The 275766-nt window shown below is 40.5% G+C and overlaps 3 protein-coding genes and 1 non-coding gene across 15 annotated transcripts; 3 read left to right on the top strand and 1 right to left on the bottom strand.

Annotated features, from left to right (window-relative positions):
- Positions 1 to 9122: 9122 nt before the first annotated feature.
- TRNAT-GGU (transfer RNA threonine (anticodon GGU)) lies at positions 9123 to 9195 on the top strand. The gene has a single exon. It is a non-coding gene; the product is annotated as a tRNA-Thr (tRNA).
- Positions 9196 to 83001: 73806 nt separating this feature from the next.
- TIGD4 (tigger transposable element derived 4) lies at positions 83002 to 93507 on the bottom strand. Of its 3 annotated transcripts, none has more exons than XM_072975738.1 (4): positions 93362 to 93507; positions 91154 to 91236; positions 85575 to 85665; positions 83002 to 85403 (listed from the first exon to the last, which is right to left on the bottom strand). In XM_072975738.1, exon 4 carries the CDS (start codon positions 84857 to 84859, stop codon positions 83321 to 83323), a length of 1539 nt encoding a protein of 512 aa, XP_072831839.1. In that variant the 5' UTR covers positions 84860 to 85403; positions 85575 to 85665; positions 91154 to 91236; positions 93362 to 93507; the 3' UTR covers positions 83002 to 83320. The 3 variants fall into 3 exon arrangements, with proteins under 3 accessions (XP_072831839.1, XP_072831835.1, XP_072831837.1); XM_072975734.1 differs by lacking the exon at positions 93362 to 93507 and adding an exon at positions 93068 to 93355; XM_072975736.1 differs by lacking the exon at positions 93362 to 93507 and adding an exon at positions 93075 to 93355.
- A 9-nt stretch (positions 93508 to 93516) lies between these two features.
- On the top strand, positions 93517 to 204819 carry ARFIP1 (ARF interacting protein 1). Of its 5 annotated transcripts, XM_072975742.1 has the most exons (10): positions 93953 to 93975; positions 108298 to 108377; positions 131276 to 131377; positions 149668 to 149776; positions 155344 to 155439; positions 156993 to 157105; positions 161451 to 161672; positions 168576 to 168733; positions 175766 to 175940; positions 202959 to 204819. In XM_072975742.1, exons 2-10 carry the CDS (start codon positions 108300 to 108302, stop codon positions 203112 to 203114), a joined length of 1209 nt encoding a protein of 402 aa, XP_072831843.1. In that variant the 5' UTR covers positions 93953 to 93975; positions 108298 to 108299; the 3' UTR covers positions 203115 to 204819. The 5 variants fall into 5 exon arrangements, with proteins under 5 accessions (XP_006213227.1, XP_006213228.1, XP_031548506.1 ...); XM_006213165.4 differs by lacking the exons at positions 93953 to 93975; positions 108298 to 108377 and adding an exon at positions 93517 to 93824; XM_031692646.2 differs by lacking the exon at positions 108298 to 108377 and having other exon boundaries at positions 93872 to 93975.
- Positions 204820 to 217563: 12744 nt separating this feature from the next.
- FHDC1 (FH2 domain containing 1) lies at positions 217564 to 257340 on the top strand. Of its 6 annotated transcripts, XM_072975536.1 has the most exons (13): positions 219113 to 219506; positions 219893 to 220002; positions 224061 to 224685; positions 234120 to 234181; positions 234846 to 234948; positions 240450 to 240535; positions 240623 to 240723; positions 243072 to 243142; positions 243244 to 243351; positions 245119 to 245189; positions 247233 to 247350; positions 250827 to 250991; positions 253068 to 257340. In XM_072975536.1, exons 3-13 carry the CDS (start codon positions 224197 to 224199, stop codon positions 255072 to 255074), a joined length of 3381 nt encoding a protein of 1126 aa, XP_072831637.1. In that variant the 5' UTR covers positions 219113 to 219506; positions 219893 to 220002; positions 224061 to 224196; the 3' UTR covers positions 255075 to 257340. The 6 variants fall into 6 exon arrangements, with proteins under 6 accessions (XP_072831646.1, XP_072831631.1, XP_072831637.1 ...); XM_072975545.1 differs by lacking the exons at positions 219113 to 219506; positions 219893 to 220002 and adding an exon at positions 217564 to 217856; XM_072975530.1 differs by lacking the exons at positions 219113 to 219506; positions 219893 to 220002 and adding an exon at positions 217979 to 218126.
- Positions 257341 to 275766: the final 18426 nt, after the last annotated feature.

Raw genomic sequence — 275766 nt, 5'->3', positions numbered from 1 at the left:
GAGCCGCGCTAACCAGTAGAACTTTCTGAGATGACGGGCATGTGCTGAATCTCCCGTGTCCAATACGGTAGCCATCAGCCACCTAGGCTACGGAGCCCTTGAAGTAAGGCTAGCGCGAACTGGTTTGTTAGTTTGAATTTTTATTGAATTTAAATAATGTCATGTAGCTACCACATTAGACAGCACAGACCCTGACAGTAGGCCACTTGTGCCGTCAGGAAATGCCAACCCACTTCTCTCTGGCCAGGCACGACGTGCCCTAAATGCCCCGCCCACCAAGGCTCCTGGCGGGGAAGGGACAATGCTATACCCATGCCTGGAGGCTGTGCTCGGCTTCTCCAGAGAGAACTCATCTTTTTATGTTTGTTTTTTGTTTTTCCCTTGTAAAGACTATTTTTTAGAACCAGCGTTAGATTCGCAGCAAAATTAAGAGGAAAGTACAGAGATTTTCCATAGAGCCCCAGCCCCACATCTGCAAGCCTCCCCCATTAGCAACCCCCCCCCCGACCCTGCAGAGTGGGGCATTTGTTCCAGCTGACACACTCACACTGATAGGTCATAACCAGCACAGTTCACATGAGGGTTCACTCCTGCTGTTGTATATCTGTGGGTTTGGACAGATGTATAATAATGACATGCATCCGTCTTAGAGGTCCACCCTGAGTAGTTTCACTGCTGAAAAAATCCTCTGCTCCCCCTGTTCATCCCTCCCTCACGACGCCCCCACCCCCCCTAACCCCAGCAACTAGTGATCATTTTACTGTCTCCATAGTTTTGTCTTTTCCAAAATGGCAGAAAATTGGACTCATAAAATAAGCAGCCTTTTCAGGTTGGCTCCTTTCACTTAATAATATGCATTTAAGTTTCCTCTATGTCTTTTCATGGCTTAAGAGCTCATTTGTTTTTAGTGCTGAATAATACTCCATTGTCTGGATGTGCCACAGTGAATTTATCCATTCACCTATTGAAGGATATATTGGTTGCCTCCGAGTTTTGACAATTATGAATAAAGCTGCTAGAAACTTCTTCGTGCAGCTCTTTCTGTGGATGTAAATTTTCACCTCCTTTGGGAAAATACCAAGGAGTTTGATTGCTGAATATATGATTAGAGAGAAATGATCTTTTAAAGGGCCCATTCCCAAAGCAGAATATGTTCTTGGGGGGAAAAAAAACCCTGTGTTTTATCTTTCTTCCTTTTTGAATGACAGTTTTCTCAGAGGTTGTTAACAATGAACAAATTAGGACTGAGTTGGATTAGAATGGGGGGTGGAAATTCTACCCAACTGGAACAATGCAGGGAAGAGGTGACAGTTGATAGCAGTGTGTGGGGAGATTAGAGTAGGTTACTTTTTTTTTTTTTTCTGTTCTATTGCAGTCCTTCCCCTGATTTAGGTCTAGGGCCTAACTACTACAGAATGGAATTTCACAATCATGTTTGTTGTAGTGCCAGGAGAGATAGGCAGATAGGAAGAGGCATCAGACACCCAACTCATCTCATCAACCTTTGCCTGGTTACTGTGAGTCACCAACTTCCCGTGTGTTCCATCTTCAGTGATCTGGCTGGTGGAAGCCCACGAGGTGACTGAGTCCTCAGCCCCTTGCATTGCCATTCATTTTTTGTTGAAGGCATTGCTGCTGTTCATGGTCACTGGCTACAGTTTATCTCAGTTCTTATTCACAGAAATAGGTTGACGCTTCATGTCATACTCAGTGATGATTCAGGTAATATTAAATCTACGTAATAGATTTACAGTGTGCATTTATATATTTTAAACAGGCAATTGAGTCAGTTCTGGGTAAAATAGGCTTTGCACTTTAGGTGACAATACAGGACGAATGGCAGAAGGAAATAGAGTTCAAAACTGGATGATTGATTTGAAGACAGCAGGGAAAGATCTATGAATCCAGCTCTTGATGAGCAAGTGAATAGAGCGCTGGATTTGAGGGCAATCATTCCTGTACTCACAGGCATTCTCCCGCTGCAACGCAAATGTGCAAGAGAAAAGGCCCCCCAGGGGAGGTGGGGGCTTAGGAGCTCTCGTTATTCACGCCCTATTCAAACCTTCTTGGCTTGAGGCGTGTATTTGGCAAAGGACTTGGTGTGAGCCTTCGTTTCTTTGATTTTAAAACTAGGGCTTGCTGGAGGCTTTGCAGAGTCAGGTGTCTGTGGCTGGAGCACAGTCCTACGCATAGCCCGGTCACCGCCAGCCAGTGCCTCATGGTTTCTCCAAGGGTGCCCTGCGTTCCTTTGGAGCAACACTACATCACTTAAAATGATGTGCGAAATAAACCAAGGCCCCAGAGAAACCCTGTAATTTTCTTTTGACCCCAGTGCTCTCTAAAACACTACGAGTGATTAAGCTGATCTTAAGGGGAAGAAAATTACCATCGTTGATCAGAAAATTGTAGTGCCTCAGTGATCTCTTTGCTGCAGTTGAAAAATCATAGGGAGACTGCGTGCTAGGTAAAGGGCTATTTACCTCTGTTTGTTCTAATTTTCCCAACCATTAATTTTGGCAGTAGCTGCCTGGCCTCAGATTAAATCATGATACACTCGTGGCAGGGAAGTCAGGGCCCCAGTCAGAGCCTCGAGGCAGCGGGGAGCCTCAGAGCCCACGGCAGGCTCACAGGCAGGGGTGAGATGAGCAGGGCCTGTCTTTGGCTTTCAGCGGTGGGAGGAGGAAGGCAGGTAAGGAAGTAGGGGGCCCAGGAGATGCCCCCGAGAGCCCCTCTTGCTCAGGTTGGCAGGAAGAGAAGCCTGTTCCTCTTTGGAGTGACTCTATTACTTTGCATAAGAGTCTGGCTTCTACAATCAACTCCCTGTATTACAGAAATAACTCTCATTTCTGATTCCTCCTCCCTTCCCTCCTCGCCCTCCCCTCAGCCATAAAAGAGGAGGGACTCCAAGGCAATAGCCCAGAAGCGACAAGCTCTGGCAGGGAATGTGGGGGACCCCCCCAGTATTCCTCCTCCACCCCCCTAACCTCGCCATTTCCAACACACACAGCCAGGCACACACACACTCGCTCACGCACGCACGTACACACAGCTCGCTCTCACATACACGTACTGGTGCCCACTGCAGAGATACAGGAAGACCCACCAAATGAGACAGGCCAAGGCTGCTTAACTGAGAGCTAGCTGCAGCAGGGGAGTCTGCACCACCGCCTGCATGAGGCAGAGACTCAAGGGCAGGCAGAGGAGCCGGCAAGATCTACAGCGGGAAAAGCGGGAGGCTTCGTGGCGCACTGATGGAGGTGTTGGGGTAGGGAATCTGCTGAGTTCTGGGGACTGGTTCCAGGGATTGGTTAGAGGTGCAATCTGCCTTCTCCTAGATCAGAATCAGATAGAAAATTAGGGTCGATTGATACAGAGATTGTTTTATTTTTTGAATTTTAATTGGCTTTTTATTAAGTCAAAAAACAAATAGTAGGTCAATGACAAAGTTGGTGGCTGTTTCATGTGAAATCTTCCTTAAGCAATTCTTATCTGATTAAAATAAAAGCTAAAACAAACATTAAATGAGAGTTCACATTCTTAGCAGAAACTGGCAAAATCTTTTGGACAAATGAGACTCGACATCAACATTCATAGGTTTACATGTGAATGCATACTCACATAACCCAGAATTATTCCATTATCACTCAGGTTTGTAAATCATATTCTGATTACTACTCTGTGATTGGTGACATAGGGATTATTGTTCATCTTCTTGGACCAGTTCCTAGAGGGAGGGTCTGAGTTCTGTTTTGATGTATGTGTCTATGTGGTCTGGCTGTTGTATCCTCAGTCTTCAACACCCACCCAGACGCACACTCACATACTCATAGATGTACCTACAGGCTCACACACCCACAAACTTACAACAACACACTATGTTTGCTTAACGAGGGGCGGGCCCTCAGACACAGTAATAGAGACATCAGGTGGGGCCTCCAAGATCACTCCAAGGCCACTTAGGAGGGGGCAGGGAGGAGGCAGCTTAGGGTCCTGGGTTCTAAAGGAGCGCTCAGAGAGGTGGGTGGGCAGGGTGGGGTTGGGGACAGGAGCAGAACTCCAACGTGGCCGGAGAAGCCCAGCCAGGAGAGTGGCTGACAGCAGGTCCCTGCATCCTAGCCGGCTCACGCTGCCATACAAAACGCCATAGATCAGGCAGCTTAAACAACAGACACTTATTTTCTCATCATTCTGGAGGCTGGACTTCTGAGATGGGGTTGCCCTCACGGTCGGGTTCTGGGGAGGACCCTCTCCCTGGGTCGGACGGCCACATTCTTGCTGGGTCCTCACACAGCGCTGAGACGGAGTAAGCTCCCTAGAATCTTTTCTTACAAGGACACCCATATCATCGTGAGGATCTCACCCCCACGACCCCATCTAACCTGAATCACCTCCCAAAGGCCACATCCCCGCACACCATCATATTGGAGGGTAGGGCTTCAACACCTGAATCTGGGGCACCACCAGCGTTAGGTCCGTAGCACACAGCCTTTGGAGCTGGGAGCCCACCCAGCCAGGGTCAGCCTGACCCAGCCCTCTGACTTGTCAGAACCCTCAGTGGTTCTGTCCCTCAGTCGTGACTGCCCACCTCGGTCATTCACCCTTCAGCTGGTCACTCAGAAAAGATATTCCAGGGTTTGGGGAACCCACCCCAGGCCTCTGCCTGGACAACCTACACGACAGCGTCTCCAGGATCTAGGCAGAAAATCGGATCACTAAAATCGAACTGAGAAGAATGCAGTTAGGAGCTGAAGTGGCACGTGGGGCAGGCGCAGGGCTCTGGTCTGCAGGGACCTCCAGGGAGCACTCGAGGAGAAGAGGCTCAGTGCTCCTCCCCTCGGTGATCTGCGTCCCCCTGAGGACAGGGGCTTCTCTGCCTTGTTTCTCAGTCTATCCCCAGCGTTTAGGACAGTGCTTCATATTTTTCTTTGAATGAACAAATAAGTGAATGAGGAAATGAATAAAAAACTCCTTTTACATATACGATGGAACACTTCTCACCCATAAAAAAAATGCCGTTTGCAGGAACACAGATGGAACCAAAGATTGTCATTCTAAGTGAAGTAAGCAAGAAAGAGAAAGAAAAATATCATATGTTATCACTAATGTGGCATCTAAAAAAAAGGACACAAGTGAATTTATTTCCAAAACAGAAACAGACTCACTGACATAGAAGACAAACTTATGGTTACAAGGGAGGAAAGGAGATGGGAAGGGATAAATTTAGAGTTCAAGATTTGCAGATACTACTATATATAAAACAGATAAACAACAAGTTTATACTGTAGAGCACAGGGAACTATGTACAATATCTTGTAGTAACCTATAATGAGAAATAATCTGAAAAGGAATAAATGTATGTATATGTATGACTGAAACAGTATGCTGTACGCCAGAAATTGACACAATGTTGTAAACTGACTATACTTCAATAAAAGAAAAAAATGTATCTCAAAACAAACAAACAAGCTTATGGTTATGGAGGGGAGGGGTAGGGAGGGATAAATTGGGTGTTTGACATTTGTAGATACTCACTACTGTATATAAAATAGGTAAACAACAAGATCTTACTGTACAGTACAGAGAACTATATTCAGAATCTTATAATAGCCTATAATGAAAAAGAATATGAAAAGGAATAATATGCATAAATAAATCACTTTGCTGTACACCAGAAATTAACACAACCTTGTAAATCAACTATACTTCAATCCAAAAAAAATTTCTTTTACAGCAGTATTTTTCAGGTGCACTGTGGGTGGGGCTACTTACATCAGAATTATTTGGAGAGTTTGTTAAAAAGCAGAGTCTTGGACCCCACCCCTGCACTACTGAGTCAGAGTCTCTGAAGCTGAGGCCCAGAATTCTGCATTTTTAATGATATTTGGGGACATTTTCATACACGATAAAACTGGAGAATTCCAGAGTTTCATTTTTGGTTCCTAGAAAGGTATGTTCCTTTTCTCATACAGTAAGAAGTATTTTCCACTTTTGCCTTCTTGGCCAAAAGCCTGGAACTTAGAGTAAAGCCTGGGTGTGGAACTTTCATTAGCAGGTTTTCTTACCGCTTTTAGGTTTCTTTCCCTGGCTGACTCTAACTCATCCTTCAGGACTTAGTGCAGGAGACATCTCTGCCAGGGAGCTTTTTCAGGAGCCTCCCCCTGCCCTCAGGCTTGTCTCAGGGCCCTTCCCCCAGCACCCGTCAGACTATACCAAGAAGATCCGGTCTGGCTCCCCACTTGACTGCCCTGGCTTCACTCATCTGTGGCCTCCCACACTTGCTGAAAGGAACTAAACTGCCTTCCACTGCTGTTTCGGTTTTGATCAAGTCATATCTTGATAACTTTTTTTCTAAGTCCCTTCAAGTATTTTTTAAGTAGGACATACATCATTAATAAATACGGAGTATCTGCATCAAAGTGCGCTTGAGAATGAGAAATGCAGATGAGTGGGCTCAGCGTTTGTTCTTTGATTTGTTTTTCTATTTATCTTGACTTTCCAGATTCACAGTTGGTGATGTGCCGGCCAACTAAGTCCTCAACACCAATGAAACTAGGGAATACAAAGGTCCAATGGTTTGGGGGAAATAGCAAATTAGAACAAGGAAAGATGTTAGTAGGAGCAACTTCAGTGGCAAGGTATGTGGGTAGTGCCAAAAATAAGCAAAAATTGAGAGGATTTGTATCAGATAGGAGAGAGGAGGGGAGGCTGGGAGGTGATTTTTTAAAATTAAAATAGTATATTTTTCCTGTTACAAAAATGGTACGTGTTTATTGGGAAACAATTTTAAATGCATATAAACAAAACGAAATTATTCCACATTTAAATCCTTCCAGATCTTTTTCTGTGCATATTAGCTAGCAGTATTTCTCCTACCTCCACTTGTGGTACTAGCCCTTGGTATCACTCTCTTGCCAATAGGCTGTAGGTACAAAAGTCACAGGTCACAAAGTCAGTTACAGAAAAATGGTAATTTACCCTATTTTTCTATTATAGCATCAATTTTGAATTTCAATCTTGGTGGTGGTAAACTGAATACAGTCACTTACAAATACAGCCTGTCATCGTCAGGTCAGTGATTTCACAGTCTCTCAGGATTAACTTTCAGGGTCCCTCCCCATTTCCCCCTACATCCCCCAGGCTTCTTTCAGATTGCCTTGGGAATGCCAGAGTTGGTGGAAGTGTGGGGTGGTCTCTAAAATGCTACTCGGGTCCTTGGGCCCTTAGGAGATCAAAAGCAAAGAATTAAACTCTTTGTATTTCTCTTTGCATTTAATTGAGTCCTCCTTTTCCTAGACCAAAGAGTAGCCTGATTTGCTAGTTAAGGGGTCTTTAGATGGGTATGTAAACAGGGTCCACAGCCCCCAAATCCACCTATTTTTAGGCTTTCATCTAGTATCCTGCCACACATGTTCACAATAATTTCAGTAACAATGAAACTGACTCCACTGGGGGAAGGGTGAATGTGGTGAGACACTGCGGGTCCCCTGGATTGAGAATTGCAAGTCCAAGGCCCCGGTCTTTGTTCTTTCATGAACAAGATTCTCTGCACTTGGTTGCTTTATCTGTGAAACAGCAGGCTGACTAGATGCTCTGCAAAGCCCCAGAGCTCGTGTTCTATGAGCCTATGAGATTCTTGTGGGGACAGGTTCATTTCAAAGTTTTCAGTGGAGACCAGCCTTCTAAAAATTTTTAATCAGCTTCTTTTTAAAATTACTTAAATTCTTATTTTTTATTGAAGTGTTTTACAATGTTAAATTTGCAATGTTAATTCTAGGTGCACAGCAAAGCAATTCAGTTATACATATACATACATACATATATATGTATTTTTTTCAGATTCTTTTCCATTATAGCTCATTGCAAGAAATTGAATATAGTTCCCTGTGCTATACAGTAGGTCCTTGTTGTTTATCTATTTTATATATAGTAGTTAGTATCTGTAAATCTCGGAATCCCACTTTATCCCTCCCCACCCCTTCTTCCCCCTGGTAATCAGTTTGTTTTCTATGTCCATGAGTCTATTTCTGGTTTGTAAATAAAATTTGTATATATATTTTTAGATTCCACATACAAGAGACATCATATGATATTGCAGATCTCAGCTTCTAAAGACAGGAACTGCTACAAACCACCCAGCCTGGTCCTCAAGCCCGTCCTTCATGGCTGAGATCCAGAAACGCAGGCAGGTCTTTCCAGCCATGGTGAACCCTGGTGGAGGACTTCCAGAATTGCCAACAGCTGAGTAATACGGAGTTGAAATAGGGCAGCCATTAATGTAGGGGCTGGAGAAGCGTGACAGTTGTGGAATTGGGGCAGGAGGAAGGAAATAAACAGGCAAGTATACAGAGGAGAAAGATGAAGTGTTTCCTTTGCTGTGAAGCAGCAGGCGCAGAGCTTATCTGAAGCCAGGAACGAAAAAGTCTTCAAATCTACAGTGATGATCATTCCAGCTCCAACCACACAGGGACTTTGTCACTGGTTTCTCAGTACCCATAGGTCAGCAGCAACTCCACTACTCAGAAGAGGTCCATTACTTATACATCTCATTGGGAGGTTTTCTTTTCATGAAAAATGACATCCCTTATAGTAGATTAGATCATCATTCCCAGTTCTTTCTGCTTTCTCTGAAGGACATGAATTACACCCATGCCCTGTGACTTGGCACTTTCTTCCACTCACATAGGCAGCATGTACTCCCCTGCCTTACTGATCTTGGGCCAGGCCATGTAGGACTTTCTCTGACTGAAAAAACTATGGATGGAACAGACAATGTGGATAAAGGTCCATAAGAGCCATCTCACAGCCTGGCTCGCCACCTTGTGTTCCTGGGATCTGACATTACTGTGATCTGAGATCACGAGCCCCGTAATGTGAAGCAGATCTCAACCAGATCAGCAACCTGGAATCCAGCCCAGCTCAGCCTGGATCAGCCAGTTCTCAGCTGACCGACAGACCTACAAGTGAGCGTGAACATAAACTGTTATGATTATAGACTACAGGGAGGGGGCTGGGTTTTTTTACATAGCATCAGTGCAGCAATAGCTGGCTAGTATCTCTCTTAAGAGTCTTCATCCACAAATTGCAAACCTGAAGAGAAAAAGTTAGAGAAGAAAATAAAGGGCGGAGGGTATAGTTCAGTGGCAGGGCGCGTGCTTGGTATGCACGAGGTCCTGGGTTCAATCCCCAGTACTTCCATGAAAATAAATAAATAAACCTAATTACCTCTCCCCTCAAAAAAACCCCAATATGTAAATAAATAATTTTAAAAAGAAAAGAAGAGCTGCTTTTGGCAAAGCTTCGGCAGTCACACCATCCTGTTGACAGTTGCGATAAGGCTCGTGAAGATAGGGCTGTTCACACTTAACTGACCACTGTCATCTTCCTCCCCCAACCTGCAGGCACCAGTGTTCAGTCCAGAGCCAGCAAATACATACATATGTGATTGAGTCATGCTGTGCAATCACCCACGGCCTTCCTGGATTTCTCCGTCCCTGGAAGTTGTGCTGGAAACACTGTTCATGGCAGTGTTGATTGGAGAGGAAGTATCTTGGTAGCATCTGCAGCATCTTAGCTGTCCTCACGGCCTTTATCACATTATATTTGGAGTATAAAATTTAGCCGGTCTCTTCCTGCCCTAAATGACCACGTGTTTCCAGAGAGCAGAATTCTTGTCGGAGTCAACTTTACGAATTCCTCCTCCTCAAAACTCTGCCCAAGAGAATACAGACTTGTGGTTACCGGGGGGGGGGGGGGGGGGCGGGGTAGAGGGTGGGAAGGGATAGACTGGGATTTCAAAATTGTAGAACAGATAAACAAGATTACACTGTATAGCACAGGGAAATATACACAAAATGTTATGATAAATCACAGAGAAAAAAATGTGACAATGAGTGTGTATATGTCCATGTATGACTGAAAAATTGTACTGAACACTGGAATTTGACACAACACTGTAAAATGATTATGAATCAATAAAAATGTAAAAAAAAAAAAAAACTCTGCCCAAGAGCCTAAAACCAATTAGTGCATGTTGAATGAACAAAGGATTTCGAGAAAGAATCTAAAAACGGTCCTTATTCAAATGGGATTTAAAAAAAAAAAATCTCTTCTTTGCACATGGACACCTGCGTTTGTAAATCGTCACAAGTTACTGAATCAGAAACAAAATCAGTCTTACCGTCTCCTGGGTAGGAATTTAATCCGTGAGCCCTTTCAAAGGAGAACAGTCACTGGAACGAGCCCCAGTCACACCCTGTCTGTATTCTCCTCCGCTGGTGGAGTTATTTTTTGCCGTTGCATAAACCTGTCCGACCTCTCTCTTGAGGGTCCTTTGCAAAACACGTTCCTTCTTTAAAAAAAAAAAATCATCTTTCTCCAAAAACCTAATAAGTAAGATAATTGATTTAAAACACAGCAAGAATATGCTAACAATAGGGAATCATATGAAATTCTCACCATTCTTAAAGTCACCAAACTGCAGTATTCCCCAGTGGTGAAAGGCTCAGAAAGGAGTTAGGAAATGATTTTGGACAGTGTGTGTCATTCTGATACTAGATAATTATCAATGTGTTCACTTATGGGTCCTTTTTCTTTAAAAAAATGTATTTTTAAAAAAGTGCCTTATACTGTGATAAACAATAAAACACTATGATCATAAAATAATAATCATCATCATCAAACACAGTGGAATGGGTGGGTTGGTGTATGAATACCTGCAGAGGGGAGATTCTCCCTGCCTTGTTGGGGCACACATGGCACTCTGGTGGGGCTTTGGCAGGAGGGAAGTGCATTTTCTTTTTCTTTTTTTGCCTTGTTTTATTGTTATTATTGTATTTGGGGGAGTCTGTTTTCGATAGCTGCAGAACACTACTAAAAACCTTCTCAAAAAGGGAACCCTCCTGTGCTATTGGTGGGAAAGTAATTTGATGCAGCCGTTATGGAAAACAGTATGGAGATTCCGTTAAAAACTAAAAATAGACTTATCATATGATCCAGCAATCTCATTCGTGGGCATATATCTGGAAGAAAATCTAATTTGAAAAAATACATGCACCAGAATTTTTATAGCAGCACTATTTACAATATCCAGGACATGGAAATAGCCTAAATCTCCACTGACAGATGAATGAATAAAGAAGTTGTGCACAGAGAAAAAAAAAAAAAAAGAAATGCCAGAAAAAAAAATTAGTTGAATGAATAAAAGTTACCCTAGACTGAAAAAAAAAAAAGTTGTGGTATATATATATACACACACACATATATATATAAAATAAATACTACTCAGCCATAAAAAAGAATAAAATAATGCCATTTGCAGCAACATGGATGGACCTGGAGATTGTCATTCTAAGTGAAGTTAGCCAGAAACAGAAAGAAAAATACTATATAATATCATTCATATGTGGAATCTTAAAAAAAGAAGACACAAGTGAACTTATTTACAAAACAGAAACAGACTCAGACATAGAAAACAAACTTACGGTTACCTGGGGGGAAAGGGGGTGGGAAGGGATAAATTGGGAGTTCAAGATTTGCAGATACTAACTATTATATATAAAATAGATAAACAACAAGGTCCTATTGTATAGCACAGGGAACTCTATTCAATATCTTTTAGTAACCTATAATAGAAAAGACTATGAAAACAAATATATATGTATGTATGTACATGTTTGACTGAAACATTATACTGTACACCAGAAATTGACACAACATTGTAAACTGACTATACTTCAGTGAAAAAAATTTTTTTAAATAAAAATAAAAAACCTCTTCTTTGACCATCTTTAAGAATGGAGAATTATTCTGGCCAGGAACAGAGTGAGAGAAAACTCACTGTCTTCACATACAAACATTAGCATGCTGAAAAACCAGTGAGAGAAAAAATGTGCTTGCATCTGTATGGAAAACTGGCAGGACAGGCTCCAGGAATGAAAAGTTACCTCTGAAGAGGGACAGTGAAAACTGGGTTGGAATGGGGGTGGGGGGTGAGGAGGAGGAGGGGAAGTAAAGATCTCCTTTAATGCACTTCGATGCTACTGGGAAAAATGTAATATGTGTATTACCTTCTTCATATGAAAAACCAGAAACAAAAAGATGTTGGGAAAAGGAGATCTACAATTATGGAATGCCTTTCAGGCTGGTGATACCTGCAGGGAAGACAGACAACTCAGTGGGAAAGCTTGGGTTTTTAAGAGAAATTGTATATCAGAATAGGATTCTCTAGTCAGCAAAGATGGCAGGAGGAGTTAAAAAAGAGGAAGTGTTTTCGAGTTCAATGCCCAGGAAATGAAGTTTTCTTCTAGCAGCTTCTGTGGACAGAATCCAGAGATGCTACTAAGTCTGCACATGGATGGCTGCAAAAACATCTTTTATAAAAGGTGGGCTGAGAGTGGGGAAAGGCATCAGACATGGAACTTTAAAAAGCCTTGCTTATTCGGTGACCAGAAAAGACTGTGAATGGGGCTAGAGGGAAGAGTTGGAGAAAAGACAGGAAATGGTGACTGGAATACAGTTCTAAGCTCAGACTAAAGCAGAGGCTCTCACCAGGGGCATGTTTCTCCCCAGGGACATTTGGCAACGTCTAGAGACATTTTTGGTTGTCGCAACCTGGTAGTGCTAGTGGCATCTAGTGGGTAGACATCCTGCCACACACAAGCCAGCCCCTCCCTCCAACAAAGAATTATCCAGCCACCCTAAATGTCAACAGCACTGATGCTAAGAACCCTGTGCTAAACTAAAGTGAAAAGTGATATTTATTGAGACGTTAACACCTCCCACCAGGTGTGCTTTATAGTTTACAAGGTGTTTTTACAGCCATTTGCTCCTCATCCCAAAGCCTGAGGGAGGGAGGCAGGCAGGCATCCTATTTCCCTGGGGCAGCCCAGGAAGCAAAAGTCCAGGGACTGAGCCAAGGCCACACGGCTTGGAATCCAAGTCTTGGGTCCCGGCTCCATGCTCTGCTGATTCTCGTGGAACTCACGTGACAAACACACACCTCTTTGAACCAAATGTCTGAGTGAAGACGTGCTAAACTCCAGGAAAGGGGGTTCCACTGAAACACAAAGTAGGAGGGCCCCAATTCTAAGATGGAGTGATTGGAAGAAACCGATGGAAAATTATTCAAGTATCAGTGAAATAGCTAGAGTTTTCTCCTTGATGGCGGCTCTTGGTCACCTTTGTTGTACACCTGCAGGAGGGATTCTTGATGTATAGAGATCTGAAAGTGCTTGCCTTGCTCAGGGAAAGGCAATCTCACATGGTTAGAAAGTGGAGCCTGTAAAGAGATGTCTGGTGGGCAATACGGTTGGAGAAGAAGCAGGGTCAAGGGCCTGGAGACTGAGAAGGGAACTGGGTTCAATCCTCAGTACCTCCATTAAAAAAACAATAAATTAAATAAAAACCTAATTATCTGCCCTCCCTAAAAAAAAGACTGATTAAAAAATAAATTAATTAATTAAAAAAATAAGATAAATTGTTTTCAAAAGTAAAAATAAAATAAAAGTATTGCACTTGATGCTGGTGGGTTTTCACTGAGGACCGGGTACTTTGCTACAATTTGGGTGAAACAATTTACTGAGAGGTTGGAGGCGGATGAAAATAGCATCTCACATGGCTGCCCATGTGGGTGCCTCATGAAGTACATCGTGGTGAAGTCATAGCACAAACACTCACATGACCAGCCATCATCTGACACTAACCCAAATAGGTTTATTACTACAATTCTAAATTCAAATCAACCGAAATAGGCTACTGTGTGTTCCTAGGGTATCTAGTGTCATTTACACTTGCTGACTCTGGAATGGAGATTGTCATCCTCAAAGGCTTTAGAAAGGAAAGCCCTAATTTACTTACAGCACCATGCTGGGTACTACGGCAAGTAAGTTGCTGTCTTTTCCTCTTACAATTCATATATTAATATGACATTTTAATATTTCTCAGGTGATGCATGCTCACTGTAGAAACATTAGAAGACGCAAATAAGCTGATGGCAGAAAATAAAAGTGTCGCCCACTATTTCTTTCCAGAGGTATTTTTTTCAAATTAATAAAGATAAATTATCACTTTCCCAAAGAATAATTCTGAAGTCACACTTGTGTTTTCCTGTCTAAAAATTAAAATTTTCCGAATGCAAATTGGTGCAGCCACTATGGAGAACAGTATGGAGGTTCCTTAAAAAAATGAAAATAGACTTACCATATGATCCAGCAATCCTACTTCTGGGCATATATTTGGAGAAAAATATAATTCAAAAAGACGCATGCACCCCAGTGTTCTTAGCAGCACTATTTACAACAGCCAAGACATGGAAGCAACCTAAATGTCCATCAACAGATGACTGGATAAAGAAGATGTGTGTGTGTATGTGTACACACACACACAACAGAATACTACTCAGCCATAAAAGAGAATAAAATAATGCCATTTACAGCAACATGGATGGGCCTGGAGATTGTCATTCTAAGTGAAGTAAGCCAGAAACAGAAAGAAAAATGTGATATAACTTATCTGTGGAATCTAAAAAAAAAAGACACAAATGAATTACTTATTATTTATAACTTAGATGACTATTTCTTGAATATGTGTAAGCACATTTGACTGTCCTTTAATATTGGATTACTGCATTCTGTTGATTCTTATTTTGTGGTTGGCTTTATTCCTTTGATAACTATGCAAGTTCAAAAAGCTAAAGCTCTAAACTTTTCTTAGAAACAATGAATATAATATATATGTAAATTTTTAAAAATATGTCCAGTATATTGTATATTCGTATTTACAATATATTGTATATGAGTAGTCAAATTGTATCAATTTTACCTAATAAAACTGAAAAATGAATAAAAATTATTAAAAATTAAAATTTTCCATTTATGTAAGTACATGAACCCTAATCTATCCTCCAGGTAATTCTTTTTATTCTTGGTGAAGTTGATGTCAATGTGATAACCTCTTGCTTACTTGGGGAATATACTTGCATGTAGAAGATTATTTGACTTAAAAAAAAACTCTACGGCATTACCTCATAAACTGGTTTTATCTTACCTGGTTAATTTAATATTTCTAAATATTCTTAGCCATTTATAAATTATAACATTGTGTATTATTTGTTCCTATAAAGCACATTTTATTTCAGCCCTAATAACTTAGTTTTCACTTCTTTTCCTCAAAACAGGTTAAGAATCATTTCTGATTCTAAAGGAGAAACTTTGATTCTAATTTACTTCATTCTTTAAATTTGAGGCAGTGGAAATCAGTGTGTGTCACTCATTCAGAGCTCTCCAGGACACGGAAGTACAAATGGCACAGAGATGGTATTATGACTGAAGATCCTGGTTCTAGAGTTACTTTCTAAATCATCCTTTTAAACATGCAAGTCACTGTGCCTTTCAATTCCCAACTTCCTCTTACAGTTTCAGGGAAGACACATCAGGATATTGTATTGTCTTGAAGTTGGCATCAGTTGGACTCAAAAGGGCACTGGATCCAACATTGTGCAGTGATCCACTAGGGAGAGGGCCTGTGGGCTTTTGCTCTATAAAGATGATAATGAACTAATCAAAATCTGTCCCTCTGAAATCAGGACTAAAGGGCCTGTAGCTCTTTGGCCAGTCGGGAGTGAAAGGAGAAGGCAGAATTCACAAGCATAGAAAGAGAGCCTGTGAGAGAGACTGCGTTGGGCAGGCAAGCTGGAGGCAAGGAGAGGTTGGACCAGAGCTGTGAGCATCCGTCCACACGCATCCTTTCTCTTAAGGCGGTCAGATGTCCTGGTTTTGTTTTGAACAATGAAAAGTGCTCTATGATTATTTTCATCCTAGTGTTCCCAGTAATTAGCATAAGCTAGACAGAAAGTGAGTCTTAACATTTATGGAAATAAGTAATTCATTTGTCCTTCAAACAATATTTTATTCAAGAGCTTAGAAAAAACTCCATGTGAAATATCATGATTCTGAAAGACAACACCAAGAGAATTAGAAAACAAGACCCAGACTGAGCGGAAATACTTGCAAAAGACACATCTGATAAAGAACGGCTATCCAAAATAGACAAAGAACCCATAAAACTTAACCATAAGAAAACAAACAATTCAATTAAAAAGTGGGCCAAAGATCGTAACAGACACCTCACCAAAGAAGATACACAGATGGCAAATAAGCATGTGAAATGATGTGCCACATCATATGTCATCAGGGAAATGGAAATTAAGACAACAATGAGACACCACTACACACCTATTAGAACGGCCAAAATCCAGAACACTGACAGCTCCAAATGCTGGCGAGGATATGGAGCAACTGGAATTTTCATTTATTGCTGGTGGGAACACAAAATGGTACAGCCACTTTGGAAGACGGTTTGCCAGTTTCTTACAAAATGAAACAAACTCTTACCAAAGGACTCATCAATCATGATTCTTGGTATTTACCCAGAAGAGCTGAAAATTTTACGTCCACACAAAAACCTGCACTGGATATTTCTGGCAGCTTTATTCATAATTGCCAAAACTTGGAAGCAACCAAGATGTCCTTCAGCTGGTGAATGGATAAATAAACTATGATACATCCAGACAATGGATTATTTGGAACTAAAAAGAAATGAGCTCACAAGTCATGAAAAGATATGGAGAAATCTTACACGCATATTACTAAGTGAAAGAAGCCAATCTGAAAAGGCTATAAGTACTGTCTGATTCCAACTATACGGCATTCTGGAAAAGCCAAACTATGGAGACAGTAAAAAAAATTGGTAGTGGCCAAGGACTGGGTCGGGGAGGGATGAACAGGCAGAGCAGAGAGGATTTTTAAGTCAATGAAACTGCTTTGCATGATATTATCCTGGTGGACTCACATCATTATACATTTGTCTAAATCCATAAAATGTACACCACCAAGAGTGAACCCTAACGTAAACCGTGGTCTTTGGGTAATAATGATGTATCAATATAGGTTCCTCAGTTGTAACAAATGTACCACTCTGGTGGGGGACTTTTCTGGGGGGCTATACATGTATGGAGCAGGGAGTGTATGGGAAAGCTCTGTACCTTCTTAATTTTGTTGTGAACCTAAAACTACTCTTAAAAAATATTTTTTTAAATACAGAAAAAAAAACAATTCCCAGTCTCAGAAAATTTATGAGATATACACACATACCTACAGACAAATAAAAATATAGTAATTTTAAGATGGCTAAAGTAATATGTATCATTTAGGATGCTTTTGGCTTCAACAAACAGAAGACCTAACTTAAATGGCTTAAATAAAGAGAAGCTCACATAACAGGAAGTCCAGAAAGAAGGCAGATCCAGGGTTTGTTGGTTTGGTGGCCCAAGGACATTATCAAGAAAGGACCTGGATTCCTCCCTCCTTTGAGCTCAGCCATCTTTAAGGTATTGACAGTGGTCCTGAGGCTTGTTCCCTCATAGATGCCAGATGGCTCTTCCTCCACCAAGGCTGAAACCTCACGCAGCAGTCTGAAGTCTGGCACAGAGAATGTTCCTGAGAGCTGTGAACAAGGACAGCGTTCCCAGAGACCCACCAGCAGGCTTTCCTGCACGTTTCGTTACCATTTTTATACTAGTCACTGGCAGGGAAAATAGAATTACCTTTATTGGTTTAGCCTAATCCAGAGTCAGCTCCGATTGCACGATACTGTATAACTGAAGTTTGCCAAGAGAAGAGAACTTAAATGTTCTCTCTCTCTCTCTCTCACACACACACGATAAATACATAAAATGATGGATGTGATAATTAACCAGATGGGAATATTTTTGCGATGTATATGTATATCAAACCATCACAAAGTACACTTTAAGTATCAATTAGTTAAGTGACAATTCTTTTTGTCAATTATACCTCAATAAAGCTGAAAAAAAACCTTTAAAGGGGCCCACGAAGCACATGACTTCCCAAAGCCTTAACCTAATAAGGGTCTGGTTACCAGAAAAGGGGTGTGCAGAAGATGACTCACTCCTGAGTGGGTAACTAATGTGTCAAAAGGGCAAATAAAAAATACTGATAAAATAAAAGAGTATAAATTAGAATTAAAGGTGGTAAGAAAAATCTAGATAAAAGCTTAACTAAGATAAAAGATTAAATATACCATAATTTAATGAGGAGAGGAAAACAAAAGCTGAGGAAAATTAAGATCTCACTGAAACATTAAACCTGGAAAACTAAAATACTGAAAGGATAAAATGATAAAATAAGTTAGGACCAGCAGTTCTCAAAGTATGGTTCTTGGAAGGCAGGAGCAGCATCAGCTGGGAACTTGTTAGGGAGGCAAAGGCCTGCCCCCCTACCCCCACCCCAGGGCCACTGAATCAGAAACTCTGGGGGTGGGGCTCAGCCTCCACTTTAACAAGCTCTCCTGGTGATTCTGATGCAGCCAAAATCTGAGGACCTCAAAGGAAAACAGACGCTGTAAAACACGAAGAAATAATTGTACCACTGAAAAAGATCAATAGGCAAAAAGGGCAAAATAAAAACCAGCACGTGGACCAATTCCAGGGTTAGTGGACCTCTGATCCCCGTTACCCTCCCCCTTCATCCCCTTCCCAACTGACCACCTATTTGGTTGCACAGCCAAAGCTAAAATCACTGGTTCTCACCCTGGCTATGCTTTAGAATCACCTGGAGAATATTTAAATAATGTTCAGATCTCGGATGCCACCTCAGACTAACTGATCGGAATCCCTAGGTCTGGGGACCTGGCGTCTGTATTTTTAAGAAGTCTTTAGGTGACTCTGTTGGACAACTATAGCTTTGAACAGAGCCTCTGGGCTGAGAGCTGAGGGTCAGAGAGGCCTCCTGCTCTCAGCCTCACATTTGCTGCTCATACCCCCAACAGCCAGGCTATGAACATTTAGGAAAAGATGAAGCAAGCACGTGTGCAGCTCATTTCTTTTCTCCAACAGATCTGCACATACCTGCCATAGCAAGGCACATCTGTTCCTCAAATAACTCCATCTGGATCCCGGATTTTCCAGCATGGGAAAGCACAGGTTGATGCTGAAACCCTTGATGTCCCTTCCATTGTCAAAACACCCGCTGCGAACACAATGTCCTCCAGCTAAGCAGCACCCCATCAGTGTGGCTGCTCTGGATGGGCGCAGCTGGGCCCCCAGGGAGGCTGGGCCTGGCAGCGAAAAGCAAACCGCGGTGATCAACACCTCCTCTAAGCACCCCTTGAAGGGTGACCCTGGCCAGGCTGATCTGGTACTTCGCTCTCTCACCAAGAATGGGGCAGTCCTTTAGCTCGACCTTGGGCAGGTGTATGAGCCAGTTTCCCTCTCCGGTTCACTTTCATCCCCTCTCTGACGTTGGCGCTTGCTTGATCCTTTAACTTAGTGCACTGGACTCCAGGGGCCCATGGCCCGCACCACTGCCCGCTCATTGAATCAGCAGCGCCTGCAAGGTAAGGCACTTCCTGTTCATTTGGAGGAAGACCTCTGGAGTCCTGACCATTAAAGGACCAGAATGTAGGCCCCTGGTCCACTCTTCATTTCCCTGAACTTCATTTTTTTACAGAGTCCTTCTCCCCTGCTCACCTGACTGCCTGTCTGCCCTTATCCACTCTGCTGATGGGACCTGCTGACTCACTGCCCCAGTCAGCTTCCTGGACACACGCTGCCCCCTTATCACTCATATTCAGTGTCTGAGCCAATGACTCCCAAGCACAGCTAGACTCCCCTGAGAAGACGATACGTACACATATCAATAGGGCATTGTGGCGGTAACGCAATTCAAGAGAATGAGAGCAGAGAGGGAACAGAGAATGGCCTAAGGGAGGTGCCTAAAAAAACCTAAGGTAGTTGCGTGTATATATATATAACATAATATATAATTACATATAAGACAATATAGTATAATTATACATAATATAATATTTATAATTACATACATTATGTAATGTTCAAATAAATTTATATATAATATGTTATCATAACATATGTAGGTAAATTCATATATAAATGAATTTGCCTATATAATGACATACAATATACAATCATATATAATTAATATAGTATACATTATATTGATTATATTATATAAAATTCCTTTAATATCATTTATTATATGTAATTATACTATACATATATGAGTTTCTAAGGAATTCTATTTTATATAATTATTTATATGTAATATATAATAATATATGATACATAATTATATGTGCATATAAAATTACATATTATATGTAATTATACATGAATTCCTTTATATATTATATGTAGTTATATTATGCATTTACACATATAAATTCCTTAGGAATTCATAGATATGCAAAATATAATTAATTCAATATATAATATCTAAAGGAATTTTATATAATATTAAAATTAATTACATATGATTATATTTACATGTAATTCTTATATATAAATTATTTATATAAATTCACATAGTGTATGAAATAATATATTATGTATAAATTTCTTTGGGTATTATATATTATGTGTAATTATTTTATATTATATATAAATTATATCAATTCGCATATTATATGTAATGATAATATATATGTGTAATTATTTTATATATTATACATAAATTATTTTATTTGTGTATTATATATATAAATTCCCTAGGGTCCCTTCTAATTTAGATTAGGCCATTTTAAGTGTTCTAGGGAGGGGCCTGAGCATTTTAGAAGCTTTTCAAGTGACCGTGTGCAGCTGGGATTGAGAACCACTGACTTCGAATGAAATCTTTATAAACGCAGATGTCTAGTAAATATAACATATTTAAGGCAAAAAGGAGAAATAGAGCTAACAGAAGTTCACAGGTAATTCACGTCCAAGAGAAGGAGGCCCGGCAGGTCGGCTCCTCCCCGCCCTCACCCTCTCCAGAAGCGTTACAACAAAGCATTCTCAGTGGCTTTCGCAGCACTGAACCTCCATCTTCCACGATGTCCCACAGGATTTGCCCACACTGCCTCCCCCGGAGGGGGCTCAGTTCAATCGCCTCTTCACATCTGCCCTCTGGTGCTCAGCCTCCCTCGAACCAACCACACAGCGGATGCCCCTGCGGTGTCTTCTTGTCTTCAAGGCCAACTGAGCTGGGCCTCCCCAGCAGTGGCAAAGCAAGACACGTGAGAGGAGCGCCCTGCAGAGACCCGACGGCGGCCACGGCTGCCAGCGGAGAAGACGGCTGCAGGTAGGTTACCAGCTGTCCTGCTTGCTTGTTTCAGTGCTAAACCCGGGATCGTCTTGGACAGACCAGGTCTGTTAGTCACCCTACAGCCAAGCACAGCTTTGTATCCTTCCGGAATGGAAACTCACATAAAGCAGTGAGACCTTCCTTAACATAAGCATTTCCCGTTCTTTTTGCTGTCCTGCACCCATGCAGGGAGATAATTTTCCAATTTTATTTTATTTTTTTTAAATTAACCAATTGATATGTCAGTCATAGAAACATTTAAATATTCAGAGAAGCAAGAGGAAAACAAAAGAAATAGCTTGTGATCTCACTCCCCAGGGAAAACACTTTTTTTTAAATTTAGTATTTATTTATTATTTTTTTACTTATTATTTAATGGAGGTACTTGGGATCAAACCCAGGGCCTCATGCATGCTAAGCATGTCCTTTACCGCTGAGCTATACCCTCCTCTCAAGAAAACACTTTCGAGATTCTGGCATTTCTCCATTCAATCTTTTTCTGCACATATGTTCTAAACATCTATGCAGATATAAACATGTTACAATTATTTTTCTATGAGAGAAATCAAAGACGATGGGAGAAGAGAAAAGAGCATCATGCACAAATAAAAGATGGCATACAAAGGGACATGAAAAATAAAACATGAATGACGCGGTAAGTTAGAGTAAAATTGGAAACTATTTGACCTTTGCCGGAGCCACAGCCTGGCTCAGAGACATCGGGGTCGTGCTTTGTCCATGGAGGGAGATGGGTGGAACCTCAGTGTCATGCTCCCAGCAACTCTGCTGGTGACCTGTGTTCTGTGTATGTTCTAAGCTCCAGAGCTCAAGGGGACTGGATGGCGCTTTCATGAGAGGCCATCGCTCCAGCACAAGGAAAGCGCTCGGGAAAAGAAACAGATGACTCAGGGGAGCACAATGAGGCCTTTGAGCAGAGGTGAAATGCCAGAAGTATTCAGCCTGAAAAGAAAGGAAATGAGGGACAACTTAATAGCACTCTTCATGCAGATGAAGGGTTTGCCCCACGGGGTGGTGACCTGCTGTTCCCCATCTTCACTAAGGGCTGAAAAAGGAGGACAAACAACAAATGGACCTCTCGTGTGTAAGTGCTTTTTACTCTGCCCAACGGCTTTCCTTCCCATTGGTTGACATCGTCCTCAGAACACCTTTGAGATGCTGAAGGCACTACACAAGGGATTTAGGTTCCGCAGGAGAAACTGCCTTGAGGGTTGTTAAGGCATCCAGTGAGCTCTTCCATGGAGGTTATAGACTATTCCTGGTCAATAAAAATAGAACTAACTATATTCAATGTCTTGTAGTAACTTATAATGAAAAATAATATGAAAATGAATATGTATATGTACATGCATGACTGGGACATTATGCTGTACACCAGAAATTGACACATTGTAACTGACTATATGTCAATTTAAAAATATAGAACCATTTTCATCAAAAGAGATGCTTTATACATCACCCCACCTAATTACAGGGAATAATAAATATGTCTGCCCTTTATATAATATATTATTTGAATATCTTTCACTTTCCTAAACTCATTCAGCTTGTAAAACAGTCATTTGAGGTTGCAAGGAGGTATGATTTTCCCATTTTCCAGATGAGAAAATGGAGGTGTAAATAAGCAAAGTGACCTGCCCCAGGTCCCACAGTGAACTGGAGAGGTACAGTATATTCTAGATCTAGTGGTTCTTGGCTTCCAGATCCTTCACCACACTGGTTGCTCTCAGCCTTTAGCACACATCGGAATCCCCTGCAAGGCTTGTTAACACACAGGTCACTGGGCCCACTTGCAGAGTTTCTGATTCAGTAAGTCTGAGAATCTGCATTTGTAACGAGTTCCCAGGCAGTGCTGATGCCGTGGTCTGGAAACCACACTCATGCATGTCGGCCGACTAGATTAGCGATGGAAAGAAATTTCATAAAGGCCTTAGACCCACAGAAGTTGTATTTAACTTGAAAAGTCATCTCCACGAAACTCACTAATTTCTGACCGCCTTTACAGCTGGCCACCGTGTCCCCAGAGCAAAGTAGCACGTGTCTGCTCACAGTGGAGGAGGTCCCACTCTCCGTCCCAGAATACAACCCAACAACTAGAAGCAGAGAAGGAAGCTAAAGAATCTTTTTAATTTATGTATTTATTTTACAATATCATATTTTTAAAATTGAAGTAGAGTTGATGTACAATATTATACGTCACAGAAATTAAGAAATTTTGAGCACCTACTCTATTTTATGACAGGCATTCTTCAGGGCCTCTTTATTAATAACTTACTTTATGTTTGTAGTTATTCTTTGCTATAGAAACAAGTATTTCATTTTGTAGATTAAGAAACTGAGGCTCAAAAAATGGTTATGCAACTTGCCTAAGAATTTGACTATCCAGCTTCAAAGTCTATTTTTCTTTGACATCATAGATTAAATCATTTTAGATCCATTACCTGATTTCCTTTAGACTCCCCCTAATTTTGGTGAGGTCCTCAGCATATTAGATATTGGTTCTTTCCCCTCCTCTATGAGGTTAGTTTCCCCAGCCTATGGTATTATATATAATTTCTTTCTAGTTCATAAAGTTCTTTTCTGGACTTTGGTGACGGAATCATTTAGGACTTGTTAGTTAACTGATTAGTTTGATGCAAAAGAGGGAGGGGGTTAGGAAATTGTGGTACATTCATTTCATGATGTTTTATTTAGTACATATTGACAGGAAAAGATTGTCGTGATAAATTTTATTTTTTTTAAAGCAAGTTACAAAACATGCAGGGAATGCCATTTTTGTAAAAAAAAAAATTGTATGTAAACACACATATATGCATATGCAAATGCACATACTCACACTCCAACAGACACACTCAGGAGAGTGTGCATCAGAGCATTTATACTGATTAACTCAGAATGGGAGGGTGGTGGGTGGTGACTGATCTCCAATTTGCTTTTCTGAATTTTCTGATGCCTCTTCCGTGGGTATATATTATTTCATGTAAGAAGGCCCCCTTGTCCATTCTTAAAATTTCCCTCTCCTCTCCCCACCCTAGGTCCTTTACATGCCCCTGGTATTTGTTCTCCTAATCAAATATTTAGCTCTATGTTATTCTTGACACCCAAAATAAGAGTTCTTTGGGAGCAGAAAGAAAAAAAGAAAAAAACCAGCCTCCCAGCTACGTCCGGTTCAAGGAGAAAACAAGGCAGCTGCTAAATCTCCCCTCAGACTCCCGTTTTGCATGCATAGTGAGAGCGCTATTTGAGGGCATCCAAGAACAGAACACGGGTAATAATTATTTCTTCAGGATTCTTGGGCTCTGCGGGGTGTGCATAAGAATGGAATACACCAACTCATAAATCTAAATGATTAATAACAACAGCAAGCACGCCGTAATAAATACTTACAGGAATCAATGAAAAAAAAACTTATGTGTTGCAGCCATGGGCTTCAAAGAGCAGCTATTGATTTTTGCCCTCTATAGAGGAATAAACTCTCTCGCAGTTCTCTGCCCAAGTGACTCCTGCTTGAGACCCCAGTACCCTGGGGACCCAAAGCTGTGCAGGTCTGAAGAAGGAAGATTCTGCAGTGTGAAGCCAGAGTCCCTTGAGGACCATGCCTTAGGTCTGGGTCTCTTCCAGAAAAGATCATCCTTCAGTGAAACAGGATGCAAGTGATGCTCTGGGTCAGTCCACCCACCCAGTTAAAGGGAGTGGATAGCCAAGAACAGAACTGCCTTTGACCTCTAATGTCTTGGAACCAGAAAGGGAAGGAATGTGTCTTCTTTCATGTGAGTTTATAAAAAGGATAGGGTCAGGAAGTTGGGGGTTGGGGGGGGAACCATTCACTAAGCAGAGAGAAATGTTGGAAACTAGGACATAAAAACTTAGAAATCTTCAGAACAGGATCAGGAGAGTGAAAGCAATTTCTGGCCTAGGTCTTAACCCCTGGGTGCTTCACCCTTAAAACCCTCCAGAGGGAAACAAACCAGTGACCCTCCAGGTCTGTGGGGCCTGACCAGGGTCCTGGTTGCTTAAAGAGATGATTGTCTGCTATCTGGGATGGGCCTCTGGCATTCTCCGCACTCCTCCCGAGCCTCAACTGTCCTGTTATGGCAAAACAGCAGTGTGGGCAAGAGGTACCCGCGGGTTAGGAGCGTGGTGACTGTGTGCAGCAGGGTACCCATGGGCCAAGAGGGAGGTGCCACATCGTTGCATCTCCACCTGGCAGGCGGAAGGTATTTCTTCTGCACGCTACCTTGGTCCTCTTGCTGGATGAAGTGTATCCCAGAATCGTTTCCTCTTTGGAACAATCTGTTGGGACAGATGTGCATGCGAGGCGTCTGCTGCTGGCCCACTCTGCCTTCCTACTGTGCGTTAAATCCACATTTCGGTCCATGCCTTGGCAAGGTCACAGGCTGCCCAGGGCTTCTTCCCCACCTCAGCTCCCAGCACTTAGATGGCCTGTTCAGACCGAGGCCCCAGAAAATCGGACAGGGCAGGACAGCAGGGAAATGGTTAACCTGATGGTACCTCACATTCCCAGTCCTCGGCACAAATAGCATTGAGAACATTTCTTGACCAATCTAAGTCAAGAGGAAGATATACAGTGATTATCTGAACACCTCTGCTCCAGCAGAGAAGCAAAACTGTCATGTCATATCCACAAAGGGGAAGAGAAGTCTTGGGAAGATACTCTAGAAACCTTGGCTAGAAGGTAAATACCACGAGGCACAAAGTCACTTTCTAGCCACATTCTCAAACTTTGCAGTTCCCCATTTCATGTTTAAAACTGCCCTCCACACATATCATCACTCTGCCTCCTACTTCTCCTCCAGAAAGGCCCAAGGAAGCAGCATCTCACTGCATTGTCTTCCAGAACAGCAGAATGTTTCTCATCTCGGGCAGACTAGCTGTAGCGGACCTTTGTTCCAGCTGTTACAGAACCAGGGCTTCTCTCCCCTTCTTGTCCTCCTCCGTCCTGTAGAGCCACTGGTAACACATTCACTCTGCCTTTTGACGTTGTAACTAAACACCATTACACTGATCTTTCTTATCCACTTCCCATCTCCCCACCAATTTCTCAGGTGCACTGTTTTACTTTGTGTTTCTGAAACAGCTTGTGTAGGCAGGTACAAGAGGAAGAAACCCTACCACATAGACAGCCTCAACCTCAGCAACCAAGAACGAGCTACAACAAAATGCTTGAACAGGTCACTTAAAAGCTAGATGGAAGACAAACAAGCACATGAAAAGATGCTCAGTATTATATGTCATGAGAGGAATGCAAATTAAAGCCACACTGAATGGCTATCATTATAAAGTCTACAACTAATAAGTGCTGGAAAGGGTGTGAAGAAAAGGGAACCCTCCTACACTGTTGGTGGGAACATAATTTGGTGTGGCTACTATGGAGGACAGCATGGAAGTTCCCTAAAAAACTAAAAACAGAGTTACCATATGATCTAACAATCCCACTCCTGGGCATATATCCAGAGATAACTGTAATTCAAAAAGACACATGCACCCCACTGTTCACAGAAGCACTATTTACAAAAGTCAAGACATGGAAGTAACCTAAATGTCCATCAACAGATGACTGGATAAAGATGTAGTGTATATATACAATGGAATATTACTCAGCCATAAAAAGAATGAAATAATGCCATTTACAACAGCATGGATGGACCTAGAGTTTATCATACTGAGTGAAGTAAGTCAGACAGAGAAAGGCAAATATCATATGATATCTCTTACATGCAGAATCTTTAAAAAATGATACAAATTCTATTTATAAACCAAAAACAGACTAACAGATGTACAAAACATACTATGGTTACCAAAGGGAAAAGGGTGGGGAGGGATAAATTAGGGGTTGGGGATTTACAAACACACATTACTATCTATTAAGTAGATAAATAACAAGGAAGGACCTACTGTATAACACAGGAAACTATATTCAATTTCTTGTAATAACATATAATGGAAAAGAATTGAAAAAAGTATATATATATGTATATGTATAACTGAATCACTCTGCTATACACTTGAACTAACATTGTAAATCAACTACACTTCAAAAAATTTAAGAAAAAAGCCACACTGAGATACTACCACCCATTAGAATAGCTAAAAAAACAAAACAAACAAACAAACAAAAACACTAACAATACCAAGTGCTGGTGAGAATGTGAAGCAAGTAGAGTGTTCATACAGTGCTGATGGGAATGTGATGTGGTCCAACAACTTTGGAAAACAGTTTGCCAGTTTCTTCCAAAGTTGAATGCATACCTTACCATATGACCCAACCATCCCACTCCTAACAGAAATAGAAACCTGTGTTCAGATAACAAATTTTATGTGAGTGTCTATGGTAGCCTTATTCAAAATTGCCCAAAGTTGAAGACAACCCAAATGTCCTTCCACTGGAAATGGATAAACAAACTGTGCTACATCCATATGATGGAATATTACTTAGCAATGAAAAGTAAGGCACTACTAATACAAGCCACAACCTGGATGATGCTCAAAAACCTACATTAAACGAAAGATACCAGACTCAGAGGTCAATATGTTTCCATTTATATCATATTTTTGTGAGAGAGACTCTTGCAAAGGCAAAACTTTAGGAACAGAAAAAGACCAGTGATTGCCAGGGACTGGGGTAGGGGTGGTGGAGAGAGGCATTGAGGACATAGAGTCATAGGGGAATTCTAGGAGTGATGAAGCTGTTCTAGATCTTAGTTATGGTGGTGGTTACACTACTGTACACATTTATCAAAATTCCCTAAACTATACACTGAGGCTGAATTTTACCATATGTAAACTCTACCTTAATTTAAAAACTATGACGCCAGAGTTGGACTGTCTCCAAGCAAACAGTGTAAATGCCCATGATGTCACATCTTTAGCCAGCCTTTCCCGAAGGGCCATGGCACTGCTTCTCTCCTCCCACTGCTGTATGAGAAATGTAACCTCAGAGCCACTGGAAATAAATGCGGTGTTCCCATAGCCTCCAGCCCTGGAGGACACCGGTACTGCTGCTTCAGTGACAGAGGTGACACTGGTAAGGAAGGTCAGCCTGTGTGATTGGTTAAATCCAACCGGGAGAGACTCTGTCAGAGTCAAGAGTCATGTAGGAAGTGGCAGCCAGTGATGTTGAACACGGTCACCATAAGCCATTGGGCACCTAGGATGACCTCGAGGGTGAACATGACTGGAGGCAGCCCTGCCTATTGTGTGGTCAGTACATGACCAACTCGGGAAGGTCCCCAAACCAGGCTACCCTCCACCCCTCCCTTCCCCACACACAGTGGCAAGTGCCATGGGGCCACGGTCCTGGTCTTAGTCTGCAACCAGAAAGCCATCTGACTCTGGCTTAGAAAACAGAGAGCCAGGCATGGCTCGAAACAGACAGGTCCCCCTGTCCCTGGTTACTCTGACGAGTGAGGTCTAGTTCCCAGCCAGTTTGGAAGTGTGTGTCCCCTCCACACGGAAAGCACATGTTCTTGGGAGCCAGCTGGTCGCTGGTTCTGAAAAGAATCCTTTGTGCCCGAGATGAACTGGGCTGGGTGACTGTCCCAGGCGGGTTCCCCTCCAGCCTGCTGAGCCTGGGGCGGGGCCCTCACGGGGCAGCCAGCTTTCCGCAGCCAGTGGCACGGAGACAAGGGTGCAGGACTCACCTTGCCCTGGTTTCTGCCTCGCCCTGACTTCAGGCCTCTCTCCATTGTTCATTCTCCTCATTGTGCTTTCCTGGCCCTGGGTTATTCTGACCAGCAGCTTCTCTCTCTAACAGCTTCGTTGAGGTATAATTGATACATGGTAAGGTGCACATTTTAAAGTGCACAATTTAATCAACTTTGACATGTGCATATATCCAGGAAACCATCACTAGAATCAAGATAGAGAACCTGGTGCGGAGGGTGTTAGCTCAGTGGTAGAGCGTGTGCTTCCCGCGCCAGAGGTCTTGGGTTCAATCCCCAGTGCCTCCATTAAAAATAACAATAAAATAAAAAGTATATCATTCTTAAAAAAACCCAAGAATTATCACACCCAAAAGTTTCTTTGTGCCCCCTTGGTAATCCCCTCTCCTGCCCTTGTCTGTCCCTCCCAAGAACCAATAACCTGCTCTCACTACAGGTTAGTTTGCATGTCTAGAGTTTTACATAAATGCTTTCACACAGTACTGATTTTTCTGGTGTGGGTGTGGTCTGGCTGCTCTCAGAGAAATTATTTTAAGATTTATCCATGTTGTCACACATGTCTGTAATTCATTCCTTTTTACTGCTGGGTCGTATCCCACCAAATGGCCACATCACAATCTGTTTATCCATTCATCTCTGGGTGGACATTTCAACTGTTTCAAGGTTGGGGGCGGCCTTTCTCTTAAACGATTCAGACTGGCGGTTCCTTAGGAAACAGCCAGTGCTCCTCACCGTGGCTTCTTGCTCTGACCCCTGTTGACCTGCCCCAGTGGGAGCAGCAGGAGTCATTCCATAGAGAATGCGAATAGCTTTGGGGAGAACTGGCATCTCCTTCCCCTCCCACCTCCCTTTCAGTGGTCTCTCCACTCACAACTGCCGCCCTGATTTGAGCCAGGCAATCCTATGAGGACTGGGAGGAACAGGGCCATTTAATAGTGACAACTTCTCCCCGGTTTGCCTTTGAGAAGAAGGCAAGTCTCTGCAGAGAGGTTAGTTGCTGACAGTTTTTATAGTACTGGATCTTGGAACATGTTTTTAAAAGCCCAGCAGAGAATGTCGATGGCAGTGCTTTTTAAACACTGATGTGGACACATGTTATCACAGGAGCATGCTAAATTGCCGATTCTGATTCACTGGATCGAGACCCCAAATTCTGGATTTCTAGCAAGATCCTAGATGATCTGATGCTGCTAGTCTTCAGATCACCTCCTGGAAGGGGTCAGTTACAGGTGTTTAATCATTTAATAATTGCTTTTTAACAAGTGTTTAATCACTACGTATAAAACTCCACTAAATACAGGCTAATTCAAGTCTTCCTCTCTCCTGGAGATCCCTGAAGCGATTCTGAACTGGCCAGGGTTCTACTGAATACCTCCAGTGCTCCTTAGAAGCAAGGCCTGGCAGTAGGGCTAGATGGTGTCAGAATTTAGGGGTTCAAGAAGAGCATCTCTTGTTGGTGCAACATCTACTGCTTCTCTTGTCCTTCGTCTTTTTTTTTTTTTCTTTTGGTAGGGGGAGGTAATTAGGTTTATTTACTTATTCTCAGAGGAGGTACCAGAGATTGAACTCAGGACCTCATGCATGACAAGCATGCACTTTACCACTTGAGCTGTACCCTCCCCACTTCTTGTCTTCTGTCTTATGCATTAGTCCCTGGGAAATATTAAGTTCTGGAACCAAGACTGCAGAAATGGATTATAGGATCGGCTGAGAGATTGTAAAGGGGAAAGGAAACAGGGTACTCCTAGGAAAGGGAGGAGAGACTCCTAATTGTGTTCCCAGGGCTGATCCAGCTTAAGGCCCAATGGTGAGTGATGAACCTTGTATGTGTTGTAAGTTTAAAACCTAGATCTCCTGGAAAACTTTCCAAATAGGCCTCAGTTGCTGCACTGTTCCCATTAAATGTCCCTCCCCTCCCTTCTACTGGCCCTCAATAACTCTCATGTTTGAGAAACAGCTGCTGTAATCGGGTTCACTCTTGAGGCTGTATACACTTGGCCTAGAGCCTGACTCTGATGGAATCTCTTTTCTGTAGGGGCCAACCATGGCAGAACTATCTTGGGTAGAAATGAGTTGGTAATGGTAACTGTGGAAATCACAGATCTCTGGGTGAAAGGTTCCATAAAGTGAGTCACTCAGTGATGCAAAAGAATGTTCATCTCCTATGACGTTCCAGACATGTGGATACAGCCTTTCTCTCAAGGGAGAACAAGACAAACTGATATATCGATACTTACGCATGTTGAGAGGTATGAACGAAACATTTTAGATCAGAAAAGAGAAAGGACCTTTCCAGCCATGGTCCACAACGAAGGCAGCCTGAAGCTGGAGGCACTTACCCGAGTGACAGCTAGGAACTGGTCAGGGGAAAGTCAGGGAGAGGATACGCCAAGACAAAGGTACAAAGGCGAGAATGCCCGCTGTCACCCACCTGAGAAAGGAAGTCACCCAGTTTCTGTGTCCGGAGGGATGGAACAGCAAGTTGTGAAGCAAAGCCAGAGGCCTAACTCAACTCTCTTACTACCTGAACTCGATTTGGTGGCTAACTGAGGGTACAGGAGTGACAGGACCAAAACGATTCTTTAAGGTTGATTGGCCCTGATGTGCCTGGATCAGAGAGGGGATGAGACGCGAGATAAAGAGAACGGGTAGGAGGCCACTGTGCCCATCGAGGCCGGAGGGTCTTGGCCAGGGTGGGGTCTGGGAATGGAAAAGGGGTGTGAGTGAGAGGTGGGAGGGGAAGAAAGAGGCCCCAGGATTGGGTGGCTGTATGTCAGAGACGATGGAGAGCGGGCAGTGATCAGGCTGCGACTTTGAGTCTTTCTGGGAGAATGACAGTTCCAAGCCGAAAGTTTGGTTTTTGTTAAGTTGAGACATGTATGTGAAAATGTCCGGCAGGCAGTTAGAAACACAAATCTTTGTAGCTTTGAAAGCACGGGCCTCCTGGAGACACACACTTAGGTTGCTCACACTGAGGGCAAACAAAGATGAGAGCATCTCCAGGATCCCACATGGTGCTGCTCACGGGGCTGGAAGTGAGAAAGCGAGGCCTTCCCTCGCAGAGTTCTCACGTTTGGAAAGGAAACAAGCGCTCCTGCAGCAGCAGATCCCAGTGCCCTGGGCAGGCTGTGCAGACGTGTGTGCGGAGCTGCAGGAAAACAGCTGGCCATCGGGGCGGGCTCTTTCTCATAGGCCTACAGTTTTCCAGTGCTTACAAGGTGCCAGTCCCCGGACCAAGCACAGCAAAGCACAGACCCATGCCCACTGCGCGATACCGTCGCACGAAGTCATGTCTGCATTCTGTCAGCAGAAGGGAGAAACTAGTCAAAGAAGGAAATGACTGACACTGTGCCATACACCAGAAATGGACACATCGTAACTGACTATACTTAATAATAAAAAAAAAGAAACTAAGAAAAAAAAAAAAAGAAGGAAACGAATGGAAGGGCAAAGTCCCAGGGGTAGGAAATCAAGACACTGAGATGCCCCTGAAGTCAAAAAGGAAACAATTTCAACTGACAGCCGTGCTCATCGTTGTCAAATGCTACCAAAGAGTCAAGAAGGATAAGAACTCAGGGGAGATGACTGAAGATGACTTAGAGGTCATGGTGACCTTTGGTAGCAATTTCAGTTTAAGAAGCATCAGAGAAAGTCATATTCTAAGGAATGAAATAATGTGGAGGAATATACTGAGTGTAGATGTTCTTTGGTAATAAAAGGCAAGATGAGTGCAGGTCATTCAAGACGAGAGCAATTCAGGATTCTTTTTAAGAGAAGAGAGCCTGGGATGGGTGGCTATTCAGAGGTAGAAGGTACCCATAGAGTGGGAATGTTTAAAGATGAAGGAGGTAATGAATGCACCGATTCCAAGAGCGTACAGGCCTCCCAGGCTGTCCACGTCTCCGGCCCTGCCCTCCACTCGGCAGACACGAGGCCCTCACCTGTGGCTGCAGCCGCAGGAGGAGGTGGGACCCCAGGCAGCAGCACTCTGACTGGGCTCCTTCTGGAGCCGTGCTGCCCCGATCAGTGGTTTCTCTCTCTTGCTCCATTTCCCTGACGGTGAATCATTGGCCTGAAGCCCAGTTTCCTCATGGCATGACTTCTGCATGTTCTCACCTGTAAATAAACTCTTGATCAGACCCAAAGATCTCAAGAAATGGGTTTTCCTACTCCCAGGTACCAGGATCCCCTGATACCCAGTGACAGCTTTGTTAAGTGTTGACCATTTATCCGCCTAGATTTCTATGAACCCCAGCTCTGTGAACCTTGACACCCAGGATTTGGGATCCGGTTTGGAAATTTTGTTAGTTTTTGCTAGTTAATTTTGTTAGTCTCTTCTCCCAAGAGACATCACTCAGAAAACGCCTTTCTAACCCAGGGCTATCAAATAATCTGTCTTATTTACACCAAGTAACCAGGTTCTGCTTTCTCCAGTTTAGTCAGCCTGCTGTTGCCTCAGCCTCAGGTTGAGAACAGGAGAAACTGTGATCAAAGGTGGAGGTAGGGGGTGGGGGTTGCCCTCCAGGAAGTTTAAAGGAGGGAAAGATTAGGGAGGTCCAGCAGGTCAGCCTTGAGCTCCCCAGTCTTCAGCTAGTCAGCCATCCACCTATCCGTTTTTTTATTCATCCTCTCAATCATTCATTTCCCTGTTTGCCAGTCAACAACATCAGTGAAACACCCAAAATCTGTCAGGCTCCAGAAACAAGAGACAAAAACACCGAGAAAGCCTCAGGAAAGACTGAAACTGGCCCATCAGTGACTCAGAGACCTAGACACACCCGAATCTCTCTTGCTTTCAGCCAAAGAGAAAGGGGAAAACCTGTTTTATTCGAGACTCAGTGCTGGGGCTTCCCTTAACCAATTAGGACCTCAGGCCTCCCTCAGCCTCCAGTCCTCTCCCAGGAGGTGAAACCAAATCATCCTTTGGCAATCATGGGCGGGACGGCAAGCACCGGGTGCCAGGCATTTAAAGATCTCGCCCAGATTGTCAAATCTGGAGCTGAGGGGTGAACGCTACCTGCTGGATAACTCTTGCATGTCATCATGGCAAGAGGAATAGGAGTATTTTTAATATTTGAAACTCAAATCTGAGTCCTGCTCCAGCAGAAGCCTCATTACTGGCCTCTCAACTTTTCACTGCTTAGCAGTTGGAGACCAGCACACATCCTGGTCCCACCTGGAGATGCCTGCTTCCGTCCTGTCTCTGCTTCCTTCCCTAATAGGACTCATGAGACCCAGAATCCCTCCCGCTTCATCTGTTCCTCCAGACCCAGAGAAAGGAAGATGCAGGGATATCAACTAAAAGGAAGAGTGAAATGAAAGACTAACAAACAAGCAGGAAGAACGTTCCACCTCACCTGGCCACCGTCAGACGAGGGAATCGACAGGTCTATATCTAGGTGACGCTCATTTAAAAATAGATTCATATTTTTTACATTTCTGATTAAAAGCAAAAATATTGTTATGGTGGAAATTTATAAAACATCAAAAAGGATTAAAAAGAAATAAAAGTCACCCAGAAATAAACACTGTTAACATTTGGTCTGTTGCCAGCATTTTTTTCTTTACCTATATATATATTTACAAAGTTGTTATCTCTTTTGTTTGTTTGCTTTATTTTATTTTATTTTATGTTTGGGGGGGAAAGTAATTAGGTTTATTTATTATTTATTTATCTTTTTTTTTAATGGAGGTATCTTGGGATTTAACCCCAGACTCCGTGCATGCTAAGCATGCACTCTACCACTGAGCTACACCCTCCCCTCTATTATTTCTTTTATAATCTGCTTTTTTCCTCCCATTTCATATATATCCTGTCCATTTCCTCATGTTTTGAGATGTTCTTCTACAACATATTTAATAGCCGTGTTGTAGCCACAGAAAGAATAAAAATAATGACAGAGTTAACACTTAGAATATCGCAGGTGCTGTACGAAGAGTAACTCAGTTCTCACAATGACTTAATGAGGCAGATGCGATAAAATTAGCTTCCTTTTACGTAAGAGGACACGGAAGCACAGAGAAGCCACACAGCTAGTAAGTAAAGAGCCCGGACCTGAGCCCAGGCAGTGTCAGTGTCCATGCTCTTAACCACTTACTCATAGAATTTACTGAAATACAAAATCGAATTTACTGAACCTATTTCCTCTTGATGGGTATTGCTCCAAGTCAGGGGCTCTTTTACCATCATAAGCAATACTGAATTGAACATTGTTGAAGGCACACTTTTGTACACATGCTTAATTATTTCTTTACAACAATTCCTAGGCCAAAGGGAAACTTACTTTTAAGATTTTTGATACATACTGCCAAATTTCAGAAACATACCAAATTTTATTCTGCATATGTTACTTTTTAAAGAATGCTTACTGAGGCTGCTTTTTTTTTGTTTTTGGCAACTTCTTTGGAGAAACTGATTCCTCATGATGGTTTTCATGTGCATTTCCTTGTATACTAGTTTTCTAGACTTTTTTTCATAAAAATATTGGCTATTTGCCAATTTTTCCTTATTTTTTTATAAGAAAATATTTCTTAGTTTTATTTGCTTATAAATAATCATTTTGTTTGTTAACATTTTTTTCTGTTAAGGTATTCTGTTTTATTTTAATTAGAAGAGTTCCTTGTGTAGTAAGATTTTAAATCTTTGTCTGCTATGTGTGTTGGAAACATCCTTCAAGGTTGTTATTTGCCTTTTTAATGTTGTTTACAGTGGTTTTTAAAAATATACATTTTTAACTTTTGAGTGTGCCCAATTCACTGATTCTTCTCCCTCATGTTCTAGCTTTAATGCCATTTTTAGAAAGATTTCCTCACTAATGAACTCATATACAAAATAGAAACAGACTCACAGACATAGTAAACAAGCTCATGGATATTGGGGAAGTGGGTGGGAAGAGATAAATTTGGAAGTTTGAGACTTGCAGATGTTAACCACTATATATAAAAATAAAGAAAAAATTTCTTCTGTATAGCACAAGGAACTGTATTCAATATCTTGCAATAACCTTTAATGGAAAAGAATGTGAATGCATGACTGGGACATTGTGCTGTACACAGGAAATTGACACATTGTAATTGACTGTGCTTCAATTAAAAAGAAAGATTTCTCCACCTCAAGAGATTAATATATATTATATATTTGTATATATTTTCTTAATATTTTCTTGCAGTTCTTCTCAGACAGTATCATGTAATAGCTTTCTGATCCAGTGAGGAAAACTGCAGAAAATCAGAACAACTTGTCCAGTGACTTGATTGATTGCTCAGCTCAATATCTATTCTGCTGCCATTGAAAAAGTGACCCCTTCACACTGCCCAAGGCAATCTACAGATTTAATGCAATCCCTATCCAATTACCCAGGACATATTTCACAGAACTAGAACAAATCATAATAAAATTTATATGGAACCATCAAAGACCTAGAATTGCTAAAGCATTACTGAAGAGAAAGAAAGAGGCTGGAGGAATAACTCTCCCAGACTTCAGACAATACTATAGAGCTACAGTCATCAAGACAGCATGGTATTGGTACCAAAACAGACATATGGACCAATGGAACAGAATAGAGAGCCCAGAAATGAACCCACAAACCTTTGGTCAACTCGTCTTCGACAAAGGAGGCAAGAATATACAATGGAATAAAGACAGTCTCTTCAGCAAATGGTGTTGGGAAAACTGGACAGCAGCATGTAAAACAATGAAGCTAGAACACACCCTTACACCATATACAAAAATCAACTCAAAATGGATTAAAGACTTAAACATAAGACAAGATACAATAAACCTCCTAGAGAAAAACATAGGCAAAACATTATCTGACATACATTTCAAAAATTTTCTCCTAGAAGAAATAAAAGCAAGAATAAACAAATGGGACCTAATGAAACTTACAAGCTTCTGCAGAGCAAAGGAAACCAGAAATAAAACAAGAAGAAAACCTACGGAATGGGAGAAAATTTTTGCAAGTGAAACCGACAAAGGCTTGATCTCCAGAATATATAAGCAGCTCATACGACTCAATAAGAAAAAAATAAACAACCCAACCCAGAAATGGGCAGAAGACCTAAACAAGCAATTCTCCAAGGAAGACATACAAATGATCAAAAAGCAGATGAAAAAATGTTCAGTATCACTAATTATCAGAGAAATGCAAATCAAAACTACAATGAGGTATCACCTCACACCAGTCAGAATGGCCGTCATTCAAAAATCCACAAATGACAAATGCTGGAGAGGCTGTGGAGAAAGGGGAACCCTCCTACACTGCTGGTGGGAATGCAGTTTGGTGCAGCCACTATGGAAAACAGCGTGGAGATTCCTCAAAAGACTAGGAATAGACTTACCATATGACCCAGGAATCCCACTCCTGGGCTTGTATCCAGAAGGAAATCTACTTCAGGATGACACCTGCACTCCAATGTTCATAGCAGCACTATTTACAATAGCCAAAACATGGAAACAGCCTAAATGTCCATCAATAGGTGACTGGATAAAGAAGAGGTGGTATATTTATACAATGGAATACTACTCAGCCATAAAAACCAACAACGTAACGCCATTTGCAGCAACATGGATGCTCCTAGAGAATGTCATTCTAAGTGAAGTAAGCCAGAAAGAGAAAGAAAAATACCATATGAGATCGCTCATATGTGGAATCTAAAAAACAAAAACAAACAAACAAACAAACAAAAACAAAGCATAAATACAGGACAGAAATAGACTCATGGACAGAGAATACAGACTTGTGGTTACGGGGGGGTGGAGGGTGGGAAGGGATAGACTGGGATTTCAAAATTGTAGAATAGATAAACAAGATTACACTGTATAGCACAGGGAAATATACACAAAATGTTATGATAAATCACAGAGAAAAAAATGTGACAATGAGTGTGTATATGTCCATGACTGAAAAATTGTGCTGAACACTGGAATTTGACACAACACTGTAAAATGATTATAAATCAATAAAAAATGTTAAAAAAAAAAAAGAAAAAGAAAAAGTGACCCTTTTGGGAAAGGAAGGGACTCAGTACCACTTTGTGGGTCTCCTGGGAGCCACCTGTCATTCTGACTCTGGGACTTTCATCCCCCACAAGGCTTAATTTCCTACCTCAGAGGTTGCATGCTTGAGTCAAGATGATTTCTTAGCTGCTATTGATGGGAGCTGTGGGTTTACCATCTGTGTGCCCTTGGACCACTTTTCTTTCCTCTCCAGACTTCTCCAAAGAATACTTTTTGGAAAAATAAACACCTAGGGCTTCCAAAGATGTTGAAAAATTAGTCCAGGACTCCAACATTTCCTTTCTTTTAAAAAAAGCTCATTGTTTTGTAGATGCTCGCTAATCCTTGTCCCTGTGGGAACTGCCCCATCCAGGGGACCATCTCGCCCAGGCTGTGATCCTAACACAGTAAAGTTGTTTTCCAAACTCCATGAGGCATTCTTGCTGAGTGCCTGGGGGTATCGAGCTGCATTCTCTCAGCAACCATCAGAAAGAAGAACGAGATCATTTAAGTGCATGAGAGTCACACACTGCAAAGTATCTTTCTAGACAAACTTTACCTGGTAGAGAAGGGGCGAGCTACATCCTAATGCCTGAGCAAGAAGCTGGCAGTCAAGCACATGGAATCATTTATGAGTGAGCAGCCTACGAATTCATGATTCTTATGTTTCTCCCTCCCCATTAGGAGTAAAAGTAAAGAAAAATGTCTTCTCTGCATCACTTAGCTTCATCCCCTAACCTCACAATCTTTTCTCCCTGGATTACAATCACTACTGAATTCTTTCAAAAGTTCTCCTGTTCCTAACCCTCGACAGTGTTGGAAAAGTCAGTGTTTGAAAGATTTATGAAATCATAAACTTTACATCGATGCATTTCAGTATATTTTTATTGTACGCAGATGTAAACATAAAAAGAAAGAGTTAAGAAAAAATTATCATTAGACAATAATGGAGAAAATGACATTTTAGTTACAGCCCTCTCCTCTGACAACCTCCCTCCTCCCCACTGACACTGACCAGATAACTGACCAATCCAGGATGTTAGTTGCTGGCTGGGTTCCAGGTGGAATGTTGGAGTGTCCCCTGGGGCTTGTTGTGGCTGGTGGCTCCACGGTAACTGGGCAGAGCCCTGGGTGGGTCAGTGTCCTGGAGGGGCTGCCATCCTCTGTGGAGCTTGGCTTTGGGCTGATCCTTAGGAAGCTGAGTGCGGTCCTGGTGTTGCTGCTGCCCAATGGCCTGTGTTCTCAGCTCATGTTCCAGAGCCTCCGCTGGGAGACAACGTTGAGGTCTGTCCTCACCTTGTTGGTGGGTGTGTTATTTACTTGCAGACTTATCCGTCTGTTAGAAGTGAACTTAATAGAAGACATGAAAAGCAACTGGCAAAAACACTAGCTGCACAGATTGAGGAGATATGCCACCTCATCGACAAGCTCTGTGTGGCTAAAAAGGAGTGCGCCAGGATGGAGACAACTGCAAAGAAGGCCAGGCTAGAGGAAGAGTCAGTAAACATACCCAGCCTCGCTGACACTTCCAGAAAGCTGATGACAGTTAACCTGAGTTCGAGGAAGGAAATCAATTTTCTCGTCCAAGAACTGAAGAGAGAGAGATCCCTGCAGTCTATACAAGAAGAGATGGTGGAGACATCTAACAGTGCTTAAGTTCCTGGAGGAAGTCATGAGAATCAGCACATCACAAGGGGCTTTTACAAACCAGCCAGGGGACCAAGCACCAAGTCCTGATGATCCCTTTCCCAGGAGTGGGCCCTGTTATTAAAGCTGAGCTGTTCCCTCCCCTCCACTCAGGCCTCCCAAACTGCCGGGCTGCATTCACTCACTCAGTCAGATCTCCACCTGAGCTGTGCTGAGGCCAGTGGTTGGAGGGCAGTCCCCTCCTCTGGACCAGAGTTCCTCCAACTTTACAAGTGAGTACAGCAGTGAACTCCTTCAGGGTCAATGTCTCTTGTCTAAAATATGTTAAAATTTCTGGAACACACCACGAAGCATGGGACTTTTTTTATTGAAGGGGCAAAACGCACAAAGGGACCAGCAAGACCTCCCAGGCAGGGCCATTTCCTTCCCGCTTTTGCACTTCTGTAAAACAGCTTGCTTCTAGGAAAATGAACCTTACCCCTAAAATTCCATTGGTTCCTAAAAGCTCACTCCTGATTGGTCCATTTCTAACACCTCATTTGCATATGGTGCAAACTTAATCAAAACCTAAAACTCTATAAAAGCCTGTGTAAACCTACAGACAGGGTGCAGAGCTTGGAGTGTTAACTCCTCTGGGCCTGCTGCCATAATAAAACCTGAGTTCTCCAGTCCTCCGAGTGTCGCTTGGTCTCTCGACGGGATTCAGGTTTCTGTAACATTAAATTCAGCAAAGTTTGGATTATATCTTATTAGTTGTGAAAGAAATGTTGTAATTGAGACTGATCTCCTTAGTTTGAATCTATATTAAGCCTCATTTCTCAAGACAGTTTGGGTAACTATTATCTATCAGCAATGTGATTGAAGTGTGTATATAATTATTCTGTGTACAAATATTGCATTATAATTTGAAAATGTATGCAATTTGTCAACATAAACTTTTAGATGGCCATAACATTTATTTCTAGAGTTTAATTCTGAAGTCATAAGTTTAAGTCAAAGAGCCTTTTTTTTACCTGAGTATGTATAGTTTAAAAAAAAATGACTTTTTTAAGATGAAGTTAAATTGTACTCTTAGAAGAAACTTTTATCACTTAATTTTTATATTCTGCTATAACAATATCCATAACAAAAATAATAAATTTGATAAATTTTAAAAAAAGAAACAAGAAAAAAAAAGAGTTCTACTGGAGAAGCATTCGTCTTTACAAGGACAAAGGTATAAATGAAAGGAGGCTTTGCTGAGACAGGAGTGGAGGGACCATACCTAAACTGATGGAGTTTTTAGAAAACAGCATCATTGTGTGAATCACACAGTTTTCTCCCTCTCCTCCCCCACACCACCCAACCCAGAGGAGATGCAGACCTGCCACTGTGTCTGCAACCCTGAGATAGAAACTCGCAGTGAGTCTGAAGTTAGCAGCAACCTGTTCCTTTTCCTGAAACAGGGGCGCTTCAAGCTCAGAAGAAGAGAAATAAATGTCTATGAACTATCAGCTTTCAGTCTCTTGCAATTTATTCTCTTAAAACAGTCTTTAGGTAAGGAGTGCAGGATTGCTGGGGGCAAAAGAACATTTAAAAGTAGAAATGAGGAATTCAGAGAACCTCAGTCCAGCAACTATCCTACTAAACCCAATAACCAATAGTTTTGTTTTTTTAACACACATTCATTTTTATTTTTTTTTACATTTTTTATTGATTCATAATCATTTTACAGTGTTGTGTCAAATTCCAGTGTTCAGCACAATTTTTCAGTCATTCATGGACATATACACACTCATTGTCACATTTTTTTCTCTGTGATTTATCATAACATTTTGTGTATATTTCCCTGTGCTATACAGTGTAATCTTGTTTATCTATTCTACAATTTTGAAATCCCAGTCTATCCCTTCCCACCCTCCACCCCCCCCGTAACCACAAGTCTGTATTCTCTGTCCATGAGTCTATTTCTGTCCTGTATTTATGCTTTGTTTTTGTTTGTTTGTTTGTTTTTGTTTTTTAGATTCCACATATGAGCGATCTCATATGGTATTTTTCTTTCTCTTTCTGGCTTACTTCACTTAGAATGACATTCTCTAGGAGCATCCATGTTGCTGCAAATGGCGTTACGTTGTTGGTTTTTATGGCTGAGTAGTATTCCATTGTATAAATATACCACCTCTTCTTTATCCAGTCACCTATTGATGGACATTTAGGCTGTTTCCATGTTTTGGCTATTGTAAATAGTGCTGCTATGAACATTGGAGTGCAGGTGTCATCCTGAAGTAGATTTCCTTCTGGATACAAGCCCAGGAGTGGGATTCCTGGGTCATATGGTAAGTCTATTCCTAGTCTTTTGAGGAATCTCCACGCTGTTTTCCATAGTGGCTGCACCAAACTGCATTCCCACCAGCAGTGTAGGAGGGTTCCCCTTTCTCCACAGCCTCTCCAGCATTTGTCATTTGTGGATTTTTGAATGACGGCCATTCTGACTGGTGTGAGGTGATACCTCATTGTAGTTTTGATTTGCATTTCTCTGATAATTAGTGATACTGAACATTTTTTCATGTGCTTTTTGATCATTTGTATGTCTTCCTTGGAGAATTGCTTGTTTAGGTCTTCTGCCCATTTTTGGATTGGGTTGTTTATTTTTTTCTTATTGAGTTGTATGAGCTGCTTATATATTCTGGAGATCAAGCCTTTGTCGGTTTCACTTGCAAAAATTTTCTCCCATTCCGTAGGTTTTCTTCTTGTTTTATTTCTGGTTTCCTTTGCTCTGCAGAAGCTTGTAAGTTTCATTAGGTCCCATTTGTTTATTCTTGCTTTTATTTCTTCTAGGAGAAAATTTTTGAAATGTATGTCAGATAATGTTTTGCCTATGTTTTCCTCTAGGAGGTTTATTGTATCTTGTCTTATGTTTAAGTCTTTAATCCATTTTGAGTTGATTTTTGTATATGGTGTAAGGGTGTGTTCTAGCTTCATTGTTTTACATGCTGCTGTCCAGTTTTCCCAACACCATTTGCTGAAGAGACTGTCTTTATTCTATTGTATATTCTTGCCTCCTTTGTCGAAGACGAGTTGACCAAAGGTTTGTGGGTTCATTTCTGGGCTCTCTATTCTGTTCCATTGGTCCATATGTCTGTTTCGGTACCAATACCATGCTGTCTTGATGACTGTAGCTCTATAGTATTGTCTGAAGTCTGGGAGAGTTATTCCTCCAGCCTCTTTCTTTCTCTTCAGTAATGCTTTAGCAATTCTAGGTCTTTGATGGTTCCATATAAATTTTATTATGATTTGTTCTAGTTCTGTGAAATATGTCCTGGGTAATTGGATAGGGATTGCATTAAATCTGTAGATTGCCTTGGGCAGTGTGACCATTTTAACAATATTGATTCTTCCAATCCAAGAGCATGGAATATCTTTCCATTTTTTAAAGTCTTCTTTAATTTCCTTCATCAATGGTTTATAGTTTTCTGTGTATAATTCTTTCGCCTCCTTGGTTAGATTTATTCCCAGATATTTTATTACTTTGGGTGCTATTTTAAAGGGGATTGTTTCTTTACTTTCTTTTTCTGTTGATTTATCGTTAGTGTAAAGAAATGCAGCTGATTTTTGAACATTAATTTTGTAACCTGCTACCTTGCTGAATTCTTCAATCAGCTCTAGTAGCTTTTGTGTGGACCTTTTAGGGTTTTCTATATATAGTAACATGTCGTCAGCATATAATGACACTTTTACCTCTTCTTTTCCAATTTGGATCCCTTTTATTTCTTTCTCTTGCCTGATTGCTGTGGCTAGGACTTCCAGGACTATATTGAATAGGAGTGGTGATAGTGGGCATCCTTGTCTTGTCCCAGATTTTAGTGGGAAGCTTTTGAGTTTTTCACCGTTGAGAACTATGCTGGCTATAGGTTTGTCATATATAGCTTTTATTATGTTGAGATATGTTCCCTCTATACCCACTTTGGCGAGAGTTTTTATCATAAATGGGTGTTGAATTTTATCAAATGCTTTTTCTGCATCGATTGAGATGTTCATGTGGTTTTTGTCCTTTCTCTTGTTGATGTGACGTATTACATTGATTGATTTGCGTATGTTGAACCAGCCTTGTGTCCCTGGGATGAACCCCACTTGGTCATGATGTATAATCTTTTTTATGTGTTGTTGGATTCTATTTGCTAAAATTTTGGTGAGGATTTTGGCGTCTATGTTCATCAGTGATATTGGCCTATAATTCTCTTTTTTTGTAGTGTCTTTGCCTGGTTTTGGTATCAGGGTGATGGTGGCTTCATAGAATGAGTTTGGGAGTATTCCCTCCTTTTCAATCGTCTGGAAGAGTTTGAGAAGGACTGGTATGAGTTCTTCTTTGTATGTTTGGTAGAATTCCCCGGTGAAGCCATCCGGTCCTGGACTTTTATTTGTAGGGAGGTTTTTAATTGCTATTTCTATTTCCTTTCTAGTGATCGGATTGTTCAAGTGTTCAGTTTTTTCTTGATTCAGTTTTGGTGGACAGTATGTTTCCAGAAACTTGTCCATCTCCTCTAGGTTATCCAGTTTGGTTCCATATAGTTTTTCATAATATTCTCGTATGATATTCTGTATTTCTATTTTGTTTGTTGTAATTTCTCCATTTTCCTTTCTTATTTTGCTAATTTGTGCTCTCTCTTTTTTCTTCTTTGTGAGTTTGGCCAGAGGTTTGTCGATTTTATTTACTTTTTCAAAAAACCAGCTTTTGGTTTGGTTGATTTTTTCTATGGTCTTATTAATCTCTATTGTATTTAATTCCTCTCTGATCTTTATTATTTCCTTCCTTCTGCTGCTTTTTGGGGCTTTTTGTTGTTCTTTTTCTAATTGATTCAGGTGGTGGGTTAACTTGTTTATTTGAGATTGTTCTTCTTTTTTGAGGAAGGCCTGTATCGCTATAAACTTCCCTCTTAGCACTGCCTTTGCTGTGTCCCATAGGTTTTGAGTGGTTGTGCTTTCATTATCATTTGTCTCAAGGTATTTTTTAATTTCAGCTTTGATTTCCTCATTGATCCATTGTTTTTTCAATAACATATTGTTTAATCTCCATGCTTTTCTTTTTTTCTCCTTTGTTTCTCTGTTGTTGATTTCCAGTTTCATGGTATTGTGGTCAGTAAAGATGCTTGAGATAATTTCTATCTTCTTAAATTGGTTGAGGTTTGTTTTGTGTCCAAGTACATGATCGATCCTGGAAAATGTTCCATGTGCACTTGAAAAGAATGTATAGTCTATTTTTGGGGGATGTAAAGCTCTGAAAATATCCACCAAATCTAGTTTTTCTATTGTAGTATTTAATTTCTCTGTTGCCTTGTTTATTTTCTGTCTGGAAGATCTGTCTAGTGATGTTAATGCAGTGTTAAAATCTCCAACTATGATTGTATTCCCATCAATATCCCCCTTTATCTCTGTTAGTAATTCTTGTATGTACTTAGGTGCTTCTATATTGGGTGCGTATATATTAACGAGTGTAATATCTTCATCTTGTATCACTCCTTTAATCATTATAAAATGTCCCTCTTTATCTTTCTTTATGGCCTTTGTTTTAAAGTCTATTTTGTCTGAAATCAGTACTGCAACACCTGCTTTTTTGGCTTTTCCATTTGCATGGAATATCCTTTTCCATCCTTTCACTCTCAATCTATATGTGTCCTTCTCTCTAAAGTGGGTCTCTTGTATGCAGCATATTGAAGGTTCTTGCTTTATTATCCAGTCTGCCACCCTATGTCTTTTGACTGGAGCATTTAGTCCATTAACGTTTACAGTAATTAATGATAGATGTGTGTTTATTGCCATTTTCAACTTTTCTTTGCAGTCGAATTGGTATTTCCTCTTTGTTCCTTTCTTCTTCCTTTTGTGGTTTGGTAATTTTCCTTTATATTATCATGGATTTTATTTAATTTTTGTGACTCCCTTGTAAATTTTTGACTCGTGGTTACCCTTTTTGTAAATCTATTAACCTATACCCGTTTTTATTAAACTGATAATAACATGATCTCAAACCCATCCTACTGTTAAAAAAAATTTAAAGAGAAAGAAAAAAAATTCTGTATTTCCCTGCCTCCCTCTCCCACTCTCAGTGATTTGTATGTCTTCTTTTATAATTTCGTGTTTTCTTTATTTGTAATTCATGAGTTATCCCCTTTCCAGTTGTGAGTTTCTCATTTCTGTAGCATCCTGCTGCTTTTCTATTTAGAATAGCCCTTTCAATATTTCTTTTAGCATGGGTTTATTGTTGCTAAACTCCTGCAGCTTTTTTTTGTCTGTGAAACTCTTTATTTCTCCTTCTATCCTAAAGGATAGCCTTGCTGGATAAAGTATCCTAGGCTGCATCTTTTTTTCATTCAGGGCTTTGAATATATCTTGCCACTCCCTTCTGGCCTGTAGTGTTTGTGTAGAGAAATCAGCTGAGAGCCTTATGGGGGTTCCCTTGTAATTCACTCTTTGCTTTTCTCTTGCTGCCTTTAGAATCATTTCTTTATCCTTGACTCTGGCCATCTTGATTATGATATGTCTTGAACACACTTTCATTTTTAGATTTGCAGAATGTACAGTTTCAGATTTATGAATTATCATCCAGAAAGAGTTCCTACATACCTAGTTTCTCCTATGTTAGCACCTTACATTATTACCATGGGACATTTTTTACAGTGAAAGGACCAATATTGATACATTATTATTGAAGTCCATACATTGTTCAAATTTTCTTAGTTTTTCCCTAATATCCTTTTTCTATTCTAGGATCCCACCAAAGACACCACAATACATGTATTAGTCCCGTCTCCTCAGAGTCCTCTTGGCTGGGACAGTTTCTCAGACTTTACTTTGGGTTTACTTTTCTCCAGACTAGATGAATATGTTTTTAGGAGGAAGATCACAGAGGCAAAGGGCATTTCTCATCACATCACATCAGGGGCACGCACTGTCAATATGCCCTATTGTTGCTGTTGACCTTAACTTTGATCACCTGTTAGCATTGGACAGGTTTCTCGGCTGCACGGTTGCTCTTTTTCCCACCCTTTCCATCGTGCTCTCAGGAAGAACGTCGCTCTGCCGAGGCTACATGTGAGGAGTAGGGAGCTATCCTCCAGCTCCTTGAGGGCAGGGTATCCACGTTAATGACTTGGAGTTCTGCATTTCTCTCTTCTCCCACATGTATTTATTTATTCCTCCAATCATTTATTTACATCACTATTGATTCATGGACATTTATATTATTATAATATGTAAGTTATATTTATATGTTATATATGTTATAATTTTAGTATAACTTTAGGTTATAATTCAATACTACCTTAATCAATAGTTTTTTGTTTTTTTTTTACTTTTTACTACACAATATTTTGAGTATATAAAATAGTAGACAAAATAATATAATGAGCCCTCATGTCTCAGTCACCAGCCCTAATGCCCATGAAGCCATGGGCAATTTTGCCCCCTAAACACCATATTATTTCATCCTTCAGTATTTCTATATGTATCAAGAATTAAAAAAAATAGCTACAATACAATGAGCACAGCTAAAACAATTAACAATAAATCCTGAAGAGCAAATAGTCCAGGTTCAAATTTCAAATTGTTTCATGAGGGGATATTTTACAGTTTTTCTCTTAAACCAGATTTGGAGTAAGCCTTTATTTACTTTGGGATTGATGGATGTAAAATTTAAGTCTTTTTTAATCTAAGTTCCCTTTTTATCTTTCTCTTTCTCTCCTTTTTTTAAGTTTTGCGGTATATTTAATGAAAGAATCAATTGTACATCCAGAGAGTTTTCCAGGCTGCATTTTGCTGATGGTATTGCTGGGATGTAGTTCAGGATGCCTCTGGCCTCTGTAGTTCCTTCAAGTTAGTAGTGAGATCTGACACCAAGGCTGGTTTTTAGGGCATGTTGTCAATGAATAATGAAACAGAAGTTTTCTGTCCTTGTTAGTGTCAACAAGGACGCAGAAGCTGGTGTGGGCGAGGCCACATTAGAGCCATGGACCAGTGTGGCCCAGAGGTGGGTGAGTGCTGGGTGCCTCGGAGTCACGCCCTCACTGAAGCAGCCAGAAGGATGCCCGCCAGCGGGCTGTGGAAATGGTAGCACAGGAACACGGCATGCTCTGCAGCGGAATCCCCACAGAGTTCAGGTTCAAAGCGGTCTGCGCAAATCTCAATCTCCTGTTTCTATTAATTTTTAAATGTCTCTGACGTTCTTTATAAGCAGCTGCTGATGCTATAAGTCTCTTAACTGTTAAAATTCCCTTGCCCTGTGATCAGACATGGCTATATAATAAGTATGAAGCTTAGGTATGATGAGGTGGGGGTCCCTTGTTCAAAATTATTAAGAATTTCTAGATGACAAGAGCAGAACAGTAAACCAAGCACTGGGCACTGTTACGTGTAGGACCCTGTGTGCCTGGGAGCCCGGGAAGCCCATCTGCCTGTGATATCCCGTGGGAGTTGAATGGGGCGATAAATACTCATTATCTTCACCTCTTACACAGAGCACCTCCAACCCAGAGCTCACCGAGGTTTTGATGGAACACCAGGACCCTGTGACGTCACATCCCTCCACGAAAAATCCATCCTTATCTAATTCAGGAACAGCCGGAGGTAAAGGCCTCACCCCTGCAGCCCGGGCACGAGGGAACTGTTTTGTTTTGTTTTGTTTTTTTTAACATTTTTTATTGATTTATAATCATTTTACAATGTTGTGTCAAATTCCAGTGTAGAGCACAATTTTTCAGTTGTAAATGAACATACATATATATTCATTGTCACATTTTTTTCTCTGTGAGCTACCATAAGATCTTGTATATATTTCCCTGTGTTATACTGTATAATCTTGTTTATCTATTCTACAATTTTGAAATCCCAGTCTATTCCTTCCCACCCTCTGCCTTCTTGGCAACCACAAGTTTGTATTCTATGTCTATGAGTCTATTTCTGTTTTGTATTTACACTTTTTTGTGTTTTTCTTTTTTTAGATTCCACATATGTGCGATCTCATATGGTATTTTTCTTTCTCCTTCTGGCTTACTTCACTTAGAATGATGTTCTCCAGGAACATCCATGTTTCTGCAGACGGCGTTATGTTGTTGGTTTTTATGGCTGAGTAGTATTCCATTGTATAAATATACCACATCTCCTTTATCCAGTCATCTGTTGATGGACATTTAGGCTGTCTCCATGTCTTGGCTATTGTAAATAGTGCTGCTGTGAACATTGGGGTGCAGGTGTCATCCTGAAGTAGGGTTCCTTCTGGATATATGACCAGGAGGGGGATTCCTGAGTCATACGGTAAGTCTATTCCTAGTCTTTTGAGGAATCTCCATATTGTTTTCCACAGTGGCTGCACCAAACTGCATTCCCACCAGCAGTGTAGGAGGGTTCCCCTTTCTCCACAGCCTCTCCAGCATTTATCGTTTGTGGATTACGAGGGAACTATTTCACAGCAGGTTACCCTGCCTGGCACCAGAGGAGTTCAGAGCCTGAGAGCCCTCTCTCCAATACTGTGGTTATGCAGGAAGTTTCTCTTGTTCTTGGGGGATACATGCTTACGTGTTTTAGGGTGGAGCATCAGAATGCCTGCAACTAATTTTCAGATGGTTCAAAACACAGGCGCACGCACACACACACACACATACACACATACAACATATATAATATATATGTAGTGGGAAGGGAAGGCCTCTCTAAGCATTTGCCATGTGGAAATCTGGGGAAAGAAGTTTCCAGAACAGGGAAATACAGGAGCAAAGCCTTGAACCAAGGTGCCTGAGCCAGGCAGCCAATGCGGCAGAGCTAAATAAAAGCCTGAATTTGGGGGATCCTTTTTTTTAATCTTTTTTAATGGAGGTGCTAGAGATTGAACCCAGGACCTGGTGCATGCTAAATACACACTTTACCACTGAACTATTACTCTCCCCACCAATTTCTTCCTCCCTTCCTTCCTTCATTTCTTCCTTCCTTCTTTCCTTCCTTCCTTCCTTTCTCCCTTTCTTTCTTTCTGTCTTTCTCTTTCTCTCTTTCTTTCTTTTGTTTAATTTTGGGCTTCCAAAACCAGACAAGCATCCCTCACAGATCCCACTGTATCCCATCAGAGCATTTAACACTACAGGAACTCGTCCTGCTCTGTGATCTGTTTGTTTCTCTCCCCGCTAGGATGTAAGCCAGTTAGAGAAGGAACCTGGTTTTCCTTCCTCACCCTGTACCACTGTATCCTGGCGCCTGGAACAGGGCTGCAGCAGGAGGAACTCCGTAAGTATTTGTTACCTGGGTGGCAGTGTGTGAACAAGTGATCAAAGTGATCATTTAACCAAGGACGAGAAGGAATCCGTGATGTTGATCACGCTGAGTGGTCAGATCTGGGGAGTATGAGACATTTCAAAGAAAGCCGAAGGAGAAGAGTGTGTTTTTCCAGAACAGCAAACAGCTGTGGAAGACATGGTTGGGGTAGGTGGAAGGGGAGGCTTAAAGGGGGAGCTTTGTTGCTGTTCAGATCATTCCCTCTTGAAAGAGTTTGGACCCCGCCCTCCATTTCCCTTGGTGGACCCTTTTAAATGTGTGCAAGGAGGGGGGAGGCATTGGTGTGGTTGTTTCCACCTCGTTTCTCTCTTATCAGAAACAGAAACTCAAAGGTCCAAGGGTTGAAACACCACTCAGCCCCCTCCCCAGGCTCTCCCGTGGACTTCCCGACCTGCTGGACTTCATCTCCTGAGGTTTAGCCATAAACCACCAACAGCTATGAGTATCATTTTTCAATCTGGGAAAACCCAGTAGCCAGCCGATTTAACAGGAAGATTGACATGGACCTGCTTAGAATGTGGGTGATCTGGCAGAATGAAAGCAGGATCAGGGCCACGTTTTAAAACTCATTCTTAGCAGACAGGCCTCTTCTGGTGCCAAGAAGAAAAAAAAAACAACTGTCTGGGAGATCAAATAAAATGATCATTCCAGACTATGGAAATCGGAGGTGGATCTACGCCCCAGGGCTCGGTACTCTTGTTGAACGTGTTTGGAGAACAGCAGGTGTCTTAAGTACAGCTCCACGTGAGGCTGCCTCCCCGCCTCGTGAAAATGTGCACGTTTATTCATCCTCAAACACCTTGAGACTGTCAAATATTAGAAAGGAAAAATAGGACTTGTCATGTCACACAGACAGAATATAGGAACCAAATATGACTTGTATGTCAGAGACGAAAAAATCGAAGCATCTGAAGAGCTTGCAGCTTGAAAATCTAAAGGTTTTTTTTTCTTTTCTATCATTCTCCAAAGCCAAGAAATCAAAACAAAAGTGATGCCAAATTTTTCAACGTTTCTCCCTGCTAGTGAGTTTAAAATCTTCTTAGGGAATAGTCCATCTGTTTAGACAAAAAAACAAGAATCCCTTGGCCTCGACACAGGTAAAATTTCTTAAGAGCTTTGGCCCTTTGCCTTCGGTAAGAGCCAGACATGCCAAGTCCACAGACGTGTCAGAAATGAACTCATCTACAAAACAGAAACAGACTCACAGACATAGTAAACAATCTTACGGTTACTAGGGGAAAGGGGGTGTGGAAGGGATAAATCTGGGAGTTTGAGATTTACAAGTGATAACCACTATATATAAAAATAAATTTTAAAAAACCCAAGTTTTTCCTGTGTAGCACAAGAAACTATATTTAATATCTTGTGATGACCTTTAATGAAAAAGAATACAAAAACAAAGATATGTGTATATATGCATGACTGAGACTGTACTGTTTATGCTGTACACCAGAAATCTACACATTGTAACTGACTATGCTTCAATTAAAAAAAAAACAAGAAATGAAAGTGATTCCCTTCCAGGAAGACAAATTAGTTCAGCTATTTGGCAAATGAATAGATAAGCGTCCTGTTGGCAGACAGGTAAAACTGAAGCAAACAGCGGCCTGAAAGTTTCTGTTGCTTCTCTTCGCGATCAAGGAAATAGAAAACTGATTATATCAACCAATCCCTTATGGACGAGGAAAACTGGCATTAAGTATTTGGTTGCAGCAGAGCTCAGATCGTACAAATAACTAATCTAACCAATCTAAATGCATCTAACAATAAATAGACGTCTGCTCCAAAACTGTTATCTAAGTTTTCATCCTAAGTCGCCTTAAGTTTTAAGAACAACCTTAAAACTGCTAGCAAGATCAAGCAAATTCCTTTAGATGGTAAGTAAGGGTCTGAAGAGGACCTAGGAAATAAATGTTAAGGAAAGGCTAAGTTCATTGTCTTATTTTTTCTTTGGGTTTTTACTTCTGATTCTTTTGCTTTCAGGCTGGGGCAAGTCCTTTTTTTAACCATATCCAGTTAGGAATGAACTAATGTCATTTGCAGCAACGTGGATGGACCTAGAGATGATCATACTAAGTGAAGTAAGTCAGAGAAAGACACATATCATATGATACCACTTATATGTGGAATCTAAAAAAAAAAATGACACAAACTTATCTACAAAACAGAAAGAGGCTCATAGACATAGAAAACAAACTTAGAGTTACCAAAAGGGAAGGAGGGAGGGAGGGATAAATTGGGGGTTTGAGATTGGCTGATACAAACTATGTGTGCAGAATGAACAACAAGGTCCTATTGTGTAGCACAGAGAACTGTATTCAATGGCTCCTAGTAACCTGTAATAAAAAATATGAAAAAGAATATATATATGTAAAAATAGAAACATATTCCTTTGTAATTTATGTCCACATAAAAACTTACTTTTATATTAAAAAAAAAACCAGTATCCAGCTAACATCTTAGAAACTAAACAGATAAGAACTGATCTGGGGACGTATGCTGTTGAGTTAACCTCCAAACACACTTCTTAAATGATAACTGTTTTTAAAAATAGCTTGAAGTCTGAAACTATTTTTCTAAGACCTATGTCTAAATATTAGTCAGAAAACTTTTTAAAGGACCAGGCTTTCATGAATTTACCTGGAAAAAAATGTTTATTATGTGTATGTTGGAACCAAACAACACCTTTAATTCTTTAATCTCCTTTTCTTTATTCACATAAATGAATTAAATAGTTGCTATCTATGATTGCTGCTAGATAGAAAAATGCCCTCATACTAAGATTCTCAGCAAAGAGGGCTGATCACGTGTACAGCTTTGGTCTCTCTTGCCTATAAGAGTATACACCACTCATCCTCTATTTATTGAGACCCACTATGTGAAAAGAGATGAACTAAAGTCTTTGGTGGATACAGAGATGACTCAGCTGTAGATTGTTTTGCAGGGGGTGTCTAGGGTAAGGAACACCCAGCATTAATAATTGAGAGACTGAATTCTAGTCCTGAGTCTGCCACTAACTATGTGACTCTTGGCAAATCACTCAACCCCTGGAAGCCTCGCTCTTTTCACCTATAAAAAGGAAAGAATATAGATCAGCAGTTCCTAACCTGAGGTCCACGACACCCACGGTGTTCAAGGATGATATTCAGGATCAATAAGATTATATGTGGAAAATTGCATTTTATTTCCACTGGCCTCTAACTGAAAATGGGCATTTCCTTCCATTGTGAATGTAGGCAACAAACCACAGTCATATTAGCTGTGTATTAGCTGTGCTTTGTCACCAATAGAAATCACAGCTCTCTTCATTTTATAGAGCCATTGTTACAGATATCTTGAAATATTGTTCAGGCTCATTGTTACTTTGAAATTAAGGTAGTTATTAGATCTGCTGCTGGAGGTTTTTTAAACTAACATTCTAATAAAAAAGCATATAGATCTCTTACTGTATTACAAATCTGTTTTTAAAAATATGTTGGATGGCTACTATTAAAAAAAAACAAAATAACAAGTGTTGATGAGGATGGAAAGAAATTGGAACACATATACACTGTTGGTGGGAATGTAAAATGGTGCAGCCACTATGGAAAACAGTATGATAGGTCTCCCCAAAATTAAATACAGAATTACCAAATAATACAGTAATTCCCCTTCTGGGTAGATACCCAAAAGAGTTGACAGGAAGAGTCAAACAGGTATTTGTACAGCAATAGTCATAGCAGCATTATTCACAATAGCTAAGAAGTGAAACAGATCGAATATTCATCCATGGATGAATGGAGAAATAAAGTGGGGCATATAATACAATGGAATATTATTCAGCCATGAAAAGGAAGGCAATTCTGACACATGGATGAAACTTGAGGAGATTATGCTAAGTGAAATAAGCTAGTCACAAAAGGGCAAATACTGTAAAATTCCCCTTTTTATCAGGTACTTAGAGTAGTCAAGTTTATAGAGATAGGAAGTAGAATGGTGGTTGCCAGGGGAAGGGCTGGGGTGGGTAGAGAATGGAGAGCTATTGTTTAATTGGAGATGGCTAGTGTTAATGGTTGCACAACAATGTGAATGTACTTAATGCCACTAAACAGTACATTAGAAAATGGTTAAGATGGCAAATTTTACATTATGGGTATGTTATCAAAATTTTTTAAAATAATAATAAATATATATTGATAACTACATTTCAAGATGGTATACATTTCTGGAATCTGATACATTTTATTTTATGCATTTAAAGTGTTATTCTGAAAGGGGTCAGCAGGCATCACAAGAATGGCAAAGGGGTCCATGACACAAAAAGTTTAAAAATTCCCTAAAACCCTCAAAAGCGGTTGCCAGATTTGATACACCAGAATTCTCTGAAATGGAAAGGGAAGCGAGAGAAAAGATAGTTGTTTTATAAAATAGAAGAATGCAGCTTTACATAGGAATATTTAAACCTTCACTATAAAGTATTATCTTTTTTCCTAATAAAAATTTTAAGCGGGAATTCAGAAATGTTTTAAATGTTCTTTAAATCCCAAGAAAGAACAACCATATTATAAGCTGCCTTTTCCTTCAAAATGCTCATCTTGGGAGTCAGATCAGGTGCTCTGTGAATGATTTTAATTATTGATGGTAACTAATCAAGTCAGATTTTTTTTTCCGCAGCATTTACCAAGATACTGCAGCAGGCTAAGGACTTCGACATCATTTGGTGTGTAGGAAACAAACAGAAAAGATCGCCTTGCACTTTTTTAATAAGTTGACTTCAAATGGGGAGAGGAAAGTACCTCCAATATTTAAGGCAGTTTATCTGCTCTGATGCTACTGAATATAGGAGCGGGCCGTGCTGGACCAGCCTCCGCAGTCTGCCCCCAGTTGGGCCCACTGCAGAAAGCAGGGCCGTTTGGGCAAAGGTCAAAAGGAATTTCCTTCCTCAAGGAGAAGCAAAGTCTTCTTTATCAGTTCTATTTCTCCTATCTGATCCCCACAGTTTTGTCTAATTACTTAAGCTGCAAGCAGGTCATTTTCAGTTGTAAAAGATTTTTATATAAATTGCTACATAGCGTGTCATTTGTACAGGCTGCCTGTCCTGCAGAATGTCTTCGTGTTCCTTATCTCAGTGGTCCTTAACCAGGCCAACTTCGTCCCCCAGGGACATGTGGCCATCACTGGAGGCATCGCTGGTTTGCAGGACTAGGGAGCAATGGCAGGTACCAGCACTGAGTGGAGAGATCAGGACCGGGGATGCTGCTACCCCTGATACACAGGACAGCCTCCACCCCATTGCGGCCAACAAAAATTATCCCATGCAAAGTGTTCCTAATGTTAAGGTTGAGAAACCCTGCTTTATCTGGTTTTCTTAATAAGAAAATGATTCTCAAATATCTCTTGAGAGCCATCTCGGGAGAGGGGCAGCAGACAAGAAAGGAGAGCAGAAAGTCACACGGAGCACTTCAGGTTTTACTTAGCACCTATTGTGCTCACCACAACCATGTGTTTTAGTATTTTCTCCATTTGTGCAAATGAAGGAATAGGCTCCATGAACACGTCACTTGTTTGGGTTGGAAAGTGACAGATCTGGAATGAACCCGGGCCAGTCTGGCCTGAAAGCCTTTGGTGCTCTCTATTATGTGCTGAAACTCAGCTGGAGTGTAATAGAATGAACCTTAAAAACCCGGGTCCCTAGTCTTTATTAAGTCCTTCCCATGCCATGGACAGAGACCCAGGGTCTCATATGAGATTCCATCTAGCCTAACTCTTTGTTGCTAAAGTGGCATACCAAAGAAGTATTAGGTTGTTCTAGGGGAGCAGAAATGAACTGAGGAGAAAAAAATGAATCTGTATGAAGATACTAAATAATACCACAGTATATTGTAGCAAAGTGTATTGAATTGAAATAACACAATATGTTGAGAAACGTTGAATTACTTGGCATCAACAGTAAGTGCTTTGGCTCTGTACAGTAGCCAAGACATGGAGATAAACTAAATGTCCATTGACAGATGACTGGGTAAAGAGGCTGTGGTATGTTTATACAATGGAACACTACTCAGCCATAAAAAAGAATAAATTAATGCCATTTGCAACAACATGGATGGACCTGGAGATCATCATTCTAAGTGAAGTAAGTCAGAAAGAGAAAGAAAAATACCATATGAAATCACTTATATGTGGAATCTAAAAGAAAAAAGACACATATGAACTTATTTACAGAACAGAAACAGACTCATAGACATAGAAAACAAATAGATGGTTAAGGGAGTAAAGGGGGTGGGAAGGGATAAATTGGAAGTTCAAAATCTGCACCTCTTGGGGAGTGATGGAAATGTGAGCTATCTTGATTGTGGTGGTGGTTTCATAGGTGTATACGTCTATCAAAATTCATCAGATTGTACATCTGAAATATATGTAGTTTATTGTACAGAAATTATACCATAATAAGATTGTTTTTTAAAAATCTAAAAAAAGTAAAATAAAAAATATTCTGAAGTCAAGACTTGCATTCCAAAAATATATATATAAAGAGGAGTTTGCAACAAGTAGGAGAGGCAGACAGGAGGAGGAGAAAATCAGACTCAGACAGTGGGCAGAAAATATATAAAGACATACAATATAAATAATGGAGCTCCTAGTAGAAATATGTATAAGAAAGAGAGACAGCACAAAAGAAGCAGAAATGAAGTCTGCATGGGAGGAGATACTGGTCTGAAGAGGACTTTAAAGGATGAGTAGGAGCTGACCAGGCAGAGAGCAGGGAAGGGCCTTCCAGGCAGGGGAAGACACCACCTTGTGAAACAGCAGGGTGTGTCGGGTGATGTAAGTGGAAGGGAGGAAGTGGAGAGGAGACGAGAGAGGTGATCTGAGTCAAATATTGGCCCCTTTGTCTGTCATATAAGTGCTGGGACTTTATCTGAAAGCAGTGGGGAGTCAACAAAAAGTTTTGTAATGGGGGAATGAGAGGATCAAATTTGTCTTCAAGGAACATAAGTGTGGAAGTAGGGGGTGGGTCTAGAGGAGGCAAAAGCCGTGACCGGAGGAGAACTTTTGAGACAAGTGGGATCGTCTAGGCAAGAGTCAGTGAGAGCCTGAGATGGGGAAACTGCCCTGGGGGTGGGGAGGATGCATCAATACAGTAGCAATGAAGGAGGTGATGATAATCACAGCAATAAAAATTCTAGTTAAAATTGAGAAAACTATTGCTATATACTAAACACTGTTCTAAGACCGTTAAGTGAACTATTTCATATTATTAATTCACTGAATAAATATTTATTGGCCAGATACAGAACCACGCAATAGGATACAGCAGTGGATAAAACCAACAAAAAATCCTTGCCTTCATAGCACTAATATTCTATTAGGAGAGACAGACAATGAACAAGACAACAAATAAAATTTGGTAGCATGTTAGATGGTGCTAACTGCTCTTAAGCAGAAAAAAATAATGCAGGAAAGGGGAAACAAGTATTGTGGAGCAGGGTAAAATTTTTAAATAGCAGAGCCAGGCAAGGCCTCAGTAAAAGATAAGACTTGAACAGACTTGAAGAAATGAGGGAAGTAGGCACAAAGGTATCTTGCACAGGAGACTTCCATGCAGAGTGAGCAGCATGTGCAAAAGAGGCAAGGGGGGAGGCTGTAGCTCAAGTGGTAGAGTGCATGCTTAGCGTGCATGAGGTCCTGGATTCAATCCCCAGTACCTCCACTTAAATAAATAAACAAACCTAATTACCTCCTCCCCTTAAGAAAAAAAAAGGCAGATAAAAAAGAGAGGCAGGAATGTACCTGGTAAGTTCCAGTAACACTGGGAAGGAGAGTTTGGCTCTTAGTGAATGAGGGGAAGAGAAATTGGAGATAGGCTAGAAGCAGTAATGGGTCCTGATCTCACTGGACCTTGAAAGTCGTAATAAGGACTCCAGCTTTTACTCTGAGTAAAACGGGAACTGGAGCAAACTGAGCAGAAGAGTGACATGACATGACTTAAATTTTAACAGGGTCACTCCAGCTGATTTTTGAGAATAGATTGCAGGACAAGGAAGGGCAGAATCAGAGAAACCGATGTAGGGCTGTCATCCAGGAGAGAAATGATGGTGGCTCAGAACAAAATGGGTGCGGTGGGGGTGGTGAGAAGGGATCCTTTTCTGATGAGAATTTGAAGGCAGAGTCAATAAAATTTGCTGATGGATCAGATACAGCATGTGTGTGTGTGTATGAGAGAGAGAGAAAGAGACAGAGACAGGGACAGAGACAGAGACAGAGAAGAGAGAAACCAGGGCTATGCCTCAGGATTTTGTTGAGCAACTGGGAGAAATGGGATGCCCTTTAACCGATATGGAGAAGACTGCAGGGGGTCTTGTAGGGAGTTGTTTTTGGAGGGAGGTGGGTATCAGGAGTAGGTATCAGGAGTTCACTTTGGGACCTGTTAAATTAGACATGTCAAGTTGGCAGTTGGATATACTGACCTGAACTTCAGGGGTGCAGTCTGTATGGGAAATAAAAATGTAAGAATGATCAGCATATAGGTGATGCGTAAAGCCAGAAGTGATCAACTAGGGAGTGAATAAATAGATAAAAGAAGGGGTCCAAGGACTAAGCCCCCAGCATTCTGACATTCAGAGGTTGAGGAGTCGAGGAAGAAGGAACCACTACAGGAGATGAAGATGGAGCAGTCAGATGGGGGAGGAAATCCAGGAAGGGTGCTGTCCTGGAAGCCAAATGAAGAAAGAGTTTCAAGGAGGATGGTGTTGGAAAGATCATCTGTGTGTAACTTAAAATTGCTAAGACTTAAGACAGGGGTAACAGTGGAGAGAGAGAAGGTGAGATGGGTATTGAAATCATCAAAAAATGATACGAATGACTGGAGACCAAGTGTTACAGGCTGGTGACAAGATTGTCACAGCTGAAGCAGCAAGGAGCAGCCCCAGGGGCCCCGTCCCACCGTCGGTCCCTATGAGAGGGTATCCCGCCCCACTGCAGAGGGCGCAGGGGAAGCTGTGTCCCCAGGGGACAGAGCCAAGTTTCAGTCAGGGAGAGGAAAGAAACACTCAGGGGAGGCGGAGGGGAAGGAAGACTTTACTGATGATTAACCCAAGTTCGAGAGGGATGGCGAAACGGTTTCAGGAGATGGGGAAGGGTGCCAAATGAGGTCAGCAAAGGGGGTGGGGATTAGACTCCCAGGCTTGAAAGATGACCTGCAAGTCCTGGGTCTTGTGGGGATGGACAGCAGTGGGCACAAGGGACCCAAGGGGTCACAAGGCAGATAGCAAAGGATCTGGGGGTCTTGACAGGAGTTGAACAGGATCTGAGCTCCACCTTGGTGGCTGTTGGGAGACGGGTGGTCTGCACCCTCTCTTGGGCCTTATTTAATCCATGCAACACTGTGAAGTCGGTGCTGTGGTTATTCTCATTTTACGAAAGAAGATACATACAAAAAACAATGAGCACGTAAAATCAACAGGCCTTGGTGAATGCAGGCTTACACTGCAGGCTGAGTCCAGTCTCAGTCACCAGTAAGGAAGCTGAGAAGGAGGCTTTTGGGGTTGTGAAAGTGGAGTGAATACGGGACTGGGAAGTGGATTCCTGCTTAACAGGTTTTGAGTTGAAGGTGCAGGCAGGGGATTGACAAGTGAAAATAGGTTGAAGATGATGAGAAACATAGAAGTAGGCTTGGTTTATGTGTCAGAGCAGGAGCGGTTGATTTGGAAGTCAGCAGTCCCAGCCAGAAGAGAGCTTTCAGCCTCAGATCTTCCCCAGGTACAGGTCTTACTACCACAGGAAAAACAGAATTGTTTCCTAGGGGTGAGAAACAAGAGGAGATTAGAAGTGGATTTCAATTTAGGAACTTGACAAAATCCCAGCTGTTGCCCTCAAACCACCCATATAATGCCTTTTCACTTGGCGTGTTCTGAAAGATCCTCTCTCAATTTTACTGCTGGTGTAAGGCTCATGCTTTTGAAATATTGCTTTAACAGTGACCTCTAGTGTTACAAAGCGATCTCTGCTAACCGATGAGACAGTCTAAAAAATGAAAGTTCCCTCAACCTTAGAGTCATTGCATAGATTCGTACTGCCAGAAGGTACCTTAATAAATTATTCAGTCCATTTCTCTGCCTTCAGGGAGGACATCATTTGAACAATTCCAGGTCACTTCCCTTCAAGGCAGATGTAATGGAGCTTCAGAAAGTTCAGAGAATGGCAACTAGAGTAAACAAGGAGAGAAATGTACTTTCCTGTGAGAACAGTTTTTTTTTTTTTAAGAAAAATACACCGCAGACTAGAACGCTGATATGTATGAAACACTGAGCTAATAGAACAAACCTCCAAGTGTAAGATCTCTTTGAAACCATGAAGAGATAGTGTAATACTGGCTACAACTTTTGAGCTTTTGGTCCATACCAAGTATGCCTAACCACCCTTAAGGTAAGAACCATTATATCTCCATTTTACAGATGAGGAAACTGAGGTATAGCAATCAGTTAGTTAACCAGGGTGACACAGCTGAAAGGGGGCAAAGTTGGGACTGGAACCAGGCTTCCTGACCCCCAAGTCTGTGCTCTACCCTGCAGAAGCGGCAACCCTGGAATAAATGGGAATTCTAACTTAGATATAGGATGCACATGAATCAGTAAATTGGCAAAGGCTAAAAATATAAATTTGTCCAAGAAAAGGGTGGATGTGGGCACGGCAGTCTGGGAACGACTGGGATGTTCAGGCAGCATTTCTCAGTCCTAGCAAACCTCAGATCGATGGACCCTCAGAGAAGAAACCTCACACAGACTGAGACATCTATTTTCATCTTTTAAAATCCTCACTAGCAGAAGAATCCTTCATGTTTAATCTAAATCCTTCCTGTTGATGTCCAGTTTCTTTTCTTCTGTCATCAGTGAAGGTAGAAACCAGGTGGCCATAAGCCTCCCTCACCTTTTCCTTTCCATCACTGTCAAGCTCCAGCCTTCTGGTCTACCACCTTCACACTACCCAGTCCACCATCCTTTCAGTATTGGCATTGGTCTCGTGGTCCATCTTGAGGCTTTAATGTGTCTAATGGGAGCATTTTCAATCCTAAAGAGAAGTTTGTGCCTATGTAATTAATAAATCATAAAAATGTCTTCCTTCATAATATTTACACAGTGTTTCTCATTTTCAAAGGACTTCTGCACACCTTATCCTGCTTGATTCTCATGGATTTGTCCCTGTTTAACAGGAAAGAAAGTGAGGCTATGGGAAGTGGAATGATTTGCCCAAGTTCCCATAAGGGACTAGTGGGAAGAATAACAAGGTTGACAAGAAAAGAGGCTGCGTGGTATTTGATGACTCAGAGAATCAGAGAGAATGTTTTTAGGAGTCATGTAAGGGTTGGAAAATAATCCTCTTTGCCTTTTCTGTTTGTTTTGGTAGCTGTCCCCAACTGGTCATAGAAATACCTAGCAAATAAAACAAGTACAACTTCCCTTTCCGGTCATCTTTGGGGGGTTCCTTTTCATAGCTGGAGCCCAGAGCCACTCCTTCAACTTGTGGGACTTAGGTAGCTGCCAACTCAGTGCCACCTAATTATTATTATGGTGCCAGGCTCTGTTCCAGCCACCCTATAGGTATCCACTCTTGGAATCTTCACAACAACCCCGTGAGGTGGGGGTTATTTTTAACTCTCATGTTACAGTTGCGGAAAGAAGCACAGATAAACAATTTGCTCAAGGTCTTACAGGTAGTCCTGGTCAATACGAAGGTAAAGTTTAAGAAAAAGCCGTCTCCATCCTGCTGTCAAGCAGTAAGTATCCATCACAGACTATGACCCACTTTGATGCTGTGGTGGCAGGACGAGCATGCATCCTGTGACACATGAGAACTTTGGGTCTCAGCGAGGTTAAGCTGTTCGGTGTTCAGAGTGAGGCAGGGCTGATACTGGCTCGCATCTTCCAATGGTCATACCAGTTGTTAAAATGGTAAAATTTTCTGTACAGGTTGGCAATGCCGTTGCCTCAAGTCCCACAAGAATTTCCATCCCTCTTGCTGCCCAGGCTCCTCCCCTGCAAGCCCTCCACATCGTCCTTCAGCCTGGTGACTCCGGGGGTCCCTGCTCCAGCGATGGTTTCACCCGACCCTGGTATGCTCCCTCTGGAAACTGGTGTCAGGGACATGGTTGGGGGCGGGGTGGCAAGTAGGGGAGGGGGCTGTAGGAGAGAGGGCAGCCAGGACAGGAGACTTTGAGGGATGTCTGTTGCATAGCTGGTTTTGCTTCTTCTCGGCAGTATTAGCTAAAGGACAAAAATAGGGCTCAGAACAGCAGAGGAAGTACCTTCTCTGGTTTCACACCACTGGGAGAAACTCTAGGTGTCTGAGCAAGGAGCCAAGGCTATCTGTGCTGCTGGAGGACTTAGCAGAGGGAGACCCGCATCTGGGGAGAGCCAGGGGGCTGGAAATGAAGACTGAGATCTCTCTCCTTTCTGTTTGGTAGATCCATGGTGATACTTACGCATGAAGCCCTCCCATGCCATGCCACGCCCGTACTTGGGGCTCCAGAAAGATGTGTGTACTTTCTTGACTAAGTTATGATGTGAGTTGTTTAAAAAAAGGAACAGTGAGTCTCCTTTCAGCCTTGAATTTAGTAGGGGATTACTACAGCTCCAGAGCAGACATGCAGGGGTCAGGGAGGGGTTACCAAGTAAGTAGACATTGTCTCGGTAAGAAAGAGTCTCTGAGATGGGCCAGTAGTTATAAATACCAGCGGCCAGTGCCTGTAGGCTGATGTAAGAAGATGAACAGTAGAAAGAAAGACGGTCTTAGAAAAGACCTGAGAATGACCGATGCTTTCAGGTGTAAAACCTCTGAGTGAGTTCTGAGCCTCAGGTGTTACGTGAGAAAGGAGGCAGCAGACGAGGCACCCGTCCGTCTGTGCAAACACTCCCAGGGCACAGGGAAGCAACCAGAAGCAAAACCAGGCTAAGCGGCACAGGGTGAGGCGTCGAGATGATGACAGATGACCAACAGACGGAGCCTGAAAACTAGCAAGGAGTTTACGAAGGAGTGTTACTTAGTCCACAAAGCAATCCCACAAAGATTCGCTTGTTGAGTTTAATAACCTCATTCTTGCCAAGGGTATAGCAGACAGAGAATTGAGTCATAAAAAGCAAAAGATGTTTTTGATTACTTTCCTAGGGCCACTAACTCGGTGGCTTAAAACAACAAAAATGTATTTTCTCATGGTTCCAGAGGCCAGAAGTCAAAAGTGAAGGTGCCGGCAGGGGGCAATCTTGTTTATTGCAGCTTCTGGTGGCTCCTGGCTCGCTGTGGCTTGTGGCAACGCCACTTCAGTCTCTGCCTCTGTCTTCACCTGGTCTTCTTCCTTGCGTGTCTCTTTGTGTCCTCTCTTCTTCTGATTTTTATTAATTTTTTGTGTCAATTTTGTTCTTCCAATTTTTTTCCATTTCTTTTTCTTTTTGGGGGGGTAATTAGGTTTATTTATTTTTATGTTTTATTATTATCTTCTTTTAATGGAGGTACTGAGGACCTCATGCATGCTAAACACACCCCCTACCACTGAGCTACATCCTCCCTCTCCTCCAGTTTCATTGTGCTGTAACTGACACAGAGCACTATATACATTTAAGGTGGACAGACTCATGATTTGACTTACATACATCATGAAACAGTTACCACAATAAGTTGAGTGAACATCCATCATCTCCTATAGATACAAGATTAAAGAAAAAGAAAATAATCTTTTTTCTTTGTGATGAGAACTCAGGATTTATTCTAACATTCATAGATAACACACAATGGCATTAATTACATTTCTCATGTTGGACATAACACCCTAGTCCTTAGGTATCTTATAACTAGAAGTTTGTACCTCTTGACTGCCCTAATCCAGTTTCCCCTCCCTCCACCTCCTGCCTCTGATAACTACATATCTGATCTCTTGTACTGTCAGTTTTTTGTTGAAGGCCAATTGACCTGCAACACTGCGCTAGTCCCCAATGCACAGTCTTTCCTCTTCTTATAAGAACACAAGTCATGGAATTGAGGGCCTGCCCTAAATCCAGGATGATTTCATCTCAAGATCCTTAACTAATTACAGCTGCAAAGATTCTCTTTCCAAATAAGTCCACATTCTGAGGTTCTGCGTGGACATGAATTTTGGAGGGACATTACTCAACCCACTGCAATGTGTGACCCACTGCAGAAAATGGACAAGGGGGGAGACAATGCATTGACAAGATGGGAAATTTATTTACTCTTTGTGATTCATTTTTTATTCCTGCTACAGCTAATTATCTAATGGTTGTCAACAATTAAAAGCAAACTTGTTTCGGAAACTGGGAGTCTCGTGCGTAATGAGTTTTCTTGTCCTGACCCTCTAGCCCTGAAGATGCTATGTGCTCCCGTGCTGACTACCTCAGATAACATCAAGAACTATTAAACCACTATTTTCACATTAAAAAAAAAAACTTGACCTTCATCCATATCCTGTAGGACAGTGTTTCCCAGATGCACTGGTCCAAAGGAAATTTTCACAGGCCAAGGCATCTTTCCCTGTAAACCCTGCAGCCCCTGAGCCTCCAGCCACCCAGCCTCAGCTAAGAGGAATCACTGAGCAGGACCTTCTTATGGGAACCTGCGTCACACCCCCTAGATTCTTCAGAACCCAGTAAGGATAAGTGTAGCAGCAGCGCTGTCAGTGAACTTGCTTCAGCTTACACAGAATATTCCAAATTGAGAGAAATGCCATGAGGAGAGTTGCTTCCATTTTTGTCAACAAATCTACGAGGAACAGAGTTTAACAGTGAATGACGAGGCAAAATGTGAGAATACATTGAAAATTTTAAGCTCTATTTCATGATATCTTGTTGAAAATATAACCCTAAACTGACAAATGTGTATCAAATTAACAATTGTATAAATATAATATTGTAAAATGAAATTTCATACAGAAATTCTTCTAAATTCAAACACTATGTATATATTTGTAAAATTATATTTCATCGCTGTTTGTTGTCAGCCTACCAACTGACTTTTATGCTGTGTCCTTTTTACTTTTTGGATGTCTAATTATTATTTCCTTTATGAAGTAATAGTACAAATAGATTTCTACCTCACGCAATTTGAAGGGAGCAACTTTTTCTTGGTTCTGTACCTTAAAAAAATTTACCAAATGTATTTTATGTTTCAATGATTTGTTAATCTATTGCTTTGGAACACAAAATGATTACAGAACTAGATTGCAGAATATAAAGGTAATTCACCATAGGAAAACCTGTCATTTAAAAGTCAAATTTAAAGGGCATATTGGTTAAAATGTTATTATCTGTATTGTTTCACTTTAAAGTAAGAGTTTACACTTGAGAGAAGGTGCACAAGGGATGTCCTTTACACAATAAATTCCTGAAGTGCATTTATAATATGATTTCATTTTATATTTAAATCCAAAATTTCAAGAGTATAGCTGCTTTGCAAATCAAATTGCTTTGCTGCTAGCAGGCAAAGTATTCCGTCTGCAGCACTCTCCTGTGCCGCCCACCCGACCTCTCCCCGGGCACCTTGAGATCCGGCAGGAAGAACTGCAGAGGGGGGAGCCACACCCACACTGGACATAGTCATTCTGCTCAGGACATCACCTTTTCTTCTCCCAGGGCATCTTCTGTGATTGACCACCTCGTGACAACTGACAGCCACGGCAGGGCCGCTGGATGGTTACCACCATCACTTTCGGATGTCAGAAGACCTCAGTCCTCCTTCAGAAGGAAACCCTCACCCCTCCTATTGAAAGGAGGTGTTGGATACCTACTCTGTCCAAGGTGCCCAAGGGGAGTGGCTTACGGTCTAAGCATGTTTTATTGTCGTTACATCTTTGATGTTTCTTCTGTGGAACTGCTTCTGTGCTTCCCTCCCTGTATACTTAGGGAGAAATTTGAAACTTTCAGTTGCTTTACTAGGAATTGTTTCTGTCAGCTGCTTGTCGTTAGGAGAGCACTAAATCAAATCATCGGCTAGTCTTTCTGAATATTTCACGCTTTTAGAAACCAAGGTCCTATTCATTGCATTTTATATGTTTTTGAATTACAATCAGAGTATTTACTCCTCTCTAGTACAAAGTCATATTGTAAGAGATATGTGTGTACCATGGTCGACTGGCTTTCTGACTGACTCTCATAGAAAGTTAACCATGTACTTACATATGCCGCTATAGGTATATGCATATCTCTGGCCGATTCCCCGTGAAATCTTTTATTCATCCCATGAAGACACAGAGTTTAACTTGATGCATCAAACTGCTCGAGCCCTGTGTTCTGAAGAAGGAGCTGACATAGATACAAGGAGGGCAGGGGTCTAAAAAAGATGAAAAACACTTAGTTTCTTCCTGGTTTTTCTTTTGCTTCTGCAATTCATACATAAAATATATTATGCCCTTGGAAGTGGCCTCTTTTCTTTTTCTCTCTCTCTCCCCTCCTACCATCATGTCAGAGCCATGTATATCATAGCGTGAGCCGGATATAAGCATCCTTCTGGGTTGAGCTGGCCGGTAAATTAACTTATGCTAAATGGATGTCTGCCCAAGACTGTCAGCTCTGTCATCTTTGTCAGCCTCCTCCACAGACATTTCATTTCACTGTGGATGACATTTCATTTCATTTGATTCTCAATACCATTTCATCTCCTTGCAATGCATGAAATTTTTCAGTGAACAGCAGACTCACTGGCCCTTCTGAAGCTGACAAGGATACTTGTATGCCCCAGACAAGTCCAAAAATTCAACACTGCTTGGCGTCCCTTCCAGTCTCTTCCAAGCTTGTCTGCACTTCAGAGGCTGAGTTCTTAAGAAGGAGCACCTCTCCCACCTGTGCTCCCAAACCTGGACTTAAGGCTTCATTATAGACACACACCGTCAAGGATAAGCTGTCACGTGAAGGTCCTTAACAGGCTAGTTGCACAAAGGTCATCTGGGAATCAGAAGTCAATAGACATTTTCTGAGCACGTATAATGTGACCTTGGGTGTTGGCCTGATCTCAGTCACCTTAGAAGCACATGATCACCATGTGCTTTATGATAAGAAGTCTTCGACCTAGAGTCCTAACATGGCAGCTTTCTGAAAGTCTTCTAGAAATATACCAGGGGTCTAAGTTCTCCCGACCTCTTCAGTCCAGATACAGAATCACCTTTGCACACAAGTATGTCTTGAGGTCCCATTACGTGCCAGGATTAGATGTTGTTAAATGCTGAGAATACAATGCGGAAAAAGATGGGCTTAACTCCTCATTGAGATTATGGTCTGGTTGAGGAGCTAGACAAGAAAACTATGAAGAAAAGGGGCTGGAGAGTAGAGAATGCTGTGGGAGCACACAGGAAAATAATCCCTTACATAGGTCTTGGGAATCAGGAGGGCTTCCAAGAGAAAGCAATATATAGCTGAGACCTGAAAGGTGAGTAGAATTTAGACAAGGGGGTGGGGTGGGGCGGCAGTCTCCTGTGGATTAAACACTGGCTAGGTTTAATGCAGTAATCACCCACCCACAGACACACACCCCGTTCTAGATTGACTGTGACTGACACCATCCTGTTCCTGCTCTTCTGATAGCTGAGGCACAGTTCCTGGTTCTGTCGCCCAGCCTGGTCTCTACAGCTGCGCTTGGCCATGTCCACTCCCAGCATCAGAGCTCAGGAGCTCCTCAGAGAAGAAACATCTACCTCTTTTGTAGAGCCATAATTACCGAAAGGACAATAGTTAATGTCTGTTAGTCTCTGAAGCACTGGCATGTGACTCATTTCATTCGATTCCTGTGATTTGTGAGATTTAATTACTCTCGTTTAACAGATAAAGAAACTGAGGCTCGGGGAAGTTAATTGATTTGACCATAATCACACAGTGTGTAAGGGGCAAATTGGGACTCACAGCAAGATCTAAGAGCAATTAGGATTTGTAAATAAGTTTGTTAAATAAATAACACAGTAATAAATGGGCTTTATGATTCCCCCAAGTGAAGCTTTTCCCTTGATCACAGTGGTTTCTCTTGTGTCCTGAGGAGCAGGAGAGTTCCTTGGGATTTATGGGAGGTCGTCTTAGGGACTCTAGGGGAAGGAAGGGCTACTGGGGCTCAAAGCCCAGCCCACCCCTACCCCTTGTCATCATCCAAAGGAACCCTACTCCCCCCACCCCTGAATAGTTACTTGAAGACATTCCTGGAGTGGGGGTTGGGGGCAGGCAGCGCTGGGGGAACGGCCTCACCAATGACATGGCACGCATAGTCTTTAAATACCGTTTGAGGATGATGGTGATGTTATTGGGAAGCTGCAACCTAAATGTGAGAAAGAGAAACAAACGCTTCCTATTCTCCAAATGCATTGTGTCCCATGGGGGAGAATAGTTTATATCAAGCGGATGACAGGCAGAAGCAGCATTATCTTCTGGGTGGGGATGTGGAAGGAAGACCCAGAACTTTCCCTTTTTTTTTTTAATTGAAGTATAGTCAATTTACAGTTTGCATCAGTTTCTGGTGTACAGCATCATGTTTCAGTCACATATACATACATATATTTGTTTTCATATTTTTTTATTATAGGTTACTACGAGATATTGAATATAGTTCTCTGTGCTATGCAGTAGGACCTTGTTGTTTGTCTACTTTATATATAGTAGTGTGTATCTGTTAATCTGAAATTCCTAATTTATTGCTCCCCCTTCTTTCCCCTTTAGTAACCATAAGTTTGTTTTCTATGTCTGTGAATCTGTTTCCATTTTGTAAGTAAGTCCATTTGTGTCTTTTTTAAAGATTCCACATATAAGTGATATCATATGGTATTTTTCTTTCTCTTTCTGGCTTACTTCACTTAGAATGACAATCTCCACGTCCATCCATGTTGCTGGAAATAGCATTATTTCACTCTTTTTTATGGTTGAGTATAAATATCCCACATCTTCTTTATCCAGTCATCCATTGATCTGTCAATGAACATTTAGGTTGTTTCCATGTCCTGGCTATTGTAAATAGTGCTGCTATGATAAATCAATAAATCAATAAATAAAATTTTAAAAACATTAAAAACAACATTGTAAACTGTATTTCAATAAAAATATATAAAAATAAAATAAAGTTTTACAATCTTAAAAAAAATAGTGCTGCTATGAACATTGGGGTGCATGTATCTTTTCGAATTAGAGCTTTCTCCAGACATATGCTCATGAGTCAGATTACTGGATCATAGGGAAATCCTATTTTTAGTTTTTAAAGGAATCTCCATGCTGTTTTCCATAATGACTGCATCAAACTACACTCTCACCAACAATGCAGAAGGATTCCCCTTTCTCCACACATTTTCCAGCATTCATCACTTGTGAACATTTTAATAATGGCCATTCTGATCAGTGTGAGGTGATACCTCATTATAGTTTTGATTTGCATTTCTCTGGAGACCCAGAACTTTTGAGAGATTTATATTTAAACCCTAAGCCTTCAACTGGTTAGCATGAGCCTCAGGTTTTACCATTTGTAATAGTGATCTTAATAAACTTCCTTTATAGGATTATCATGAAAATCACCTTTTGTTTTGTCTTGCTGTTGTATCCTGATGCCTAGAACAGAACCTGGCACATGGTAGGTGTTCAATAAATAGTCATTGAATGAATGAAATTAAATGACAATTATGAAAACTTTCTACCTAACCCAGTATCTGACTCACTGAAGATGCATTTTTTTCTTCCAGGGAAAATGAATCAAGTGACTGAAGACAGAATGTTTTTGGAGAGGAAGTAGAATGAAATAGTAATAGTAGCTAAATACTATTAGAATACTCTGTGCCCCAGATACTGCGCTACATGCTCGCACATATTAACTCTAGTGCCCCTAGGAAAGTTATTTAACCCCTCAGATTTAGTTTTCCCATTTATAAAGTAGAAACAATAGCACTGACGTCATAGCCTTACTGTGAGAGTGAAGTCACTTAATCCACATATAATTCTTAGAACAATTCCTCACATATGGTAAGTTCTCAATATGATTTAACTCTGCTTAGGTTATGAAATCTCCTCCACTCCATGTTTTACCAAGGTGCTGTTCTGAGGTCAGTGAATAAATGCTTTACACGTTTTGAAATGAGATCTATGTAGTGTCAACTGAAATCAAATGCACAGTCTAAAAGTTGAGGCTTACGTTTTATTCAGTGGACTTTCTGAGGACTTGGGCCTTGGAGGCAACCTCCCAGATCCCTCTAAGAGATGGTTCCACCCAGGCAAGGACAAAGCCAGAACAGAACTGTGAATGAAAAATGTTGCCTTTCATATCAGTAAACAAAGGATGCTGTCGTCATCAAGTCATCAGCCGCTACGGTCCCCTGCCCCCGCCCTGACAGTGAGCGGAGGGAACTCAGGATGGAGACAAGCAGGCAGCCCGGCCTCTGCTGCCATCCCCAGTGGTGCCCCGCCCCCCCCCCCAGGGAACTCAGGATGGGAAAGCACAGGACACCGGCCCTAGAGAGCTAGGTGCATATCAAAGGAATGATTTCAATGGGCCCAGACCTTTGCACCTTGCCATATATACAAAAGCACAAAATTCCTTGAGATATCTGGCTTCCTTTAACGGCAAACTTTTGATGTTCCGACTACCTGGTCTTTGTTGCAAAAACTCCTATATATCCTGCTTCCTCCCTTACCTGGGTGGAACAGTCTCTTAGAGAGATCTGAGAGGCTGCCTGCCAGGCTCAAGTCCTCAGAAAGTCTACCAAATAAAACATAACTCTCAATTTTTAGGTTGTGCATTTTATTTCAGTTGACAGTTTGCAGTGGGAGCATTTACCAGAGGACACAGGGTTTCAGCTGGGCCTTCACTAAATTTGGATGGGGAGAATAGAGTGGGAAAAGCATTCTAGAAGGAGGGAAGATGTAAGGGATGGAGATAGACCACTTACTAGTTTCCCTGTGTGTAAAACTGGGATCATACCTCCCTTGCAGTGTTGTTGCTATTAGGGTGTTATATGAAGTAATGAATGTAAAATTCTTAACATAGTGCCAGGCACATAAGCATCCAATACAGGCAGCTAGTGTTACCATCATCACAGAACAAACAGAAGGGCAGAAATGAAAGTTTGTGAGACAAAGAGACACTAGCCACTTCCATAGAAGAACTGAGCTAGCCTTAGGTTCCCAGAATATACCATTAACTTAGTGATTTTTTCAGCTACATACAACCTTCTTAGTAGCACAAACCTGGTTTAAGTGGAGCCTTAAGTCTTAATGGTTGGAACTGGGTGGGTGGGAAGTGGGACCTGACTTTGAATAGACTGCTTAGAATAATTTTCATACTTAAATTGAAAGTTCAAGTAAAAGTTACTGAGAAACTGACTCATTGGAAAGTAAAGTAGTAAGTTCAGTGAGGAGGTGGTTTATTCTTTCTTCACAGCCTTGCAGGCAGGCAGAGTCGTGCTCCTTGAAAGTCACCCTGCCATGGCTGGAGCAGGAAGAAGTCGTAACGTGAGCCAGATGACTTTCCAGCCACTCCTTAACATACTTGATAGAAACTTCGAGCTCCCAAAATAATTTCCCTGACCTCAGCACTCTTTGGGACGCTGGTATTCGCTGCTGGACCCTTCACCCAACCCTACCCCAAATATCTTACAGAGGCATGGCCTTAGGCCTAACTTTTCCTGTCGTATCTGTGGCAGGAATTGCTATTTTAGTTGTTTTTTAGTTTATGTGTGAAGATTCTGTGCACCTACAAAATGGAAGGGCATTTTCTCGTTGGAGCTTTATGGACTCAAGCGTGGAGTTTTGTGGATTTACCTACAGTATGTACAAAGCCCCAGGTGACTCAGCAGATGTGTCTTCTGCAATCCATGTTTGGAGATACTATAAACATATACTCTTTCTTCCTTCTGTACAGTACCAAATTAAAAACCTCCTAATTTTTCCAGCCTGGGTTGATTACCCGACTCTTCATGTGCCCAGGTCGGGGTGGGGGGGTACACTCTGCAGGGAAGCTTCCTGTCCGTAGCAGCTCACACCAGCTCGTCTCTGCCCTCTGGGGATTCTTCACCATGCTGATCTGAAACTTGGCATCTAATGGCTTTTTATTACCCAGTGCGTTTATTCTGTCTTCCCAACCAGGTGACAGGGACCAGGTGGGGACTAGGTCTTACTTTAACTTTTAACTACTCTTTATCCCCTCTCACTACCTAACATAATGCACCGGCAAAGAAGGCTCTTGAAGAAACAGTATTTTATCCCTCGATGACAGTCCTCCTCCCAGTTCAGAAATAGCTCAACTAAAAATGAGTCTATGATTGAATCGTTATTTTCTTTGCTCTGAAAACAGAAAACACGTCATTCCTAAGAAGTTAGCGTGGGGTCTGTAATGTTCGTTTGTTTGTTTGTTTTATTGGAGGTACTGGGGATTGAACCCAGGACCTCGTGCATACTAAACATGCTCTGTAATGTTCAGTTTTTGAACATTGTGTTTCAGATGCTTCACCAGGGGACAATATCAGAGTGTGTGGAAATGAACATGTCCTGGTTGTGAAGATTAAGCTTGGGACTAATTCTGGACTCTGTGTTCTGCTTCTAGAAAGCCAAGGCCTCAGACAGTTCTATTTATTAATTGGATTTGGCAAGGGGTATTCATTCCTTATAAAAATACACAAGCAAGCTATTAAAAACAACGTTCAAAGGGGAAAGTTAAAAATAATGTGCAAAAGGCCGAATTGCTTAACTCAAATACAAGTTTACAAAAATAATTCTATTAAAATTTCCTTAGGCATTTATTGGTAACATTGAAGTGTCTGAAGAAGACGAGTCAGATGTGGGGTGTTAGTTCAAGCTCCTCAGAAACTGAGAGTTATTTTCCCTCTCCAACATTTTGTATAGTTTTTAATAATAAAGACTTTCTACATGACGGAAAGATGGAGCAGAGTTTTAAAAAGTGAATCTCCTAAAACCTTAAGCAAATTTTACATACATGTCCTTTTTCTGGAAAAAATCCACAGCTTTATTTGGATTCTCAAAAGAAATCGTTAATCAGATTTAAAAACACAGGTCATCTTCCTACCCACTACCTTGAACTTAACAGGAGAGATGTAGACACTTCTAAATCACTTTTATTCCAAGTACATCTCAAATTTCAATGCATTTTTCACTTATATCAAAGTAAACAAACACAAAAACCCTGTACCTTTAACAATCTCAGAATTAGAAAGAAAAAAAAAAACCCACTGGTGGCATTTATTCCAAGGCTGGGCTTCTGTAATGACCCCATGGGCCTGTGGGACTTGACAAGGATTTGTAGACTTGCTCTTAAGTTGCTCTTTGAACATCTGGAGTCCTCATACGAGTGAGGCTGCTAAGTCATTAAGAAGTGTCAGCTTTTTAGTTTGCCTGATTGAAAACGTAGTACCATCTCCCTCAGGTCCCACAAAAACCGCTAGAAGTGCTTAACCGAGTCCCACACACTGAAACCATTCTCTGGGAGTTAATTAGGAACTGCGCTTTTCCCAGACTCAGAAGTTTTTGAACTGATCGGCACAGTGGGTCTATTATACACATTATCGAAAGTTGAAAAAAAAAAAGTTGCCTGAGCTTGGGGAAAAGGTTCTTACAGAAAATCAAAATCAAAAAAGGAGGAAGCTTTATGTGAAATAAAGTTTGTTTTTAAGAAGTCTGCCTTCTTGTTAATTCAATAGGGTGGAGGTGGAGCAGCGTGGGAAGCAAAACAGGTTTTCAGGGGATAATTTTAAAGACTCCTGCTCCTGTTGGTGGGGACATCACAAAGCAGTGAATGACACTCCAGCTGAGAACAGAGGTCACCCAAGTGACAACAGAACTTGAAAAGGACAGCAAATAGCTCTAAAAATACATATTCTATCTTTTATTCTAGGGATAGCTGTAGAATATGATTCAAATACCAAAAGAAAGATCCAAAATAAAAAACTAGAGAATGAATCATGTCTGTTGTGCTACACACATCTTGAAATATACTTTTTTTTTTTTAAGTGAAGGTACTGGGGATTAGAACCCAGGACTACATGCACGCTAAGCATACGCTCTACCACTGAGCTATATCTTCCCTCCACCCTGTAAGGTATTTCATTCTCCCTTTTCAAGGACACCTGAGCCCCAGCCTGTTATACGGAACAACACATCTTGTTACTACACTAGAGAAGGAAAAAAAAAAAGAAGAGGAAATCATTTAATAGAGAATCATTTGTTCTTTAAACATTACTCTTGCCTTTTGTCATGTTTTTATTTTTTTTCTCTTCAAATCATTTCCTTTTCCAGCTTGGAACTTAAAATCCATAGCTTTCACGTGGATTATTGACTTCTTTTCCAAAAGCATCAAAGATGTTTCATTCCAAGCAAGAAGTTAATTTTCAATGAGGCCACTTGAGAGCATTGGTCTAACATAATTCAAGCCTCTCTGGAAAAACCACACCTCCAAACAGAATTAGAACCCTGGTTACTATTCAACCTGTGCTTCCTTGTTACGCACAACAGTCATAGTATTTACAGAGAAGTGGTAGACAGGGAATTAAGAATGTTCGTATGAGACCGTTGAAATCTATTGTTTTTGTAAAGATGTCTTAGAGTACGGCCTTATCTGTTTGTTCCATATACATGCTCTTTTCTCCCAGGTGATCTTTTTTATCAGCATAAAGGAAATGGTTTCACCGCTGTGGGAAAGCGTTCTGGGAGGAGCAGGAAACAGTTTACAGGTGTCTCAAATGAGTTCACTTTAGGTCCTATTCCAAGTTCAGGAACAGGAAAATTTCTCTTCCTCACCCTCGCTATCTCAGAGGTGTCCAAGATCCACCCGCCCTCCTCTTGGGCAGCTGAGAGGTAAGTTGGTCACATAGGGAAGTTGACAAAATCTACCATGGTCTTGGGGCTAAGTCTGGAATCATTTTCACAAGGTGGTCATCAAGCAAAGTGCTGGCTACTGTCCGAGGAAGACTTCCCCAGCATGCTGTGAGGAGAGAGGGTCACTGCTGCAGAGCTCAGGCCCAGGCAACGAACATGGCCCATTCCAGTGGGCACTGGGTATCTGCAGAGCCAACTCAGCTCCCACAGTCCCACGACCTCCAGACAGTGTCCCTCTCCATGGCCTTAGCTGCATTCTTCCTCACTCTTGTGTGGCTCTCAGGGCCTCTCTCCTCCCCACACCTGGAAGGAGTCTTTTTCCATCTTGAGAGGAGACTCCACTTTCCTCACATTCTTTCTCTTTAATGTTCTTCCCATGTTCCAAGTCTCATTATTCTGTACGGTTCAGGCTTTGGAAAGCAAAGAAGGGAAGACTTCTTTTTCTCCTGCATTTTTTCCTATAAAGAAGAGAGTTAATGCTGACCCAGGCCTGACTGTAGGCCAGTTCCTGCAAAGCCTGGCCTCTACCTGCCTCATCACACTTTTCTTCACTTGAGATGCCTTCTACCAGTTCCTTAACCCATTCAGGCTCCTTCCCTCCCAGGGTGTTTGCCCAGAATGTCTTTCTCCTTTCATCTCCTTTGCCTGGTTGACCTTTATGTATCAGTCAAATCTCAGGTCTCAGCTCCTGACACTTCTCAGTGACTTCCTTCCTGACCTTGAGACTAGGACAGATTCCCATATTATATCATTTTGTAGAAGCAGCTACTACTCCTTCAGTATTTAGCACAGTTGCAATTTTATATTTGCCTATGTCATTATTCAGTACCATCTGTCTCTCCCATTAGACGGCCAGTTCCACAATGACAGGGGTTTTTGTCACTTTCACTGTTAACGCCTCAGCGCCTAGCATAATAAGCGTGATAGTCTCTTGTGGAATAGTCATTTTTTTCCCTCTGTATAATCTTTGGGTCACTAGGCTTGAATCAATTCTATATGGAAAACTCTGAGTAACTAAATAAATTAGGCAATATCAATCTGGACCTCCTAGGATTTTGTATGATTTATCTAACAGAATAATTGAACATGGCAGATAATGATCAAATTTAGGGGGAAAAAGATTCAAAGTTGAAATTCCACAGCCTAAGTATAAGTAGCTGTTGCAAAAGGTTATTAGCCTTGTAGTAGACTTAAATTTTGCAACTACTGTTCAGAAATGCAAAAATATACTTAAAAAATTAAACTCTAATTGCCCACAAAACCCCTTTCCATTAGGTAGCAGAAAAACAACGAACAAGCTTTCCCTTAAATGTTAACTGTCTTCTGGCTTAAAATTTAATTTCTCCTTAGAAATTATTCAGACGTTGTAGGATTTATATATATTTATATATATACATATATTATACATATACACATATGACTTATATGTATATAAATATACATTCCCCACATGACTTCTCAGTGCCAGTGCAGGAAATTATTATAAATAGAAAAGATGTTACAAAAGAGTAAACTAGTCAATTTGTGGTGATAACTTTCCCTTTAGGAAAAACAAGATTATATCCTTGCCTCTATCACACACAAAATAAATCTAGATACAGAAAAAAGCTTGTAATCTACTAGAAGAAAAGACAGAGGAAAAATTACATGGTCTTTAGGTAGGGACAAGAAAAATCAAATTAGTATAAATAAGAGAAAGAGATTAAGTGATCTCAATTTTAAATGATAATGAAATGAGTTGACTAGAAAACATACTTGAAGTAATAAGAAACTTTGGTGATGTGACTAGGTATGAAACAAATAATCAAAAATCATTCACTATTCCCTATACTAATAATAATCAGAAAATTGAAAAGAGAAAACATTACATTCACAGTAGCAACTAAACTATAAAACACTTAGGAATAAATTAAGAAAATAAAGGATTATGTATGGTAATCTGAAGCAAACATCATGATATATAAATTGGTAGATACATATTTGCATTGTATATACTTTCCCATACTTTTAAATTAAAAATTATTTAATTTCAAATTAATGTCAAATTAATGATTATTCTCTCGTGATATTGTACGTGAGTCTTCTTTTACCAAGTTAATTATTATTTTGGTTTCTTTCTTTTTGGTAACTAATTTATGATGTCTAATTTAATCTGGTAACTGACTGTTCATTGCATGAACAGTATGAAATTCCCCTGGATACTTAGACTATAGGGGTGGGGCAAATACCTCTTTGCGAACCATCTGCAGAGATGCAATTCTGGATCTTTTCTGGGGAGTGGTTGCTTGTGGGGCAGGCAGTAACATGAAAATGACTCTTATCTCCGTGCTGAGTTGTCTGTTTTGCAATACAGAAAATAAGGTGTGGCACCAGCCAACAACGCTGGTGTGACTTTGCATTGACAACAGGAGAGTTTAGTGGTGTACAAAGAGGAAGTTAGGGGAAAACAAAACAAAATAAAGCCTGGTCTTTATTCCTAATGCAGGAAACAAGACTGTCTGTACCCTCATTGAATTCTCCAACTGAGCAAATATTTAATCATATTAACAAGCTGCTGATATTTAATACATACTATTGGGGAGATATAAAGGGATTGTCTAACAGTCTAACTTAAAAAAAGAGTCATGATCTTGTTAGGATTTGATGACTCAGAAAAAAAAAGTAAAAGTGGAGTGAAAGGGGGCCCCTATTCTGCTGGCTTTTCTGCCTGACACATTGGCTAAGATTCTCCAATCAAGGAGGCTGACTTCTTTAGACTTAAATTGGGCTAACATATGAAGATGAACATGTAATTTATACTGCATTAAACCAGCAAGTTTTCACCAATCCAATACTGTGTATAGTTTCTGTTTCATTTGGCCAGGAATTTCCTAGCCTTGGGTGACAGGAAGATGTTTAACAGGGAGAATCAGAAGGAGATGTTAGTTTCAGAATTTGCAGATCAAAGTTAGAAAATAATGTACTTCAGTTCAGGCAAGCAAATTTGCATATACACTCAAGTAAAAAGTTAAAAGTTTTGACCTTGATGTTTTATTCACTATAAACATATATTTAATCAATTCTCTATTAAAAAACATTTAAATAGTTTCCAGTCTTTCATTGTTTTAAGCTATTATAGGACTGCAATCTGTTATCAGCATTCCGAAACAAAAAGCTCCGAAAACCTTTTCATAACCTACATGGTGGTAAAAAGCTGACCTGACTTGAACTTATTTGGCAAAAACAAACTATGCGGCTATTAAGTTATTTATACTCCTTACATATCTGACTTCATGTGAACGTGTTTCACTGCGAAATTATTAATGTCTGATTGTGGGATCTGCCCTAGTATTCCCAGGGATGTCATGTAATATGGAGTATATCCATGTTTTAACTTTTTCAAATCTGAAAAATTCTGACTTCTGAAACATATATGCCCCCAAGGTTTTGGATAGGGAACTATGGACCTGTATTCACTGCAACAAATATCTTTAATATCTTTGTTTCATTAGGAGAAATTTACATTATGTACAGCATATTTCTCAGTCAGATTTTCTGGGTTTGAGTCCTCGTTCTGTTACTATTTGTTAACTGTAGCTATATTTAAATTTTCTCAGCAGTAAAATGGGAATGATACTAGTTGCAGTTATTCTGAGGATGGAGTGAGGGAACACAGGCAGAACACTCAGAACAGCTGGGTAATTAGTAAGCATTTAATACATGTCAGCTATAATTATCATAAGAGTGTACCAATTTATATTTCTGACAACAGTGCACTCATTTTTTATGCTCCTACCTACATTTGGTATAACTATTGTTTATAATCTTGTCTAATGTAATAGACCCTCCCCTGAAAGATATCCCATTTTTGCTTGCATTTCTTTTAGTGATACTGAAAATATTTTCATGCTTTATTAGTATTTCAATACTCCACATTTTTTGAATGTCATACTTTTCAAAGATCTTCTCTATTAAAATATAAAAATATTTACATTTACCTATAGTTTCCCCTGTATTTGCAAGTTTCTTTGCTTTTTTCCTTTCTTTCTTCCTTTTAAGAGTTTAATCCTTCTAGATTATTCTAATATATCACTTAAAGAATCGTATATTCTTAGCCAATTTCCCCAATACCAGTTACCGAATAATCCATCTTTTTTCACCACTGATTAAAAACCGTTTTTATCATATGCAAATTATCTTTTTCCAGACATCGCATATTATTCCTTTGACCTATTGATTCTCTTGCCCACCCCATATTGTTTAAGCTTCCAGCATAGGTCAAACACTATTTTTATTTTTCACAAACTTCCTAGATATTGATACATATTTATTCTTCCAGACAAAAATCAGAAATATCTTACAAAATTTTCAACAAAACTGCATTGGGATTTTTGACTGAAATTAATTTAGAGGAAACAGACGCATTTCAATATTGATTCTTCCCATTTGTTCAAGGACGTGAAATATGTCCCCAATTCTTTTTAAAGTTTCATAAACTTTAAAGTCTTTGCCAATAGCTACAGCTAATTAACAAGTTCTGAAATATGCATGCCATTTTGATTTACAGCAGATTGAAAACTAAATTAATATGCGAATACAGTTAACCCTTGAACAACTTGGGGGTCAGGGGCACTGACTCTCCACGAAATTGAAAATATGCATATAACTGTACAGTCAGTCCTCTGTATCCCTGCATTCAACCAAGGACCAGTGAAGTCCTGTAGTACGTATTCAGTGAAAGAAATCCATATCTTAGTGGATCCTTTCAGTTCAAACCTGTGTTTTTCAAGGGTCAACTGTACCTTTATCTGTAGTAGGTAGTTGTTATGGACTGAATGAATGACTCAAAACTCACAGATGAAGCCCTAACCCCCTAGTGCGATGGTATTTGGAGATGGGGCTTTGTAGAGGTAATTAGGATTAGATGACGTTATGAAGAGGAGCCCTTATGATGGGACAGCACTCTTATAAGAAGAGACACTGAAGAGCTAGTGCTTGCTCTCTCTCTGTCCCTGTGCTGGTACAAAGAAGAGGTCATGTGAGAAAGAAAGAAGGTGACTGTTTGCGAGAGCCCTCACCATGAATTGACCATGTTGGCACCCTGATTTCAACGCTCAAATTCAACAGAATGAATTTCTGTTGTTTAAGCCGCACAGTCAACGGTATTTTGTTATGGCAGCCCCAACAGACTACAATAGTAGTGTGCGTCTCAGTCTTCCCCCGGACTCGGGGTTACCCCCAGCTACACAAGTTAATCACAGACCAAGGAAATAGCACAACTGAATCAGCTAATGTGGTGACAGAAAGGGCTACTTCGTGATGAGTACTTATTTTACTGAATTGCTTTCTATGAGGATCAATTTAGGAAAAAGGAAGGTTTCTAAGTCACCTTATTCTCTCATTCAAAAGGAAAATTAATTCTACAGATAAATTGCATACTTTTAAAAACGTTGGCTTCCCTATTTTATTGCATAGAAGAATCTCTATGAGAAAATTGTCATCGGTGTTTACCACCCACGATGTTGATACACGAGCATATCTGGGGGTGGTGACTTGGAGGGACCTTCCTAATCATTCCTTACAGTTGTGGAACACTTGAGAGTGTGCTAACTGCATTCACATGCAAATTTTTCTTTCATCCTCCAAATAAATTCAAATTAAGTGTCAGTCTCATTTTATGGAAGCTGAGATTCAGAGAAATGAAATGCCTTTTGCAAGGAAGCGCAGAACCAGGGCTAGATTTAATTTACTCCATCAAATGAATTTTTTTCTGAGAACTTCATTGTATGCATACTATGGCCCCTAACCCAGGCCTTTCTCTCCTAGGATCTCCTCTCCGCACTGGGGTAGCTGCGTGGCTGCCTTATACCACACTGTACTTCGCTCAGGTAGCTTCCGGTGCCCCCCAGTATCCAGCCACCACTGGACACGGAACCTGCGGGCAGATGTGTGGTGTTGCCTTTCCTAGGGGCAAACTTCTCTCAGCCAGTCTCCTCCGAGTCCCTGCTGGGCCAGTGATTCAAAAGGCTTCTCTTGACATCTGAGGGGTTTGCCTGGAAAGCTCTCCTTCAACTCTTCCTCTCCTACTTTCCTTTCCCTCCCAATTATTCTGCTTTGTATACACTTAAAGTGAGGTTTAACATTTGATCTTAGGTTCAAATGAGAAGCCAGGCAGGTAATGAAACCCACAGGCTTTGACTTACTCATTGTCCTACTTTATCCTGAACCAAACCTTTCACTAGTGGAATGAAACAATGTCCCAAACTCAGTGTAGAATTTGTTGCTTGAGGAAGCAGAAAGAAGCAAAAATATTGTTGAAACAGTAGGAATTTATAAGGCAAGATAATGAAAATAATGCCACATTTAATTGAAAAACAAGTTAATTGTAAGTGAAGTTCTTTTTTCGAAAAGACAAGTGATACTTGTATTGACTGTGTTCAGAGACGACAAATCAGGAGGGAGGTGTGCAGTGGTGATTGTTTTAGGAAAAATGAATTACAAATTTTTGTCCTGAAAATGATTTAAATCTATGTATCTCAGAAACTACACAGAAGAATGCACATTAACAGTTTATTTTTCAACTTAAATCTGCAGGCATTTTTTTCTTATTCTTTACAGGAGCCTTGTCTTATTTTATCATCTTTAGATTTATTATGCCCCAGAAGTGAAAAATGGATCCTGTCATATAGAGAGGAAAAAAGTAGTACTTTCAACACTTTGGGAATATTAAAGTTGTTTTGAACATTTGCACTAGAACTCTGTGGAACCTGGAACCTCTGTGTTAAAGTGGTACAGAATTACCCAATCAGAAGGTCCCAGTATTTCGTTAGCAACAATGTTCTCAGGAGAGATGTTACAAATACAGCTATCAGCATAGAGCCAGGATAGTCTCTTAAAATACTCTGACCTCAGGCCCTAAACTCAAGGGAAAGAAACAACAGAATTTTCTTTTACAGAGTATAGAAAAGAAGTATTGTAGTATGTAGTTACAGGAACACAGGGCTAGGTGACAGGGAACGACTGCATTTTAGTTCTGGCCCTGAAATTTTAACCAAATCATCTTTCTAGGTTTTAATTTCCTCATCTGTAGAATTGGAGATCACAATTCTTATGTCATAGAGTATCTGGAATGATTAAATAAAAATATTTTATATCAAAATGGTGGAGAAAGAAAGAGAAAAGAATTATTGAGGGCTCAATGTACGCCAGGTATTTTAGTTACAAGTTGGGCTTTTTAAGAGAGATCAAGGATGATTTAAGTTCATGATTATACCACACTGAAATTTTAAATCAAATCATTAATAAAAATACTTTTAATTAAAGTTAAGTAATCTATATTTCACTCTAAAAGAAACTTTTTTAATTTTAATACATTTTTAAGGCCTAGTATTACTAAAGCTCAAAGGCAAACTAAATCAGTGGAAAATAAAAATACTTTCTATAAATATTTCCTTCCAAATGTGTCTTGTGTTGTAGACTAATAATAATTCAGAATAAAAATAATCTGTATTAATGTTTTATATTTTTTCAAAATACTTTTCAAAGGGAACACTAAATTAGATGTATTAAGTTAAATAAACATAGTATTTAAAATTTAACACCAGAAAAATCTGACACATTGTTATATTCTTCTACTGGTTAAAGACTATTTTATGGATGGAGTGTAAATAATTTCACACAACATTTTAAAACATTCTGTAGACAAAACTTCCTCAAACAGAAATTTAATCTAAAATGTTACCCACTGAATTTTTTAAAAAATTAAATACATCAAAATATGCTGAAAGAACAATTTTTCCTGAAAATAAAATTCAGTAAAATCAAAAAATAATTCAATATTATTGATTAAAAGTTTCAGCTGTTAAAATAAAACTAAGAACCACATACTTTCTTAAGTAACTGCATATGTATTTTCATATTTACTTTTTAAGAGCAATCTTATTAAAAATAAATATCAGAGTTTAAAAATGTTTCAGTTGTATACTTTTCTATTAAACACACACATATACATACAAATAGGAAGAATCCATATCATCTTCTGATTATAGATAATTTAAAAATCTGACAAAGTCATAGTCTCTCTTGACCTTATATAGAAATAATGTAAAAGTTAGACATATATTTTTAATCATTTTGATATATAATTGGGTCAGATTTTATTTTCAGTAGTTTTTCATAATTTTTACTAGGAAGATTAGCTAGTAATGAGAAAAAAAGTAATTTAAACTTAACACTTGATACTTAAGAGTATAGTTAGAATACATACGTTTATAAAAATAAACATCTAAGCAATAGATATTTTGTTTCTTAGATGAGGTAGATAAATTAAAATATTCTAGAACATGATCTGAACTTAAAAAAAAAACAAAAACAGAAATTAGCAATCACCGATTCAACCAGCATGACTCAAATAGCTGGAGAGTTCTTTTTATTTTCGACATACATGTCATATATTTTAAGTACAAAGCCTCTGAAATCCATTTTCTACTCCCCAAAACCTTCTTAAGTTGAAATTTATATTTTTCATTGACTTACTCATTATTTAATCGACCTAGAGGACTTTGCATTTAATTTAATTTAATCTACCTAGAGACTAAAGACATTTGCAATTAAACCAAAGATTCTAGCTTTTCATTTTTTATGTTTAAGTGATATTTTCCTTTTACACACCTAATATAGTAAAATACATTAGAAAAAGCTATCACTCTTCAGATGTTGCACAATAAATAATTACTTAGATGATAAAGAGTTAACAAAAATTTCAATGTCTGCTAAAGAATTATGAAGCCCATCATTCATCTCTTGACTTCTAAGAAAACTTTTCAGAGTATCTAAAGCAGTTATTGCCTCATTTTTGGACGGTAAAGGGAGTTCGGTTCCCAGAGATCCACCGTCATCCTCTTCGTCAGAAGTATAAAATCCAGTTTCATCTGGTTTACTTTCTTTGGTCCATTCAGCATCACCACTGGGTGCTGCTTCACATGTCTCTAAATCATCATCCAGGGCAGCATACTCTTCGATCGATAAGCCTTCAGGAAATTCCACTCCTGCCGCCTGGGCAGGGGCAACCAAATCAAGGCCAGTGTCCGTCTCTGCATCTGTCTTGTCGCTTTCTTCCTGTTGCGATTTGAACCCTGCCTCTTCATAGCTCTTCACAATAGTCTGCGGGGTTACAGCCCTCCAGCAGAGATGCAACGTGTCAACTGCATCTAGCAGGGAGAAGGTAAATTCTTTGCTGCCTTCAACAGAGCTTAAAAATTTCTTAATAAGACAGTGTCGGTACTTGATTTTAAGGCTTTTAATGACACCTTGTTTCATAGCTATAAATTTGGAAGATAAACATGATGGAAAAAACGCTAACTCGATGGACTTTAGGTTTTTTACCTCTGGGTGTGCTGGAAAAGATTCGACAAAAATCACCACTCTTCTTTGCTCGGCTTGAAATTTCTCATCAAGCTTCCGCATCCATTGTTCAAATACATCTGAGGTCATCCATGCCATTTTGTTAGCTTCATAATACACAGGCAAGGACTTTATGCCTTTGAAACAATGTGGATTTTTGTTTTTTCCAATGACAAGCAAAGGAAGTTTCTCTGAGCCGTCCATGTTTGTCCCAACCACCAGAGTTATTCTGTCTTTGCATAACTTACCAATAGAGCACGTTTCCCCTTTAAATGCAAATGTTTTTGTAGGTAACATTCGATAAAGCAGCGCAGTCTCTTTTACATTAAAAACATTTTTAGGATGATAATCATTTAAATAATAAGGAAGTATGTTTTGGTGCCAGACAGTTGAAGGGTCTACTGATACACCAGTAGCTTCGGCAGGTTGAGCTCTGAACACTAAACCGTACCTGGATTTAAAGCGATCCAACCAACCGTTACTGCACTTGAAATCATTATGCCCCAGTTTCTGGGCAAAATCATTAGCCTTTAGACGCAACATTGGACCATTAACTGGTACATTCAGACACTGAGCAATTCGATACCACCTCATTAATGCCTCTTCCAGATCTGTGTAAAAAGCAGTTCTCAGTCTTTTTCTCTTTGGATCAAACCTCAGAGATTCAAAGGCTTCTAGAACTTTGTCTTTATTCTTCATAATAGAAGACAATGAATTTTTCTTTATTCCATATTCAGCTGCAATCTCTGCTTTTTTCTTGCCGCTTTCTACTGCATTTATGATATCGATCTTTTCTTCAATGGATAGACTTTTCTTTTTCTTCCCGGTTACAGGCAGAGTTGCGGCATCCACAGACGCTTCAGCCATCTCACCCTGTGCTTATGCAGAGATTTCTCCTCTCTCTGGGTCTGTTTCGTTAACTAAACTTCTTTGCCAGTATGATACAACTTGCTGCTTTCTATCTTACTTCATATATTACAAGTTTGTAAGTGTCTAATTGCCTTATTCTTCAGGAAATGGATGAGTAAATATATTTTTTCAAAGGATCTGAATAAGAAAAAGATTAGATGCAGGCAGAATATTTTAGAAGAGAAACTTCCTCTCCAGGACCTTGCGTAGCTCGGTTTATAGTTTATTCAGAGTTCCAGAAGTCAAGCTAAAATAGAAACCTCATTATGTCAAACCTGTCCAGTCCTGCTGATGTATTTTTGGAACTTCAATCCTTTAAGATGATCCATTTTATCCATGCGTGCATTCAACCTCCTATTAATTCTCCACAGAAGGCCTCAGAGATAAGAAGAAAAGCATCCAGTAATTTCACGCAAAATGTTACCCATTAATTTCCAAGTCTCTTCAGGGCGGAGAAGACATGGTAGAATTCTTCTAGGACTTGACAGTATATATCCCGTCTCTTTAAGTGTTAAAAGAGAAAAAAAGAAATGCAGCAATTTTAATGATATGTCCATTGAATATCAAAAATAATATTTATACTAATTGGTTGTACTTTTAATAATAATAATGAAAATAATGGAAGCATGTTTCTGAAAATACAGTAACTAAAGCTTCCAGGAGAAATGCTTACCTTCCAAAGGGCGTCTCTGTAAAAAGCTCTCTAGCTCTGCTCTGAGCCTTTGAATTCTCACTTGCCTTCGAGTGCTTTGTAATATATACTTCTGAAATAAATCAGACAAATTTAATCTGTTTTGAAAATGTGTGCTTACCAAAATTAAAGACCTAAAAATGATGCTGGATAGATCTTTGGCGGCTGTTTCTCACATGAAGTCACAGACTGACCCCTCTGACTTCTCTAAAAGAAACACATAGTCAGACAGTAGTCACAAGGTCCAACTTTTAATAGCACACGGGAGACAGTGCCTCCTTTGCGGGAATCTGGTAGAAAATGCTTCACTAAAAATCAAATCAAGTGATTCCATTATGAGTTTTAAAAATTGAAATCTTTTTCTATTTCAATGCTTAAAAATCTAGTAAAACTGTTAATCCACTTGACACATTAGCCAAATGCACAGAGGTCAGAAATACTTTACAGAATGCATTGCAATAAACAAATCACTAAAAAGATACAATGCAGAAAAAGACCTAGGCTAAGAGTGAGAAGGAGAGTGACCATGGTCTTTAACAGCTCACGAACTACACTTCTTTATCTGTGAAATAAAAGGGCTTATCATAGTGTAAGGACATCAGCTTCGGTGCCAGACACACCTGAACTGACAAGTGACTCCACCATTTTGTGCCTAATGTGATCCTGGGTAGTTTAAAATATTTGAAGCCTTAGCATCCATATTTGTGAAATAAGGGTACCTACAGCATGTACCTCGTAGGTAACTGCACAGTCAGTGAGATGCAAGGATAGAGCGTAGAGCACTGAGCCCAGTATTTAACACCTTACAAAGTAAAGTGTTCAATACGTGTTTGATGATCTCATCATCATCATCTTCTCCTAATGTCTCTGTCAGCTGTGTCGAACTATAAAATTCAGAGATTTTATGAAATCCTACTTCAAATAGAAGCAAGAACCTCACCTTTAAAAAAATACTAAAAGCAGAGCTCTTCCTAAGCCAAACAGTACTATGGGAACAGTCACAGGGCCCCAGATGGGCTCACCCCAGCTTCCCAAGTAGCATCTCCCCACCAGAATCTCCAGGCTTCAGGCCTCCTGCAGGCCAAGGTAACAAGCTAATGTGATGAACAGGTGTTCACTACTGTATCAGTGTCGAAACTCCCTTCCTCTAGTTCTTCTCTCTGTCCTCTGAGATATCAAGATGACACATGAACTTTTTTTTTTTTTGGACAAAACTTTGTCAAAATTCCTCTGCCTTTGTTGTCCAAATCAAAGAAGTAGTTTTTATAACAGGAAATACAAGCACTAGAGGAGTTTTTTGTTATTGCTGTTATTACAAAAATTAAAATGTCTTAATAATAGTAATGACAGCCTAGGGCATCAGTTTCCAAATTGCTTCACTTCCTGTCCAGACAATTCAGGAGGAAGTTAAAACTGGACTTCAAAGCTCATACGGTTATAATGTGGTTGAATGCAGTCCCAGAATCCAGGCTTTCTGACATCAAGTCTACCATTCTTTTCACCATATTACAGTGTCCTTGAATCACGTGTTGTGGCTTCTCTGACAGTTACACATTCTATGCCCCAGCACCAAGCCAACTCAGTATTTCCAAGGCCTATCCAAACCTACCTCCCTCTCAAAAAAACAAAGGTAACATCAGGCCTCCATGGGAGAAGAGCCGTTATGAATTCTGTGATCACAAAGAGTAACCATTTCCCATATTCAACTGTTATAAACGGTTGACCTTTCTAAATAAGATCTGATCAACTTAAAAAAAAATCTTGTTCATATACAGGATCTCCTGGGATATTTTTCTACAATTTCCTGTAAATCTACCATTATTTCAAAATAAAAATTTAAAAATATCTCGCTTATTAGGAAGATACCAACATTTAGAAATTTAGGTAGCAAGAACCAATTTTTCAAGAAAAGTCAAAACCAAGCGAAACTACTCTCCAAAAGAAAAAGGGAATCTCTTCCTTCTTTTTGTTTTCCTTTCTTCCTCTTTTTCTTCTTTCCTTCCTTTTTTCCTTCTGCCTTGTTTCATTTGTCAGAAATAAACCTTATCATCTCAGACAACAAGGATTACAGAAAAAGTAACTTGAAATTTCCTCTATTACCCTATCCTAAATAAAGCAATAAAATATACAATCAGATTTTTATTATCTTGATCAAACTGAAAATACTGATTTTTTTTAGGAAGGTTTTTTTTCTGAGAGCTAACAGAATATATTTCCTTCTAGAACAGTAGTCAATGCTACAATTTTCCATGGTAAGATGCAATATATCTTTATTCCTAAAACAACCACATTTCTAATGCCAAACCAGACAAGATAGACTTTTTCCCTAGCAAAGAATAAGGGACCAATACTGCCTCATCAATGAAGCAGACATTTTGCATTCTCCCACAGTACAACGGCTGGGATAACTTTTTGTAGGGAGTAATGGCAGCAGACAATATTTCTTCGAAGTACTTATTCTCTCAATTAAGCTCATTAATCATTCTACCCCTTGAAAATATTACAGCAGAGAAATGCTGTACTACATGTTAAGAACTATTTTCTCTATGTCAACAGTAAAGCTAACTGAAGAAAGAGAATCGGCAATTTACTAAAAAAGACTTTAACAACTGAACCACAAATAAAGAAAACAACTCTACTGTAATAACAGAAATGTAAATCTTCTTTCAAAACAGGAGCTACCTTTCTATTTCTGCAGTATCTAGTGTTTCCCAAGATGCAGTAACATAGGTTGTTAGGGGGCCCATAAATTGCTACAAAGCTTATGGAGGGCAAATTAGCAATATGATGTGAAAACCTTAAAAATGTACATAATTTTTATCCAGAAAGTCCGTACCTAGGACTTTATCCCCCCAAATAATAATAGATGTAAAAATAATCTAGCTTACAAATATATTCATTTTGCTATTGTTGTGTAACAAATTAACACACATTTAGTGGCTTAAAACAACACCCATTTATTATCTCACAGTTCTGTAGGTCAAGAGTCCAGACGCGCTCAACTGGGTCTTCTGCTTAGGGTCTTACAGGGCAGAAATCAAGATGACGGTCAGGTGGAGCTCTTCTCTGGAGGCTCTGGGAGAGAATTTGCTTCCAAGCTTATTCAGGTTATTTGCAGAATTCACCTCCTATGGCTGTAGGACTGAGGTCCCTTGGATTTTGTTGGCTGTCAGCAGACACTGCTCTCAGTTCTTGGAGGCCTCCCTCAGGTACTTGCCTGTGGTCTTCTTTATTTCAGCAACAGAGAACTTTCCTCATGTCAAAACTCTCCTACGCTTCAAACCTCTCTGATTTCCTCTGCTGCCACCAGCAGGAGAAAACTGTTTTTGAAAAGTTCATGTAACTTAATTAACCTTAAAAGCTTTGCACAGCAAAGGAAATCAGCAACAAAACAAAAAGACAATCTACTGAATGGCAGAAAATATTGGCAAATGAAATGACTCATAAGGGATTAATATCTAAAATATATGAACAGCTTATACAACTCAAAATCAAAAAAAGCCAAACAACTTGATTTAAAAATGGGCAGAAGATCTGAATAGACATTCTTTCAAAGAAGATAAACAGATGATCAACAGGCACATGAACAGATCCTTAACATTCATTACTAATCATCAGAGAAATACAAATCAAAACAAGATTATCACTTCAGACCTGTCAGAATGGCTATTATCGAAAAGTCTACAAATAAATGTTGGTGAGGATGTTGAGAAAAAGGAACCCTAGTATGCTGTTGGTGGGACTATAAATTGGTGCAGCCACTTTAGAAGGCAGTATGGAAGGTCCTCAAAAAACTAAAAATAGAACTACCATATGATCCAGCAATTCCACTGCCGGGTATATATTCAAAGAAAATGAAAACACTAGTTTGAAAAGATACGTATATCCCAACGTTCATAGCAGTATTATTTACAATAGCCAGGATACAGAAGTAACTTAAGTATCCCTCAACAGATGAATGGATAAAGATCTCGTGTAAATATACAATGGAATATTAGTCATGAAAAAGAATGAAATTCTGCCATTCACAACAATGTGGATGGACCTAGAGGGTATTATGCTTAGTGAAATAAGTCAGAGAATGACAAATACTCCATGTTATCACTTTTATGTGGAATCTAAAAAATAAAAGAAACCAATATATATAACAAAACAGAAGCAGATTCAGATATCTAGAGAAGAACCTACTGAATACCAGTAGAAGACAGAAGGGGAGAGGGGCAAAATAGGGGTTTGGGATTAAGAGATATAAACTACTATGTACAAAATAAATAAGGAACAAGGATATTTTGTACAGCACAGGGAAATATAACCACTGTTTTGTAATAACTTTAAATGGAGTATAAGCTATAGAAATACAGAATCACTGTGTTGTAATCTGAAAATAATATAATATTGTAAATCAATTATACTTCAATAAAATAAAATAAATAAAAGGCTCATGTAACCAGTTCAGGACAACCCAGATTATCTTCCTTTGATTAACTCAAAGTCAACTGATTAGTAATCTCAATTACATCTGCAAAATCCCTTCTACATATAATATAATCATAGGAATGATATCCTATCATGTTCACAGGGAAAGAAATTATGCAAAGTGAAGGTCATTGGACATCATTTTAGAATTCTAACATACAAAAATATACCTCATACTGTTGTTTTATAATTATAGACAAAACTAAAAATAACCCAAATGTGTAATAAAAGGGATTAGATAAATAAATTAAGAAATAGCTGCATGTTAAGTACTATTTATCTATTAAAGGAGAATATTTAATGATAGGAGGAAATTCCATGATATATTAAGTGAAAAAAGCAAAATACAGACGTGTACGCCAACAAACACAGCATATACTGAAAGTTACATGAGAGCAGAGGCTCATGGCTATTCCAAAGTACTTAGTGCTCTGTAGGTTCTCAGTAACAATTTGTAAAATAAATAAAGAAAAAATATTCATACAAAAAAAAGATATTGGCCAAAATGTTGAATGTTAACTCCAAATAATGGAATTATAGGTTAAGTCTTTTCTCTTTGAAGCTAAAACAATTTCTACCCTTATGTTCCATTCATTCTACTATACATGGGCTTGTTTAAATGTTCCAGTAATCAGTATCCTCTAATAAAGGGTTTGTTTCCAGAGAATTACACTGTCCAATCAGTAACCAAATATCTCTCCATGAAAAGGAAGCTATTGATGAGTGATGAAATTATTGTGACATTACCAGAATTCACCTAGAGAAGATCTGAAGGTAGCACCTTCTTTTTTTTTTTTTAAGGAAATAAGTAGTATTCAGTATTCAACATCTAAAGCAAAGAGAAAAGGTTGCATGCACATTTAATTCATTCTGAAAGGAACAATAACAATAGCCTTTAACCTGCTGCCTCCTTTCCTTCCTGGTCAATAAATAAAAGGCTACCAGAGTTTCCCACAAGCCACGTGAATAAATGGCACCTGGTTTTCCTAAACTGCGTAATAGCCAGTAGCAGTGCAAAGGTAAACGAGCAGATAAGCCTCACGTCAGCAGCATATATGGCAGGCAGCTATCCCCCTTCTTCTTACCTCTCCAAACATAATGCCAATTGAGAGAAAAGTAGTAATCTTCTCTTCTTCCTAAGGAGAACCGGCAGGCAGAATTCCCCAAGCTGCAGGGAGAAGGAAAGAGAGAGAGACTGCAAGCTGAAAAAAAATGGTTTCCAACTAAGCAGGGTTAGGTTTAAAACAGTCTTTGAGTTAGTACAAAAAATTTCCCCCAAATCCAAAGAATACCGGCTATTGCTTCCTTCTTTGCCAAAAAAAGTGCATAGAACTTGACTGTCTTCCATCATCGCTGAAGTAGCTTCCAGTGTTTCTTTCCAGCCAACCTACTTTCTAATTTCCCTTGGGGCAGCAGAATCATAGGAAGACTAATCCTAGGTACAGCCTTGCACAGCATAACGCTATGTATAAAGACTAATCATGCACAATACCAGAATCGCACTGGACCAGAGAGTACCTAAAATGATTAACAATGCAGAAGTTAGCATTAATTCCAAGTACTTCCAAGTCCATCAGAATCTCTTTCAAAACCATCAGCTGCTGCCAAGGAAACAATCCAGCTAAGGACAACTATTTAGTTTAATAACTAAAGCAAGTGTCCACCTTTCTAATATAAAAAATAACTCTGAGCCTAACAGTCTAATAGATAACTTCAGTGCAGTTAAGTGTTTCTAAACTTAAGAGACAGCTAGCAGGAATCCTTATGGCACCAGCCAGCTCAGTTAAGTATACATCATTCAAGCACCAATGATGCACCTTTTCCTAATGACCCTTCTGAAACTCTAAGAACAGCCTTTGTACTTGGCTACTAAATTCCATTCTCTTCCTATGTAATAAAAGCAGTAATAGTTATATATTGGGATCCTTTTGTTACAGTTGAGAAGACTAATGGCATGGCTTTGAACAGGAAAATCCACAGTAAACTGTAGAACTGAAGTTAAATGAATTGGCATACATATTCACCCTTTTCTTTTAAGGACAGAGCCATTTAAGATAAAGACACTTTATACACAGCTTTATGTTTAGGGATTTCATTACGGTTTTTGTCAGAGAAGGTATTGGGGAGATCTCAGACAATAAATATTATTTACTTTTGAAACCTTTGTAGTGTCATGGGTATTTACTACTCACATACATGGGGAAAATATCTGTATACGGATATTCACAGGGATGTTCACTATGCTGAAACTCCCTACAGATCTGTAGAGGCAGATTTCTGCCTCTGGGCACTTAGTCATTAAAAATGTCTTGTCAACTAATGAGACAAGACAGATTGAAAGTACGGTCTAAAGAGGGGTAGATGTCACGGAGTGCACGGTTACCTTTCTCATTTCTGCAAGTGTAAAAACAGTACCCAAGTCTGTTGAAGGAAAAGCTGTTCAGAACCTTGAAGGGAGATGTGCGTGGCTGGGTCACCGGTATGTACTGTATGTAAATGAGTTCCAGGTTTGTCTAGTACCACTGCAGAGTCATACATTGCCTGCACTCAGTGCTTGGGACAGGGAGAGTATCCGAAGTACAAGGTGAGGACTCCACTTAAGTAACTACAAGGGCTCTGGGAGAAGGATTGTTCAGCTGTTTCTGTAGACAGGGCAGTGATCTACTTAAGTAACAGGGCGAGCAAACAAAGCTGAAATCGGTCATCTGCATAAAGACAGAGGAGCAGGAAAGAAAAGTGTCATGGATCCACTGTGTGCCAGCGAGCAGAGCAAAAAGTGATCACAAAGACAGAGCAAGTAATAGGAACTCAGGGGTGCTGGGTGAAGGGTCTGGTCTTCCTGAAGGGGGTGGGCGCGAGCGACGTGGCCAGAAAGCGCGCGCGCGGGGTGGGGGGTTGTTCCAGGCACTGGGGAAGAAGAGTGAGATGCCCGCATCCCGTCTACTCCCGAAACCCCCACATTCCCTCCACCCTCCCACTCCCCGAGGGGCTGGAATAACCTTCTACGTCGTCTCCGGCAGCAGAGAAAGAAGCTTTGGCTCTCCAGTGACATGCGAGGCAGTGAGCTACGTCCACTTCCACCCTCCCGCCACGGGCTCACCGTCTGTTGGGGGGACGCCTAACGCGTGAGGCTGGGGTGTGTGACTGAGAAAGAAGGGATGCTGAGGGCTCCTGGAGACCTCCAACCACTCAAAAACAGGCCAGCGCGCTCTTCGGGAAGCTCCCAGCTCTGACAGGTGTATCTGGACCCGCGCTCACACCCCTCTATGATCCGGCCGCAACCAGAAAATTACCCAGGCAACGGCGCCGGCGGAGTCCCGGATGTGGTTGCTAGGGCCGCAGCGGGAGGGGCGGGGCCCGCCTCCTGGAGCGGGGCGGAGGGGGCCTCCGGGAAGGCGTGCTGGCACCATCGAGATGTGACTGGGCCGGCCAGACTAAGGGAGAGAGAGGCCGTCCAGGGCCACGGACAACGCTACTTCCGGTCTCCTCACTTCCGGCTCCGCTGCTCGGGGTGCTGGAGCTTTAGGCCGGGTGGAGAGGCGGCCGGTCTGGGTGTCCTCGGCGGTTGGTCAGTGTGCGGCTGTGACAGCTGTAGTTGCTCCCCGCCCCCGAGGAGCCGAGGTGCGTGGGGGGAGGGGAAGAAGGAAAAGGCCCAGGTCGCGTTTCCGCTCACTTCTTGCCCGGGCTGAGGCGACGCCGGAGAGCAGAGGCAAGCATAATCCTCGACGTGAGAGCTGCCGGCTTCCCCGCAGACAGGTGAGGGCGGAGCTGGCCGGCTGGAAAAGAGGCGGGGGAAGGCTGCTCGGAGGTGGTTGGCGGGGGCGGGACACGTTGCCTCTGGGGTTCGCAGTTCCGGACTTTCACAGGGCGCTTCTGTCCTTAGCCTATGCCATCTACATCTTCCCAGGTATTCGGCCTTTGGTTTCTGCCTCTTCGTTCCTCCTGTCCCCCTGAGTGTGCCCCTTCCCCCCGCCCCCGAAACAGCCAGGTGAAGAGGTAGGACTGGCCCTCCCAGGGCGGCACCCTCTCGGTTTTGCATGCCTTGAGTTGGGAAAGGGGTTGCAGGATTCAGGTTTTTCTCGCCTGAGTCTCAGAATTGGCCACCTTCAGGGTTTAGTGTCCGGTCTTTATTTCTCTCCTCCTCTCCCTGCATCCCCCACGTCCTCTCTCCCGCAGTGAGAGGAAGGGAGATAGCAAGAGTCCCTGCGAGAGGTTCCTTAGGCAGTGGTGGAGGGAGGAGCCTTGCCTATGAAATGTCCCAAGCCTGACTGTGCTTGCGAGGACGTCCAAGGAATGCTGGAGTTTGGGAAGGAAGTTGGGCTTTCGTCTCGTCCGTTCCTTTTTGCCAAGTTACTACTGTTTACGTGTCTAGGAAAAAGGAAGGAGTTTTTTTTTTTTCCCTTACGAACAGTTTTCTAGACGCTTTTCCCTTTTACTTTATTTTATTACTTCCTTTGTTTTGTTCTTATCTCCGTCTTGAGCCCTTTGATCCCAAAAATGTTTGTATTTTACACTTCCTGCAGATCCTTTAGCTACCTCCTTTTAGAATTTCTGTCCCCCGCTCCCTTCATTTTCTCCTAGATTAAATAAAGCATGTAATTGCTCTGACTGGGTTCTTAAGGAAAAAAAATGGAAGATTTGCAGGACTTTTCATAAACTTGTTCTTTCACTTGCAAGTGTGGCAGGTGTGTGTGTTCACACTTGCCATTTAATTGACTTCCTTGGCATGAGAATGTGCATCCAGATTCGTTATGTTAAATCATTCCTGTCTTAAGGCTGCAGCAATTGGCCGTTTTATTGCTGCAGAGTGAATCTCAGAGTGAACAACCCACTGTGTGTCAGTACTGTTTTAATTCTGCTTTTTTTGTTCTTGTTAGTCCTGTTTCTTTTTTGTGTTTTTGTTTTCCTTGCTCAGCAGGGCCAACACTCTCTCCCAGGCACCATGTCTAACATCTATCAGCTGAGAAAACAGAAAATATTCCTAATCTTATTTTATTTTCTGGATTAAAATCTCCACCTCAGTTACTTTCCTCCTTCTTCGAACTGATGAATTAGTTTGCTTTAATCCCGGTTTATGCCTTGGAGGTCCATGGTCTGGTGGTCAGTGACTTTCAGGAGACTTCTTCATCCGCACCCCTGAAATTACGTGCAAAGTTTTGTTTGAGTGCATTTTCTACCTCCCCCACACCCCCCAGGAAAATGTCCTCTCTTTCTCAGACTCTCAAAAGAGATATATAAACTCCACGTAGATTAAAAACCACTCCTTAGACAGCGTCTTCTTAAAGTTAATGAAACTTTTTCAAACTGTACATAGCTAGTTTGGGCACCAAAGAGAGTAGAATGCAGAGATTGTACTGTGTGCTGATGAAATCTCTAGCTACTTCAAAACTTTAGCGTTTCTAAATTTCTTCCTGGACCTAGAGAAGGAAGTAAGACTGCCTCCTTATTTAGTTCCTGATTTGTGGTTTTGAGGTTTCTTTTTAGGGATAGCTTTTTGTGGCCAGTGCTCTGGAGATCCAGTGGATTCATAAATTAATATGTTTATTATTATTTAACACGTGTTAAACATCATCAGCCCACTGGGTACAGTTCAGAGTAAAATACTTAAATTTCTGGTAATTTTGTTTTCATTTTCTTGTTTTTCACTTGAGGCATCTACTTTGGTCTGTGGCTTTGTTAGGAAGGGCAAATAAGATGTTTCAGTGGTGTGGTCCACAAGCCTTTGGCACATTGCTGCTTATCTTGACATCGCCTTTCCCTATGTATTACTGCTGTGATAGATATTTTAATGATCATTCCCTTTTGTGAATAAGTTCGTATTCTTTCAAACTTAATATCAGTTTAGAGTGCATTTTGAACTTAACTGATTTGATAGTGAAGTGTTTGTTGATGAAGGGTTGAAGTTCTAAATGTTAGACACCTGTTTAATGGAATGTTAGAACTTGAAGAGACCTATTGAGCTCACCACAGTCCGTATAGAATAACCAGCTTCTTCTGCTTACAGAGTAATTTTCCCTGTGTCTAGCATCCTCACTTTGGGTGACAGAAAACATAACTTTATATCAACTCTTTATAGAGTTGATTATGCTAAATTGGTTTCCTTCTAAGGTAATGAGAAAGTCAGAAGATAGATTGTATCTGACACCGTAACAATTAACATGTGTTTGCTTACTGTGTGCCAGGCATTATGCTAAGTGCTTTACATGATTATCTCATCTAATCCTCACAGCAACCTTACAACGTGGCTACAGTTTTCATTTTTATAGAGGAAGAAATTGAAACTAAATGATTAACTGAGGCTAAAGTAATCTGCTCAGAATTACACTGATGGAGCCAGCATTGAACCTAGGTTATCTGAATCCAGACTTGAGCTCTTAACTACGACTCTGGACTGCTTCTGCCATATTTAATTTATGTCTTTTTTTTTTTTTTGGCCATGAGTTGAGGGTATCTTACCTGATTTTCTATCAGACAATAAGTAAAGAAGGCCTCTTCCTTTATCAATCTTCAGTAACTGAACATCTGTTTGAATATTATACCCAAAAGTATGACAAAGAGAAATTAATTTGAAGGAGGTTTATGGAGTGTTACTTGATCATTTTCCCATGGGGTGGATATAAATCTGTGTATTTGTAGGTGTGTATGATGGCATATGAGGAATGGCAAATATGAAAATAAAAGATTTTAAGTAATAAACCTGGTATTGTAAGAGTCTGGAGGTATAAATACATTCCAGAGTGATACATTTGGGATGGGATAAGGAATGAATTCAGGATGGAGGAAGAAGTAAATTTATTAGGAATTTAAGGTAATGTGGCTATGGATGAAAAACTAACAATATATGTACAGACTGGAAAGAGTACTTCCACATGATATGGAAATTGATGACTTAGGGACCATGACAGTCTGAAAGTCAGATATACATCAGCATTAATTCTAGGAAGTATGAAAAAGGCAATGAAACAAAGGAACCTGAAAATAATCTTGTTATCTTCAGCCTCTCCTAGCTTTAGGCAATCATGGAAGCTGCTGAATAGCTCTTGCCCATTCTCAGCTCTTCTCTACAAAAGTATACATTTTGTTTTTCCTTTGTTCCTTTTCTCTTTCTTCCCTTCATCCCTTATTTCCCTCTCCTCCATTACTTCTAAACTTTTGTCTTAAGATGGTTGTAGGCAGATTTTGCTGGAAATAGCTCAAGCCTTTTGTGAAAGTAACCTAAAAGTTTTTATTTTGTTTCATTTTTTGACTATCTGTGATGGCGTTGGACTAGCAGCTCTTTGATGTTCAGGTCTGATACTTTTTGATCGTTTGGGGAACTGTGACACTGTCTTTGAAGCAGAGTCGTAAGAACAACAGTTATCTGTGAGACCTAAATCATCCAGAGCAGGGAGTCAGTTGACCAACTCCAGTTTCTGCTAACATGAGATCGTGTTTTAGAGCAACGTTTCCAAACTTTTCTGCATCATGGCACACATAAAAATGATTATATTTGTATGACAGACTCCCTGGCTCCCTGAAAGGTGAGGGGGCTGTGGCGGGTATCAGTATTTCATCTGTAATCCATTCTTGGCACATTGGTTGGAAAGCTTTGTCCAAGCGAAGAGGAATATGACACTCTTTAATACCTTCCGTTTATTTAGCATATAATATTGTACAAAGCACTTTCACATATCTTTTCATTTTATTTTTACTTCAACCATCTCAAGTAGATAAGAGTAGATAACATTACCATGTTGGAAATGAAGAAATTGAGAATTTAGATAAAGTGCTTTGTATAAAATTACATACCTAATAAGAGATGGATCAGAAATTCACATCCCAGGTGTAAAGAGTCCCTGAGGGTTAAGCTGGTGGAATGTAACCTCCAGGATGGCTGGGACTCTTATCTGTTTTGTTTCAAAGCACTGCCTTCAGAATCTAGGGCAGCACCAGGTACAGAGAAGTTCATGGTGGTTGTCATTTATTGAGTGCTACTCTGGCTAGGCATCATGTTTATAGATGTTATCTGTGTGTTACGTATTCTTATTTTCTATTAAGAAATGAAGATACAGGCATGGGAACCAGCAGAAGTAATTAGTCTAAGGTCATCCAGACAGTAAAAGGAGAACTTCAAGACTCATAACCAAAGTTGCTTGTTCTTTTTTTCACTATAATGATTTGATGACATTGTGAGGTAGAGATTGGGTTCTAGTTTAAGTGTCACACTGGTGGCAGAGGGTGATGGTGGTGAAAGGGAGATAAGCAAGAGGACTATTAAGTGTTTATTTTTGGCAGTCTTGAGGTAGAGTTCTAGAGATGATGGCTTTTTAATAGGATTTGAGGGTGTTTGGGATGGGGGTGGTGTAGAAGAGAAATGTGATAAAATTCAGAGAGAGTAACTTGGGCCATTGGTGCTCCAGGTACTTCTGGCAAAAGGGTTAGAAATGTAGATCCTCTTCATATATGGCTAAATGTTAATTGTAGATTATATCTTAAAGATAGGTTTACAGATCATTTTCCTCTTTCTTTATTTCCTAATTTTTCTGTATGGCATTGTATTTACTTTTAAAATTAAAAATATTTTAATTATGCAAGTAAATATATTCTTGAAATAAAAATTCAAATAATATAATAAGCAGATGGAATGAAAATTTCTACTCCAATCCCTCTATCCCTCACATCTGCACTCAGTTAATTCACAAGATAGTTATTGGGCATTATAGGAAATATATGAGGAAAGTCTAACCCACTGCTGTCCAATAAAGTAGCCGCTAGCCACATGTGGCTATTCAAATTAGTTAAGATAAAAAAGAATAAAAAGTCAAGTTCTTAGTCACACCAGTCACACATCAAGTGCTCAGCAGCCACACATGCCTAATGGCTACTTTATTGGACAGCACTGGTAGAGAACATTTCCAGTGACATTGGCCAGCCCTGCTAAAACTTTAAAGTAATATATGATTAGTGACATAATAAATATACTGTTGAACCAAGATTTTAAAAGTCTCTGTGTTCCTCATGATGCCTAGCAGTTTTTGGTTTAGCTGATGAAATATTATTGTCGTATTCTCTCTCAGCTTTTTGTTTTAACTAAATCCAGATGGTCGAAGTCTCATGTTTTTCTGGGATGTTTGGGGATTATTGTTAACTGCTTTTCTAGGATAAAGATCCCAGCTTTTCTAAGCATGTGAGCGTTTTCTCTCTCCTCTGAGCTCTAGATCTGTGTATCTTGCTTGCTAGTTGGCACCTCTCTTGAATATATTAAAGATATCTCACATACGAGGCCTGAAACTAAACTGATTTCTCCCTCACTCCTCCAAGACCCCAAATGTTGGTCCTCTTTCTTTGTTTTTTATTTCAGTGAATGACTCCATTATCTTTCCAGTGGAAGTCCAGGAAAGTAGGAGTGATCCTCAATAACTTCCTCTCTCTGATATGTCCAGTCTGTCAACAAGGTTTATTAATCTTGCCTTCTTATTATCTCTTGAATTTGCCTACTACTTCCCATTTCTACTACCACCACTTTAGTGTATTACCATCATCTTTCCTGAAATTTCTACAGTAGCCTTCATTCTTGTCTACCGACTTACTTCAACCCCTCTCTAATTTGTTATCCATCCTAAAGGCACAGTGATTTATTCTGAAACACAGATCTGATTATCACTCTTCCTTCCTCCCCAGTCCTTTTATGGCTTCTCATTGCTTTTAGGATAAGAATAAAACTCTTTAGCAATCCTTAGCCCTCCAGCCTTATCTTCTATCATTTTCTCCTTAACTTTCCACTTCACGGGTGCAGGCCCTCTTCAGTGCCGTGTGCTTGTCTTCTGCCTTCCATGACAAGGCCTGTGTGTGTGCTTTTCCTCCTGTCTGGACCACTCTTTTTGTACTTTGATTTGACTTGTTGGCTCCCAGCTATTCCTCACACTTCAACTGAAGTTTTACTTCTTTAGGAAATATTCTAACCTCCAAGATTAGGTAGTAACATCATATATTTACCACACTTACAGTTTGCATTTATACGTGTGATTATGATTGTCTTTCTTTTCCACTACTTCCGTACTCCATGAAGATGGGGACCACATCTTACTTTCTTTTTTGGCTCATTATTGACTCCCTAGAACCTCCTTCAGTGCCTGACAGCTAAATGTTGATTGAATATCCAAGTTGATGGTATTAAAGATGTCAATTCATGGAGTTTTGTAATACAAGATTTTGAATATAAATATTTATAAATATAATAGTTGAATTGCCAGTTACACTGTTTTTTGAAGTGCATGAAAATAAATTATTTTAATAAGTTTATATTATTATTATTAGAACAGTCATTATTATAAAATATTATGCAGTATTCTTAGCTTACTTTGTAATAAACCCTTATTTTAGAATAGTTTTAGATTTACAGAATTACTGTAGAGATAGTGTACAGAGTTTCCCACATTATTAATGTTTAACAGTATAGTACACTTGTCACAATTCATTAGGCAGTATTTATACATTATTAACTAATGCATGTTCAGCTTTTTGGGGTTTTTTTTCCGGTTGCCTCAGATTTCTCCTAATGTCCTGGTTCTATCCTAGGATTCCATCCAGGATACTACATTATGTTTAGTTGTCATGCATCCTCTTAGTTTTAACAGATTCTTGGACTCCTCATTTTTTATGACAGTTTGGTAGTTTTGAAGATTACTGGCCAGGTGTTTTGTAGGCTGTCCGTCAGTTGGGATCTGTCTGATGCTTTTCTCGTGATTAGACTGGGTAACGTGTCTTGGGGAGAGAGACCGTGGAGGATATCATTCTTATCATATCCTGTCAAGAGTAAATGCTATCAGTACGCCTTACCGTTGTTGATGTTACCTTGATCACCTGGCTTTAGGCAGTGTTTGTCAAGTTTATACATTGAACATTGTAATGTTACTTTTTCTCCCCTCCCTTTGCATGTGGTACTTTTTAGAAGAAAGTCCTTATGTGAAGTACACACTCAAAGTGTGGGGAGTTATGATCTACCTCCTGAACTGTGGAGTATGTATATAAATTTTTTTGGAATTCTGCAAAGGAGATTTGCTTCTTTCTCATTTATTAATTTATTCAATCATTTATTTGTGTCAATATTGACTCATGGATAATTATTTTATACTTTGCATTATAATCCATTATTACTTGATTTTGTTGCTCAAATTGTTCTGCCTTTGGCCATTGGGAGCTCTTTCAGTTGGTTTCCTGTATTCTTTTGAGATTTTTGTGCTTGTTTTGTTATGGGTTTTTTTTGCTTTGTTTTGAAGCACTTTCTTACTTTGCAGCACTACAAGATATTCCAGGCTCATCTTGTATATATCCTGCCCTAGTCCTAGAATCAGCCATTTCTCCAAGGAACGCTGGTTCCCTTTATTGGAGAATGGTATTAGAAGCTGAGATCTGGGCTCTATATGTGCTCATTATTGCAGGAATTGCTTCTGGGAAATACACACTAACTCATGTATATACACATATCTATAAATATTTCTGTATGTAACCATCTGTATCTATATTAAGCTATATTCTTAAATCATTTACTCTGAGCTTTTTCCCATTAAAAAAATTACCTGTGAATATCGAGGGGTTTATTTTATATAGTTTCGGGAATTTAGCCACAGAATTAAAGTTACTCTTTAATTCTCCTGGTTGGCTTCATTGCTAATATTCTGGAACTTAGCTAGCCAAGAATAAGGCCACAGTATGCTGATTAATTTAGGGTTTATTTACAGCTCGTTTTCAAGGAGTAATTTAATTTTGAGAGTCATACCATTTTACTTCTCATTAGTTTTTCTGTAATACAATCTGAATAGGAAAATAAAAAGACTTTCCCAAACAGTTAATTTTGTTACTTGGTTGGAAGTTGGTAATAATGATGAGGATGAGAATAGTTGAATATATTTTAAGTTGATTTTTAAATTGTTTCTCATTATTACTTATAGTTGAGGATTAACTATATTTTGTCAAAGCTTTCTACTTTTGAATTATCTAGACTGATGTGTTTATCTTAATGAGCATCCTGAACTTAATTATCAGTATCTAAAAGGGCTTATAATTGTCTGGCAAAATAGCTTTTACAGATACCAGATAGTTATTGCCATAAGATAGCAGCATAATGTAAATGATTCTTTATCTTATTTCTTTTTATTTTATTATTCTACATATGAAAGAAAATGTAATATACTTTGAGCATATTTGTGGTAAACCACTTTCAGTTCAATATCATTTGCATTGACAGTAGGGAAAAAGATTTTTTCCCCCATGTTAAGGAAACTACCATCATGAAGAAATATTTTAAGTTGTTTTGACTAAAATAGAAAACTAATGTATTTTGGGTATCATTTTTCAACTCGAAACATATGTAGCTATCTAATGTAGTCACTATATATTTTAACTACATTTTTTTATTGTAAACAGTTCAGTTCAACTTGAAAATTAATACAAATCTTACATTCTCTCCTTGTTTATCCATCAGCGAGAAAAGATTGATGTATTCCAGTAAATTCTATCTAGAGTGAAAGAAATAGAGCCACTTTCTTTAGTCTTTAGCTTGGTAACCAGTCTCTGAAATAAGTAATATGCCAGACTAGAGAAACTAAGCAAGTTCAGATCAAAGCCAGCCCAGGTTTTGCTACCTTTTTGCCCTCAGTTTGCTGTATTTACCTCCCTAGCATTGTCCTTGAGTTCCACTCCTTGGTCCCATGTATCATAATTATTTATAGTACTTCTCCAACTTTTTTTTTACTGAAATACCACTGGAAAGAATAACTTTAGATGTTTCTTTGGAGACTCTTATTTCATCATAAAAATTCAAGGAATTTCTTAGAAGGCTTATGTGTATTTTATTCAAGTGAATTTTGGTTTTTTTGTTTGTTTTTTTTTAAACATTTTTTATTGATTTATAATCATTAAGTGAATTTTGTTGTAGATACCATAATAACATACTTATTTTCATTAAAAAAAGTATAAATTCTCATTCCACTATGATGTGCTGTGTTTATCCTGTTTATTTTCCTAATTGGTGCTACTATTTAATACAGAAGAGTAAATGATAACTCCTATTTTACAAGAAAGTTGGAGGCAGCAAAAATGAACTGCCTTAACTTTCCTCCGTTTTCCGTTCCATTCTTCACTATGTCCATAGGTTTCCTCTTTCTTTCACTCTTCCTTTAGTGGAGATTTCCTTCTATATAGGGGTGGTTCCTCTATCTTTGCTAGAATTCCTTACTGTTTTTAAAACCTTTTATTTGATCTAATTTTAGACATGCAAAAATAGTACATTTTCCTTACATTTTTTACCCTACTTCCCCTAATGATAACATCTTACATAACCATAATATAATTACCAAGAATAGGAAAGTATGTTGGTACAATATTATTACTAAACTACAGACCTTATTAGAATTTCACCAAATTTTCAACTAACGGATCTTTTTCTGTTGCAAGACCCTATCTAGGAACCCACATTGAATTTAGTTATTTCTCCATAGTCTCTTTTTAATCTGTATTTTTCTCACACTTACCTTGTCTTTCATGACTATGACACTTTTTAAAGAGTACTGGTCATTGTGTAGAAAGTTCTCAGTTGGGTTTGTCCAGTATTTTCTCATGATTGGGCTGAGTTTATGCATTTTTGGCAAGAATGCCACAAAAATGATGTGTGTCCTTCTCAGTGTGGTGTGTTAAGGAATTACGCTGTTCATACATTTTACTACTGGAGATTACTTAGTCACTTGGTTAAGTTAGGTCTACTGAGTTTCTTCACTGTCAGCTGTGTTTCTCCACGTACTATCTTTCCCTTTTCAGTTAAGTACTTTGTGTAAATCCTGTTTCTCCTCAAACTTTTGCCCTCTATTTTAGGATACATCAGTGAATCTTTCTGCAACATTTACTACTGTGATGTTTGCCAGATGGAGATTCTGTTTTTCTATTTCTTTTCTATGTTTGTTAATTGAGATTCTATTGTGAGAAAGTTATTTATTTGGTTATTTATTTGGTTAGTTATTTATATCAGTATGGGCCCATTAATATTTGTTGTATTCTATGAGTTTAAATCCAGTACTATCATCATTGCTGCTGAAGATGTCCTAGCATTGGCCATTAGGGGCACCTTCAGGTTAGGTCCTTTCTTCTTTTGACGAGCCCTTGTCTTTTTTTTTTTTTTTCTTTAACTTTTTCTTATTTTCTGACGCAAATGTTCCAGGCTTATCTTGTATTTTCCTTGCCCCGTATTAGAATCAACCATTTTTCCTTAAAAGCTGTGGCTCCCTGGTGTTTAGAGACCAAGATCGGAGCACCAGGTGTACTCATTATTCCTGGGTATCACTACTTCTAGGCCCTCTCGGTGGGCAGAGCTGGGAACCTGTACATACGTGCATATGTGTGTGCGCATGACAAACATACATATACACATGAATACTAACACACACGTATTAAACCCATGTGCTTATACTAAATAACTCTGATTCAAGTCCAATACCACAGGGTTTATTTAGCATTTCTCCTTTTTTTTTTTTTTAAACTTTTTTTCACAAGTGAGAAACCAAGCTCTCAGTATCTACATTCCATTTACATGTTTGTTCAGTTCTGTTACACACATAAAATAATTCCAGAATTAGTAACCCATAACTCTGTGAGAAATACTTTTACTAACTATATTAACAGAATTTGTGTATAATTCTTTTTGTCTTCAGCCTTATGGTGTCTACTCAAGCAACTCCCTTCGCCTTCCTATCCTTTCCCTCCCTCTCCCCTTCCTTCTCTCTCTCTCTCCTTCCCTTTCTCCCTTTGCCCTTCCTTCTCTTTCCCCTCCATTTCCCTTCCCTTTCCTGGCTTAATCATTTATAAAAACAGTTTCATTTATTGGTGATTTTATACCATTTGAATTCCTCTCAAATTCTGATTGGTTTTAATAATTTTTTATGAAGTATATGTGAAAATTACTATGATTCTTAGAGTCAGAATTATTTAAAACTATATATTCATAGAATTGCCACTTCTTCCTTATTCTTGCTGCCTTGTTCCCTTTTCCTACTTTTTCCCACTCCTTTCCCACCTGTCCTCTGAAGGTAACCCATCTCCTTAGTTTCTGGTTTATTCTTCTTGTTTTTCTTTTGTTCCAATGAGTAGAAACATGTCTTTTCACATATTCTCTTTGCTCTTCCATGGAGACAGCATACCTAAAGGTATTTTTGGACTTTGCTTTTTTCATTTATCATTATGTCTTGGAAATCACTCTATATCATAGAGATCTTCCTCATTTTTTTTAACAGTTGCACAGTACTCCACTGTTTGGATGTATCGTAGTTTATTAAGTCACTTTCCTATGTTTAGACATTTTAACTGTTTCTAGTATTGTACAATTATGAAGAATGCTGCAATGTGTATATGTTTTTGTTTTATTGGAGATGTGTTCCCAGGATAGATTTCTAGAAATGGGATTGCTGGGTCCAAAGGTAAGTGCATGTGTGATTTTGTGTTGGGCATTACTGAAGTTCCCTCCAGAATGGATGTACAAATTTGTATTCCCATCAGCAATCTGTGAGTGCCTGTTTCCTTACATCCTCAGTAACAGAATGATTTGTTATATTTTAAAATTTTTTGCCAGTCTAAAAGATGAGAAATGGTATCTCACTGTTGTATTAACTTGAGTTTCTCTAATTATAAGTGAATTTGATCATTTTTTATATTTTGGAGGCCATTTCAATCTTTTTTTTGTGCATTGTCTGTTCATGTCTTTTTCCTGCTTTCTGTCTGATTTTGGTCTTTTTCCCCCTTGTTTTTAAGCGTTCTTTATATATTAGGGATATTAACCTGTTGTAGCACATGTTATGAATATGTTATCCTAGTTTTTTAGTTTTCTTTTGTCTTTGTTTATAGTATTTGTATTATATAATCTTTCAAACATTTTTATTAGTCAAATTTATCAATTTTTAAAATTTTCTCAGGATTCTTACTCAGAATTAAAAAGGCTTTCCATACACCAAGTTTAAAGCATAATTCATCCAAGTTTTACTACTTCCTATGTTTTCATTTTTACATTTAGATTACTAATCCATTTAGAGTTTATTCTTACGTGTGGTGTGAGATATGGATCTAATTTTGTATTTTTCCAAATGGCTATCTAGTTTTCCTGGCACCATTTATTAAGAAGTCCATCTGTAATTAAGTGATTTGAGATGTCACCTTTGTTATATACTAAATTTTTGTATATATTTGGTCTAACTCTAGACTTTTATTCTGGTCTCTTTATTCATGTCTAGTACCTTAATGCTTTACTTATAGATACTTTACAGCATGTTTTAACATCTGACAAAGCTTAATCGCCTTATGATTTTCTTTTTCAGTGTTTTCCTGGCTATTCTTACATGTTTGATTTTTCCATATAAACTTTAGTATAATTTGTCTAACTGTATAAAATAGCTTGTTATATTCTTCCTATATTGCATTGAATTTGTAAATTAACTAAGGGAGAAATAACATCTTTATAATGTCATCATAGCCAAGAACAGGATATGTCTTTTCATTTGCCCAGTCTTTAGTGTCTCTCAGTTGAGTTTAAACATTGTTCTCATAGATTTTACACATTGTTCCCAAGTGTTTAATCTTCTTTGTTGTTATTGTGAATGGGATTTTCTCTGCCATTATGTCCTCTGATTGTTAATTTTTCAGTAACAGTTCAAGGATTGTTGAATTTTATATGTTAATTTTGTATCCTGCTTTTTCACTGAATTCTTTTAACTTTTTAGTTAGTTTTACCTTTGATTCTTTATAGTTTTTCAGGTATACTGTCATATCATCTGCCAATAGAGATAGTTTTACATGTTATTCTTCTAATTGACTTATCTACTTGGATTGGTTAGGACCTCTAGGTCAGTGTTGAATGGTAGCAGAGATGATGGATATCTTCTGCAGCAGAAATGCCTTTGTTATTTCTTTATTAAATGAGATAGATAATGGTTGTAGGATTAAAGTATGTGTATTACATATTTTTGATCATGTTGAAGATGTCTCCCTTAATTCCTTTTTGCTTGAGTATTGAGTTATGAATAGGTGTTAAATTTTGTTAAGGAATTTCTCAATGGCTATGTAGAAAACCATGCTTTTTCCCTTTAGATTTATGAATGCGTTATATATTAATAGATTTCCTAATTGAACAGCCTTTTATTCCTGGGATAACTTCCACTTGTTCATGTTACATTATTTTCTTAATGTGGTATTAGATTCAATTTGTGAATAGTAAAATTGTTCCCTCCATTGTATTTCATCAGAAAAAATTTGTTTCGGTGCATTATTGTACCTAATATGGTGTCTGGTAATTATTTGTTTATCTGTCTCCCTGATTAGATTCAGAGTACAGTCTCCCTAGGTGTCCATGGGGGATTGGTTCTAGTACTTCTACAGATAACAAAATCTGCAGATGCTCAAGTCCCTTATATAAAATAGTATAGTACTTGCATATAAGCTGTGTACATCCTCCTGTACACTTTAAATCATCTCTTTGTTGCTTGTAATACATAATACAGTGTGCATACTATGTAAATAGTTAACTGGTGCACAGCAATGTCAAGTTTTGCTTTTTGGACTTCCTGGATTTTTTTTTTTTCAAATGTTTTCAATCTTCGTTTAGACCTGCGGATATGAAGGGCCAACTGTACCCTTATAACCTGAATTAGATTTTACTTTTCTTTCTCCTTAGTTCCTAGCAGAGTTCTTCATATGTAGTTGGCATTCTCTAAATGTTGTTGAATAAGTTAGAAGCAGAAATAGCTCATTAAGAGTTTTATTGAATGAAACCTGAGTGTAAGTGTTTCACTTTGGCAATGAGCGGTCACATCTGTTATCAGTACTACAGAGTACTGGCGAGGGGAATGGAGGATGTCCAAGTCCTGTTCTGAGACTCTGGCTTTATGTAGGCCATGAATGACTAATATTTTGGCTTCAGCACTCTAATTTTTTAAATTGTTTCATTATCCAAAATGATTTTATGAAATTATTTTTTAGTCATTGAGGTATGTATTTTTACATTCTGCATAAAAACTTCTCCTGAATTTTTGTTTGTTTTTAGAACTGCTTACCTGTTACAATCAGTAGATACTCATGATTATAGATAGTTTTGCAAAGCCAGTTCTGACTGCAAATAAGTGATTTATGTTGTGGAATATTTGTAAGAATGTCAGTGAGGTGATACAGTTCTTTTAACTAAATTATTTAATGTGTGGTCAACACATTTTACTTTTAGGTATGTCTGACTACAGCAATGAGACTACAACTCTTGATACAACTAAACCAGCCACAGAAGAAGCCAAGTCTAATTCTGAGGTGACTGGGTGGTATTTATATTGTTTTTTAAAGTCAACCCATCTCAAACTTAGACCATCCAAATTGACATGTTTGTCTAAACATGTGCCATTCTAAAAAAACTCTTCAACACACATAGACACAGGAAAGGGGTGGGAGGAGAGAGAGAGAGCTTTCTTAATAATTAGAAGTTAGTTACCATTTGCCTCTAAAGTATACCTGTCCCATAAAAATGAACATAAATGTTGGGGTCTAACTATAGTTTTAAATTTACATTTGAAATAAAGTTTCTGTTGAAATAATATTAGTAGTAGGTTCACATTTGCGTTCATCTCCTTCCATATGCTCTCTCTAGTTAAGTTGGCATGAGAATCCAAGTGTAGCGTTTAAAAAAAAAATACTGAGTTCTGGACTTCACTTAAAACTCACTAAATCTGAATCTGTTTCAGGTAGACACTGGGCTATGTGTGTTTTCTTTTTTCTTTTTGGAAGTTCTACAGGTGTTTCTAATACATGCCACCTAAAAACAGTTCTGGTTCATTAGAGAGGAAGATATTAAGAAGTTAATTTTATATTGAATTCAAGTCATCAGATTTTTTTGGAATACCTAATCCTAATAACATCTGTCAAATTTATGGTGCTTAAAGATTTACAGAGTAAATCTTTCATATCGTCTCACCTTGATCCTTAGACTGATTTGATATAATTCAGTTAGGTAAGTAGAGCAACTGTTATTCCCCCCATTTATCTGTTGAACATACTTAATTTTCAGAGAGGTAGGGACTGACTTTAAGTAACCTGCAAGGCTGGAACACAACATGGATTCTTCTGACTCCAGTTGCAGTATTTCTGAACCAGTTTGTCATCTGTGTATGTGGTACAGTGCTAGCCACAGTGTTCCATCATCAAGCCAAGACACTGAGTCTGTGAGACAAGCTTTAATGTAGGATTTAGAGCTAGAACTTACTTTTTGCCCAAAAGTCAAAGATGAGTTCTGGTTGGCAAAATATGCATTGTCTGTGGAGAACTCAGGATTCTTTTGTGATTTAAAATTGTTTGGCTGTTCCCCATTTGTCAGGGCAGTGTTGTATGTAGTTCTGAGAACCTAGAGAATTATGTATACTGTATTTGCCATAACTCATGGATTTGATTTTTTTATGATGAGATCTCTGAATCCATACTGTTGAGAGATGATCAGAGGGTGTTTGATGCATGTGAACTACAGGAAGGACTGGGCAGCCCAGCCAATGATGGGACTTCTAGTAATAAATGAAAGTATTCTCTTTGCGGTTTGCCACTGTGAGTTTGATCTGTGTGATTGTCACTGCAATAGCTGCTAAACTAGAAATTTCCTGCTCAGTAGAGAGTTAAGCCTAGACGACAGTGATCTTAAAGAATCCACTGCCAGGTAATTGATTGTTCAGATTTGTGTGTAAATTAACACTAGAATTCATAATAAGTGTTCCCTGTGTTTTTAGCCATGCTCAAATGTGCAGCATCCACCAGGAATACTGCAATTTTTAAAAAAAGACCAGGAATGTGAGTGTAATCTGAATTTATATGCAAATTTAAAAGTATTGTACGAGTTTATTTAGGAGCATTTTGTGACTTAAAAATTCCCCATTTATTTGTATTATACTAACTTAAATCTTCTTTCTTCTGTATCCTTGATGGAAACATTTGGGATCAGATTTGCTTATAAGAATTCTTCTTTTAATATATTATAACTATGTATTATGGCCTTTAACTCTTAATTAAATGTTCTATACATCAGACTTACCAGTAATTCAGACTAATCCTAGGAGGGCTTGGCTCATCACTGATAGTCAGTTTGATGAATGAATTCTCACTCTACTAGTGTAAGCGATATGTGGATATTGGTTTCTTAGGAATAGGATTTGATGATCTGAGTGATAGTTTTCATTTATTTAAAAGCAAACCAGAACAACAACAAAAACCTCCAGCACTTTGAACTGAATCAAAAACATTATCAACCTGAATATGAAGAGAATTAAAGTTCATTTAGGTTCTAATTGCCTTTGCTCATGAGCACTCAACTGGTTAACTGTAGAACCCAGTTGATTTCCTCTCAGTCAAATGATATTTTGATTAAGATGTCTGTCCCAATAGTGACCGTAAAAAATGCTTTCTTCTTCTCATGTTTTTTCTTTTTTAATGACGACAATTGTTTGTTTTTTTTTTGAATTAAAAAAAGAAGAAAGCATGAACTTGGCTTGCTTTGTACTCTGTTCTAGTCTTGATTAGAGCAGATAAAGATGGATTTTGTTTTTATATTTTTGATATTCAAACTTTATACCTTGAAATGTGTTTAAACTGCTGCTTCTGTATCTATAGAAGAAATAATAGCCTAATAGGCACCATTCATTGAGAGCCTGTTAAGTGCCAGACACTGTGCTGGGTTTTACGTATGTTATCTCATTTAATATTATAATAACCTGTTTATAGGTGAGGTTTTCTCCCTCATTTTATAGGTTAGGCAGCAGAGACCTGGAAGAGTTAACATAGCTACTGAGGAACAGAGCCATGATTTGAACCCAAAGAAAAGTGGGAAAGATCGGTAAGGGTAGGCAACTTAATAGGAAGAAATTATTTAAAGATAGAAGCAAGGAAGTTGGGAAAACAAGTGTATTTTCAACAACAACAACAAAAAAAAGGAAGCGAAGTAGTTGTGTTAGATGTTTATTAGTCTATCCTGGGATTATTGCATGAATTCTTTTCTGCCTTCCCTTCAATATAGTAACAGTAATACTTATACTAATTTCTAATATCCAAGAAAAATATACAGATACTTGCATTTCTCTTTTATGTAAGTAACCCAGAGGGTTAAAAGTGAATAGTACAGATGTTTATTAATATAGGAAATTTTAAAATAAATAAATAAAATGTGGAATAATAATTCCTTTAGAGTGGTACAGGTGAAGAATTGTGGCAGTTCAGAGGAGTATCAGTAAAGGTGGTGTTTAAACTGAGCCTTACAGTGTGGGTATAATTTGAGCTTGTGAATGATGATGGTCACTGCTTGGGCAAAGTCATAGAGAAAGGAAATTGAAAGATGTGTGTGGGGAAGTATGAGTAATTAAATTTGATTTAATAGAGTATCTGAAGAGGCATAATTGATAGAAAGAAGATAGTTCAGGTCATGGAAGAATTTTGAGTGTCAGGAGGAGTTGGCTTTTGTGTTGTAAACATCTTGGGGAGGGAGACAGATGTGCTAAACATATACATAAATTATATAATACAATAATAATATATAATATCCTTACTGCTGTAAAGCAGGATAAGGGGCTCAAGAGTGAAGAAGAGTGCTAATTTACAGCAGTTTCTCAGGGAAGGCTCTCCTTAGATGATGTTTGAGCAGAAACCTGAATGCGATGAGGGAGAGTCATGTGGAAATCTGGGAGTAGGAACCTTCCAGAGAGGAAACAGCAAGAGCAAAAATAAGATTGGCGTATTTGAGGAACAGTGGCTCTGGCTGGAACTGAGGGTCAGTGAGGAAAGAGTGGGAGGATATATGGTTCCAGGGGGAGCTGGTGGCTACAGTTGGCTTGCCCCAGAAACAAGAATGACAGGAAGGAGATGAGAAACTTGGGGGATCTGAAATGCAGTATTCAAGTAGCGAGTGGTTGAAAATATAAGACAAGTAGATATTAATACTAGTAGATTAAAACATTTGTTAAGAAAAATTTGCAGCAGATGAAATAAAGGTTAAATAGTAAATAATTTCCCATATACTCATTGTCCAGATTCAGTAATTATTTAGGCTTGACCACGTTTGCTTTATCCATTTTTATATATTTCTTATATAATAGGTTTAAGGATCGTCTTCCTTTTAAAACCATGAAATTGCCAAGAGAGAAATTAAAAAAAAGAACTTGGCAACAATAACATTTGTAACCATATTCAGCTCTGTCTTGATACTGGTCTGTTTTAGAGACGTGTGGTTAGGGTACCCATGGTGACAAAGTTCGAAGGAGTAATTGTGCTGGTAAATACTAGTGTTGACGGGACTACTCCAACATTTGTCCTGTTAGTCCTGAATTATAACATCTTTATATAGCATTTTCAGTTTTCCCAGCAATTTCACATTTGATTCTTCTAATTGCTGTGTAATATATAGGTAAGGTTAGTAATCTCATTTTATAAATGAAGCAGTTGAAAATTAGGGAAGTACAGTGACTTTTATAAAGTTATAAAAAGGAGCAGTGCTGATCCTTAAATCTTTGTCTCCCAGTACCTTGGTTAGTTCTTCTGAGACCTCATGCATGGGCTTATTCACTTAATACATTTGAACCATGATAAATTAACTTTGTCAGAAATACATTAACTATTTTTTAAAGGTTATATTTTTACTAATATAAAGGGAAACTTCAAAGACTGTGAATTATGAGTTTAATAGAAATGCTTTCTCTTTTTGTAGGCAAACAAAAATCTAAATAATTTCATCTGACACAGAAGGCATTTGTGCTTTTTGGTATTGAAACAAAATATGGTCTCTTGACATGCATAATTAGTTCACTGAGCACTGCGACCTTCATTGTCTGAAGCCATAACCAGAACAATTAGAGTTAAATATTTGTGGCTTCTCTTCTTTTTTTTCTTCTTTCACACTATTTGCTTTATTCACTGCTCTTTTGTCTAGGTTTGACTGAAATTAAGAATTCAGTCCTTTAAATTGGAAGAAAATGTAACTACTTGATAGCAGAACAAAGTACCTATTGAGTATATGCAGCCAATGAATGAGCATTGAAAATATTTCACAGTGCTTTTTAATGAATTTTCAAATAACTTAAAAAATTTGGAAAAACTGTAAGCTTTTTATTATACCACTTTATTTTTGCCTACTCAGTCATAAATTGAATTAAAGAACAATGTTAAATGAGTGTGTTTTAGAAGATCTGATACCTTGTATTGTTGCAAAAGTCTGACTAAGCGTAAGACAAATTCTTTTACATCCTTTCTAGAAAGTTTCTATCTTGTTTCTAAGCATTTCTGAAATTAGGTTTTACCGTTAATAATGTAACATTGATAACATCAAGAACTTACTTCCAATATGCCTTCTCTTGCATTATTAAGATAGATTTTCAGTCTTTGGGTGAATTTTTGTTAATGTTACATCTTTTATTTTGCATGAAGTATTTCCTATAAATGCTGATTGTCAGATGTAAAGCCTTTTATGATGCTAATGTCAAGGTATATTTTCAAGATTAGAAAAACAAGTAGTGCCAGAAAAAACTACATGAGATTTTTCCTTTTAGCTTTGGTCTTGGGCAGCTACAGAAAAGGCTATAGACTCAGAGTTGAACTTAAAGAGAGAAGAGTTACTGTGCACCGGGAGCGTGAGGGTGAAGTGAGTAGACATTTGACTGGCCAGAATAGAGAAAGTTAAGGGAGAATATTATGGTCTGGGAAGCAGCTGGAGTAGATAGGGGTCAGACTGCCTGCAGTTTTATGAGCCGCGTTATAGCTGTTGTAGTGTTGAGAAGGTTCCCTGGAGTGATGGATAGTGTTGAGTGGTTCACCAAAGGGACGGGTGGGGGAGGTATTCTCCCCCAGTGCAGTTGGTCTCATGCTTTGAAATGTGTTCATGAATTAAAGTGAGTAAGCATTTAGACCCATTGGGCCTGCTAATGTAAGAAGCAGTTTATAGCATCAGGTTATTTACAGGGATTTTCAGCCTTGACATATTTGACTATATGATTTTTTATCATGGGGGATTATCCTGTGCATTGTAGGACTTCTGGCAACATCCCTGGCCTGTACTGTACCTTCAAGATGCCAGTAGCACAGCACCCCACTATAACAACCAGAAATGTTTCTAGACATTGCTAAATGTTTGGGGGGATGGATGCCAAAATCAACCCCAGTTGAGGACCACTGAGTTACCAGGATCAATAATAACACATGTGGCTGATAGCACTTGCAATAACAAGCTTGTTTGATAGTTTCATGGTTTCCTAATCTAAGACCCCAATAATAACTAAAAAACTGACCTTTATTAATGCCTTCTACATGCCAGGCACTGTGCTAATAACAGTCTGAAAAGTTTCTAGACTATTTCATATTTATCACTTGATATTCAAAAGCAATCACAAAGATATTATAAGACCTTTTCCCATTTACCCACTTCTTGCAGGTCTGCTGTCAGGGTCTTACATTGGAAGCAAATGAAACAACTTCAGCTCCTTACACAGAAAAGACATTTACCAAGAGGATATGAGGTAGCTTACAGGAAGGTTGGGAAACCAGAATCCAGGCTACGAATCTAGGAGGATACCCTCAAATCATGGTCCAGCACTATTTGGGGTGCTGTGCTGCCGTTGCTTAGCACCAGATGTAGCAGCTCACACTGCCGGTGCTCTGGTGACTGGATGCTGCCACTAGTGCTGGGGCCATTGCTGAAGGCATTTGAGCTCACTGCAGTTATCGCTGCCCCAGAGTGAGTTCCTTGTCATTCCTCTTGTTAGCGCTAGTTTCTGATTCCAGGTCTGGGGCAAGTGCCTCTGGTTTGGGGGAGGGTAAGTCATATGACAGTGTCCCCCAGAGCTCAGGAAACAAATAATGGTGACATAACCTGTATAGCACTTACTGTATGCCAGGTACTTTTCTGAGTACTTTAAATGTATTTTGTCCTCACAACAGTGTTACAGGATTGGTACTATTATCATTTTACTGACAAGGAAAGAGAATTTTAGGATCTTGCTTAAGTTTACATGGCTAGTATATGGAGGAGCCAGGGATTGAACCCAGGTAATCTGGCTCCAGATATTTGCTTGATTATCTGATATTTTGAGCTTTTATATAATGAGAAGCAGACCCTGCCTTTCCCCAGCCTTATGGAGAGGCTTTCCCCAACACTGGCAGGGGCTGTGGCTGGGCAGCCAAAAGAAAGAGAAATGCACGATACTTGGCTAAGATCTGACTTGGCAAGCCAGCCATTGCCTCTGTTGCTGTTTTAAAAGATCCAGGATGAAGGACACTGGATCTGTGGAACAGAGGGATTTTTTTAATGGTCTGCCATTTTCAGATACTCTCTTAGAGGCAAGTATGTATGATTTTTCAGACTGGATCAAACAGGGAATATATATCTATAAATGGCACTTAGGATTCTGCAGTATTTTATAGTGAGAAGGTATTGGTTAATTTATTTTTGTCATGGAGACATATTTGAGAAAATGACAAACTGTATTTGCTACTAGCTTGTAGGGCTGCAAGTCAGTCCCTCCTTGTAGGCGGGCACTGTGATTGGGGCCATATGCCTACACGCCAGCAGACTGGTATGGTCTCCCTGTGGGTGGATTTTTGGCTTTCAGGAAGAATAGATCTCTGCCGTTAAAGATGGTGGGAATGGAATTTTACCCTTAAAAAAAAATCAATAGTTTATTGAGGTAAATTTTACATAGGATACAGTGCATCCGTTTTAAATGTACAGCCCAGTGAGTTTTGACAAACGTATAAACTTGGGAAACCATGTTCACAATCAAGATACAGGTAAAGTTTCTTATGTCCCTTTGCAGTCAGTCCTCCCCTCTCCCACCCCTCTCCCCAGGCAACAACTGATCTCTCATGATGGATTAGTTTTATGTGTTCTAGAGTTCTGTATAAATGAAATTGTATGATATGTATTCTTTTTGTGTCTGGCTTTTTGGCTCAGCCATGACTCCTTGTATTTTTCCGTCTCTCCAGTTTTGGGAGTAGCAGGGTGCCTTATGTCCTCTCCTCTCTTAGGAATCCAGGAATAGTTGTTGATTTTTCAGTCTGTTCAGTTTTTTACTTGTTATTAGAATGGAACAGTGAATCCCAAGTGCCTTATATGCAGAAGCAGAAACCAAAAGTCCTGCCCTGAAGATCATGTACTTCCCCCTCAGCCCCCCAAAGGAACCACTGTTCTGCCTACAGTCATTGCACTTTAATGGTTTTCTTTTTGAATTGAATCATATAGTGTGTATTCTTTGGGACTGGCTTCATTTGTTCAACACTGTGAGATTTTTTGTTTTATATAGCAGTAGTTTTATTTTATTGCTATTTGGTGTTCCCTTGTATGACTATACTACAGTTTCTGTCTTTTCTATTGTTGATGGACATTTGGGTTGTTTCAAGTTTTTAGCTATTATGGACAAAGCTGCTGTGAATATTCTTGTATTTATTTTATGATGGACATGTGCACTATATTTCTTGAGTATATTTCCTAGGAGTGGAATTGCTGGGTCATAGGATAGGCATATGTTTAACTCTAGGAGTATTGCCAAATAGTTTTCCATAGTGATTTTATCATTTACCAGTAACGTATGAGTGTCTACATACTTGCTGACACTTGATTTTGTCAGTCTTTCTAATTTTGGTCATTCTAATGGGTGTGTAATAACAGTATCTGATTTGTGGTTTTAATCTACATGACGATTGAACTGAATGATTTATAGACCCTTCTCAATACCAAAGTTTTATATTTGTTTGTTTAAAGGGTCTAGGACATGCATATAGCAGTGGTTCTCAATTGGCTGCACATTGGTGAGCTTTTGAAACTTTTTAAAACTTACTGGACATGCATATGGGAACTTACTGGAGCCCGTCATTAAGTCATTGATCTTTGTCAGGTGTGGTATTTTTTTAAACATTCCCTAGATAGTTCTAAGATGCAGAGAAGGTTGAAAATCATTGGCATTTGTGAATGAAACATTCCATGCCTCTCAGGGCTTTGCTGTATCCTTTAGGAATGAAGCACCAACTATAAAATCTTTATTAGGTATATGCCATGTTAATTTACCCATTTGATTGACCCATTAAAAGGATTCAGGAAGCTAGTATCCAACTCTCACTTTTTTCATTATAGAATATATTAACTCTTGAGGTCAGTTCCAGGCTCATTTTTGTTTGTTCTCTTCACATTACAAGACTGATTCTTCTTGTAAAATGCGTTCTAGTGTATATGAATCAAGAAAATCACGTACTATAAAATAAATATACTTTTTCTGTTAACACAGAAAACAGTGTGGCAGTCCTGTACAGTGTTTGCTCAGCTTTGATCTTTGCTTTACACATGACTGAATTTAGAATGTGTTTGGAATTAACAAGGAACAAACAAAAAGGGACAAGATTTAGTTGTTGCTTTGTGAAATAAAAAGTAAGTAAAATGTGTTCACTTTTTTGTTCATGAGTATAGTAGCAAATCTGGCCTCCTATTGATACATAGTTATGCCGTATGAGGATGATTTTAGATCATCCCCAAACAAGTAACATCGTCGTCTGAAATGTGATATCCATTTACTGGATTTTTAAAGGTTCTTTTAAGTTTAGATCTCAGCATTGTTTCCAGAGATTCAACTATATAATGTGGGTACCCAGTACTTATTTTCTGACATGAAAATAATTCAGTGCTAGCTGGAGCTGGCTCATACTGACCTGCAAGAGCTGTTTGTTAAATTTGCAAGAACTTTATAAGCCAGATGTTAAACACAGACATTGTTTTACAATTAAACTGTATAAAGTATAATTAAATACATATATTTAAAACAAAGATGATAAATACTTAAACTTGTCAGTTTCTAAATATTTTACTATATTTCACTATTATCTGTCCTCTTGTGTCTATGGTATTTCTCTGGTGGAAATACTGAATAGTGATTTGGCACTATTGTCATCTCTTCCAACCTCTGAATTCAGTGAGGTTGTGTTGGCAGCTTGAAGTTGGCCATAGTGAACCAATGACACCATGGAAATGGGCAAAGTAGGGCTTATCATTATTATTATTATTTCAACTTGGTGAACCCGTTGTTAAACATTTACTGGCACATCACTGAAAGCATCGTTCTTTTATTCAGTGAATGTGTGCTGGGTACTCTTTATAAGTGCTTTGAACATATCTTCCCTCAAATATTAATCTGAGATGTGTATATTTCTTAATTTTATAGATGAGAAAAATAAGTAACAAAGATCACAAAGCAGCTGCTGTATTGCAGGGCTTGGATTTTTTGCTCCTCATATTTCAAACTCTAATTATATCACGCAGTCTCTCAGAGGCTGTGAAATAAGTTTTATATAGAGGTCATGTTTGAGTTGAACGCTAAATTATGGACAGAATTTTACTAAATATGAAGATAAAGGAATATTTTAAACATTAAAAACTGTTTGAGCAAGTGTTCAGGTACCAAAGTGCATTTCTCCAGAAATAACAAGTAAGTAGATGCAGTAGTAGAGGGTCTTTAGAAGGGTAAAGAGCAGTAAAGCCTGAAAAATTGGTTGGACCCTATTGTGAGGTCCGTTCCAGCTGCTGTAACAAAGTACCACAAACTGGGTGGCTAATAAGCAAAGAAAAACATTTCCCAAAGTTCTGGAAGCTGGAAGTGCAAGATCAGGGTGCCAGCATGGTCAGGGTCTGCTGAAGGCCCTCTTCCCGGTTGTGCACTGTTAACTTCTTACTGTGTCCTCACTTGGTGGCAGGGGCTGGGGAGCTCTGTGGGATCTCTTTTATAAGAACATCAATCCCATCCATGAGGGCTCTCCCTCCCAAAGGCCTCCCCTCATACCATCGCACTGGGCATTAGGATTTCAACTTACGATTTTTCAGGGGAATACAAACATTGAGACCATAGCAGACCTTAAATAACATGAATTGTGAAACTAAAGAGATTCTATTTTTATTTCCAAAGAACATTATTATTCCCCAAAGCCTTTTTTGTAATTATTTTGAGTGTCTAGTTTAAATTCAAATCCAATTTCAATTTCAGTTTAAAGCATCAGTTCAGTACCATGAATGGTTTTTGTCCAGGGAGGTGACATGGAGTTTTTTGTTTTGCACACCATTCTACCAATTTGTGTGTTGGCTATTAACTTCCATTACTGTAATTAACTTTTAGTAAATGATGTTCCTAAAAGTAGATCATTCTTTGTGGGTAAGGAAATTAATAGGTAATAGCTGGAATGTTTGTTTATCTTTTGGCAAATAAGTACTACCTACCTTATGGCATAAAGGATTGTTAGTTTATTATTATACTTCTCATTTTCAGAACAGTTGTTTCCTCTGTAAAGTTACAAACTAAAACAACACATAGTTCCACTGCTGTAATTTTCTCAGCTGTATCTGCGTCATGAACCTATTTACTCCTCACCTCCTCCAATCTACTGAATCTTTTTTGCAATATTCTCTGCCTTTTAATATTCCACTGAATGCTTCTCTTCAGCTTTTCCTCTCTTATCGTTTCATGCCATTGCATCCCTACAATGATAACTCCTAGGTTTATGTCTTCAGCTTAGAGCTCTACACCTGCATTATTGAAATTACTAATGTACTGGTGGACATGGATACCCTACCAACATTCTCAGATTCAGAATGTCCGTGAACATGTCCTCTGACCTTTTCCCACCAAATAAATCTCCCACTTTTCCCACTTTGGCAAGAGTCATGTTCATCTTTCTAGTTGCCCAAACACAAATTGGGCAGAAGGCAGGTAAGGGACGTAGGTCATCAGCCTACATGCCTCCTCAGTTTTAATCCCCCACAACCCAGTCACTGTCAAGTCTCACACTTCTACCTCCTAAATAACTCTTGAGTCTACCTTCCATTTCCACAACTTTAATTTAGATCTTTATTTTTCCTTACTTGGACTGTAAAATAGCCTCCTAAATAGTTTTTCTACTTCTCGTCTTTCCTTCCTTCCCTTCAGTCTAACCTCCTACCAGACTGTTTTCTGAAAAAATTAATTGGTCAGATTCTTCGACTTCTTTCTCTCTATCCCTTTCAGGGGAAGTTCACACTTTGGGGCTGGCATTTGTAAAGCTTATTCATCATAATAATCTCCTGCATACTTTTCTAGCCTCCTTGGTATTTTTATTTTTAAAACTTTAAATTTTTATAAAGTTTCATACAGACAACTTAATCTCTTTACCCAGATTCACCAATCATTGTTCTGTCCCATTTACTTTAACATTTTCTATGTATAGTTTCTTCTTTTTTGAACCATTTGAGAGTGATTTGCAGACATCAGGTCCTTTTATGCCTAAGAACAAGGACTTTCTCTTATATAACCTCAGTACATGTATCAAAATTACAAAATGTATTTAGGAAATTGGTACAATACTGTTATTTAATCCAGTTGTTCCAGTAATAACCTTTACAGCTAGTTTTTTCCTACTTTGTGATCCAGTCCATATTGTGCATTGTGTTTAGCTGTCATTTATCTTGTCTTCTTTTATGCTGCAGTAATTCATCTACTTTTGTTTTTTATGAGCTTAACCTTTTTGAAATATGCAGGCCAGTTTTTCCGCTATTTCCGTAATCTTTGGTCTTTATTATTATTTCCTTCCTATAGCTTACTTTTAGTTTAATTTGCTTGTTTTCTATTTTCTTAGAGTGCAATCTTAGATTGTCAGTTTAAGATCTTTCTTTTTTTTTTTTACTTTTTTATTGAGTAATAGTCATTTTACAATGTTGTGTCAAATTCTAATGTAGAGCACAATTTTTCAGTTATACATGAACATATATATATTCATTGTCACATTTTTTTTTTGCTATGAGCTACCACAAGATCTTGTATATGTTTCCCTGTGCTATACAGTATAATCTTGTTTATCTATTCTGCATTTTAAAATCCCAGTCTGTCCCTTCCCACCCCCTGCCCGCTTGGCAACCACAAGTTTGTATTCTATGTCTATGAGTCTGTTTCTGTTTTGTATTTATGTTCTTTTTTTGTTTTTTTTTTTTCTAGATGCCTCATATAAGCGATCTCATATGGTATTTTTCTTTCTCTTTCTGGCTTACTTCACTTAGAATGACATTCTGCAGGAACATTCATGTTGCTGCAAATGGTGTTATGTTGTCGGTTTTTGTGGTTGAATAGTATTCCATCGTATAAACATACCACAGCTTCTTTATTCAGTCATCTGTTGATGGACATATAGGCTGTTTCCATGTCTTGAATATTGTAAATAGTGCTGCTATGAACATTGGGGTGCAGGTGTCTTTTTGCAGTAGGGTTCCTTCTGGATATATGCCCAGGAGCGGGATTCCTGGGTCATATGGTAAGTCTATTCCTAGTCTTTTGAGGAATCTCCATACTGTTTTCCACAGTGGCTTTCCTTGCTTCCCTCTCCCACTGTTAATGATTTAGATGTCTTCTTTTACAATTTTGTCTTTATTCTTTTTGTAATTCATGGCAGTTATCTCCTTTCCAGTTACGAGTTTCTCATTTTTGTAGCATCCTGCTTCTTTTCTATTTGGAGTAGACCTGTGAATATTTCTTTTAGCATGGGTTTAGTGTTGCTAAACTCTTTCAGTTTTTGCTTGTCTGTGAAGTTTCTTATCTCTCCTTTTCTAAAGGATAGCCTTGCTGGATAGAGTATCCTAGGCTGTATCTTTTTTTCATTCAGGACTTTGAATATATCTTGCCACTCCCTTCTGGCCTGTAGTGTTTGTGTAGAGAAATCAGCTGAGAGCCTTATGGGGGTTCCCTTTTAACCCACTCTTTGTTTTTCTCTTGCTGCCTTTAGGATCATTTCTTTATCCTTGACTCTTGCCATCTTGATTAGGATATGTCTTAGTGTGGGTCTGTTTGGGTTCTTCCTGTTTGGGACCCTCTGAGCCTCCTGTACTTGGATTTCTGATTCCTTTAGGTTTGGGAAGTTTTCAGTCATGATTTCTTTCAATACCTTTTCAATCCCCTTTGTTCTTTCTTCCCCTTCTGGAGCCCCTATTATACATAGATTGGCACGCTTTATATTATCCCATAGGTCCCTTATATTGTTTTCATTGTTTTTTATTTGTTTTTCTCTCAGCTGTTCTGATTGGGTGCTTTCTGTTGTCCTGTCTTCTAGGTCACTTATTCGTTCCTCTGCATTATCTAGCCTGCTTTGCACAGCCTTTAGGTCAGCTCTCATCTCAGCAAATGAGTTTACTAATTCTACTTGGTTGTTCTTCATAGCTTCTATTTCATTTTTGACATATTTTATATCTTGAAACTCTTTTAGTCCCTTCAGTACTTTGATTACTCCTTTTTTGAAATCTTGATCTAGTAGGCCATCAATGTCTATTTCCTTGATCATGCTGTTAGGGGATTTCTCTTGATCTTTTAATTGGGAGTCGTTCCTCTGCTTCTTCTTATTGCTCATATCTCTCTGGCACTACAGCTTAAGGAGTATCAGTTATCTAGTTCTGGAGACGGTGTGCTCTTAATGATTTAAAGAGGTCTTTGTGTCTTCACCCTGTTTTGCGAACTCAGCTTGCTGTTTCCAGAGGCCCTCTGTTGGCTCCCTCGTCTGTGCTGCTCCCAGTGGCTGTCGGCTAGCAGATCATGCCCCTTCCCAACACTGGGTCAGGTGCTGAGCTCTTACCTGGTGGGCGGGTGGGTCACTCCCCCTCCCAATGCTGCAGTCAGATGCTGCGCTCTGGCGAGGCAGGTGGGCAGATCGCGTCCCCTCCCAGCATCGTGGTCAGGTGCTGTGTTCCTCGGGGTCAGTGCTCTGAGGAGGCCTCGGGGAAGACCGCAGAACAGCCCCACCCCTGCTCCTTACCGAATCTCAGCACCTTGTTTGTCTTGGTGGTGTGAGTTCTCTGAGGTGCCAGCGCAGAAAGATCCTATCTGCCTCAGGCTGTAAACAAGTCTCAGTCCTGTCTAGGAGGTTGTGGAGCCCCTGGGTGTGGATTCAGATCTCGGCCCCTCCGCTGCCTGGGCGCTGCGCACAGGAGGAGATGGCAGCTGTGGCTGCGCCCCACCTCTCTTCTCTCAAGAAGCGCCAGTCATGGCGGCGCAGGTCAGAGGAGACAAAGGCTATGGCGCCCCTTCCCCCAGGGCACATCAGCCATGTTGCTTTGCTTTTTTCGCAGTTTATAGGGGACTGAGGTGGTTAGGCTCCGTATCCCCTCCCAGCCATGATGCGCAGCACCCTGCAGTCGCCCAGGGCTGCCTCAATGCAGCCGCCCCAGTCCTCTGCCCAACTTGGGCGGCCTGTCCTGGCCCCCAGCTGCCAGCTCGTGTCTTGGGCTGGGTGTTGTGGGGACCCTTTGTGCCCATTTAACTCAGTTCTGTCGGTCAAGGGGTGCTCAGGGCAGATCTGAGCCTCGGAGGCTCCCCCTCCATCCCGCTGGCCTCTCCATTGGAGAGGGGAGACCCAGTGAACGCGCGCCAGTCCTCCTTTGCCGCTCCCTCCCTGCAGGATCGGTCCTGCACTGTTTTGCTTTTTCTTCTTTCTTTTTTCCTTTTCTCCTACCAGATTTTTGGCATCTTTGTGTTTTGAAGAGGGCGATGTTCTGTCGGAGTTTGGCAGGTGCTCTTGGTTGGCTGAGTATGTCTGTAGATGAGAGTTTTGGTGTGTATTTGTGGGAGAGGGTGAGCTACAAGCATCCTTCTACTCCGCCATTTTGCTTCTCTAAGATCTTTCTTCTATTTGAATACAAGTATTTAAAGTTATAAGTTTCTTTCTAAGCATTTTGGGTGCATCCCACAAATATCGATACATTGTATTTTCATTATCATTCAGTTCAAAATATTTTCTTTCTAGTGATTTTTCTCTTTTTTCCATTAATTATTTAGATGTGTTGTTCAGTTTCTAAATGGGATGAGAGGAGGTTCTGCATATCTTCTTGTGATTAATTGTAATTAAATTCCACTGTGGTCAGATAACATACTCTGTGGTTGCATCTTTTAAAATTTATTGAGTTTTGTTGAGCCCATAATATGATCTGTTTTGCTAAACATGTCATGTTCATATGAAAGTAATGTGTATTCTGCCGTTATTAAGTTTATTGTTCTGTAAATATCAGACAAAGGTGGCTGATAGGGTTCAGAACTTGTGTGTCTATGCCAGTTTTCTTTGTCTAGTTGTTCTTTCAATTGCACTGAGCTTCGTGGCAAAGTCTCCAAGTATGAATGTGGACTTCTCTGTTTCTCCTTTTAATTCTGTAAGTGTTTGTTTCATTTGTTTTGAAGCTCTGTTATTGGGACCAACATACACATTTATGATTGTTACATATTCCTGATGAATTGACCATTTTATCATTATGAAACGTCCCTGGTAATTATCTCTGATAATAGTTTATTAAAAACCTGTTTCATCAGATATTAATAAAGCCATGCTGACGTTCTTACAGCTACTCTTTGCATGGTTTACCTTTCTTCATCCATTTATTTTCAGTCTATTTATATCTTTGTTATTAAAGTGCATCTCACATATATGGCATATAGTATGGTCATTAAAAAATACATTCTGACTGTCTCTGCCTTTTAACTGAAATGCTTACTCCAATAATATTTAATGCAGTTATTGATATGGTTGATTTTGTATCCACCCCTTTAGTTTCTTTGTTTTTTACTTTTCTATGTTTTCCTTCTCCTCTTCTTTTACTGTCTTTTTATTATTTGAAAATTTTAAAGGATGCCATATTCATTTTCTTGATAACTTTTTAGCTTTACTTCTTTGCATTATACTTTTAGTGGTTGCTATAACAGTTATAGTATATATCTTAAACTTCATGTTTCACTTACAATTACTAACACACTGCTGCACTTAAGACAAAAATTTAGCAACCTTTTAAGGCCATATTTCCGTACCCTCCCACCTTGTTCTTTGATATAGATATTTTATATATATTACATTTAGATACATTATAAACCACAGAAATGATGTTATAACATTTGCTTCAAGCAGTTGTGTGGTTTATAAAGAAACTGAGGAAGAGGCAAAAAGAAAAAGAGTGGTCTTTTGCATTTACCCAAGTAGTTACTATTTTATTTCCTTCTCATTCTTTTCTGAATATCCATCTTCCTATCTGGTTTTATTTCCTTTCAGCCTGAAGAACTTCCTTTAGCATTTCTTGGGGTACAGGTCTGCTGGTGATGAGTTCTTTTAGTTTTATCTGAAAATACCCTTAATATTCTTTTCTAGTTCTTCAAAGATATTTTCACTGGATATGGAATGCTGGGTAGATGGTTTTCTTCTTTTTCTGCAATGTTCCACTGTCTTCTGGCCTTTATAATATCTGATAAGAAATCAGCCATTAGTTGGATTGTTGTTTCCTGATAGTAATATATTGTTTTTCTCTTGCTGCTCTAGAAGTTAGCTCTTTATCTTTGGTTTTAAATAATTTGACTGTGTGATGTCCCTTGGCATGGATTTTGTGTTTATTCTGCATCATGTTCATTAAGCATCTTGAATCTATAAATTTTTGTCCTTCATCAAGTTTGGGGAAAGTTTGGCCATTAATTCTTAAAATACATTTTCTGTTCAATTTTTCTCTCTCCTTCTTCTGGTATTTTAATTACACATAAATTGGAATAGTTAATATTGGCTTATAGGTCTCTGAAGCTCTTTTTCTTCAGTTTTCTTTTCTCTTTGTTCTTTACCTTGGATAATTTATATTGATTTAATTTAGCTTTAATTTTTACCCTGGTATCTTTTTCTGGCTAAGTCCATCCAGTGATTTTTTTTCTTTGAAAAATAGTTTTCATTTCTAGAGTCCATTTGCCTCATTTTTACTGTATATTTTTCTGTGCTGAGATTTTCTATTTTTTCACTGAGATTTGATTCATTAAAAATATTTTGCTTTACTTAATTGAAGGTATTGTAATAGCCTTTTTAAAATCCATATCTGTTTCTTCCAATCTCTGGCTCATCTCAGATTAGATGGATTTTCTTTTCCCTTGGAAATATGTTTTATCTTCTTGGTTCATCATATGTCTGGTAATTTTAGATTGCATTTTGAACTTGAGATGTGGAAATCTTAGATTCTGTTATTTTTCTCGAATGAGTATTGCTTCCTTTGTTTTGGCTGATAATTTTCTCAGCTGGACTTACATTAGAGATATTGTTTGTTGGATGGCAGCTCTGGTCTCAATTCAGATATTTTGTCATTAGCTGCATTCAGTAGAGTCTGTTCTGTGCAGGTGCATTTAGGGGTTAGTCAGACATAAGAGTAAAAAGAGTGTGAGGATCCTCTTTCTGGATCTTTCCTTGTTAGGATTCCTCCATTCCCTTTATTGCTTCTTCTTTTTTTCTTTTTTTTTAATTGAAGTATAATTGGTTTACAGTGTTGTGTTAGTTTCTGTTATACAGCATAGTGATTCAGTTACACACATATATATACACGGTCTTTTTCATATTTTTTTCGTTATAGGTTATTATAAGATATTGAATATAGTTCCCTGTGCTATACAGTAGGGCCTTATTGTTCATCTATTCTGTTTATACTAGTTTGTATCTGCTAATTCCAAACTCCCAGTTTATCCCTTGCTGCCCCACCCTTTCTCCTTTGGTAACCATAGTTTGTTTTCTGTATCTGTGAGTCTGTTTCTGTTTTATAAATAAGTTCATTTGTGTCTTTTTTTTAGATTCCACATATAAGTGATATCATGATATTTATTTTTCTCTGACTTACTTCACTTAGTATGATAATCTCTAGGTCCATCTATGTTGCTGCAAATGGCATTATTTTATTCTTTTTATGACTGAGTAGTATTCCATTGTGTGTGTGTGTTTATCACATCTTCTTTATCCAGTCATCTGTCAGTGGACATTCAGGTTGCTTCCATGTCTTGGCTGTTGTAAACATTGACAGTGCATGTATCTTTTCTAATTGGAGATACATGGCCAGGAGTGGGGTTACTGGGTCGTATGGTAAGTCTATTTTTAGTTTTTTAAGGAATCTCTATACTGTCATCCATAGTGGCTACACCAGTTTACGTTCCCACTAACAGTGTAGGAGTGTTCCTTTTTCTCCATACCCTCTCCAGCATTTATGGTGGACTTTTTAATGATGGACATTCTGACCAGTATGAGGTGATCCCTTATTGTAGTTTTGATTTGTATTTCTCTGATAATTAGCAATACTGTGTATCTTTTCATGTGCCTGTTGGCCATCTGTATGTCTTCTGTGGAGAAATGTCTGTTTAGATCTTCTTCCCATTTTGTGATTGGATTGTTTGGTTTTTTGATATTGAGTTGTATGAGCTGTTTGTATATTCTGAAAGTTAAACCCTTGTCATTTGCAAATATTTTCTCCCAGTCCGTAGGTTGTCTTTTTGTTTTGTTTATGGTTTCCTTTGCTGTGCAAAAGCCTATGTTTAATTAGGTGCCATTTGTTTATTTTTGCTTTTATTTCTATTGCCTTTGTAGACTGACCTAGGAAAATACTGCTACAATTTATGTCAGAATATTTTGCCCGTGTTCTCTTCTAGGAGATTTGTGATGTCCTGTCTCATGTTTAAGTCTTTAAGCCATTTTGAGTTTGAGTTTTTTTTTGTGGTAGTGTGAGGGAATGTTCTAACTTCATTATTTATATATGGCTGTTCAGCTTTCCCAGCATCACATGCTGAAGAAACTGTATTTTCTCCATTGTATATTCTTGCCTTCTTTGTCAAAGATTGATTGACCGTAAATCTGTGGGTTCATTTCTGAGCTCTCTTTTCTGATCCATTGATCCATGTCTGTTTTTGTGCCATACCATACTGTTTTAATTGCTGTAGTTTTGTAGTACTGTCTGAATTCTTGGTGGGTTATGCCTCCAGCTTCATTCTTTTTCTTCAGTATTGCTTTGGCAATTCTGAGTCTTTTGTGAGTCCATATAAATTTTAGGATTATTTGTTCTCTTTATGTGAAAAATGTCATGGGTAATTTGATAGGGATCACGTTAAATTGGTAGATTGCTTTGGGTAGTATGGCCATTTTAACAATATTAAATCTTTTAGTCCAAGAGCATGGGATAGCTTTTCATTTCTTTAAATCATCTTTAATTTCCTTTATCAATGTTTTACATTCTCAGTGTATAAGTCTTTCACCTCCTTAGTCAGGTTTATTCTTAAGTATTTGGTTTCTTGATGCAATTTTAAAAGTTTTTTTTCTTTTTTACTTTCCTTTTGTGATATTTCATTGTTAGTGTTAAGAAATGCAACTGAATTCTGTATGTTAATCTTGTAACCTGCTGTTTTGCTGAATTCATTTATCAGCTCTAGTAGTTTTTGTGTGGAGTCTTTAGGATTTTCCATATATAGTATCATGTCATCTGCATATAGTGACATTTTTACCTCTTCCATTTCAATTTGGATCCCTTTTATTTTTTTTTCTTTTCTGACTGCTATGGCTAGATTTCCAGTACTGTGTTGAATAGAAGTGATGAGAGTGTCATTCCCATTAATTTTATTAGCCTAACTCTTCTCCAGCTCAAAAAGACTAGTTTTCTACTGTGTGCTGTCACAACTACTGGGTGCGCAGTATGGGTAGGACTTAGTTTTAGGCTAAAATCCAAGGAGATGGAAATTTGCTTGCATGGCTCATTTCACACATGTTCTTGCCACTGGCTGCCTCTCTGACATTTTCTTCTGTTTTCCTCTGGCTCTTCTCTCAAGCTGCATGGTCGTCTTGGCATTCCTTGAAAAGCTGAGCATGTTCCCATCTCCTCATGTATGTATTTACTATTCCCTCTGCCTGGAATGCTGTACTCCCAGGTATCTTTATGGCTCACTCCCTCACTTTATTCAGGTCTCACAAAAATACTGTATCTCTTCAGAGGTTTTCTCTGATCACTGTCTTTAAAACAGCACATTTATGAACACGTGTAGATACATGTGCCCATTAGCACTTACAACTGTATGATGTGTGTATGTATCAGTTTGTTTTCCCCAACTAAGATGTAAGTTCTATGAGGGTAGAGAGTTTTGTCTGTTTTGTTCACCACTCTATCCTTTTTGTCTGAAATTACGCCTTGTGCATTAGAGAGTTCAATAAATTAGTTGAACGATGAATATGTGAATGAATAATCACTGTTCTAGCCAAGTCGCTTTACTTGCAGCTTCTAGAATATACTAGACTCTTTTTCTGCTGTGCTTTTTTTCCTTCTATTTAGAATCCCTCAACTGTTTCCATCTGTCATCCTATAAGATACAGCTTAAATATCACCTCTGATTAACACATTGATTGCCCACTGTGGATCAGGTGTGTTTCCTGCGGGCCCAAATTCACACTTCACTGTAGTGTAATGCATTAACAGTGTATGTGTTCATCATTAATCTGTTTTTCCAATATAATTGGAATTGTTTTCAAAAAACAATTGCTTTTCTTATTTTCAATTTTCAACCTCTTTACAGTTTTATTTCTTCTTGGAATGTCATTATTCTGCACAAAATAAATCAGGTAATGGGATAGTCTTGGATGCCGTGGCATTACTTTGATATTCATTAGCTCAAGAGTGATACACGATCCGATTAGTAGAACCGATAGATAAGCAGTTGTTTAGAATGGTACTCCATTCACCTGCTCTGTTCGACACCGCTCGGCAGTTTTATTCTGTGTCTCAAAGTCTCTGTGTCCTTGAAGTATTGTCTCCACTCATTTTAGTGGAGAACTAATTCCACAGAAAGTTTTCTGCATGCAAACTTCATTTCAGAGACTCTTTCCCCAGAATCCAGACTAAAGCAGAGGAGTTTTTGTTTTCCTTTCTTGAACTTTTTAAGTCTTCTGTCTGAAATTTTTTCTTTTTTTAGTTTTCAAGGTTTACATGGAATGTTAACTGTATTAATTTCCTCACTAGTTTCAGGCTTGTGGTAAGAGAAACTCTGAACTACGACTTTTTAAATAAGATATTGAGGAATACAAGGAAATAAGTAAATTTTCTGGGAAATGTTGTAAGTAATAATAGCAGAATTTTGCATTATTCTGAAAGTTCTTTTTTCATTGGCTTAACCAATTAGGATTTCAATTTGACATTTTAGTCTTTTCTCAAAACTGTTTCCAAATAATTCAAGTACACTGATTTTTGAGGTACTTGATAGTTCACTTTTTTTTTTTTGGCTGTTTCAGATATTTCCCCTTGGTTTGTTTTACTGCAATGATACCCATGAGAAGAAATGAATGTGTTATCACATGCTCCATGGGTGGGACAAGGGAGAGAGTGAATGTGGAGCACAAATGTATAATGGTCATTTTAACACCTTCGTAACTATAGATCGGACTTTTGATTTAGCTCATATCCTTTCCAGTCAGTAGACATTCACTGAGAAATTCTTGTTTGCCAAACCCTGGGCTAATTTCCAATGACACAGAGATGGCTCGGACTGTCTCTGTCCTTAAAGGCCCTGACTTTACTAAAAGGAAAAGTATTTATTTATTTACTTAGATCTTCATTCTGTTGCCCTGGGAATACAAAGATATAGAGATGGTCTATTCATTTTTGTGTCAGAAAATAGAAACTTTATTATGTATAAAATTTGTCATGGTAAAGAAAAAGAAGTTTGTATAAGAAGTAGAAGTGTTGTATATATGAGGATCTGTGAGAAGCAGAACATTTCTACAACTGCCAAGAAATAGAAATCTAGCCCAGGAAGACCCTAGGATTTATACAATCTGTAACCATTCCAAAGAATTTGGTTTTAGAGGATCCTAAAGAAAGAGAGGCAGATACTTACTGAAGAGTACAGTCAGTCTCCCAAACTGAATCAGTGGTACCTTCTGCCAGATCAGTGACACACATTATTTGTTTTTTATATTCTATACAATCTAATAGAATACCTTGCACATAACAAGTTTCACTAAATACTGGTTAAATTTTGTTTTTTAAAATGTGGTCTGTAGGTCCAAGAATCTTTCTGGCAATCTACAAGGTCAAAACTGTTTTTAATAATACTCAGACATTATTTGCATTTTTGATTTCTGTGTCATTTGCACCATTTATAAGGTAAGGATATTACCCCCTGGTATCTACAACAAGATCAAGAAATCTAAGTTGAATGCAATTTTAAAAGCCAGTTGTATTTTGTATTATTTCAGTATCATGATTATTATATAAGGATAGGTAGGTTATAATTATTTAAAAGGGGGCTATAACAGTGGCTTTTAAGTGCTATAAATATGAATATAGTCTTTTGAATATTTGCCTTCTATGATTTGGTGTAATTTATAACCGTTTCTTACCTCCTTTTTTTTAGGAGTCTACCATGGCTCAAGAATCTCCAAAAAATTCAGCAGCAGAAATTCCAGTGACTAGCAATGGAGAAGTTGATGACTCTCATGAACATGGCTTTAATAGGGTAAGAACATTTTTCTCTCTCTTAATACAGAGAATCATGATACGCTCCTTAAATGTTGAGATGAAAGAAATAGAATTTAATATAGGAATATTTTCTTACATTGGCTGAAATGCCAAGAATCTCATGTTACTATGTAGAGATGACGAGGTGGGTCATGCTAGTGATTTTTCAAGAATAAGCTCTAGACTAGTAAAGCATTTAGACTTTGATATTACTGTCAGTGATTTTATTATATGACCAGAACAAGGGTGTGTCTGATGACTTTAGTATAAACTTTATTAAAAACTTTATTTCATTCTGTTTGTGATAAGAAAAAATATTAACTCTAGACTATCCTGTAAAAAATTGGCATTGTCTGATCTCTTTTCTGTGTATCCTTAATACATAATTCCTAAGTAGGCTTCTCCTGACTTTGCTGTTCACTTTCTAAAGAGAAATACTTGACTCAGTGGAAAATGAAACTTGGAGTGTGTTTAATTTTGATCTGCCTCTCATTTGAAATTGAAGTTTAATGCATTTTAGTGGGAGTACCATGGATTTGGAAATAATGTGGGTTCAAATTTCATCTATGCCATTTCTAACAGTGTAACCCTGATATTTATTTAATCTCTTCTAGTTTTTTTTCGTAATCTCTATAAATGAGCACCTTATTTCTTTTCGTGGGGGATATTAATTTTAAATGGGATTAAAATAAGTAATATGCCTAACACAGTCCTAGAAATGATAGGTTACTTCTGGAGACATTTGCATCAAACATCCCTTTTAATGACATTTGATACATGTGTACAACTGTAAATAACTTTAAAACGATAGTTTTCATATTTTTGAAAAAGTGATGGTTGAAAGATACTTGAATTCATTTTACAGTTTAAATAGGACTTGTTTTACTTCATATATTTAAGAATAAAATTCTGTGTTTTAGTGTAACAGAAGGTGATAGTTTAGATCAGGATTTCTCAGTCTCAGCGTTACCGACATTTTGGGCCACACAGACTCCTCTGTGGTGAGTTGGCATATGTGTGTAGGGTGGTTAGCAGAATGCCTGGCCCCTTCCTAGTAGATGCCAGAAGTACCGTACCCTCCAGTTGTGACAAGCAGCATTGTCTTCAGACATTGCCAAATGTGTCCCCGCGGGAAGGGAGAAACTTGCCTCTGGTTGAGAACCACTGTTTTAGATAGATCATTTTAATTGATTTTAGAAAATTACACTGAGTTTCACTTATTTTTGCCTCAGTAGTCCTTTGGAAGAAACAAATGTATTTTCAAGCTTGTGATGTGTTTGTTTTAATTGCAAGTGTTTTAACTTGATTTCTAAGCACCCATGGGGCCAGTACAGAGTGACGTACAGAAGAAGGAGACTTAAATTCTGAGCACACAAAGGAAATTTTCATAGCAGGTTTTAGTCTTCTGATATTTGAAAACACTAAGGCACACTTGCGTATTAAAGAAACTCAAGTTACCATCATTAGACTCTACCAGTTACTTTATAAATTTCTATTAATTCAAATAACTCATTATACCAGGATTTTAATTAGTGATTGCTTCATCTCATTTTTGATAACAGCTCCTTTTTGCAAATTTATTCCGCAAATATTTTTTGAGATCTGCTGTGTACCAGGCACTGGAGATACCCTAGTGAACAAAAAATGACAAAAATACCTGCCATCAGGCACTTAATAGACAGTCTAAGGAAACCTTTGTCTAACAAAAATGCATTGCATACAAAATGCTGCATTGTTTTGGAGATTCACCTACCGTCTTAAACCTGTCATTTTTCTTGTTGTTGTTTTTTTTTTTTTTGAGCTATAGCTTATACTTTTACATAGTAAAAAGCACAAATGTTAAGTGTAAAGCTCTATGGAAACACCGCCTATATCAAGATGTAGAACTTTTCCAGGATGTTACCTGGCTCCCTGTTGCCCTCTTATAGGCAGTACGCCTCCCTCCCTTCCAGGGTCATCACTATTGCCATAATTCTGACACCATTGATTGCTTTTGACTCTTCCTGGACTGCATGTAAATGGAATCATACAGTATGTACTCTTTTCTGACTGGCTTTCATTCAATATCATATCTGTGAAATTTATTCGTATTGTTACTTTGGCAGTATTTAATTCTTTTCTGTTGTAACATCGTTTTCTGTTGTGTTAATACACCACAATCTGTGTATCCATTCTTCAATTGACGGATACCTAGGTGGTTTCCCGTTCGTGGCTGTTGTTAATAAAGCTGCTGTGACCATGCTTGTCCAGGTCTTCTGGTGCACACAGTCACCTGTTTATGCTGGATATATACCCTGGAGTGGAATTGCCAGGTCACAGTACATGACGTTTGGCCTTGGTAGATACTCTCAACTAGTTTGCTAGAGTGATTGAATCCGTTGATAGTCCTGTCAGCAGTGAATGAATGTTGTGGTTGTTCCACATCATTACCAATTTTTGATACTGTGATATTTTTTAATTTTAGCCATTCTAAAAGCATCATAATGGTGTCTCCTTGTGGTTTTAATATGCATCTCCCTGATGATTAATGATGTTGAGCGTATTTTCATATTCTTATTGACCACTTGGATATTATCTTTTATGAAGTGCATGTTCAAGTCCTTTGTCCATTTTTCTTTTGAGTGTATGCCCTTTTCTAATTCATTTGTAGAAATTCTTTGTCTATTTGAGGTGCAAGTCATTTGTTTGAATGTATGTATTGCAGATGTTTTCTATTAATGGTATCTTTAGACAGCAAAAGTTAATTTTATTGAAATCCGATTTTTCAGTGTATAATTTTTGTGACCCTTCTAAGAAAATTGGCCTATTCCAGTATCATGAAGATACTCTGTTTTCTTCTAAGAAATTTTACTGTTTTGATTCTCACGTGGAGGTTAGTCTTGAATTTTGTGTATGGCGTGATGTAGGGGTCAAGGTTCATTTATTTTCCTTATTGAAAAGACTCTCCACAGGGGCCCTTTGCTGTTAATCAGGTGATCATATACATGTGGGTCTATTACTGGGCTCTGTGTTTTATTTCTTTGTCTTTTTGTCTGTCCTTGCAATAATACCAAACTATCTTACCTACTTACTTATTAGAGTAATTAAGTCTGGAACAGATACTAGCTTCAGCCTTGATACCTGGTAGTTAATTCCTCCAGCTTTGTTCTTCAGGATTGCCTTATACCTTAAATCTATTATGAGTCTTTTGTTAAGAACCTTTATTTGCCTTTGAGTAGCACTGAAAAAAGTTTTCCTTTATCCTTGCAAATTTTAACTTTAGAATGAAGTCTTACTAGAGTAAAGTGAATTAAATCATAATATATCTGTATGAGTTTTTTTTGCTTATGCAAAGCCAGTTAACTTGTAGCTTTGTAAGTTTACTTCTTGTTTAATATCTGATTCTCTTTTTGGAGATTACCTTTTAATGTTTTTTCATTTTCTACGGGAAGGTAGAGAAGGGAAAAAGAAGGGGTTGTCCTGGAGGTCCCCTCTCATTGGATGTGAACTTTACCAATGGGCAAGTTTCCTTAGAAACAATAATCCACTTCAACCAGTACACCCCACTTAATTTCCCTAAAGAAATTCAACATCATAAAAATTGTTTCTGTTTATATCTGCTCTTATGAAAAATATATGCATCATGAGTCTCTTACATATTTAATATTCTTTTTTTTTAAAAAAGGCTATGTGTTTTCTTTTACGATGAATGAAAACAAGATTTCAAAAGCATCTTTTGACTGTTGAATAAATTACACGCAAGATCTATTAGTCATGTACTTACTTATGTTTTTGGCATGCTCCTTTATTTTCCTTAGCAATGAAAGGGAAATTGTATTTAACCTCAAATCCATGTTTCTATTTTACTATAGATAAAAGTTCATAGGGAAAAAAGTGTGAATAATGTATTGCTTAGCATTAGACTGTATTTTATAGACTAGTAAAGAGGTCTCATTCAAAACTAGACCATAACCAGAGTTTTCTGAAGTATTTTATTAACATACATCTTCCTTTTATACATATTTGATGTTTAAAATCATGTAATGACTTTTATTTAATGCATACTGCAGAATACACTTTAAAACAGTAGTCTTGTATAAATTAAGATGGTGCCTAATTAAGTTGTCATTACTTGTCTGGCCAGTTGGTGTCACTATGGCCCAGGCAGTGAAATTGTGAGTGAGTGAGTGTGTTCTTGTTTCTGTCTCATTGCTGATGCTTCATTTTTCTTTTGATTTCCCTTCTAAATCTGTCCTACTATGAGAGGTCCTGGGTAGTTTCGAAGTCAAAATTCACATTGAAATAGAGAATGTAATGAGAGAACTTGTCCTAGAAATTCCCTGACAGCAGCTTAACATATATTAATGTTTCAAGGTTTGTTATTCTTTTTATTAAGATAAGGGGCAACAGCTGTATGTTGAGAGGATAGGGTAGTAATACTTACTGCAGTTTTTACAGCAAAAATACTTTTGCTTCTAAATAAAAAATAATTATTATTTTTTGAAGAGTAGTAAAGTTTAACCTCTAAAGAATACTTTTACTTGTAAACTGCATATTATTTATAGTTTATTCTGTTATAGTGCTGGTCAAAATACTAGATTAGAAATGTGCGATATATGCCATGAGTTAAAGTGAAGAAGCACATAGTAGCTCCATATGGTTGAAGCTTCTTGTGAATTAAGTTATATTTGGCAGATTTAGAGAAATCATCGTAATAGATACAGCTAAAATAGAACTTTCCCTGTGGAAGTCCCAAAGCTAAAATTCACAATTTAGGTTTTTCCACCTATGTACCTTTTCTCTAGGAAAAGGCATATATACACAAAACTACCAAATCTTGTGTCCAGTTTGAATGAGTTTAGGATCCCTTAAACTCTGTCTGTGGATCCTTAGGTTCCCTGTGTCGTAAATACTCCTGGTCTACAAGTGTTGAGTGAAGTGACAGGATTTTAGTTCAGTAGGAGTACCTTAAAGGTCTGTGAGTCTCACTACTTTATTTCACACCTGAGGGAAGGGCCCCTGAGGTTGTGATAAAATTACCCATGTTAACTAACAGTACAAAAGGCTTTCATGGTAAGCACAGTGCGGGCAAGAGTGCTCATTCGTTACCTCATCTGCAGGGCTTGGCAGCAGTGCTGGCACAGAATAGATAATTGGGGCCTTCATTAAATGTTTGTTGAATGAGTGAATAGATGTTAGAATCAGGACTAGAAACAAGGTTTCCAGAGTGCTGAGGAACAACAGGGAAGAGATACTGTACTCTGAGACTTGATACATCTTTTGTTCTTAATTTCCCAACGTGCATCACAGTCATCTTTGTTGTATTTGTTGGTTGTTGGAAGTTTTATTGTTTTGGACATTTTTGTTGTTATTTTTCTTTTATTCTTTAATGATTTTGTTAAACTAAATAGTTTCTCAATTCCCCTGTACTCATCAGTCTGAATAACCTACTTTAGCAGTCTAAGGAAGGCTTGGGAAAGAATATAAGAATAGAAATTGTAAGAACATTGTGTGGGACATGTTTCTTTCTCTCACCTTAATGATGTAACTGTCCTTATCTGCTTTTCCCGAGAGATTAGAATCACATTGAGGGCAGAGAGTGTGTGCACACTGTACAGTTTATGGTTTACAGTAGAGCTGTTCAGTGAAAGAATGGATTTCAGTGTAAGGATTTAAATTTGACATTTTCTACTTCAGTCATCCTGCCCTAGAATTTGGATACCATGTGATCATGGTTTTTCCGCATACTGTATGGTGATACAGTGTAATGTTTCTGCATTATTCATATCTGAAAAATTTAGTAGTTCAGACAGTGGCAGCATTGATTTCATGGGAACTTTTTCTTATGGCCAGTTTTTACCAAATGTATGTCTTGGACCCTTTTAAAGGTATGGCAAATGTTTTTCAAGGGTTGTTTAATCCATGCAAAATCTGATTCATTTTAGTAATTACTTTCCAAGTATAGAATATATTCTTAGTACTATTACCACAAATTAAGTTTTAAAATATGTGTATTATGTATACATCTATTAAATTAACTCTGGATTGGGATTCCTGTTGAAATTGTGAATAAATATAATTCTAATGAAAGACTGAAGCCATATGTATCTTAATTATAATTTGTAGATTGTGCCTTTATTTATAAACAAATGCAATCATGGATAAGTTTTTTTTTTATATCTAGGAGAAATTTTTTTAGGTGTAGTTACATACTAGTATTTCCACAGTGATAGTCTTTGAGTGAATTCAGCATTTCCTTGATGCAAGTTTGTACATGATTTCATTCTTATCAAACTTCAGTACTAGTTAGAATCTAGACCTTAGTCTGAATGCAGGAGTTGGAGTGAGGCCAAAAGAGTAGGCAGTAAACTGCCAGAAGGTAATGATACTGTAAGGTATTAAATGTTTGTTGAATGAATGAGAGGGAGGTGGGGGGAGAGAGAGAGAAATGAGATTGAGTTTGAGATTGTGTGTGTGTGTATGTGTGTTGATAAAATAAAGAAAATAGAACATAAAACAGAGAATAAGTCAGGAGGTTTGCTATCTTGATCAAGTGAAGTTACAGATATGCAAGGAGATTGTGATCTTAAAGTGAATCACTAGAATTAAAATTTTTCTAAAAGTATTACTTTCTGAGCAATGATAAGGTCCAAAGAGTGGCCATGGGAATTCTAGTTACTTAAGTAGAATTGGGCAAGAAAGGTGAAAGGCATTAGAGTTGAAGAAGTTAATGAAATCTGACACTAACTTGTGGGTTGGGATGTACTGTGTTACTTGAATGTATCTTTTATCTGCCCTCGCATTTTTTTGGCCCCTTGTCCAAATACAAACGATCAAATCTGAATCAAACTACCAAATTAAGGCTTCCTACAAGTATACTGAGGGGGGAAAAATCATACGTCTTTACACATTGTTTTACTATAACCCATCAATCTGCATCAGCATAGGTAGGCAGGCTCATGCAATAGTTCTTGTTTTAGTTTAAGTATTTTGCTATTTGTATTAAAAAATAAAATAAAACAGCATACTACATACTGTGCCATTAGTAGTCTGTGTCTTTGATGAGCCGTGAAATCTCAGCTTAGACACCTTATATACTACTCGAAGGAACTGTAAACTGAACATAGAATCAATCCCTGAGGTGGACCCAGTGGCAGGCAAAGGGTTGGGAACACTGAGGGTCATGGTAAGAGTTGGGGACAGAGCAGAAGACCTGGATACAGCGCCCTCAGTAATTTGGGACTGACTGGAAAGAAGGCAGGTGACGGTGTTAAGGTGGGGAAGAGGGCAGTGCGGTGGGGTGGCCCGCAAAGAAATGGGGTTGGGAGTCAGCACTGCAGGACCAAAAGCAGTTCTGAATTGCAGGTTCCTCCAGGTGTACACAGAGGACAGAGGACACCTGCATCAGAATCACCTCGCTTACTTGTTAGAAATTAACTCCTGGGCTCCATGCTCCAGCTTACTGAAAGTTACAACAGGCAGCTGAGAAGAATCTGCCTGTTCAGTAGGTTTCTCAGGTGGTTCTTACCCAAACTCAAGTTTGAGAACGGGTAGTTTAGAAGTGGAGAGCTGAGAAATTGCTGACCTTCCCTCTACCCACTTGATAAACAGAATGTGGGAGAATAATCAGCTTTGACTCAGGATAATTGTAGACTGGCAGAGAGGCCACCGCGAGGAGGTTAAGGATGTTGCAATATGTTTACAGTCAAACTGGGAATGTGGAGATCTGCTCGAACAACAGCTTTGCTTCTGGCAGATATTCCTTAGAAGCAGCTAACTTAAAAACAACAAAGGGGTGTTTTAAACTACCAAAATTCATAGAACATTTAACAATATTTTCAGTTTGTTTCTTTAAAAAGTATATGAGGTAAATGCTTTGGGAGGTTTTATCCATTTTGAAAAATGAGATAAGGTGTTGAAATTGAGAAAACTTAGTATTCATATTATATCGGCTAGATGCTAGGTCTGCCAGAGAGGAGCAGGTTAAATGGTCTTAGGGAGCTTCCAGTCTGCAGCAGAAGAGCGTATAGACAGTGTTAATACCGTGTGAGAAGCGGTATGCTGGGCCAGGTATAGGGTGGTCTGGGAGTAGGTGGGAGGAGTATGGAATGATTCCCTGAGGAGTTGCTCTCCACACTGAATCGGAAGGATGAGCTAGCCAGATGAGGAAGGGCAGAGAATGTTCCCACCTGTGGGAAGACCATAGAGTTGAAAATTCACTATTGTTGGAGTGGAGAATGTGTGGGCAGATGTGTGAGAAAGGAGACTGGAGAAATAGGGATGAGATCCTGCAAAACCTCAAAAATATGTGGAGGAGTTTGGACTTTACCTAGAAGGCAATGGAGGGCCGCTAAATGTCATAAAAATTGAAATGTCTCATCAGATTTGCATTTAGAAATTTGTCTCTGCCTCCTGTTGAAAGAATGCATTTCAGGGCCGATATGACTAGAGAGGGAGACTAGTCATTTGGGTCACCAAGGGAAGAAGGGAAGGAAGACTTCGGACTTTGCTCTTGTAGAGAAGCTAGAGCCAATAAAGAACACCAAGCCATTTTTTAAAATGTAGATAGGTAGGAAACTGGGAGAATGTAGTGTAAGGAAACTAGAGAGAAGAGAGTTCGTGTAATTTATAGAATACTTGGGGAATCCTGACAGATTGTTTGTGGTTACAATGCGAACTTTGGGAATCACTGCTGTTTTAAGATTTCTCCTCCCCTCCCTGAGTAAAAGAGAATTCATTAATAAAACTCTAGTTCTGCTTACAAATGAAAGTGTTGTGCATCTTATTAAGGGTGTGTATTTTAAAGCAAATTTGCTGAACATTTAAGTATTGATATTGCACCAACTTTAGTTCAAAAATAGATTAGATTACCATGCTAAATTATAAAGTTACACATTTCACCTCATTCTTTTTTTACCTCTGTTAAAATATGTAAATGGAGGCAAGTTATTTTGGTTGAAAATGAGCACCCCTTCACAGCCTACAAAGCTGTAACTATAAGTATTATTTTGTATCCTTTGAAAAGGAGTTAAACTATACATGAAACTTTTTCGCCAAAAGCATTATATTTTGTTTCATTTTAATTGTTTGAAGATTTATTTTTAAAACTATTAAATACTCCAGCATTATCCTAGTAGCTTGAATAGAAAGTTAACTATAGGTTTATTCCATTTTATTGTACAATTGTGAAGCACAACTTTGCAGAGTCTTAAACGTTGAGGCGAATGTCAGCGACATAAAAATGCAAATTAGGGATTTTATGTTGTTGGTTATAAATGGGCTCATTGTCTCTGAAATACATTCTGGAAACTATAGGCGCAAGTGCAGTAGCAGATATTGTAAAAGTTACTAAGCTAAGCACAACCTTGTAACAGACACTTTAAAAATTCATGAGGGTTATGTAAAGACACATTTTAGATTTCTGTGAATTATGAGGCCAAATTATATTATTTAGAGAATGTGTATTTTACAAAAAACAGTCAACAAGCTCATAAAATACTGAGTGTTTTCTCACAAGTCATGCATTCCTCTCTCCTAGCCCGTGTCCTTTTGTGTTGCAGCAACTTAGCTGCCAGACCACTATCAAAATGATAATTCTGTTCAGAATCTGAATAGACCTATTTGTACCACTTTTGGTTAGGCTCCTTCTATTAGTAAAAGTTTAGGCAAAGAAGGCCTTAGTGCTTTTCAGATTTTACAGCTGTTTTATGTAAAGGACATGAGGTTTTTTTCTGGAAGCACTTTTGTTTGTTGAGTAGAGGATCCTTGGGAGACCACTGAGGGGTCTGAGTGAAACGTAACATCCTCAGACGGCTAGAAGTTGTTTCTTCCAGAGGCTGTGCATGACATCATGGGAGCACCTTTTAACTTCTTAAAAGCTTAGGTAATGAGACACGTCCACCATATTTACTATTTAACCTGGTACTCGCTCCCGTCTCCCCAGCTACTACTACTGGATCTCTTTTCTGGGAATTTACACAATATTTTGTGGCAGGACAGATGATTCAAAATGAATAATGTTCTTTCAGCTAAGTTCTAAGAGCACAGCAAACACGACTCTTCTGAACCTCTCTGTCACGTGTATGTCTGTGGCTTTTTAATCCCTCATTTTGAGAGATGTCTTTGATACTTTTTATCTTAAGGAGAGCTAAAAAGCTCTCAAGACTTGAACAAAGCAATAACCAGGGAAATCACTCTATAAATAATTGACCTTAATGACCAAACTTGCAAAGTTTAAGAAGTATTTTGGTGGTTTGACATTATTTATTTTATAAGTGGTGTATTTGTCTTTCAGAGAGAAAACATTATCTGGTTTTAATGTAAATATGAATAAAAGGATCACTAATATTTAAAACTGGAAACCATTTGATTTAATGTATTAGTGTATTAAAAAAATAAACTGGAAAGGTAAAGATCATTTATTCAACCAAATGAACAGACTCAGAGATTTGGTAGAAATAAGTAAATAAAACTGGATGTAAAGAATTTTCTTTTTAATTCTAAGTGTTCTCCAAAACAATACTCAGATGAAAAGGATATTGTGACAAAAGGTTGTAAGTGATGTTAGGAAGTGAGTGAAATGGAAAGAAAGTTACTCATGTTTTAAACTAGTTGAAAATCACAAAATGAGAATGTATTTGCATTAGTGTGTGTTTAAACTTCAGCAGATTCTGAAATAATGATTTTTAAAAGGTATTTTTTAAATAATTTTTTTAGTACACATACTAACCAAAATAAATTCTAAGACTAATAAGTTGCTTGTAGCTATTTACATTACAGTTAGTTTTGTTTCTTGAAGCTTGGTAACTAAGTGCCATGTTTCAGTGTTCCAGTTTTCTCATCTGTAAAAGAGTAGTGAAAATACCAATTAAACTATTATTGTCAAGATTAAATGAGATGATACAAGGCAGTTCCTGCTCTGTATAGTTGCAAAATGCATTAATTTCAGTTACCGTAGTTTAATTGAAGAATACCTGTCTCCAATAACACAGCTCAAATTTCTGTCACCACAGTGTGTGAACTGTAATTATATAAAGTACAAACTTCCCTGCTAACACTCAAGTCCGTAAATCAACATGTAAGTAACAGATGCATATCGTGATTATTGACTAATCATGTCATTTCTTCCAAAGTCTCTTGGCAGTTGGTCACTGTGTATCTGTTATTCATTTCACACACAGACAGCAAATCATGTGGTTGTGTTACCACCTTGTCTCCTGTCATAAATTCATGAGACGTTTTCCAGAAATGGATAATCAAAAGGGAATGGGTGAACAAAGATAAAAGTGCAGCAAAGAAATGAAAAGTGGTAACAATGGAAGAAGTGAAGTTCAAGTCAAACCTAAATGAAGTGGTAGAAGAAATAGCTGACCATAAGCTTGTTGACACTGCCGCTGTTTGAGAGACTCTAGATTTGAGCCAGAAAAACTTAGTGAGCCCAGCTCAACAACATAAACAAGGAAAGGGTTTTTACATTTTGACGAGAAGTTTTAGAAGTCATGGAATAATCACTTGTTCCCATTAATCAGTCTGCGTGGTTTCCACGTGCTTGGTCGTTTTTACAGTCTTGATCTTGCATTGTCATGCAAGGTGAGGACTGCCTGTACATGAAGTGCTTTGAACAATCCTGGCACATAGTAAGTGCTCGAGAAACGTTTACTATTCTAATTAATAGTAATAGCACTAATTAGTTGTAAAGATGATTGTAATAGGGGAGAGGGATAGCTAATGTTAAGTGAGTGCCTAGAAATATGTACAGGGTACCTTGCCCATATTACCTCATCTAATTTTCATAATACTCTGGAGTAATTTTAGCCTCTTTTTACAGCTGAGCTAACAGGGGCCAAGAAAGTTTTTAAGTACTTGCCCAGGATCACATAGCCAACTAGATAAGAAAGCTAATATTCAGATGAGGTCATCTGAATTACCTTTCCAGGTCTTTCATGTTTCTAGTAATAGCTGATACTTGATGAGACTGTCACAAACTTTAAAAAGTGATTTGAGAGTCGTTGCTATTGATTAACATTTTTAAAGTATGCCGTACAGAATTTAAGAGGTGATTTCATGAGGGACTCTAATTAAGGTAAAGAAAGCAAGAATAAATCTTTGCAGCTTGTTTGTATGTTATTATGTTGTTGTGGTGTTACTTTATGTTTATTAAATTTTGTTTGGATTGGATTGGATAATCTCCATTGATTATCTAACAAAGAGTTTGCTTTTGGTCTTTTTGGTCTTGCTAATGAAAAACTCTAGATGTTAAGTGTACATTGGTTTTACCACTACTCTTTTTTTTCAAAAAAGCTTTTATCAAATACTGGATATAAAAGAGTGTTGATAACATATATAAGGTATAAAAAATAAGAATACATATAAAAGACATACAGATTGGAAAGGAAGAGGTAAAACTATCTCTGTTTGTGGGCAACGTGACCTTGTATATAGAAAATCCTAAAGAATCCACACACCAAAAAAATCTATTAAAACTAATAAGTTCAGCATAGTTGTAGGATATAAGAGCAATATGCAAAGTTCAATTTTATTTCTCTACTCTAGGAGTAAATAATCTGAAAACAAATTTAAGAAAATAGTTCCATTTACAATAGCATCAAAAATAAGAAAATACTCAGGAATATGTGCTAATCTTGTACCCTAAAAACTGTAGAACGTGTGGGAAGAAGTTAAAGATGATCTAAATAAATGGAAGGACATCTCATGTTCATGGATCAGAAGACTTAATTTGTTTAGATGGCAGTGCTCCTCACATCAGTCAGATTCAACACAATCTCTGTTAAAATCCAAGCTAGCTTTTTTTTTGTAGAAATTGACTAACTGATTATATGTAAATGCAAAGGATGCAGAATACCCAGAGTGTTTTCAAAAAGGACAGAGTTGTAGGACTCACTACTTCTAATTTCAAAACCTACCACACAGAGATAAAACAAGAAGAAAACCTACGGAATGGGAGAAAATTTTTGCAAGTGAAACCGACAAAGGCTTGATCTCCAAAATATATAAGCAGCTCATACGACTCAATAAGAAAAAAATAAACAACCCAATCCAAAAATGGGCAGAAGACCTAAACAAGCAATTCGCCAAGGAAGACATACAAATGATCAAAAAACACATGAAAAAATGTTCAATATCACTAATTATCAGAGAAATGCAAATCAAAACTACAATGAGGTATCACCTCACACCAGTCAGAATGGCCGTCATTCAAAAATCCAAAAATGAGAAATGCTGGAGAGGCTGTGGAGAAAGGGGAACCCTCCTACACTGCTGGTGGGAATGCAGTTTGGTGCAGCCACTATGGAAAATAGTGTGGAGATTCCTCAAAAAACTAGGAATAGACTTACCATATGACCCAGGAATCCCACTCCTGGGCTTGTACCCAGAAGGAAATCTACTTCAGGATGACACCTGCACCCCAATGTTCATAGCAGCACTATTTACAATAGCCAAAACATGGAAACAACCTAAATGTCCATCAACAGGTGACTGGATAAAGAAGATGTGGTATATTTATACAATGGAATACTACTCAGCCATAAAAACTGACAACATAATGCCATTTGCAGCAACATGGATGCTCCTAGAGAATGTCATTCTAAGTGAAGTAAGCGAGAAAGAGAAAGAAAAATACCATATGAGATCGCTCATATGTGGAATCTAAAAAACAGAAACAAACAAACAAATAAAAACAAAGCATAAATACAGGACAGAAATGGACTCATGGACAGAGAATACAGACTTGTGGTTACCGGGCTGGGGGGCGGGGTAGAGGGTGGGAAGGGATAGACTGGGATTTCAAAATTGTAGAACAGATAAACAAGATTACACTGTATAGCACAGGGAAATATACACAAAATGTTATGATAAATCACAGAGAAAAAAATGTGACAGTGTGTATATGTCCATGTATGACTGAAAAATTGTACTGAACAGTGGAATTTGACACAACACTGTAAAATGATTATGAATCAATAAAAATGTAAAAAAAAAAAAAACCTACCACAAAGCTACAGTAATCAACACAGTCACAGTATGGTGCTGGCATAAGGAAGACATACAGATAGTGAAACAGAATTGAGAGTACAGAAATAGACCCTTATATTTATGGTTAGTTGAGGTTCAACAAGGTTGTCAAGACATATTTCAATGTCGAAAGAATAGTCTTTAACAAATGGTGCTCGGACAACTGGATATCCATGTGCAAAAAATGAAGTTTAACCCAGACCTCACACCATACTCTAAAATTAACTCAAAATGGAGCAAAGACTTAAACGTAAGAGCTAAAACTATAAAACTCTTAGAAGAAAATCATAGTTGTGAATCTTTATGACCTCAGATTAGGCACTTTAGTTTCTTAGATATGAAACCAGAAGCATGAACAACAACAAAATAAATAAATTTGTCAAAATTTAAAACTTCTGTGTTTTAAAGAACACCATGAAGGAAGTGAAAAGGCAGTTGACAGAATGGGAAAAAATATTTATAAATCATGTCTGATAAGTGATTTTTCTCTTACAACTCAACATTAAAATGGTAAATGACCCACTTAAAAATGGGTCAGAAAATTGAAATAGACGTTTCTCCAAAGAAGATACACAAATGTCAATAAGCATATGGAAAGATATTCAACGTCATTAGTCATTAGGGAACTCTATATCAACACTTCAGTGAGATACTAGTTCCTACCTGCTAGGATGGCTGTTATCAAAAAGACAGATACTAACAAGTATTGATGAGGATGTGGAGAAACTGGAACCCTCATACTTTGCTTTTGGGAATGTAAGATGGTGTAGCCCTTTTGGAAGACAGTCTGACAATTCCTCAAAAAGTTAAACATACAGTTACTATATGACCTAGCCAAAAACATATACAATAATGTCCATAGCAACATGATTCGTAATAGTGAAAAAGTGGAAACAGTCCAAATAGCTATCAGCTAATGAATGGATAAACAAATTGTAAATAAACAATGGCATAGTATTCTACCATGAAAAGAAATGAACTGCTGATATATGCTACAATATGAATGAATGAACCTTAAAAATAGTATACTGTAAGACACATAGTATATGATTCCATTTATATGACTATCCAGAGTAAGCAAATTCATAGAAACAGAAAGTAGATTAGTAGTTGTCAGGGGCTGGTGAAGGGTAGTAATGGAAAGTGACTTCTCATGGGTGCAGAGTTTGTTTTTGGGGTGATAAAGATGTTCTATAATTAGATAGTAGTGATTGCTATATAACTGTAAATATACCAAAAGCCACTGAATTATGTACTTTAAAAGTACATAGTTATATTTCAGTGAAGTGAATTCACAGTGCAGTGAATACCTATATGTCTACCATTCAATTAAGAACTAGAACATCATTTTACATTTTAAGTTGTTGTTTCCCTACTTAGCCGCATGGCTCATTCCCTCACTTTGTTCAGAATTCTGCCCACATTTTACCTCTTCAGAGTGACCTTCCCTGAGTATCCCATCTAAAGAAGCACCCTTTGCCTGTCACTCTGTATCCCTCTTTATCCTGCATTAAACAAACAAGCTTACTACTTACTACAGTTTACCCCTGAACCATGGGTTGAGGCACGCACCCTCCCTGCTGTTGAATTTTCATATAACTTTACTTTCAGCCCTTCATATCTGCAATTCAGCATCGGAGGAATCAGCCACCTGGGATCATGTAGCACTGCTGTACAAACATATTTATTAAAAAAAAGCATATAAGGAGACGCAGTTCAAACCTGTGTTGTTCAAGGGTCTGCTGTGCTTGTTACAGCACTTACTATTACCTGTGATGCAGTTAGTCGCTCTCAGTCTCCTCCTTTCCCCACGCCTCCCGTGAGTCTAATGGGCAGACTTGGTCTGTTTCCTGCACTGCTGTATCTGTAGTGTCTAGAGCAGTAGCTCTCTTGACCTGGGTGCTCATTAAATGTTGACTCAGTGAGTAAATGCTTTATGTTCCAGAGCTCAAGCATTACTTTCTCCTTTTCTGTTTGGTTCTCATGAATTTAGTCCCTGTTCTGAATGCTGCTGATACTGTCTTTACTTTGGCACCAAGTTCAACTTTTATATTAATGTTCGTATATCTTGTCTCTCCAGGGAGGCAAGGATTGTACCTTATCTTTTTCTTTGTCCAGAAAGTTTAACATAGTAAGAATAAGCAGATAACTCATTAAATTTAAAGCAATCCTATTTTTTTAAACATTTTTTATTGAGTTATAGTCATTTTACAATGTGTCAATTTCGAGTGTAGAGCACAATTTTTCAGTTATACATGAACATACATATATTCATTGTCACATTTTTTTTTGCTGTGAGCTACCACAAGATCTTGTATATATTTCCCTGTGCTATACAGTATAATCTTGTTTATCTATTCTGCATATGCCTGTCAGTATCTACAAAAGCAATCCTATTGTTATAGCAACTTTCTAGTCTGTATGGTGTTTGATATGAAGTCAAACCATATAATCCCTTAAGAACATTTAATAGTCTAGATTTTACTTCTAGTGAGACTGGAGAGTTTTGTCTAGGGAATAACTTTGATTGATGTGTGGAGTTAGAGGTCTGTGTCACGGATAGAAACAGGGAAACAATTGAGAGGCAGTTTGAATAATCCAGGTGAAATATGATGCTGGCTTAGACCGGGGTGGAAGCAGTGGAGGTGGTGAGAGTTGTTTTGATCCTGGATATATTTTGAGGGTAAATCTAATAGGATCTGCTGCTGATGGTTTGTATGTGGGTGTAAGAGAGGAAGAAGAGTCAAAGGTAACTCCTAAGATTTTTTGGTAATATTTTGGTAGTAGAGATGCCATTAACTGAAAAGAGTAGGAACTATAGGTAGTAGTATTTTGTTCTGTCTGTTGAGAGTGGGGATTTACTGTGGAATCAGTCTGTTTGGGACATACTAAGTTTGAGATGCCTATGTGATATCCAAGTAGAAATAACAAGTGTGAAATATGTAATTAGATATTACTATAGAAGGAGGCCCAGGTAAGACATGAATTTTGGAGTTGTCAATGTATAGGTGATTTTTAAAGCCGGAGAAATAAATAAGATCATCCAAGACGTGAGGACAGGAGAGAAAATCCTCTGACTGAAGCCTGGGCACTCCAGGATTTGGAAGTTGGGGAGATGAGGAGGAATCAGCAAAGGAGACAATAGCACATATCAAATGACATAAGAGGAAGATAGGAGTGTCCTGAAGCTGGGGTTTGAAAATGTAATAAGGAGAGAACAGTCACTTGTGTCAAATGCTCTTTGATAAATCACGTAAAATGAGAATTAACTTCATTAGTCATTAATTCAGGGTCCACCATACCAATCAAGTAATTTACCTAGGCAAAACGAATGAGCTTCTCAAGAAAAGCCCTTCTCAACACTTGTCAGTTATGAGAGACTGTATTTCTTAAGTTTTGACTTTGCAAATTGGAAAACTCAAAATGTTAACTCTGAGTTTTCAGATTATAACTGTACATTATATGTGGTGGAATAGAGTATTAAGAAAGGATTTCAAAGGCATTTATATTTTAATGCATCACTAACGTGTCATTGTTGTAAAAAAACAATAGGATCTATTCATAGACTCTGATTATGAAAATTGGGTAATTCCTCATACCTAAGCCAGAGGAAAGAAGACTTCTAATTGGAAGTCTGTGTTTTGGCTTCCTCTCTTTTCTGTTACTGTAAGACTGAATGTCAGATATTACTACATTTATTACAGTTACAAGCTAACTTGCAATTAGGTTGGCTAACATCCATGTTTAATGTAAATCTAAGTTGCAGAAAATTTCCTTTACCTCACCCTGTTTGAAGTGAGAGAAGCCCTGTTTACCTAACTAGCCTTGAAATCAAAGGGAAATTTAATATTGCAAGTTAATGATTTATTTATACTGAACATTAGCCAGGCTCATCATGATTATATTAGGTATCAGTTTTTTAATATTAGACATGACATTTTAGCCATCTTACTTCTGTTCTTTAAAATGATTTTCCTGGTGTATCAGTAGATTAGAAATTTGAAATTGAATCTTAATATCTGTCTGATGCTTAGTTCTAAAATGATGAAAGTATTTTGTATTTGGTATACACTACACCTCTTAATAGCAAATCTTGCTAAGTTTGCTGCTGATTATACATCATTACAGAGTGCCATGACAGCATAAGGATATGCTACATAGAAGAGAGAAAAATAGTAAAAGGTGTTATTAAAAGGACACAATTAAGCTGAACAATTAAGTTATGGAATATGAGAGTTTTTACAAGATTTTCTTTTTTATTCAAATGCTGCTAAGGATTTGAAGTGCTCATTACCAGCTGGACTTGGTCTCTCAGAAACCCAGATCACATCTCACGGCTTTGACAGTACCAAAGAGGGAGTTATTGAAGCAGGAGCATTTCAAGGTAAGGAACTCATTATTTTTAAAGATGGCTTGTGTGGAGGGTGGGAGAAGTTCACTAAATGCTACCTTTATTAATAAAATACAAGAATTGACCCCTTTAATGCCATGATAAAACACTGATTATAAACATAATCCTTTTTCTCTTCAATTTAAATAATTTAGGAATTCTTTTTAGCAGTCATCTTTATGTAAATAGATAATTGTTCATAATTTTGCTGGTTATTAATAATTGACTTTAAAATACTGAAATAAAAACTCAAAAATTACATAAGGAATGCAGATTTAAATTATTTTAACTGTAACCACAAAATTTGTAACTATAAGCCAGTATTGGTTTGTATAAATACATATTTCCTATTTCAAAGCAATTAGGACAATGAAACTTTTCTTTTTCTTACTATACTTTCTGTGTAGGAGGTCTCCATGACCACCCTCAGATTCAATAATTTGCCAAGAGGACTCACAGGACTCAGTCTGTAGTCATACTCCAGGCTGTGATTAGTACAGTTAGCAAAGGCAAAGGATGCCTGAGGCAGAAATCTGGGAAAACTAGGCATAAGCCTGCACGGGTCTTTTGCTAGTACAGTCACATGGAACATACCTAATTCTCCCTGCAGAGTTGTGATAACAAATATGAAATGTTGCTAACCAGGGAAGGCCATTAGAGACTTGATGCCCAGGATTTTTGTTGGAAACTGCTCACTTAGGCACCCTCTGCCTAGCGTGTACCAAGATTCCAGACTCCCAGAAGGAAAGCATAAACCACATGGTTAGTATATACAATTGAAGCATAGTGAGCGAGGCTTAGACATTCTGGGAATGGAGGCAATCAACCCAAAATTAAAGTTCTCAGATGCCAACCAAGGGCTAGTTTTTTGTAAGCTGGTCTGTTTAAGGATAAGTAGTTAGACCTGCTATTTTAGCTCTTTTCTGCACACATTCCATATATATATATATATATATATATGTGTGTGTCTACTTTTAATATAAAGAAAAACACCTCTTTTTTTTTAATGCTCTTGCCTATAATAACCTTGTTTAGGTGTTTTTTCATTTTACACAAGTGAAGTGAAAATAAAATCATGTGCACAATTAGATGCAAAAATGGATTGTTTTCTTGATGGAGCTATAAAAGTGACAGCTGTGGTTGATGTTCAGTGAAGTGTAACAATTTTAATACTACATTATAATTTCGCTAAATGAAAAAAATATCTCCATGCCTTTGTAATCCTTAGCCCTCTTGCAGATGATGGTATTCTATATTTTTATTACACCAATGGCCAGTACTTTAATCAAAAACAATTTATATTTTGAAATGTATTCTTTGCTAAACAGATCCTGAAACTAGGCATTTAAGATAACCCGGTATAATACCTTCTACTCTGGGCTGTAAAATGAATGGCCTATCTAGTGACATCATTTTTTTTTTCCCCTTTTCATTCTTAAAATTTTTTTTTAAGTGGAGGTACTGGGGATTGAATGCAGGACCTCCTGCATGCTAATAAGCTTGTGCTCCACCACTGAGTTGTACCCACGCCCCTACTTTTTGTTCTTATGTTCAGAAAAATAAAGATATAGAAAGGAACATACATGTCAATGTATCAGTAGTCATTGTGTAGCATTGTGGTGTCCTTATCTAGGGGTTAACTTTGAATTTGAAAAGGTTAACTGATTGCCTAAAACGAATACTTAAAGATATAAGGCTGGCTTTGCATAATGTGACAACATTTTTGGACCAATCACCAATTTCCAAATTTAAATGTCAATATAGAATTAAAAAGTACTTTTACTATTAAGATGTTTTAAGTGTTTTCAGTGAAATTATTTAGCTGACATTTGGTGTTATCCTTTTGCCCTTAAGTGGAATAGTATTATACAGTAATCGAAATCAGCTGGCCATTATCACCTGCTGTGCATAAGCATGCAAATGCCAGTCAGTTTCACTTGCTTATAAATGCATCCTAATCCTTTAAATTGGAATAAAAAATACGTTTTATGGTAATGGCAGTAATTTATGTCTCTTTGTTTTAAAGTTACTACAAAATAATGGCTTTATTTCCCTGTGCTGTACAATTAACTAAATAGTTTATACATAGTAGTTTGTTCCTCTTAATCCTAGACCTTTGCACCCCTCTCCTCCTCTCTCTCTCTCCCCTGGTAACCACTAGTTTGTTCTCTGTATCTGTGAGTCTGTTTCAGTTTTGTTATATACATTGGTTTATTTTATTTTTTAGATTCCTCAAGTAAGTGATAACAAGAATATTTGTCTTTGACTTATTCCACCAGGTGTAATACCATCTAGGTCCATCCGTGTTGTTGCAAATGGCAGAATCTCATTTTTATGGCTGAGTAATATTCCACTGTATATGTATATATTCCACATCTTTATGATTCATCTGTTGACAGAACTGACACTTAGGTTGCTTCCATATCTGGGCTATTGTAAATAATGCTTCTATGAACATTGAGGTGCATATGTTATAAAACATTTTTTAACGTAAACTACATTGTTAATCAATGTATAAAAGGATAATCATTCTGCCATACTTAGATTATTTAAGCATTTATTGGAAAGTTGTAGTTAAGTGCCCTTGTTTTAAGACATATATAGATAAATTGGAATGAACATGAGAAAAAGTAGCATGATTAAAATGTAGGAAATGGGTTTTATGAAAAAATGTTAGGAGTTGGGGCTATGTTAGCTCTCTGGAAAAGTGACTGAATGAGAATATAATAACTCTATTACTTGAACAGTATTGAACAGTATGTGTTACTACAGTAAGAGTACTAACCATTTGCTTTTCCATTTCTAGAGCAAATTTAGAAGAAATTATACTTAAATTTAGCCTAATGACAACAAATGTTGAAATCTGCCCAACAAATACAGTGAAGAATCAATAATAATGTAAATCATGAATAAATTAAAACTCATAAAAGTAAAATGTACCTAGCCCCTGAGTTTTGTTTTAATGAAGTTTTAATCATTGCATACACATATTCATATTCCCAAATTTCTACTTTTGAGATAAAACAGAGCTAAATTCTCAGATTTAGTCAGTCAGCAAAAGCCTAGAGTTCTAAGAATTATTTTTGTTGGAATGATTTAGTTATTTATTGTGAATGATTTTAGTAACTAATTTAGATTAGTGGTTTAAAGGGTTGAAGTTACAGAGAATAATTACCCTTGAAAGTAAAGCAAACAGTTGAAGTACCCGGTTACCTCAGCACCATGTCTTTGCTACTTTAGTTTGAAAAGTTCTGTGTCATTTGTTACATATATTCAACATATCTCATGTTGTGTCATGGTATTATTTCTCATGCAAGATTAATAAACAGTAATAACTAGAACAACGGAGCTCTGTTCCTGGGATCATCAAGAAATGAAACTACGGTAGTCATTTTTTATTTATATAATATAGAATATTATATAAGGGTTTCCTTATATAATAGAAACCCTTGTGCCTTCGATGTTAGAGATACAGTCTTTGCTTAAAATGGTCATTGGATTGGGTAACTTATTAAATGCCTTCCAACTCAGCAAGAAATTTATGGATTAGTGTTTTCTGTATTGAAAAATGGAGATGCTATGGTGTGGGTTCAGAACATCTGAGTCTCTAATAAGAAGCTGTTTTTACCTCTCTGGGCCCCATTTCTTCTGTAGTTTAATGTTAGACTAGTTGATTTCCATTGTCCTTCCCAGTTTTTAATTTTATGGTTCAACAGTTGTTTTTTTTTAAAGCAGATATCTTTCACTTTGAAAGATATCATCGATCTACTAGATCTATTGCATGTTTGGATTTTAATGTTAGATTCAATCCATAGGTTTTCATATTAGAACTGGTGACTGTTTCTGATCAGAATTCATATCTGGGATATGAGAAAGTTGATGCTGATTCTGTCTTACTAGAAAATTTTAACTATAAATTTGACACATATGTTTTCTAGAGACTGGGAAAGAATGTAGTTGAAATAAAATTATCTTACAAACATTAAAATATACTCAGCCAGCAGAGAACCTATATTCAATATCTTGTAGTAACCTGTAATAAAAAAGAATATGAAAAGAAATATATGCATGTATATGTATGACTGAAACATTATGCTGAATACCAGAAATTGATACAGCATAGTAAACTGACTATACTTCAATTTAAAAAAAGAAAGATACACACTCAGCTAAATGTAAAAGAATGTTAATAATTTTTTCAACTTGGTTTTAATTATCACTTCCCTAAAAATATGTAGCCTTTAGAATTTAAAATAAAGAAATTAATGAAAATAGCAGTTTTCTTTAAGTTTATTGCTGGACATTAGCAACAGTGTTGGGTAGCTAGTTTTTCTTTGTAGATAACTAAGGCTCAGAGATGGTAAGTAATTTGCCGGGGTATTCCTGATACTGTATGGTAAACAGAGCCAGAATTTCAAACCCAGAGTTAGAACTTAAAACTCAGTTGTGTTTGAGAATAATCTAAGTAGCTTTTAAAAAACTATAGTTTCATAATGTACAGCACAGTGACTATAGTTAATAATAATGTATTATGTACTTAAAATTGCTAAGAGAATAGATCTTAAGTGTTCTCAGCACACACAGAAAAGGTAACTATGTGAAGTGATGGATGTAATCATTTCACAGTGTATACATATATGTCAAAACATCACTTTGTACACCTTAAATAGATCCAGTTTTTATTTGTCTAATAAATAATTAATGGAAACCAAAAAACAATCAAATAATGAAGCTAAAAGTGTCGTCCCCCCAAAAAAGCCCTACAGATACTTGCTTCACTGACGATCAGTAGATCTTGTGGAGTGTCCCAGGTATGTTTTAAAAGCTGCAGAAGTGATTCTTATGATCAGAATAGCACTCTATTTTAGCACTTCTCAAACTTCAAATACATAAAAATCACGTGAGGAATATGTGAAATGCAGATTCTGGTCCACTAGTTCTGGGACAGGGTCTGAGTTTTGCATTTCTAATGAGCTCCCAGGTGACAACTAATGGAGGCTCCTCGCATCCATAGTGTGAGCAGCAATGATCTACACTATGTGATATTTAATTTATGATTGGAAAATTTCAGCTGCAATTTCTGTGAAGGCCATGATTCATTCACATTTCTGTGAATTTTAATTATGAATTTGATACAGCGTTACATGCCTTTGGATTTCTACTTGAAGAGCATTCTTTCTTATGTTAGGATAGCATGTTATAAAATATTTACTTGAGCTCTAAATCATTCAGCTATGGAACTTTAATCACATTGTTTTAATTGATTTGGAAATAGCAAAGCCCAGGTGAAGTCCTGTTTAGACGTAATCTTGCCCAGTTTCTTCTTAGAGTTATGTGTGATGTTTGGTTTTAATAATTCGATGAAAAGTTTATACAAGAACTCAGCCTAGTGGCATCCATTTATTGTTAGTCCATTCCTGCAAGAAAGCAAATATATTAACTGCAGCTTTTAATCCTAGTTTTTGAATATTTTAAAGGAAATGTTGGTAAACCTGTATTCAAAATGTACAGTATGTGGAGGAAGAAAAGGATTTTCACAGTTAAATGTCTGCCTGTTTCAGGTTCCCCAGCACCACCATTGCCATCTGTTATGTCTCCTAGCAGGGTGGCAGCTAGTCGACTGGCTCAACAAGGAAGTGATTTAATTGTTCCTGCAGGTATTCACTGCACTGATTGGATAAAGCCCTTCTTGCTACTGCTGAAGCTAAACTAATTCACTCAGTTTCATAATCACTTGCTTATATTCTTAGGTGTGTGTTACTCTGGCTTTTTTGGTGGCTGCTGCTGTTTTTTTAACAATAAGGGAAATAATCTGTCTAGTCATAGCCTATCTTTCTGGCTTTTCATATATTAGGCTGTATTTCAAACCTGAAATTTAACTCACTTAAAGATTTAAAAACATTGTAAAATGTGATTCATTTTGAATCATCCTTTCTTTGTCCTGGAAAATGTAATTTACTTATTTGATCCTAAACTCTCGGCTTTGCAGCTCTTAACTCTTTTTTCAATTAAGCAAAAAAAGGAGCCTTCAACAGTTGGAGTGTTCATTATTTGGAATGGGTCAAGTAGAAAAGGTTGTGTCTTCTTTTTTTCAATTTCAGATTGCAACACAATACTATGTAATTTACCAGTTACACTCAGTGGAAAATACTTGTGAAAAATCCATTTCTTTACATTGAATATGCTCTGTATTTTAATATTGCTGGACTGTAAAACTGGGGGAAACTGAATTCTATATTTCTTTTTATATGAAATGTTAATATTTTATATTTTGTTTCTATGAGAATTTTGTAAATTCTTAAATGTGTTTGATTTTATATAGTGGTCTCAATCTTAGATTGTAGTAAAGATGCGATGAAGGCTGGTCTGGCTATAGGAGCAAGAAAAGAAATTTTTGCTGTTGCTAACTTTTTGAAACCATTTTGTAAAACGTCTTCTCTTGTCTTTATATTATTGTTTTTTTAAAATTACTGTAAGGTGTCTATCCCAAGTCATTAGCATCATAGATGTTTATTAAATATTTTCTTCTATGAAAGATACTTTACTATTAGGAACTATATAGTTATAGAGTTGCTTTTATGTAATAATTTCTTAATTGTTGGAGCAGCACATGGTCAGGGCTTTATACTGCCTTTATTAATTATGGCTTTTTTCGAAGGCGAGAATCTCGAGAAAAAACAAGGTACAATGTAGGTCTTGTTTTAACACAGCCTCTCAGACTGGTGGTAAGATATTTTTAATGACTATTTAAAATTATAGTATTTTTAAAATCCTCCAAAGTTCTAGTAACAATCTGTTGTTGCTCTGTTCTACGTAGTACAGTGAAAAATCACTGTGAAGAGTACTTGGCCTTTCAGATTTTTACTGACAGTTTTTTCTAGAGTCATTAGGTTATAAGATTAATTGTGGAAACTTTGTTTTTCTTAAAGCAGACAGCAGCTTATTTAGAAAAGAAGGCTGATTGCAGCGTTTTTTTAAGAAGGCAGGCAAACCACATAGTATTTGAGTTTAATGGACAAAAAAATTGTTTTAAGTGTTAGGAAATTATTCTCAAAATGATTCCAGGAATTCCTAGTCATTTACCTTGTGGAAACCTTATTATTTCTTTAAATGAATAAGTAGTTTAATTTGAACAGCATCAGTGTTCTGTTTTCTTTCTCTACTTGTCTTTATCTGGTTTACATTTGTATCTTTTGTTACAATCATGCAGGTGGCCAGAGAACACAGACAAAAAGTGGGCCAGTTATTCTAGCAGATGAAACTAAAAATCCTGCAATGGAAAAGTTAGAGCTTGTTAGAAAGTGGAGTCTAAACACCTACAAGGTTTGTGATTGCTTTTTGATGTTTCCACCCTAACTGACTCTAAGAATTGTCATTTGTATGTTATTCAAATTATTATTTTCCAACTATATGAATATATAGAAGAGAATAATCCCATTTAAACGTAAAAATACAATTAGAAAATGAAGTATTTATTGATCTTTGCATAAATGTAATTTAAAAAATCAGTAGCAAAAGATTAAAAAAGCTACTAAAGTTCTTACTAATTGACAAATAACACAATTAAAGAAGAAATATATTGCCTGGGGATACCTTTAGCTGTAGAAATGCTATAGCTATGTTTGCCCCCACCTCCATCTTTTTGATTCTTTATAGCAACTGAATGTCAGGAGGGGTATATTAGTTTTCCAAAGTTTGGAATTCTCTGATGTTATTGTAATAACTAAGCATTAACTGTACAGACAGCAAATGAGTTGGATTTCAGAGTTTCATAGTAGTTAGTTGTATTACTTCGGAGTTATTGGTGGTTATTTTTCTTATGTTCTCCATAAAACAAATAAGAAAATTATTTAATCTATACTATATTTGATATATTACAAATAGTTCAAGCCCCAAATCCGCTTAGTTACCTATATGTGTGTGTTTATCATCTATTCCTCTTCTTCTGTCTCTCACCTGTATAATAATATATAAAAACGAGTTGAATCGTTTTTAAGATTCCGTAGTTATCTCTATATTAACATACTGCATTCAGACATTCTTAAAACTTCTGTTAATGAAAATGACCAGTCTTCATAATGTTGTACACATGGCATAATACTATGTGAAGGAGTTATCATTCTCTCCGAGTTTTATTTTTAACTAAAAATTTTTTTCATCAGACTAGTTTAGATATCTCAGTCTAAGTCAAAAGAGAAAGTCCTAGCTTACGTGATTTTATTGAGTTTGTAGCCCAGTGTGCCTGGGCTGACATATAACTCTCTGATCTTGTGGCTTTTTGACCTTTTGGTCCAAATTGTGAGCTAATGTAGGATATTCACTGTCGTATGATAATCCTTCAAGTACGATTCTGATTTGGGTGATTTAGGACTGTGCTTTTTTGTCCATTTTACTCTTGAGGAACTTGGTTCTGGCCATGACTTTGATCTTCTCTTTCTTGGACTTCAGTTCCTTCATGATTCCTACCTTTAATGTCTTCTGTCTGGTTTTATTCTCTACCAAACGCTTACGGCTTTTCCTCAAAGAGGATATTAGCACTTCCTGTATTGTTTGTTAATTTTGGCTCCAAAACCAACCTGGTGATTAATACCAAATATGTAATAGGACTGCTTTTAAGTTTAGGCCTTGCATCTATTGTCTGAAATATTATTTTAATATACTTGATTTTGTTCACAAAATGTGAGTCCAGAATATATTCATTTTCTTAATTATTCTCGTCTGTAAGAATAATTGTGAATGGTGAACTCTGGTTTATTGTTTTTGTTTGGCTTTGAATTTTGCTAGTGTAGAATAGGGTACTTTTAGAAGTCCTGTTATTTTTTAAGAATAATCTCAGTTTCAGCATTTAGAGCTGTTAGTTATCTTTCCTAAACATTCAGTGCTTTTTTTTAGATGTTCAAGAATTTACCATCAGTATTCACACCTTTATCAAATTAATAATTGTGGTCTTTAAGCCAGTGTCTTTTAAACTTTCATTCTTGTTTTTCTTATCCTATTGCCTTATGTATTTACTGATTGACCTATTTCTCCTGTTCAGTTTCTTATATTACCCTTTATGCGCCCTTCTTCCCTGTCTTTCACTCTTAACAACTCTTTTAATATCTGTCAACTGTTGCCATGAAATTACTCTTTTCTTCGTACTTAAATGGTTTAATTCTTTTTTTTTCTACATTATAGATAAAGCTTTGGGGGTATTTAAATACTAAGAGTACACAGTGACTATCTTTAAATTCATGATGTGTGCAATGATGACTCATGTTTTGTACACTATTTATCTACCCTCCCCCAAGTAGGAGGTCTATATAGAGCAATCATTTCCTTTGCTTTTTCCCCCCCTTTAACTTTGCTCTATTTGGCCTGATGGCTTCAAAATGAATTCTTAATTTATAAGTATGGAAAACTGAGTAGGACCACCAGCTCGTTGGAAGTCATCTACATTTTAAGGAATTCTGAAGAAGGATAAAGAACTGAGATTCTTAATTCTCTTCTGTTTTGAACTTGCCTTATTATATATACCAATCTCTAATTTTGTATTTTAATTTCAGTATTTACTAGGAAGCAACTTAAATAAAAATCTGTCCTTCAGTGGTCATATGAGAAACTTGCTCTGGGACCTTAATGAGTGGGGAAATGACTAGCAATTTTGTATTTTCTCACTGCAGTTTTCTTTACAAAGCTCCACATAGGCTCTCTGTGGCACTCTTACTTCCTTAAGAGTGATTAGTTACCTGTATTGGATTACAAGCTCTGTAAGTTCAGTTTCAAAACTTGTTTCAAGTGTCCAGATTTATCTTATTATGCCTCATATTCACTGTTGCCTTACTTCTTCCACTGCCATAGCTTCCTGGAAACAAAAAGCATTTCCTCGTTAAACCTTTGACCCTACTGTCTGCTTGTAACCGTTATTTCTGTGGAAAAAAATGACCATTCAGACAACAGTAGACGTTTCTTTCATTTTGCCCAATCTACCAAGCCCCTTCAATGAGTTCTGGCCCCTGACTTTCAACAGACTATTATATCTGGGTTGCTATGGAAGGAACCACATGCTTTGGCTTGTGAGTAGAGTAAATGTCTCTGGTAATATTATGTTGCATAGGGAAAGTCCTGGTGTGGATGAAAAGTGAGATTGAGTGGCTTATCTCCTTTTATATTGTTACCATTTCAGATATTATTTCTTGCTGATGTTTCTCTCATGAAGATCACAAAATCTGCAGTTAAACTTTCCTCCTGTTGTGATTTTCATCTCCCAGAAGTGTTTGTATGTTTTCTGTAGAAATAGTTTTATCTCCCTTTTGTGAGTTTGGCCTCTCACCATTCCTATCATTTTCTATGTAGTTATTTCTCTATTAGAAGAAAACTCCTTTGTAAAAAATGCTTATTCATAAAGATCCTTAATTGGTGATAATAGAGAATGTGTGAAGAAATCCATTTCAACCTTAAATAGAAAAAATATGGGTAACATGTAATATGCTAACATTAAAAGGATAAATATAGACTTATGCATATTGATGGGGAAAAGTCTTAACAGATTTGTTTTTAGATGAGAAATGCTCAGGATATTATGTGTAGCATAGCATACTCTCATGTTTACTTTAAAAATATTATATATGTGATTATATAGATTTTAAGGAGCGTCTAGACTATACCCATCAAGCTGTTAATAGTTTTCTACTATTTAGTCAGATTAAAGGAAGGAAGAGGAAATTCACCTTTTATTTTGTTCATTATTTTAATTTCTTCAACAAATAGTAATTCTGTAACCAAAACTTTGAAAGACATGATAAAAGAGCAAGTTTGTAAATTTAAAAAATTGCAATACTTATTTACTACTTTTTAGAATATTTTTGTTAACTTTAAATGATGAGGAGTATATTAATGCCCTATGTAGTTACCCTTAAAATGTATTATTAAGTAGTGAATTTGCTTATAATTTTTTATTTCTAACAAAAGTTATTGGAAAACTTATTTCCATGTGCTCTGAAATTAGGTACTTTAAAAAAATTACAAGTTCCTGAATCATTTCTAGGACAGAAAAGAGTAACATAATTTAATATTACTCTATCTGGGCAAAAGTAGAAGAATAATTCAGGAATCTCTATTCTCTTTCTCTGTCCCTCCCCATCTCCCCTCCCTCCCCACCTCTTCTTCTTCTTTCTTCTCCCTTTCTTCCCTTCATTCTTCCTACTCACACACATATACACAGCTATTTAAGGGGGAGATAGAAAGGAAAAAAGCTTTTGAAACCAATAGGAGAGTGGAATTTTGGTATTCTTATTATTCCTATGTTAATAGTCCAGTATTGTTCATAAATCAATGCCAAATATCTCCGTTGCTTTAAATAATCTTTAAAACAGCTGAGATACTTGTGCACAAAGCTTGAATCATGGTTATGTGAGAGAGCTCACCTGGCAGGATATAAATTAGCTAGATAAGTCTTAAAACTTCCTCTGATTAGTAATAGTTATTTGACATGTCTGGTAAATTTCCCTTCTGAGTTCTGATGGACTTCTAAGGGGGCTGACAATTTTCAGTTTGTTGGGCTGGTTTGTTTGAAGCCAGAAATGGTGTATGTCATGTGCTCTAGCATTTGTACTTTGGACTGTTGTATTACTATTTTTTCTTTTGTTCTTTTTTTCTTCCTAAACAAATTACATCTTTCCACTTTCAGTGCACTCGGCAGATTATCTCTGAGAAGCTAGGCCGTGGATCAAGAACTGTGGACCTTGAACTTGAAGCTCAGATTGATATATTAAGAGATAACAAGAAGAAATATGAAAATATTCTAAAACTGGCTCAGACATTGTCAACCCAGCTTTTCCAGATGGTGCATACCCAAAGGCAACTCGGAGATGCATTTGCTGACCTGAGTTTGAAGTCACTAGAACTCCATGTAAGATTATTTGAAATAACTCCTGGGGAGTGAGGGGGATGAAAATGGCAGTAGGAGAATTCTAAGAGGTAATTTGTTACATTTCTTATTTGCTGAACTCTTAATAAGCTTGGACTCTTGAGGTGTTCTTTTAGATATTTCATATAATTTTCAAGAAGGCCCAACTGACTTTTGTCAACATAGTGATGCAGTTGTACCCTAAAGAAGATGTCAGCTAGAGGTTTCAGGCGAAGAGAACTTGGATAGAGGAAGGAAAAGGAGTCCTCAGCCTGCCTGAGCCTAGGAAGGATCATACTGTGCACAACTGGGCGTGAGTAATAAGTAAATTCAGGCACCTGCTGGAAGTCTCTTACCTAGTCTCTACGTGTCCTGAACAAACAGTAACTTGCTTGACCGGATTTGTGATACACTTTTACTGAAATCAGTAATACAAATTATGAATTTCAGAATGAAATTATTTTTCTGCATATATTCAGCTAAGCATTCCTAACAATTCCTTACAATAACTTACGTGACTCCTTTTATGTCTTTTTTTCTCGCCTAGAGCCAAAAGGTGCAGAAATCCCTTGCCTACAGACTGGAAGCTGGAACAGATAATTTAGAGCATTAAATCATTTGGTACTATCTAGACTCTTGGACAAAGAAAATTTGACTAGAGATGACAGTATACATCATAATAGAGAAAAATATTGAGATTCAGTTCTAAATGAGTCATTAAACATACAAAAAGAAGAACAAAGCTAATATTTAGGAAGCTGAGTTGCAATTGTTGAGTATCCACAATTTCAATGTAATGGGCTAGGTGCTTTATAGCCATTATATCATGTAACTTATCTGACAACACTGCAAGAAATGTTATCCCCATTTTATAGATGAGGAAATTGAGGCCAACAGACATTAGGTAGTTTTTACAAGATCACAAAACAAAAGATAGAACTGGAATATACACCCAGGCCTTTCTGTTTCTCCATGGTCTCCTGCTGTCTCTTTAAGTGGAATCTTTAGAGGGTCTCTGACCCAGAGAAAAGCTCCCACAGTATGGAAAGAGGTAGCCAGAGTATAGGGTCTAGGGAAATGTTGTAGCAGTGTTATCAGTGACGCTACCTTCACTAGACCCTGTTAATTACAATTGTTAACACAGATTGGGGGTTTACTATACACCAGGTACAATTCTGTCGTTTATATGTGTATTTGCTCATCTAACGCTCAGCTGTAGCTAGCAGTACTTTTATTATCCTTCTTTTCTGGATGTGAAATTCCCCCCCCCCTTTTTTTTAAACGAAACTGAGAGATTAATCCTCAGTATTTAAGCCCATTGGACCCAGTTTTAATTTTTGAATTTCTTATTTGAGCATTTCTAACCCTTCATAAGGATTGATATTTCATGACTCTTTTAATTTTTTCTTACAGGTCTTCCAATGAGAAAATTTACTTATTTTTTTAATTGAATAAAACTTTGTCTTGCAACTACCATATGGGTCCATTGGGAATCAAAGACACAGTATGGGATCTTAGTAATCTTATTTTCCTACATCTTAAAACATTTTGCTGTTTCATCATCATAGGAATTATTTCATCATTACTCATCAGTTTTTCCCTACCACGTTAAAAATGATTAATATAATAAAAGAATGAGAGCATTACCTAGAAGAATGATTCACTTGTGAAATAAATACTTCTTGTTTGTTTGCATTCTCAAAAAGAAATCTGGAGAAACTATTTCTGTAGTCTTTTTTTTTAATGTTCATGCAGCATAGCTAAGAATTCAGAATTTTTCATTTTTGCACATAATGGAAAGAGAATACAATAGCAGATGATGATATTTCACAAATATTACACAAATCAAAAGATGACTACAAAGAGACCATAGTATTGACTCTTAACAGTGATGGCAAAATTGATCATATCAGTGAAATCTCAGGCTATAAGTGTTCCAGTGATGATATCCTGGATGAATTTTCTTAAAGAGTCACTGAATAACAATATATTTTTAAGGACAAAAAGGAAATATGGTATTGTATTAGTCAAGATTCTCAAAAGAAATAATCAATAGGATATATAGCTATATAGAGTTTTATTTTAAGAAATTGGTTCATGTGTTTGTGGAGGCTGGTATATCCAAAATCTGCAGGGTAGGCTGGCAGCTGGAGACCCACAGAAGAGTTGCAGTATGAGTACAAAGGCAGTCTGCTAGCAGAATTCCTTCTAGCCCAGGAGATGTCAGACTTTGTTCTATTAAGGTCTTCAACTGATTGTAGGAGACCCACTCACATTGTGGAGGGCAGTCTGCTCTACAGATTATACACTGATCTAAATATAAGTCTCATCCACAAAAACACCCTCACAGAAACGTTCAGAATAATGTTTGACCAGATATCTGGACACTGTGGCCCAGCCAAGTTGACACATAAACCATCACAAATGTTTTCATCTAGTTAGTTGTTCAACAGGAATGACCCCAGCATGTAACATTTTTTGACAGAAATTCATCTGGACCATCCTATTTTGCTAAAAAGACATGATATATTCTTCTTTTATGATATTTATGCACCAAAATGTACTTTATATGTTTGTTAGTGAACAGATGCTGAGAGTAAGTGTGTATACAAAAATGATCTCAAGGAAATAGATAATATAGAAATTTTTTAAAATTCATTGGATTCGATATTCTAATTGCTGTTTATAAATGTAAAAATAATGGTAAACTAGTACCTATTGGAGATGAATTTGAAATCTGGAATCAATAGTTATAGGATGGATGTTTTTGTATCAGTCAGGGTTTTCCAGAGAAATAGAATCAGTACGAGATATGTACCTAATACACGCACACTCACACATACACACACACACACACACACATTTTGAGATTTATTTTAAGGGATTGGCTCTCACTATTCTAGGGATTGGCAAGTCTGAAATCTGTAGGATAGACCAGCAGGCTAGAAACTCAGACAGGATTTCTGTATTACAATTTTAAAACAATTCCTTCTTCAGTAAACCTCAATCAGTCTTTTGCTCTTAAGGCCTTCAGCTGATTGGATGAGGCCCACTCACACTATGGAGGATAATCTCCTTGAAGTCAACTTGAAATCACATCTACAATGTTTATCAGTGTAAATGTTAATCACATCAACAAAATCTGTACCTTCATAGCAACATCTGGACTAAAGTTTGACCAAACAACTGGACACCATAGTCAAATCAAGTTGGCTCATAAAATTAACCATCACAGTCTACCCTTTGTCAGCTTACCAGCACTTAATACACATCTCTTTAAACCACACTTGATCTCCAAATCAAGAGAATAAAGTCTTACTTCCACCTAACATGATACAACTGTCCTGTGTATTATTAAACATACACTAACCCTTTCCCCAGAAGAAGATATAAAGTCCTTGAGTGAGGGTCACTTTTTCCCTTGATCTTCTGAAACTTAAATACGATGATATAAAGTTAACAGTAGTTAAATACTATGTTATAAAGTTAGTTGATGTATCTTATATAAGGTGATAAGGGAAGAAAACAAAGATATTCACTTATACACATAGACATTCATGACAAACTAAGGAAGCAACACTTATGAGAATTATAGTCCTCATTTCTACGAATGGTCACATGCTTGTAACTTCTTCCATTACCCATTCCATGTTGCATATGCCCTCAGGTAGCACCTCAGCCTGTGATGGTTCTTTTCCTGGTTGGGCGACCCAAACCTTCATTCCTGAAAGGTCCAGGCCATTAGTAGTCCTTCCTAGAATGGATTGTTGTAGTTTTCCATTGACATTAGTCACAGGGCATGGTAGTGCTAAGAGATGCCCTAAAGGATCACCTGTATTCCAGGCATACCTTCCTTACCACCATTGTGGAGTAGCTGTCCAGTTTCCCCTCAGTAATCAGGATCAGCCACACCTGCCAGAGTCACTCCCTTCTTTGCCTTTTGGTTCTTTCTGAGGGAAAGCTTACAAAGTACAGTAGTGAAGAGCTGGTGTCCCCTTCCTTCCACCTGGTGCCATAGTAACTGAAATTCCTGGAAAATGCATGGCCCAGGGCCTGGCACATAGCAGCACTGAATAAATTGTGATGATTATGATAGCTGTTGTTGGGATTGTGGCCTTTGGGGGCTGAGGGAGATTTTAAAGATGAGGTTAATTTCTTCATTTTCTAGAGGAACAACCAGTATCCAACCATAAAAATGTCAAATCTCCTGAATGGGATAGGAAATAATCCTTTAATAAATGCTTCTCATCTGCCAGAACTTTATACAGGTTATCTCATTACACGTCCTACAGGCTTACAAGGGAATTATCTTCATTTTATTAGTAAGGAAATTGAGACCCAAAGAATTTGAGTTATTCATGAAAGACACAAATCCAGCCAGTGGCAGAATGAAGATATGAATTCCCAAAAGGACTGAATTCCCGAACTAGACTTTTGCCATTTTATCACATGCCTTCTAACTCCTAGTTCTGTTATACCATGGTACCTCATTAAATTATATTTTCTCAATTTAGAGGGTAACACCTACATTGAGGTTAGGAAAGTTTCCACAATCCATATTACTGTCCTAGTACTTGTGATTCTGGTTTTTTATTGCTCTATGTATTATTGTTTAAAATAACTTATCTGTTACTATTTAGGTAGTAATATGTTATTAAAACGTGATGTTTTAGATCCAATTAGATGCTTTTATTATTTGGTCCTAATGTAGAAATTGAATGGAAAGTTGTGGTCATTTACATCTAGTAAATGTTGTAAATAATGTAAGAGGAAAAAATTCAAATATTGTGCAACTTCATTCTGTAAGTACAAAGCAAGCAGATTTTTAGATCAAGGGATTATTTTCTTCTTCAGTGACAGGAACTGCAGCCCTGTTCTTGATGTGTGTACACTTTGACTATTACAGTGATGTGTAAAATACCCCGTCCAGTTGAGAACGCTGAAATCACTTATCAACTAAATGAAGTTTAGGAGTCATGCTTTATTTTATTTTCATTGCCAAGAACGCGTATTTAATTATTTATGTGTGTGTTTATAATGCATGTACATGTGTCCTAATTATTTTGTATCTTTTACTACCATGTCTCTTGTACCTTACTGTAAAAAAGATTTTTTATTCTATCCAGTTAAGGTTTCAAATTACACAATAAAATCTTAAGGTTTATACACATTTTCTTCACAGGGTGGGATTTACATTCATGAAACAAGTGTCCGTTTACTCCTCCTGTCTGCTTTGAATTTAAGCCTGTTCTCCTTCTCTGTAAATATAGGATTCCAAATTCTGCTACATAACATTTCAGTCTGCTGTGATTTCACCTTACTACACTTAGTTTTTTTGTTTATTTGTTGTTAGTAAAGGCATAGCTTCCTAGGTTGTATAGCTCTCCCTGTGGCTAAATTAGAACTCGTGGCATTTTCAAAGTTAGTAATGTGGAATTGTGGATATTGAGAACTTTAAGAAAGGAACAATGTTACCAGGGGTATGATGCAATGATATATACTTTATGATACAGTAAGTAGTAAAGGTTTTTGTTTTTAATAATTATGATATTTATATCCAATTCAGTGTTTATAGTTTTATTCCTCTTATTTGGTGATTTTTTTATTTTGCTTTTTACCTCTTAATGAATATCGAAGAAGAATAGTTGTAATATGTTGTGTGAACTTTTTCTAAAATTTGTAAAAAATATTTTCTCTTGTGTTCTATTTGTAGTAACATTTAGTCTTCTGTATTGTAACTTAGCTTGCAAAAATGGTGCCAAAAATCTTCAGCTATTCTGCCTTTCATTTTAGTTTTTACATACATTTATTGGTAGTTGTTTTATATAATCCTTATCTGCCAATATTTGCAAAACTACAGTTTTGAAGACTGAGTTCAAAACTTACGTGAGTTAAGAGTTACATAGACCTCTCTTAAATGGGAAATGCTTTTAGAATAATAAAGACAATTTTACTTTCCTGCTATTTATTAATGATTGAATATTCTATCTAGAAATTTAATTATAGCTATAGCACTAACATGAAATTTGCATCTGCTAAGATTCTAGTTAACTTAATATTACAATACAATAATATTATTGCATTATTGTTTTCAGCTGAAATTTTTAAAAGTATTTTATAATAAACTCAGAATTCTCAACTTAAATGATATATCTTACAATAAGATATGAGCAGTTTTTTAATTTGGTCAGATGTGTTCCTGATAACCTGTTAATTAACCAAACTTAGACTAGAAAGCTTTCACTGCTGAAAATTCAGAGTTAGTCCCTGCCATCCATATGTGAAGGAGTCACGTGTAATGTTTGCTAAGCCAAGACTCAGTTTGTTCAGAGAATGAACTAAAACTGGTGTTGAGTGATCTTTCCTGAGCTGTTTGTCTAGATAGACCTGAGCTTGGGAGTCAACTGGTCACTAAGTTTACAAAGAAATGTGTATTGTTAATATTTATACTTTGAGGAGATTCAGTCAAAACATAAAATTTGCAGTCAATTTTATGTCTGAAAGTTTTAGCCGATTGTTACCTAATTTGGTTGTGAAAGTTAAAGTTTCTCTGATTAATAATCTGCTATATTTTTCTTCTTCACAGCTGTGCTTACAGTATAATAGAAACAAAACGTAGAAATGAAAATATTCTTTCTAGTACAAAATAGTTTAACTTTTTAAAATTATTTGATTTTAGCTATGCATCTGAGCTGATGATAATTTTGGTTTATTAGACTTTTTCTGTACTTGTATGGCTAGTTGGGATTTAGATTCCTATTTATTTATTTAAACATTGAAAGAAAAAACTTCTGTAGCTAGATTTCTAAATCAGATATTTTCCCAGTAGGGATATGTTTGAGGTTTTTTTTAGTCGCATTTACTCATTTATAACTGGATAAGTTAAGGTGATTTCTTTTGTTTTAGGAAGAATTTGGCTATAACGCAGATACCCAGAAGCTTCTGGCTAAAAATGGAGAGACTCTTCTAGGAGCCATTAATTTTTTCATCGCCAGTGTGAACACTTTGGTGAATAAAACAATAGAAGATACTTTAATGACTGTGAAACAGTATGAAAGTGCCAGGTACGTATAGATTTTCACTATATTATCTGTTTTACAGATGGTTTTACATTGCAAACAAGAGAAACCAACTCTGGCCAATATGGACAGAAAAATAATGTATTAGAAGGTTATAGGATAGCCCACAGAGCTAACAGAAAGGCAGAAGAAGAGATTCTAGAAAGAGGCAAGAACCAAAGCCAAGATAATGTTTCAGAAGAATCGAATTAGGATCCTGATGCCAGGTACCTCTGGTACTTGATGCTGCTACAGCTCCCATAAATAATAATTTCCAAAAGGCTCCTGCATACTTTCCTTCATTTCCTTGAGAGTATCTGGTTGAGCTTGGTCATGTACCCAAACCCTGCCCGCTAGAGAATAAGGAGATGGAAGAGCTCCCAGCTCCAGCTTCCTTGGAAGAAGACGGCCTTGTGTTCTACCAGGCAGGTACCAGATGCCCTCTCCAATCTGCCCTAAGCCTACCTTGTCAACCTCATCACTGCTGCTTCCCAGTGGAAGCACTTATGCTGCTTCCGCAACAGCCAGACTCCAAGTTTCAGTTTCTCTTGAATGTACAACTCATTTCTGCCTCCTCTGTATATTTCCTAATGCTTTCTATACGTATCCTTATCCTGTACTTTTACAAGTAAAAGTTCAAACCACTTGGAAAGTTAACTTTTGTTTTTAATTGTCTTAAAATTTTTTGGTGGTAGTTGTTCAAAACATTTCTGTACCTTATAAACACACAGTTCCAATTCAAGGTTAAGAAAGTTATTACTGTGTTCTCTCTGTAGTTTGTCTTTTTGCACACACCCTCTCTAATCCCCTGAAAATGTTTTTTCTTTCTATTGAACCATAGTTGATTTACAGTATTGTGCTAGTTTCAGGTATACAGCAAAGTGATTCACTTATACATATATATTCCTTTTCAGATTCTTTTCCATTATAGGTTATTACAAGATAGTGAATATAATTCCCTGTGCTGTAACAATAAATCTTTGTTGTTTATCTATTTAATATATATTGGTGTGTACTTGTTAATGTTATACCCCTAATTTATCCCTCCCCCCACATCCCCATTTGGTAACTGTAAGCTTGTTTTCTATGTCTGTGACTCTGTTTCTTTTTTGTAGGTAAGTTTATTTGTATTATTTTTTAGATTCCACACATAAATGATATCATGTAATATTTGTCGTTCTCTATTTGACTTAACTTCACTTGTGTAATAATCTCTAAGTCCATCCATGTTACTGCAGATAGCAATATCTCATTCTTTTTTGTGGCTGAGTAATATTCCATTATGTATATGTCTACATATACACACCACATGTTCTTTATCCGTTCATCTGTTGGTGGACACTTAGGTTGCTTTCATGACTTGGCTATTATAAATAGTGCTGCTGTGAACATTGAGGTGCATGTATCTTTTCCAATTAAAGTTTTCAGGTTTTCCAGATACATGCCCAGAAATTAGATTGCTGGGTCTTGGTAACTCTATTTTTAGTTTTTTTAAGGAACTTCCATACTGTTCTCCATAGTGACTGCACCAGTTTACATTCCCACCAACAGAGTAGCAGGATTCCCTTTTCTCCACACCCTCTCCAGCATTTATTATTTGTAGACTTTTTGATGATGGCCATTCTGACAAGTGTGAGATAACACCTCATTGTAGTTTTGATTTGCATTTCTCTAATAATTATCAATGTTAAGTATCTTTTCATGTATCTGTTGGCCATCTCCATGTCTTCTTTGGAGAAATGTATGTTTAGATCTTTTGCCCATTTTTGATTGGATTGTTTTTTTGTTTTTGTTTTGTTTTGTTTGATATTGAGTTGTATGAGCTGTTTGTATATTTTGGAAATTAATCCCTAGTCGGTTACATCATTTGCAAATATTTCCTCCCATTGTGTGTTGTCTTTTTGTTTTGTTCATGGTTTTCTTTGCTGTGCAAAAGCTTATAAATTTAGTTAGGTCCCATTTGTTTATTTTTACTTTTATTTCTTTTGCATTAAGAGACTAAGCTAAGAAAATACTGCTACGATTTAGTAGAATATTTTGCCTGTTTTCTCTTCCAGGAGTTTTATCATGTCATGTCTTATATTTAAACCTTTAAACCATTTTGAGTTTATTTTTGTGTGTGGTGTGAGGGAGTGCTGTAATGTAAGAGCCACAGCTCTTACTTACGTGCAGCTGTCCAGTTTTCCTGACATCACTTGCTAAAGAAGCTGTCTTTGTCCATTGTATATTCATGCCTCCTTTGTTGAAGATTAATTGACCATAGGTGTGTGGGTTTATTTCTGGGCTCTCTGTTCTGTTCCATTGATCCATATGTCTTGTTTTTGTGCCAACCCCATGCTGTTTTGGTTACTGTAGCTTTGTAGTATTGTCTAAAGTCTGGGAGGGCTGTCTCTCCACCTTTGTATTTTTTTTTCCCTCAGGATTGTTTTGGCAATTCTGGGTCTTTTGTGATTCAATATAAATTTTAGGATTTCGTCTTCTAGTTCTGTGGAAAATGTCATGGGTAATTTGATAGGGATCACATTAAATCTGCAAATTGCTTTGGGTAATATTGCAATTTTAACAACAGTAATTCTTCTAGTCCAAGAGCATGAGATATCTTTCAATTTCTTTGAATCACCTTCAGCTTCCTTTATCAGTGTTTTATACTTCTCAGCAGATAGGTCTTCGATCTCCTTGGTTAGGTTTGTTCCTAGGTATTTTATTTATTTTTAATGCAATTTTAAGGGATTGCTTTTTTATGGAAAGCTAACTTTTGATTTCTGCACAAGAGATGTTTCTATCCTATGCTGTGTTCGTAATTTTCTGTTTAGTATCATTAACATATGAGATTCTTGGTGACTTGGAAAGGAAGGTCAAGACAAATAGCTGTGGTTGTCTGGTAGGAGATATGGAGCTTGTACCTTATTTAGGTTTTGGACTCGGTTTTTAACTTTTCTTTATTGTTGGAAGTGTTTACTAACATAATATTAAAATCAGTAGTTGGAAAAAAAGAAACAGAAGAAATCTATCAATATCGTTTCCTTCAATAACTCTGAAGCAATCTCTCAATAAGATACACTTCAGTAGGAATTCAGTAACATTCCCAGTAATTGGTTCTCCAGTCTTTATTTAAATCCTTCCATGGGCATTGCCTATATTTTTCAAAGGATTTATTATGTATATTTTTCATTTCTATAAATTTTATTTGGTTCTTTTCCAAATTTGTTTATTCCTTATTCATAATATCCTAATTTGTTCATGATGAATACTTTCTTTGATCTCTCTAATCATTTTAAACATTTGTATTTTCTAGTCTTTAAGATTATTTTAATATTTGTGTCTTTGGAGATGAAACTTCTTTTGTTCCAAAAGTATCTCCTACCACTTCCCAGTTAAGAACTGTGAATGTAGTTTTTGTCTCTCTACTTTGTCCACTTATTTTAGCAACTAAAATATATTTCAGCTTAGTATATTTTAAAATATAAAATGTATTTCATTTGAAGCATATAATGTCTTTCTCTTCAGCCTTCATTTCTAACACGCTTTTAAAAATATTAACCCATGTTAAAGAAGGGCAAATATATTAGATGTGACTGTTCATACACAAAACATTGTATATTTAATCTGCAAAGGAGAAAAGTAAGCCTCTAGAGGTTAAATGGTTTGCTCACTAGGAACCAGTTTTAAAGCCAAAATGAAAACCCATGGGCCCCCTATGTTCTGCTTTTGATTGTTAGGCCCCAAGCTTGAACTAGACTAATCTCAGATTTTCACATCTAATTATAAGAAATAATTTTCCCATATTATAGTGAGGAATCACTCAATGTACAATGTGATACAAAATCTCAATTTATCCAATATAATTGATCTGTTTGAAACTTTTGAACAAAATTATAAACCAGTCTATATGTACTCGGTAGCTGGTTGTCAGGAAACTTTTAGACAACTGTGTGTACTTTAGAATCCAACAATAATAACCAACCCCACCCCATAATTTATTCTGTTTTATTGAAATTACAGTTATGATTTTATTGAGCTTAGCTTGGTGATTGAATTTTCTGTGCTGTTTATGAAGTAGCTGAGGCATGGACTAGTTGTAACTGTAAAACATTGCCCACTGAGGGATAACATTCAAAAAATCCCAGATTAAGGTTTCTCAGTAGCTGATTTTTTTTTCTGTCAAAACCAGAATTTATTGACTTTTAGGGCAAGGGTTGGCTATTTGATCAGCACAGAAAGTGGCGATTTAGGCAAGTGTCCGGGTGGCCTTTTAACGCTCCCTATTATGCATTGTACAAGTATTCCTTGCCCTCTGGTGCTTCGTGTATAGAAAATCTTAAAACAGCCCATTCGGCACTTCTCCAGAGCGGCACCAGCAAGGGAGTCGGTTGTGGTTAAAACTTTTCAGATGTGGACACCTGTTCTCTCGAGGTTTTATATAAGCCGTAAAGTAACCAACTATCGCTAACTTTATTGATATGGACTCAGTTCAGACTGACAACCCTGAAATGAAGGGTTGTATTTTGAAAACTTAATATACTTCTCTTTCCGGTGGTAATGAGCCCTATTAGATAAGCTCTTATGGGAAGTTTTACTTTAACACCATCTACAAAGTAGATGTAAAAATTAAGGGATATAAGAACAGTATTATAACTTTGACTGTGTTTAATCACTGTTATTTAAAAGTATGCCCTGAGGCTATTGAAGGATATTCGTCTTCACGTTAAATGACTACACATTACTATTCATTTTTGCTCTAATTTTTTTTCATTTCTTATTGCTTTTAGTATGTTTGCTTCTGGCCATCCCTCTTCTAATTTGGCCAAAATAATAAGCACCCCAAAGATATTAGTTATTAGCAGGTATCCTATGTACTTTATATATTTTTGTGTGTGTGGAGATTATCATTCCTATTTATAGGTGAAAAACTAAAGCAGAAAGAGGGAAAATAACTCGTTCAAGACATTCAAGCCAGTGAAGGGCAGAGTGGTCATGCCAGTGGAAGTTAACTAGTTATTACTATGTCAGTCTTGCCTCCGAAATCTTTAGTAATCATCTCCTCCTCCTTAGCTCTACTGTCATTGTCCTGATTCAGTGACTCATTTCTCTTTTGCTCATAGTCTTCTAATTGGTTTCCTTGCTTCTAATTTCATAATCTACTCCAGTCTGTCTTCCATGCTTTATGTTACCCCTGGAGTGATCTTTCTATCCTGAGCAAATAGAACGTGTCACTTTCTACATCAGAGTTCTCCGACAGCTTTCCCTCAAGTGTCCTACTGGATTAAATCTGATCCCTTTTAGCATGGCCTGTCAAGCCCTGCTTAATCTCAGTCCTGCCTTCCTGTCTGATTTTAATTCCTTGTCTTGTTCCAACTTCAAGTTTTAAATTACTGAATTACTTCCCAAATGTGTCATGGTATCTTACAAATCTATCTCTGCCTGGAATGGTCTACCAATTTCCCTGCCCTGATCCACCTCATAATCTCTTATCATCCTTTAAATTTTAATTGTTTTCAGTTCTATTCTGGGATGCCTTTTCAGACACCTGATTTAGTCATTCTTCCTCTTGATTCCCGCTGTTCCTTATCTGCCCTCCCTGTGGCAGTGTCCATTATCCCCTTTGTTATGGTTGCCTACAGTCTCACCCTCTAGACAGTAAGCTTCTCAAAGATGAGCTGTGAAGATGAGCAGATAAAGCTTTAGTTTCTAGCACAGTGCCTGAAACACAGAAAGTGCTCACTTAATATTTGCTGAATGAATCATTGTATCAGTGAATGAATGAATGATATACTTTTGGCCCTGAAAGGTCAAGTTTATTAAATTCAGTACCAGATAAGACTAGACTAGGCTCGGTGTGAGGGACTGATGTATTCTTTATCAGGTCATATATACAATATTTATGCCACTTATTAATTCCCAAAATAGGAGATATGAATTGTACTACAGATATTTCAATAAAGAGCTTTAGTTTTAGAGCATAAACTTTGTGATGCTGATTTTGACTAAATTAGAGGTCACTTTGCCTCTTAGCTGAGTACTTGAATAGTTGACACTGCTGGATAAGTCACTAATAAGTAGCATTATACTTACACAAGTGCTGTGACAGAGGTTTTATGAGGTGCTGTGGGACCACGGATGATGGTGCTGGGGTAACTTTCAGTTAGTGGTGGGAGAATGTTAGGAAGCGGCATCTCAGGGAACACAAGGTGACAAGTGCTGTATAATAGATGCCATTGTCATATTCTAAATACTAATGTTACGGAAATCCATCTGGAGGTGTACAGTCCCATACAGTAGCCACTAGGCACGTGTGTCTGTTGCGCACTTGAAGTGGGGTCAGCCTGAATTGAGGTGTGATGGAAGCATAAAGTTCACATTGGATTTCAAAGACTCAGTACCTCTCCACTCCAGCCCCGGCAAAAGTAAAACGATTCATTAACAGTTTTTACATTGATTACATGTTGCGGTGATAATATTTTGGATACAGTGAGTCCCATAAAATATGCTGTTTAAACAGGTGAAATTAGTTTTTATTATTTTAATGTGACTGCTAGAAAATTTAAGTTGCACATGTGGCTTACATTTTCTAGTTTGCATTGATGGCCTAGACTGGACTTTAGGGAGCACTGGCCCTCAGTTAACTCCCTTTTAACAGTTAAAGTATGTTCTTCTAAAGTCTGCTGTCCTCACCTGCTTTGCCTTATCAGTATTAACCGATTCTCATGGGGAATTAATCACTACCCTTGATCTTGCATTAGGTTTAACATCTTTTTTTTTAACTGGTTTTTAAATTTTAGAAATTTTTCTTGTCAATTTATACTGTATTTGGAGAGGAACTATTAATAAGATTAAGAAGCAGCTTCCCCCTGCCCGCCCCCATGCTATATTAATACTCTTTGTATTAAATACATGGTTTTAAAAGCATAAGGTATAAAATATGTATGAGAATTATCATATAGTAGTGTATAATATGGGACTGTTATGTCATTCCCCTCACCTCCTGGACTTGTCTCACACCGGTTTTGTAGTTTGCTTCACTTGTTCTCTTCTTTCCAGAATTGAATATGATGCATATCGCACCGATTTGGAAGAGCTGAATCTTGGACCACGTGATGCAAACACTCTGCCAAAGATAGAGCAATCACAGCATCTGTTCCAAGCACATAAGGAAAAATACGATAAAATGCGCAATGATGTTTCTGTCAAGTTGAAATTTCTAGAAGAAAATAAGGTAAATTTACTCTTCACCTTTTGAGATCTTTCTGTGGACTTTAAAATAAAATCACTCTAAAGAGAGGTAAATAGAAAGCTTTTTTGTTACTGTTAACTGTTTTTCGTTATAGAGTTGACCCTTGAACAACTCAGAGGTTAGGGGCACTGACCCTCCACGTAGTCGAAAATCCGCGTGTAACTTACAGTCCGTCCTCCGAATCCAGGATTCCTGTCTGGGATTCAGCCAACCGCAGATCATGTAGTACTGTGGTATTTACTGTTGAAAAAACTCCACATATATGTGGACCCACACAGTTCAAATCCATGTTGTTCTGGGGTCAACATTGGTTACAAAATGAAATTCCATTTCTAATCAGTGTTTGGATTTTTTTGAAATACACAAAATATATTTACCTTTCTGTCATGAAAGTCATCATCAACTCTACTGTTCCAATCTTTCATGTATGTAACAATTGGTAAAAAAAAAATACTTGATGTTGAGCTGTTGATTTCGGATTGGTGATGTGTCGGATCAAGTGCTTTAAAAAGTTATATAATGACAAGGGGAAAAACAGTTATATAATGATAGATTCTGTTCTAAATATCTTGAAACCTTTTAATTAATGGTAGGTACAGATTTCAGGACCAGCATTCTTCTCAGTAACGAATAAATGAGGAATGACTAAAAGGTTCAGTTTAGGGCTGCAGTTAGCATAACCTAGAAGAAATAAGCCAAGAAACCAATTTTCTGCATTATCTTCATGTAACATGAACATATCCAAGGGCTAGATCAGTGAGAGTGGAAATGGCGTCTCTTGGAGGTGGAGTCATATAATAACAGGTTCATGAGCTTTGGTTTAAGTAAAGGACGGTTCCCATGTTTAGCATTCCTTATATTACATGCATCCTCAGTTTGGGGAGGGGATTGCACTTCTGGAAATGAGAGAGGCAGTCGTGAACTTGGGGCAGGGGAGGGGTAGCTCTGTCCTGTGCAGGTGGCGTCTCATCATTCCACATGGATGGTCCCCTTCCTGTGCTCTTCACCTCCTCTGAAGTCATGGCAGACCTTCAGCTCTGCTTTCTTCCAGGTGCTCTCTAATATTATTCTTCAGTTCTGACTGGCTGTTGGTACCTTCTTGTTTTCCTTAACATTTCCTTAGAAACTCTTCTGGCTACATAAAAGCTGCAGAGTGGTGCACTTCCTTGAGACCAGCACTATCACTCACTTTTTTTTTTTTAGCTACAAGGGGTGGAAAGTACTCATTTTCCATTACACTGAAACCATTATAGTGGCAGTAAAGGGAATCTCAGCAGAGTCACCAGACAGGTTGCCCAGCATTATTCACATAAGACATATTGAACCTTTTAGCATTCATTAGCTGAGCATGAGATGGCATTCATTTCAATCATTGTGTTTAATATTTTGAAGGATAGGAATATATCAGTACTTAGCTATAGACACATTTTAAGTATAAAAGCATGTTGTGCATACTGCTCTAGAGTCAGCCCTGTATAGTGCTAAGTGAGGTATGCTGGCATTTGGCGGGCTCTACCTAAAGCTAATTTGGAGGGAAAGAAAGGAATTCACCTAATTTGTGGGTGCAGGACCTCTGTTAATAGAGAAAATGATTTTAGGAAATGTATAAAATGGTAATTGTGTTGTATTGGGATCTAACGGTATTTTTTGTTTGCTATTTTCTGGATAGCGAGATTATGGGTAATTTTTGTTTTCTATGTATTTTTCTATATTTTAGACATTTTCTGTGAAAGGTTATGTTGCCTTTATAAAAAGGAGAGAGTTATTTTGAAAGAACTAATATCTCTGAACCAGCTATGCTTATATGGTTCTTGCCAGAGTAAGTTGAATTAAGCAAATTACACAAGGATAAATAATGGCCATGTGACTGCTACTTCTCTTACTGTAACTGTTTTTGAAACTTGGCAGTAGATGTCCAGATGTCAGCGTGAGTCAGGGAAGGCACCTATTTGTCAGTTACTAGGCATTTTACATATATTCTCTGACTTAATCCTCATAACAACCTTTATACTTTAATTCTTTCAGTAAAAATTATTGAATTCTTTATATGCTAGAGATGCATCAGTGAACAAAAAAGACAAAATCCCCACCCTCTTGAGGCTTACATTCTTTCATTGTCCACACTTTACAGATGAGTGAATTAGTTTTACATCCTCTTCTGTAATCATACTTGTTCTTCACTTCTCACCTGGTGGAACTCTGTCTCCCTGATCTGTTCTGTGTAGAAATGCTCTTCACTCACTGGGAAGAGGTGTGTGACATTGCTAGGCTCTTCCTTTTCCTGTGCCCAGGAGAAGTTCTCCTAGGTCCTGGGAACATCAAAATCAGTATTTGAGCTCTGGGAATTGGACTGCAAAAACTGATATAGGGCCTGTCTAAATCTAGGGTCATTACTGCCTGAAGTAGCCCCGTGTTGTATCTGGAAGTCAGCTGTAGTTCCAGTGTGGACAGGAAGGAGGAACAGAGGTGACAGGTAGAAGAGGAATTGTATCCTCTCTTCTCTACCCTAACTTGGCCAGCTTGACCTTTGTTGTCCTCTGCTGTGCTCTAGAGTTAAGCAGTGTAGTCAGATAGATAGGCAAGTTGGACTATGTCTTTTGCAAAAATATCCTGAATTAAGAATTTGAAAACCTAGGTTCCACACCCACTTCTACCGCCTGCTAGCTTTTTGGCCTTGGACAAGATGCAGAGTCCCCAGACTTCTGTATTTTCCTTCGAAAATTGAGGATAAATCATATCTTGTGGTGAGCACATGAATAAAATAGTGTCTTCTGTTCTATGTCCTGTTCACAAATCTTTGTGGGGTTCCTACTGTGAGCCAGGCACTTGCTGAGTGAAGGGGTGAAGGAGAAGGAAGACAAAGTTCATGGTCTTACGGAGTTACAAAAACCCCAAATGGTGGTATTTTCTAGAAGTCATCATCTTCACACCTTCTCCTGGTGGCTTGCAACCTAACCAGTGTCCTGATTGCTTTGTGTCTGTTTTGCTGGTACAGACAGAAATCAACATTAGAAAGATGGAACAGAAGACATGAACTGTATTTGTTTGATATGTTAAATCATATAATTTGGCTTTACAGAATCATTACTGTCTCGGTGGTAAGGATGATGAATTGTCTGAGGTACATTCAGCAGTCTACCTGGCCAGTTCTCCTACCTAAAATAACTTAACCTAGTTGCTGAAGACATACGTTGATCATTTGACAGTGGAAATATTTTTTTTGGCCATAATATTTCAGGCTTAGAATTCACAATCATTTCTTACTCCTTTGTCATTGTTCAGGATAACTTTTTATGTTCCTTCTAGTGATCCCTTGTCTAACATTGTATTACTTATTTTCATAGGTTGAGAAGTAAATTATATTATTTTAATATCTGTAGTATCCTCTGGTCATAGCAATAAGCAAATAGCTATTACGCAGACATATATTAAGCCTCTGCTGTTTCAGGTACATCGGTGGTAGTACTGAGGCATTAGCACGTGCTGGACGGCTAAAGTCGCCCTGTCCAGGAGAGCTGTCTGCAGTAATGGGGCTACTCTGTAGCCACACTTCCCTGCTGGCAGCCACTAGCCGAGCATGGCTTTGGTCACCTGAAAAGTTGCTAGTGCAGTGAACCTTTATTTTATCTTAAAATTTAAATAAATTTAAAGTTATTTTAATTAAAATTTAAGTAGCCACATGTGGCTAATGGCTATCATATTGGACAGCACAAATTCCAATTCTTAAAATTTCTCCAATTTGAGAAAACTTGCTTACCCCTTTGAGCCTCAGATTCCTTACAGATAACAAAGGAGATAGTAATGTCTACTTTACAAGGTTGATTTGAGTGGTGGTGATAATATGTAAAGCTCCCAATAAGCACCTTGACAACAGCGTAAGAACTTAATAAATGGTAGCTGCTTTAAGTGATTATGGAGGTCATCGTGTTTTTATTGTAATTCTGTTGGGGAGAAAACGTGTACAACTCGCCTGTTCATTTGTTAACAAGTAATCCGAAGACGAATGTGCAGAGTTCCAGATTACAGGCGACAAGTTCAGAAGTAGTGTGGGCTTGGCCATTCGGGGAAATCTTCAAGATCTGCGAAAGGAAGAGGGCTTCAGCCTAACCCTGAGAGATCAAGATGGGTCTAAATTGGAAGGAGAATCTGCGCCATCAGGAGAATGGCCGCTTATAAGAATAGAGGGATAATACATGTATGATGGAGAAGTAGACTGCCACGGTGGGACATGACCTTCAATGCCTTAGAGGAAGAGGGAATCAGAAAGGTAGTTGGAAGCTGGTTGGTATTGACCCTTGATCACATAAAGATTGAATTGTGGCCACAAAAAGAGGGCACACTGGCAGTGAAGGAAGAAGAGAGCACGCTTATGAAGAGCCAGCTCATCTCTGTACGTTGTAAATGTCAGTCAGATGGCTCTCACATTCAGTTTTATCTTGTTGGCATTGAAGAATTTTAAAAGTTGGGAGCAATAGAAAATTATGTCTTAAAAACACTCTTTGAGCAGTAGAGTCTGGGCTAGGATCAGTGCATTAGCACTGAAAGGAAAGAACAGTGGTTTCAAGGCTGCATGACAGCAATTGAAAAATCAACATAGGAAGCTGGTTTGGCTTGAAGGTTATGAGGGATGAAGGTTGGAAATTTGTTTTATTTAACCCAGTATTTAGTTTGAAATGATGAGGCAATATTCACATGGAAACAGTTGGTAGGAAGTTTATGATGTGGGTTTGCAGTTTGAATGTACAGGATCAGGGTTCCTTAGGTAGAGCTTTAGAAGTCATTACTTCGGGAATAATGTTGCTATTGTCACATCTTCTCTTCTTTTTGACCTTTCTTACTATAAAATAAAATAATAAAATTGCCTTTATTCTCCTGGATTTTATGTTCTTAGAGAGCCTAGAGATACTCTTTGTTTTGGGTTTTCCACAATTGTCATCAAGCTGAGTTTCAGTTTCAGCTCAGTAATCGTTAATCAGCTTTGTCTAAAAGTTTATAAAGAAACTCTGATCTTTTCATCTTTTTATTTAATTCCTTAAAACTATAAAGAGATAATGTTGGTCTCTGTTATTTTAAGCAATAAACAACTATAGTTTGGGTGAAGACTTGGACCCATGAGAAAACTTTTGTTTTTTGTTATTATTGTTGAGCAACTTTTACCCTTTTCTTTTATTTTTAACAGCTCTAACGAAGGAAGGAAAAAGCAAGCCTTCAGGCCTAGGAATTGCCTGTCATCCTTGTTTGCTTTCTTGACAGTTTAAAATGCCTCAGATCTGGTGGTTTTCTTCTTTTGTTAAACCACAGCTGAATTTGTCCCTTACTATTCTTTTATACACAGTTATCAGGTAATCTACTTAGCACTTGAAGCTTAACAAAATATACTCTTTCTATTTCTTAAATGTCATTTATTGAATTTTTGAAACCTAAATTATCTGAAACATCAGATAAGTGAGTGTGCTGTTTTGTAATTTGATGATGTCCTGAAGATTACTGCTTTTTTCTAGAGCTGTTTTTGCAGTTGTTTTTGTTGTTGTTTGTTTGTTTGTTGTTTTTGCTAGGTGTAGAGGAGTTGGGGAGGCTTTCTTTTGGTTCTCATATCCTGGCTTTTGGAGTGTCCTCCCATAGCAACACTTCTTTTCTAAAATGACAGGCCAGAAAACCAAACAGCTAGAATAGTGCAAAAGTAAAAGCAAGTAGTCATTGAGTAAAGGACTGAAGACCATCCTGTGACTATAGTGATACATTCTGTTGTCCAAACATTATGACAATATTTTTTTTATTTTTAGAATTTAAAGAAAAAAATTTTGAGAGGGATTGGGAAGTGGATTCTTTGCTGTATTTTAGAAAATTGAGGTGTTTATATGTACTTAGTGTAGCCTGCCTTCTCTCCGGCAGCACAAAGGGAATAGGTGTGTAAAGTATGTGTGCAGACTTGGGTGTGTATGTGCATGCATTAATGCTGAGAGATGTGTGCACATACCCATATTTGTCATGTACCCTTAATGGAAAATGTGAATTCTTCTACCGCTTGCAGTCTTACTCTGTTCACCCCCCAAACCTCCCCACTCCACCCCATACACTGTGTTTGCCTTTAACTTAAACAACCCTCTGACAGTCTCATCCTTGTTTACTAAACAACATTGAGTTGCATAACAGTAAGGACACGGTTAATTAGGCTCTTCTAATGTTTCTCCTTTCATCAGTATTTCTGCTTTTCTAGACCTTTAAATAATGTAACTTGAGCTATTTTCTTGCTTAAGGCAGTTTATTTACCTTTTATTGTTCCCTTCAAGGCGCAAAACAAAACATAGGCTACTTTAGTAAAGAGTAATAAAATAGATAACTTCTGGTGCTTTGTCGACTTTGTGAGAATAGGTACTGTGCCTTCTTTTACAGCTGTCATGATGCCTAGCAGTGGTGATAAATGTGCGGTCGTCACTTAGCCATTGCCTGTTTACTTTTCTTCCCAGAATTAGAGGCACACAGCAGGGAACGGAGGAGATGGAAGTGAATGAGAGTCAACTAGAATGGGATAGAAGGGTGACTCCTGGTTACCTCACTCTGATTTAGTGAGGGCAAAACACACTCTCTGAAATGCTTCTGTTGTCTGCAGTGTATACTGTTTTTGTGGGAGGAAGCAGCAAAAAATTAGAGTAAAATATGCAGCTCAATGTGAGCAACCCAGGTTTACCATTTTTAAAAACTTTTGTTATGTTTTGGAAGCACATAGAATGTGAAAAAAGTAATTTAAAATTAATATTTCCCTTAATAACTATCATTTAACATGGGAGTGGAAGTAAAATATCTTTTCAGGGCTACTAATATATTATGGGGAAAAAACCCTGAGTTTATCAAAAGATTCAACAAGCAGTTTAGGATATAAATAAAAATTAAGGAACCCATTAATTTTGTTATATTCTTATTTTAAGAAAGATAAAATATACTCTTACTTTAAGGCAATGTCAGTTAATTAGCTGTAACCATTAAATGCATGATGTTTTCTATTATCATCAGTGACTCAAAGGATGACACAGGGTACAGGAAAAGATGAGCCAGACATGGTATCTACCATGGACATTTATTTGATTAATATAGTTACTTAATTTTAAAAAATTATTTTTCTTAAAAATTATAGTCTTTCTTGATATTAGGTTCATGGAAAAATGTTTCACTCATATGTTGCATATATAATTATATGATATCCTGTGTATTAGGACTTCTTTTCTAATATATTGCAGACTTATTTCATAGACAAATCCAGTGAACTAAAGCAGCAAGGCAGAGAAAGAGGAAAATACACAGAGAATAAAAAAACCAGAAAGAAGTAACATACTCATGCAATACAAGATAGCCATATATGTAGCACTGATGACCTAGTGGCTTTATACAAATATGTACTATAATAGGAAATACTCAAAGCTTAGTACATTTTTGTAAAAATATGCTGTAAATGTTTGGAAAAGCTTGGAGGACAAAGATATTCTTCTCTTTGAGAGGAAAAATGTAAACCTCTGATTTTAAAAAATGGATATTTGTTGCCAAATTTTAAGGAGTATGTTAATCATTACTTAATATGTATGAGCAGGTGCACTCTTGAAATCTCTTTTTCCCCATTGTCAAAAGAACCCTAACTTTTTACTTTTGATATTTTAAAAAATATTCATGCCAGTGATTTACTGTCATCTTTATTTCTATAGCTAGAGGCATAAAGAGTATTCTTGCTATTTGCGCATAGGTCAAGTAAAATTAAGTTCTGTAGGTTAAAGAACCCTATCTGATTCTAAATAAAAAATAAATATTTATGGATTGAAATGTGTAAATATAGTAAGCAACCTTAACACTGCACCAGATATGATTACCTACACTTGGACCCTGTGAAAGAGTCCCTTATTCCTGCAACTTTACTTCCAGACTTAATTCTTGAATGTATTTGATCATGTAATTTGTATAATTTCATGTTGTTGCTGTTCTTTTTTTAATTCATTTAACAAACATATATCAAGTATATAATGGATATTGGTGATACCCAGTGAGCAAAAGTAAAAAAAAAAAAAAATTCTATCCTCAGAGTTTATAGCCTAGTAAAAGAAACAACACTGATCAAATCACATCGAAATATATATATAAAATTTTGGCTGTGACAGAGAAGTACATGGTCAGTTATGAGTGACCAGGGCAGACTTTCATGAGAACGTAATGTTGAGCATTATCCAGGTAAAGTGAAAAGCAGAGAGTATTCCAGGTAGAAAGAACAGCATGTGTAATAGCCCTGTGGCAGGAAGAGTTGTGGCAAGTTCAAAGAATGAGTGCAACTAGAGCATAGAGAGAAGACTGGGAGGTAAACGGGGACCAGACCATGCAAACCTTATAAACCACATTAGGGGGAGGTTTATTTTAGTATCAGCGGAAAGCCATTGAAAGAATTTTAGGCAAATCATTGGTCTGAAGTGTGGTGCATAGATTTTAGAAGAACTTAAGAGTGAATATAGGAGGTGGGACAAGGAGATGGTGGGAGTTTGGATTAGGGTGATGGTAGTGGAAGTGGAGTGTATTGAAGGTTTCAAGAGATATTTAAAAGATAAAACAAATACATGTAAAATACACCAGATTGATGTATAGTTGGCACATTTGACATTTTATTCCTAAAGGAATATTCAGCAAGTACTTATTAATTGCTTTTTATGTGCCAGTCACTGGGTTAAGGAGTAGAAATACATGGTCTTACAGTCATAGAGCTTTTATAGTCAAGTAAGAGAAATGGTCATTAATCAAACAATGACAGAAATTCAGGTGTGATAAGTACAATAAAGGGAAAATAGAGGGGTCTTCTGAGTCTACAAAGGGGACTTGGCTTGGTGTGGTAGAGGAAGTAACATTGGGGCTGAGATCCAAAGGGCAAAAGAAGAGTTCCCTAAAGGTGTGGAGGAAGGAATAGAACATGCAAAAGCCAGTTGAAGGTCAGTGAGGCCAGAGCATAAGGAGGACTCGGGGAGGGTAGCTCTGGATGAAGCTGGGCTGGTAGATAGAGCCAACACAAGGATGAAATGACAGACATACACGGTTATTCGTTGCAGGATCACTTGTAATATTAAAAGATGAGAAACACCCGAAACAGTTCAACAGTAAAGGACTAGTTGAATAAACTGTGTTTCATTTATACAATGGAATGCTTTTCAGCTGTTGGGGAAAAAAAAAAAAAAAGAATGGGAATGCTATTGATAGAAAGATCCTCAGAACATACTATTAAATGAAAAGAGCAAGGTGCAAAGTAGTGTATATGGTACAATACCTTTTGTGTAAAAAAGAAAAAGAAGAAGGAAATAATGCTGTATAGTCACATTTTATTGTATTTGCATGAAGAAAAATCAAAGGAATTAACTAATTAAAATCATTTACCTAGAAGGGGACCAGAGTAGTTGGAGACAGGACTGAAAATGAGACTTCTCGTCATTATATACTTTTTCTGTCATTTCTGTTTTGATCCTACCTATTCAAAGAGTAAGATTTAATTTTTAAAAGAAAGGAAAATAAGTATAGCTAGAAAATGTTTTTTAAATAGTATACCTTCTTTTTTCAGAATGAGACTCACATAGATTTCTACTTTTCAAACAGAGCCTAATACATGCATTTATATAGCCTATAATTTTCCTGTTGGCTTAAAATCAAATGATTGATTCTGTCCTCAAAAGAACAGAAAAACAGTTTAACCTTTTTTGTTGTTGGATTTTGTTTGCTTTGTTTTTTATATACTTTTTAAATTTTGTTTTTTATTCAAGTTTAGTTGATTTACAGTGTTAGTTTCAGGTGTACAGCTAAGTGATACTTTTTTTTCAGATTCTTTTCCATTATATGTTATTACAAGAAATTGAATATAGTTCCCTGTGCTATACAGTAGGTCCTTGTTGTTTATCTAAAAACAGTTTAATCTTAAGTGATAGATTAGAAATGGTGTGATACAGTGCCTTACATTTACATCAGAAAATATCATGTACAGTACCATGTTTGCTGCTGTTAGTGGTTTGACTCCCAGGTCCCTTTAAAACTTTTTCTATATCAACATGGAGCAGGAAACATTTGCCTATGATTTGCATTGCATCCTCTCTCTCTTTAGAAAAGAGGAAGAATTTAACTATCTTTATATAAGTCATGCAACTAAAAAGAATAGTGAGTTCTGGGTTGATTTTGAAATTAGTATCACCCAAGCCACACCTACCCAGAATCAGTTGGTAATTTGCAGTCATCAAGTGGTAAATGCAGGAGAGAGAGCATGCCTTGCTGACCAGTTCATACAGTCTCTCTGTTGGTTGTACTAAGATTTCTAGCATGCAATTTTTGTGAAGGAGAGGTATTTTGTACCATAGATTTAAAAGCCTTCCAGAGGGATAGGTGTTTGGTTTTTTTGTGGGGTTTTTTTTGGCAATTATGTTTAAAGTACTTGTTTTCTGACCTCTTTTGGTCAAAAGTGATCAACTCATTTGGAGGATAGCTCATTTTTTTGTTGTTTATGTTGTAGGGGAGGGGAAGTATTCAGTCCTTTCACTTTGAGTGAATAGGATGCACTCATTAAAATTTACTTCTTGACCATTACTACTGCAGTGTCTCTTTTCTGTAGAACCGTTGCTACCTGTGTGTGTCTCTGATCCACATTTCATTTGTTTTGCCGGCCTTCAGTATCACCCAAGTCTGTTTGCCAGGTTTTGTGATAAAGATGAGTTTTTAAGTGATCACCCTGAGATTTGAACAGAGCACTGATAATCTGCATTGGTTTTGATGGCAGGAGCATTATTGCACTTTTGTTTTTAGTTCTTAGTAGTTGGTCTCTGTGATTTACTCAAAAGTTCAACCTTTAGTTAGTATCTCTGAGTAAAATCTGAGACAATACTAGCAGTGTGTAAGAACCTGACTTTGCATTGTTCTTTTTAACCTTTCCTTGAAGTCCTCTCAGTAACGACTCAGTGCTTTCCTGTTGACCGTATATATATATATATTCCTTCCATGACTCATCTATACTTTGCTTTGTTAGATTTAAAAAAAAGAAATCATTTGATAACCAGGTTTTTTTCTTTATTCCTCTTAAACCTTATAACATTCTGGTTTTCTATCCATATTCCTTTAATTTTTCAAAAGATCCTTTTCTAAAATTATTCAGTAAATTGTTTAAGGTGCTTACTTTGAGCTGTTACAATACCTAATCCTAAAGAAATATTGTATAATGGTATTATGACAAACTCCCTGCTGACAAGCGACTTAACAGTCTAATGGAGAACATAGAGTTAATTATTTACAACATGCTGAGTGGAGCATGGGAAAGAAGAAATCTAGAATTTGATGAAGAAAACATGCGTGTGGGCTGGAAGTACCTGCTGGTGTAGGTGGCAGTATTACTCAAGCAGGACCACACAGCGTGAGGACCATGAGCACTGGTGGACACAGGTCAGGAAAAAGTCTTCAAGAAATCTTGGATCATATGTTTAAATGGTTTGTAAGCTTTTGTTGTACTTCCTCTTCTCTTCCTAAAGCACAGCATAGTATTACTGCGCATGGATTTTTTTTTCCCAAGAAAAATAATGGTTTTATAATAACAAATTTTGGTAAATCTTTTCCATTAAGTTTATAAACAGCTGTTAGGTACATGGGATCGGAACTTTCTAAGCTGTGTAAGAGAAGAAAACAAGTTAGCTTTCCAAGATAAAATACACAGCCATACTTATGAAGGAAAACTATTTTGTGAATATAAAGATGAGTTTGAATGGGCCATTGGTATATCTATAAGTTCCTGTTGCCAGTGTTCAAAGGCCAGTGAGAACAGGCTCACCTAACTAATGAAATACCTGGTTCCTTAACTATGTACCTCAGTTAATTTTAACTAGGACCTCAAGTGCTAACTGGAATGATTTATGCACTTAATATTTCCTTCAGCAACTTGAAAGTTTCTTTCTTCCTGTATGTATTGCCATAGTGCCCAGGGCTTTCTCCAGTTAAAGCACAAATCACTGTGCTCTGAATGCCTGCTGGTTTATTTCTTCCCCTAGAGGTCAGGTCCATGGATGCATCTTTAGGGTATTCCCTTCCTACAGTAAGTGAATTGCTGGGCATTGATCTGTGAGTAAGCTGCATATGGAGGAAGCGCTCTGTAAGTATTTTGTATAATATCTGTATGTACATTTATAATCTGTGAGCTAGATGATCATATACTGGTGTACAGATGGTGGTACTGAGGTTCAGAGAGGTTAAGTAACTTGCCCAAAGTTTCACAGCCAGACCAGGATTCAAATCTAGATCTGTTTGACTCCATGGCCCTGCTTTTAGGTAAATGTGATGCCACAAACCTGCTCCAAGTAAGGGACTTAAAGCAGCAGAGGAAAAAGTTTGGAGATAACCTCGGAAAACAGAAGCCATGATCAGTCTCATCTAACCCTGGAACTCTTGGGAGGAAGGGTTAGGACAGGGAGTTAGCTAACACAGTAAACCATAGAACAGAGGGCAGTAGACATTTCTGCTAAGGGGGAGAAAACCTGTGCACTGAGAGTTTAATGTACCACTGGATAAAGAATTATAAGGCATAGTTTTGCAACAGTGTTACTGGAGTTTACAGATTGTGTTTCATCAGTTATCTTCTTTTCAAAACAGGACTGCCCTTTTTTCCCTCATAGCATGCTTTTTTTTTTAAACCTACTTGTCAGTGATTTGTTGAAACCCATCCCAGTGAGTCAGAAAAATAAAGTCTATTCTTCCACCTCCACTTACTTTCGTGTTTGTCTTTCCTTCTCTCACTCCCTCCCCAGTGCCCACGCCCCCGTATTTCTGATAGTGCTTCTCTTTCTCAGCTGGTAGTTGCTTTCATGACAAGCATTTCCAAGCTATTACAAAGTCATAAAATTATACTTCACAAGCCTAGTGAAAGGCCAAGGCAGGTATACTTTCCTGCTTGTTACTCTTCTGGCTTTTTACTTCCTGGAAAAAAAATCCGTGATGGGCAGGGAAAGCATATCATTATACCTTTTTGAATAGTTGGGAGTAAAGAAAGTAGTTAGTGCTTTACGTACTAGTGGTGGGAGGCATCTTACCAGGGAATGATTTTGTTCCAGCTTTTCATTACATGTTTAAGGCAAGCCACTGCCCCAGTGTTGTTGGACACTTAACCTCTATTTTATAGAATTACTGGGAGAGCCAATAATTACTTTGAAAGACTTAACAACTGTAAATATATTAAAACTAATAACTTATTTTAACTAGAAATTACCTCATTAAAAAAATTACCTCAGTGTTTCTGGTAAAAAGATACCTAATCTAAATTTGATTTGGAAAAAAGTTCATTTGGTAGAAATGAGGTACTTTTTTATCATTTTGATGACTATGAAGTAATACCTCAAAGTTTTTCAGTCAGTAACTTTGTGAGTAGTATTTATCTTCTATTGATACATGCTGTGTCCACAGGAGAAAGTTTTCAGTGTCATCCACTTGACATTATCTATCAGTCCTCCTCTTAAATTTCTCTTACCCAGTTTCTGTTTAAAACCCCAGCTTGACTCTCTGTGTTAGTAGTCAGTACTGAAGTTTGCTTTTGCCCTTTAACAATTAAAACATTGTGTGGCATATTTTGGGTCACTCACCAGATGCTGCTGTAGTGGTTTTGCTTGTGTCTGATCTGGGTTGCTCATTATTTGGCAGATCTTTATGAAAGTTCTCTGTAACTGAGTTCATGGTGATTTGGTATGTTTCTAAATTACTGTAATTGTTCCTGATGTTAGGTTCTGAAAATTTGTCAGATTTGTTGTCATCCCATGGCAGGAAATGTTACCTCTGTCTTCTGTTGCTCCTGTTTTAAATCTGCTTTTCTATTGTGTTTTATTTATCCTTAGAGCCACTTTAAATCTTTTCTCAGTTAGGAGATACATGCATAAATAGTTCAGTATAGATTTTTTTCCTGCTCTGTAATTATGGAAAGATTATGTGGAAGTTTTTTATTGTTTGAATTTAATATTGCATTATTCTTCATAATTTTGGAAAGAATTAATTTGTATTTCTTTCATCTGTTCCTATCTTTGTGTTAGATCCTTGCTCTGAGATATTTAAACGCAGCTTCAGGGCCAGAGACAAAATAGGAGGCTGAAGTATTTCTTTTCTACCCTTCCTTTAAATGATCTGTTATGCCTTTTTTTGTTTGTTTCAAACTTTGTTTGAAAGCTTTGTAAAATGTTTATTGCCTTATGAGTAAAGGCAGATTAGAACAGGTGAAAGAACGTGGACTAGTCTTAGAATAAGACACTCCCGAGTTCCCCAAATCCCAGCCTATCTGCTTCCTAGCTGTCTAAAACTTCGGCGAGTTGCTTAACTTTGAGTGTGTGTGTGTGTGGTTTTTTTTTTTAACTATAACTTGAAGAGAACAGAGACTGCACAGAGCAGATATAAAGGTTACATAGTGTGTGTCACATCACAAAAGTGAGTGTCACCCACCGTATCGAAGAATAATCTACCAAAAATGCTTAACTGTGTCTTTGATTCTGTATGCTCATCACTTACGACTTCATAGCATAAATGTAGAAGTACACTGAAAAAGTGTAATGACCCTAAAATATTTCCTTCAACATTTTGGCTTTGTGCCCCTTCTGCTAAAAGTGGGGTTTGACCTTTTCCCCCGTGTAACTTTCTTCATCTCTCTCCCTAAGCCACTTCTAGTTGAGAAACCAGAATCTTTCCTAGACCGACCTTTCTAAAGCCAGACAGCCTGGTAAAAGTGAACCTGATAAACAAGCCAAATAACTTAAAATAACAATTTTCAAGTCTTGTTAAAACTGCTATATATAGTGACAACAACATAGTCATTACCAGGATTGCAAAAGTTAGTTATCTTTAAAATTGTATTAAACTGCTTCTCTAATGTTACTGAAATTTCCCTCTATTGGTAATGATTTGTATTTAGTTCTATCTTCAGGTAACCAAAGCCTCCTGAAGATTCTTTGTAGCCTATCAGTCAGAGCCGCACTGAACATACTACATGAGCACATATCCTAGGACAGATTCACACTACTCAAAAATAGGTAGAAAATAAAGTATTCTAAATCTTTAATTCATTTAATTTAGAAGGTATATTCATGTTGAAATTGATTTATTCATTAATTTTAATTTAGCTTTATTTTTGATTTAGTAATGGTTTGATTGGATGAAAGAGTCGACTTACCATTCTTATTTAAATTTGTGTCTGATTTTGAGGCTATGCTACCAGAGCTAAAACTTGTACTAGAATTACACTTACTTGTCAGTGCTAATAGAAAAACGAGGTAAGGTACCTTTTTTGGTATAAAACAACTTCTGAGACAAAAATGGCAATGAGATTTTATACTTTATTTCCGTAATTATAGTTGAAAAGCTGCGACTCCCCAGAGGCTTTCTTTATGCCAGGAACTTCTCTGAAGTGTGGGCACTTTAAAAGGCTTTGCACATCAACCTGCTCACAGTTACCAAGAGAATGTTTCTGTGAAAATGAGTATTGTATCATTCTGTTGTGAAAACTAGAATTCAGTCCTAAAAAGCATCCTCCTTCCTTTATTTCCCATGGATTAAGTTTCACTCGGGGGTGAGGGACCATTTTAAATACAGCTAATGCCCCGGTTCTGAGGCTTGTTAGTGACAGGAAGAGCTGTGTGGCTGTGTTAGGTGTGTCAGTTGTCAGGGAGTGGGGAATGCAGACCTGTGTTGACATCAGTAGGGTTAGCTAAAAATGGTCTGATGCCCTTCCTTCCCACTTTCCTCCTGATTCTCCAGCTTCCTGGGCTTTGTAACAGCTCTCTGCAGTTCCAGTACATGACTCAAATCCTGGGCTCTTTTATTGTTTCCTCTAATTCTAAAACACTGAGAATTCAAATTCAAATTCTAATTTTTTTGTGGCCCAAAGAACAGTAATTAGCTAGAACCTATTTCTGAAAATTAGAATTTCACACTAGAAATACAGAAGCCCTTTAGTTGCTCTGTAATTCCAGGAGCCAAGGATCATCTGAAATTGGAAAATAAGAAAGACCAAGTAATACTAGTAGAACAAGGTGGAAAATTACTTTGTGACTCAAGTGTGAAAGCCTTAAAAAAAAAACAACTCAAAATCGAGAAGAGTATTATAAACTGGTAGCTAAACTTTCAGCTGAATTTATTACATCTCTAATGGAAGTGCCAGTTTCTGTCCTTATAAATAAATAGAAATCATGTTTTTCTATTGAAAGAAAACCTTTCAACAGAAAGGCTTTTTAAGAACCATTTGAGTTTCCAAATATGTGTATACTTCTAGTTAGAAAGCAGTTTTCTCAGAAAATTTTAATAGAAGGAAACCATAAAAATTATCTTAATCTCAGTTTCTTCATTGTGCAAGTGGGAAAAGAGTTCACCTAGTAAACTGGGGGCAGAAATGGGAATTGAGCCCAGTTTTCCTTTATCTTTCATTCTCCTCTAGCTAATCAGCCTCCTCCTGCAGTTAACAAGAGTCTCTATAGGCAGAGGAAAAGATTATCTATTTAATGGACAGAGAAAGTAGAAAATTAATAAATGGTGTTATTTGTGGTAGATTTGCTTTCTTCCTACTTTGGAAAATGCCATTTTAGAGAAGGAAATTTTACTTAAGTGAAACTTTGCGAAACTTCAAAATGCATCACATACCAGTTCGTAAGGATTTGTGACATCCTGTTTTAGGGACAGGAGTTTTCCTTGAATTCTCTGAGGTCTGTTCCTTTAGACTCTTCAAGCAAAGTGCATGTCTTAATAATAAGCAGAAGTAATTTATGGCTTTAGAGAGAATTAGAAGCTAGAAAGTTTATTTGAAATTTTCTAATTTAGTTTTATTTTTAAATTTATCAATTTATTTATAGTCTTTATTTTTATACTACATTTGAAATGAGTCATGAAGCTTTATTATTTTCCTCTTCTTTGTGTTTTTTTTAAAAAATGACATTGATATACACACAAAATAATATATATAATGCATATGTAAGTTGAGCATAATAATATATATAATGAGTATCTGTGACCCCACCACGCAACCCAAGAACTAGATCATGACCAAAATTTGTTTCCATCTTTCTGTTCCTTCCCTAGCCCATCCTCTTACTTCCCTCTTACCTTACATTTTATTTATTCGTTCTACTGTTAAAGGACATTCGCATCGTTTCTGTGTTTGCTGTGAGTGTTCCTGATCATGCCTTATAGCGCATTGTGAGTTTCAACTTGATAAGATTAAGCCAGATTGTTTTCCAAATTGTTTTCCAGTATGAATGTAGCAATTTACATTCCCACCAGCAATGTATGCAAGTTGTCTTTGATCTGCATTCTCTGTAAATGAAGTGAGTTAAATGGTATTTTTGTTCTTTTATTTTCTTCATTATTTATGGTCACATGTGTTTCTTCTAGTGTAAAATGCCAATTTGAGCCTTAGCCCGTACTTCTACTGGGTTAATTTGTTTTTTTCTTACTGATTTGTAGGAATTCTTTATATATTTTTACACTAATCCTTTTTTTTGGTTATTTGTTACAGATATCTTCTGCCATTTGTGGTTTATGATATTACCCTCTTTACAATGGTTTTTGACAAACCAAATCTCTTAATTTCAATTAAATTATCAATCTTTTATTTTATTGTTAATACCTTTTATGTCCTATTTAAGAAATCTTTTCCAATCCAACATTTTAAGATATTGGATATACAATATTTTCTTTTAAAATTTTTAGGGGTTTTTGAGGGGGTTGGAGGTTTTTTGGTTTTTTGGTTTTTGTTTTTGTTGTTTTGTTTTGTTATTAGCTTTTCACAATTCCAAATCTACCTGGAGCTGGTTTATTGTATTGCACTTGGCCCTTGACATCTGCGGGTTCCGAATCCACGGGTTCCACATCCACGGGTTCCACATCCACAGATTCAGCCAGCTGTACATCAGAATTCTCTGTTGGTTGAATACGTGGATGTGGAACCTTTGGCTACAGAGGACCGACTGTACTGAGCCGTTTTATTTTAGGGACTTGAGCATCCTCAGGTTTTGGTATCTGCAGGGGTCCTGGAACCTGAACCAATTGTATGTGAATTAGGAATCCAGTTTTCCCCCCAGGTAGATAACCGGTTTCCCAGCACCACTGTTCTCCCCCCACAGCTTTATTGAGGTATAATTTGATGGATAATAACTGCACATATTTAAGGTGTACAATTTGACAAGTTTTGACACATGTAGATGCTTATGAAATCATCACCAAAACAAGATAGTATGTATGTTCATCACCTCCCCAAATTTCCTCAAGCCCCTTTGTAATCCAAACCCTCATTTCCAGACAACCACTGATTTGCTTTCTGTTACTATAGATTTGTTTGCATGTTCTAAATTTTATATAAATGGAATCAAATAGTTTATACTCTTTGTTTTCTGCTTACTTTCACTGCACAAGTTTTGTGATTCATCCATGCTGTGTTTATCAGTTGTTCATTTGTTTTGTTGCTGAGTAGTGCTCCATTGTATGGAAATACTACAGTTTACCTGTTCACCTACTGATAGACATTTGGGCTGTAGGCTGTTAATACAAGTGAACTACTGTGAACATCTGTGTACAAGTCTTTGTGTGGACATACACTTTGATTCCACTCCACTCACTACTCAGTTGTGGAATAGTGGGTTGTATGTATACCTACACATGGGAGTAGTAGGTGCATGCTTAACTTTTTAAGAAACTGAAAAACTTTTCCAAGATGGTTGTACCATTTGACATCCCCACCAATAGTATATGAGAGGTCAGTCTGTTCCACATCCTCACCAATAAGGTATGGTGAATCTTTAATTTTAGCCATTCTGGTGAATGTGTCGTGGTGTCTCATGGTTTAAATTGGAATTTCCCTAATAACTAAAAATGTTGGTCATCTTTCCACATGCTTATTTGCCTACCATCTGTACGTGTGTGTGTGTGTATGTATGTGTGTGTATATATATATATATATATATATATATATATAAAATACTTTTTTTATGAAATGCCTGTTCAGTTTTTTTCTCCATTTTTTTTGGTTGGGCTGTTTGTCATCGTCTTCTTATTTTGTAAGAACTTTTCATATATTCTGGCATCAGGTTCTTTGTCTGATATGTTTTGCAAATCTTTTCTCCCAATATGTGGCTTGCCTATTCATTTTTATAACTGTGCTTTGAAAAGTATTTTAATCTTGATGAAGTCCTATTTATTAACTTTTTGTAATATATTCTTTGTGTGAATTATTTAAAAATTTTTGCCAAGCCCAAGATTGTTGAGACTTTCTCCTGTGTTTTCCTCTAGAAGGTTTATGGCTTTTAGCCATGTAAATGTAGATATTTAGGCCTGTGATCCCTTTCAGGCTAAGTTCTGTATAAATTGTGAAGTATTAAGGGTCATAACTTAATCCTTGGGTGTCTTTTCTGTCTCCTCTCTTGATGAGCTCTTTCTAGTCCTGTGGCTTTGACTGTCAGCTGCATGTTGTTGTGTGTTGACCCCTAGTTTACATTTCCAGCCTAGACTGCCATGCTGAATGATCCAATCTCAGAAATACTGTGACCTGTTCAGCACTTCCATGTGCATGCCTGATAGGCATCTCAGACTTCACTTGTCCAAAGCTGAGCTCCTGATACCCACCTTTCCCCTCTCACACTCTTTGCCACATCAGTATATGGCAGCTTCATTCTTTCAGTTGCTCGGGGCCAAAGTCTTGGCATCCTGTTTGTTCTCTTTCTCTCACACCTTGCATCTTGATCCATCTGTCAGCACATCCCATACACAAGAATCCCACCTCTTCTCCCTGCTTCCTCTGTTAGCACCAGAGTCAGGCCACCATTGCCTCACCTGGTGGGTTGCTGCTGAGGTATCCTGACAGGTCTCCATCTTTCCCCCTCTTGCATATTTATAGCTTAAGTTAGTTACTGTCAGTTTTCTGCTCAGGATCTTCTAGTACCTTCTCATCTCACTCAGCAAAGTAGCCAGAGTCTTTCTGATGACCTCTGAGTTCCTACGCCGTCTAGTCCCCGTTACCCATCTGACCACATCTCCCACCAGACCCTTACTCAGTCTGTTCCACGCACACTGCCCACTCAGGACCTTAGTGCTTGCTGTTTCCTGTCTGGGACGTTCCTCTTCTAAGTGTCTTAAAGTTCATTTCCTCACTTCCTTCGGGTCTTTATTCAGATGTCACCTTAATGAGACCTCGTCTAGCCTTCCTATTTACATTGCATCCGCTCTTCTGCGCGGACATCTCCTGTCCCCCATTGCTGCTTTGTTTTTCTCTGTAACAAGTGTCATCGTCTAACATACTGTATAGTTTATTTATCTTGTTTCTCTTTATCCCCTCAATAGAATATAAGGTTCTTGACAGCAGAGTTGTCTTTTTTGTTGATTGCTTGCATTCCAGCCCCTAGAGTAGTGCCTTACACCAGACCCAGGGTAATATTTACTGAATGAATGTAAGTAACATTTTAGGTGTTTTTTTTTTTTTCTCTGAATCTGCAGTGGGGTTGCCTGTGGTTCATCAGAACACTGAAAAATGCAGAGCCTCAGTGAAGTTGTGATATAGACAAGACTTTTATCTTTCATAACCTTTCCCTTTTTTTAATAATGAAAAAATATATTAAGCACATTCAAAAGAATGTTTAACATACAGGCAAAATATAAAGAGTAACAACAACAAAAACCAGCAACCACGTTCCTACCACCCAGGTTAAGAAACAAAACTATCGATACTTCTGAAGCCTCCTCTGTGCTTTCCCTTACCTCATTTTCCCCCTTCTGCTCTGTCCATAACCCCTATTCTGAATTTTACTTATTGTTCCTACTGGTTTTCTTTATAATTTCACCACATATGACTGTATCATTCAGTTACATGTGTTTTTGAACTTTATATAAATGGGATCCTACTGCGGGTGTTTGTTTCCTCTTTTGTTCTGTCTGGTCTTCCTGAGGTTCTTCCATGATGACACATGGAGGTGCCGTTCATTTATCTTCACTCCTATACCGCATCCCCGTCACATGAAGAGACCACAGTTTATTTATCGATTCTCCTGTAAATACAAATTTTGGTTAGTTTTTTTGTTTTCTTGATGCTAAAAGCAGTACTGCTGTGAACATAATTGTACATGTCTCATGGGACATGTGCAAGCTTCTCTAGGGCACATTGTTATGAGCTAATTTGCTGTTCCATAGGATACATGCATCTTTCATTTTACTAGCTAATGTACAACAAAGATAGTTGTACAAATGTATGCACCAATCAGCAGTGTACAAGAGTTCTCATTGTTTTAAGTTTTCCTAATGTAGCGGGCATAAAATAGCATCCCACATCAGTTTTCATTTGCATTTTCCTGTTTCCTGTTGAGGCTGGATGTCTTTTCAAATTTAATTGGTCACTCCTGTTTCCTGCTGTGTAAAATGCCCACCCATGTTATTTGCTCTTTTTTAATTAGGTAGTTGGTTTGCAGGAGTTCGTCACATTTTCTAGAGACAGACTTTTAGTCAGTACCTGTAATGCAGATACCTTTATCCAGTTTGTAACTTGTCTTTTCACTATCCTTGTGTGAATAGAAATTCTAAGTTAAAAAATATTTATTTATTTATTTTTATTATTTGGGGGGGTAATTAGGTTTATTTATTTATTTATGTTTAGAGGGAGTACTGGGGCATGAACCCAGCACCTCCTGCATGCTGAGCATGCACTCTACCATTGAGCTATGCCCTCCCCAGAAATTCTATATTTTAAAGTAATTTAATTTGCCGATCTTTTCCTTATAGTTTATGATTTTTTTTATTTTTAAGAAATTCTTTCATAGCTAGGGTCATCTGGAAACTTTTCCATCTTTCTGTTAAAACATACTGTCCTCAGAGCTCTCCTTTGACCAGTCCCTGACAGTGTGTACTCTGGAAGAGATCTGAAACTCAGTCACGCTGACAGAGGTGTGACTGAGAACAGGTCAAGTTCAGAAAATATTTTTATGTAAATAGGAATCAAGTGAGAGCTAGCCTGTAATGTTTTATTTTATTTTACTTATTTTTTGCTAGCTATTACTTTAATTGACTCTAGTGTCTTACAGGAAAGAGATTTGGTCCTAAAATCAAACTCCACTCATGTAAGGAGAGCCCTGGTTAAACCTTAATTAGCATAATCTGACCTTTCCTGAGTAGATGCTGATATAAAAAATCAGTTTATCATTTAAAAGCTTGTTTTAAAAGTGATTGCAATGCAAAACTTTTATGTCTAGACCTAAAGAAGTCAATATGAATTAATGAAATTCTGTGTTAAGAATGTTTAAACAAATTTTTTTGTAATATTATTAACTTGAATGGTGCTAACCAATGCATAATTTGGAAGAAATTAAGTGCTATCTTAGTGCTTGAAAAATGTGTTCATTTTAGAAGCACAAAATGATGGGGTTGTAAAGGGACCCTTAAAGGTTCTTCTGAGGTGATCTGTCAGGCAGAGGAATTCCTTCTGCGGCATCTCTGTCCTTGGACTGAAGACCATATCAAGGCAGGCAGCGTTGATAAACCAACTGTGCCCATGCAGTCTTGTCAGCAGAATTTATTTGCTTAGCACAAACCTTTTTTTCATTGTTCTAAGGTAAACTTCACATTAGTTTCTATCTTTGAAAAGGAAAAAACCCTGTTTCTTGTCTCACTCACAACACGTCTCACTTTGACATCAGTTGTGTAGGGTTTTTTCCCCGCACAGACCAGTTCCCTGATTTTCCAAAGACTGGCTGGATGTTCTGCAGTTCGGTTCAGTTCTGACACTGTGGGCCTCCCTCACCACCACCTTCAGACACCATTCGAAAGTCCAGGTTGCCACCTAAGCTTCCAACCAACTGCGAATAAACCGAAGTTTCCCACGACCCCCTCCTTAGGTTCAGTCATTTGCTGGAGCACTCATAGAGCTCTGGAAACAGCTTACTCATTAGATTTCAGGTTTATTACAAAAAATATTAAAGGATACAGATGAAGAGGTCATAGGGCAAGGTCGGAAGGGTCCTAAACACAAAAGCTTCTGTCCCTGTGGGGTTTGGGGTGCACCACCCTCCGGGCTTGTGGATATGTTAACCAACCCAAAAGCTGTCCAAACCCCATACTTAAGGGATTTTTATGGAGGCTTCATTATGTAGGCATGGTTGATTAAATGACTGTCCAGAGGCTGGGTCGTGAGGGTGAAAATTTCCACCTTCCAATCACAGTTTAGTTCCCCTGGCAACCAGCCCCTAAGCTATGGTTATCTAGGGGCTTTCCAAATATCCCCTCACTAGCATAAAGTCAGATGTGGTAGAAGAGGACTTGCTGTGAATAACAAAAGACAATCCTTCCACCTTTATAGCTCTGGGACTATTTCAGGAGCAGAACCAGAGACCCAATATTATAACAAAAGATACTACCTTGGCTCTTATCACTTAGGAAATTAACAAGGGTTTTGGGAGCTCTGTGCCTAGACCAAGTGTATATTTATTATAAATCACAATCTTACTTCTTTCAAGTTCCATATCAGTGGGTTATAAATAAATGAGAGTTTATTTTACTGAGAAAAGTCAATGTCATCTGAAAATTTAACAAATAGGTAAACTTAGATTCATTGAAATCTAATGAGTCCTTATTCTGTATCAGTGTTCTAGGTAGTACCTCGTTCCATTTAACCCTGACAGCGGCACTGCAAATTCAGTTTGGTAATGTCATCCTTGATGCCAATGAAATTAGAAGTAGCCTGTGCCTGGTGTGGAGACAGAAAGAGAAGGGGGTAAGGGCACAGCCATTAAACGAATGACATAGCCATTGAGAGTATGATGTAAACTGGTTAGAACCAACTCAGCCCAAGATGGCAGAAGATTCACTTCCAGCAGACCTTAAGCCTCATAGGCTCATTGTAGTACATTAGTTGCTAAGGACATGTCAGGTGCCATGACAGTTCCTAACCATAAAAGGCCAAGAATGGGGTGGGGGCAATTCCTGGAAATCCCTGCCCCTTCCCCAAAATAGTTGGAATAACCCTCCCACTTATTAGCATATGAAATTACCCAGCCCATGAAAATCTAACCACACCCACACCCCAGGCCTTCTAAGACAGACCTGCTATCTGCCTATGGAATGTGTATCTCGCCAAATAAACCTGCTTTTACTGTACTGTGGCTCACTCTTGAATTCTTTCCTTTGCAAGCCAAGGACCCTAACTTGGTGGCCCGTTCCAGGGACTCTCTGGAGACCTGGGACATGACTGTCCTCTCACGCCCCGTTCTCCTGCAGCAGTATCACAGAGAAAACTAAGAAGTGGTAACTAAGACTGGCATGCAGACCTCCTGATTCCAGGGTCTTTCTGGTAATTTCTATAAAGAAACAGTACTAGCAATAGGAATACTTTACTAATGCCCTAGATTAATAACAAATAACAGATTTGGGGAGGCTGTGACCAGTATCAAACTCTGTCTAATGCAACTCTTCCCAGAAAATTGGAGGTAAAAGTTCTCCAAGATACTATATTACATTTACTCCTAACCTGCAGTTAGGTCTTGGGGCTGGTTAGTAGCAGTTTTGCCTGGCTTGTGTGAGTCTCTGTTCCCTAGCTGCTTTCCATCTCAATTTCTCTCATGTATCTGAACCATCCAGCTTATTAGCCTTTCTTCCTGCTAAGCTTGTCCTCCCCGCCTTGATTTTCCTCCTTTTCACTGCTCACTGAACCCTCATTCATTCCTAGGAAACTACATTCTTGACCTTTTTCATAGATGTACCTCTTACCTTCTGCTGCATAACAAAACACCGACAGCTTTAGGAGCCTGGAACAACAATGATTTATTTCCCACAAGTGCGTAGGTTGGGTAGGTGGGTTCTTCCAGTTTCACTTTGATGCTGGGCACTGAGAGCAGCTGGAATGGCTGGGCCTCTGTCCCTGGAGACTTTTCAGCCCAAAGGAGGCCAGATGGGGCTTCTTCACAAGATGGCGGCAGTAGTCCCCCAGGGCAGGCACTTGCTTATCAAGCCTCATTTTTTAATAGTACAGGCCAAGCTCATTTTCATTGTGGAAGCCTCCCCTAAGGGTGTGGATATGGAAAGGGGTAACTGGGGCCATTATTGTAACAGTCATTATAATAGAATACTGTGCTCACCTCCTGTTTGCCTTCTAGAAACCTGCTTGTCCTGTGATTATCCTGTTTTCTTAATAATTGCCCCTGGGTGGAGGTTCACCATCCTTTGAAATACTCCCCTCATCTCAGAACTAGACGGCAGGGGAGTTAGAGTTCTCCCATCCCAGTGTTCTCCTTCATCCTTTCTTGAGAAAATTCTCTTCTCCCCTACCTACCCATTTATCACATTAATCATCATTTCTGCTGGCCTCTGCCTTACTTACCTTTGTATTCCTGTATCCCAGGTGCAGTGCCTAACACATTGGTTACATGTTTGTTGTCCTTGGACCTGGCACCAGAGGTTTTCATTTAGGAAGGTTGCAGGCCTTAAATGTCTGACCAGATAAGTTCAAGATAATTCTTTTTAGTTTTTACAGACACTTTTTAGTTGTCGTCATTTCATGCTATCTGTTCCTCTTAAACTGTATCCCTGCCAGAAACATTCTGATCTTTGTCAGAGAAAGAGGAAAGAATCCTTTTTATTTTTCAAACAACTAGGTGAATCTGGCAGCTCCAGATGCCCTAAATGTTAACCCAGCTTCTTCTCTAGGCTTGAGTTATTCATTCCCTGGGGTCAATACTTAGTTTCTGGCTTACCTCTCTCCTTCCTTTTCCATCCCCTAAGAATGTGAGCTCATGAGGAGACACCTAGAACAGTGCCTGGCACGCAGAAGGTCCTTCATGAATATCTGCTGAATGAGTAAATGAATGGAATTAAAAGTTATCTGAGATACTTTAAATAAAAATCTGTTACTGAAAGTGTACATAGTGCAATCCATTTATGTTTTAAAATTTTGTATATAAACCTAGAAACTTTGTCAAAGGATACACGAGAAAATGTTAACAGTGATTCTCTCGGGTCAGAGGAGAATAAATGCATGGATCAGGAGATTTTACTTGCAATCTTGAGCATATGCTGTTTTTATAATATTTTAATTTTAAAAATAAAAAACTTTACAAATCAAGAATATCCCATATAAATATTAGTGTTATTTCCTTTATAGAGGTCGATGAACGGAGAAATGGCCAGAGAGACTATGCGTGTGTGTTTATAGTGAATACAGATTTCATACCCTGTATAAAATGTTATATCCTATTTTTTCACTTAGCATCGTGTATCAGATGTCTTTACATCATTAAAAATTATTAAAGCTCAGTTTTAATGAATATTGCATTGGATGGCTATATAAGAGTTTATTTTATACTTTATTATTGAACATTTTGCAATTACAAATAACACCGCAGGAAACATTTCATTCGTAAAATCTTTGTGATGCTTTGCTGATTTCTTTAAAAGAGTCATAGATACAGTGTTACTTGGTTAAAATATACTCTTGATATCATTCAAAGTAATAAGCAATTGAAAATAACTGAGAGGAATCTGAGTAAATTGGCTTTCTGGGCAACACTTGCCACCACTCCTTCAATCTTTGCAGAGAACTGCAGTGCTTAAAAGTATCCCGCCTACTTAGTTTTACATAAAGTGTAGCCTGAATGATGTCCATACTTGCTGTATAGCATAGATCATGTAGTTATTATTTAGATGTAATTTTCCTCTCTTCAACATTTGATTTTGAATGCACTTCATTTGAAGGGAGACCTAATGATATTCTTAATTAAGGTATGCTCAGTAATGTCTGAAAAGGGTTAAGAGAGTACATATTTAGCTTCTTAAACTGATCTATTCCCTCAGAGAAGTTAGAAACTCAACAAAGACTCAGTGACTGCAAAGCAATGTACAACTGGTGTGTGTGCAATACTTTGTCAGAACAGCTTTTCCTGAGGAGAGAGACGCTCTTTCATGAAGACATGTAATAAATCACTTTATATTTCATTGTCGTCGGTGTTAACGCTTGGTCTTGTAACTCTGCCCTGTTCACAGGTTAAAGTGTTGCACAATCAGCTGGTCCTTTTCCACAATGCCATTGCCGCCTACTTTGCTGGGAATCAGAAGCAGCTTGAACAGACACTTAAACAGTTCCATATCAAATTGAAAACCCCTGGAGTGGATGCCCCATCTTGGCTTGAAGAACAGTAAAATCACACCTGGGGGAACAAAGAAAGTCAGATTGTTATATTTCCAAATAAACCTAGTAAGAATTAAGCGGAAGGCGGGGGAAGAGGAAAAGGGTGACAACCATTGTAGTGATTCTTGCACAAACAGCTTTAATTTTTCCCTTTTCATACTTTAACAATTGAACTGTTAAATTTGATGGGAAGGTGGGTAGTTTTAATGTAAACATAATTTCTATAATCTGAACACAGTAATTTTCCTTTTTGAGAAATCTTTTTGTATTGTGAGGGTTGATGGCTATTTCTGTAGTTTGAAAACACCTAATATAGATTTGCACTGACAAGACAAAAATTCAAGGTTTTTGGTCCTGCAACCGAGGACCTGTTGTAACTTTTCCAAAGGGAGGTTTACACGATTTGTATCAACATCAGATATTTTATATATGAATATATTAAACATCTTTAAGAGATTCATTTTCATGTATTGTCTTAAAGAAAAAAGAAACTATTTTGCAGAGTAAAATTATATGGTGTTCCTGCAGCATCCGCACAGAGGTGGCAGCTCTAATGAATGACTGACTGGCTTGTGGAGTTGTGGCAAATACCTTTTTAAAAGTAAATCTGTACCATTGTAATTTTGCTGAGACTTTTCCTTAAAGACGCAGGAATCACACTGTCATTTCTGAGGCTCCTGAGCTTATGAATTTGTGTCACCCAGAGTCATGGAATGGTTATGTTAGCAATTTCTTTGATTCATAATGAAACGTGCTTAAAGAATTTTTTTTGACAGGTAGACTTGAGAACAGAAATTCCTGATGGTTTCTAGAGTAGAAATCTGTGCTTAGAAAGCTAGTTTTTTGGGTAAATTCCATTTTGACAGAAGTGAATTCCTAGATAGCTTTCATTGACTTCCATATGTAACAATACCGGTTAAGCCTTAAATCACAGCTACGTGCCTTCTCAGATGCAGTAATTCTCATTCAACCAGTGTACATAAGTCCATAAAGAAAGCCCCTTTCAGATAATGTTCGATGCATCTGTTCCTTCCTTGGAAAGGAGCGCTGTGCATAAGTGTTGAGTTTCTTTGTGTTTGTTAAACCACATTGAAGGTTTATGGAGAAATCAACTTTTGAATTTGCTGTTTGGTTTTTCTTCATTCCTTTTGCGGAGTGAGGACTCCTGTTCGTCTGAGTAAAGGAAAGGTGACGTGGGTCCGTGTGGTGGTAGCAAGAAGGAAGGGGCTGGGGAAGCCAATACTGTTTCAGTTGCTCAGCACCGTTGGTTTTGTGTTCTGTGGTTGGCCTGTCTGCTGTGAGGTTTTATCACTAATGTAATCCTTTTAAAATATAAGTTCTGTTGATTTTTGTCATAGACATAAATTAATATTTTGAGAGGTATCGCTTCACCTGTTCATTTCTTTTGTGTTGAAATGAAGTACTTAAAATTACTGTTAATACATGAACTTTGTGGACTGTAAGATTTGTTATATATGTTCAAATGCCATTTAGCTGGCTTTTTAATTAATATGCCTGTTTTCAGTGCTTAATACAATGTATGTGACTGTAAATCATAAACCTATTTTAAATCATTCCCTCCTGTATATTTGTACTCTGAGAGAGCCTTATTTTATTCTTCCAGCAGAATTACTACTTGTGATAGTTCATTTACATTCCCCAGAATGTGCCTCTGGTGTGAATTTTGTATTCTTATTAAAAGTGTTTGCTGCAGTACCTCCTTTCCCTGGCTCTTCATGATTTAAAGTAAGAAGTAACTAGTTGGAAAAGCATGTGATTTGTCATTAAAAACAATGACAAAAAATGGTGCACTGAGAACACTGAGACTGTTACTGAAGCTTATCCCATAGAGTGAAACTAGAAGTTTCCTTAGAGACTTTTTTTTAGGCTCTGAGTTTAAGGCCCTTTTTTTTTTTTTTTAATACAGATGAAGACACAAAGGACCAAAAACCTATTAAACTGTCTTAGTCAACCCCCATCTCCAAATGTAATGCCAAATGGGAATTTGCAACTAAATGTATGAATTCCCCTTTAAATCCTGCCATTTCAACTGCATGATTAAATCAGTGTGTCGAGAGTGTCATTTCTTCTCTAAAGCACTATGTCTAAATGCCTTCTCAATTGAAAAACACAGTCCACCCCCAAATAGATTCATATTAGATATATTTCAAAGTATATACAATCCACTGATCTTAATGTGTTCTGAAAAAGAAATCATGTAAACCCAGAAAGGACTATATAAAGTAAAATTATGCATATTGAAAAGCTAAAGATAAATCTTTTAATCATGGGACTGTTATTTTGAAAAATAAAGGATCTACCTTTTGTGCTCAGTCTCTACCCTCCACTGAAGATGACTGTAGGTGTGAAAAATAAAAGCAGATTATCTAAATTGCAAGTTCAGTGCAACATTTGTGTATAATTTGTACTCATTTTTGTGAAGTACTAAGAATTCCTGCATTTTGTCATAATATTCCTTAATATCTTTTGCCACTAGCTCTTTTCTCGAACCTTCCTGTTGCCTACAAGAGTTGAGACCATCCAAGATCCTTCATCACTCAATTCTAACCAAAGGCTTTTTTTTTTAATTATTCACCCTGTAAGATTGCAAATTTTTATTTGGCTAAGACTATTCAGTTGTAAATAGGCTATTTTCTGATCAGAAGTCCAGTTATATTTTTCATTAGTTCAAAGCTTTTCCAAGGGCCACAGGTCCTAAACTATTTTTACAACATAGCAAGACCTGTTAAAATAGAATGACAATGCAAACAACTTTCGTCTTTTAAGGACTTTCATTAAATTCTATTCTGTGTTCCCACTTGAAGGTTTCCTGCTCAACAGGTTTCCTGACATAAATGAGTCTTTATAATCAAGTGCCAAGTGTTTCTCCTAATGTGCAGAAAACTATGACATTCAGCTTTGTTTTTATGAAATAAAGGTTAGCTCTTAGCAGTTGATGTGTGTTAAGTGAGAACTATTTGTTATTCTGGTCCTAACTCTGCTGCGGAAAGAGGAGACTCCAGATGAGCAAGGGAAGTTAGACCCAGTCTGACAACCATCACTGTTCCTTAATTGACTGACAATTGATAACGCCATCAGAGCTGGTGAATGTCCGTGACATTTTTACAAATGAAACTTCCAGTAAAAATAATCATAGTAATTAAGCCAAAATTTGTTTTGTTTGGGCTCGAGCTAGGCTTTGCCATAAGCATCCTCTGGCAAAGATTGTAAGCTTTCTGCAACCGTGGTTTATCACGAGTTGCTGATTCACTGGAAAGATGAAAGAAGAACAAGATACCACTTCATTGATCTTAGACACAAAAGTAACTTTCCTTAACAGACTTTTGCTTTGCTACAAGTGTGTGTTTGTATAAATATCTTAGGGATCAAATGTACACCACACTGGCACAGGGGGTAGGAGGGAAGAGGGTGGGGGGTGGGAGGGGTTGGGGTGAGGGGTGAGGGGTACATATAGGGAAGTAAAATGTAACCCGTACTAGTCTTCACTACATCTTAGAGCTTTGATTATTGAAGTTTTAAAGAAAAAGCAAACTCACTGTTAAAAAAAAAAGGAGTGGAAGATACTACAGGGTAGGGTGAGGGAAGGTAACTTTCATCCCGTTGGCTTTGCTGGAAAGTTTTAAAACTATGAAATTTTTAGAATAATGACTTAAGTCCTCAAATTATTTTTATATATGTGACTTGACTTTGATCCTCCCCCTAAATGATTTATAATTCCATATTAGGAAGCTTTTTATGAAAAACTACCCAAAGTTTTAGGCAGATAATTATACCTCTTTCCTTTGACGAGTATATATATACTTATTATGGCTAGACTCTAAGCTCTTGAGAAGGGCACAGTGTATGCTTTTGATTCACCCTGAGTCCTCAACTCCTTGCATAGTTCTTAGCTCACAAGAGCTGTGTATTAAAAATGTGTCCAGTTTTTGATAGAAAGTTAAAATGCAGAAAAGCATTTGATGATTGCACCACCATTTCATTTGAGTTACAAAGGAGTCGGTACATTTGTAACTTACTCTAAATCTATGTCAGAGTGCTACCTAAGTTACTAGGATGTTTACAGATGAATCACCATTTTTTTTTAACCTAGAGATATTGGCAAACAGAAAAATTACCATTTTGCAGTCCCTACTTAAATATTGATTCACATAGGGATCTCCAGTGGATGCTAAAGTCATTAGTGATTGTAAGAAAACAGATTATGTCCATAATACAAAGTATTACCCCACAGATGACTCAGTGTGAACGAGAAGGTGCCATTCATCAGAGTTTTGGGCTCACCATCTAACACGAGTGATCAAAGTTAGCATCGCTAATAACCTGACAGTCATGTACCTCCAGAAATGATGCAGTAGAAGTTACGCAACATCACTCGTGAGATATTCCTGCTGGGAAGATTGTTATCAGGCCTTTTGCTTTAAATTCCAGTGAACAGAAAATACCGGGGCGGGCAGGTAAAGAACAAATTAAATGAAAACATGAGGAATTAATTGGACAAACCCAGACTCTTGGACAGTCTGCAAGATAATTGGTGTGGTTTCTTCAAAAAGTCACAAAAGAAAAAAAAAAATTTAGAAATTTGTTATAAAATAAAAGAGACTTTATAATTCAAAAAATAGCTGTATAAAACATTTGGGAAACAACTGAGTAATTTGTGTATTTGATACAAGTAGGGGCTTCTTGTTAATTTTTTTAGGTGTGATTGTGGTGTTGTAGAGGAATAGCCTAGGAGATGCATGCGTAAAAAATATTTAAAAGTAAAGTGGTGTGATGTCTGCAGTTTACTTTTAAATGGTTCAGCAAAAATATATACATTCATATATTTGCTCACATGTTTGGAGAGAAAGCTGGGGGCAAGAGAAAAGGAAGGAGAGAGAGGGATCTTCAGGTAATCATGGCCCTATGTTAGCAATTCAAATAGGTAGTGGATGCGTGGGGTTTCATTGTACAAGTCTTTTAACTTTTCCTTTTTTGAAATTTTTCATAATAAAAATGAGAAAGGAAATAACTAGGATATTTGGTCCAGAAATGCAGGTAGGATCCTGCTGTCTTCCCTCTTGCCCAGGGTGGCAATCAGGGACTTCTTTTGTTTACGGTGACATCACCTGCTGCAGCCCTGCAGCTATCAGAACCCCTCCACCAGCATGTGAGAGAATCTGCTTTGCACTTGGAAGCACAGAAATTCAAGAAAATGTAAAGTTGAACAGTTTTCTGTTTGTCAGTGAAGATCACAGAAACAGGACATTTGAAGAAGCAGAAATAGTTTAGGATATGAGACCAGTTAGAAAAAGTCATGTAGGCAAACATGCATCCACTAAGCTAGATTTTACTTTCTCCTTTTTCTCCTCAACTTTCTAAATGGCTATTTGAAACTATACAGGCAGTTAAAACCCCAAATAAAACTCTAACTTTATGTTAGCGTACTACCAGTTATTCTTGTCTCAATTTTTTCTCCTTTTCCTTTAGTCATATATAAGCATACATGCTACTCTGTACTACTTTCTAGATTTCTTAAAACTTAGCTGCTTATAGCTTCACTTACTATAACAACTTAGACTGTTTAAAATAAGTTATATTTGTACACTGGTAATTTTTAATAACTTATTTTCAATCTGAAAAGATATTTTAAGAACTGGACAAATTTCCCTAATTCACACTTGCAAAATTGATAAAATAACTTAACTCTTTAAAGAACTCCCCAAATAAATAATGGATGTTTACATTGTTCTCCAAGTCTCTGTTTCCAGTTCCCTCACCCCTACCTTCGGTCAGAACAAGGAAAATCCTGTGGATTAAAATTTTCCAACTAGTTTACATCAGTCATAGAAGCAGGGGGGAAAAAAAAAAGCCCAGATGATGTTTTGAGAATTGAGTTTTTACCATGGCAACGGTTACTATATAATCACTGGTAATACTAGGTGAGTTGGAAAAAAAACAAATCTGTGTAGGTTCGAAAGGTCATGAGTATTTGCTGAACACACCGGTCAACATGCCTTTCTTCACCTGACTCCACTAACACCCTCAAGAGGGTCAGAGAGTCCCTGAAGTGGCTCCAGCAATTCCTCCTTGGGCTGGTGTTGGCCACCAGAGAAGGCCTGGCTTTTAATTTGTCATTTAGATTTTCCCCATGGTATATATGGCCTTTTGGGAAAAAAAAAAAAAACAGTCTGTCTTCAGATTCTCTAAACTTTGAAACAGCTCACTACATTGTCTTTGTGAAGTTCAGCATTTTCCTCCCATTAAGCCAACCATAAAAGAAGAGAAATCAGAAATTGCACACCAAGAGCTTTAAGTCTAATGATAAAACTTTTATATATGTATATGGAAGACCTTGCCTAAACTCACAAGGGAAAGTAAGATATTAAAGCTTTACAGCAGGCTCTGGTCCTAACTTGCCTCTTTGTCCTTAAAAAAAAAAAAGAAAAAAGTGACATAATAAGAGTCTGTTGTTCCGTCTTCGGGTTTTCAAGCTTTGGAGCCCCTATTTATGCTCAAGGCTAGAGCAGTGAAAACAAGCCTTTTTCCCCAAGACACAGTAGCTTCAGTCCTAGCCACCCCCAACTTCCTTGCCAGTGACCTTGACACTGACCTTGACCTCTTCGAGGAAGAACTCTGCCTGTTTAGTCCGTTTAGCTCACTTTTATGTGAATTTCTGTTCCCAAGTGGTGAGCTGGGCCCGCCCAACTCATCAGGAAAAATTTCCTTCATGAATTGACTTAATTTCTAGTGTGCTGACTTTTTGTTATTATAATATCTTATTTCCTCGCAGTAGCCTCTTTGGAATCTTGTGCACCTCGCCTGCGGGAGCAGTTTGCCTGAGCAGAGTCTCTCCAAGGGTGGGCTTGTTTCTCCTCGTTTGAAATCAGGAATCCCTGTCTCTTTGGTGCAGCCCTAAAGAAGAGGATCCAAGCTGCATACTTCGATTCTCAATCCTCTGTATCAAATTTCAGAAGGAAGAACTCAGTTCCAATCACTCTTCTTCCCAAGCCGTGTCCAAGCTGGAGGTGTTTTCAGTCCAGCGCCGGGCGGCGTGGCTCTGGTTTGGACAGCAGTATGTCTTCTGAAATGTTTCATGTGACTGGCCTGTGCATGCCTGCATTTCTTCAGCATTTATGTGTACACTTTTTCTGCCTTTTAATGTTTTTTTAATCATTAAGATTGTCTTAAAACGGGAGGGCAGGGGATAGCTCAGTGGTAGAGTGTGTGCCTAGCATGCATGAGGCCCTGGATTCAATCCCTAATACCTCTATTTAAATAAATGGATAAATAAATAAACAAATAAGTAACCTAATCTCCACCCCAAAATAAAATAAAATAAAATAAATTTTTTTATTTTAATTAAAAAATTTTTTTAAACCATAAAATATTTTCTTTGTGCACTTTTATATCCTACCTCAAAGAGCTGGAGTCTCCTCTGGTGAATTCCCTGCTGGATTATAGATGCCTCCTGAGGACAGAACTGTTCTGAATATTTGTGTAGCCCTCCCTGGGCCTTGCACACAAAAGGCATTCAGTTCTGTCAATGACGATGATTTTAAAAATAACAATAATGGTTGAATTTCCTGGAGCCATGCAAATCCTGGGAATGCATGGTGTGGGGAATACATGCTATTAGTGGTTGAACACAGAAGCAGGCAGCCTTCAGCTCCAAATTGGAATGTTTTGTGCAAACGTGTGTGTTGGGTGCAGAAGGGTGATTTTACCCTCCTACCATGGCGGCTCCGTCCATGGAAACAGTTCTATCCATGTGGTCAAATTAAAACTCACGTAAATCAAATCTCATATTATAGTCTTATTTCTTTGTAGGCTTTGAATCTTAACACTTTTCCCCCCAATACCAAGTAGCACTAGAGTATTTGGACAAAGAGGCAGAATTTGTCTGTAGCTTCTAGGTTTTGAGGGGAGAATTGTTGGCCCGAATATATGACTTAGTTCCCATCTGGAGGTTAACCTGAGCTCTCCGATTTTTGAGAAGGAAAAGAAACTAATAACTAGTTGCCTAGCTGCTCACATGTGTGGATTAAACGAGGCATACGAGGACTGGGGTACCTAGAGTTTCAAGGTTCCCCAGGTAAGGCTTAGCATCTGCAAAAATGGCTTTTGGGAATTTGAAAACAATTCTAGTAGAAGTCTTTTACTGTGAGTTCGATGATTGTAGCCTAATGCAGAAGCAACCAGCTTACTCTGACAGGGAAGACACATGCAAACAATGTCATTGGTGGTTATCTCCAGAGCTCTGGCCAAAGTAGAGTAGCATGTGACATGTGTTAACAATCTGGATGCTAATAAAAATTAGGGGGTGAGTCATTATCTGCCTGGCTCCCCTGCTCCCATTATGCCCCTGTTCCCCCCAATTAGCCCCTCTGATTTCTTTATGGTGCCTCAGCCCAGCCTGTCACACAGGACAAAGGTCATTGAACCATCAAGTGACTTCTGTAGACTCTGTACCATGGGCATGGGATCACAAGGGCCCCCTTTTTTATGAGCTCCTGTGCAGTGGAGCTGCCAGGAAAATTCCTTCCTCTGACCTCCCTCTCCGCCCCAGGAGACAAGGTTTAACCTGATTCTGCCCAGCAGGCAAGCAGGACTCTTGGATATTAGTCTCCTTATTGAGATCAACCATGAAGAGGGCACGCTTATAAAGGGAAAAAATGCAAAACTAGAAAATACGTTCCAATCTTTGATAATGGGGAGGAGGAAGAGGGAAATGAGCTGTGGGAACATTTAGCATTTTCTGTGCTTTTCTGGAGCAGGGAGAGTATAGCTCAGTGGCAGAGTGCATGTTTAGCACACAGGAGGTCCCAGTTTCAATCCCCAGTACCTCCATTAAATAAATAAATAAATAAACCTGATTACTTCCCCCTAAAAAAGAAATTACAAGTCTGATGTATCTCTGTGACCTCAAATATTAAAGTAAATAAGAACCCACAGTGAGAGTGTATTCAGTTTCCCTGGGAAGAGAAATTACCTTTTTGTTGTTGTTGTTGAAGCTATTGCCAACAGTAAAAAAAAAGAAAAAAGAAAAAAAATTCCACTGTGCAGTGTAAATTCAAGTCCTGTGTTTAACTGTGTGTTTGCCTCCAGCATCTCCTGCCCCCCTGCCTCATACAAACCAGACACCTGGAGCAACACTCCCCATCAATTATCCCACAGAAAGCACAACACAGTTCAAAAGTCAAAAATTCAGAAATCCGTCCACCTGTGCCTTCAACAGAGGGATGCAGTGGGCAGTGAGTCCAGAGTTTTTTTTAGAAAACCAAACAAGAAAAATGAAAAATAAAGTCATTTGCTCTTTTCCCTAGCCTCGTCCTGAGAAATCACCACCAACAGAGAAATACTTTGTGTAGGTCAACTTTGCTCTTATTTTATGAAATGACATACAATTTAACTCACAAAAGTTGATCAGAGGCACAAAAACACTAGATAAAACAAACTTAGAAATGTGAGGAGAAATTTTTTCATCCATTTAAAACTACAAATGACTGAATGTGTAGCAGCACCACACAGATTAAATCCAGAAGCCTCTTGGGTCAGGAGGAAACCGGCAAGTTAGAGTAAAGTGTTTCAAGACTCCCCAGATAAGCCAGCAAGCTAGGATTAAAGTGTTTCAAGGTTCCCCAGGGAAGTCCCAGGTTCCACCCCAATGCACCCTCTTCAGTTTTAGCCTGGTCAGCCCACTGATGATACATAATGTGACCTAATGTTGATGCTGAGTGTTTTGATAGGGGTCCTCTTTGTGGCCAAGGTTGGTCAAACCCTGAACCATGGTATTCCCACCGGAAAGCTCACTCTCTTCACTTTCTCCAAAAATGCTCCTTTTTCATTATTTTTATAAATCTGGCTTGAGGAATATTAAGATACTAATTGCTGTGGACTGGCTTTATTCTTCGCTATCATATCCAGAGTATTTACCTTCTGATTAAAATGGAAGCTTAGTGCAGAGGGATTGTTTATAACTGGTCCATTAGACTTAAGTACAGACTCAGTTTCCAAGGGGAGTAAAAACAGCTTTATAATTTGCTAAGTCACCAGCATGTCCTTTCTCCCACCTTCATATGCCCTACCAAGTCTTGCAGCGGACATGCACATAGTATTTCCCCAGGGACACACACACACACACACACACACACACACACACACACACCATCGCATCTCAATATTGTTTGCTCGTTGGGTTTCTGTTTGTGGACAGCTTCTACTGTGTGTGTTACAGTTTCAAATTACTGTTTGCCTTTCTAACTTCTTAGAAGGTAAACAACTTGGAAGCAGTTGGAACCCGCAGCAGAAGAAATTGGCATCTGACATATACTCTTTAATTCCTTTTAGTGAAACTCACGGACTTGTTTTTGATGATGGATAATGGAGAAAAGTGATACGCTTTCATGTTACATTTTAAAGCTCTTTTTCTCCTCAAAAATTGAATGTCATAACAGCCAGATGTTACGTTTATAATTAATACCAACCAGGTTTCTAAGCACTGTACCAACTGTAAGCTAAGAAAAAGCCCAGCTAAAGGTTTTCTGGGTGAAAACTCAGTGGTACAGACACCTTTTCTCTTACTTTAGTCTCCTCTTCCATCCCTGTCTACACACACACACACACACACACACACCTTAAAAAGGAGAAAATGGACCATTTGCTCTAAAAAAAACAGACAGATGGGGACAAGGGTCATGGGGACCAGGGTCATAATTACTTCAGTCCTATACATTGGGCAAGGATTGTCTGTAATCCTTCCTACCCTCAAACAAACCAGGCACTGTTACTGACAAACTACCTGTATTTATTTCCAGCAAAGGAAATGCCGTAACTGCCTCCACAGATATCAGCACCGCATGTGGAAACATTTTCTATTTCAAACTTTCAAAAATCACTACTTAGCATCCAGACACAAAGTGTCTACCTCTTAACAATCAGAACCTAGTCATTATTTACTATATTTAAAGGCCAATTACTATTTAAATTTTTTAGCCTACAAAAATAAAGCATTGTTTTCTCAGCTCAAAGCTGTTTGAAAAATTCTAGTAATGCAGTCAGCATTTGGCCAATAAGATACTGGCTGCAAATTTGCACTCACAGTGATGGTAAAAATTCTACTGATTTTATTTGTTTTACACTTTCCACCCTCTGAAGGAAACAAGGCCTAGCAATTTCTCTTTGAAATGGCTGGTGCTGGAAGGGTTTTTGAGTCTGCATTTGTCTGCAAGTTTGTTCAACTACAGAGTTGGTAGCATTTGTTTGTTTCTTTTGCAGTTTCCAGTTTTAAGAGCAAAGACATAGCCTATAATCTACTGAACAGCTGATCTCATCAGATATCTGTTTTAAGAAGAGTAAAAATTAAATAAAGTTCAGTCTGTATCAGAGAGAGAGGAGAGGTTTAAAAATCAGTGTGATGCCTCAACCCTTTGCCCGAGGGGACTCATTTCTATGTGTCCATTCTCGCCCCATGACTCCAAGAAGTCAGCTGATGGATTAGACTTACTCCTTGAGCAAACAAGCATTTTTTAGAGCTGTAAGGTATTCTTTAGAATGGATCCTGACATTTGCTTCATTTTAGTTGGAAGGTTTTGTCTAGTGGCTCCTAATGACAGATTCAAGTCTGATGGCAGAGAAAATGAAAACCTCTCAGGGCTGAGGAGGAGAAGATAGAAGAAAGAAAATGAACTGGGTAATGGAAATGCAGCAATCCGGAAGGGACAGCCTGGGAGAGGGGAGGGAAAGCTGCAAACAGAATTCTATAGTAGGGCTTAGAGCTGGCACCTGGGACGCCACTCTAAGCACCTACCATGCATCCTGAGAGGTCTGGCCACACTGCCCACTTCTTAAGAGCCTGGCAGTGGCAGCAGCAGTGAACTCCAAGCCACAAATTCCAGGGGCTGCTTGGACTTTGGGCAGCCTGGCTCCAGGCATCTTTCCAGCCTTCCTTGCAGATAGAGGGGCAGGCACATTTCTGGGATACAACTGAATGGCAGATCTTAACTCCCAAGCACAAACTTAGCTGAGATGAAGGCGTGGCTAACAATTAATAAATGAAGAATAAATTATCCGCTAGATTGGCAGTCTCAGATTCAATCCATTGGGAAATTAACTGTATTTGAGAGTTGCACTCTGCTCTATTCAAGTATTTTTGCCACCTAATATGCACAACACAGAAAATAAGAGTCAAAATGAGCGCATCACATTCCAGGGCAGCACACAATGCTGCTTGAGCAAAATGGGATGCTTCTGATTGTGGGAGCAAGGTGGAGGCAGGGTGCAACCCAAGTGTCAGACTGAAGACTGCCGCCTCTTCCCTGGAGGCAATTATGTGGACCTATATGGAGGTTTGGAACAGGTAAGTAACATGATGCCATCAGATTTTAAAAGCACTGACCTGACAGCAGAGTCAGGAGAAGAGAAGAGAGGCAGAAGGAATGCTCAGGCAGTGGGAAGGCAGGAGTCCAGTTTAATTGTCTAAGCTGGAAAAGACGGAAAGTGGGGTTTTTAAGATGGTTGTGAGAAGCAAGTATGATGCCTGATACGTAGCAAAAAAAATCTTGGTTTCCCCTTCCTCTGATCGGGGCTACTGTAGTGGCTGTGGACATAAAGCACAGATGGAAGAGATCTTACTTGGGAAAGAGCAACAATTGGCCATAATTAGATGTAAGGAATTTAAAACAGAAAAAGAACCCAGAGGAAAGCTGGGATTTTGAATTTTAAAAATCAGGTCTTAAGAAAGGGGTGCGGGCAGGAAGAATACTAATTTTGAGAGACAGCTGAGTTGACTTTTTGACAATTAACTTGGACTTGAGCTTTGACAGGGGCAGTATGGATTCAAGAATGTCTGATATAGAGGTGAAATTGGAAGTGGGTTTACCTTGGAGCTCAAGTTCTCATGCCCCTCGCTTTTCTCAGATACTTCCAAGGACATATCGCTGATGTTGTGTTTGTAAGATTTGTTTTGTTTTTGTTTTTTTGGGAGGGGTAATTAGGTTTTATTTAATTTTTTTTTTAAATTGAGGGACTGGAGATTGAACCCAGGACCTCCTGCATGATAAACACACACTCTACCATTGAGCTATACCCTCCCCTGTGTTTGTAAGTTTTTATTGTTTTTCTTTTAAAATCTCCCTCATGAGTTATATAAGCAAATTCTGGACCCCTCCAGGTTGAAGTCGGAAGGCAGTTCCCATGGGATAATGGGAAAGAAAGAGTTGGAAAGATTCAATCACTGCCCTCAAAGGAATAAGGGCCAGCAGAGGATGCCGGAGAGGCAGAAAGAAGCCGATGGCCAGGATGCTGTGGAAAGATCAAAGGGCCCAGGGGCTGAGGATGGGTCACTGGACTTGACCCTTCAAAAAAGTAACTGGTTTGAGAGTGCACACTCACTACCCGATGGGGAGGCCCAGGTTGGAGGGGGGCTGGAAGAGCAGGAAGTGTGCAGTGGGTATCGACTCCTCATCTGGCCAGGTTGACAGAAAATGCGAGGGCGCCATTAGCTCCTCACTTTCCATGTTCTTTGATCTGACCTTTGCCTGTACGGTCACTATTCCTTTGGGGTCAACGTCAACTTCCCAAGCAGAGGGCCTTCTCTTTTATTACCCTTCCCACTTCGTGAGATTTTCTGTGGTCTAACTTGGATCTACTTCCTTCATGTTTTGTTTTAAGCCTGGTTCATGGCTAAGAAATGGGCTACTGATGGGCACGATTTTGTTTTTTGTTTTTTCATTTGTTTGCGGTTTTTACCCTAATCGCTTCTCTTTCTTCTATCCCTGTGGAGATTGGGAATTCTAACCTGGGAGTTCAGGGGCTGAGGACCAGGGTGGGGAGAGGGGAAGTCATCAGGCACCAGAAGCTGGCAAAGCCCTGGTCTGTTATCTGGGATCACAGAGCCAAAGGTAGCTATGACTTCATCCCCGCAGAGGGCGCCTCCCTCCCCCTGCAGCTGACTTCCGACCAGCCGGTTTGCCTAGGATAGGTTTTCTTTGATTACTCGTTTCTCACTGCCTAGCGTCACAAGTCACTTTGGAAAAAAAGATGCGATTAAACCATTCCCCCGTTTCCTCTTTTGAGGAGCCTTTCCCAGACAGCGTCTGTTCAAGCGATCAGGCCTGTAGTGGACTTTTTCTTCTCTTTTCTCTCCTCTCCTCTCCTCTCCTCTCCTCCTCTCCTCCTCTCCTCTCCTCTTCTCCTCTCCTCTCCTCCTCTCCTTTCCTCTCCTCTTCTCTTCTCTCTCTTTTGCTTAAATATAACTGAAAGGCTTCTGTTACCATCATCACTGAATCACTGAGGAAATTAAAAAGGAAAAAAATAACAGATTTACATTTGGCAGGTACCAGGGAGGAGCTGACCTTTGGGAAGCTCAAGTCCGACTGGGACTCGGCCACGCGGTTGGGGAGGTGGGGGCAGAGGGTGGCCCGGCCCGCGTTTGTGTATGCGCACTCGGGGTTTGAGCGTGCATGAATGTGCGTGTGCGCACATGTGTGTGCGCGCGCGTGTGCGCAGGGGAGGGTGTCCGGGAGGCTGCCGCAGAGGCTCCTTTGTGGAAGGTACTTGTCGGTGAAGAGCCAGCTTGGCGCCTTCCCTTGCTGGTTCCACGAGGACACCTGGCCTTCGCGGTCCGTACATCTCTGTCCCCTGCCTCCCCTACTTTCCTCAGTGGCGGGTCGTCTCGCCCCGCGCCAGGCTTCGGGTACCGGCAGCCGCTTGCCGTGTGGCGGCTTCCAGGCCCCCGGGGCCCCACGCAGGTGGAGGTGAGAGCCGCAGCGCCGACGTTGGTGCTCGAGGGTGGGAGAGAGGAAGGGCTGAGCAGAAAAGCGCGTGCTGCCCTTTGCAGCTGGCACTAGGAGCAGCCCCGTCTGCAGCATTGTTACCTGAAGCAGCGGCTGCGCCCCGCCCCGCGCCGCCCTGCCCCCTTGTGGTCCCGGGCATCCCAGGCTGCAGTGACCCGGGAGGAGGTGGCGGCGCTGGGAGACTGCGGGCGGCGGGCAGAGAGGAGCGCGCACGGGGAGCGCCGGCTGCGGGTGAGTGTGAGCCGCGCGGCCCAGGCAGGGTCATCGCCGCTCGGGGGCACCGTGAAACCGAGACGCCTCGGCTCTGGAGGGCCGGGGGCGAGGATCTTCTAGGACCCGGGCTGCGACGCCGAGTGTCGGCTGCCTTTCAGCCTCACTGGGAAGGCTGGGGAGGGCTGAGCTCCTCCAACTTTAGCGGCTGCACTCTCCGGGCCGCAGAGGACAGCGATCGGTCTCTTGAGGCGAAGACGCGCGGGTCTGGACGGAGAACGAGCTAGGTCGCAGGCCGCCTCCGTGTTAAACTTGGGCCGGCTGATTTAGCTTTGGCTGCCAGGACTTTTGGATAAACTGAGCCTCTACTTGATCCCCGCCCGTCCAAGAACGCGCTACTGGGGGTGCCACGCCGGGTCCCTGGCCAGCAGGGAGCCACGACTTGCCCCTCCTGGCAGTGGGTGCGGGGCTGGCCAGGACCGGGTCCGGGTGATGCAGACCGAGGACAAGGTGGCTCTCGCTCGGGCACGCTCGCTCTGGCTGTGCTAAGTTCAGGTTAGAAGTTGAGCCCTGCGCTTGTGGAAGTTTAGGGAAGGAAGCAGGTGGGCTGGCGGGTCACCTCCAGCCGCTGCGGTGCCCCAGCTCGGGGACAGCGAGCTCTCGGTTTAATCCTACGACCAAACAGCAGGAGTCTCCCCTCTGTGTTCTCGCTGGCTCTTCCCTCTGGCTGATCCGCACTGCGGCCGTGAGGCTGTCTCCCCCGCGCCCGGGACCCCGACCCCGAACCTTGGGAGGTGTCGCCGCGGAGGTTCGAGGAGGAGGAGGAACCCGCAAACCAGGAGACCCCCACTTTCGCTTCAAGCACAGTGGCACCTTCCCTGGTGAATCCCCCACTCCTCTTGGGGGAGCCTGGTACGGCCCCACCCCCCACGGAGGGGGCGGGCCCCGGGGATCGGCGAGGGAGGAGGCGGGGCTCTAAGGCGGGGGCCCTCGGGGCGAGGGGCGGGGCCAGCGACCTCGGCGGGGGCCGGGGTGGGGCGAGCTGGTGCGGCGGACTCACCAGTCGCTTCTGCTCGAAGACGCGGGCACGCTCGGCGCTCCCGGGAGGCGGAGGGCCGACTGTGCGCCGCCGTGGGCCAGCGTGTCCCCGCGAGGCGGGCTGCGGCCTCTCCCCCTGCTCGCCCCGGCCCCACCGCAGAGCCTGCGCGGTGCGTGTGGGCGTCTACCTGGGCCGCGCACCGCGGCCGCAGTCCAGATAAGGACGTGCTAAGGCTGGCACGGGCCGCGGGGACCGCCACTCGCGTCCCTCTGCTGCCACCGCATGCGGACCGAGGCTCCCCGGGGATTCGGCGGGCGCGGTGCCCTCAGGACCTTTTGTGCGGCCGAGCCGGTGGCGCTTTGGTAAGTGGCTGGTGCGGAACGGGAACCAGGGGTTGGGGGCAGGAGGACGCAGTGGCCCGCTCGCCAGTGCAGAGCCCTAGGAAACTGCTGGGCGTCCAGACTTGGTGAAGGAGATCGTGCTCCCGGCGTCCCCCACGCCGAGTTTCTTCAGGACCTAGGAGTCCGTTTTCAAACGTCCGTTAGCACAGAGACCGCCCCTAGTGTTCCGCCGTCTGTGACCCCCTCCACGGACCCACTGTTGTTTTCCTGGAATGAGAAGCGAGCGCTTCCTTCCCTCTCTCTAGAGCATCCTTTGGCGCTCGTTTGCACCCCCCCCCCGGGTTTGGGGATACTGAAAGAAACTGAAAATGCACGTTCAGAAACGGGCGTTCTTCCTCTGCTCACAGGGAGTTGCACTCGCTCAGGGGCGTCTGTGAACTGTTTATGTTGTGCTGCAGATTAAACGCGCTGACTGGAAACAGGCTTGGGTTCTTTCACTGCCGGCAGGAGTGCCATGGTGAGGAGTTGGATATTGTCAGCTCTAGTGCGACTGTGTGGTTGACATTCTGTGTTTGAAAATCAGGAAAGGTTTTGAAAATAGGCGGTGGGGGAGGAGCCTGTTCCCAATGAGTTGGTGGAGAGCAGAAATTCCATATTTTCGAATCGCCTGTCTTTTCTTTCCCCACCTTCCCTTCTCCCTCAAATAGAATAGGGCCATGTGATCCTCCTGTCTCTTCTCTCCACACCCGGCTTCCTCTGCCCCCGTTTGTCAGCAGAAGGGTGTGGGCCAGCCGTTCCTGCTCCCACCTCATCTGTGACACACGTCAGGAATCAAGGGGAAAGGTTTTTCTGGCAGGTTTTCCTTGGCGTTTACTTTTGATTATTGTTGACCTAGGGGGTGGGTGACCAGCTGAGCAACAAGGCCCCACTAACCTTATTTCAGGAAAGATCTCAGCTCTGAACAGTCTTTCAGGAATGTGTTTTCCTCCTAAATACACCGTGAAATGAAGCATGCATTCTCTTTTCTTCCTTCCCACCCACTCCCTTCAAGAGAATGGAGCTTCAGCAATGTTTCAGACACTAAGAGCAGAGTAATGCTGGCTAATTTAGACAGGAGAGTTTAGGAGGGGCCAGAGGGCTTCTTTGACAACCCTTATAAACATTCTCACTCTAAGATTTTTGCTAGCTGATCAGCTAAACGCTGGGGACATGGTCACAGCATCCCCTTATTAAAAGTTGTTCACGTAGTTGCCAGATGCTCAGCTGAGCTACAGCCTTCCCCGCCCCCAGGAAGGTCCTTCACTCAGACTCATCTCTGATGGGTTATGATTAGCACCTAGAGCACGAAGAGGAAGTTCCCATCTTTGACGACTTGCGGCAGCTCTACAATTTACTCCAAGGCCAGGCATTTGTCAACCTTAGCACCCATCCTCCTTGCCGCTGAGGTCCCCAACCTGTAGGTGAGATGTTAAATACTAGCCTGTCTCCTTTTGCCCTGGGGAGATTGATGGGACCCTTGACATTTTGCAGATAGAGCCTAAGGCTAATTCCATTGTCCTTGCCGGCAGCTGCCCGCGGTGAGAAACAGCCATCTCTAGGGCTGCTGCATCACCTGTATTCTCCCAGCAGACTCGGGGAGTTTGCATCTTTATTGTGGACAGTACCATAGTAAATCAAATGCTCTTTGTGTATCCCCTGTTTTAATATCTCGTGAGACTGGAAAAGGTTAGAAGGTCTGTCTGTACTCTCTTTTTCTTGCCATCTCTTTGACATTGGAAATCCTGGCCCAAGGGGGAAGCCCTGTCAAAGCCCTATTGAGGCTTGTAGTAAAAGCATTAGCATCTTAGCTAATCATTGCTGGAGAACTTATTCATTAGAATCTGTGGGGGGCCTAGGATTCTTGTATGTTACCCTGGGAAAAAAAATTAGCCAGACAACATACCAGAAACAATGTTGTAAATTTTCTTTTGTTCCTTTTACTTTCTAAAATAACATTCTTTCTCAAGATGGGGCAGTGGTTAGAATCCTGGGGATGCACAGCTAACGCGTGTTACTGTTTCCTTTGACAAGCTTTAATCTGGTACTTCCTCTGTGAAACAGACTATACTCAAAAGGACTTACTTGCTTTGGGGCTCTGGTGTTAGAAGGTGGTGTTGTTGCAGGACCTCCAAGGGGATAGACGTTCTCACCCTTTGTTAGCGTCTCTGCATTTGTTATGTGAGAGTTAACGGCCCAGCTGTGTCATTAAACTTACACAGCACTGAATGAGTTATTGCCTTCTAAAATGGAGACTTTTTTAGCTTATCACCATTCTTAACAGGGATAATCTATAAACAAGTCAGCATATCTGGAATTGGAGGTGAATTGGAGGATTAGCAATTCTTCTATACATGAGATGTTTTATGTACAGAAATATTTTAAAATATGTAAGGATAAACTGCCAAGACTACCTGTACAGTCTTGAGAAAAGAAGAGTTCAAATATAACTATAAACTGTAATTGACAGTGAGTCATTTGCGTTAGGGGTGCCAACTATGAAAACAGCCTAGTTATGCTCCTAATGATAATTATGAAAACTCCTTTTAAAAGCTGGTTGCATCTAAAGTGAGCTGTAAGTTGGCTTGAGTAAATATTTTCAGTTTTACTTTCTAAAATACTATCCCATGGTGATAACAGCACAACATGGTGAATGTACTTAATGCCACTGATGTACACATAAAAATGGTTAAAATGGTAAAAATAAAACAAGTTATCCAGTTAACAGTAATCGTAATACTAAGTATCCAGTTGATTGGAAATGCTGTTTTCTCCCTATATATAATTTTCAGAACTTAAGTATTTATGTTTCATGAAAACATTTGTTCTTGTAATATAGAAATAATTTAATATACAATGTTAAATGTTGAAATAGGACAAAACTCACAAACCTGGTGACTTAGAAAGCAGAGAGTGGAAATATTAAAGGTGTGTTTCTAGTAGCCAGGGGGACTTAGCGTTTTCTCTATAAACCCAATACATATTTTAAAGCAAATGTAGTGTCCGTGAAAATAAAGAGAAATCATTTGCACATATGATACCAGTTGTTAATGATGGCTAACCACGCACCAGGTGTCTTGGTAAGGGCTGTATGTGTACCAGCTCATTTATTCTTATACAAACCGATGAGATGGTATGTCCTTATGTCACAGATGCAGATGCTGAGATAAAGGTTAAAAAGCCTACCTCCCCTCAGGTTGCACATCTAGAGAAGTAGCAGAATGGATCTGAGGAAAAGCAGCCTCTTTTTTGGAGTCTCTACTCTCATTCCCAAGGCAATTAGTGATATCAGACCATTTACTCCTGTAGAATCCTGTACTGCTTGATGAATGTGTGTATGTGTGAGCTTTGAACAATAATGCTGTAAAGGGATAATTACCCTCAGAAATCCAGTCTAAAAAACCCCTCCCTGTGACCCTTAATGACCTGGAGGACAAGTCCCCACGGAGTCGGGGTGCTCACTCCACAGCCTGCACGGGGTCCTGTCTTCTCTGTCCCCACTTGCCTGCCCTCAGATCAGATCTGAAGAAATGCAGTTGTTTTGCCCCTGTTTTCACATCAGGTCCGCAGGAACCCAACTACCAAAACCAAACATTTAAAAGTGAATAAAAACACAAGCCACCAGGATAAGTCAGCGACTGAGTGGGTGAGGGCAGACGTCTGGCAGGGTGATTTGGGCAGCATACCCTCGTGTGCCTGTGCCTTCTCCACTAGTAGTGCCACCAAAGAAGCAGAAGAGGCAGTGAGAAGTTCTGATGGTCTCCAGAGAGTGACTTAACTAGAAATCCAAAATGATCGTGTTGGAAGCCATGGTGGAGGTCAGTCCCAATCTCCTAATTTTACAAATGAGAAAGCCGGTCTAGTGAGGTGAAGGGGCTTCTCTAAAACTGTGAGCAGTAAAGCTTGATTTAGAGTCGTAACCTTCTGCCTTCATGCCTGCTGTTCTCTTCTCTGTTTGCCGGGAAGTGGCGTGGCATCCTCAAGTGTGGGGGGACCCCAGGTGGCCCTGACCCCAGTGGAGTGGGTTTGGCCGTGACTTTATCGTCCCCAAATGCCCTGCCTATTATGTGCAAGGTGGAGGATGCCCTTTGACTCACTGATTTGTAGGGGACATGTCCGAACTGGAGAAAGGCAGAGTCACTAACGCCTTAGCCATTTGGGTAATTTCCCTAGGGGTTGGTGGCAGGGGGCGGTCCACTGCCCAGAGAAAATGAGCCAGTTAGTGAACAAGTAGCTTATTCATTAAGTGAGCAATACTTGCTGAACCTATTGCAGGTTCTCAATAAATATGTGTTTTATTGATGAATGGAAGGTTTCCAAGTTGGATTTATTGCTGCTGCTCTGGCAGCATTTCCAGGTAGTAAAATCTGGTTCACGTTTAGAGCAGTATCAGTCCCTTTGAAAGCTCTCGTGGATGTGTGGCCCCTCATTGAGTTTAAGCTCCAGCTGCTCTGGGGGGACTGGCACTGGCCTCGGAAGGGAAGAGCTAGGATTGCAATGTTTTCCTGCACTGTTTTTAAAGCTGTTTTCTCTTTGTAGGTTTTGAAGATGACACACCACTCAGTTGCTTTTCCTCTGGCGGCAGACTAGCGGGTGGCAGAGTATGACACAAGTTTGATGTTTGTGTCTGCTTCCCCAAGGTCAAGAAATTATCTCCTTAGAAGGCAACAGTACTATGCATGTTATGAATTGTGTCTCCTTGGTCGGTGATAAAGAAAATGGGACTCTTGCCCCGGCAGCTGGATTCATGATCGGGCAAACACCACCACCACCCCCTCCGCCTCCACCCCCTCCGCCTCCTCCATGTCCGTTCTTGGGGGAAGGGTTTCCTCCCTCTCCTCCTCCTCCTCCTCCCCCTCCACTGCCTGGGGGGCCTCCGGTCCCCCCTCCCCCCCCAGGACTACCCCCCACTTCTCACCTGAATGGCTTCAGCCACCTTGGTAAGAAAAAACGGATGAGAAGTTTTTTTTGGAAAACCATCCCAGAGGAGCAAGTTCGTGGCAAAACCAACATCTGGACCCTGGCAGCCAGGCAGCAGCATCACTACCAAATCGATACAAAGACCATTGAGGAGTTATTTGGGCAGCAAGAAGATACCACCAAGTCTCCCCTTTCTAAGAGAGGCGGGACTTCAAATGCATCCTTCAGGGAGGCGAGAGAAGAGGTAAGAATGGACCGCAGAGGGATAAGCCTCTGGGGGCTGCATGGTTTTGTGTTTGGGGATGTGTCTACGTTTCCAAACCTGCTAAAATCACTAAGAAAGAAGACAGTGCAAGTGAATGTGCTCTGGAAGTGGTAGAAAGGGCTTTCTATGATGAGGTCGCGCTGAGTAGCCAAAAAGTGTAAGGCTGCATCCTCCCAGACATCCCGGAGGATTATGACCTCATGCGGAGAGCATGCTATCTGGGGGCCTCGCTCTCCGGCCTCCCAGCACCGCCCTGCCTCCAGCACATCTGCTGTTCCCCGTGGCGGAGCAGTTCTGCTGAAGTCCAGCATTATCAGTCTCCACTGAAACAAAAAATTGGGTTTCTGAACTCCATTATCTGAGATTAACTAGAGCTTCCAGAGACAAAATGTCCTTTATTAAATAACATCATTAAATAATGCACATCCTTAGACTTTTCTCTTGATTTTTCCCTCCAGTTTTCCTTCCACAAGTGTTTGGAGGTGTGGCCTTCATTCCTCAGATCTCTGAATTAAATTTTGGCCTGTGTGGAGCAGAGGTTTCCAGAGGGCCAAAGCATAAAGCTGTTTTCAGATAGACTTTCTAGGAAGCACATCTCCAATTAACGCTAAATGTGTTACTTTGAAGAAAATATAAAGCTTGCGAATTGTAAGCAGTTAGATGTAAGTGTGGCCTCAGAGCGACAGGTCACCATACATGATAGAAACTGAGTCAAAAATTGCATTTTTTAAGTACTCTCTGTTTAGAAACATGCAAGTAAATTAAGAAACCTCTACTTGCTAGAAGAGATCATTGGGAAACCAGGGGTTAAAAAAAAAGAATTCTGCCCACTTAAAAAAAAGCATCACTTTTTTAATCTGTTGTAAAGGAGCAGAGAAACTAGGTCAAAGATGGAGCTGTGTAGATAAGAGAGCAGGCAGGGCTCTGGAGTGAAGTAGCAGCTTTCTGCATTATTGAGTTCTGGAGCTGACAGTATTGACCTCTTTTCCCTGTTTGGCTCAGGAACGTGTTAACATCTGTCTGTGAATTCACCTGGGGGCCCTTGGACCTGGCGGTGTGGTCCCCTGTTGAAACAGCCAGGAGTCTATTTATGATGAAGCGCAGAGAACCCTCAGACTAGAAGCAGGTGTAAGGTGTGTGGTGCTTTGAGAGGCAGTCTTCAGGACATCCTTCGTGCCCTGCTGTGCTGAACAAGGCTTTCCCTGCGCTTGCCTTTATGCAAAGACCTTTGGCTTCTTAGCACATCCTTTCAATATTGGAAGGAGCCAGAAGTCACTTCCTGAGTACCCTGGCCTCTGCCCCAGCTTCCAGCAGAGGCTCCCGGCTGTACAGGAGGCCGTTTCTCACCATTGTCGCCCAGCTCTGCTTACTGGCCTTCAAGCACTTTGAAGGGAAGAGTGGATGGACACATGGAAGCAGAGCACGTGTCTCAGGAAAGCCCCGTAACAGACAGAAGGGGGTCTGGCTCCCCCGGCTCCGGGGGGTGCGGGGCGGGGGCAGCTGGCCAGATTAGAGTGGGCAGTGTCCTTTGTCAACTGGGACATTTATTTTGCCAGTGATAGTTAAAGGGGCTATGTGGAGCTTGCTGCTTTGTGCTCGTGACTTCCAGAGAGGTTAAGAGCCACTCAGAGAGGAAGTAGCAGGAAGAGTGGCATCTTTTCCCGACAGAAATGTCCATCTCTAGGCCAGATCGAAAATTCAGGAAGGAAGAGCCTTTGTCCCCGCCTCCCTCCACCCCTATGCCCTAGGCACATCTCTGCTTTTTTTTTTTCTCTTTAACTTAAAAAAAGACCTGAAGTTGAATATTTAAAAAAAAATTTTAATGTATTTATTTTTATTTGGGGGGGAGGAAATTCGGTTTATTTATTCATTTATTTTAATGGAGGCACTGGGTATTGAACCCAGGACCTCTTGCATGCTAAGCACACACTCTACCATTGAGCTATACCCTCCCCACCTTGAATAATTATTTTTTAAATTGTGGTAAAATGTACGTAACACAACATTTACCCTCTTATCCGTTTTTAAGTATCCAGTTCAGTGCACAAGACCATCCACATTGTTGTACAACCACCATCACCATCCATCCGCAGAAGTCTTTGCATCTTGCAAAACTGAAACTCTGTTCTCATTGTTTTCTTTTTCTTTTCTTAAAATTTTTAAATGTTTTTTATTGAGTTATAGTCATTTTACAATGTTGTGTCAAATTCCAGTGTAGAGCACAATTTTTCAGTTATGCATGAACATACACATATTCATTGTCACTGTTTTTGTTTTTGTTTTTTGGTGTGAGCTTCCACAAGATCTTGAAACTGTTCTCATTAAACAAGTGCTCCTCAGTCCTCCCCTCCCTCTGCACAGGCAGCCCCCCTTCTTTCTACCTCTATGAACCTGACTACTCTAGGGACCTCACACTGTATTTGCCTTTTTGTGACTGGACTGTTTCACTTCACATAATATACTCAAGGTTCGTCCATGTTGTAGCATGTCCCAGAATTTTAAGGCTGAATAATATTCCCTTGAATGTATAGACCACAATTCGTTTATCCAGTCATCTGTTGATGGACGCTTGGGTTGCTTCCACCTTTTGGCTCCTGTGGATAAAGCTACTATGAATGTGAGTGTGCAGATATCTTTACTTTTAACACATGTGGGTCCTAATCTGAGAGACAGCATAACTAGAAAGGAAAATTAAACCATCATGACTGTGTAACATAAAATAATCTAGCTCTTCATCTCTTCAGTACTCAGGTAGGGTAAGTATTATAAGCAGAGAGTTATCCAGAATTAGGTTCCATTTTTCATGCCATCTCCAACAGGGCTAAAAGTCTTATAGATGCTTTTTGTCAGTGAAAGAATACAGTCCATGCTGTTTTCTTCCCTTATTAGGTTTTCTTCTCAAGAAGTCACAGCCCAGTAGAGTGACAGTCTAACATAGACCAAAATTTACAAATGGCTGAATTTAGGAAGAACAACACTTAAAATAGTAAATTAGAACATTTAGTAAGGGGAGAAAAGGTTACAAAATACTACTGTCCTTGTATCTTTGCTGGCTAACAGTTAACTTGAAGAGGCTACAGATGTTACAGCAGTAACTAAACTATAATAAAGTAATTAGAAATAACAAAGAATATTGCTGGGGATAATAGTAAAGAGATTGAACTCAACCTCCACCTCCTTTTCTGAGTTTGCTGCTCTCAGCTCTGACGAGTTCCCCACCCATCTGTTACCGCTGCCCCCCCCCCCCCAGCCTGCAGAGCTCATTGGCTGGGGCTACACTTGTCTCCCTATAGAATCTGAGCCGCTCTTTAGGGGATGACGGTCTTAGCCGTTTGGTGTCCTCCAAGGAAATTAAAGGTCACTGAGAGGATGGAACTTAACGGAGAGAATGAAGAGACTATCTTACAAGGCATCAACTTTATAAATAAAAATTGAAGTCCACAGTGGAAATACAGTAAGATGAATAAGGTCTGAGGATGGAATGTGAAACATGGTGACTGTAGTTGACAACATTGTATTCTATAATTGAAATTTGCCAAGAGAGTAGAACTTCACTGTTCTCACCAAAAAAAAAAAAAAAAAGTTAAATAAGTGAGGTGATGGACTAGGTGGGGGGAGTCCTTTCACAGTGTATATACATAGATCAGATCACCATGCTGTGCACCTTAAATATCTTAATACTTTGAATTGTCAACTTATATCCCCATAAAACTAAAATTAAAAAATGAAAAAGAAAACATAAATGTTGAAACACTTGAGGTCATGCACTATGCTGTCTGTAGTAATATTACAATTAACGTTGATTAACTAACCACATAAGAAATAATTAAAATTGCTTATGAGAAAAAGAGAGGAAAGGAAAGAGGAAGGAAAAATGGAAGGAAGACTGGTTTTTCTAAACTTATGGGAAGTAATGTTATTCTCCCACACTGTAATTCAGGTATCAGTCATTCTTTCTCAACTTTTGTAATGACTCCAGGATGTTCAGAATTCTGAGACATGCTCAATCCAGAACTCTAGAACTAGGTAGAGTGTTTGAAATATGTTTGGGGAAAAGAAAAAAAAGCTTCAACTGGGTTTTCATTTTTTTTCCCTCAGAGCAGGGGGATGAACATTTCCAAATGCATAGCCAACCAAAAAAAAAAAAAGAATGGAAATCCATCAAAACCTAAAAGCTAAGTCTATATTAGAGGATACAGGATGATTTTTAAATTTTTGCTTTTTAGATTTGACATAGGAATGAAATAACTACTATTTAGTGTTGCTTAAGTACATAAGGAAGCCTCCTTTGACAAATTGAAACAAAAGTGGTTTAAAAATCTCTTCTTTCAACTTGGAGGATATTACGCTACATGAAATAAACCAGTCACAAAAGGACAAATCCTGTAGGATTTCACTTACATGAGGTACCCAGAGTAGTCACATTCATTGGGACAGAAAGTAGAATGGTGGCTGCTCGGGGTGGAGAGGGGACATGGGGAGTTAGTGTTCAATGGGGACAGAGTTGCAGTTTTGCAAGATGAAGGGTTCTGGGGGTGGATGGTGGTGATGGTTACACAACAATGTGAATGTACTTAACACCCCCCGAACTGTGCATTTAAACGGTTAAGATGCAAAATGTTATTTTACTACAACTAAAATAGAAAAGTTTCTTCTTCCTTAATGAAGATGGCAGACAGACTTTGCAGTGGATTGATGGTAGATGAATTGTAGGAGAAAGTAGGAGAGCTTATTTGGAGGTTTTGGTGGGGGGTGGGGTAGCCATTCACACCCTTCTTCAGGGGGTCAGAACAACCCACCCTGGCAGCCTGGGGGGGACCGTCACTGTAGCAGGTGGGACCTCTCTGGAGGGGCTGAGGGGAGCTCCCTGCCTTCCGTTTTCACTCCCCTGTTCTCCAGCGATGGCATAACCCCTCTGTGGGCCTTTAATGGGAAAGGTCAAGAGCTCTGTACATGCCAAGTGTACTTGCCTCGGCAGGCCTGCCGTCCCGCAAGGTAGATGTGGACTGATTGAACTGATGGGGAGGGCGGGGGCCAGGTCTGCTCATCCCTGTTCTTGGGGCCGTTTGTCTCAGCCTGTGCAGCCAGCGAGTCCCTGCGGAGTCCGTCGCTGGAAGTGACTCAGAGCATCACCAGTCCCACACGCTTGGGTTTCTGAACTGCTGGTCCTGAACCGGCGGCAAGCCTTTGGGAAGTAAGATAAGCTAATTTACACGCGTAGCGATAACCCTCTTTCAAGGACTGTTTTGTAACAGTGCTTTAGAAGGTTCAGGCGGGATGACCTATGAGGAGGAGACGGCCCGCGCACCTGGCAGAGTGGAGGATGCCAGAGAGAAGGGCACTGTCCCCGCCGCCTTATCAGTGGTCTAACTTTCCTGCTGTTCGGAGGAGGCGCTGGGATTTCTCCTGCCCTTCAGGTGCTCAGCGATGGCCAGCCCAGGTTCTTCCTTAGGAGTACTGCTGGATTCTCTTAAATTAGTGAGCAGTTTCTGAAGCCTTGCTTCAGGCTGCAGAGACAGCGGCTGCCCCACGTGTGGTGCCCCCACCCTCCTGGGGCTGAGCGTGGAGGGCTGTCCCTGGTGGCCCAGAGCTGCACGCCTGGTGGCCGTCTGAGCTGGAGGGAACGTGCGTTCTGCCCTTCATCTCAGAGATACAGCTCTGGGGTCCCCAGGGGACTTGGCCAGGCCCTGTGGATGGCTCCCTACAGATCTGCCCCAGTTCCTGGAGAAATGCCCCAATGTGAATCCTAGGCTGGGGGAGGACCACTCCCTACTTGTCTGTGTTCCTATATCCTCAGCGATGTTGGAAGTCACAAGAACTAGAGTGAACAGGAACCAGAGAGACCCAGGAGCCTTTCAGTTCTAGTACTGCTTTGGGGAAGGTATAAAATGACACCTCTGAGGCTCAGTGTCCTTATCTGTCAAATAGGGACAATATAAGTAACTTCTCCATCACTTTTTCGGCAACAATAGTGGTGGGTCTAGGCTGTGTGTACAGAGTCCCAGAGGGCGAGGGGTGAAGAGGGTAAAGGTGGGGCTTGGGGTGTAGGGGCGGGGAGGAGAGTACTGCCATCAAGGGTTAACTATAGCAGGAGGTGGTAATTTAGTGAAAGCAATATTAAAAAAGTTTCTTTGTTTTTTTTTTTCCATTCCAAGTAGAAGAGAGGGCAGAGAAAGCTCTTCGGATGTGTATATAGCCAGGTCAATATACAAGCTCTTACTTGTGGCTTTTAATTTGTGGATTATGATAAGCACATCGTTTTCTGTCTTAAATTTAGATTCCTCTTTTTGGTATGAGCTTTCTTCTTAAAGGATGTTGAGTTTGACAGGTTTTATTCTCACCCTTTCTTTCCCCCCTCCTCTCCCCTCCCTCCACACCGAACTTGAACTGTAATCCAAGAAGGAGCCTGTTCTTTTAGCTTGGGAGTTTATTTTATGGCTGGCAGGTGATTGTGTTAACATGAAATAAACCCCTAGGATAGTAAATAATGTGATTGTTTAAGATTAGTCTTCAAAAGAAGGCAGCCATACTCTTGTAAAAATTTAACCTTGTAGCCAGGAAGTCCCATTAACTTTGGTTAACAGTCTTTGCTGCTGCTTATAAACTTAGAAGCAGGCCCAGAGATCAGGAATTTCATCTGAAACCTGATTCTTTTTTGCTCACAATGAATCACATACTTTTGGAAGGAAAGACATTATGACAACATTCCCATTTTAGCTAGTCTCCCTTTTCCAAAAAACAAATGGGAAAAATTGCAGGCTTTTAAAGTTATCTTTCCTCCATGTATCTTGGATATTTACTTTCGAAGAAATGGCTTCTGTATGTAACAGCACCCACCTCCCCAAAGAAAGTTTCTGTCTTATTTCTAGTCTGATAAAGCCCTTCCAGGTTATCACAGTGGTTTTCCCTTATCTGTGGGGGGGGGGGTACGTTCCAAGACCCCCAGTGGATGCCTAAAACCGTGGATAGTACCAAACCCTGCATCTACAGACTGTCCCGTGATGGTTCGACTTGAGATTTTTCAACTTTACGACGGTGTGAAAGCAGCAGGCATTCAGTAGAAACTGTGCTTGGAATTTTGAGTTTTGATCCTTTCCCAGACTAACCATAGGCAGTCCAGTCCGCTGTCGTGATGCTGAACAGGGGTGGCCCGGCAGCTCCCAAGCAGCCACGTGATCATGAGGATAAACAGCCGATTCACTGGCAACCTGTTTTCCACTTTCAGTACAGTATTCAGTCAATTACATGAGCCATTCAGCACTTTGTTATACAGTACGCTTTCTGTTAGATGGTTCTGCCCAACAGCAGGCTAATGTAAACATTCTGAGTTGGCTGGGCCAAGCTGTGACGGTAGGTGTCTTAAGTCCATTTTCCACATTTTCAATTTACGATGGGTTTATCGGGACATAAATTGAGGAGGATCTGTACTGTGCTTTTTCCTATAGATATGTAACTATGATAAAGCTTAATTTAGCACTTGGGCACAGTAGGAGATTAACAACAATAAGGAATAGTAAAATAGAACAGTTATAATGTCGATGACCAGACATTAATCAGTCCATCTAAGAAAGAAATTGAAAATTTTATTCGAGCCAAAATGAGGACTGTCACCCGGAAACAGCCTTTCAGAAAGGTCTGAGAACTGTTTTGCCCATTTGAGATGAAAGCACAGTTATATACATTTTGAGACAGAGGGCCGTACATTAAATGACATGTTGACAATTTACAGAATCCAGATCTGCCCGTACCAAGCGAGAGTGGGTCATCGGTCATGGTGGCCTCTTACAAGATTAAGAAGAAGGTTATCTCCTAAGAAGTTATCTTGTTGATGACAGGAAAATGTTGCTCTTAATGGCTGAGCAGGTATTTCTGCCGATGGGGAGGTTTGGTCGATGCACAAGGCAGATACATGGTGCTTAGGAAAGAGAAGAGAGGAGGCCAAAGGGAGAGAATGTTTATGTTTAAATTTTCCTTGATTTGCCTTAGAATGTGAATTTTTATTTCATCAATAACAATATACTGCAATGAAAGTTAAGTGAATGTGGTCTCTCTCTCAAAATATCTTATTGTACAAACTGAATGCCTGTTCCATCTTAACAAAGCACTCATCATGCACGGTGGCTGTAACTTTTGCAGTTTGAGGTTCACCTGCAAAACTAGCATGAATTTCTTTTTCCTTCCTCACAATTTCATGGATAGAGGATTTGTTCTTACTGTAGATCTTGGCAGCCTCAGCATACAGTTTTTTTCCTTTCCTAATTAAGTCGAGAACTCCAACCTTTTCACTTAAAGGAAGCGCTTTACAGCCTCTCTTTGGCACATCTGAATTGCCGGCATCACTGTTCTCATGCTTTGTGGCCATTATTAGTAAAATAAGGGTCTTTTGAACACAAGCACTGTGATACCACGACAATAACCCAATAACCAGGATGGCCAATAAGTGACTAAGGGGCACCATATGCAGGATACACTCTCATCACGAAACGTGAGCTTTCATCACTCCACTCAAAAGGCACACAATTTAAAAGTTATGAAATGTTTATTTCTGGAATTTTCCATTTCATGTTTTTGGACTTCAGCTGACTGGGGTAAATAAACTGTTTCACTCACATGAAACTGTGGAAACGGGGGAACTACTGTAATTTTAAACAGCCCAAATCTATTGCAGCAAAAATCTGGGTTTAGCGGGTACCTTAGAATAGCCACCATATTTCATTAAATCAAAGATGATGCATGTATTGCAAGACACATCCTGATTGCAGAGATCTTCACATGACAAAAAAAAAATGCATCTTAGACTTGGGGAAATACAGCACAAGAGTTTTCCTTTTTAAATTCTGAGTAAAGTGTAGGGCACTGTCTTACCTCCTCCTAAAAGGGCTGTAGGACATACATATTCTTTTTCAATGAAAATAAAATTTTCCTTTAGAAAAATAGTAAGAATGTTATTACATCTTTAAAAGTAACAGTATTGGTCCTTTTACATTCCTAAATCAGGGTTGGGATTCATTCTGCAATATCTTCAGAGTTCAAATCTCATATGATTCTTGCTATGCTGAGACATCTATTTCCAAATTGGAGTGTTTTATTGTGGGGTGTATAATTCTAAGAGGAAATTGCAAAATTTAGAAAATTTTAATATAATTTATGTAAATTATACAATATTAAATTAGATATGTGTAAGTATTACAGTTAACAAAATATGTCATTGCAGAAAGTTGGGGAGATGATAATATTTTGATATTCATAAAACTATATTAGGTATATCAGTTAATCTCTAGATTTACATAGTGGGAATTATTCTCTTATACATTAAAATCAGTGTTGTATTTTGATAAATTTTAATTCTCTTCTTCCCTCCAACTCTTTTTATTTGTGTTTTAATAATCTTACGTGTCTCTATTTTTTTCCAGATTACCATCTTGGATGCAAAACGGAACATGAACATTGGGATATTTCTTAAGCAGTTTAAGAAGTAAGATTTTTGCACACATTTGAAACTTTTGTCACGTCCTTGCTGTCAGCATCAGAGTCCGTGGGTGTGAGCTGAAAGGCAGATTCTGATGAGTGAAAGCCATTCCTCATACCTTCAGGCTGTTTTTAGACGCATGGCTTGATGAGTCCCCAAGTGTGTGGCACTTTCTGCTGTTTACTGTCATAAAAACACAATCTTGTGGCTTGGAGTCCAGGGAGAATTGCCCTGGGATGTCTATTCAAGTCCAGCACGTCAGGGAATTTATAAATTCATCTGTGGCGTTGTCCCGTGAGTGGAGGCTGGACCGCCGAGTCAAACGGTGGTTAAATTCAGGTGTTCTAAAGCGGAAAAGAGCGGGCCCTGGCTCCAGGGGTTCCACAGAGCTGCTTTTCTTCTCCCAAAGAAGCCTCCAGGGGCGGCTGCCACCTGGACCTCTCTCGGAGGCCCGAGGATGGTTTTCTGGGGGAAAGGACCTCTGGTATACCAGGGTTCCCGCTTTCCCTGGCAGTGAGTCTGTTACGATCGCTGACACAAGACCGCCCATCAGACTGGGGAGGAGGTGGGATGGGAAGAAGGGTGGAGGTGATTTGTTTTAATTTCCACTGGCTTGTGTTTCTGACACTCCAGCACATGTGACCTGGAATCTGATCACTGTCTTTTCAAGGTCTCCTCCGTCCATTGTAGAAGATATTCATCAAGGAAAGAGTGAGCATTATGGATCAGAGACATTGCGGGAGTTTCTGAAGCTTTTGCCAGAGTCAGAGGAGGTAAGGAATTTGGGGCATGAGTTTCAGATGTTAGGAGTGATGATGAAAGTTTAATAGTTTTAGGAATGTCGGAACTCACATGGGAAGGGCACTCTCCTACTCAGAGCCAGAGTTTTCTCTCATAACAGCAGAAAGTTACCCAGTAGGAAGAGTATGGGTTATGGAATTTGAGAAGCTAGGTTAAAAGTGGAGCTCATCCCTTACTTGAGAAAGTTGGGCAAGATTCTCAAGTCCTGTGAACTTTAATTTCCTCACCTGTAAAGTGAGGCTAACGACGCTTACCTCATTGGATTGTCGAGGTGATTAAACCCTAGTCATGTCATGCATCCAACCTGGTACTTGGCACATGGGAGCTCAATAAATTTTAGTTCCCTTTTCTGTCGTCTAAGGATGATCTTTGCCTAGGGTGTACCCGGGCTTGTTTCATAACATGTAAACTTTAAGAAAAGAAAAGAAAAAGCAACCACTTTGGAATAAAGATGCTCTAAAAACTGGAGGGGTAGGTAAACTTTTAATAACTGTTGTCTATATAATTGACTGAAAGGTGGAGAATGCTGTGATAACAATAGAGTACCACGATACAAATAAATGAAGTTACGGATTTTGGTGGGGGGCTGATTTAACTGAGTTTTTGAATGATTAGTAGTGTGACAGAATGAAAAATAGAAAAACAGTTCTGTAAAAGCTTCCAGAACTGTGATATTGTCTATTTATGAAGAAGTGACCTGTGGAAAAATTCAATAAGAAGTTACGTGAACTCCTAGGCTTGTACCTAGGCTTATAAACATTTGAATAATGCAGAATCTTACAAAGTAAAATGCGTAAGTGACCCTTTTACACGTACTGCTGGTTCTTCCCTCCCTGCTCCTCTTCCCAGACATAATTTATGGATCTTGCCTTTAGTGTCATTAATAACAACAAGAGAAATATATTTCTGCTTTTTCTTTCCCATCACTGATAAACACACAATGTCAGATTGAGGATCTTAGTGGGTAACTGGATATTCCGGGTATATCTAATAACCTGAGCTGCTCTCTCCACCTCGGGTTTTCTGTTTGCAAATTAATTGTAAGTTACCAAAGCCCAGATTAATTAATGGTGTGTATTAATGTCAGTAAAGGGTCTTAAAGAGTTGAGGGAAAGGTACATTAGATCATAATTTACCCTGGATCCTATATACAGAACACTCTTTAATCTTTTATGTGAAGAATGGGTGTTCCAAACATTTTTTTTTAAATTGAAGTATAGTTGATTTACAATAGTGTGCTTGTTTCAGGTGTACTCAGAGTCTTTTATTAGGATGGGTAGGGTTTAATGAACTGAGTTGCTCTAGAAACCTTATTCGTACTTGGGTGCTTCCATGCCTCCTCCTGGTACCCAGTCCTAACAGAGCCCTCAATTTCCGATTATAAGTGGAAGTCAGGCATGAGGGAGGCTGCCGGCTTCCTGCCATGAGAGGGAGGAGGCTAAATGTAGTTTCCTTTATGTCTTCATTTCTAACTTAAAAATCACAGGCAATTAGAGAATGCAAAGGCAGTGGAAGGCTCACAGGTCTTTCAGAGAAGCCGGTTACCTGTCACATTGCTCCTGTTTTAAAGACCCCTGTTTTCTGAGTTGTGTGTAGGATGTAATTCAAAGGGAAGAGACGGTTAAGGGAATGATGACTAAAACCCATCCCAGCGCTGCCCAGGACCCTGGGGCTCTTTCTGCCCCAGACGGTTAGCTGAGCCCGGACACGGTGTCCTGCAGAGATGGAACCCTGCCCTGGGACCCTGCACTGCTTTCCTGGCCCCTGGAGCAGCCCATCAGCCTCCTGCTGCAGGGCCATCCTCGTCTGACTGTCTGACCAGCTGGGTCACACTCCTGCTGGTTTACATCACTGACGCCTGGCTCTGGCTCACCACACCCTCCAAACTCCACCGGGAGCTTCCCTCAGCAGAAACACCCTGACAGTCCCCAGGGCCGCTTGGCACCCCTCCCTACACCACCCTGGGGTGTGTGTGCTGGCAGAGGGAGCCACCTCATGACCACAGCCACTGCAGGCACGGACTGGCTTTGCTGTGAGTGCAGGTCGCCCACTGGCCCCACCCGGACCCAAGGCTGACCCTGCAGTCCTGGGTGGAGAGTAGAGGCTGGAGATGAGGCCAAGGAGGAGGTAGGGCCAAGTGAGAGAGTTTTAGGAATGTGGCAGAAATACGCTGCTAAATGCAGCAATGTCCGTGTAACTGCGCATTGCTACACCTGTAGGGTAACGTTCTGTGCTCATTTTTAGCACGAGGAGGGACTGAACATTGCTTGAGTGCCCCGTGTTCCAGACTCTGGACTGAGCTGGAGGCCACCAAGTGCTTGGCCCAGTGCCTGGCCCACACAAAGTCAATAAATGAGAAGCAGAGGCTCATCCAGGTTAGCCAACGCTCGTCTAGTGTCATGTGATTTGAGAGGCCTGGAGGACGGTGGGTTTGAACCCTGGTCTGTCCGACTCCAGAGCTGTTCCTTGGGCTGCAGTCCACTGCTCCCTTCAAGGAAGGAAGGCCAAGGGTTCTCAGAGCCCCGCCCCTGTGGCCTCCCCGCCCCGCATCCCCTCCCGCGCGCACAGCGCACTGGTGAGGAGAGCGTCACTCAGGATTGCAGCGTCATCTCATCAGCACGCTGGAATTATGATTGGAAATGGCCCTTTCTCTCCTGCCGGCTCAGCTGGCAGGCTCACCCCACGGGAAGTTGTTTTCAGGATTTCTCTGCCCTTCACCACAAAGCTTTTATGTGGTGTCTTTGTTCATCTTGCTTCAAACTCACAGAGGGAGAAGGTGAACCCAGAAATCAAAGCACCAGGGCCGGAGATGGGGCTTGACAGGGAGCAGGCGGTCGTGGGAAGGAGCCCTTCCCTCCGTTGGCGCTGGTCCCCTGTCGCCAGCTCAGTGTCTGTTGGGGACACAGGGCTGGAAGGTGGAACTTCTGTTCTCTGGAAGCAGGTTGCGTTGCCTCCTCTGGCATGTCTCTTACCTCACTCTTCCCTTCCTTGTCTGCCCTGTTCCCGGGAGAGGAGGAAGCCCCAGAGTCTCCTCTTGGCTGGGTCTGTCGGCGGGAATGCCTGCTGTTTCAAGGCCATGTGAGTGGAATTAGACTGCATGACGGAGGCCTGCCCTTTGGAATGTGTGAGTCTTAAGAAGCGTGCCGTTTGCTGTTAGGACAGAAACCGGGCACAGCCAGGTCGTAATGAGAGTCGGCTGGCCCAGCCAAGAAAATGATGCCTGACATCGTTTGATAAATGCTTTTTGATGATGATGAGAATGCATAATAATTACAGGGTTTGTCCACCTCTCTTTTTTACCTCCCTCACTGTGAAGGCACAGTAATCCCTCTTAATGAACATAAATCTCATTTTGAAATGGAATTAAGAACCGTATACACGGCATTGAAGTCACAGACTATCTTTAGTATCACCGTCCTCTTGAACTCCACAAACATTTTTCACTCTTTATATAAGTGAAGGCGATTAATCATTGTTCATTTACAGTTCAGCACATGTTTAATAGAAATATCTACTAAGTGTACTTAACATGACCTGTTGTTACGCTTCAGACAGGAAACCGTGCCGCAGTTCTCAGAAGTCCTGCCCGTGCTACATATGTGGTCTTCTGCAAGGCACAGCCCCTCTCTCCCCCTGCCCATATATGGTGAATCGTTCAACTCTGGTTCAGAAAGGATCAGACTTCATTCTGTGGCTTTCTCAGTCCAGCAACTAGGCACTGATTTGGGTTTAGCTAATCCAGAAGTTCCATCTGCCCTTAAATGTAGTAAGGCTGAAACCAGAAAATTCACTTCGGGGCCCTACAGGGAGAGGAAATAATGCATTTCTATAAATGGCTGTTTTCTGCTGACGTGGGGGGAAATGTCATCGTAAGGCCCAGACTTAATACCAGGGTGTGCATCTGCACGCTCACATGGGGGTATTTTCAGATAACTGATAAAGATAATTCAGTTTGTGGATCTTCGCAAATACCCCGTCCTCCTTGTTTTTGCACTGTTACCTCCTATTTTTCAAGAGGTTTAAGAATCATGTTATTTGTAAGGGCACCTAACATAATCCAGGGCATGGGAGAGCGAAAGCTTTATTAAAAATAACAGAAAATGTAAGTGCGAGGGTAGGCTATCAGCTTTACACGGGTAGTCTGAAGATGCTGCTTACCATACAGGGTTTTTGTTGGAAGACTGTACTACCGTGAACGGAGATGTGCTTTTGCCATCGGGTTGGTCCCAGCTTCTGTATGGGGAAGTCACGTCTTGCTCTCTGATGCAGTTTGAGAACTTTCTCTTTGCCTCCATCCCTACCTGCTAGCTGTTTGGCTAGATTCCTATGTCAGAACTCTTTTCTTTCCCTCTACTACAGCTGAAAGAATATTTGTGAGTTTAAGAACTTTTAGTTTAGTGTCATTTTTTAACAAAAGTAGTACCCATTCACTGGGGAAAATTTGGGAAATAAAAAGGAGCTGCAGAAGCAAATGATCATGACTGTGCTCCAACAGCTTGTATAGACACCTGGCTCGTCTTGTTCCTGTGTTTGAAGAGTGATTTATTTATTTAGGGTTTTTTTTTTTTGGTGGGGGAGGGAACTAATTGGGCTTATTTACTTCTTTATTTTTAGAGGAGGCACTAGGGATTGAACCCAGGACCTCGTGCATGCTAAGCATGCGCTCTCCCACTTGAGCTATATCCTCCCGCCTTGTTCCTGGGTTTGCAGAGGGTATGTGGAGGGTCGGGGCATAGCAGACACCTCTTTTCTGAATTTGTAGGTGTGGGAGCCTACTGTACACGCTGTTTTATTCCCTGATTTTTTTCTTAGGGGAAAATCTTGACATTGATCTTTGAATTATTTAAGTGGTTTTCCTTTTTATCTTCCTGCTGGAGAGCCACTGTGTCCTCACCTCAGCACAAGTGGCCCCTTCCTGTAAAGCTGCTGCATGTGAAGCGGGACTTGACCTCAGAGAATTAAGGTCTCTGTTAGACAGCCCAGCATCCACCCCTGTCTAAGTCTCGTATCCAAAATACTCCAAATAATAAGATTGTTCATTTATGACTCAGACTTTGCTGTAGTGACTGTCCAGTTGCTTCTTTTTCCAAACAGGGATCTCCCTTCCAGATTATAACTCAGAAAAAATTCCCATCCTTAGAACCGACCCTTTTTCAACCTGCCGTTAGTGCCCGCCCCGAGGAGTCCAGTGGCTCCAGCTCTTTGGCTTGTTTGCGATTGTTTTATCCCCACATAAGTGACACAGCTCTCCTCTCCCTAATTTGCTTGTTTAGTTTTTTTTTCTTTTAAAAAACAAAGTAGTGGATGTAATGATTCCCTTTTCCGTCTTTTCTTAGGTCCACGCTCATATCAATTTGAACTTAGCACTGAAATCCTTACTTTCTTAAAGGAATTCGAAGATGAAGTTTAGTGTTCTGTTACATTTTAATTATTTGTCCTTTTTCACTTGACCCTTTTTCCTTTTGTCTTTTAGATCAAGAAACTAAAAGCATTTAGTGGCGACGTGGCCAAGCTGTCCCTGGCAGACTCCTTTCTGCACTGCTTAATTCAGGTGCCAAAGTAAGGATCATTGATTACTGTGCTTTGCGGAATAAGGTTTTTAAATCAGTGACATCAGATTCGACAGTTTTACTTTTTATTTTTCAGCTATTCACTTCGAATTGAAGCCATGGTGCTAAAGAAAGAATTTTTACCTTCCTGTTCTGCTCTATACACAGATATAACTATTCTTAGAACTGCTATACAAGGTCAGTAAATATATGATGCATCATGTGACTTGTTTTTATTTTAGGGGCAGTTTATTTTTTTCTTTTTTAAAATTAATTTTTATTTTTTTTATTTTTGGGGGGCAGTAGTTAGGTTTATTTATTTTTATTTATTTGTTTGTTTTTCAGCGGAGGTACTGGGGATTGAACCCAGGACCTCATGTGTGCTAAGCACATGCTCTACCACTGAGCTAGACCCTCCCCCCAAGCAATTTATTTTTTAAAAAATTATTCAGTTGAAAAATTAGATATGGAAACTTCTACTTCTGATAAAAAGGGAAATGAGATATTACCAGGGATAGCATTTAAGGTTTATATCCGTTTGCTTCCTCCTCCCCTGAGTAATTAGTTTAATTAATTGACCAATCAATCAATTAATTAGCATATTATCTTCCCATAAAAGGTTTCTTTCAACTGACGCTTAGGAGTAAACCTTGCTGGAGCTCGCTCTTGTTCCTCTCCTGGATTAGCTTTCTGTGTGTGTGTCTGGTGTGTGATGTGTTTGTATTTGTGTGTGTGGTGTGTGTGCATGGAGGTGCATGCTCCAGCCTGGGCCCCTGGGCCCCTGGGCCAGCTGCATGTCTCTGCCCCTGCTCTGGCCTCTGTTGGTGGCTGGGACCCTGCTTTAGGGGAAGCCGACCTCATTCCCTCTTGACTCCTCCCCGGGCACCTCGGTGACTCTTCAGCCCGGGGTTCCTGGTGTTTCTGTCCAGTGGTGTCTTCTCCCACCCGCTGCCCCTCCAGACTCTGAACATCTGGTGGGCTAGTCAACATTTGAGAGGGGCGAGTCCGCCATTTCCGGTTCTTTGAACAACGGGCCAAATTTCTGCTTGCCCCCTTGGGTGGACTCCTCAGCCTGCCCAGCGTCTCATGGCGTGCGCTGGGACCTTGCGTTCTGGCGTCCGTGGCACTGAGAATGCCCGCCCAGTGCCTTCGCCTCCTTCTGTCTCCAAGGCAGAGTCTCTGGCGCTCCCTGACCCTCAGATTCTTAGCGTTCATCAGTTGGAATCACCGGCCTGATTTCTTCTTTGTCATTTTCTGTCATTGTGGTAGAATGTCTATTCCTATTTGGTTTTCCTGTTGAGTTGCTCTGACCTGTGTTGAGATTAAGTATTTTTTTCTTCAGCTCATCATATTTTCTTTAAGAGACCAAAAATTAAACATTTTCTTCTTTCAGTGTAGAGGCCTTTATAAATTTCTTCCTATACCAAGCCTAAAGCAACAGCTTTGAAAGGACTGTTTCTCCTGTTCAAATAAAGGTGGAAGAATATGTTTTCATACTGAGCAATACAAATTTGTGGGCATGGTGGAAACATTTCTTATCTGGTTACCCTTCAAAACCTGGCCTTCTTAGATAGCACCTATCAGCAGTGATCCAAGTATAATTTTTTTTAAGTAATACCAGACTTAATGGAAAATATTAACTTAAAAATACCATAGGGGACATTTTATTATCTGTATATACTGTAATTTTAATAATTAAAAAAATTTTTTTAGCTTTTCAAATATATTAACAATTTTCAGTATTGTTTATTTGCATAAGGGTGTGTACAAAAGATTTTTTGTTTAAAGAACTAGTTTACCAATATATGACAATAATAAGTTCCTTTTTAAACCTTTAGGTCAATCCAAATGAAATGCCGTTTTGAATAAAATGGAAAGATTCTCTGGGTACCTGCCTCTAAGGGTTGGGGTTTTGCAAGTTATTTACATGTCATCCCAGCCGGTTTTTTGTTTTTTGTTTTTGTTTTTGTTTTGTTTTGTTTTTTTGGTGGGGGAGGTAATTAGGCTTACTTATTTATTTATTAGAGGAAGTACTGGGGATTGAACCCAGGACCTCATGCCTGCTAAGAATGCGCTCTACAACTTGAACTATACCCTCCCCCCACCCCCAGCCTGTTTATTTTTTATCTCCTCATAGCTCATTGGCTAAGCAAAATGTTTCTCACTATTCATTTTCATAGTTCATAAATAAAGCCTCAAAGGATATAAAGGATTAAAAAATAACTGCTGAGAAATTATTCCTGTTAACACAGTGTGCTGCTTTTCATAGGCTTTTGTAGTTGCCACTACTTGAAAATTTTCGTTATCAAAGTACTTTGTGATTCTTAAGTGTCACACGTATTTGATTCCCCGTTAAACGCTAGGGCATGCCTCAGCCAGTAGCCAGGGGTGCGCTAGGTGTACTATAGAATGTGCTACTTTGTGTCAATCTCTTACACAGTTTAGAGTCAAAGCTAGTGTCAGACACACTCGAATTTGGATGTGGTCACTGTCTTTTGTGTGTTTAAGCTGAAGGCTTCTCTGAGGTGGTGTGTTCTTTCTGACAGAGCTGATGTCGTGTGAGGAGCTACATTCGATCTTACACTTGGTGCTGCAGGCAGGAAACATCATGAATGCAGTAAGTAAAGTTCAAAGCGTTGAAAAATGTTGAATTTCCAACTTTATTTGTCTGTCTAAAGGTATATGCATATTTTTTTTCTTCCGATTTGTCTTCTTCAGGGAGGGTACGCTGGCAATGCGGTAGGATTTAAACTGTCTTCTTTGCTCAAATTGGCAGACACAAAAGCAAACAAACCCGGGATGAATCTCCTGCACTTTGTTGCACAGGTATGTGGAAGGGATTCGTGCAGAGAGAGAACAGACGTGAGATCCCCTGGAGGCAGTGAGGGCTTTCGCAGGGGGAAGGCGGCATCAGACAGAGTCAGGGAAGGTTTCTATTCACAGATTCCTGAGCTGAGCTGCCCCTGGCGTTACAGGCCTGGAGGGACATGGAGGGGGCACTCAGGGGTGGGAGGCAGGGTGGTTGGTGAAGCCAGGTTATGAAGGATTCAAATCCTAAAGCTGGGGAATTTGGATTTCACGCTTTAGCAATGGGGAGCCAACAGAAGTTTTTATACAGCATCGTGGCAGGACCAGGTGGGTTTTTGCTTCTAGGAAAATGAGGCAACGTAGAGGACGGCTTAGAGTGGGGAGAAAACAACAGGCTACCTCCTGGTGGAAGTTGGTGAGAATTGTTGGGTGAGGTTAAGTATTTTTTTCAGACTAATGGCCACCGGGATGGAGAGTAGAGCCCAAAGGTTGACACATCCCTGGTGTTGAATTGGGTAGATTTCTGACCAGTTATATGTAAAAGGTGACGGAGTCAGGGCCAGGAGAGGCTCACTTCCACTCTTGCCTCTGTGAACTGTGGGTTGGGGTGCCCTGCCGTTCGCATGGGTTTGGGTTCATCACTTCCACCTTTGACTGGGTCTGTGTGACACCAAAATAACTAGTGACAAAGTGAAAGATCAGCCGAGGACAGTTCTCTCTCTGTTGTTAAATTGTCTCACATAGAGAGTCATGCTGATTTGTTTTTCCCTTCCCTGAATCTCCTGGCTGTTTTGACAGCGATCACGTAGCCAGAACTTAACCTGGGAAGAAAGTCGTGTTGCCTGCGTGTTTCAGGTGTGAGCTTCAGAATGGATCAGAACAGGGAGATTTTGGCTTGTCCTTTACAGGCTGTACTTCCTCAGACACGTTACTTAATCCTTAAGATCCTCAATTTCTCCATCTAATGATGAGGGCTAGTGAGACCTCAAAACTAGGTAATTAAGAGGGCGGAGGGAGATAAATCCATAAAGTGCTCATTAGCTCAGTGTTCAGAATCCAGTAAGCGCTCCGTAAATAATCCACACTGTTATCACTGGATTCTTCAGAAGACAGAGGGCACATTGAACTCAGTGCAAGTTTAAGAGTTAGTTTTCAGGATGTTAAAACCAGAAAATGTGTTGCTCACTGCGCATGGCCTGCACCACCTCCCGGCTGCCCTTTTAGGTCCCTGCATCACGGTGCTCTGTGTAACTTGGTCTCTGCCCGTGTGGGGAGGTTTCCCAGGTTTGTAATTGCTCCCTTCATACCTGCCTTCCTCGCACCCTCTGAACCAGCGAAGAATTCCAGCACCTCCGTGGCCTGTGTACCTTCTGATTAAACTCACTTTGCAAACTGGTTTAACAGCTGAAGGTATCTCGGTCATGGGCGAGAGTACTCGGAGGTATGGGTGGTGTCTAAGCAGGATATATCGGCTTCTCTTAGGAACCCAGGGCCCTGCTGAGCCCCACCTCCTTCCACTGAGTTTTCTTGCACACGAATAGTATTTCATGTCAGTCGCTCAGTGTTTCTTCAGAGTACAAGAGTTCTGGTAAATCTGGTAAATCTTACTAAGAAAATGAGAATAAAAGTCCATGTCTCCAGGAATTGCTTTGAATGTATCAAGCATAAGCATGGGAACAGTGATTTCATAGTTCCTTTAAGCCCTGAGGAAATTTTATCCGTAATAGTGGATGAAATTCCAGTTCTATACCCACATAGTGAGAGAAAATTCTGTTTTTGTTCCAGGAAGCCCAAAAGAAAGATGCCGTTCTTCTAAACTTTTCTAAAAAATTGCATCACGTTCAGGAGGCTGCTAGGTAAGCAAGAGAATTGTGAAATCAAGGGTTTTGTTTGTTTGTTTGTTTGTTTTTTAAACTGCCTTCTTCTGAAAACTGATGAATATTTTACAACTTCTGGACTCAAGTTTGAACTTTAAAAAGTGTTGTCTCGTTGAACTCTCAGACCTTCCTTTCAGTTGCTTACAGAGGTGTGTGTGCACCTTTGGAGTTTGGGAGTTTTGAAAAATTAATCTTTATTTTTAATCTAAAAAACCCTATTGCAATCTATTCTAATAAATATCATCCCTGAAAAAAAATACATATGGATTAAGAACTTCAAATACCGCCACACCCAAATATAGAGCTCAAAGAACACAGCCTGTTACCTTGGGAGTTGGTGTCTATCAGTCAGACTTCAGGGCCATACATCACTGATGCCTTTCAAAGAGAACGTGGTTCGTTTATTTTCTATAGCATTAAAAGAAGTTGGAACCATACCAAGGGCTGCGGGAGGATTTTGGTTTAAGTTAGTCACTCAACTTTGCAGAGAAAGCATCTCCCAAACATAAAGCTCTATTTACATCACTTTAATTTGCTTATCCTAATGTAAATGTGTATTTTGATGTAGCTATAATCTGTGTATATGTGCTGTTTTGAGTTCTGTGTTCTTAATATCCAGGCATCAGTGGTAAATGTTCAGTAACCAGCTTTTCAAAGCAAGAAGTCCTGATTCACAGCAGCTGTTGATTTCCGTGGCGTAAATACCGTTGCCATGGCTGATCTCAAGCTCCCACGTGACGTGGCATTACTGATGCGGAGCTGGGGAGAGATACCCACACCCACAGCCACCTCCCGTGAGCTGGCTCCAGCCCCCACGTCACGTATCAGCCCAGCTCGTGTCATCCACTCGTTATCTGAGGGACTCTATCCAGTAGGGCCAGCTGTGAACCATATGCATAAACACACGGACTGTAGCTTTTCGAGCCAAGCCCCGTCATCAGCCAGTGTCTCAGTGTTACTGACTGTAAACATCTAACTACAGAAAACATGTCTTTCCCAAAGTGAGGTTATCAGTTCAAAGGTATGAACAGTTGATAGTTCATATTTACAGATTACCCGTTCGCCCCCCAAAGAATGAGCCTCTTATAAGATGTAAACCGTGTTGGTTTTGAATTACTAGAAGAAACGTGTGGGAATGTATTTTCCTCTTTCTAGGATGGAAATGTTTCTAAGCTGTGGACACAGAAATAACACTTCCCATTTCTGATCAGAGTTAGACAGGTCACTTTAGCTAGATTTTGTCTTAGCAAAAAACTTCTTTAGTGAAGTTTATTTGTTTGAAAGGAAAAGAAATATAAAGAGATCATAGACGGATGCCAGTGACCAGTGAAGGTGGAAGACTTTACTGCATAAAGAAAAGTTAGAATCAACAATGGAAGCTTGAAAGCATCTTGATTTATGAATTTGCTAATTGAGTGCCACCTGGACTTAGGTTTCACCTCTTCACTTTACCAGGCGACAGAAAATCATTCATGCCCTGTTAATCTTGGCTTGACGTATGTAACAAAAGCCTGGCCGTCAGTCCTACCATTTCTCTGCAGAATCGGGAGCTGTGTGTCAGTTCTAAGACACAGCGCACTGACTCTGGTTGTCTGAGCCGCATCTCCGTATTGATGTCACGGTTATCAGCACGCGCTGCCTTGCTTTCATGAGTTAGAGCTTTTGCGTTTGTGTTTGCGTTTGCGTTTAGCGGCCCGAGGAGAGCATCAACGCCCGAGTGCTGCCGGACTTCAGTGCTGATGGCACACAGGTGTTCAGACCTAGTTTATGACAAGCTTTACAGGTCCCCTGCTTTTAGTTATCTCACCAGCAAGACCAAAATTACAGCCTGCCCTCTATGGACCAGCATGGGTCTTAAGGAAGGAATCGCCTCTTGAAAAAACATAGGAAGAGGCTCTAAACACAGAAGTGGGTAAACGCCACTGCAGGAGCTCTCTTCTGTTTCTCGGGTCTCCTTTGATGTACTTGCAGGACACGTGGCCCCCCTGTGCCAGCTGCCCACTCTCCCCTTTCCTCTTGCAGATTGTCTCTGGATAACACCGAGGCGGAGCTGCACTCGCTCTTTGTCAGGACGCGATCTCTCAAGGACAACATCCAGCCGGACGGGGAGCTTTGTCAGCAGATGGAAGAGTTCCTCCAGGTGTGTGTGTGTGTCAGGGCCTCCCTCTAATCTCCAGCAGCCTGGCCGAGGCTGGTTCTGCTCGCAGGGGTGTGTTCGTGGGAGCAGCAAGCTCCCAGGCGTAGTTTCCCCCTCGGTCAGTAAAAGGAGCTTGATATTTCAGTGCCCATTCTTTGCTGGATCAGTTTTTGGCAGGATGTTGAATGTGGTCTATTCCCGAGGCTTTGGTTAGGACCTGGGTCTCTATCACTGCTCCGTCTGCCTGATGGCGCCGGTAGCGAGCTGGTATCACGGATGGTGCATACACTTGGCAGCTTACGCCTGGCCACTCGGGTTTTGGTTCTCAAGCCCAGTTTAGGAGTTCCTGGCTCCCAGTCAAACTTTTGGACACCAGAACGAAGTTCCATCAAAATCCTGAAAGACACCTGAGTACTTGGGTGGTTGTTCCTTCCCCCATTTTGCTGAAGACACAGGCTACGTTGTGGCATGTTTTAGAGCGAGAGCAGGAGGACACGCGAGAGCTGGGGCCTGTCACCGCCCAAAGTGCATCAGCCCCGCAGGGTGTGTCGGGAGCTGTTCCCAATAACATCAACAAACCCAGCAGCGTGGACGTGTTTGTGACAGCTCATTATGACTCACTAGTCACAGAGCCTGACATATATCTTTTATCTTCCTCGTTTAAAAAAAAAAAGTGGCACCTTTTCATGCTCTCAGTCTTCAGTGAAATGGTGTGCCCTTACTCACCAGTGCTTTGAGACTGGTGACCTGGAACTCATGAGGCCAGGCGCCCGAGGTGGCAGGAAGGAACTGTGCTCCGAAGGCCGGTCCAAAACCTAAGCCTGTCCTCGCTGCCTTGTAATGAAGCCTCATCAAATACCGTGAGCTTCAGGTCCCCTCGGCGAACTTTGATTTTGTTTGGCTCTGCTGGGAGTTTATTATTCTTGTTAAACACGTGTTCTGTATTTTCTTTCAAATGTTGCCAACCTCTCACTTTCCCTTAAAAGTGCACAGATTTTTCTTTTTTTTTCCTCCAAGGGACACAAATCAAATGCCATTACAGAAACACCTAACAGGATCTAGGAAAACACTCAGCAGTAAGTAAGCACCTTGAGACAAATGGAGCAAATCCAGAAAATCAGTCTCATCTTATGGTGAGAGGCAGATTCTGAGTGTCTCATTTCCCAGTTCTTATATGAAACGTTAGTACCTTATGCTAAACAGTCGTCCAGAAAGGCTCATGATGCAAAGCAGCTCCGTCTTAGCCACACCCCTAGACCGCTCTTCACAGACAACCTTGTTTTCACTCTCGGCTCGTCTTGCTGGTAGTCATTTTTGTCATGAAAGTAAAATGCTCCACACAGCTATTTATTTTTCTCTTTAGAATTGGCTTTCTTTTTAAATAGGGAAGATACAATTTTTTAAGGTAAGTTAGATTTCTTTTTATGTATATATATATGTATATATTTTTAGTGGAGGTACTCGGAATTGAACCTAGGGTGCTAGGAGGTACTAGGAACTGACGTCATGCATGCTAAGCACACACTCTACCACTGAGCTCTACCCACCCCCTCCACCCCACCCCCCCTCCCCGTAGGGTCAGGCCCTGAAGGGCTGTGAATCCCAGGGAGAAGCCTTCGTGCTCCAAGCCGTGGGGAACCGCTGCAGGTTTCCCAGCGGAACAATGACAGGAACACGTTTTACAGCCCTGTTTCGGTATTTTGACCCTTTGGGGAGAAGAACCAAGTGAATTGGTTCGGAACTTCAGTCTGGGGCAGACAGGTGTGAGAGGGAAAGTTGAATTTGCTGCCACGACTAGCAATCTGTGATTCAGACTTTGCCACTGTAGCTTTGGGCTTTTTTCGTCTGTGGCCCTAATCATGAAGGCAGGGTTCAGAAACTAACTCCGGGCAAATAACTCCAAGTGCGGTGATTTTTTTCGGACCCTATTCAGAATGTTTCCCTTTCTCAAGTCCTCAGGGGACTGCAGAGCGCACGTGTGGGCACCGTCTCTGTCCCCACGGCGTCCAGCGATGAGACACAGAGGTGGAGCGAGCTCCCATGAAGATTCTTGTCAAAGTCCTGTTTTTCTGCAGTTGAGCTGTTCTTGGCAGGGATCCACCTTTCCCCCTGAGCAGGAATGACAGGCAGAGATTTATCCTGTAGTTAATGCCCTTCTCTCCGTAAAGAAAAACACAGCGTGAACGCAAACGCTGCCTTGGGCCTCTGACTCAGATGGTCTTTGGTATTTGATTTCCCAAATAGTTTTGGTTTCCTGCTACCTCTCAAATGTGTTTGGTGTAAGAAAGGGGCTTTTAAGGGGGATAGTGTGTGGAGTGGGTGGGAGGGGACGCGGTTTCTCGGAATTTCTCTGTAGCTCTGTGGTGGGTTCCCACAGCTGCTCCTCTTGGCCAGGGTGGGCCACCTGCAGCTTCACTGTGGCCCAGGCCCGTCCCCCACCCGAAGAGAAGTTTCTCAAATATAAGCCTTTTAAAAATCATCATTACGTGATTTCGTAGGGGCACATACTCCATACATTCTTTCTTCATATAAGCCCATTACCCAGTGTTAAGAAAGCACCCCGAGACTTCAGCGTGACCCCAAAGACTGTCTCTACAGGGCTGAGACTCCTCCAGCCTGTGGCTTCCTCACTTCAGCTCGACACTCCTGTCACTGAGCTGCCGTCAGGGGCGCGTGCCTGTGCCCCTGGCCCTGGGGACCCCACCCCCAAAGGGGAAAGAGCAAGCCTCTTCCCGCCCCACTGTGTTGCCCCCGTCATTGAGTCTGCAGTGGCCTGGGAAGCTGTGTCATAGAAGAATTAGGAGAAAACCAGGATGTTGAGAGGATGGATTTGTATAAGGCAGGAGTTCCAAACCGTGAGCACCCACCAGAATCTCCCGGGGAGTTTTAATAGAAAAGTGGCGGGTCCACCCCAGATTACTGAATGGCCTGGGTCGGGGGCAGGCATGGGCTGGAGACGGCGCTGACTCGGACAAGAAGCCCTGGCTGGGCGTTTGCCCAGCATGAGGGCTTCAGGCCTGTGAGGGGGAGGGGACGCCGACCCGGACAGAGCTTGTTTGCGGTTAAGTTTAGACTCCCTCTCAACGAGGCAGACCTCGGAATCAGACAACTCATCAATCCAGGTGGCTTCCGGGACCCTGAAGTAGGCTCTTGGCCAGTGTAAGACTCGGTTGTGAGAGAAGGAAGAACGGGGCAGACAAGGTTTCCTTACTGAGACCAACTGCACGCGTATGTCTCACTTCCGGTGACATTACAGGGGAACGTTAGGTTGGTGGCCTTCTCCAGGTCTCCTGTGGCTCCCAGGCCTCACCCAGGAGTTCACGTCACTTCCTTGAGGTTTTGTTTGGGGTGAATTATTCTCCTTTTAGCCCTGAGGGATCGGATGTGCAGGGAGCCTTCCCTTTTCCGAGACCTGAGATTGACCCCTGGGCAGCAGGCGGCCGACCGTTCACACCTGCCGTCTGTGTCCTCTCCCGCAGTTCGCCCTGGAAAAGCTGACAGAGCTGCAGCGCTGGAAGCAGGAGCTCCAGGACGAGGCCCACACCCTCATCGACTTTTTCTGTGAAGACAAGGAGACCATGAAACTGGATGAGTGCCTTCAGATTTTCAGAGACTTCTGTGTCAAGTTCAACAAAGCAGTTAAGGTACGGCTGATGGCAGCTCTGCGTCTTCTGTGTTTTGGGGATTTTTCTTTTTCTTCTTCCTGACCCAGCCCCCTGCCCGCGGTGGAAAGGTGGTTCAGCAGCTGCGCGGGGTCAGGGAGTCTGGCCCCGGCGGCGCGGGTGGCTGGAGGTCAGGATGGCGGGAAGGTGCTCTGCCAGCTCAGCCCCGAGCGTCCCGTCCGGTCAGGGGTCTAGCACTTGGCTGCCTCTGCTACTTTGCCACTCGCTCTGATGTCCTGAAAGCATTCTGTTTGTCGAGTTCATTTATGATGGCAGTCACGACATTAAGACATCTCTTTGAGGATCCTTCCCTGCTCCCAGCAGACAGTTTCCTCCTTTAGGGAGGCCTTTTTTGCAGTGGGGTGATGGGAAGGCCCACTCTCACCTGTTTTGAGCACCGTGGCCACTGCCAAGGGTTGGCAGCCTGGGCCCCTTGCTGTCCTCAGCTCAAGCAGGCTCGAAATGCCCAAATAGTGAGGGAGCTGCTGCCGTCTGAACACAGCAGCTACATTTCCTGCCCCTCAGCCTCCGATTCCAATTATTCCTGAGTTCACGCAGAAGCCGGAAAACTCTCTGGGTGGCTTGGCTTTGCAAACAAAACTTTCATCTGTCAATTAAAAACAGAACAGCATCCCTTCATTTCAGGAGCTCACAGGGAACCAAATACCTGTGTGTCATCCCTTTCCCTGTATCTTAAGTGCTCATTTGTCCATAGCTGAGTTTCCTGGAGAGGCTGGTCAAATGCCTCTCCAGCCCTGAGTGAGGAGCCCACAGTCAGTTGAATTCTCAAGCCTCCTTTCTCTGTCCAGTGAAGAGAAGGGGGCCTAGCCCGTGGCCACGTTTCATCTCCCTTGTCCAAGCAGTGAGGTCAGCAGGGGGAGGCGCAGTGGGCGGTAGAGGCCAAATTGGCTCTTTCTGAGGCTTTCACTCCCAGGCAGAGTTCTATAGGCCCGTGAGGCCACCTGTGTGATGCTCTCAGCCCAGCTGTCCTGAGAGCCAGGAGCTGGCCCCACGCCCTCCGCAGGCAGCCATGAAAGGAGACGACCCAGGGTCCTTGGGGAGGCTGAGGCCAGAGCTGCAGGCGGGGCCCAGAGTTCTCTGCCAGATCCAGAGCCTCACAGAAACTTGGAAGGGAAAGTCCACTGTTTGAGGAAATTGATTTTCAAGCAAAAAGTGCTAATGATAACAGATTTGGGTTGTGCAATCCGCACATTTATGTGTCATATGTATATTTAAAGTGCAGGCAGCAAAATGTGCTTTGGTGTGTGCATTTGTTCTAGCTGGATTTTGTTGGGGGAGGCTGGGTTCTTGGAGCTGAGTGAAAGTTAGGAGGATTTGTAAAGCAAATCCTCTTCTCCAGTTGTGGAAAGTGGATGGGGCACAAGGGACAGAGCCACCATGGCATTTCTGGTGTTTACCAGGGAGCATTCAAAGAACACAAATTTGAAAGGCATCTCTCTTAATATCCCAAGTCTTTGCTGATGCATCCAAATCATTGCTAAGTAGAATGTGCCGCATATGAGTGTGTGTGTGTGTGTGTGTGTGTGTGTGTGTGTGTGTGTGTGTGTGTGTAGATGTATCCATGCAACACAGATTCAGGCTCCCTCTTTTAACACCCATAGTATTTTTCCCTCTGCTGCTGCCCCAGTAGCACTTTCCTGGAAGTCCTTTCTGTCTTGCCCTGCTTAAAAACCAAGTTGGGTTTCCTCGGAGTTGAGGTTCCAAGCATGTGTGGAATCACAGCCCACACTGAGGGCACAATGCCTTACTGGACAGCTGGAAGGTGGGCTCAGGGATCTGATGACAACCTTAGACAGACAGTTGGGGCCAGGCCTAGGGAGCACCACCGGTCATCCCCACCTAGTTTTTGGGAGAATTACACCCTGCAGAGCTCCACCACCCGCATGGATAAACACATATGGTCTCAGTGAAGATCGCGACCCAGGTCTCTCCTCCAGGCATGTATCTCAGTGGGGTCTTAGGGAAGCTGGCTCTGGACCTGCACTTGGGTCCCATGTGTCTAATGCCTTTTCCGGCCTCTCTCCACCCCTCCTTCAGGACAACCAGGAACGCCAGGTGCAGGAGCTGAGGCAGCTGCAGCGTCGGAAGGAGCTGGAGCAGAAGCGGCGTAGCTGGGCAGCTGGGGATCTTGGGTTTGGCCGGAGCAGCAGCGAGAATGATGTGGAGCTGCTGACCAAGAGGGGCGCCGAGGACCTGCCCCCTTTCCTGCACCCCAGGCCCATCAGCCCCTCCTACCGACCCCCCAACACACGCCGCTCCCGCCTCTCCCTGGGCATCTCTGCTGACAGGGAGCTGCTGACTTTCTTGGAAAACTCCACTGGCAGCCCCGAGGAGCTCAAGTTCAACAGCTTGCTCGGGAGCTGCTCCTGGCAGGCCCCGTCCCCAGCAGCCTGGATGGAGCCTGGAGAACTGAGGGACCAGGACTCCAGCCAAGCACACAGACCTCTGGCCTCGGAGGGTGAGGAGGTAGCCCGCGACCCACCTTTGGCTTGGCAGAATCAGATCCTGCCCTCCCGGCCTGAGGCAGCTGCCTTCGCCTTACCACGAGTTCGACACAGCGTCCTCCGAAAGAGGAACAGTGAGCCGGTGGGCCTGGGTCCAAAGCGGTCCCCTCCACTCTCGCCATTGGCTCTAGGGATTAAGGAGCATGAGCTGGTGACGGGGCTGGCCCAGTTCGACCTCCAGGCTCCCAAGGGCCCGGAGGAGACACCTCGGCTGACGGTGAATGACTTGAGCCCAATGGAGCTGGCACCTCTAAGGTTTGGAAGCCCGCAGTCTCTGGGTGACGGCAATGGCAGCCTGATGCCCGTGGACAGAAGTGCACAGAAGGGTCCCAGTCCAGCCCTGGAGGTTGGCGGGGCTGCCTCTGTTGAGCCCAGCAGTGCAGCTCCGGTGTCTGTGGGCAGCAGCGATCCTGAGAACAAAGATCCTGCGCCTCTGCTCTACATCTCGGACACCACCGACTGCTCACTGACCCTGGACTGCTCCGAGGGCACTGACTCCAGGCCGGAAGTGGGGGACCCGGGGGAGGGGGCCGACGGGGAGGGTTCTGTGTCCTCTGGGGCCGGGGAGGCGGGCGGCAGCCAGGTCTCCTCTAACCCCGCTTGCAGCCCGCCCGGGGTGGCCCCGGCTCCCTGCTCCCTCTCTGGGAAGAGCGAGCCCAGCTGCAAGGGGGGCCTTGCCAGAGACAGGCCCGCCAGAGGGAAGGATGTGATGGCACCGAAGAGGAGCTCGCTCAAAGGGGCGTCGGCGTCCCCGTCCTCAGGAGCCTCCAAGGCTGGGGCTGCCCCGCGGGGTGCCGGGGCGATCAAGCCGGTGCGGGTGCTGACGGCCTCGGAGAACGAGAGCATGCGCAAGGTCGTGCCCATCTCGCGGGCCAGCCGTGCCCCCAGCTCTGGGAAGCAAGCCCTTCACGAGACCCCCGGCGGCCTGGACGCACCTGCGCCCTTGTCGCGGCGCAGCGCCTCCAGGGGCACCTCAGACGCTTCGCCTGGGAGGCCCTCTACGGGGGCCCGGCCTGGGAGGGAGCCCTCCTTGCTGCACAGGAGCTCCTTCAGGAAGCCCAGCGCCAAGCCTCTCCGCAGCGTCCTCCGGCCGAAGCCCGAGGAGGACAAGATCTGCCGCTCGAGCTCGCAGGGCCCCGAGAGCCCCGAAGAAGGGCCCCGGTCCCCGCCTGCCCCCAGGGCGCCCCGCAGCCCGGCCAGGGTCCCCAGCTTCGCCCGAAACACGGTCGCCTCTTCGTCTAGGTGCCTGAGGACCGGTTCCCCCACTGTGGCCAGAGCCCCTGGCCTCACCCGGACAATGTCGCAGCGGCAGCTGAGGATGAAGAGTGGCCCTGAGGACGCCACCCCCAAGGACAGTGGCACCTTGCGGCGGGCCGGCAGCGCCCGCAGCCCCCGGAAGGGTCCAGAGTCAGCCGAGGGCCCCTCAGCCAGCACCGAGGCCCGGCTGAAGGGCCGGGGGGCCGGGGAGCGGGCCTCCCTCCGGCTCAAGGATGCCAACCGGGCGGCCCTGGGGAAAGTGCTCCATCCCGCAAGGAAGTGATGGGCGTCTGTCCTCCCCTCTTACCTCCTGGGGTTCAGATGACGAAGACTGACTTCTGTGAAAGGCCAACACTGAATGTCTGTTCCACATAAAGTCATCCACTGGGACCACCTGCCAATGCTGTGTCACCAAAGTTGCAGCCCTAGAGGCCAGGGCCCAACGCCCATGGCACCGACTCCTGCTGCACCGACGTTCCCCAAGATGATGGACTGGCATGTCCGCACCCGGCCCACAAGTGGACCCAGAGAGCCCCGTCCCCTAAACAGACCACAGAGACCCATGAACGACTCAGACGAGGAAGATGACATGCCTATGTAACGAGTGAAGATTTTGGGCCAGTTTTTATACATCAAAGACATTTTTTATATTATAAAATCAAATGTTTTGTTTTAGTTCGTTCTTTTTGCGGCGTGAAATGCCTCCCAGGGGAAAAATGATGAAGGTGTTTTTATCTTCTTGTTTTCCCTGGCCTCAGGGTTCCACCTGCCCACACACCGTCCATTGCTGGCAGCTGGACTTATGCAAGCCCTTGGGTGTTCTGAGGTTGGCTCCATCTTACTGAAGTCTCTCTGCCTTGCTCCCCTCTATCTGCTGACTTTGGTGAAGGTTTGCGTGTGAACAGGAGGGAGAATGAGACTGGTGGACACAAATGGGGTGCCCCCGTGTTTTAGAGAGGCTCCCTGGGCAGTGGGACAGGCCTCCTCTGCAGATGAGTGGCAGCCCCTGGGAGAATGCTGGAGCTTCCAGAATTCAGAGGTGCCATGTTTTGATGGAAGATCATCAGACTTCAGCTGAGCACATCTTTCCGGTTCTGTGTTTTCTCACTTGAGTGTCTGTTGTGAAACTGAGTGAAGGCTGCTATGACTTGTGTTCACTCTAGTTACAGGGAATAACAAGCCCTTCAATCTCCCAGTCTTTCTCCTTTACTAATGTGACCTGGAGCCTGGAGACAGTCTCTCTCTCTCTCTCTCTCTCTCAATAATACTGTTTAATGTTGATGCCTGTTCTGTGGTACAGTGGTTTTAAATCCTGAGAAAACCAGATCAAGTTTTCAAAAACAGACAGAAAAGAAAAGAAAAAGAAGTTGCTTTCAGAAGATTTTATATTCTCAGGAAAATTTTGAAAAACAGTTAGGCTTCATTCAAAAGAAAGGGGAAAACGTGCCATTTCTACCCAGTGCCGATTTCACTATTTCCGTCTGACTAACTGGGAAATGAGGGAATTCTTGTCACTTTTTTGTTATTAAAAAATTGCTCCTCCCCCACTTTTTTTTTTTTCCACTTTTGGTCACTTATCAGTGAAACTTTGTTTCAGATCTGATAGTGATAGATGGATTTTGGCAAATATAATGTATTTGTGATGAATCCATACAGTTGATGTTACAGTCTCCCTCCTGTAGAGTGCTTGTTGCCCTCCATCCCAATTAATTGGAAACTCTGAGCTTCTATAAATCTGCTCAGCTGAAAAGATAAATTTTATGGTTGAAGAAGTAAGGCACCTAACCACAAAACCTCTTGTAAAAATAGCCCTGAGAGGTATTTCCAGGGCTCCACAAAGCTGGTTATGAGAATCCTGAGCCATTTTTCATCATCTCAAAAAGCCTAAAATATCATGTATTTAATCATACAGACAACAACATTAAAAACAGAGCCCGCAAAAAAAAAAAAAAGGTCAAAATGTGTGGATTTGTGGGTAGTGCCAGGGTTGAGACCCCTTGATGGGACCCTAGAAACCAGGGTCCTAGTCCCTGTTCCATCACTGATGCTGTGTGGCTTTGGCAAGTCACTCCCTCTCCTTTAATCCTGTTTCCTAGTCTGCAGAGGTGGGGGCATGGCCCTGATGACGGCCTTCAAGAGTCCTGCTGACTCCAGGAATCCAAGTCATCATAAACACCCGAGGACCCATCTCTGCCTGGGATCAGCTTCCAGAACTAACCTCCAGCATCTCCACGGTAGAGGTCTCACACGAAGGCCTGCTTAGAAGAAAGCACCTTCAGAATGAGTTGTTGCTTTGAAATCTAATAAGCTGAGGTTCCTGAGAAGTGGTGTTTTGCTTAGCCCTGTGGACAACTTGTATGCATCTGTGTGAGCAGGTGATCATTCTATTACCTTTTATCGGTAGTAAGCTTGGAAAAATAATTTAAGTGTATAATGCAGAAATGTAAATAAGTTTCTATATAAATTTAAGATGAACTGAATGTATTTAAAGGTCCATTTATATGTTCTTTTATGTAACGTGTAGTTTAATAAAGTTCCTGTTTATGGGATTGGTGTCTTATCCTCACTGCTTCTGTTGGGGTGTGCGCGTGATCCTGGTGGGTGAGGATGTCATCTCCTGCACAGCGAGAAGGTGGGATGCAGGAGTTGCCAGAGGGTTGGGACAGAGCAGTCCTATCCTCAAAAGGCTCAAGAGCCAAAATTAGGCTGTTGATGTGTGTCTTCTTGGTAGCACAGTACCTGCAGTTAACTGAGGGCCTGGGGAGCGGGCCTTGCGCCAGACCTGCGGGGATGCGGGCATGCACCTGGCACGCAGGCCGCGGATGGAATGTTCAGCACCCTTACTTGCTCACGTTATTCCATGTTGCGGGCCAAGCTTTGCGTAATCTCCGTGGGGCCGGCAAGTCTGGATCTGCTCCTGGGTGTCCTCATGTGTTTTGGCTCAGGACACTGTTGGGAAATCACAGCTCACCTCTGTGGTTGCCTCAGGAATGAGCAGAGAGGGAGGGAGGCAGGCTCTGATTTGAAACCCACTGTTGGTGCTTCTTTGAAAAAAAAGACCTCATATACCTGGGGTTTCTTATCAAGTTTTAGTCCTAGCTGCTCTCTCAATCTGTCTGACAGTAGATTAGAGGAAGATCCTGGGCTCAGGCACCCACGGATGAGAGAATAGATGGTGTTGTGAGTTGCTGCCCTGGGGACATTTGTAGCCTGGTTTTGCCTGGGTTGTAAGCAGTTTGGGATGCTGGGCCCCCTCCCTATGTCATCAACTCTGTAGTACTAGGGGTCACAGACATAAACCAAAGCAAGGCTTTTTATTTTCACAGTGGGTCTCAAGGAGTTTTATTTTTACCCTTTTATTTTATGGCTTTCACAAGGAGCCTGTGTTCTAGTCTTCCTCCTGAAAATACACGTTGGGTTTAAAGGGGCCACAGTTTCCTAATTGTTCATTCAAGAGTCTGCAAATTTATGTATTCCAGAAAGAGGCTCCAGAATGGTTCAGTAAAACTATTCATTCAGGCTTCCAAGGTGCACAGGTTCACCAACTTCTGCCTCTACCTCTTCTCATCTGGCAATGATGATATTTTGCAATTTCACAGAATTTTCTATTGAAACTTAAACTTTATTCTTAATTCTTCATTGTACCTTTGCTTCATGCTTCAGTCCTACCAAAAAAAAATTTTTTTCAGTATGTGTTCTTGAACACATATAAGCATTAAACATATAAACCAAATTTGAATGAGACATTGCATCTGGTCACTCGCTAAGTACTTCTTAAAATTCTTTGGGCTGTGAGCACAAACAAAATGGGTGACTGTGGGTCTGCAGTCATCCTACTCAGCATCCAAGGAGCAACTGTGCATAGCTTAGACCAAATCCGGGACAGACTTGAAAATATAACCCAGAGTAAGCTCTCCGGGGGTTGTTTTCATCTGCAGATACCTTCCAGTAAAATGTCCTATGGCTCACTGGGTTGCCTCAACGAAGATAAAGGTAACATTACTATGGTTGAAGAAAGTGGCTTTTCTTCTAGGCCAGAGCCCACAATCAGGTTTTGGCTCCCTGGCCGGCAGCTGGGAGAATTGGACCCCACTGCAGGAGGGGTCACTGCCCCAAGCAGCACTCACAATCTCCTTATTCACGATTCCTTGACCGAGAGCCCACCAGGAGTCTGGCACAACCTGACCATCAGCCTATGGACTGAAGGTGGCTCAGCCTGTTGATGGGATGCTGCTTGAGGGCCTCTAAAGTGCATTCATGCCAGGCCTCTGGAATCAGGGCTTGGGCGTTGTCCACAGCCTCTTTGGAAACATTCAAAGGCTGAGTCATACAGGCAGTCCCTACCTCATAAGCAGGTGATGTGCCCCATGTTTGCTCACAGCTATATTTGAGGAATTCAGAATGCACATTCCCAGAGCAGCCATGTCATGCATTGTAGCTAGGTTTCCAGGACAGCCCATTAGAAACCTCTTTAACCCTTCTATGTGCAGACTGTGGCACTGACATTTCTATAGAAGAGAACCTCACCTGTAGCAGCGTTCCGCAAGGAAAACACCAGGGTGCCAAGAACATGCCTCCCCTACTTCGTGGCATCGAGTAGAAGTTAAGGCACCACCACTGATGTCAGGGGTCATGTTCACTCTACATTGCCAGTGAAGAGAAATCCTCTCCCCTCTTGGGTCAGACACAGGAGCTCCATCTCCTAGGCCAACACCAGTAAATATGATATGGGCCCTTTCTCTTTGGGAGACGACCTTTCCTTCCTGACAGCATACTGGCCCAGAAAGGTGAGAGCCCTGCACTTTCAAGGCTGAATTCAGCCACACTCCCCTTCATCCTGATAGCCAGTGAAAGGGGGGCGGGGCTAGTGGGGAGGCCAACTGCATGGCCAGAGCCAGGTCTTTTGAGCCAAGGGCAGCCAGCAGTGGGGCCAGTGGGCCACTTCCGTGAGAGCTGGGTGTTTGCTGTGGGTAGTGAGCTCTCCATGACAGTGACAGTGTCAGAGCACCAGTGGCACCCACTTTCCATGGGGTTGAGTGCTTCGGTATGCAACAGGACACCCAGGGCTGGTGGGGGATTCTGGGTCCCACCCCAGACCTACAGCAAGTCGGAATCTTTCTGCTGGGACCCCCAGATTTGCATGAAACAACTCCCCAGTGATTCATTTTCCCACCCTGCTGTTGAGAACCAGTGGGCTGGAGAGAGGGCAGGGGCTAGGTTCTGATGCAGGGCTCATGAGTTGTTTTCTGGGCCGGCCTCCTCTCCGAGCCTCCACCAGCTAATGCAGGTGTTTCTCCCCCAGGCAGATGATGCAGAAGCATTCACTCTGAGCTCAGTGCCTGGCTGAGGGGAGAGCTGCCTCTGGGCCCCAGGAAGTGGTCAAATTTGGATCTTGCTACAGAAGCACCTCCACTGGCATGCTTGGCTCCTCCTTTGAGTCTGGAGCTCTCAGTAACGCAGCACCCAAGCGTCCGGAACAGTGGCTCCAGGGGAACAGAGGCTGTGACACTTCACTCAAGTCTCACAATGGCTACCTTTCAGGTCAGTGAAGTAATTCGCGAGAAGTGCTGAGCAATGCCACACCCATCTGAGGGCCCAGGGTGATTTTTGTCAGCAAAACTGCTCTTTGGAGCCCTGCTCCCTGGGCCTCTTGGGTTCTGGAGTTTTCCACCGGCTTCACGAGCGTCACTTCAACTCTGTTCTTGGGAGCTTTGCCTAGTGGCCGCCGCGGTTCCCTCTCCCGCTGAGCGCTGGGGCCGGGCGGGCGCATCTGCGCTGACCTCACCGGTTAGAAAGGGGGTGGGGCAGCTCTCCAGGGTGCTGACTCAGTGCGGGCGGGAGCCGGCGCCCTCACGCGAGGCCTGCAGAACGCCGGCACTCAGCCCCCTTCGTCCTGTTTTAGGATGTAGAAGCCCTCCCTGGAAGGAGCACTGCGCCTGGGGTTCTTTCCAAACCTGTCAGCACAGAATAATTTACTTTTCACCACTCAGTGCTGTAAACAGCTTCCCATCGGACCGGGGAAACTGCTGAGGATCTGGACAGTCTGACCACTTCCAGGGGCACCACTTTGCCAGTTTGAGGAGTGCAGGAGAGGGGCCTGAACTATATTTGGAGTAAAATGATGGTTCAGCTTTGGAAAGAACAGTGCCTCTATTCAGCTGTGGCTGAGTGGAGACGTCAGCTTCACTGGTCAGCTGTATTTTCTTCTTTCCCAAGGCACCAGCGGTTCCCACCAGCTGATTCATCTCCAGGGAGGAGAGGGAAGAGGTGGGCTGCCTGCAGGGCAGGCTTCCTGCCCCTGCTGAGAGACCGAAGAGCAGCCTCCCCGCCCCCACGGGGCCTCCTACTCCCAGTTCAGGTTTGAATACAATAGAAATAGGAGTCACCAGATAGGCACCTGGATAAGGTGTCTGCATCTCTCAGCCCTTTCCCGAGCTTTTCATAACCAGATCATAATGGGCTGAACTCTGACTGGTGCTTTTCTCCCAAGAACCTTGCAGCTTTGCAGACAGTTACTCACTACACATCCACTGTCCCAGCGACCCAGTGGGAGAAGAAATTTGTCATTTCTACTCTTTGGTGGAAGAATTCCTTCTGGGAGAGAGGTAGAAGGGGAGCCCATGAGCAGTAGTGCCACACGGCTACCCAAGGCACCATCTTTGGCCACATTCATGGGGTAACAGTACGCGACATGATATCCAGCTGGTCAGTCCACATTTGGACCCTGCCGCCAGCCTGGGACACCTTTCAGGAGGAAACTTGATGAGCTGGAGTATGATGGAGGAGAATGACAGAGACAGCTGAGGTTTTGGGTGCCAGGCTTGAGGATGAGGACATCCAGATTTTAAACTGAAAAAGCAACACTAAGAACCTGGTGGTGGAATCAATCTTATTCTGTGTCATTTCAAAGAAAAATGAAGATGAGTCTTCATTCAAGTACAGGAGGAGTTCACACTGAAGCTGCTTGTCCCCCTTCCTGGGCTGGAGGTCCCTCAAGTCCCTTCCACCTGGAAGACTCCAAGCATGTGAAATGGCTTCCCCAGATTCAGTTGCTGAGTTGACCCAGTAACCCCTGAAAGCCACTTTTCCCTCAAAGGTGTCACCTCCTGGGAGGACCAGCTGTACCTTAATAGGTTACAAGAAGAAGCTTCATGACAGTCATCCTTGTCCTTGAACCAAAAAGCACTTGTAGAGGGTCTTCTGGGGGTGGGGTCTCCTGGGGATGGGGCCCTCTGTTGCCATGGGCAGCCTCTGCTCTTTCCTCTTGGATTTGTCCGTAGGGCAGCTCTCAGAAATGCAAGGACAGTCACCTTATGACAGATGCTCAGTAAGAATTCAAGGAAAGCTTGTGATTCTGGAAAGTTCTGAGTCTTGCAGGGATTCTAAAACAGGGCACTCAAGCCTATGTCGTCCAGTGGCTCCTCAGAAGCCCAGCCACCTCCAAGTCCAGATCACATACTTCTCTCCTCCTCCGACCCTTTTCTTAGGAAATTGATCGTTCCCTCCCCTGAACTCTCAGAGCACTTGGAGCTAGAACACTGATCCCCACCTGCCTTGTAGAACAGTTGGTTGTGTTTGACTCCTGAACTAGGGCTGAGCGCGTGTCAAGTGGAGATTAGGGTGAGTCCTCACCCGTGGAGCCCTCCGGGACCCGGCTCAGGCCGGCACTAAGTAGGTGTTCAGTGCGCATGCGTGGGTAGATGAACTCGAATGGGTGATGGGAAGACTCGGGGACCCGCGATCAAGGACCACTGCCGGGATCGCTCCCTCACTGGGAAGGTCTTTGCTTTTGCCTGGTAAGGCACCCAGGACCCCCAGCTGAAGGACCCATGGAGGGAGCAAAGGGCTTCTGGGAGAGGAGGGCCATGAGAGGCTGGAGAAGGGACAAGAGCAAAGATAAAGACAGTGCTGGGTGCCCCAGGCGCTGGGTCTACGCTTCATATTAAGAGCAAGGGAACCTCGTGGCCACCTCGCAAACCCTCAGGCCTGTTGGGAAGAAACTGGACACCCCTCAGCCACATCCTTGGCCCCTGAGAGCAGAGAGAAGCAGCCACCGGGCATTTCACATACAACCCTCGCATCCTTGATTTGCGCAGGGTGCTGGCACATTTCCAGGGATGCTGGGGAGATAGACACAGCTAGGAGCCTGACCTCTACCAGCAACTAGGCTATTGCCGCTGGGTCATTTTATTAGCTGTGTGACTTTGGACAAATGGCTTAACACCTCTGCTTGGAAATCACAGCCCTATGTAACTTGAGAGCAGTTAAGAGAGGTAAATGATTGAATATGTTGGACCGTGCAAGTGTTTACCATCATCACTGTTCTGGGTCAGAGCCCACACCTGGCAGCTTCTCGGGGGCCCAGTGATGGGAGATAGCTCACTTGAAGGCCTAGAGACCTACGGGCCTCAGGCAGGGGGTCCAATAGGTTCCATGGCTGCCTGCTATCTCGGTGCACTGGGTCCTCCCCTGGACTCTGTCCCTATCTGGCTGCGTGACCTTCGGCAGGTCTCTGAACCCAGCTTTGCGTCTACTCCTGCTTCCTCCTGCAGCAGAGTAGGCAGGGCAGGGCTCCATGACACCTGCTCACACATAACTAGGCAGGCTCCGTCTAATTTATTGGATCTATAAAATGCATCTGCTTCCAAGACCCATGATCTCATCCTTCTGGCCAAAGTCTTCAGGGGATTCCCTCCCACCCGGACTCCTTGTGTCCTTCCTCTGGGAAAATGTTCGCCCAACATGTATATGGAGGGAAGGTGCTCTTGACAGCAGGAGGCTCCTTGTTGCTTCAGGGAGAGGCCAGGGGAACACGCTGTGCCTGGAGTCTCCCTCAAGGTCAACGAAACTCAGCAGGAACATGAGGAATGGCAGGCTCTGTCTCCAAGGCCCAGCACACCCCTTCCTTCCTGACTCTGCTGTGGGACCACCTGAGACCCCGTCTGCCTAAGAGGGTGTGTCCTTTGCCTGTTGACACCTGCCACCCTGGCTGCAAGGAAAACAGTCAAACAAAGGAGGTCACCCAGTTCTGGGGAAAGAGCAGAGGCCTGGACTTCCTGAGTCCTCCTCGTCCTGCCCTAGGTGACCCAGCTTACGCATCCTCTCTATATGTCTGTTTCCTCATTCCTCCAGGGAAGCTGGGGGGCCATGCCCTCCCACTTCCCATCGGGGTTGATGTTCGTTCTATGTTTATAATGGTAGAGTTTTTGGCAAGTGTGTGAGGGACGCTGAGGCCACACTGCAGCCCAGCCCTTCTGCTCCACTCACATCTTGCACTAGGGGCCTTGCCCACCCTCCCAGAAGGGGCTCAAAGAGCACATCCGTTGCTGGCCTTTCTGGGGACCTGTGAGAGTGTGGGTTATGAAGACGAACAGACCTGGTTCAAATCCCAGCTCTGCTAACTGATTACCTTGGGGAAAACAAGTTACCATCTGGGTCTCAGTTTCTCACCTGTGAAAGGGAAAAATCATGCCCACTTCTCGAGGTTGTCATTAAAACGGGTGATACATTCTGGTGCATGAAAGGGGCTTAAAAAATGGTAATCAGGATTACTAGGGAAGTCTGTTCCGTGAATGTTTTCCTGTTTGCTTAGTGACAGTTGGCCTGGGCCCTATTTTCTGATGGGCACTCATGTGACAAAAACAATGGGTGGTCCCATAGGCTTTTAACCATCTTTCATCACAAACATACAACCACAAGGTAAAAGAACTGCACCTTATCATCTGGCTCCAAAGGAATTTCTAAAAGAGGAATTCTAAGAGCGAATGGAGCATACCAGACCACTGTTTCTCATGTGTGGCTCCAGTATTTGGTTGTTTCCCACAATCCCATTCATCTTTAAGGCTCAGAGGTTTGTCACCACTGGGACCTCTTAGAGGAAAATGCCGGCATCTCATCCCAGGTGCTTCAAACCTGGGTCATCCCAACAGGGCACAGGTGACTCAGCAAAGAGCCGCAGCCCGTTGCATGATGCCTGTGGATGTCAGATGGTGCAGGACAAGCCGGGAGCCAGCCGGGGCCCTGGACGGGCAGCTGGGTTTCTGCTGACTCTCTGTGAGACTCCAAGACAAAGCAATTACTTAGTTCTCTTGGTGCCTCAGTAGCCCCCAGGCTGGGAATATTGCCTGTCACCCGCCTCTCTCTCTAGAGAACAGTGAGGGCAAACACACTAATATTTTAAAGGGGCTATCTTTAAAAAAAAAAAGGTGGGGGAAGTGGGTATAGCTCAGTGGTAGAGTGGGTTCAATACCCAGTACCTCCGTTAAAAAAGTAAATATAAATAAATAGAATTTTAAAAAAAGTAAATAAATAAAAATAAACCTAATTACTCCCTCCCCAAAAGACAAAGTAAAATGAAAAAAATAACTTAAAAAATAAAATAATGGGGCTTTAATTAACTAGCACATGGTTTCTTGCCTGCTGACACTTGACCCTGACATGGACAAGGAGGACACGGGCTGCACACTCATCTGTGCTGTTAGAAGTCAGCTGAGTGCTGACCCACTAGGAGGTGGGCGGGGACCCGAAAGGGACACGCCTAGCTTCTGCAGTCTGAGAATGTTCTGAAATTCGATCAGGGTGTTGACTATATGGGTACGTGGAGTTTGTGAATATTCATCCTTACTATATATGCAGTTTTCCTTGTGTATGTATATGGTGCTTTGATCATAAAAAGCCGGGCTACACAGGATTTGGGGGGCATTAATGGTATACGCCCATCTCGAAGGCGGCTCCTTGGAGAGGCTCCCCGACACTCACCATTCATCCTCCTCTCTCAGGAAAGTTATCATCAGAAACCTCCACCAACTACCCACATTAATACCCTGTTCAGTTTTCCTGTCTGCAGGTTTATGGGTCTGTGGGTTCCAGCAAATTTGTTAACATCAACACAGTGTACCCATACTGTGTGGGGCTTCTGGCCGTGCCATGGGCAGGGTGAAGGCTGAACGGGCTGTGGGAGAGCCAGATCCTTTAAAGACTTGCTCCTCCCGCCCTCAGCACTACGATGATATCATTTCCTCCAAACAGGATTCACTCCTATTAAAACTCTGTCCAGGTTCTGCACTTACCTGCCCAGGTGAGTCGATGAGCTCATTTGAGCTTTGAGACAGTTGTCCTGGAAAGAGGAAAACAACACTAAACAACAAAGATAAAGCAGTACATGAGCCTCGCATCTCCCTAGGAGGTTTTCACCTTGAACTCCACACAGGGAGGCCCATTCACACCAGGGCATTACTTCAGACTGGGCGCCCCTGTGCTAAGACAAACACAGCCAAGCCCTTTAAACAAACACTCTGGGAGGCTGGGTTGAGCGGTCAGAACATGGAACTGGACAGAGTGGGACACAGGGTGCCAGCCAGGGGCTAGAACCTGCTTCAAATCTTTCTCTTGCCACCTAAGTGCTGTGCAGCTGGGGCAGCTCCAATGCCCTCTCTGGGCCTTGGGTCCCTCAACCCTGAAGTGGGAAATTGAATTGGGGTTAATTCCTATGGCCCCTGGAAAAAATGAAATGAAATCACCCCGCCCACGTGAAGCGTCCTTAGTCAGAGTTTTTACTGGTTGGTTGGTTGGTTTTATACTGTCTTGCTCTGTGTTGGACCCCAGGCGCGGAGGATAAAGCTGACCATACTCAGTCTTGGAGCACAATTATCATCAGTCTGTGCAAAGCCCTTTCATGCTGGATACTATTTTGTCCCCTCAACTGTAATCTCCACTCCCACTCTGTCTTCTCAGTAGCCCACCCCGTGATGTATTTGATGTCTGCTCTTAGATGTGTGTGTGTGTGTGTGTGTGTGTGTGTGTATCTATATGTCTGTCTACACACAGATTCCATGGCTTTGGACATGTATTTTTAATTGACATAAGTGACTGAATCTCATCCTGTTTCTTAACTCTGCTCTCTGTTTTTATTTTCCTTCCACATTGCCGTGTGTACATCTAGGTTGCTAACTCTCACTGATGCACGGAAGTCCCTAGGATGTGGCTGCCCCATTGTTCTGGTCTGGTCCCCTACAGATGGACACCCATGTCACCACAAGCAGCACCACAGTGAACATTTCCACATACAGCCCCTTAATGCCCTTGGAGAGCATTTCTCAGGACTGCCCTGCACAGAGTCGGTGTATAGTCACTGCCGTAGGTCCTGCCAGACTGCTCTGGGGTGGGACAGGAGGCAGCTGCACGGGGCTGGAGGGGGAGGGTGGGGGTGGCCTGGAGAAGGGCCTGTGAACAAGGGCGTCGTTCTGCTGAGTTGTCTGGTGCTGACTCTGGATTCCCGTCTCTGGGAAAGGAGCATCTTTCATTGATTGACTCTGATTTTCAGAGCCACGTGTCCTTTCCCTTCACAGCCCGCACCATGGTTTGTAATTAAATATGATTTGATTTACAGTTTGATTGTCTCCTCTCTTCCTACACTGTAGTTCTCCAAGGGAAGACACTCGTCAGTCTGGGGTGAGGGGAGAGAGGCGTCTAGGGCACAAAAGTTAAGGAGGCCTCACCCTCAGGTGCTGGCCTGCACATATCTGACCTGAGACCGGGTCTTCCTTACCTCATCCTAGACCCTGCCCTGACCGTAGTTACTTTTGCCTTAGAAAAGGTTTTGACTTCAAGTTTAGTGACTAACCTGGTCTCTTCCTGGCTCTTCTCCCCACCCCTCCTTTCCTTTCACTGGGTGCCCAACCCTGTGCTAGGACCTGGCTGGGAGAAGCTGGCAAGGTCACTGTCCACCAGGGAGGGGACAGGAAAATAACCATTATGATGCATGGAGGTAAGTTTAAGAAAGCAAGAACAAGTCAGCACCCAGGACGTCGGAGGCAGGGAAGAGTAGGGGGCTAACTCCCACGGGGTGGAGGAGACGATGGCTGGGCTCGAATTTTGTCAAGAAGGTGGTGGGTGGAGAGGGTCTGAGCACGAGCGCTGGGTCAGAGGCTGGGTCCGAACTACACTTGTGGTCAGGGCTGGTGGGGCTTTGCTCCTGGAGCCTGAGGTCCAAGGCGGGGAGGCGGGTGCCAGGTCTGGGGAGCAGGGAGGCGACGCTGCAGGAGGAGGGGGCTATGAGGGAGACTGGAGGGGTAAAAGTGGGGTGCAGCTCAGAGGGCCCGCAGGGACTGTATCTGGGGACAACAATTTATGGAAGGATTGTAAGCAGGGCAGCGGCAGGAACAAATGTGCCCTTTAGAAGATGACACATTTGTGTAAAAGAGTGTAAACTCATGGCCCTGGGTGTCCAGAAGGGAACCAAGGCAGCTGGGGAGCCAGTGGGTAGGGTCTCACCAGGTTAAATAGAAAGGGAGGCTCGTAAAGCAAACAACCGTTGGCAAAATGGTTTTCCAGAAGCAAGGCCACTGGGCAAACGGTCAGCCTTGCCCGGAAGATGAAGGCCCTGTCCCCCCTCAGTCTAGGTCGTGTGGGCCTGGATGGCTGTCACCACTCTCAGAAGCGAGGGGGCCGGGCTGGGTCCCCAGGGGGGTGTCTCCCCCAGCTGGAGGGGACTTCAGTTTCCACTTGAGCTCACAGGCCCCAAGGCGGGGACTGTCCCTTTTCTTTGCTGAGACTGAACCCTAAAAAGTTTAAACGAGGAGGACCCTCTGGCCGAGGCCATTCTGAGGCAGCCTCCCGACTGGAGGGAGAAGTCATGATCTATCTGCTGACTTCACAGGGCGCTTTGCTGAAGAGAAACCCTCTCCACCCATTTACCAAACTGGACTTTCAGGCTGGGCTGCTCTCCGGGAAAGCGTCTGGGGGTTCCCGAGCCTTCAGGCCTTTCTTCTGCTCCTCCCATTGACCCCCTCCCCCCGGGCCTCGCTCAGTTGGTTTGCTTCCTTTGAATCTCTGCTTTGTCCCCTGACCTCAGATCTCTTGCCAGGTGGCCAAGCAGCCTCTGCTGTCCTCCCTTCCCTCAGCCGTCCCAGCTCCCAGAAGTAGCGGCAGGTAGTGCCCTGCCAGGCCCCTCAAAGGCCTGTACAATCTGCTGTCGGCACAGCCCTGTCCGAGCAGGAAGACCCCGGGCTACAGCCAGCGTCCTGGCAGAAGTGAGCTCCCACGCTTAGAAACGGTGCCAAAAATTGGGCTCTAATGTCTTTTCATCGTTGGTGACACTCACTTCCTGGCTGCAGCCCTCTGTCCGAGGGGGCGCCAAGCTTTCTCAGTCTCCTCGTGGAAGCAGGATTTAGGGCTATGCTTCAGCCCAGCCCGGTTAGAGTGGCACAGAGCTGCGGGCCTCCCTTTAGGGAGATTCCAAGTCCCCTGGGAGCTTGTTTTTTTTTTTTTTAATTAAAAAAAATAAATTTAGTTGGTTTTTTTTTTTTTTAAAGATGTATAACCTGTGACAGCTATGCTGTCCCCACTCCTCTCCTCACCTCCTTCTTCCCTTCTCTCACTTCCTACCCTCCCTGGGCTGTAGGTGGACCTCAGGAGTGTCAGCAGAATACAAATCCTTGCAAAATTCCCCCGGGGGATTCCACGCAACCCTAAGTTTGGGAAGTGCTGTTCGCATATTGTTAGGAGACTGTTTGCACTAGGAGAGGAGGGGTCATTTAGATGCTAAATCTAGACCTGTGTCTCCGTGTCTCCAGGACTGAAGGCCTGGGAAAGTGGGTAGAGAAAAGGAGGTGGTTGCTGGGGGTCAGAGGGGCAATTTGTGTCCAGGGAACTCAGTGAGGTATTTGGCCCCTTGGTCAATGAAACCTTTGACCTCAGTCATTAGGGGTCTCCACATTTGAAGCCTAGATCTTCTCCTGTATGTCTGAATTCGACTATTTTGCAATGGTTTTGGCCAGGTTTCTGAGCCCCCAGCTCTGCCTACGGCCCGGGTTCAATAGGAAGAGAGGAGGAGGTGAGAGAGTAGGAACACAGCTAAATTCTTAGACAGAATTTATTTCATTTGAATTATTCGTAGTTGTTTATTTCAAACACTTATGCTCTACAAATATACATGCACGAGATGAGGGTCGCCCTCCTGGAACACCGCGCCCCCGCCCATCCTCTCCTCAGGCGCTGCCTGTGGATGCTCCTCGGAATCCATGTGTCTCTCAGGCTTCCTCCCCTCCGCACACATGTGCACACTGCACACACGGGGTCCCACTCCACAGACCTGCTCAACGCCGCCTTGTGCACATTCAGGGAGAGCTTGCAGCTGGCTCTGAGCTCCCCCGCAGGTGAGTAATCCAGCAGTCTGTCCTGCCTGGTGGTGGGTGAGGTCACCTCTCTGGTGCCAAAGCAGAAGTGAAAAGAGTAACTCACAGCTGTTCTCCTGATTTGCCCAGTTCACCACCAGTCCTGTCCGCTCAGTAAAGGGTCTAGTGAGGACAAGGCGTTCTATTCACCTGAGTGAGTCTCTGCTCTGAGGTCTCTTCTTAAACACCTGGTTCACAGGGCTACTGAAGGCAGGTCAGGGCCATGGAAAGGGCTCCAAACCCATCAGTCTGTCAACAGCTATTGACTGAGCTCCTGTTACATAACACTGTTCAGGCACCAGGGTGTAGTAGGGATGAGAAACCAAGTCTCAAGGAGCATGCAGCACTGGTGGATGTGCAGGTGGGGGAGACAGGAAATACTTATGGGAAGGCATTTAGACGGTGGTCATCATCATCTATACAATGAGCTGATGGACCTTGAAGTGGGGACTGAGAATCAGCCAACTTGGGCGGCTCTGGTCCAGCCAAGAAGTCACTATGTGACCCAAGACAAGGCATGGACTTCACTTTCCTCCACTGCACAGTGACCATGATGGCCCAGGTCACCTCAGGTCTCCTTCTGTCCACAGAGGGAGCACACAGGAGGTGCCAGCACCTCCTGTTCTGTGACTGGTTCTTCCTGGAGTCTGTTTTCTGTGGTCGCAGCCTCTAGGAAGGGAGACCTTTGTTAACATCCTTTATCCAACAATGGCCAAAACTCTAGAGAACACAGAACAGCAGCAAGAGGGACCCAGCCTCGAAACCAATACATCCTTTACAAGTTCAAAGTGGCTGTGTGCCCTCAGGGGAGAGCCCAGGTGGGAGGAAGTGAGAACACTGGGCAGCTGGGCTCCAGCAGCCAGAATCCTCCAGGGCAGGGCAGGGCAGGGGCCAGACACCTGGGAAGGGAGGCGGGTGGCTCTGAAATGGACGGTGGCAGAAGCTTCATGGGCCCAGAGCCCTCAGCTGCCCTACACCTGCTGGCTGAGGAGCCCCCCAATCCACTTGTCATATCCCAGCTCTACTGACGAGGCCCCCTTGGCCTGCAGATCGCTGTGCTGAGTGCACCCAGGCCCAGCCACAAAGGGGACCGGGGTTCAGGCACCACCAAGAAAATCCTGCTTTGCAGAGAGGACCAGTTTGGCCCTTGAGAACCAGAGATGGTAAGAAGCAGTGGAGAGGACCTCTCCCTTCTCCTCCCTGTAAGTGCAGTGACTCACACGATTTCCCTCTTTTTTAATGTACAAGTTCCTGTGTCACTTAGGAGGGGGGCACAGCGTCCTGGGGCTAGGGACCCTGGGCTCTCTGGACTCCAACGGGCGTAGGACTGCGCACTTCAGTCCGTGCCGGGTTTTCCCATCTCAGCCCGCGGGAATGACACACACCTGGAAGGACGGCAGCGCAGAGCTTTTCCTTTCGGGGGAAGAGAACTCCGTGGGAACGTCCTCTCCCATCTGATTCACGCTCACTTAGAACGCAGCGGGCTGCGGAACCGTGAATGACATATGAGTGCAAGAAAGCAAGCCGGCCAAGCAGACTCGTATATCACTGCTCCTGTGACACGCAATTATTCACGCAGCTGGGCTTGTCACTTCCCAGGGAGCCAGGACAGCCAGCAACGCAGGCAGCTTGGGGGTGGGTTGAAATGAAGGAAGAGGTTGAAAGCTCCATGCTGCACCACGTTCGGTCTCTGAAACTTGGACGTGCCCTTGGAGAAATATTCCAGACCAGGTGGGTCTGCATACAAAGAGCGGGGCACCTGCTCAGCAGCCATGGGTGAAACGTCCTGGATTTGTTCTTTTCTAAGGAGTAGCAGGTGGGAAAAGTGGGAAGGGAGGTGGGTGCTGGGGGGCAGAAGGGACAGTGGTGATGTCCAAACTTCTGAGGTTCTCCTGCCAGACCAGGAATCTTGGGAACTTGCCTGACCTATAAATGGCAGGTTTGACTGCCCAGCCAAACTTGCCCCCACAGAGGCTGGACCGCAGTTTTTGCCCCTTGGGTTCTGTCAGAGCCTGTCTCCTTCCAATGGCCAGTTCAGTGGTGGTGGCGGTACCAAGAGATGCTCTTGTACTCTGGGAGCTTGACTGTAGTTTCCAGGGACAGGAGAGAGGTGGCCCTCTTGACGCCCCCCTCTTCCTGCCATCCACTCAAACCCTCCCACTTACTGTGGGGAGATGTGTGGTGGGTGATGTTCAGTGACACATCTCAGCTGCCTGCAGACTTACAAGGATTGGAGGTGATCTCAGAGCGGTGGGTGGTGGGCTAGGGACGCCCAGCACTTCCGCTCTGCCTCCGCTGAGTGCAGAGGCCCTGGCAGAGAGGGAAGAGGTTTACCTGTGATGCGGAGATGCAGGTTCAATCCTTCCGGATTCCACCCTAAAGCTCTGCCCTGTGCCTCATCCTTGCAGTCATGCCACTTTGCGACTCTCGCTAAACCCCTTCCTGAAACTGGGGAGGGAGGGACCTGTGCCGGGGAGAGGGGAGGAGCAGGAAGGCCCCTTCCATTTCCGTCAATAACTGCTCCCCCGTCCCCCAACCCAGGCTCCAGGCAAACCAAGTCGCCCTCCCCGCACCTCCCCACTTCCCCAGCTGCCTGCAGATCTGTTACCTTTTGGGACCCAGTTCACGAGTCATTTGCTCTGGGAAACCTGACCTCAGACCGAAGAAGTGACCCCGCCCTCTTTTGTGCTCCCCTTCCTGCAGGTGAAAACAGCTCCATGTTCACTGTCAGAGACTAGACCTCTTGTACCCTGTTGGTATCTTGTACTCCTTTGTGTTCCTGCACTTAGCTCAACGGGCATCCAATGTGTACCTGCTGTGTGAGGACATTTGCTCACCTGTGAAAACAAGTCGTAGGGGAAGGAGCCTGGGCTTAGAGAGGGGGTGGGGCGCCGGCCTGCAGGGTCACCTTCCAGTTGTGCGACCCTGGGCCAGCCAGTGAACCCCCAGAGCCTCACCTGTCAAGTTGAGACATGCCCATCTCAGGGTTATGGTGAAAGGTAAGTGACATAATGTTCAGGACACTCTTACTGTGTGCCCACCACATGACCTGCACTGTGCCCAGCCTGAGGAATCAAACAGCAAGTTAAATGAAAGACTGGCATGGACGGGCCTCCAGGAACACATTTGCATGGGAAGGCCCCAGGCAGGTGCTTGGTACACAGCACCGTGTTCAGCAAATGCAAGTTAACAGCCTGGGGCCTGGAGGCCAAAGCTGACACAGGGCACCAGTGGGGATATATGGCTGGTGAGGGTTCCGGGTGGAAAGTTCTAAGACAATAGCAAGCCAGCAAGAGGCTCTCTCCTTTTCCTCCTCCCAACAGTACAAGGAAGTACTTCCTTGGAATGATAGAAAAAACTAGAGACTTCTCCATTTAATGACTAAAAGAAATAAAACAGTATTAAAGAAATACTTCCCTGGACTTGTAGGAAAGATTGGAGGTGTATTCACTTTGCAGCTAGAAGCGATTAAAAGATATTGTTGGGAAACTTTGGCCAGAGGTCCTGAACCATCTAGCAATGCCCTCAGTCTCTGCTGGTGACACATGTGCTCCAAGCTCCCCTAAAAATTCCTACCTCAGCCAAGCACAGATGCATGCACAAAGAGAAAAAAACAGCGCTTGGCTGGGGGCACTAAGGCCTTTACTGTGACTCTCAAAGGCTCACAGGGATTTCTTATGGTCTTCGGGCTTGCTTTACTTTCAAGGGGGACCCCTTCCAGCTGCGTCCAAAGAAAATGCTGGCTGCACAGCATGGGGCTTCTGAAAAGGTTACAAACAGCTGCCTCTGAAACATGCCACCTTCCCGGCCTGACCCCTCCCTAGGGAGGAGGTACATGAAATGAGGGGTCGCTGGAGTAATGTTCCGAGACTTCTGGGTCTCCAAGTTCAAATGAATTTGCAAAAGCTCCAGAGTGTCTTTTTCCCATTGAAGAGCCAGGCCCTCCCCAGAGGTCCTCAGCAGGGCCTGTAGGGAAGCGGGGATGTGTCAGAACCGGGGATGTGTCAGAACCGCGTGGAGAGCGTTTTAACACTGGCTGAGCCACCTCTCCCACTCATTCTAATTCTCTAGGTGGAGGGGGAGGGCTGGGGGACAGGGAACATTCTGAAATGGCTGAACTGGGATTCTCAGGCCTCATTCTCCATCCCCTCCCAGACCCCACACATCCCTTTTTAATTTCTTATTTTTCAGGGAACGGGCTTTCTGGGAGTCTGCCAGACCTGGGTTTTCACCCAGATCCACCACTTGCTTGTGGCTCATTTTTCTCTTTTTTTCCTGTTTGCAGTCTGGGTGGGAGGACCCTGTGAGATAACATATGTGTCTGGTATGTAACAGCCCCCAGTGAAACACGGTGCCGGCATCAGTGAGACTGTCTGTCTGAGAAGGATTCGTGGCCTGGGTTTCCCAGGAGCTCTCTGCTGTGGTGAGGGAGCATTGAGCAAGCCCCCAGAGGGGAATCCAGTGTGACAGCCTTGGACCCCATAGGTGCCTAGGGGCACCCATGAAGCTGCTCTAACCCCTAAGGAAGCTTTAGGGTGACCAGGGACTGAGGAGTTTCCTGGGACTTTCAGTGCTCAAAACAAGACAGTCCCAGGCAGTCCGTACAAGCTGGTCACACAGCAGCTTTCATCTTGCTGGGACAGCGGCTACAGGAGGGTCCCATTACCACAGGGAGTGGGTCTGGGAACGGAGCAACTCAAAAGTGGGACAAAGCTAAATTTGGAGGAACCTCCTCCATCTAGCCAGCCTCTGTGCTTTGTCTGTCCCGCCTCAGGAAAAGCTATTTTCTCCTCTAGAATCCTGAGAGGGGAGGAGGGAGGATTGCTAATTTAATTGAGCCCCTACCATGTGCCAAGCAGTTTACATAAATTATCTCACTGATTCACAAGAATCTAGTTTGATGATATTACCTTTTTTGCACAGAATGAAATTCAATAATTCACCTAAATTCACCCCCTCGAGAAGTAAAACCAGGAGGGAACTCACCCTCTGGTCCTTAAGCCTGCGACTCTCTTTCCATTACACTATGCTGCGTGGTTGCAGGTATAGAGAAGATTAAAGAAGTCAAAGTAGAAGAGGGGAATGAGCTCTTAAAATTAGAAGGAGGTTTGTAAATATGGCTTTGCACTGGGCTTTGGGCTCAAAGCTGGCTTGTTAGATTTTAGAGCAGTTTCCACTGAACATTTTGAATTTCAGCTATCCCCACAGCATAATTTATATTTCATGATGGAATTGATTGAGGTACACACTTCAGACCTACTTGTAATATCATCAGCCTCTATTATATCTTGGGCTAATGAATTTTTCTGTTTTTTTTTTTGCTTTTATTTTTCCTCCAGCTGCTTTTCCTAAGTTTCAAGGAAATATTTGTTCATTCAAGTATTTCAAAATGTCCTCCTTCTCTGAGATGTCCATGAACTCTTCAATTTTGAGCACATTCTCTCTTACACTGTCATCTTCTGAACCAGAGTTTCCTTCCTTCTTGTCTGGCCAAGCTGATGCTCTGGACTCATCTAAATGTCACCCATCAAGAACCCTTCAATGTCTTTTTGTGCCAATAATATCTCAAGACAGTCTCCCTGGCATTCTGAGTGAGCCTCTGGTTAATAAAATGCTCATGTCAGCTTTGATGATTTGTTGAAGGCCAGCTGGGCATAGTTTTAATGAAAAGCCTTCTATTCCTCCTCTGTTAATCACAGGATAATCAGAAGAGAGAGCTCTAACAGGGCTGTTCTTCCCTAAAAAGCCTTGATCCTTCCCCAGAGTGTGTGAGGAAGAGGGAAGGCTCTCAGTGAGGCCTGT

This window comes from Vicugna pacos, chromosome 2 (assembly GCF_048564905.1).
Source record: "Vicugna pacos chromosome 2, VicPac4, whole genome shotgun sequence".
Classification (NCBI taxonomy): domain Eukaryota; kingdom Metazoa; phylum Chordata; class Mammalia; order Artiodactyla; family Camelidae; genus Vicugna; species Vicugna pacos.
The sequence above is the reverse complement of the archived record's forward strand: the minus strand, read 5'-3'. Positions and strand labels throughout refer to the sequence as shown.

Bases quoted from the DNA above. Each gene is read 5' to 3' on its own strand.
- TIGD4 (XM_072975738.1), bottom strand. From the start codon at position 84,859: ATGGCTGAAGCGTCTGTGGATGCCGCAACTCTGCCTGTAACCGGGAAG.
- ARFIP1 (XM_072975742.1), top strand. From the start codon at position 108,300: ATGTCTGACTACAGCAATGAGACTACAACTCTTGATACAACTAAACCA. The intron at 108,378-131,275 runs GTGACTGGGTGG...CCTTTTTTTTAG, and splicing joins AAGCCAAGTCTAATTCTGAG to GAGTCTACCATGGCTCAAGA. The intron at 168,734-175,765 runs GTACGTATAGAT...TCTTCTTTCCAG, and splicing joins AAACAGTATGAAAGTGCCAG to AATTGAATATGATGCATATC.
- FHDC1 (XM_072975545.1), top strand. From the start codon at position 224,197: ATGCATGTTATGAATTGTGTCTCCTTGGTCGGTGATAAAGAAAATGGG. The intron at 240,724-243,071 runs GTCAGTAAATAT...TCTTTCTGACAG, and splicing joins TCTTAGAACTGCTATACAAG to AGCTGATGTCGTGTGAGGAG. The intron at 250,992-253,067 runs GTACGGCTGATG...CCCCTCCTTCAG, and splicing joins AGTTCAACAAAGCAGTTAAG to GACAACCAGGAACGCCAGGT.